The sequence below is a fragment of the Myxocyprinus asiaticus genome, chromosome 30, assembly GCF_019703515.2.
Source record: "Myxocyprinus asiaticus isolate MX2 ecotype Aquarium Trade chromosome 30, UBuf_Myxa_2, whole genome shotgun sequence".
In the NCBI taxonomy this organism is placed as follows: Eukaryota; Metazoa; Chordata; class Actinopteri; order Cypriniformes; family Catostomidae; genus Myxocyprinus; species Myxocyprinus asiaticus.
In genome coordinates, this window is record NC_059373.1 from 29,583,824 (window position 1) to 29,848,154 (window position 264,331).

Genomic DNA, 264,331 nt, shown 5'->3' on the forward strand with positions numbered 1-264,331 from the left:
CTCGTAGAGGGGGTCCTAGCCTGAGTGATCGTGTCTACCACCGCGGGTGGTAGACCGCTTAGGTCTTCCATGTCCCGTCCAGGGGCCAGACATGGAAATTCCAGAAGTCTGGTCACGGGTGCCAGATGGTGCCCCATCCCTGAGAAAGAAGGTCCTTCCTCAGGGGAATTCGCCAGGGGGGGACTGTCGCGAGGAGTGTGAGGTCTGAGAATCACGTCTGGGTGGGCCAGTAGGGTGCTACCAGGATGACCTGCTCCTCGTCCTCCCTGACCTTGCACAGAGTCTGTGCAAGTAGGCTCACTGGAGGAAACGCATATTTGCGTAGGCCAGGAGGCCAGCTGTGTGCCAGTGCATCTATGCCGAGGAGTGCCTCAGTCAGGGCGTACCAGAGCGGGCAGTGGGAGGATTCTTGGGAGGCGAACAGGTCCACCTGTGCCTGTCCGAATCGACTCCAAATCAGCTGGACCACCTGAGGGTGGAGTCTCCACTCTCCCCTGAGGGTAACCTGCCATGACAGCACGTCCGCTGTAGTGTTGAGGCCGCCGGGGATGTGAGTGGCTCGCAGCGACTTGAAGTGCTGCTGTCTCCAGAGGAGGAGATGGTGGGCGAGTTGTGACATACAACGAGGGCGCAGACCGCCTTGGCGGTTGACATGTGTTACCATTGCCGTGGTGTCTGTCCGAACTAACACGTGCTTGCCCTGGATCAATGGCCGAAACCTCCGCAGGGCAAGCAGAATTGCCAACAACTCGAGGCAGTTGATGTGCCAATGCAGTCGTGGGCCTGTCCACAAGCCGGCAGCTGCATGCCTGTTGCAAACATCACCCCATCCCGTTTTGGAGGCGTCTGTCGTGACCACGACATGCCTGGAGACCTGCTCTAGGGAACACCTGCCCGTAGAAATGAGAGGTCAGTCCACGGGCTGAAAAGACGGTGACAGACTGGTGTGATGACCACGTGATGTGTCCCACGGAGCCATGCCCATCTCGGGACTCGAGTCTGAAGCCAGTGCTGAAGTGGTCTCATATGCATCAACCTGAGCAGGGTGGCCACCGCTGAGGATGCCATATGCCCCAGGAGCCTCTGAAAGAGTTTCAGTGGAACCGCTGTTTTCTGTTTGAACGCCTTTAAACAGGCCAGCACCGACTGTGTGTTCGTTCGTGAGGCGCGCTGTCAAAGAGACTGAGTCCAACTCCAAACCGAGGAAAGAGATGCTCTGAACCGGAAGGAGCTTGCTCTTTTCCCACTTGACCCGAAGCCCTAGTCGGCTGAGGTGTGAGAGCATCAAGTCCCTGTGTGCACACAACATGTCTCGAGAGTGAGCAAGGATTAGCCAGTCATCGAGATAGTTGAGAATGCGAATGCTTGCTTCCCTTAACGGGCAAGGGCTGCCTCTACGACTTTTGTGAAGACGCGAGGGGACAAGGACAGGCTGAAAGGGAGGATGTTTTTGTTGGGTCACTTTTGTTGGATCCTACCTCGACACAGACCCTTCCTGCGGTTTGCATTCGAGGGTCAGGCGTATCAGTACAAGGTAGAATCGAGACGTGGATGTATGCGTCCTTCAGGTCTACCGCCGCGAACCAATCTTGATGCCGGATGCTCACCAGAATGCGTTTTAGCGTCAGCATCTTGAACAGGAGTCTGTGTTCAGTACTCGCAGGTCCAAGATTGGCCGCAACCCACCGCCTTTTTCCGGTACGATGAAGTAGGGGCTGTAAAACCCCTTCTTCATCTCGGCCGGAGGGACAGGTTCTATCGCACCCTTCCATAGGAGGGTAGCGATCTCCACACGCAAGGTAGCAGCATTTTCGTCCTTCACCAAGGTGAAGTGGATACTGCTGAACCTGGGCGGACACCTGGCATACTGAATCGCGTAGCCGAGTCGGACGGTCCGGACCAGCCATCGCGACGGATTGGAAAGCACAAGCCACGCATCCAAGTTCCGCGCAAGGGGGACCAAAGGGACAACGTCGTCGGACATACCGGCAGCTGGGGCCTCGCGGTGGGGCGAAACTCGAGGTGCCACACCCTGTCGTGGCCATGCTGAGTCTAGGGGCATCGAAGCACTTACCTGGCTCCTTGCGACCAACCCCGGAACAGCCTGGGACGGGGGAGGAAGAGGTCTGTCCTCGCAACCCATGGAGACTGTCACATCGGGGGTGGATGTGTGCCACAGCTGGGCGCGCAGGGGCGGAGAGACCGCCGTTGGAGCGCCAATCCTGCAAGGAAAAACCCGTGGACAGTGGTCGTGATGATGACCGTGCACACTGGGTATGTGACCCAGGGAAGGAGAAAACCGCTCTTTTGCTGAACTGTTGGGTACCGCAGCCACTTGGGCATACGGCGAAATTAAACAAAAAGGCAGCAAAAGATTCTCCACCTGGCCCTCCAGCTCCAGTTGAGTGGGTTTCGTCAACCCTGGGTTACCCGTCTCAGGGGCGCTTTGACGACCTTCGTGGGTTCTTAGCGGCCGACTGTGAGATGGGTGGCATCTGCTTTCTGCGGTGGGCTCCACGCCGGGGCCGGGCCGAAGGGACGGGCTGCTATGGAGCCAGTGCAGTCACCACAGGGGGACGCCCTTGGCGACGAGCAGATGGGGTGTGGGATCTTGAGCCACGCCAGGGCAGGATATGCCAGATAGCCTCCGTCTGCTGCTTCACCATCGAGAACTGCTGGGCAAAGTCCTCGACGGTGTCGCCGAATAGGTCAGCCTGGGAGATGGGGGCAGCAAGGAACCGTGTCTTGTCGGCCTCACCCATCTCGACCAGGTTGAGCCAAAGGTGGCGCTCCTGGACCACTAATGTGGACATCGTCTGCCCGAGAGTCCGCGCTGTGACCTTCATCGCTCGGAGAGCGAGGTCGGTCGCCGAGCGCAGTTCCTGCATCAGATCTGGGGCGGAACTACCCTCGTGCAGTTCTTTTAGCGCTTTGTCTTGGTGGACCTGCAGGAGTGCCATGGCGTGCAGGGCAGAGGCTGCTTGTCCAGCAGTGCTGTAGGCTTTAGGCATCAGGGACAACGTGAACCTACAGGGCTTGGACGGGGCTTTGGGCATCTGCGCCAGGTGGCGGCGCTCTGCGGGCATAGGTGCACCGCGAGCGCTTTATCCACCGGGGAATCACCGTATAGCCCCTGGCCGACCCGCCATCGAGGGTAGTGAGGGCGGGGGAACTGAAGAATCGGGACCGGGCAGTAAAAGGTGCCTCCCACGATTTCGTCAGCTCCTCGTGCACTTCCCGGGAAGAAAGGCACTGAAGCGGGGCGTGGCTGCTTTGAGTTCAGGGGAGAGCAGAGGGTTCCACTCTAGCCCAACGCTCACGGCCGCCCGGGAAAGCATGTCCGTCATCTCTGCATTAGCCTGTGACTGGGCAATCATCCCGAAGGGGGGAGCCCAGCTGAGGCTTCTGTGTCCGACTGGACAAGCCCGCTCTCCGATGCTGCGCTCGAGAGCTCATCAGCTTCGCGGGCTCCGAACAAGAGGCTAAACTCGCCGTGAGACGAGCCAGCGGACTCATCCGGAAGCCCGATCGGGGCAGACGAGCGTGCTGGGGAATGGGAGGTCTGCGGGGGGATACCTGGCGGAGGCGATCCCATTGGGGTCCCCAAATTGCCCCCAGGACCGAGGCGGGGAGCCGCTGGGATGGCTTGCTTTCTTACGACTGCAACGTTGCCATGGTGATGTTCTCGCAGTGAGAACATGAACCATCCACGAACGCTGCCTCCATGTGGGACGCGCCCAGACACGAAAGACAGCGATCATGACAGTCTGAAGTTGAGAGGTAACAACCGCAACCAGGAATAACACACAATCAGAAAGGCATCTTTAAAAAGACATGTCTTTAAAAAGACGTTCCGTGTGTGCCGCTCTTTTAGAGAAATATACTCTTTCAGAAAATATACTCTCTTTTTTCTGCCAAAGTGCCCAGGGGCGTTCTCTGCAGTGCACCAGTACAGCGGAGGGAGAAGCCGCTGAAATGTGCTGTCAGATCCAGCAGAGGTGAATGAACAGTGAGAATTCAGCTCAATGAGCATGACCGTTTGGCTCCGAAGTGAAAATCTGAATGAGTGGTTGCATACCAGCTCCTTTTATACCCGTGTGTCCGGGGGAGTGGCATGCAAATACCACTCGCCAATTTTCATTGGCCTTTTATCAAAGACCAGAGGTGATTCGGGCTCCCAAGAGTGACCCCTAGTGTCACTACATCGACACAATGTCGAGTGAGTGACAGATAGGGAACCAACATTTAAGGAAATTGAACCAATTGTAGTCCCACTATTAATAGAGACAAATTAGCTTTGAAAAATAATGATCTGTATCTGTGTGTGTGTGTGTATAAACAGAAACTAGTTGTACATATAATTGACCTCTTAACCTTAGTAATGTCTCTAGATCATGGTTCATCTCATTGTTAGTTGAAGTCTGATCAGAGTGGGACTATCTTTATGGATCTTTTTTGATGTGTGCCTTTTATGTACACTAGGATCAGGTGAAAAAGGTGAAAAGGTCCAGCCAACACAGAAGAGATTTTACACAGGGACAAAACTGAAATACAGTAAATTATAATATTACCATGAAATGCAGAAACATTTCTCTTGCCTTTGTGAAATTCAAGTTGTATACACTTTCCGACTATATTTCAAATGACCATAATCATTTCATGACAGTTCATGACAGTTATTCATAATTTAGAAGCCATTTTTTTTTTTTTTTTTATCCAAAGCAACATACTGCAGAAATCATCCCCTTGGCTGGAACTAAATGAAATTTAATTCTTTGCTTAAAGGCACAAAGGCAATATGGGGAACATTTCGGTTACTCACACACCTTGGTTCACTGAAAGGGGGGAACGAGATGCTGCATCAGATGCTGACGCTATGGGAGCACCCTTCAGGGTGCGTTGAATTTGAAACCCTATCACAGCAATTTGATTGTCTGTTGAAGCTTGGCGCTCTGATGTCAACGTGAGCATTTAAACTGGAGCCCAGGATCACACCATCAGGATTTTCCAACTGAAGAGAAGGAGAGCAGGGCTTGACATTAAGCATTGTCTAGTAAATTGTAAGTAAATTGGTCATTCACTTCTCTGAATAAAAAAGTTACTTGTCCAGAGAGAAAAAATGACACTTTTTGCTGGTATATTTTTCCAACCAAAATATGGTTGAAAAAAATAAATAAAAAAATAAAATATATATATATATATATATATATATATATATATATATATATATATATATATAGTGCATCCGGAAAGTATTCACAGCGCTTCACTTTTTCCACATTTTGTTATGTTACAGCCTTATTCCAAAATGGATTAAATTCATTATTTTCCTCAAAATTCTACAAACAATACCCCATAATGACAACATGGAAGAAGTTTGTTTGAAATCTTTGCAAATTTATTTAAAAGAAAAAAAGAAAAAAAATCACATGTACATAAGTATTGCAGATTTTGGAATAACAGTTTGATACAAAGACAGTATTACTGATATGATTTGTTCATCTGTATGGATTGGTTTACCAGTTCTCAGTTAAATGTTTAAGTGAATAAAAGTGTGTGGGAATTAATGAACGTGGAACATGTGGGAATGATTAAAATCGCGTGCTACATGCAATCCCGCACCGAATTTCAGAACATGTTAGATTATTTTGAACAGCAGAATATGAATTTATTTAATTCACAAGCCTAGTTTATATCACAAATAGAGCCAGTTATTTTTTCCTTATTGACGTTTTAATTAGGCTACTTGTCCCGTCGGGCAAGAAAAAATTCTATTTCACTTGCCCCTTCAAAAATACCCGTGAACAAACGTTAATGTCGAGACCTGGAGAGTGTTTCTCTTATCCTGTAACAGCATAAAAATCATTAGCTGTGGCACAGCTTCGCAGCGACTTGTCTCCTCCTTTCCTCTTAGTTTAAGAAGGGAACTTTGACACTGCGTCAGAAGCTGATACTATGGGAGCCATATACCATTATGATGTAGTGATGATATGACGACATAATGATTTGCAATGCCTACTAGCCATTACAGGGTAATCAAAAGCATTGCTGTAGCCAACCCTTTGTATTGAGTAATAAAAGGAAAGTGGGAACAATAAACCAATGGCTCGATGTCAAGACAGAAACACTAGCCATGCTGGGTAGTGGAGCAATGTCTCAACACAGTTTCCCAGTTACCGGGAAGGAGGGGAGTAGAGTGATTGCCTGGCCAAGGGCTTTGGCACAATGACACTAGCCAACAGAGCAGTGAAACATTTCACAAATGCTCTCAACCACACCAGTGTGAATAGAAAGACCAAGTTTTTGATCTAATACCTTTATTAATCAATTGGTCAGTCTTGATCAACCTACATCCAATCTGCAGCCAAACATGTCTTCTATGCGGGGGTATATGTTGCTGACACATACATGTGCCACTATATGTTGGTGCTCTGTCTGGCGATCTCTGGATGTCGTAACGGTGGTGCCGCACTATCGGGGGTGTTGATCTATCTCTCTTAATCTCTCTATCTCCCTTGTTTAGGGGCCCTGGCCTGTATTATGATGTTTAACACTGGTTGCGACAACCTTCTGTTTCAGACGACATGCAGTCTCCATAGCTCTGACTGAGGATGCTAGATCGTGCCCTGAGCCTGTGGGGAAGCATCTAGCAGCTCTAACATCTCTGGGAACCAGTGGCTGTTGAGCCATTTTGGCACAGCTAGTAACACTGCTCCTTGTCTTCCCATATCTTGCACAATACTTCATGTAGCAAGCGGACAGAGTGAAACGCATATTTGCATCCCTCTGTCCATTTGTGAGCTATGGCATTCAAGCCTAATAGAGCTTGCGTTGCAATGGAGTATTAGAAGTGACAATGCATGGTCTCCGAGGAGATAAACAGGTCCGCCTGGGCTAACCCTGAATATACGAGAGTAAATCTGCCGATGTTCAGGTGGCAGGGGATGTGTGTCGTACGTATGGATGGGAGACATGACTCATTCCAGAGGAGAATTCAGCTTGCCAGGTTCAGCACTGGGCGTAACCGTACTTCTCCTTGGCGATTTATGAATGCCACCATTGCCATGCTTTCCAAAAGGATCAGAATGTGAGACCCCTGCACATCTGATGCAAAGGCTTACAGGGACAAGAGGACTACTAGCAGTTTCAGGAGGTTTATGTGCCACCCAGTTTGTACAGGTTGTCGTAATTGGTGTTAAACACCATACTACAGGCCATGTGCCAAATGCCGGGTGTCCATTGCACAGAGCTCCCCAGCCTGTGCCGGACACGTTAGTGGTAAATCTGTGGTGCGACGCAGCTCTTGGAGGGACTCGGGGTCTGGACGATTCTCATCCAAGTTCTTCAGCTAATCCACCTGGTAGGCCTGCAACACTCCCATGGATTTGAGCCTACATGGCTTGGATGCATGTTAGTTACAAATTACAAAACAAATTAAAGAGAAACATCATATAAAGGTAGGGCTACTAAACGTTAGATCTCTTTCAAACAAAGCACTAATTGTAAATGAAATTATTACAGATCATAGTTTGGATGCGCTCTGTTTGACTGAAACCTGGCTTAAACCAGATGAATATATTAGTTTAAATGAGTCTACTCCCCCAGGTTATTGTTATAAACATGAGCCTCGTCTGAAGGGTCGAGGAGGAGGTGTTGCCACAATTTATAGTGAAGTTTTTGGTGTTACTCAGAGGACAGGATACAAGTTTAAGTCTTTTGAACTAATAATGCTAAATGTGACATCGTCAGATATAAATAAAAAATCTCTGTCGTCTTTTGCCCTTGCTACAGTATATAGATCACCCGGGCCGTATTCAGATTTCGTTAGTGAATTTGCTGATTTTTTTATCAGATCTAGTAGTTACTCTCCCATTTATGTTGAAAATACTAGAAAAGGTTGTGTCTCCCAACTATGTTCATTTCTACAGAGAAATGGTACATATGAAGTATTTCAGTCAGGATTTAGACCCCATCACAGTACAGAGACTGCATTTATCATAGTTACAAATGACTTGTTCTTATCGTCTGATTGCGGTTGTATTTCTCTTCTAGTGCTTTTATATCTTAGTGTGGCCTTCAACACCATAGATTACAAAATTCTCTTGGACAGGCCTGAGAATTATGTTGGCATTTGTGGACAGGCATTAGCTTGGTTTAGGTCCTTTTTATCAGACCGCTACCACTTTGTCTGTGTAATGAGGAATTGTCAGATCAAAATAAAGTTAAGTATGGAATACTACAGGGATCAATTTTAGGGCCTCTGCTTTTCTCCTTATATATGCTTCCCCTTTGAGACATTATCAGGAATCGTGGTATAAGTTTTCACTGTTATGTTGACGATTCCCAACTTTATATTTCTTAGAAACCTGACAAAATTTCACAATTCTCCAAATTAGCAGTGTATCAATGAAATCAAAGTTTGGATGGGAAGAAATTTCCTCCTACTCAATTTCGACAAAACAGAGGAACTAATTATTGGACCAAAAACCTATAATATAAGCCACTAAAATATAATTTGACCCTCGATGGATGTACTGTAAAGTCGTCTTCTACAGCAAAGAATTTGTGTTATATTTGATACCAAATATTATCCTTTGAAAATCAAATTTCCAGTGTTCGTAGAACAGCATTCTTCCACCTTAGAAATATTGCTAAGTTACAGCACATGCTCTCTGTTGCTGATGCCAAAAAACAAATTAATGCGTTTATGAAATCAAGACTAGATTATTGTAATGCATTACTGGGAGGATATCCTGCAAGTTCAATAAATAAACTTGAATCAAAATGCAACAGCCAGAATGCTGACTAGGACCAACAAATATGATCATATTAGCCCAATTTTTTTCGTCGCTACATTGGCTACCTGTTAAATTTCGTATGAATTTTAAAATTCTGTTAACTACGTACAAAGCTTTGAATGGTCAAGCTCCACAGTACTTAAGTGGCCTTCTATTACGTTATATTCCATCACTTTCATTACGACTGCAAAATTCTGGCCTGTTAATAGTACCTAGAATATCAAAATTCATCCAAAAAGGATGTAAATCTTTTTCTTATTTGTCTCCTGAACTATGGAATAGTCTCCCTAACATTGTTCGGGACTCAGACACACTCTCTCAGTTTAAGTCCAGATTAAAGACTCATCTATCCAGCCACGCATACACCTAATTTTTCCATCAACTCATAGTTATGCTGCATTAGTTAGGTCTGCCGGAACCAGAAACACTTCTCATATTTTATAACTCTGCAATAAATTGAATGGCATCTTCGCTAATATTACTCTATTTGTTTCTCTGTCTCAACCTTGGAATTCATATTTCGAGGTTTACAGAGCCTCCCAGATCCAGCTCTGTTCCTGCTTGGTGTCCGACTCCCATTGCTACATGTCGCTGAGAGATGATGACTAACTGCAGCCGTGCCAGCCACATACACTACAGTCTACGACGATGGACTTCACAGAGGATGATCTGATGCCACTCCAACTGTAAGACATGGGATACTGCAAGTGCCACTGCCTGAACCTTGGAATTAGGATGGACCTCAACGAAATGTCGATACACCTCACTGATCTCTGCCTGCGCCACCTTGTTCTAATGATGGATTACACTCTTAAAATGGAATACATTGACAATCAATTAATTGCCAACAAAAACCTACATCAACCAACTAACAAAGGACAATGCATTTATGTAAACTTCTGCTGTTAATCCAGGATGTACCTCAAATACATTAGTCATTAATCTTACAGTTCATACAAAATATTGTTGTTTAAACATTGGCCCTTAACACTTAGTTTACTCATTTTAAACCATGACTTGCACTACACATAAATAACCAATATTGACAATATATATATGTTGTTTAGCCAGAGGGGAACTGGCCACCACAGTGAGCCTGATTTCTCCCAAGGTTATTTTTCTCCATTAACCAACATCTTATGGAGTTTTGTGTTCCTTGCCTCAGTTGCCTTCGGCTTGCTCACTGGGGTTCTAAATACAATTATTATTTAACTATTTAATTATTTATTTTTAAACACAATTTACACTCATATTTTATAAAAATGCACAATGATGACTCTAAGACTTTATAGATATTACAGCTTCATTTTCTGTTAAAGCATGATTTTCTGTAAAGCTGCTTTGAAACAATGTTTGTTGTGAAAAGCGCTTTAAAAATAAAAATGACTTGACTCGACTTTTGCAGCAGTGCTTCTTATGCTGGAACACAGCAGGGGGAGGAATATAACTCCTTCTCGCTGTCTAGGTGCAGATCAACAGCAAAGCTTTAGTTAAGGATTCCAGAGCACAAGAGTAGGGATAGATACACACAAGTACTCGAGTATTTGAAAGTGACAGCATGATCGATCATGAAAACGATGATCGATAATGATTAAGCATAACGAGACTTTTCACTGAATTCGAAATTCAGTTACAACTATGCTCAAACGTGTCAAAAAGGGGACTTATTTTTAATTTTGAGACTGATCGATGAGATTGATTACATTGTGATTTTCAGCGGTACACTGATTGTCAACAGAGACGTCTCATAGTAACCAAACTGATAAATGATGCTGCAATGCAAGCATTTGTTCTACAGGTTTACGATAATCAAAAGATAGTATAATTTACTGTGTTTTGAACATCTGTCTCTGCAAACATTTGCTAAACAATTTTATTATCTTGAATAGCCAGTAGGAACTTTGACACATTAATTGATATTATTTAATAAAGGAGAATATTTATCATTGACTTTTTCTCCATGGGTGACAGCATGTTTTCGTGACATTTCATACCTGCATCTCTATGAAATCTAAGTCCAACATAAAATGCCATTTCATTGCACTTTTCTCAGTAGGAAGTTGGAAATTCTGACTCACCGAGTTGAATGGAATGCAGCATTAATCATCACTGCAATTAACTTCAACACAGTGCACCGTCACTTTCTGTCCGGGGCAGAAGCAGACACACACCAGGCGAGTTCTTCCTTTCAAACAGCAAGATGGAGCGCAACTGAATGGAAACAGAACGGAGAGGTCTTCAAAACTATTTTCAACTTAACACGGCATATTAAAAACTAAATGGTTATGGCATCTCCGGACAAGCCAACCATGGTTTGCAAATACACGGTTCAGCCAGGCATGATGAAACTCTTATTATGATAATTATGGTAACCTGTAAAAAGTGCAGAGACATGCTTTGAGCATTCTTTCATTGAGTTGGCCAGCAAATCTTCACATAATGAAAAAATATGATGCATTACATTTTTATGTCAAAATCTTTTCTACTTTATGTAACAGATTACGTTATAACAGCCAATAATAATGAACAGGCGAGACACTGGAATAACTAAAAGCAAAGGTAATTCTGATAGTGTGATGATGGGCTCCGGCTTATATGCTCATGATGATGTAAGCATAGGCGCTAAACTTCACCAGCCCATCAAACTGGCGTAATGGTATAGGTTTTCAAAGTCAGCGCCCCCTGAAGGGTGCTCCCATATTGTCAGCTTCTGACACAGCATCGAAGTTACCTTCTGAAAAGGAACTTAGTAACTCATTATGGATCACCCTTTGATGAAACCAACAACTTTTGGTAGACAGGCGTCTGTTTCCAACCGCTTCTGCTACCATCACCCAGTTCATATCATATATGTGGATGTGTTCTAAAAGTTGTATAACTGTCACATATGTAATAAATAAATAAATATTCTAATATGATAAATAATAAATATTGATATGATTTATTTTATAAAAATAATACATGTATTTAAAAAATGTGAGCTAGAAAACAATACAGATCAGATTAGTCATCACTTAAGTCTGAGTGGTAAGGGAATTTGTTTCGCATTGAATGAGATTGTGCTGCCATCTAGAGTAGGTAATCGGCGTCACGTTTTGCACTGTATATGCTTTGACGAAAGCACTGCATGGAAGGTGGAGGGGGCGGGGCGGTTTCGCTTAGGGCTCCCATGTTCTCAGAAACAGCCCTGGTGTTATCATGTGATGATTTACTTTAGTAATTACATCTGTGCAGTTCATAGAGGTAAAAGCATATGGCTTTGGATATAGATAATGCCTTCCAATGTCTAAAATTTAGAACATGATATTAATATAATTAGTTTCTGACAAACTGAAAATAGAATAGAATAAAATGTTATTGCCACAAGTTCACCATACATGGGACAGCGTTTAAATGTGTAAATACAATGTGCTACTGTATGAACAATACAATGTTGCCATTTATGGGCTGAAGGGAAGGACTGAGAATGGATTTGGAAAAGCTTTGAACTTGGGTGGTCACATAGATAGAGGAATTTTGGCTTTGCATTGCTCTATACAGCAGTATGAAACTGCAAGAGATTCATCCTGATATGTAGCTGCCACAAGAAAAAATCAAGCTATTAGATTACTAGGAGATATATAGTTCAGCAAATGTTCAGGACAATTTACAGTAATTGTGTAGCCTTCTGTTATTAGTGTTTTATTACATTAGACAAATCACTAAATTTTCATGTTTTTAATGTTACTGTCTTAAGAACTCAGTTGTTTAATTTTGTGCACTCATGTAACAATAAGGATCCCTGAAAACACATCCTTTTTGAAAACGTTTTTTAAATGAAATATATCACCAGCAGGTGGCGCAATTAGACAACAAACTTTTCCCTCTCTCATTGAGAAGACTATTGTCACCACAATATTAAAGCAGTAAATGCGCTTAGTATGCACTGTGCCCATGTGCACACTCCTGTGATTACCTTCAAACTAAGAAAGCTCTATTTTCATGGTAATCAACTTCATAACTTCTTATGTGCTGTTTTAAAACATCATACCTGTTACCCGTGAAACACATGAAACGACATTACCACATACATTAACATTATATATTACTCTCAAGTCATGCATCTTTTATATATAACACTAGACATGCATCACCTGAAAGTGAGTTCTACAAGCAGAACACACACAGAGAGAGAGAGAGAGAGAGAGAGAGAGAGAGTCCCAAATTTCTCTAGGCCTTTCACACTTCTCCGTTTTGGAGAAATCAGAGCTTTGCTGCCAGTGAAACAGCACAGATGGACCTTACACAACATTTTCTGGAAATTAACTAGCAAAATACTTGTATTAATTGCACTATTATTTATTAAGTATTCATTCCACTGCTCTCTGGAATACTTGATTATGATTGGCCAGTGATGATGTTCTACAGTCAAATATTTTTGAATAATGACCACTAAACTGTATAATTGACCGCTGACCCAGATAACAGATTTCCTACACAGTAGCCATACCACAGCTTCATGTCGCTCCATGTTCTTTCTTGTTACATAATACTATTATTTAAATTCAAAAGAATATTTAATGTATATGTATTCATTTATTTATTTGATAAGTAACTATGTGCACACATATTTTAGCCTGTTTTTAAGATTATCCATTTCGATTTCATAACAGAACTCATCAAACTGAATTGTGTAATGTTTAACAAAATTATATTACATAAAATTAAAAATATTTATGATTTTTATTTATTTGATCAAAGATTACTCAATTAAATTTGATGGATTTTTATGAAACTGAAATGAGAAAACCGTATTATTATTGTAGCCGGTGGTTGTACAGCAACAACACAGGACACAAAAATATCTTTTGGGGTTTTATTCTGACTGCTGTTTATTAAAAAGGAAAAAAAAGAAAAGAAAAAACAGAGGTCGACGGGGCCATATTATCTAAAAAGAGAATAATAAGAAAAATTGAATATATGAACTGTGTTTTTTGTACTTATTTGAAGAATGAAAAATTGGATTACAATCCAGGAGTTTTCTGACAATTTGTAAATGTGACTGAAAAAGAACAATGTCCCAAATGAGAGCAAAATGATTGACTGAATTTCAGCACAATGAAAAATCAGTAGAAATAAATACAGAGATGAAATACGGTAGAGGCTAATGTCAAAAGAAAATACAAACAGGGCATTAATATGCAGGAAATAATATGCTTCAGCATACATGCTCATATCATTCACAGCATTATATGCATTTAAGTACTAACTCAAACCACTCAAAGCATCTTATGCATTTAACACATGCTTAAACACTCAAAGCATTTTATGCATTTAATACATGCTTAAATCACTTACAGTATTTTACTTATTTTTAACCAGGCTTTAAGGACATGAATTGCAGTTTAAAACAATACAATTCTCATTACACATTTTCACTTAACTGGAAAACACTCTGGGATATAAATCATTAAATAAGATATGATTAATACAAAATGTACATACCCAGTCCTTGCATGTGTGCAAATGTGGTCAAACTCCACATATGCCATCCATATGCATCCTTAAAAAATAATCCATAACAAATACTCAATTTTAACATACAACTCTTCTGAACACATATTTAATTTATCAGCATTTTGTGTAAATTTGATATTTACCCAAGAATTCTCAAATGATGAACAAAACCGGGAGCTCTCTTGCCCAACATCTGCTCTCACATTCTAACCAGCACACATGTGTGCAACACATCTGGTGTCGCAAAACTCTTAAGGGGCCACGTCCAATTTATGACTAGAGTTAAATTACATGAAATTTCTCCACTTGACTACATTATTATTATTATTTTATAATGTTAAAATTTTTTCCCCACCAAATATGTTCTGAGTGTCAGCTACTGTTATGTTTAGTTTTAACCATTTTGATAAAAAAAAAAAAAAAAAAAAAGAATTGGTGTCATTTAATTGCTTTAAACAAATATTACAATTCTGCTTCGCTGGGTCTTTGAGGGTTAAGGGTGATTTACAGTATGATCCTACATTACACATCAAGGTCCTGATCATCCAGTCTGGGTTTACTTTGTGATAATGACCTGCTGACTGTTACTTAGCATATACATGCCATTAAGATAAAGCATGTATCTTATAATGTTACATTAATGTTAAATCATATTTGGGCCAGTTATCATTTTCGAAACCCCACACAAAGTGAAAGCTTTTAGCCTGATCATGAGGAACTCCTTGGGGACTAAGGCAAAAGAAACAGTCCTTTGAACAAAACCAATAGACAGATGAGCTAGAACAGCTGTCTATCCACATACAACACCCCCCCCAACACACACACACACACACACACACACAGCACTCTATGTGTCTCCCCAGGAAATCCAGAGCAAATGTACCCCAGGTCTACTACCATTTACCATATGATATGGAATGTACTCATTTCAACGTATGTTTAGACACGCTTGCACACACATTTCCTAGAACAAACTGTTCTTTCTGCATTGAGATCACTTAATTTGATTGCTTTTATGTGAGATTTTCAGGGTGATAAAACACTTGCACTCTTCACACAATCTCAAACACATGCATGGTGAAACAGCTGACTCTCTCTCCTACTCAGGGGGGCTCTGCCTGGTGCCAGAGCCAATGGCTGGATGTTGTAATACTGTTATGCTGTAGCCCTTAAATGCTTCAGCTCCCAAAAAAATTCAACTAACCTGCCAAACATCCTGGGCCTGTTACAAACTTCAATGATATTTTGGTAGTTTTTCCTCTACTGTCAATTTCTCTGGATGTCACTTTTCTTTCCAAACAAAAAATCTATTAATTCATTCATTCATTCAGTCTGTCAGTCAGTCATGCATTTATTCATTTATTCATTTATATAGCCATGAAGGAGAAACATTCCTCAACTGCTTCAGACTCCAAAAAAATTGAACTGAACAGCACAAGTGCAGATAATTTGTCATTTGACACACATTTGAGATACACTTGTTTCAGATATGGGAGGAGAGGTTGTGTAGTAACTACAGCACTTTAATGGTTTTATAAGTGGACGGAAGGTCCATTTCCCCAGCTCACCCCCAGCCCTCTTTCTGCATATGATGAATAATGCTTTGATCAGTCAGAGAGTGATGGTTGTATGAATGTGTAAAGTCTGCATATGTGAGTTTGAGGAGAGGAAAGGTGGAGTGAGATCAATCACATCCATTGACAGCTCTTATCTGAGCACGAGGACACACCAAGGGATTCCCAAGAGGCTCATACAGTGGTCCATCATGCTGTTGATGGGATGCAGTGACCATCCCATCTGCCGGGATATGGACATGACACGAATGGCTGCATAGCTATTCAGCACATCCACACTGTCCCTGTCACTCCCCCTCAAAATATATGGAGCCTATTCTAAGGAAGCTGTGCACTATGAACATTTCAGAACTTTTTTTGTGTGATTTTTATTTTTAAAAGGTAACTTTCAAGAAATAATATTTTCCCACCAAGGTGGCTGGGCCATAGACATTTGGCGCAGACTGATCACACTGTGAATTCGGTAACAGAAATTGAAAGTTCTTCAGCTGAAATCGGTCTGTGCTTACCAAAACTTAAATCACTGCCCACAGAGGCTGAAGCTAGAAGTGTTGTTGAACATACGGGCACGTGTGAGTTCCAATTTCTGGGTGAAATGTCCACAGAGTGGCACCAAAAGCTAGTTGTATTTTTAGTAGTAAATTATGTAATAACAGTCAACAGAAAGGCAAATTTATTAACTCTACTCCCTAAACTCCCCTCTGTGGATTGCCACCTCATCATGGTGGAGTGTTGTGTGTGCGCCCCAATGACCCAATGAGCTGTGTTGTCTAGAGCATTGGCTCCTGTTAGGGTCTCCCTTGGTGAATTGGTCCCAGGTGAGAGGCCAGACGAAGAGTGATCCAAAACTACCCTATGACGTGGCCAGCAGGAAGAAAAGTGACCTCGCCCGGAACAGGGAAACCGGGGCCCTCTCCTGAAGCCTGGCCCGGGAGAGGAGCTTGCAGGCGAGTACCTGGTGGCTGGGCTTTGACCCATGGTGCCAAGCTGGGCTTAGCCTGAAAAAACAACATGGGGCGGCCTCCTTGTGGGCCCACTACCTGCAAGGAGAGAAACAGGGGTCCAGGCTGTTGTTGCAAGGGCGGGGAACTGTTGACCTCGCCTGGTGATTTAGTCGAGCGGTGAAGGGGACACTTTGAGGAACTCCTAATCCTGACTAGCTTGGGGGGGTTGACACTCATTTCCCTGGCAGAGGTCCCTGAGGTAGTCAAAGAGCTCCAAAGTGGCAAGGTGCCAGGGGTGGATGAGAGTCACCCTGAGATTCTGAAGGCCCTGTATGTTGTTGGGCTGTCATGGCTAACACGCCTTTTCAGCATTATATTCATGGATAGGATCTCAAGGTGCAGCCGAGGTGTGGAGTGTGTCCAGTTTTGGGGCCTCAGGATTGCACCCCTGCTATTTGCAGATGATGTTGTCCTGTTCGCATCATCATGCTGTGAACTCCAGCGCGCACTTGGGAGGTTTGCAGCCGAGTGTGAAGTGGTTGGGATGAGAGTCAGCACCTCCAAGTCTGAGGCCATGCTTCTCTGCCGGAAAAGGGTGGATTGCTCTCTTCAGGTAAGGAGAGAGTAGCTGCCTCAAGTGGCAGAGTTTAAGTATCTCGGGATCTTGTTCACAAGGAAGGGAAAGTTGGAGTGTGAAATCGATAGGTGGATCGGTGCAGCATCCTACCGGACTGTGGTGGTGAAGAAGGAGCTGAGCCTGAAGGCAAAGCTCTCAATTTAGCAGTCGGTGTACGTTCCAACCCTCATCTATGGTCATGAGCTTTGGGTAGTGACCGAAAGTATAAGATCTCGAATACAAGTGGCCGAAATGAGCTTTTTCGTAGGGTGTCAGGGCTCACCATAAGGGATAGGGTGCGAAGCTCTGACATCCGATAAGGGCTCGGAGTAGAACCGCTGCTCCTCCACATTGAAAGGAGCCAGTTGAGGTGGTTCGGGCATCTGATTAGGATGCCTCCTGGATGCCTTCCTGTGGAGGTGTTTTGGGCATGTCCAGCTAGGGTGAGGCCAAGGGTAAGACCCAGAACATGCTGGAGGGATTATATCTCTCGTCTGGCCTGGGAACGCCTCGGGATCCCCCAGGATGAGTTGGAAGATGTGGCCAGGGAAAAGGATTTATGGGCTGCTTTGCTTAGTCTGCTGTCACCGAGACCCAGTCCCAGATAAGCAGTCGAAGATGGATGGACTGTCAATTGAGGAAAATTTTAATTTTACAACCTCCAAATCACGCTCACCATTGTTTATGTGAATGCATTGACTTCCTGATTTCCATGGGACCAGAACCCATGTCTCTGAGGTTACTCACACACCACACTATCAGTAGCAGAGGTTAAGGAAAACATATAATGCAAAAATGTCTGATGGGGGATGCCGCATGTCATTAATTTGGCTGTATATGGTTGATTTCAGGACACAAGAACTTTTGGAAGCAGCATGTTGGAGATGTGAGGTGTCCAAGTAACATCGGCTAATTACTGGGGTACCTCAAGGCTGAGTGCTTGGACCACTTCTCTTCTCTATATACACAACATCACTGGGACCCATCATTCAAGCACATGGGTTCTCTTACCACTGCTATGCTGATGGCACACAGCTCTATTTGTCTTTCCAGCCCAACAACACCACAGTGACTGTCCGATTCTCAGCCTCTTTTGCAGAGATCTCTGCCTGGGTGATGGAACACCACCTGCAACTTAACCCAGCAAAGACTGAGCTCCTCATCTTTCCAGCCAACCCTGCTGTTGAATACTACATCACCGTTCAGCTTTGTTCAACTAAAATAACACCTTCTAAAACGGTCAGAAATCTAGGGGTAACCATTGATAACCAACTCAGTTTCACAGACCACATCTCAAAGACAGAAAAACAGAAAAATAAGACCCTTCCTCTCTGAACATGCCACACAACTTCTTGTTCAGTCACTTGTCATAACTAGACTGGACTACTGTAATGCTCTAATTGCAGGCCTCCCTGCATGCGCAATTAGGCCCCTGAAAATGATCCAGAATGCAGCAGCACGTCTGGTCTTTAATGAACTAAACAGAGCACATGTTACACCACTCCTTGTCTCTCTTCACTGACTGCCGGTTGATGCACGTATCAAATTCAAGACGCTGATGCTGGCATACAGAACAGTCACTGGGTCTGCTCCAGCATACCTAAAATAATTTCTGCAGAGCTACATTCCCACCAGAAGCCTGCAGTCGGCTAATGAGCAGTGCCTTGTTGTTTCAACACAAAGAGGCACCAAAACACTTTCCCGGACTTTCGGTTTTACTGTACCACATTGGTGGAATGACCACACCAACTCCATCCGTGAAGCAGACTCACTCTCTGTCTTCAAAAAATGGCTAAAAACACATCTTTTCCATGAGCACTTAACCCTTTCCAGCTGGAGCATTCAAATTTGAGAACAATTATTCCCATGGTTCCTGTCTCCAGCTAGCCTATATTTTTAAGCAAATTTCTGTGAAACTTGCTAAATAAACATTAGCTAGCAATACTATGTACATTTTTGGCTAAATATCAATAACTTTTTTGGCCAATTTTGTCACTTGTGAAAAATCCACCTGAAGTAATGTGAGGCAGAGTGCAGACGCTGTTCAGACATTTTTTTTTTTTTTTTTTTTATGCTGTTCGGACCTGCCTGGAAACTGGCCAGCTAGTTAGATAAGTTATCTAGCATGTTGATTTTCCCTTGTAGCCTATTTATAAGATTTATGTAATTTAATTGCATATAAAATTTCCATTCATTTTCAGTTCATTCAAAGTTGTTTATATTAAAACTATGTAATGCAAATTAATGGAAATTTGATATGCAATTAAATTACATAAATCTTACAAATAGGCTTAAATATTTATGTGAATGTATCTTTCTATAATTTAGCAGATAGCCTTACCCATCCATCACACAGACATGATTTTAGATTGTGTGTAGCTTCCTGTTCACAAGGAAAGTGTAAGAGGGCTATCTGCAGTTGGACATTCTGGTTAGTCTGCAAGCCTTTGGTGACTATTCAGTGTACGGATTTGTGTAGAACACACTGCTGGCTACCAATTGTGTACTTTTTACTGTTGTAGAAATGGATAGAGACTATAGCTCCCTGCTCAGCACCCTCAAGAGGAGGAGGCAGCTGGCTGCTGATGAGCTTAGGTTCATAGCAGAGGAGGACATGGCTCATGAGGCATGAGCACACAGGAGGAAGATCTGCTGGACCAGGAACTACTGAAGGAAGACCCGGACCACGAGATGGAGGATGAGATGGAACCTGATCTCCAGCCAAGACCATCAAATGGGTATATATGTGTATGTATTGTTTGTTTCTATTTCTCATATGACTGATACTCACAGTAACACTAACACTGTTACTCTTATTATTTTGGGTATGACTCTGTTTCTTATCCCTCGTACTCTGACATCGATTCACAGGCACCAAAACGTCTCCCATTTAAGCCTAGCCTTCCATTCGGTATTGACTTAGGTAAACCTCCAATGTGATGTTGTGAGAAATTGACTTTTTCATGCTGTTTTTTACTCAGGCTGTAGTTGCTGAGATATGCAGCTTTACAAACCGTCAGGGGTGGGAGTTCGTCCTAAACTGTCCATCATATTCCAGCTACCAAGGAGCTTGGATGGAGGTGACCCCCGATTAATTTTACAAATTTCTTGGGTTTCTCATTTACATGGGGTTTTCAATTCTCCCTGATTCCCATCGTCATTGGGGAACCAAGTCACTTCAGGGCTTGTGGGCGAGGGGATTTATGTCGCTACAAAACTCTTTTAGCAGCTCTACATGTTGTAGACCCTACCACAGAGGATAATCAGGATCGCCTTAGGAAGTTGCATTGTCTTATGGACCACCTCAAACAAAAATGCCAGCAGCTCTTTCAGCCTAACCAAAATCTTGAAATAGATGAACGTATGGTCAAGTCTAAAGCACGGTCAGGATTTAAACAATACATGAAGGGCAAGCCTACTCGGTGGGGTTTTAAATTATGGGTAATTGCAACATCAGACTTGGGGTATACTCTCGACTTTAATGTTTACACAGGTAGTCATGATGGGTGTGTCACTGACTTGGCCACCAAAGTAGTTGAATCGTTACTGCAGCCATTCAAAGACCAGGGCCACAATGTTTGGTTTGGCAACTTTTACACGTCCCCAGCTCTTATGGTTAAGTTGTTAGAAATGGGAATTAATGCCTGTGGGACATGCAGGGTGAATCGCATACTGTTTCCTGCAGAATTTAAAGACATCAAAAGATGGGAACGCAAGACAGCTCGTGGGGATATGAGGTGGTGTAGGATTGAGGGGAATATACTTGTAATTCAGTGGAAGGACATGCGTGCAGTTACATGCCTCTCCAATTTCCACAATGCGAATGGTTCAACCAATATTACTAGGTTTTTAAAAAATGATGGCGACTGGACAAAAGAAGTAGCCCTCCAGCCCACTGTCATCAGCGATTATAACAAAAACATGGGCGGTGTTGATAGGTCAGACCAAATGATAAAATCTTACGACATCCTACAAAAAACTCAGAAGTGGTGGAAGACTCTTTTTTTCCACTTCATAGACATTGCCGTCGTCAATAGTTTCATATTGTTTAAGGAATGGCAACACATTCATGCGGCACCAGGGGATGAGCGTAGACCGGTGAACTTAACCCAGATAGATTTCAGAGAAAACATGGCTCGTCAGCTGGGAGGTATCGATATTCACACAAGTTGCCCTTTGCATACACTAAAGCCTGTAGTCCCTCCTTCGTCGTCACTCCACACAGCCCATGTCCCTAAATTTGAAGAGTCCTCTAAGAGATGTTGGCTATGCTATCGGAAAAGTAGGACTGAAAATAAAACTAAAGTAGCCTGTTGCGCGCCGGAATGTAATGGCAAAAGACTTTGCTTGGTTCGCGATAGGAACTGTTTTCAGTCTTGGCACTCAGCTGAGTGTGACCAGTTTCGCGAAGAGGCCTAGGTTGGGCTGTGTTTACTGGTGTTGTCATCCTCCCCCTCCCCTCTTTTCTCCCTCTCTTCTCTCCACAGGTATTGCAGTTGTTGAGTATTTATGAATTTATATATATTCTGTTACTGCACTTTTTATTAAAAATGTGTTTACTGTAGATAGTTCGAAAGTTTGATATTGTATGTTTTGCTGTGCAATTCGTGTATAATTCTAATGTTCAAATTAAATAAAGAGTGTGTTTTATTGAACACATAAAATGTATATTTCAGTGTTTGTGTCCTTCAATTTCAGATGCAATCTCAATTTATTATTACAGGTGCTCAAAAGGAGTATTTGAGGAGTGGTCATGTGAAATGTATCTTAACATTCTAAATGTTTGTTTTATTCCATTTTCCCACTAATCACTAGAATGGTCATAACTTTTAAACAATAGATTATATTTCTAATCTGTCTGCTATTCTACATTGCCCACAAAATTATGTATATTTCATTCACTTTAAGTTTCCCTCTAGCTTGTAATTAAAATAGTTGAAAATGCAGTTGTCTGATGAAGTATGGTGGCCGGAGAAGATTTTTGTAAAAATTGCTGTGTGAAATCTTATTGATAAAGGATGATTAGCCTTAAATAATCATACATATATTTATATCATTTGAAAGCCCTAGTTCTTCTCTTCAATATGGTATATTCAGGTTCAGGTGTGTGATGATATATGAATATGAATGTAATATGAATATGGATATGAATATCATATTCTGTCACAGAATGGAATTTTCGGAATTCTGGGCTCAGGCACTTGTTGCACTCTAATCTGTCTTGGATAGTACTTTTATGATACTAGTGAAACTTTGTAATCCTGCACTTTTTGTACCACTGTCTCCTTAAGATTAATCGTTTATGATGTATTATTTCTCTTTTGTAAGTCGCTTTGGATCAGTGTAAATGTAAATGTTGATTATCTGTGATCATGTTGTTGTGGGACAACCATAGGGGGACGTGTCTCCTCCCAGTATTTAGACAAGTGGTCAACATATATATATGTTTATCAATAGCCAGTTCTTAAACCATCGGTACCATCCCTTACCCTGACCTTAAAGTGATATATTATTTCATCCTTGTCACAGTGAGTTTTGAGTTCATATATGTATAATTTGAATGGATAACTGGGCAAATTCTGGTAGTTCCGGTGTGCCTTGAAGTAAGTCACACATTATAATTGATAAAATACTAATAACCCTTGACATTTCTCGTTTTGTGCCAAGTCTGTTGAAGTTCAGAGCACAGATGACTACTAACGGCTTTAAGTAACAAATATCTTTGGACCATTACACATTATTCACATTTCACAATCAATATTTTTGTGCTCTGAAAAACAACAACTGATCGTTTTGGGTGTTTTTCTCGTAACGGCATTGAAATATTGACCTTAACAAGCCAACGTATTGTAAGTGTATATAGTGAAATTCTGTGACATTCTGATAAAGACTAGGATAAGCTTGTATCTGTTTGAACCATTTGGTAAAAAAAGACTTGATGTTACTGTCGCAATATAATTATGTAAAGATGTCACTATCTTAAAAAATATCCAATTAAAGCATTATTTTTAAAGGGGAGAAAGGTCACAACACAACAGGCTTGAAAAGAAAGTGTTAAAGCAAACTAAATATTAGTATAATTAAATATTTTTTAACAACAGCATATATATATTTTATTCTATATTACACATTATAATGTAATGGTGATAAAAGGATACATTCAAATTGCCTGATACTTAGATGAAAGCAAACACTTGAAAATAAGATTGGTGTTTCATCTGTAACATTTCTTTTGCATTACACACTAACCAGAGTTAAACCAAATAATGTGACTAAACTCAGTATCTTTGATTTGTCCTGTTCAGTGGTAAATGGGACACAAAAGGGAGACAAATGGCACTTTTTCCTGAGAATGAGTCCTGAACTACAGGCCTACAGACCGAACACATTGCTGAACTCCAGCATCTTGATTTCCTTTATGTGTGTGTGCATCCTTGCTGACAAAATATGATATTCTTCGTGTCTCACCCCTTTGATAAATCCAACAGCTTCCAATTATGACACATTACTAGTATACCTCTGTGCAGAACTAACCAATCCAAAACTGGAGCGATTACATGTGCTTCTTTTTTAGTTTTCAGACAGAAATTCTATGGATTCTACAAAGACACGTTTACTCTCTTTGTGAAGATTGTTTCTGTACAAGTGCTTACTCAGCATTCGGTCTTTGTTTCTTCATTTAACACTCTTCTGTTGTGTATGGATATTCATTAGAGCCCATTGACTGATATTGATACTGGATTAAGCCAGTAAGCCATCACGACTGTGATTTATTGGTGCTTATTAGAGATCATTGATCAGTACTGAGTTGAGATTTGGTGGAGCCATACATGATTGATCATGGCAGTCTCTCTCCATAGTGGTCTGGGAGTTTTTAGGAGTGCATTAATAATTTGCATTGATGATTAGATCTGTCTGATTTCACTGTCAATTTCGGCTATAGTAGGTTGAAAGAAAAATGTGGTTAATATATATACTGTATATAAAGTGTATACACACATTATACACAAATACATTAAGTCCACTGTACAGTACACTAATTGGAAACAGCCCAGTGGGGAAACATGAGAAAACACAACTTTCCCCCTGGGTCACAAATACTTGGGATCAAATCTACAACATTTCCATTAACAGCTCAGATCACCTAAAGTAAGAAGCATTATAAGGTTTTCATCCATCTCAGTTTCTACACCCGCTTGTGCATTTACTGAGTTATGGGACTATTACAGAGTGATTGATTGGTGTCCCATAAAATGCATGACATCACTGTTTTCTACATCAGTGATGTACAGGGCCTCCCCATTGCCTGTAATGACATTCTGGTCTGAGGTTTTGGAGGAGGTGAGGGGGTTGGGTGCTTCACTATGGGTCAAGAGGCTATTGGCTTTTGGAAGGCATTGTATTGACTGAGCATTCTGGGTCTGGGATCGAACGATCAATGTGGATGATTGTCCTGAATGTCTTGAATTCCTGTAGACTGACCATCCCCACATCCCCACCCATTTTTAGTGTTGGCCTGCCATCTCTCTGGGGTGACTGGCTGCTAATGTGCTAATGTGCCCTGCTTGACTTCTTTACAAAGCCAGCAATGCCCTCTACTCCTCAGTGTTTCTTAAACATATGCTACAGAGACAATGGAAAGGGTGGGTGGGAGAGGCTATGGGTGGGTGGGACGTGGATGAGTGGAGGTATCTTCAGCTTCAGTTAACCTGGTAGACTCTTGGGTGGGAAAGACAGTGTTGTCAGTGTTAACTATTGTAGTTAAAACGTGAATGTTGGAATACAATCAGTATGGCTCTAAAACAGAGGCAAGCCATGGGAGGGAATGGAGATGGTTCCCTTGTTGTTGGAGAGGTCAAAGGGCCCATCATTCTCCCAGGCTATAATGAATATCACATAAGTGCAACAGATTGTGAGGTGTTTCCAAAACAGTGAAGAGCACATAAGACAATGCAGTGACTATGACATGCTCACATGATGTGAAGTGTTATTCATGAATTTTATTCATCCCCTCTAGTGACCCACATGCTGAAAAAAACATTACTCATGAATGTTAAGATGATGTTAAGCGATTGTGCAGCAGAGTGGTGTTAAGGAATGAAAAATATCTCATTATTCTCACCCTCATGACATCTGTCTTTCTTCTGCTGAACACAAATTACGTTTTTTAGAAAAATATTTCAGCTCTGTAGGTCCATACAATGCAAGTGAATGGTGACCAGAAATTTGAAGCACCAAAAAGTGCATAAAGGCAGCATAAAAGTAATCCATACGGCTCCAGTGGTTTAATCCATGTCTTCAGAAGTGATATGATAAGTGTGGGTGAGAAACAGATCAATATTTAAGTAATTTTTGCTTTAATTTCTCCTCCTGCCCATTAGGTGGTGATTTGCTTGAAAAATGTGAATCACCGAAAACTAAACAAGAAAGTGAAATTGGAGATTTATAGTAAAAAGGAATTAAATGCTGATCTGTTTTCAGCCAAACCTATCATATCACTTCAGAAGATATGGATTTAACCATTGGAGTTGTATTGATTACTTTTATGCTGTTGTTATGTGCTTTTTGGAGCATCAAAGTTCTGTCCACTATTCACTTGCATTGAATAGACCTACAGAGCTGAGATATTTTTTTAAAATCTTGATTTGTGTTCAGCAAAAGAAAGAAAGTCATACACTTCTGTTATGGCAAGAGGGTGAGTAGCCTAAATGATGAGAGAATTTTCATTTTTGGGTGAACTATCCTTTAAGCTAAGTTAATTCCGTAATCTAAAATTAAACCATATGTTGCTGAGTGACCTTTCTCACAATGCAATGTGTTTTAATTTAATTTTGCATTTGAAAATCTGTGCTTTTCCTTGGAAGGTCTGTCTTAATTGAATTTGTTTGCTCTCAACATACCAAGGCCAAAAATGTCCCGTTGCATAAATTGAATCATCTTCTACTTTTTTTGTACGTTCGAACATAATTATTATGTTCGAGTAATTCAGAGAAGATAAGCCACTTTCCAAATATGAACTTCCATCTCAGACCCCCGATTAAGCTATTTTTAGTACAGCAATTTGCAAAAATGTTGGCGTTATGTAGATTATTGTCCTGGCTTTGATCCTCCTAGCTCCAATGCAAACAAAAACTTTAGTGCAAACACACACGCTTCTACAGACATTTCCCCTGAAACAGTTGAGTATCTGGGAGCCAAACAGTTGTTTCTTCCCACTGTGTGCACAGAAAGAGGAAGCAATAGTCTTCTTGCAACACAACAGCTGTTTTTTTTTGGCCCAGCTGCACTTAGACTGCATTACAATGATGGCAACCCTCAAGCATAATCAACACCCCCACCCCCCTTCTTCTGTGTAACACAAAAGGAGAAATTTTAAAGACTGTGCTGGTTGCTTATGACACTGAATGGGGACTGATGTTTTCAAGCTTCATAAAAGACTGAAAAAGCACCATAAAAATATCATTTAAGTCCATACGCACTATTCCAGGTATTCTGAAGTCACATAAAATTTTTGTGTGAGACACAGACCGAAAAGTTTATGGGTAAAATATTCCTTCAAGTCTTTAAATATCAGCACCAGCCGAAACATTCCCAAACCTAACAGAACAAAAACTGATCTTTGTAGAGAACCTAAACAATGTAACTCATGTGGTAACAACATCTAAAATAATTGGTTTTAAAGTCACATATATTTATTTAATATGATTGAATCAACCTGATTATATTAAGTTACACTAATGAAAGTAATTTTACGGATCTAATCAGGTAGAAATAGCTCTTTAAGGTAACACCTGCTCATATTCACTTCAAACAGTGGATACTGTATCTATGTAAGTTAGTGCTCCGTCTTTTGGTAAAAGCCTCTGTTGAGTTGATATTTGTGGGCATTGCTGAAAGTCTTTATTTTATTGAGAAGCCAGATTGTTCTGCTATTGTGTGCAGTGGTTTTGATATAGGGGTCCAGCTCTTTGAAGTGAGCATCTCAGTCTACAGGTCATGATGGGTCATCTGGACCATGCCGGCTCAACACTGTTCTTTGTGAAGGGCTGCTAATCTTGATTTTGAGCAGATTGCAGGCCAGGATGTGCAGACTCTCTGTTAACAACTATTGCATACCAGCAGGTCACTGCTGAAAGTCTGTTCCTCTGCAGGACTGCAGGCTATTTATCCAGTCAGCTGTAAAAAAAAACAAAAAAACAGATGAGCTTGACCAAAGGAAAATATATGTGAACCTGCTGAAAAGACTAGCGCAGACAAGCATTCATTTCCATAATTGGTATTGCTGGTTAGGGCTGGTTTGGTGCTGGTCTAGCTTGCAGACCAACATAGCCATGTTTCTCACCAGTGAAAAGGGTTGTAATAGTTTTTCATTTTTAATAAAGTTTCTATTTCTTTTTATTTTGAGTTTTCATTAGCTTTCACTCTTGACGACAAAAAGTGGTAACCTGCGATTGTTATTTTAAAGAGCTTTTTCCTGATCCAACCCTTTACTCAAAAAATATTATAGCTTTTTTTTAGATTTATGCAGTTCAAATTCATGACAAATTTTTTCAGAACTGATTTTTAACAAAATTAAGATGATAAAACATTGAGTTTTTTGTTTTATTAAATTTTATTTTACTCAGTTAAATTTGATGGAATTTTGTTATGAAATTGAAATACATAAATCTTAAAAAAAAGAAAAAAAAAGAAAATGAGTGTTGAAAATAGTCGGGTTGGTTTAACCTAATGTATTCAGGCTAATTCAGTTATTTAAAATAATATATATATATATATATATATATATATATATATATATATATTAAGTATTACTCAATTCAGTTTAATGGAATTTTATTATGAAATTGAAATGTGCAAATCTTAAAAAAAAAAAAAAAAAAAAAAATTCTCAAATGCTGTTTTTGTAGGCCCACCAAACCTATATGGCAATTAATGTGTTTATAGATGAAATTGTGAGGCCCTCAGCACCAGTTTCCCATCTTATAATCAGGCCTATGACCTTCACATCACTGTTGACACATATTACCCATTTAAGATTTATATATGCAAAATCTGGACTATTATTGAAAGTTATTCTGACATTTGTGGTTTTGTGATTCAGCTACTGGCAGTCTGATTAATTTTGTCAAGTCACATGAGGACATCAGCAATCCATTAAGTGAATAGCGGCTTGTATGATCAAATGAAGATGGCATCATCAATGATGTGATCAAGCTTTTTGGTTGCTGCGTTGATTTCTAGGAATGCAGAGGAGGTGACCAGGAGGAGAGAGATCACTATCTTGCACAGACTCACCAGGGCCAGGGTACATCATTTAACCCAATCTCGATCTCTCTATCTCTCACTCTCTTAAGATAATCTACATACGGTTCTATAATTATTCTAAAGTAATTTAAACTTAAATCAATATTTTTAGTCCATGTATTTACAGTATTTATATAGTTAGTAAACAGCCATTTATTATGCAGGATAATCTGAAATAAGCTGATCATTTTGACTGTACACTTCACTTACTTACAGTATATTCATTATTCGTATGCTATAGTTCAGTCTTGTTTTTAAAATCTAAACAGTTACATTTTACATATTTCATCTTATGTATAAACAGTTAATTCTACATGGAATCAAAAGAGCAAACCAAGTTAACATTCATGAAACTTCACATGTAGTACTACCCCATAACTCTTCATGTGGGCAAAATCAGAGTCTCTAAGTCAGTGTAAGAGTTTCCAAGATCAGTGGTGTGTCGTCTCGGTTACTGTCGTAACCTCCGCTCCCTGATGGAGGGAACGACACATTGTGTTGATGTATTACACTAGGGGTCGATCTTGAGAGCCCGAGACACCTTCAGAGCTTTGAGAAAAGGCCATTGGGAATTGGCCAGTAAAATTTGCATGCCACTTCCCCTGACATACAGTTATAAAAGGGAGGCTGGAATGCGGATTCATTCAGGTTTTTGCACTGAGAAGCCGAGACAAGGTCCCAGCCATTACAGCAGTGTAGTTCAGCTTGAGGCAAGAGGGACACAACGTCTTGTTCCCTCCATCAGGGAACGGGTTACGACAGTAACCGAGACGTTCCCCTTCTGTCACTCACTCGACGTTGTGTCGATGTAGTGACACTAGGGGTCCCTATACGAAACGCCACAATGACTGAACTGTGTTACGTGAACTACCGATGCAGGTGTAGGCAAGCTAATGTGAGCGTAGGAACAGATGCACTCGGACTGCACGCACCAGCCACAGCCTTTTCTCCCTAAGTTTTTCTCTCCACAGAAAATTTGATTCGGCTGGGGCCTTTAAATGCTCATAAAATGTGCCGGGGAAGGCGTTCCTTTCTGTTGCTATTCTTTCAGGGGGAAAAGACCCCACGGAAGCCACACCCTGCCCTGAAGGGGAGGGTAAAAAAGTGGCGAATACGTCATATGGGCCTAAGGCTGCACATGGAAGAGGCGCGGCGGTAGGTCCTGCCCTTCGTAGGGGAGGAGCTCTAAAAACGCAGCGACCGGGGCAGAGAGGGCTCTGCCAAGGGAGACGCGGGTCTACCGAAAAAGGGAGACCATACCGCGGAAGATACATCACAGGAGGTTACCAGGGTAACCGAGACCTGTGGAGCACTTACCCCAGTACAGGGCACATTAGCACACATACTGGGTCCAAGCAAGAGGGCTAGGAGGAAGGACATCCAGGGTTCACAGGTCACGAACACGCATGGGAGAGAAGAGCGCACGGCTTCACCTCGTGGAGAGGAAAGGCACTATACACAAGCGGTACACCCGGCCTGCTGCCCCGCATAACAAAACTTACCTGTTCGTACCTGAAAGAACACGGGACAAAAACCAGCTCAACCTGGAGATTGTAAAATCTCGCGAAGGTATTGGGTGTTGCCCAGCCCGCTGCTCTACAGATTTCTGCTAGAGAGGTGCCATTGGCCAGTGCCCACGAGGATGCCACACTCCTTGTGGAGTGTGCTCAAACCTGCAAGGGGCGGGCACGGACTGGGTCTGGTAGGCCAAAGTGATGGCATCCACTATCCAGTGGGAAAGCCTCTGTTTGGAGACAGTGTTCCCTTTCCACACACCGGACACAGCAACGATAAGGCTGGGTCTGCCTCCTCCGGGGGCAGCGCTTGCAGGCTCACCACCTGATCCCTAAAAGGGGTCGTGAGAACCAAGGGCACATAGCCCGGTCGGGGTCTCAGGATCACGTGAGAGTCTTCCGAACTGAACTCTAGGCACTCTTCGCTGACAGAGAACGCTTGCAGGTCCCTGACCCTCTTGACGGAAGTGAGCGCAGTCAGGAGGGCGGTCTTCAATGAGACGGCCTTTAACTCGACTGACTCTAGGGGCTCAAACGGGGCTCTCCGTAGGCCTAAAAGGACCATGGAGAGGTCCCATGAGGGAAAGAGGTGCGGCCTAGCAACAGCATCGTGGTGTGCTGCTATAGCAGTTACATAGACCTTGAGAGTGGAGGGGGACAGCCGCCCATCCAACTTCTCTTGCAGGAAGGAAAGCACTGTGACCTGAGTCACCGCTGACTCCAGAGGAGGAGGTGACGGGCGAGTTGCGACATGCGACGAGAGCGTAAACCGCCTTGGAAGTTTATATAAGCCACTGTCGTCATGTTGTCCATCCGGACCAACACGTGCTTGCCCTGGATCAACGGCAATAGCCTCCGCAGGGCGAGCTGTACTGCCAGCAACTCGAGGCAGTTGATGTGCCAACGCAGGCGAGGTCCTGTCCAGGAGCCAGCGGCTGTGTGCCCGTTGCACACGGTGCCTCAGCCTGTCTTGGAGGCGTCCGTCGTAACCACGACATGCCTGGACACTTGCTGTATGGGGACTCCAGCCTGCAGGAACGCAAGGTCTGTCCAAGGGCTGAAAAGGCAGTGGCAGGTGGACGTGAGAGTCACGCGATGTGTGCCACGGCACCATGCGTACCTCAGAACTCGGGTCTGGAGCCAGTGCTGTAGCGGTCTCATATGCATCAACCCAAGTGGCGTGACTGCCGCTGAGGATGCCATATGCCCCAGGAGCCTCTGAAAGTACTTCAGTAGGACCAACATTTCCCGCCTGGATAAGTTCAGGCAGTCCAGCATGCATGTGAGGCACGCTATCATTGACACCGAGTCTAACTCCATGCCGAGAAAAGAGATGCTCTGAACCGGGGAGAGCTTGCTCTTTTCCCAGTTGACCCAAAGCCCTAAACGGCTGAGGTACGTGAGCACCAGGTCCCTTTGTGCACACAGTAACTCTCGAGAGTGCGCTATAATCAGCCATTCGTCGAGGTAATTGAGTATGCGAACGCCCACTTCCCTTAACGGGGCAAGGGCTGCCTCTGCGACCTTCGTGAAGATGCGAGGGGACAGGGACAAACCAAAGGGGAGGACCTTGTACTGATATGCCCGACCGTCGAACACGAAGCTTAGGAAGGGTCTGTGTCGAGGTAAAATCGAGACGTGAAAGTGCGCGTCCTTCAGGTCTACTGCTGCAAACCATTCTTGATGCCGGATGCAAGTCAAAATGTGCTTTTGCGTCAACATCTTGAATGGGAGTCTGTGCAAGGCCCGGTTCAGAACTCGCAGGTCCAAGATTGGCCACAACCCACCGCTTTCTTGGGAATGATGAAGTAAGGGCTGTAAAACCCCTGTCTCACCTTGGATGGAGGGACAGGCTCTATCGCGCCCTTCCGAGAATTGGGGGGTGTCCCTCTCCTGCGGGGGACTCTACGCTGGGGCGGAGCCAGTTGAGTTTGTGTTGCCACAGGGGGACGCCCTTTGCGAACAAACGGAGTGCGCACTCTTGAGTCGCGTCAGGGCAAGATGTGCTGAATGGCTTCTGTCTGTTGCTTCACCGCCGAGAACTGCTGGGTGAAGTCCTCGATGGCGTTGCCGAAGAGGCTGACCTGGGAGATGGGCATGTTAAGGAACTGCACCTTGTCCACATCCCTCATCTCGACCAGGTTCAGCCACAGGTGGCGCTCCTGGAACACAAGCGTGGACATCATCTGCCCAAGTGCGCGCGCTGTGACCTTAGTCGCACGGAGGGCAAGATCGGTCGCCGAGTGCAGCTCTTGTAGCACACCGGGATCAGAACTACCCTCGTGTAGCTCTTTCAAAGCCTTGGCCTGTTGGACCTGTAAGAGGGCCATGGCGTGCAGGGCGGAGGCGGCCTGACCGGCAGCGCTGTAGGCTTTAGTCGCCAGAAACAACGTCGTCCTACAGGCTCGGGAAGGGAGTGCCGGGCGACTCCACCAGGTGGCACACGTGTGTCATGATCGACTTATCCATTTGGGGTATCGTGGCATAACCCTCGGCCGCCCCACCGTCGAGGGTAGTGAGAGCGGACGAACTGAAGGATCGGGTTCGGGCAGCGAAAGGTGCCCTCCACGATCACGTCAGCTCATCGTGCACTTCTGGGAAGAAGGGGACTGGAGGGGGGCATGGCCACGAGTGGCGCGCCGAACCCAGAAACCAGTTGTCAAACCGCGAGTGCTCAGGGGCGGGTGGAGGGTTCCACTCAAGCCTAACACTCACGGCGGCCTGAGAAATCATGGCGGTCAGCTACGCGTCATCCTCAGACTGGACTGCCACACCCAAAGGCAGCAGCCCAGTTGAGTCCTTGGCATCCAACATAACCAAGGCGCTCTCCGATGCAGTGATCGACATCTCATCCGGCTCACCAGCTCCAAAAGAGACATTAGGCTGGCACCGAGGCAAGCTGCCTGTCTCATCCCAGAACTGGACAGGCACAAACGAGCGTACCGGAGAGTGGGCGATCCGTGGGGGTTTACCCGGCGGAACCGTACCCACTGAAGCTCCCGAATCGCCTTCAGCGTCAACCAGGGCGGCCGCGTACCCGTAGGTAGAAGGACCAGCGGGGGGGACAGCTGAAGTGGCTTTCCCTCGAAAGAAGGAAGGACTGCAACGTTGCTATGGTCATGTTCTCCCAATGAGAACATGAACCATCCACAAACACTTCCTCAATGTGATTTTGGCCCAGGCACATGAGGCAGTGATCGCGACCATCAGAGGCGGAGAGGTAATGACCGCATCCAGGAACTGCACAGAGATGGAAAGGCATCTTTAAAAAGACACGTCTTTAAAAAGACGTTAAATGTCACTGTGCCTGCTCTGATAGAGGAAATATACTCTTTAGAGGAAATAAACTGTCGAAGCGCCCAGGGGCATAGCCTGCAGTGGAGTGCAGAGTAGAGAGAAAGCGCTAGAATGCGCTGTATATCCAACAGCACACGCTTCTGAAGAGGTGAATGGATCAGTAGTAGTATTCAGCTCGCTGAAATATAACCGCTCGGCTCCGAAGAAAAAATCTGAATGAATCCGCATTCCAGCCTCCCTTTTATACTGGTGTGTCGGGGGTAGTGGCATGTAAATTCTACTCAGCAATTCTCATTGGCCTTTTCTCAAAGATCTGAAGGTGTCTCGGGCTCTCAAGATCGACCCCTATTGTCACTACATCGACACAACGTCGAGTGAGTGACAGAAGGGGAACTGGCAGTTATGAAATGCAAATGGTGGGTGTTGTAAGCCACTGATTTGAAACAAAAAAGGGAAAAAAATTAGGCCTGGAGAGAGGTATAAGGAGGATGAGGAAACTGTGAGCAAGAATGGAAGATTGTGTGAATAAGTGCTCTAACATATACACAAATTACAAATTTAATTACAAATGTGCTGAAAAATATGCCTTTCTTTAATATTTTTGCTGATTGCAAGAGACCAAGACATTGAGAACTGGGATTGTGCTTTCACCCAAGAGTTTAAATCTTTCACATAATTTTTAACTTCCAATTAGAGTCAATGTAAAAAAAATAAAAAATAAAAAAGTACTACTCTTAAGGCAGTGCTAAACCAAGATAAGGTGAGGAGAGAGGAAAATCACCAATATTACATTTTAAGAACTGATTATGAGAATAAAGTTGCAATGTTTAGAGAATAATCTTTTAAAAGGACATTTACAAGGATTAAGTCAGAAAGATTTGAAAATTCAGATTTCAAAAGTCATAAAATTATGAAAGTAGAAATATTTTGAGAATAAAGTTATAATTACAAAAATAAAATAGTAACATTATGAAAAAGTTGAAACATTCAGAGAATAAAGTAGCAATTTTTTAAAAATTATCTCATTATAGGCCTTTTTTGAGAATAAATTCATAAAGTTTTGAGAATAAAGTTGTAACATTGTGAGATTAAAGTAGTAATATTTTGAGAAAAAAAATCAAAACTACGAGAATAGTATAAATAGTTTTAGCTTTATGAGAATAAAGTCGCAGTATTATGAGTTTATAGTCGTAATATTTTGAGAATGAAGTCGTAAATGAAATAGAGCTGTTTTGCCTGTGCAAAACTCATTGTTTTGTGGGTGGTTGCTAGGGTGTTGCCATGTGGTTGCTCGGGTGTTCTAGGTGGTTTGCTGATTGTTGGTCAAAAGAGCCCACCACCTAGTCTTTCTGATATTCTGCTCCCTAGATATGACTTAGGTCCCATCTTCAATACAAGTCTATGGGACTTTTTTTGTTTGTTGCAAATTTATCATTTCATCATTCAAAGTAACTGCATACCTTTCCTCACCCAGCCGCATGATTGAAGGTGTTATTTATGTCCATGGTACAAACAGTATGAGAAAGATGTTAATATGTTGGGTTAGGGGTTTGTTTAAATTCCATGACCTGAGTATGAGCAATGGTAATATTTATGCTTGCCTAACTAATTAATAAGAATAGTCCAGAGAATTGTAAACGATGGGTAATAAAAGAAGAGAAAAGCAGAAATGTGAAGATGTCAGTACTTTGAGAAAAGACAACATGATGAAGGTTTGAAAAATAAGGCATGAGATACTGTATGTATTCACTCATAAACACACACAATAAGAGTAACATAATGAACACCTATAACTTCCTCTTTTGCTTTTTATGGAGTGGAAAGGAGAAGTGTCCGTCTGCTTCAACAGACATCAGCATGCAAATCTTGTCTCAATTGAATTTAGAAAAGACATCCAGAACACATTAATTTACAGACGAGATCAGTGTTAAGTAGTACCTTAATAATTTTGCACCTAAATAACCCAGTCAGAACCTGAAAACCTGAGGAGTCTATGTATATTAATTAATCGTCACTGGTAATCATTGCATTACAATGCAAATTTGAATTATGTAACTTATCTCTCAGACAGAGTACATCATCTTAGCATTTTCTGTTCAAATGTGCAAATACCTATTTCAGTGGAATAACATCCACTTTGTTTATTTAAAAGCCTTTCTTTCTGCATTTCTTTGACTGCCAGATAGTGATTATGAAATCTTTTCACTCTCTGCTTGTTGTGAAATGCACCACCTCTCTCTCTCTCTCCATCCCCATCTATCCTCCCTCACTCGTTCAGTCTCTCTCATCCGATTTCTGCTGCCAATGTGCAGTTTACAACAAGTACAAGCCGTACCCAGAGCTGAGCTGACAGCCGGCTTTCTCCCAGCATCTCTTAAGAATGCAGTAAAAAAAATCCCACACCCTTTCCAATTAATGAGCACCTATCAATCACAGGGGCCACGTGACCCTCCCACTCACATTCACTCCTGGTGATCAATAGTTGCTGCTTTGAAACCCACTGGACAAAACATCTATGCCTGGACCTCTGGATGGGTTGCTTATATATTCATGAGAAGCATGGGAGTGTGAAAAAGAGCATTTCTGAATTTCTTTCTTTGAACTGGTTGCAAAATGTAACATATTCACAAGTCACAAAAGCAAAAGAGAAATTTAGAAGGAGTAATGTTATGTTTGGGCAGGGACGTGCACAGACATTTTGGGGGGCAGGGGCTCAAGTGGAAAAAAAGGGCACTTCTCATAATTATTTATTTAAAAAAATGTTTTAAACAAAACGTTAAATACACTATATTGCCAAAAGTATTCGCTCATCTGCCTTTAGACACATATGAACTTAAGTGACATCCCATTCTTAATTCATAGGGTTTAATATGACGTCGGCCCACCCTTTGCAGCTATAACAGCTTCAACTCTTCTGGGAAGGATTTCCACAAGGTTTAGGAGTGTGTTTATGGGAATTTTTGACCATTCTTCCAGAAGCGCATTTGTGAGGTCAGACACTGATGTTGGACGAGAAGGCCTGGCTCGCAGTCTTCGCTCTAATTCATCCCAAAGGTGCTCTATCGGGTTGAGGTCAGGACTCTGTGCAGGCCAGTCAAGTTCTTCCACACCAAACTCACTCATCCATGTCTTTATGGACCTTGCTTTGTGCACTGGTGCGCAGTCATGTTGGAACAGGAAGGGGCCATCCCCAAACTGTTCCCACAAAGTTGGGAGCATGGAATTGTCCAAAATCTCTTGGTATGCTGAAGCATTCAGAGTTCCTTTCACTGGAACTAAGGGGCCAAGCCCAGCTCCTGAAAAACAACCCCACACCATAATCCCCCCTCCACCAAACTTCACAGTTGGCACAATGCAGTCAGACAAGTACTGTTCTCCTGGCAACCGCCAAACCCAGACTCGTCCATCAGATTGCCAGATGGAGAAGCGTGATTCGTCACTCCAGAGAACACGTCTCCACTGCTCTAGAGTCCAGTGGCGGCGTGCTTTACACCACTGCATCCGACACTTTGCATTGCACTTGGTGATGTATGGCTTGGATGCAGCTGCTCGGCCATGGAAACCCATTCCATGAAGCTCTCTACGCACTGTTCTTGAGCTAATCTGAAGGCCACATGAACTTTGGAGGTCTGTAGCGATTGACTCTGCAGAAAGTTGGCGACCTCTGCGCACTATGCGCCTCAGCATCCGCTGACCCCGCTCTGTCATTTTACGTGGCCTACCACTTCGTGGCTGAGTTGCTGTCATTCCCAATCGCTTCCACTTTGTTATAATACCACTGACAGTTGACTGTGGAATATTTAGTAGCGAGGAAATTTCACGACTGGACTTGTTGCACAGGTGGCATCCTATCACAGTACCACGCTGAAATTCACTGAGCTCCTGAGAGCGGCCCATTCTTTCACAAATGTTTGTAGAAGCAGTCTGCATGCCTAGGTGCTTCATTTTATACACCTGTGGCCATGGAAGTGATTGGAACACCTGAATTCAATTATTTGGATGGGTGAGCAAATACTTTTGGCAATATAGTGTATATTAACACAAACTCTGACTTCCTTAGCAATTTATTTAAATTTCCTCAAGCAATTGTTTCATACTCAACAGATTTCTACAAAATAATCAGTTCACACAGAGACCATGGTCTTCTTTAGTATTCACTAGGTTTATCACAAGAGCAGGAAACAGCAAAGGAACCTATGCCACAATGTGCATGTTTTCTATGCTACTAGTTTCAAGTATATATTTAGAATAAATGACTGCACCAAGGAGAGGGACATAGTTTCACTTATATTTTGCACAAGGCAATAAATCATTTTAATTCTTTTGATGTTATTGGAATACATAACATTTCAAAATCAACAAAAATCTTCACACTAAACTGAAAAAGGCTGTTGCTGCTATTTTGTTAATTTTACAGGAAAAAACACTGCAAAAAATGATTGACAAAATACAAAAATACAGCAACTTAACTGAAATTATTACAAAAAAAAGGTCTTGAACTTTGAAATAAAATCTGTTACTTCCATTCCTTCCATTCCCTGGTGATATGCTTTAGTTATTTTGTTTATCCTATTCACCTGCAGTGACTTGTCAAATGTATGCAAATGAGTGCATTTTAATTAGTTAACACCTAATTTGCATATCAATGTGGTGATTGTGATGATGTTATTAGACATAAATTTTACTGTATTCCCCTGTAGTGTCTCCATTAAGTACAGTACATTAGCCTGTATGGCCATAGCTAAACTTTAGCTAACTTATTACATTAGCTAGTAGCTCATGAGTCATACATGTTAGCAAGACACAAGTTAACTATATTTGTCTTTTGGCTTTTGGCTAATTAGCTGTAAAGTCGAGGCACTGGTAGCTTAGTCTTTTGTTCATCATCACTCTCCTCCACACAAGCCAAGAAAAACACAACTGGGATAGGAGCTGGGAGGGGCTGCTGCCTGCCTGTCTGTGTGTCTGATGTGCCGATGTGTGCTGCACTGCTGCAAGGAGACACGGAGGGAGAGAGAGTGGGAGAGGCAGACAGAGAGAGAGAGAGAGAGAGAGAGAGAGGGAGGGAGGGAGGGCATTGGAACTGGACAAAGTCTCATCTCCTGACCTGATATGTTGATTTTTTTTATTCAATAAATATATTTGTATATATATATATTTGTTTGACATATATATATATATATATATATAAAGGCCACTTTCTCTGGAGGAAGAAAAAGGGCAGGTGCTCAAGCCCCATTTGATGTCTATGTGTGCACGCGCCTGTGTTTGGGATTTACATACAGATGTTACATACACCATTTATTCATGCAAATAAATGTCCCTGATCACCCCTGAGATGCTAGATTACAACATATTAACTGTTATGATCTTGATGGTGGGGATCTTGTTCTCAAATGCTGTTCAGGCATTTATTTCTGAAGTAACTGATTAGTTGATGCTGCTACTGAAAGGATAATTTCATTAATACAGACACATCTGTGTATACAGTACTGTGTAAGTGCCAACAAATTCAAAAACTCATACAAATTTAATAATCCTTTCCACACATATCTGAAAGAGATATCTTTATGTATCGCTCTCTGAATCATGCAAATGTTCAGCAGCAGTTAAATTATAAGGAATACTTATAAGGAAAAGTTCACCCAAAAAAGCTAATTCTGTTATAATTTACTCATGCTCATGTTGTTCCAAACCCATTCATCAAATCTGATGCAATATTCTTAAAAAACTCACTTTTCTGTGCTCACAAAAATGTGAAATTTTGAAGAATATTGCATCAGATTTGATGAATCAAACATCATTGTTTCTCATATGTCTCTTGGCCAAACATCATTGAAGTCCAGTGGCGGAAGTCAAGATTTTCTGTGAATGATGACTCAATTTTACAAAGCTGTCATTTGTATATAAGGCACGAGTCATATGGGCCACTTTTATGATACTTTTTTATACCTCTTTTTTGTCATTCTGGAGCTTGACAGCCCCAGTCCTCATTCACTTCAAGAGAGTAAGTCATATGGGTTTAGAATAACATGAGGGTGAGTAAATGATGACAGAATTCTCATTGCTGGGTGAACTATTCCTTTACTGTGTCTAATGGAATGGCCGTTCATTTAAAAAGTTGAATAAAAAGTGTAGCACCTTAATTAAAAACTGTTTCTTTACATATTATATGGGGACAATAAAGAGTCTTTAAATAAATAAGCCCCCCGCCGCCATCCATCTCACTTACATTTCAAAGTGATTTCAACCCCCGCATGAGCAACCCTCACTTGCATATGCACACAGCAGGTGAGGGATGGGTCAGGATTGGCTTGTGCATCTTTTAAAATCCAAACAATTGGAGATAATAAAGAGTCACTGGGAGAACTATTTGGCCTCAAACCTAATTCACACTTTTCCTCATGGTTCCTTCTGGAGCAGTGGCGTAGCCAGGGGTGTGCCATGGTGTGCAAATGCCACCCAAATTAAATTACGGCTTTTTGACACCTAATTATACTTTGTAGGGGTGAAAAATGTAGCAATTTTTCAATGCATCGATTATGGAAATTAATCATATATTATAATGACTATAATAATGTAACCTAAATGTAACGAATAATGTAACGAATGTAACCTAAAACCTAGTGTATTTTTTGTCAATTTTCCTGTATAGTGCAAATTGTCCCACCATTTATATTTGTGTCTTTAGCATATTTTGGAAAATAATTTCGAGTCATTTCAAAACAATTTGTTTGAATGTTATGATGACTTATTAAGCCTAATATTTTGATACATTAACAGGGCTATTGTACGTACTCCATTGATAAAAGTGCCCTTAATTTGTTTAGTTAAGTCATTAAAACGTAACAGGAATTATAGCTAAAAAGAACTTGATGCAGTGGTTTTTAACGAGCACTTTATTATGTTTCACTTTATTGTGCTTTAGTTCTTGCACACCCAGTTTTCCCTTGGCACACACAGAATCTTGTTTCTGGCTACGCCACTGTTCTGGAGGAGGCATTCATGCATGTGTTACTTGCACACACATTCCCTCTATCTAATAAGAAGTACACTGTAAAACTGTTAGTAATTTTAATAAATAAAGAATGTTAAAATTGCCTTTCAGTGCAGCAAGTTAATTCGTTTATTGTAAGTTACCTTACCACATACAGTGAAAAATGATGTAATGTACTTTTTAACATAAATATACAATACATTATGTAAAATCTATGTTTTTGTAAAGTAAAACATACGCATTGCCTTACAATTTGTGGATCTTTTGGAAAAATATTGTTATTTAAAAAACATACATACTTTTGAGGGAAAATATTGATAAATCTTATTTTGACAGAAAAGTAGAAAATATGAATCACATGATGTGTGTAGAAAGTGGCATTCCCAGGATTCCCTATATGTAAACTAATCTCATGTGTGTATATCTCCAAGTCTTTTGTTGCTTTAATTTGATTTTAATTCATTTGAAAACACAAGTAAAATGTATTTGATTAATCAGTATTTTTGTCTTGTTTCCCATAATAATACTGAAACATCCCTAAATCAATACACATTTATTTGAGAAGCAAAATTTAAAATGTACTTGAATTACATTATTTTTCCAATCCTACTGAGAATTATTATTATTATTATTATTATTATTATTAAGTATAAATCTGACAAAATTAAGTGAGGTTTGTGCTTAAAACAAGAATATAAAAAAAATTATTTGACAAGGAGAAGAAAAATAAATGGAATTATTATTATATTATTATAAGATTTAATGAATGAATGAATGAATGAATTAATTAATTAATTAGATTATTTATTTATTTATTGTGTGTGTGTGTGTGTGTGTGTTGTGTGTGTGTATGGGTGGGTTTGGGTGGTTTAGGAGGATTTTTTTTTAGGTTACAAACTGGTAATTACAAGGGTATTATGCTATAAATGTGGTTTATGAGGACATTTCTAGTGTCCCCATAATTTAAATCACTTAAAAAACATACTAAACGATGTTTTATTGATGTAAAATGTAAAAATGCAGAAAGTTTTGTGTGAGGGTTAGGTTTAGGGGTAGGGTTAGGATTAGGGGGTAGAATCTATAGTTCATAAAGTATAAAGATCATTATGTCTATGGAGAGTCCTCATAAGGATAGCTGCACCAACATGTGTGTGTGTGTGTGTGTGTGTGTGTGTGTGTGTGTGTGTGTGTGTGTGTGTGTGTGTGTGTGTGCCCAGATTTAATTTTCTGGGATTCCGGATTCTGGGAGGGGCAAAGCATGCAAGATGCTAATAGATCAAAAGGACAGGTCTCGCCCTGTTTTGGGCACAGTGGTCAAGGGATTCTTTCTTCCCTATGTGATTAAAGGCATCAGATGCTATTCAACCTGCTCAGTCTAGTCAAGCTACTGGGAGTTCATGATATCAGCCTTTGATTGATGCACCTCAGTAAGCATGGAGAGTTAGATATTCAGGGAATGTTGGAAGACATCATTTTTGTGTATTTGTATCATTAGGAATTCTTACATATTAAATCCTTATCTTCTGGCAACCCAAGAACATTCTTGCATTTTTCTCACAGTTTGTCCTCCACAGCATAATTTGTAATTTGACTTCTCAGTTCAGTTTGCATGACATGGCCTCATCTCAAGGATTCAGAACTTGATCAAACAAACCAGTTGTCATGGGAACTGGAATTCTCACATCATTCTCACAAAAGGCATCAGTTGATGATGTAAATTCTGCATTATGTCATCATTTTTAAAACAGTGATAATAAAAAGAAAAGATTTTCAAAACAGACTGTATAATGGATCATTAGACATTAATGAACGTTCATGTACAGTATGGTTGGTTGCCCGGGCATAGTTATGTGGTGGCTGAAGTGTTTTGTGTGCTTTTTTTGTGTAGTCGCTATGGTGTTCTGGTTGATTCAAGTCCCTCCCTATATATGGCTCAGGTGCCACCCTCAATGTAAATTTATAGGATCTCATTGAAATCATAAGTCTAATCGCTTATAAAAGTTATAACACACCTATGGTTTTGTTCAAATCCCAAACCTTATGTAAACTGGGATCTTAAAGGAACTCAAAAATGAAAATTACCTCATCATTTACTCACCCTCATGCCATCCCAGATGTGTATGACTTTCTTTCATCTTCTAAACTCAAATGAAGATTTTTAGAAGAATATCTCAGCTCTTTTGGTTCATACAATGCAAGTGAATGAGTGCCAAAATTTGAAAGCTCAAAAAAAATCCCAAAAGTCAGCATAAAAGTAATCCATAAGTCTCCAATGGTTAAATCAATGTCTTTAGAAACAATATTACAAGTGTGGGTGAGAAACAGGCTGAGTTCAAAATAGCATACTACCCATACTACTCTTACTACTTCTGCCATGTTTGTCTATGGCAGAAATAGTAGGAATTGTATGGTAGTATGCCATTTCGAACTCGGCCACAGATCACTTTCACATTCTTCTTCTTGTGTTTTTGGTGATTCACAATATATGTGTATATTGCCCCCCACTGGGCAGGGAGAAGGATTTCTAGCAAAAAAAAAAGACTTAAATATTGATCTGTTTCTCACTCACACCCAGTGGTGTAGTAATGTCTGAAGAGGTGGGCATACTGTGAATTTATGAAAATTATTTGTTTTATTTGTGTACTATAATGTACTTTTCTGTGTATAGAGAAATTGTTTCCTACTTAGAGATATAAATCACGTGAAAAAGGTACAACCGACAGCAGTAAAAAGCAACCAAAAAAAAAAAGGGGGGGTTGCAATAACATGCAGTATTTTCACAAAGTTTAATTGCTTAAGTTAAATTTAAATATATATATATATATATATATATATATATATATATATATATATATATATATATATATATATATATTTACATTTAGCAGGGAAATAAATTTACAGTGTGGATTATGGTTACTCCAGGGATGCTTGTGCATCAGATGCTGGAAATGTCCCACGTCTTACTGGAAAATATTATTGGTTAGCAAATATCCAATCACGTCTGAATTGAACGTTCTGATTGGTGGATAAGCTTAGTCGGACTGTCTGTCTTGCCAGTGCCATCAGTTGTGCTCCCGCACCTCTGTGCGCATTTAGAGAGAATCTCTGTACACTTTAAAAAAAAAAGAGAGAGAGAGAGAGAAAATCACAATTCACTCAACGGCATCGCATTAGTAGATTGAAAATGTTCCGGGTCAAAAGACTACTCGTTGTTCTGGCGGCCATACATATCATCAATTATTTCAGGTGGCCATACACAAAATCCTAAGAAAGATAGGTGGTCATACGGCATATGTCTGCTTATGCCCTAGACTACACTACTACCCACACCTATCATATCACTTCTGAAGATATGGATTTAACCACTGGAGTCATATGGTTTACTTTTATGCTGCCTTTATGTGCTTTTTGGAGCGTCAAAATTTTGGCACCCATTCACTTGCATTGTATGGACCTACAGTGCTGAAATATTCTTCTAAAAATAACAATTTATGATCTGCCGAAGAAAGAAAGTCATACACATCTGGGATGGCATGAGAATGAGAATTTTCAGTTTTGGGTGAACTAAAATATTTAACACTTTCTTTCTTTCTTTCTTTCTTTTTCTCAACTTCTGGTGCCCAAAGCTTTGAGGGCAGACTTCTTAATTAGCACCTCTAGTATATGATAACAGCATACTAATGTGCAAGAACCTCTGCCTCTCATACACACACATACATGCAAACACTCACACACCTCTTCAAGTCATTGTCCCCAGAGTTCCACACGCACCAGTTTCATCACCTGCAGTTGATCTTAAATATATTCAGTCTGATTCATACAGTTTATGGTTCAAAAAGTCCACATTCATGCACAATCATCAGAGGTGGGCATACAGGACAGGCAAGGCAGGCAATTGCCTGGAGCCCCAAGCTGGGAATGGCCCCCCATGGGTGGCAATAACAGTAGTTCACAGCAACGACACTTGAAACCAATGATTGGCAATGCTTAATAGACTAGAATGTCATTTTCAAAAAAAAAAAAAAAAAAAAAAAAAAAACACTAGATATGCCCCATCCCTTTAGCTATGATCAAATTCACTTAAGAGCGAAGAGCCCCTGCATACTTCATAAGAAATCGAAGAACAAACGGGTGTGACATAATTTAGAACAAAATCTGGCCAAAACAAAGTTGTTTTTGCGTTAGTTTTGGTGGTTCCTAAAAGTTTGCCATCATTGTCACCTACTTTGAGGCCAGCTAATTCCAATTACGTTCTTCAGTCAGTCAAAATCAGTCAACATGAACACACCGGTGTGCATTTATTAGCGAGCTGGTGCAAACTCCTACATCTGTACAATCTTTATGATCAGTTTCATCATAAATAACAATAACAGGGCCTAACTGGCGCATATTATGGCCGCGTATAATGCGTTAACGCATTAGTGTAATGAATGCATAAAGTAAACAATACAAATTATACATTTGCCATTGCATGTATATTACTTTAAATCATCACTGACTAGTTAAAACAGCTTCTTTTAAATCTTGTGTAAATTCTACAAATAAATGAGGCATGATGTGATTGATAACACATTTTAATATTCTATTATTTGATGTTTTAGTCTTGAGCGTCCTCACATTTAAAGATACACTCAGTAATTTTTTGGCTTACATTGGCTTACACTGACACCTAGTGGCCTGGATGCTGCATCCTTCAAACAGTAGTTTCAGTGACCACTGCCACTGTAGAAATTCACTACGCAAAGTAAGCCTGAATTAATTTAATCCATGAATGAAAGTGTCCAATAACGTGGCAGTTACTGAAATTAACTGTGATGCTAACATGGCTGCCCACATGAGGCGCCCCTGCCCCATATAAAATAAAAGAGCTTTTATAAGGTTTCTGATATGACTGAACTCTTCATCTCACATGAGTGGTCATGATTTGAAAATTAATTATTAAGTATAACTTTTTATATGAAGAAAAAATTACTGAGTGAACTTTATTGTACCTCTGAACCCCTCTTTCACGGTCCTGTCACTCTGTCAGTCTGGGTTTTGGTCTGACAGGACCGTGGCATTATACGCCCGTGTCTGTCTTTGTGTGAGCGTGTGGTTTTGGTTATATTCCCTGCCGTGCACTCTTCTGTCTGTTGTGTTTCATGTCTGGAGTGTGGTGCCGGGGTCCTGACTACCTGTCTAGTTCGGTTCCGGTCTGTGTTGGGACCCAGACATTCATACTCCTTGTCTGTCTGTTACTGATGTGGGTGCATCGCGCTTGTGTAATCTTGACTGTATGCACTCGCATCAATAATCTATGTCGGTCTTTGTGTCTGTCTGTCACGACCGCGGATGCGCGTTGTGTTTGCTTTGCGCCGCCCGCCCGGGACGCAAGCTGTCTTCATGTTGTGCTGAGGTTCGGTCACTTCAGTAAGGTGTCGGATGTGTGTGTGGCCAAACTCTCACACAAGTGTCCTGTCTCATCTTGTTTGTCGATTGGCATGAGTGAATATAGTCTCATTGCCCTAGCAGTGTGCGCTCATGCCATTCGGATGTTTTGCCTTCTTGTGAGAACACGTGGCTTTGTTATTGTTTCTGTATCGCCGCATGCTTCTCTGTCTCACGTCACACCCTGCCTCCTTGTTTGCTTATTATTGGGAATTGGGCTTTCCAAATTGGGGAAAAAAGGGGAAAAAAATAAAAAAATATAAAATATAAAGTGTTTTTGGTTTTGAACTCTGCGTTTGGTTCCTCATCTCTGCAAAAAAAAAACATGGTAGCCTCCCCCAGCGGTGTGGCTGGTGTCTGTATGTTCGCAAACAGTATGTCATTGTTCAGCTGTTTCAAACTTCTTTTTACCTCTGAATGGACAACTAACAAGAACTTCTCCGTAAGTGTGCTGGGGCCTGAGAGGGATTAATCAGTACAATTGTATTGTCAAAACCAGTGTTGGGTAAGTTACTCTAAAATAGTAATTAATTACTAACACTAATTGCATCTTCTACAGTGTAATTAGATTACTTTACTAATTTATCTGTCTGAAAAGTAATTGCATTACTTATTACTTTCTAAAACCCTTATCAACCTTGACCAGATGAAAAATATAAGGATAGACATGAAATTGTTATTTTAATTCTTTCAAATAAATCATATAAAATCAAATACATCATGAACTGGCCAAAGAATTTAAGGGGGCAGCATTCAGTTAGAAAACATATATTTTAACATTGGATGTTAAATTTCAATTTTAAATTCACTATTGTTTTATATAGAATTGTTCTATAGTCTATACAGTATTTAACACAATTATATCAGAAGTAACTGTAAATTACTGAAAAATTAATAGTAATTCCTTACTTTAGTTTTTTCAATGAAAAAGTAATTTACTTACAGTAATTAATTACTTAGTAATGCATTACACCCAACACTGGTCAAAACAAGCCAACTGAACTGGTGTCATTGACCTGCCTCCCACAAACACTTAAACATTCAAAGGACAATTGGACAGAAAGCATGGGTTGAAAAAGCAAAGCAAATTTTGAAAAGGACCATAATGACAGAGAAGGAGAGCTACATCTCTCCTGGGAGTTTTATCAATCACTGTGGGAATTGCCTTTGTTCTGCATAAGGTCAAGTTCTTAAATAGAGAATAGAGAGGATAAACACTGAATTGAGAGAAACTAGTCAGCGATTTGCTGTCAAATGCACAGATTTGCCATATGCAACATTTGTCGCAGTGATATGAAACAGTACTGTCCATATTTTGTGCACTGCCAACAATTCATTAGACTGTCTGGCACTAATTATCATATCATTGAACTAAATTAACACAGACAAGATGTATAGGCTGGGTATTATGTGCTCATTCACACACATTAATAATGCAACAGCATACAACATGTTCAATGAAATACAGAAGGACTGTTACCACCATTAACATTGAGGGTGTCTATTTCTATCTATTTCTGAATATGTGGTTACATTCTAGGAATTCAGCATGAGCAAACTGAACATGATGTTTATGAGCATGAGCTGTCTTGATCATTCAAACCGAGCTGGCACGTCACGTGCAGTTAATGCTTGCAAACTATGTCGGGATAGTCAATCACTTTTTTATACTGTACTGTGTGTCAATAGTTCACTTTCTGTGCAGCTGAAATGCATGTGTTTGACATTAAAGGGATAGTTCACCCATAAATTAAAATTCTCTCATCATTTACTCACCCTCGTGCTATTCCAGGTGTGTATGACTTTCTTTCTTCTGCTGAACACATTTGAAGAAAAATAGTAAAATAATTTAGCTCAGTAGGTCCTTTAAATGCAAGTGGATGATGATCAGGCCTTTTTGAAGCTCCAAAAATCACAGACAGTCAGCATAAACGTCATCCATACGACACCAGCTGTTAAATCAATGTCCTCTAAAGGTGCAAAAAATATAAATATTTAAGTACTTTTTAACTATAAACCATCACTTCTGGTCAGCAGCAGTATACGCATTCGGAAAATTCACTGTTAAGGCACTTAAATGGAAGTGAATGGCGGCCAGTCCATAAATGTTAAAATACACACAGTTTCAAAAATATAGCCACAAGATGTAAACATTATACTTGGTGTTAATGTGATTTTAGTGTGAAATAATCAGTGATTTACCGGCGTTACTGCATTTATTTTATTACAAGGTTTGCCAGAGTTACATCCCCATGACAATGAAGTTATAATATTGTATATAACTACACAGAAAAGGTTAGTAAGCAATTTTATCACACTAAAATCATGCTAATACATATAATGTTTATGTCTTGTGACTATAGTTTTGAAACAGTGTGTTTTTACATTTATGGACTGGCCCCATTCACTTCAGCTGTAGAAGTGCCTTACTGTTGCTGCAACTTTTGCTTTTTTTTTTTTTTTTTTTTTTTTTTTTAATAAACAAGGGACAACTCATAATACGTTTTTGTGGTAATCAACATTATGTCAAAATGCTGTCGATTTAGCTTAACTTGTACTGAACCCAGAACAGTCCTTTAAAAGAAAACACAATCTAATATTATTGTCACTTATTTCAGTGTGAATAATTTCCTTACCAGTCATTTTATAAAACTGGTGCCTATTAAAAAATATAATAATAATAAAATAGGTGCATGACTCCCCTGTGTATGAGACATATAGACAAACAAAGCAACATCATGTTGGTTAAAGTTTCACTTTGCTTGTCTGAGATTGCATGCACATTGGACAAATACACTACAGCACATCAGGAAAATGTTGCACCATGCATTTTCATATTTCATTCTTGCATACTTTAGCTGTTAAAGAGCAAGTCTCACTCAAAGTGACAGGACAATCCCTCATGAATTTGTGCAGGAGAATTCACTCAGTCACCCCTAGATACCCAACCCTGAAATCAACCTTTTTTTTAAGCAGCACTGTCCCTTTAAGTTGTGGGTGTGGCTAACTGACTACCACCCGCCCTATATGCAAATTTACCCGTTGCTTTGACTGGGTAAAATAGTGCGGCACTCGTGTCCATAGTGAGTGCGAGGCGCAGCGCGAGAGGAGATCTCACGGTAGCTATAAAGCCGAAGAGTGCAACGAAGTTTTCATGAGCAAATCAGCAAACAGCCCCGCAATTCAACGTGAAAATAACGGCTGGTTAAAACAAACCACACCTGGAAATCGAATGCAAGACGGGATTACTGAGAAGCTCACAGCTGATGGCGCTTTCATAACTTGTTGACATGAAAGCTTTTTGTGTAATTACTGAACTGTAGGAGACTGCAAACCTTCATTAGCGCGTCTCAAATGACATGCAGAATACTGACTCTTGACACTACGGTAAGTGTTCCCTAATTCAAATGATTTATCTTAATCGGCTTTTGAAAAATAAATAAATAAATAAAAAAATAAGCATTTTGCAGGCAACTTTAGAGGACTAGTGTAGACGTATGGTAGTACATACATCTACTTATATGATGCGTTACAATGTAGTGTTAAGTAATAGAGTTGCGAAACTTCCAAGTTTTGTGCCATAAAAGTACAACGGCATGCAGAAGAGGTTTTATGTTTTAAACGCTATAGCCTATGTTTATTTAGCTTGATTTATTAAACAGACATATAATGTCAGATTACACGCAGTGCTGACTAATTAATGCAATCTAGTCTCAATATATCTCCCTCACTGGTTGGTCTATACTTGCATTATTTACTTCAAGCTAGGGGCCGTTCACACCGAACGCGTTCTTGCGCTAAAAACAGAACGCAGGTATCTCGAGACGCGTTTTTAAAAGCTAGGGTTCTTTACGTAGACGTTGACACCGCGTCTAAAACGCGACGCACGTTTTGTGCATGTTTACATAGAAAAACAATTGAAAACGCGTTCTGTGTGAACGAAATGTAAATGTAGGTGAAAAATAAAATTGAACCGCATTAAGTTGATTATTTCTCCTAAAATGTTGCACAGTAGGATCGGATTGTGTTTTAAAATGGGATCAATGCTGGTGTTTCAGATCTTGAGCTCTGAGGACGACACAAATGCCCGGAATCAGTTCAAACGCGTCGCGCAATAAGAAGTGGGAGATGGAGGAGGAATACGACCAATATCAACACTATTTCTACGACGACCACAACTTGGACGATGACTTCTTTAAATCCACCGCACCGAGTGAGGACATTTGGAAGAAATTCGAGCTCGTGCCAACCCCGCCCATGTCGCCTGTCAGGATACTGGAGGGTACCGGTCCATCTCTAGGGGACCGACTAGAGTGGGTGTCCCAGTTCTTGGGACAGGACGACGAGCAGGACGGACAGTGCAAACTCAACGCGGAGGAGACTTTCGAAAACTTGAGCTCCATCATTATTAAGGACTGTATGTGGAGCAGTTTCTCGGCCAGTCAGCAGCAGCTGGAGAAAGTTGTCAGCGAGCGCCTGTCTTGTTCGGCGCAGACGAAACTCGCCGGCAAAGCGCAGTGCGTCCCCGCGGACGCGCCTGGCCTTAACAGCTTGGCGACAGATTGCGTGGATCCAGCAGCTGTCCTTACCTTTCCTCTGAGCAGCAGCTTCAAGAAACAGATGTCGTCCGGGTCAGAGTCTCGCACTGACTCATCCGGTAAGCACTGACCATAACAGAGCACTAACAGTTTGAGTTGGAGCGTAGTGGTGCTCAAATATTTTTATTTGAAGAGCGTGTAAGCTTGTAATTGTACAGTAAGTGTAAATTTTGCAGTTCATACGTTCCTTTGCCAAATTTCAGTGTTGACAGCTGTTGTTCTGTTGACAGCCCTCCCTCCTTTGACACCAGAAAGATCCAAATCTCTGTGATCATGATGTGTGGAATTTGTCTTATATACATATATATATATTACGAAATGCATTAATTCATGTTCTTTTAGCCGGAATCAATCTAACAACTGACATACACCAATCAGCCACAACATTAAAACCACCTGCCTAATATTGTGTAGGTCCCCCTCCTGCTGCCAAAACAGCACCAACCCGTCTGAGATGATATTCTTCTCATCACAATTGTACAGAGCAGTTATCTGAGTTACCGCAGACTTTGTCAGTTCGAACCAGTCTGGCCATTCTCTCAAACCAGCCCGTCTGGCATCAACAGTCATCCATGCGATTATCTAATCAGCCAATTGTGTGGCAGCAGTGCATAAGATCATGCAGATACGGGTCAGGAGCTTCAGTTAATGTTCACATCAACCATCAGAATGGGGAAAAATGTGACCTCAATGATTTGGACTGTGGCATGATTGTTGGTGCCAGATGGGCTGGTTTAAGTATTTCTGTAACTGCTGATCTCCTGGGATTTTCACACACAACAGTCTCTAGAGTTTACTCCGAATGGTGCCAAAAACAAAAAAACATCCAGTGAGCGGCAGTTCAGCTGATGTAAATGCCTTGTTGATGAGAGAGGTCAACAGAGAATGGCCAGACTGGTTCAAATTGACAAAGTCTACAGTAACTCAGATAACCGCTCTGTACAATTGTAGTGAGAAGAATATCATCTCAGAATGCTATATTGAGATGCGGGTTGGCGCTGTTTCGGTGGCACGAGGGGGACCTACACAATTACCAGCAGCAAGAAATGATAAGGATGCTAGGATTCTCAAGTATTCAAGGCTGTACAATTGTCCATGGGTGAACAGTTAGTACCAGTATATAAATATGTTGTAGAGCAGTTTTGCATTATTATTGGCTTTGATTCTTCCCAATTTTTTTTTTTATGCATTCAAATACATTTAAAAAAAAAACCTCACAATAGTTACACTTAAATGTTTAAAGGGATTTTCCAGGTTCAATACAAGTTAAGCTCAATCAGCAGCATTTGTGGCATAATATTGATTACAAAAAAATGTACTGCAACTTGTCCTTCCTTTTCTTTGGAAAAAAAAGCAAAAATCTTGGTTACAAAGAGGCAGTTACAATGGAAGTGAATGGGGCCAATCATTAAACGTTAAAATATTCACCGTTTCAAAAGTATAGCCACAAAACGTAAACTATATGCGTGTTAACATGACTTTAGTTTGATAAAATCACTTGCTAACCTTTTCTGTGTGTAAAGTTAAATCCAATTTTACAACTTTGTTGCCATGACGACGTTGTCAACCCTACAACGACTGTAAAAGTGATGATTTAAACAACTTTACAACTTCAATAATACACAAGTTTTAACAGACGAATTAATGTGTGCTTTTATTATATTGAAAGTTTCACATTTCTGCCTTAAAAGCCTCCAAAAACATTCAAAATCCAAATCAAAGGTGACCTAGAGTTCATTTTTACAGATCAAAGCCACATGTTGTATTCTAGCATACTTCTTGCTGAGAGTAGGGAACAAATGGATTCTCAAAAATGTGGGGCCTGTCTGATGAGATCTTACATTCTGAATTAAGTTCAAATGACAGGCGTGAATAAGGGGATTGGAAAGTGTATTCAAGTTTGGCCAAAGGCTGTCAAAAGAGGAAGCGACATAGCGTATGACCTGTTCACAATAGATGCAATACAACACAAATTTATGACACATGCAGAACTGAGATGCCTCATGTACTTTTTGTTCTTGCAGATGATGAAGAGATCGACGTTGTGACCGTGGAACATAAGCAGAACAAGTCACGTTTGGTAAATGCCCGTACACCAGTCACCATCACAGTTCGAGCAGACCCCTATGACCCTTGCATGAAGCGATTTCACATATCCATTCACCAGCAGCAACACAACTATGCTGCTCGCTCGCCCGACAGTTATCCTGAAGAGGAGCCACCTCACAAGAAGGTCAGACAAGAAACCTTGCAGCCAAGGCTTGCTTCCACGCCCCAAACCCCTGAGTGCAAACCCCCTATTCCTTCCCCCACGCTCCCTGTCCCATCACAGACTGCTTCTGGCTCTCCAACCCACACATCCTACCACCTCAAATCCCAACCATCCAGCCCTCAGAGTTCAGATTGTGAGGACACAGACAAGCGCAAGACACACAATTTCTTGGAGCGGAAGAGACGCAATGACTTGCGCTCACGCTTTCTGGCTCTCCGGGATGAGATCCCAAGCCTGGTTGACTGTTCAAAGACACCCAAAGTTGTGATCTTAACCAAGGCCACGGAATACCTGCGTACGCTGCATGCCAGTGACAAAAAGAAGGCCCAGGAGAAGAAGCAGCTGAAAAGCAGGCAACAACAGTTACTACGGAGGCTAGCAGAACTGAAACGTGCATAAAATAGGCTAGCACAGTCTGTCCAGCCATACTTTCAATAGAAACTCTCTAGAGCGGCATGGTTTGTCAAAACGTGTGGATATTTAATGGAATGGATTCTTTATTTTGAGTTTAGTTTTTCAGCTTTCGTTCTTTGCACATTTGCCTTTGCGACTGGGGGGGTGACATACTTTAAAGCAGATGTTTGGTGTTCCCCAGTGGAACCCCCCCCAAGCTTCAAACATATTTCCAAAGAGGGTCGTTATTTCTGGCATTTCCTTTTTTTAAGATTTAAAACATTTATTTAAACTTAACAGAACACCCATTCTCGCACAAGAGCTAAAGATGAAAGTATTTAAGTGGGGATATATTATTTCATTGACTTAGCATGCCAAGGTTTTTTAAATGTAGCAATTTAAACGCATGTGTAATTGATCTCATAAATCAAGGTATTTGTGGTAGAATTTTGAAGCTATCTAGTTAAAAATATTCAAAGGTCATTGTACCTTCTCCATTAATAGTGCTTTGTCACCTTAACTCTAAAGGAGAGCTGTGTGCCCCCATTGCCACTTGATGACAGTGTACATTTAACAGGCAGGAAGTTGGATCACTGATACTTTGTTGCTTTTTTTTAGTGAACGTACATTATTCTTCTAATGAACATTCAGGATGGTATTCAGCACAGCCTTGCAGTGTATATAAACTGTGGCATATACTATGGACTTATGTGTATATAATAGCAGTTGATGTACAGATTATTGTGTAAAAATACATTGTGTTTGAATATGTAAATCAGCACTGTTAAAAGACTTTATTTTCTATATTTCATTTTGTCCTAAAACTTGGTTGGCCCATCTGCCTTCCCTAAGAGTATCTCAAAGTTTCTATTTTTGTTAAGAAAAGATTTTTAAAAATGCAAAAAATTTAATAAAACAACACTATCATCATTTAATTTTCATCACTAGCCACTTTGTTATGCTGTTTTCACTGCCTGTTCCCTTCTTTTCTGACCTTTCGTTCACTCTTCTCTCTTATGAGGGGGAAAAAGAAATTGCTGAAAGAATTTTGTACTGATTATATTTTCTTACAGAATTCATTGTATCATTGTTTCATTTCTATTTGAATATAAAGTTCCACTGGTGGCATATGCTTACTTTTTCCCCAAATATGGTCATCAAAACATATGCTTGTAATCTGAAGCCTACGCACACTGTCAGTTGCCATGTTCCAGAATGCAATTATTTCTAAGAACAGAGGCCATACGTTCACAACAAGCATCAGTGATAGATTGAGGTGACTTAATTGTACTTTCATCTGGGAAATTGTATGGCTTAATATGTTGAAATGCAGTCAGAAATGGATGCCACTTGACACCGAGTGCATATGCCACCGGTAACCCATTTGCTTTTTTTACCTTGTCATCGGGTGTCATACTGGGAGATGAATGGCAGCAGCATTGTCTAAGCACTTTGTGTTCTGTACCTCATAAACCTATATACATTAACTCAAAATCGGATAATAAATAAAATCATTTCAAATCACATGAGTCTGTTTGTTTCTCTTTATTAATTAGAATTAAACACACCTTACATGCTTTAAGATTTATTGTTTACATAAATCAACGATCCAGCCAAACAAAACATTAAAGCTTAGAAGAAGGATGACCTAATTAAGATATTTCTCATATCATGTTTAGACTGCAGGAGCAGTGATTGGTTTAAAAACGTGCTTTAATTTAAGGTTTGTACTTCTATTCATTAGACAGTATTAATATTGGTGCAGTCATGACAGATTATTGGACAGAATTGTACTATATGTGGCATCAGATGTATTTTACTCCATCAACACCTGTACAAGTATGTGAACTCGATTTGATCATTTCATTAGCGAGAGCCGCTTTTAGTTGACATGTCGTAGTGGCCTTCTTTGCCATGGCAACAATTATCTCTCTTCTCCTTGGCGCAGAATGCTCTGTTGCCATGGAGATGAAAGAGAGCTATTCATACTGGGAGGTGCACGAGTCAACCTGCTAAAGTCAACAGTGTTGTGAAAGCTGGATGTTAAATGATTAAAAACTGTGCGATTGCCAACTCATGAAATATCCGAGCAACTGAAAAATCAAAGTTGACTGTTTTACAATTAAACAAAAAGAAACATGAGATACATCACCATGTTACAATAACAAAACTAGGTTATTATAGCTTCCCCTAAATGTTTTGAAAATGGGGCCTGGGTAGTTCAGCGAGTATTGACGCTGACTACCACCCCTGGAGTTGCGAGTTCGAATCCAGGGTGTGCTGAGTGACTCCAGCCAGGTCTCCCAAGCAACCAAATTGGCCTGGTTGCTAGGGAGGGTAGAGTCACATGGGGTAACCTTCTCGTGGTCGCTGTAATGTGGTTCTCACTCTCGGTGGGGCATGTGGTGAGTTGTGCATGGATGCCGCGGAGAATAGCATGAGCCTCCACACATGCTAGGTCTCCGAGGTAACACCCTCAACAAGCCACGTGATAAGATGCGTGGATTGACGGTCTCAGACGTGGAGGCAACTGAGATTCATCCTCCTCCACCACGATTGAGGCGAGTCACTACGCCACCACGAGGACTTAGAGCGCATTGGGAATTGGGCATGCCAAATTGGGGAGAAAAGGGGAGAAAATCATGTTCATTGAAAAAGAGATGCACTTTTTAAGATACTGCATAATACCTACACTGCAAAGAATTAAATAGCATTTTATCCAGCTTATGGGTATTTTTAAGTCACAGATACTATGAAATGTGAATGACTTTGCATCTACATGTTAGACCAACAATATTCCCCCAAATGTTGTCCAAACTAGCCTAACAGAGTTGTTTGAATGAACAATTTCATATTGAACAATGCTGCTGATTTGCGAGTTTCCAGCATGCGTTGCAAAATGAATAAATTATGTGGTTAATGTTATAGGTCTATTTTTGTTTGCTGTTTGGTGACTTTATTCATGCTGTTTTTGTTGTTTTTTGTTGACACTGTTAGTTATTTGTTGTGTGGGGATGTTACGAGCTCATCTTTTAACTTAATGAGGTTTGTTGATTGTCACGTTTTTGTGGTTTGAGATCATTTCTGTCTAAATGTCAAACAGTTGTACGCACTGTCTTGCAAGACACCTCTCTCAGAGGCAAAAATTACAGTTAAAATCATGTAAAAGTAATTCAAAGCCATATATAAGACTGAAATGGTTACAAATTGAAAGTTCTCATATTGCAAATTGAAAGTTGGCTGAACAAGAAATTAGTAGTTCTCTCAATAAGAATATTTACATTTAGTGAACAAACAAATTCAAATTGATTAAACAAAGCAATGTTACTGAGGACAATTATTAAACAGTTGTTGAGAGAACTCAAAAATAGTAATGTATCATGTTGCCTTGATGTTTTCTTTTGCTCAACAATTCATTTTTAGTGTATAATAAATTGTCTAATTGCTTCATTTGATGATGTGTCCAATTAATGTACAGTTAATTCTGTAAAAATGGAGGAAGAATGTCTGCATCTGTTTTATGAGCGTAAACATGCACAAACCCTTAGGGAGATCTTACTACAATTAATCTTGTCTTTTTAAAAGGGCCTATATTAAACATGTTGGTAACTTTTTATTTTGCAGTGTTAATGCTTAACATAAAACATATTTCTGGATTTTTTACCCAGATTTGAAATATTGTACATACTATTCAATCTCTTAAACCAATGCTTAAACTATTGAATAATGCTAAAAATACCAAATTTCCTCATGACATTGTTTTTATTTTCTGAATAATATCGCTGTTATTTCTTTTTAATTATAATTACATTTTCTGATATATTATAAAAATAATATCTATATTTATTTTTTATGACACTGCAGCTTTTTTTCTCTTTTCTTTTTTTCGTGTAAATATTTTAATGCAGTGCTTATTGTTATTTGTTTATGCAATAATACATATATTTTAAAATATATATGTTATCTGAGCTCAATGGATTCTCTGGCAGCTGAATAAAGTAATGAAAAAATGAGCTGTTTCTGAATTGTTTGTTGGTTTCATGTCTGGAACAAAGATTGACATCCACATATTACGATTCCTGGACTGTAAACACTTTTGTTCGCTTGGATGAACTGTTGTCCTATTTAAGACACTCTAGCCTCATCTCACCTGCTAAAATCGAATCCTTTAAACTCGTTTCTATGGAAACGGGTTTAGTTGCTTGGATACAGTTCCCTCCTCCACTGCGAGGTCTACGCGCATGCTCAGATGATTCTGGAGACTTCAGAGGTTGCTGTCATGGCTGCTGCCACTCTGAGCATGCAGCGTGCACTAAGGAAAGGTATCACCCCATCTTTGGTGGTTATTTTAGGGGCGACTGGAACTGGAAAGTCCAAACTGGCGATCGAAATTGGGAAAAGACTTCAGGGGGAAATTATAAGCGCCGATTCCATGCAGGTGAGTTGACAGATCTACTGTGTCATCATCTCTGTTAATAAAAGAAGCACGTGAAAGGGCATTGCGCCTGATAAATGACAAGTCATTTTGAAATAACCAAGCAGCAACATTCCTTAAGAATTATTTGTTACGTCACAATGAACGGTGTCAAAAGTTTTGATTTCTCTGAAGTAGAATTAATGCAACCCGTTTTATGTCGCACTAGGCAGGTATGCAGTAGGCCAAACATCATCAAAAGCAGTTGGGAAATAATTTTCACGGGTTAATACTTTATTATTTGTTTTTCAAGATGGGTTGTAGCCAAATGTGGTTTAAACGTTTTTGTACAACGCTTCGTATATGTTTGAGGAATGGTAGACTGTTTTTATTTCCTCGTGCTCGTGTTCATCAATGGTCGCCATATTTGATAAAACGTTCCACGTAAACTTTTACATTTGTCATAAGTCCGAGAATGATGTCCAACCCACTGATCTTTGCTGTCATCATAAGGCTCATGGATGGCAATATGTGTGAGTTATTGAATGATTTCTTAATTCAGGTAATTTTTCTACTATTCAAAAGAGACGTATGGTCACTGTATTTGTACGATTCAGTCAATACTGTAAATTGGACTTGATATATTCAGACAGATTCTCTTATTGTCTAAAGGGAGTTGGCAGAGAATGCAAGTGATTCTGTGTTCTGTTCTGTTCTTTTTGATGGGTTTCATTAAATCATAGAAAGAAGTGACCATCTGCAGTGGTCCTCTAGTGTCTGGAGCTTTTGTTGGGTCATGTATTGTGTCAAGGGTCTAAAAGTATACCAGAATGCTGTAGACCAAATGAAAAGTATTAAAAACGCATTATTCTAAAGTTACACATTAGCTAGTTTTTGAGCAGTCAGACCTTTGTGTAAATGTCTTAAGATCTGGTGCACAATGCAGCTTATTTTGGCCAAGACCCGCCCACTTTTGGGGCAGTCACATTAGGACAATCCCATGGACCAGGATATGATGTCACGTGTGAGGGCTTCTGAAGTAAAACATACATCACAAATATCAAATAATATAATATTTAAAATGTGAAAATATATTGTCTACTCGCTTTCCTGCAACAACAAACATGCAGCTTTAATTAATGTATTCTTTGAGTTGAGCCTAGAGGTCAGCATGCGACATCTCATTCTTTTATTGGTATCGCGTCCTCTTGTCATACGGATTCTCAGGCCTGCATCCGAATGTGAAATGTCTTTGCATAAACTTGCATTTCTGGTCTGCTGCGTTTGGATGCGTTTGAATGGGAGAGAATGGAGCGCAACGTGTAATGTGACTGCCGCTTTTCTCTGGAATAGACTGACAGGTAAAATCACCAACCACTGTTTTTTGCATACCATGAAAGGAATAGTTCACCCAAAAATGAATATTTGCTGATAATTTACTCACCCTCAGGCCATCCAAGAGTTATCTGAGTTTCTTCATCAAAACAAAATTAAAGATTTTTAGGATTTCATTTCAGGCCTCCTCCTCTAAACAATGCAAGTGAATGTACTCCATTTTTTGACGGTCCAAAATGCATATTTAGGGTGCATCAAAATAATCCACATGACTCCAGTTGACAAATAAATTTGTCTGAACCCAAACGATTGATTATTTTTAGAAACAAAACAATACTTATTATACTTTTTAACTACAAATGGTTGCTTCCGTACATCTCTGTGACGCGAGCTCATGAGGGGGATGACATAAGCTTGTTGGTAACAACACACGATCTTCCTTCAAAATAAAAGGCTTGATAAAATAATTAGGTTTCCTTCAAAATAAAGCCTTGAGACTGTATAGCAATTCTGCATGCTCAATTAATACAGAAATATATTACTAATATATATTATGGTATGGTTTGGGAATATAATAATGTTAATAATAATTAAAAATTACATTTTAAAGATTGGATCTTAAAAGAGGATGTAAGTGTAAACACCCTACAGAGTTTCTATTAGCAGTAAAGAATGGGCAAAACATGACTTAAATTTTGGTCAAAATGAATCATTTACTAGTCTGCAGTTCTAACAACTTGTTCATCATAAGAGCTACTGTTTAGTCACCATGAATTCAAAATGGACAATTCTTAATGGATGTTGCTGTTTTTGTTATAAACTATTTATATGTGCACATTATTTATTTATTTATTTTTTAAATGGTTTTCCCTCTTAATCTTTAATCAAAAACAATAACTCGCAACGAATTCTCTTCTCTGCTGACGTATGTCATGGCAGAGGGCTGGGCAATAAGGTTGACCAATAGCCAGACGAGTTTCAACCCCTCCTTTCCAGCCACCTGTCAATCACATGAACGATCGCAGCAAACAGCATGGTTAATAGGTATATTTTATGATAATTTGGTTCTTAAAACTTATGAAAAGCTGGCTGGTATTGAGATCGCTTCTCAAGTTTTCCCGGTAAGCGACTCTAGCATGAGCAGCACAGTGGAAAGGCGTGTGTTTGTGTGTGTGTGTGTGTGTGTGTGTGTGTGTGTGTGTGTGTGTGTGTGTGTGGCTGTAAACTAAAGCCTATTGGCTATTTTAAAAAATGGGACGAGTCGTTCGACATGTCCCGCCCCCAATTCCTGTTTCAGTAGGAAATATGTCAAAACAGCAAATCGAACAGGGCTCTTGAAGGCACTTCAGTGCGACTTTAATGTCATTTTACGTTTTTTTTTTTTTTTTTGTTGTTCTTTTGGAATCGATATTTAAGTACTGGCAATATTATTTATTTTTTTTTTGTTCAAATTGTACAGCCCTGTAATAAAAAAAATATATATATATATATATATATATATATTTTATTAAATGACAGAATAATCGTGGTTATTAATTGTGATTAAAATTTTTAGCAAAATAATCGTGATTATCATTATCATGCAGCCCTAGGCTGAGGGTTACTGAGGACGTATGTACACAAAGAATCGTAAAACCGGTTAACCGGTGATTTTTTTGCTTTGACGGAAATCTAACCATCTAAAACTCACACCGCGGCATCCTTAGTTCACCGTCCTCTTAAAAATATAATAAACTCTTACTTGCTTTTTTTTTTTAACTTCAGCTAAAAACAAACAAAAACAAACAAATAAATAGAAAAGTGGAAAAAAAAATGTTTTTTCTCAATGTTCATGTCCACTGTGTTCTTGTTTTTGTCCACTTTGTGATAGGGTCTCAGCCCCACTATTCATCATCATTATTTGGAACCCAGTCAACTTGAATATTATGTTATCATAATATAATATTGGTTATTATTATTATTATTATTATTATTATTACTATTATACTATAGTAATTTACTTCTGTTATAAAACCTCACAAACACTTGGCATTGCTTTAAACAGTCCAGTTAAACCGTCAGCTTTTATTTTGGAGGGAAACTGCAGGAAGATCTTAAAAGTTTCACAACACCTGTACATGGCTTGACAGTAAGGACTGCCCGATGGCCCGGGGCCAGTTTGAGAGAGATTCGGGCCAGTTGCAAGAACCTTCACTTGCCAGATAGGGCCAGTGCTGCATTTTTAACGTTAGTGCAAGCAGACAACAAGCGAGAGCACAAAAATTGCACAGAGCGAACAAAGTCTTCTAATTGAGCACTCAGAGATGAGTGTGCGTGATTATATTTAGCTTGTAAAGACGCGCGAGCATATAATATACCGGACACGCCAAGGCACGGTCGCATGAGCACACAGGAGCGTGCAGACACGGAGCATGCTCTTCTTGAACTGTCCTCGTTCTTTTCCAAGTGTCATAGCAACGTGAAATTACCAATGTGTAGAGAATTGCAGGAAAAAAGCACTTCGTGAATTTTGGAGCGGGATTGCACATCTTATGCAACATTTTATGTATCTCCACAGATTTCATGTTCACAGTGTGCAAAATTCCCAAATTTTTTTTGTTTTAACATGTTTGTGAAAATTAGTAACCCACACAGTGGAACACAAGAAATCCACAGTTTCTTTCTATTAGACTGTAAATCCATCTCTCTCACCATCTCTCCATGCAGCGTGGATGCTGTTTAATGTGAATGCGCACTCGCAAAGGGACAGATCGCAAGTATTGTTCCCACAGTAAAAAAACTTTTTCGCCTTTAGAAATGAGGCGCTGAATGAAACGTAATGAATGAAACGTAAGAAAACGTAATAAACGCAATTTATTCACGTGTCTGGAAATCTGAGCTGCTCAGTATCCAGAATACAAGTATACATTTAATTAGATGTTTCAAAACTTAAACATTAATTTGACATGCCAATGACGTTTGTAATGAAGAGAAGTAAAACCACTGTGGCTATTATTATTTTCAGAGCTGTACAGCTGCAGGGTGAAGATGACATTTTAAAACAGTCTACTTCATATCATCCTTATACAACACCTAAATGTTAACAGCTGTTACATTTCTCATTTCTGGACTGTGCAGGTATTTTCTTTCTGTGCTTTGTGTATCAGTCAGTGTTGGTCTTGTTTAGGCTGTCTAATTTCATGTTTATATCCACATTCTTAATTCACAGATAATGCCTAATATCTACCTACTGTAAATTACACGTCACAACCAATTTAGTAGCATGGTCTCCTCTCTTAGGGATTCATATGTTTATTACATTCAGTCAGTAATCAAATCTTTAATTCAGTGACTAAATCTTTGATCCTGCTTGTGAAAACTACATAGGGCCCAGAAGTTGACAGCATGACTAAACTGGTGACTGAAAACCCATCATTTGCTTCACAGAACTCTTAGCTTAAAAACATGTGTAAATGGCAGGTTGGCTAAGGTAAATATGAAGTATTTATGAATTCATATCTGTAAAGCGCTTATACAAGGCATAAATCATATCTTGCAATTTATAAATGTGATACAATTTTGGGGGAAATTGTCTTGACAACATAATATATAAAAAATATATTTAGCTTCAGACAATTTTTTTTAAAGCCATGATGGTAAAAACAGCTATTTTTCATTTTTGTGTTGGGGCCAGTGAAAATGTTGATAGGGCAAGTAAAAATCTGAACCAAATAATCCTTAGAAAAAATCTATGTATAATTTGGTCCTCATTTTAACCTCTTCTCATCCTCTGGTCTCAAATGCTTTGTTCCATGGGGTGTATTATTTGCATTTTTTTTATTAACTTGTAGCCGCCAAACATATTTGGAATTGCGCAAAGCTGAAATTGAAGTGAATCTTTAAAAATGACACGCCCCTCATGTAAGCAAACAAGATAGAACGGAGCACCTCTGTTAAGGCGATATACTGTATTTACGGGGAAGTTCTTCTTCGTTCTTTAGCTCAGGGCCCCTGGAAACGAGGCCTGGGAACTCAGGGTGGGTTTAGTGAAGGGTTTGGTACCACATTTGCATGTAGAATGGACTTTTCTGCTCCTGAATTTGGGTCATTTTAATCATACATGCCAGTCTTGTTCAGGAAGTGGACATTTGGTACATTCCCAATGTAGAACTGGGTGTAGTTCATGCATTTGTTGGTCTGAAAGCATGTCAGGATGTGTGATCATAGTCCTATTTAGTACCTTTATCTGTTTGTTTAAAATGCCAATTTTATTAATTCCATAATTGTATCTTTTAATGAAGCACATAGACAATCAATGCATTATATTGTTCATACCTGGTGTTGGGGGAGGGGTTCAAAACTAATTTTAAACTAATTAACTAATGAGATACTGTGAAGGATTTTTATATGTGTACAAGTCTTACACATATGGAAACAGTAACTGAAAGCTGGCTTGGTTTATTTCTTGCCTTGTCAAATCGATCAGTCTTGTGTTCATCATTTACACCCCCTGCCCCACCCCCCCATAATAGTTCATCTGGAATTTAATACATTTGGACTCTTGTAGCCTCTGTCTGGCCCTCCCCATCACAGGAAGGAAAGACTAAGAACATTTAATATAGGCTACCAATTTTAAAATAAATATTGACAGACTAACTGGCTTTCTTTCAACACATTATCAAAACATGTCTTGAGTATTTTAAACTTGCACATAGCCGGGGGCCTGGGTAGTGCAGCGAGTATTGACGCTGTTCGAATCCAGGGCGTGCTGAGTGACTCCAGCCAGGTCTCCTAAGCAACCAAATTGGCCAGTTGCTAGGGAGGGTAGAGTCACATGGGGTAATGTCCCCGTGGTCGCTATATATTTTCGGGGGGGGGGGATGGCGGCATCAGAAAATGGTTTGAGTTCCAGGGCTGAGGAATAATGTTATAAGTAACATTGCTAACACTGTTCTACATTACAGAGAAATACTAAACCGTAATAACCTTTAAAATATCAATTTTACAAGCGCACGCACGAAGTGGGCCGCAGCGACACCGGCAAAAGCGGTAATGATTCTGAATGTGCCGGAAAAAGCAGCAAGAAGACTGAACATTTTGTTAATTTATAGAGAGAAATACACATTAGGATTGTGTCGACAGACGATGATCTCGGGGATCCACGATGGTCAGAGTGATCGCCAATAGCTGATGCCTTTGACGATGTCAAGGCGATATTTGGCTCGTTTTCCCATTATGTATAACATTATTATTAGGCTATTATTATTATCAAATTAATATTACAAATAATTTGCCCGTAGACACACAGACACGCGCTTGAAGAAGCACACTTATTATATTATTAAGAACAGATGACAGAAAAGCCGTCTATGCACATGTATGTTTGTTCGGAGGTGTGCAATCTTGTGGAACACATGCATCTAAAAGGTTCTAACTCTTACTTTGCTTCTGTCTTCTGATTTTGTTTTTTGTTGCAAGAACAGTATCGTCTATGAGTGCTGCAAATGACCTCAGACATCTCAGCTCAGGAGGTGCTTTGAGTTCAGTTCACTTTATTTCCACAGAGCAGTTCATTGTGACAAACTCTGCAGCCTATACATCTGTGATTTATAATTTTTTTTATCACTTCATTATTTTATTTGCTTTTGCTGTTTCGTTTGGAGTGCAATTTGAATTTAGAAATATATTTGATTTAAGTTTTTCGTTTTTGTTTCGTTTCGTTCAATGCAGAATCACTAAAGCAAGAATATTAACTGATCCCTCAGCCCAGGAGTTTCCGATGTAATTGGATATTGCGATATACAGTTGTGCTCAAAAGTTTGCATACCCTGGCAGAAATTGTGAAATTTTGGCATTGATTTTGAAAATATGACTGATCATGCAAAAGAAACTGTCTTTTATTTAAGGATAGTGATCATAGGGGCCTGGGTAGCTCAGTGGTAAAAGACACTGGCTACCCCTAGTTCGCCAGTTCGAATCCCAGGGCGTGCTGAGTGACTCCAGCCAGGTCTCCTAAGCAACTAAATTGGCCCGGTTGTTAGGGAGGGTAGAGTCACATGGGGTAACCTCCTTGTGGTCTCTATAATGTGGTTTGTTCTCAGTGGGGCGCGTGGTGAGTTGAGCGTGGATGCCGTGGTGGATGGTGTGAAGCCTCCACATGCGCTATGTCTCCTTGAAACAACCACACCGTCTTTTTCCAGAGCAGCCTGTATTTCTCCTGAGGTTACCCGTGGGTTTTTCTTTGTTTCCCGAACAATTCTTCTGGCAGTTGTGGCTGAAATCTTTCTTGGTCTACCTGACCTTGACTTGGTATCGAGGTCTCCGAATTTTCCGCTTCTTAATAAGTGATTGAACAGTACTGACTGGCATTTTCAAGGCTTTGGATATCTTTTTATATCCTTTTCCATCTTTATAAAGTTCCATTACCTTGTTACGCAGGTCTTTTGACAGTTCTTTTCTGCTCCCCATGGCTCAGTATCTAGCCTGCTCAGTGCATCCACGTGAGAGCTAAAAAACTCATTGACTATTTATACACAGACACTAATTGCAATTTAAAAAGCCACAGGTGTGGGGGATTAAACTTTAATTGCCATTTAAATCTGTGTGTGTCACCTTGTGTGTCTGTAACAAGGCCAAACATCTTGTTTTTGATCAGGGCCATTTGGGTGATTTCTGTTATCATTATGATATAAAAAGGAGCCAAACAACTATGTGATAATAAATGGCTTCATATGATCACTATCCTTAAAAGACTTTTTGCATGATCTGTCATATTTTCAAAATCAATGGCAAAATTTTGCAATTTCTGCCAGGGTATGCAAACTTTTGAGCACAACTGTGTGTGTGTGTGTGTGTGTGTGTGTGTGTGTGTGTGTGTGTGTGTGTGTGTATATATATATATATATATCGTGAAGGAGGGAACAAAATTAATTTATTCACACGATATATTTTCCTGGACAACGAAATACCCGACCGGTAGAGAATGCACAGATGAATTAGGTTCTTTGCCAGAGAGATGTTGACAACTGTTGTAAAGCCATCTTTAAAAAGTTGAACAACACACATTTTAATTGCACTTAATTTTTTCCAGTTTCATTTGAACTTTTAGTTAAAATAAATAAAAAATAAAGTTCAAAGTTTGAAATCAAGGTGTCTTTCTTTATTGTGTAGGCTTAACCCTAACCCTGCTTAACGAAAATTACCCCATAGTACCACCTAGTGTCCAACCAGTGCTAATACTTCGTCAGTTTCCTGTGGAGCTTTTTTTTTTTTTTTCTTTTTTTTTTGTGACCAACCGACCAATCAAAACTTGGTTGATCAAGACTCTTCTCATAGACTAACGTTTGGCGGACTATCAGGGGGCAGCCCTACAATACTCTATATCAAGGTGTTTGCCAAATTAAGCTTTTTAATAGCCTATATTTTTCACCAGATGAGCTGTTCTGTATATATGTATTTCACAAGATTATTTTTTAATAAAATTATTATTCACAAGATATGAAGTTGGAGACAAATATAACAAATCTCCACAAGGTGTCACTGACTGTTTTTATTTCACCTCTAGAGGCCGCTGTTATACTGTAAAACGGTAAAAAAAAAAATATCTGCAACCATTGGCATACATTTTTGCCGATAACCGATAGTTTTAAAAAGCAATGATCTGCACCTATTAAATGTTAAAACTGATATATCGGTCTGCATTTAATCAGTGCCCTGACAACGTTCTAGCGTCGTTGCTGTGAATTTTGCATGGGAAAGCACCACTCATGCAGTATTTTTTAGACACTGAAAAAATCCAGTTGCCCTTCTCTTTTGGCAACCTTGAAGATATATTAATCTGTTGAGAGTGGCATGACTGTCACCCGGTGCAGTTAATTGGGTTACACTAATAAAATTCTTCTCTTGTACTGCAGAGCAGTCACATCCATTGCTCACACACTGGGCTACAAGCTGCATTGCTCCTATTAAGCCTACAATGGTGTAACACTCCACAAGAGATACAAAGAGTGAATGAGAAACAGAGTATGTGGGTGACGAGAGCGCTTGGGAGTGAGCTAGCAAAGATAATTGTGTGTATTATGTATTTGTGTAGTATATTGATAAGTCTAGAAACAAATGCAATGCTCATGTTCGAGAGTGAGATGAGTTCAGATCACAGTTGCAGGCAGGCCACTGGGAAGCCTCTATTGAGATGCTGAATTGGTGCCTATACGCCTGTTGTGCTCTGTAGCTTTCATTGAACATCTCTGGTATTCAGTGGCCATGCAGCCTACACAGGACGCCATTTACATTTTGAATGGCAGTACTGTACTGAGGAGAAGAATAGGTCTAAGCCGAGAGTGCGATCATTTGTTATTGTGGTCAGGTTAGGCTTGGTTATTTGAATAACGGTTTGTTGAATACCCAATTTCTTGCCGGTGGCGCAAGCCGTGGCATGAAACATCAAGGGAGAGCAGGGTTCAATGGACCTTGGGTCAATGAACTGCTCATGAGAACCACTGGCCAAGGTCATTAAGGCTGTTATAAGAGTGAAAGTTAGGAAAGGAATAAGGAATTTTCGATGCCCAGGGCATCACACATTTCACACAAGGTCTTCAAGATCCCAACAGCCTTTTTAATAGACCATTAACAAGAGTAAAGGACTGGAAGACTTAAACACACACTAACAGTTATTAAAAGACTTTTGTGTACGTTTGTGTCATGGTAACATGGATAACAGAAAAAAATCAGTAAATTTACAGTAAATTAACGGCAGCTGTGGTTGCAATAGATTTACTGTGAAAAATACGGTTACTACTAGGGTTGCCATGGTGTACGGTGTTACTGGTTTTACTCTGTACAAGGGACAACACTGGTGTAAAGTTTTATACCGATGAAAGGGGGGAAACATTATGAATGGAAGTTTAGCCTAACGAATAGAATAGCCTTAAATAAAGAACAGTTGCCTAATGAAGAGTTTGAGACCCATGATAAATGAACCTAAATAACGCATTGAAAGCCAGATGTTCTTAACCAACATATCAAATTACACAGGCCGCAAAGTACGCGCACCGACGGAAGATGTTTAATTGCCGGTAGCGAATATAAATGTGCATGGTGGGTAACTGTAAGACGTCTCTGATTCGGAATGACACAGTAAATGCTGTTAGACACTCAGACACGCACTTGAAGAAACACTTTATCATATTTTTAAGAACAGATGACAGAAAAGCCGACTATGTGCATGTCTGACGTGCTGATTGTTTGGAGGCGTGTAATCTCATGGAACACGCGTATGTAAAGGGTTTTCACTCTTTGTTTCAGTCTTCAGAAATAGTTCTGCAAGAATAATATCGTCTATGAGAATGCTGCAAATGACCTCAGACCATCTCAGCTCAGGTGAGGTGCTTTGAGTTCAGTTCGCTTTATTTCCACAAAGCAGTTCGTTGTGAGCGCAACTCTGCAGGGCCACTTTATATTGTATATAGCCTATGCGTCTGTGATTAAATCATAAAATACAAAAACACGTTCATCTCCAACCATGATTTATATTTCAGTGATTATTATCATTATGTTTACATTTCTAATTGTTTTTAGATCTTAATATGTATTAGTAATTTTCCGCCTGTCGTCGTAGATGGATACTTGCCTGACGGTTAAATTGAAAGGTGGTTATGTATGATTTTTTTGTCTTCGGTTTTTTGTTTTTTTAAATAAATGAATTTAATTTTCAATGCAAAATCACTAGAGCAAGAATATTCACCGATCCATCAGCCGGGGCTTTGATGATGTAATTGGATATTGTGATATATATATATATATATATTTGGCCCATTCTTTCACAAATGTTTGTAGAAGCAGTCTGCATGCCTAGGTGCTTCATTTTATACACCTGTGGCCATGGAAGTTATTGGAACACCTGAATTCAATTATTTGGATGGGTGAGCGAATACTTTTGGCAATATAGTGTGTGTGTATATATATATATATATTTTATAATTTTATTTTTTTTTTTTTATAAAAATATCCAGCCCTAGGAGGGAACAAAACTAATTTATTCACACACATTCAAAGTCATTACCCTTCCAAAGCAGCTAAACTGGGTCCTGGGATGAAAGGTAATAAAACACCAACATTAAACCCACAACAACCCACAATAAGTGATGTATTTTTCCAGACAATGAAATACCCGACCGGTAGCCCATGATGGAGCGAATGCACGGATGAAGTAGGTTCATTGCCAAAGAGATGTTGCCCTTCACATCTGTTGAAAAGCCATCTTTCAAAAAGTTGAACAACACTTATTTGAATTGCAATTAATTTTTTTCCAGTTTCATTTGAATTTTTAGTAAAATATATAAAAAATATAGTTAAAGTTTGAAATCAAGCTGCCTTGCGTTATTGTGTATGCTATTGCTTAATAAAAATTACCCCATAGTACCACTTAGCGTCCAACCAGCAGTAATACCGGTGTTAGTTAGAATGTGAACACACCGGTGTGAAAATTATGATATCGTGGCGAGTCAAGTTACCACGTTTCAGGGTTTATGAGATGTAATTTTAATGCCTGTATATTTTATTAACATTTGTATTATTGAATGATAAACTTAAAATCCGTAAAATCTGCTTATCACTTTATAATGTATTGTTAGTCATCATAGTAATTACAAGTTCATCAATAGTGGCCCTTCCAGGAGCAATAACCAATAAACATATAGAGACAGTGCTCAGTGTCACACACAAACACTAAACACCATCAGGGTAACATATGTGAAATTAAAATTATGCAGTAAACATTAACTAAACTACATCAGATATAACACAAAACACCCCAAAGTACATAACTGATATTAAAAATAAGAAGAAACATAACTATTACCATAAAATATAATTAAATGTAATGGGTCACGCAGGGAATTCTGGAAATGCCGATTATTGTGTTTTACCGTAATTTTCAAAATTTACCGTAAAAAGTACATTAACTATCTTAAACATAATATACATTTTTACTGTTAATTATACAGGAAAATCATACTTTTTACATCTAAACATTTTTACCGTAAAATTACATATTTTTCTTTTTAAATATTTTATTACTTTGTACTGTATATTTCAAGGTAACTGCCCGTTAACCAATTAATGTTTCTCAGGAAAAACAAAACAAAAAAACATTCTCATTAATTGTGATTTTCATTTGAATGATCCTGATATAAAGATTATTAAAATCAAAAGATGGATTTTTTAAATTTATTTTAAGTCAGGGATGAGAGCACTTGCACAGTTGCGGTAATCCGGATACCTGTCTAAATGATAATGCAATTTAAATAAATTCTGTGAATTTGGCCGTCTTCCTGAGGGATTAGTGTAAATATTCAATTATGTCTGAAGTGGATGTAAGCAGCGGAACTTAAATTTGTTTCAAAATATCACACTTGAAGAGTAAATGCATGCTAACAGACCTGCAGGTGACCAGAATGTCATTAATATTAAGAAAACCAGGCATTGTTTTTGGCTTGATAACTTTAGTAGCTTTAATATTCATTAATGTATTACAATCATACAGTGAAGAGCAGTTATTTAAATAGTTTTATTTTACATTTCATTACTTTTTCCTATTTCTGAATGTTTACTTGAATACTTGATACTAGGGCTGCAAAATTAATCGGAAAATCTAATTGTGTTTACGCTGCCACGATTATGTAATCGTGAAAACTGACGATTACGGAGTTCAATTCAAGTCTGCTCCTGTTGCATCAATGGTTTCACAGTAATTTAATCTTTTGATTGACATTAATAATTGTGATTACAATATCAAGGGCAATGATCGACAGTTATGATTTTTGTCATAATCGTGCAGCCCTAAATACATTTAAAAACAAAGCACTGTTGTCTTCATTTGCATCTTTGTTCTTTTATTCTATTGCTTATGTTTTGTTTCTTTATTCTTTAATTCTGGTCATTGTCTCAAAATTACTTAAGTTCTTACTTAATTACATATTAGTTCTTTGTCTTCCATGTGGTGGACTCTCAGATCAGAACAAAAACGGAGAGTTATAGCATGCATGCCGCAAGTCTGATTATTTTCACATGCAAATGAGCTTTGCAGCAAGCTTGAGGCAAATTGTCCATTGTTTGCCAAAGGTTTGCTGCAGGTTCACCACTACCAGCGAAGAGCTGAAAACTTGTATTTGCATGTGAAAATAATGAGTGGCAAAGTTATAGCATGTTTGTGGCTAGTTTGCAGCAAGTTTGCCAGACCTTTAGATTTTATTTTCAGGGAAGAGCCTTGAATTAAAAATATTAATAACCATTAAGCTGAACTTTTTCTGACCTTATGACATCACTTGAAGGCTTATTCGGAGTCCAATGCGGGCTGCATTTTCAACACATTGTTTTAACCCTGACAAATGGCATGCCTTGAATCATTGGTGTTCTTCTGTTTCACTGGATAATAAAAATTCAAATTTATCAGCCTTATTTGAACACCCTGCTGGATGCAGACCTTTTAAAGCATTTGGCTCATTTCTACTAATTTTTTCAGCGCATTTTGGAAAGATGTTGCACCTGTTTGTGTACTGGTTCAGTCTAACATATCCATGTGTTGTGGATTAATGGATCAGACCTCAAAGCAGACGGAACCTGCTGCCTGAAAACTGCGAGCTGAATGCTGGGAACCCGCAGTGGCTTTTGCATGTAAACCTAGCCAATAATTGCTGTGGTCAATCTGCTTTGCATATTAATGCATTCCCAGAGGCTTTGTCATGTACAGTTGCCTCCATGTGTCTCTTCTGTCAACTGATTCCTTGTAATTATTACCTAAATACAGGTATTTTACCATAATATACACACACAAAAATACAGCAGTCCAATTCACCAACAAACAAATTACTCTGCCAGATCTTTTCGCAAATCACTCTGAAAGATTTACAAATTCACAGGTTATAATTTTGAATCAGTCTGATTAATAATTTACTAAATGAACCCACTTAATCAGTCTCACTTACTGAACTGCAAACCATGTCTCACTCTTAATGAAGCAAGAACTGTTTTGTGTACTTAGGGTTTATGAAACATAAATCAGTATAAAAACTGACTGATCGTTAAATGTGAATATGTAAATAGCCTTTTATTATAAATTGTATTTTATTTAACTATGAATTAAGTATTTATTTTAGATCTTATATTATGGCGATATATTTTTGAATTAAGTTAGGAAGTTTAGGGACTGTGGCTGAGGGGGTAAAATCAATTTCTTGGGAGAAACTGATCTGATTTATTTTTAAATATCTTTAAAATTATGATGTAATTAGGGGATGCAGATGACAGGATGAATGGGAAGAAGAGGAGAAATTCTCAGGGTTAATGTAGCTCTTGCATTGAATGGACTAGTCAGTTTGTCTGTGTTAGCTCAGGCGCTAAATGCTTTTGCAAGGAGCCATATCCCCCTTTTCCAAACACACCAGCAGATAAATTCAATTTTGCACTGAGTGAATGAAAATCCAATTGTGTCAGCCAGTCTGTCTGACCACCTAGGACTGGCAAACACATGCCTGCTGTGACATCTATATCCAGTCTGGCATCAGAGAAACCTCGATAGAGCCTAAGATCTGCCTAATATCCAGTTGAACTCTGAGGCTGGTCTCTTGGTGCAATCCGAAGCGAAAAATAGAAGTGATGTCTCTCATTTATTCTCCATCGTGCGTCTCCTCTGGCATCCTGTTCTCTACTTTACATCTCCCTCGATTTGCTTTCCTAGAAAATCCTGAAAGGAGGTGCGGAAATGGGTTAAGATGTGGGTGGGGTGTTGAGTGCAGTACTGCGAGCTGTGTGCCTCAGAAAGCCTCCACAAATGATGACAGCATGAGAGTACTGAAGCGAAGGGAAAGAGAGACAACATTAATGATTTATTAGGCTGGATTTACTGAGCCACTCCTGGAAGAGAGGAGGAAGGGATGGAGGAAACACTGGCAATGTGAATGGCTGTGCAATTGGGATGTTTAATGTCGGAGAAACTTGGAGGTGTGTTGAAGTTTCTAGATTCTACCCCTGATCCTGAAGCACCTGATCGTGGAACCCCCTCTGTCTTTCCACAGTGACTTTCTCCAAACACATTCCTCATCCCTTGCAAAAACTCTTGTTATTTTTTGTCAAACTTTCGGTCAATAGGTCTCAAATTTGCAACAAACTTTGCAGCAATTTGTGTCAAGCATTTTCCAGAACATGATATTTGATGGTGCTTGCACATACCTAAAGCTAGGGTATACTTTGTTTTTCCACATGCTGCTACGTCTTGGGCACGGTTGGACGTTCTAGCCTTTCAAAGTTTACCCTTTTGAACGCAAGCCTGTATGGATGCATTCCATGCATGAGCACTATGGCTGCTTTGTAATACTGTTTAATACAGTTAACTCTAGGCACATGTGCAGGTGTACACAGGTGTGCAAGGTTATAAAAACTGGGCTTCATGCGGACAGTCTTCACAAACTGGCTGATGATGAAATTGTCATGGGGAAAATGGAAGTATACTTTTAGCCTTTGGGGTTAAGGATTTGAAACCCTAAACTTAATACGGCCTTGAAGTGGAGTCGGTAACATCGTAATTATGAGCCTATTTACACTTGGCCATTTCATGTGTTTTTACTGATCAAATTGCTATCCTATTGAATAAGCACATTCCATATACACTTGGCCACATCAATTATATAAATCCGATCTTCAGTTCCCGCACTATTTCAGAGCACATTTACACCTGGTCTTTTCATGATCGAATAGCTATCTGCATGGTCGACCGGGCATGATCCCATTTGGACCACAGAAAAACTAAGTGTAACCTGGCCTTTAGTGTTAAACCTATCCTTGTACTATGATCATGAATGATCAAATTGTGTGGCTTGTTGAAGTGAGGTGTGCTATTACTTTTCAAAGCATTCAAACTGATCATTTTCACCTGGCAGACAATAAAATGCCAGGTGAAAATGGTAAGTCAGGAAGGAGTGAAGAAAGGTCCAGAGCAAAGGTGTCAAACTCATTTTAGGTCAAGGGCCAGATTGGATTTTTGATAACTTTCCAAATTTATTTAAAAGAAAAAAACTGAAATATCACATTGACATAAGCATTCAGACCCTTAACTCAGTACTTAGTTGAAGCACCTTTGGCTGCGATTACATTCTCAAGTCTTTTTGGGTATGATGCAACAAGCTTTGCAAACCTGGATTTGGGGATTTTCTGCCATTCTTTTCTGCAGATCCTCTCAAGCTCTGTCAGATTGGATGGGAGACCGTCGGTGGACAGCCATATTCAGCTCTCTCCAGAGATGTGCAATTGAGTTCAAGTCCGGGTGTTGGCTGTGTGCTTAGGGTCATGGTCCTGTTGGAGGTGATCCTTCGGCCCAGTCTGAGGTCCTGAGTGCTCTGGACCAGGTTTTCATGAAGGATATCTCTGTATTTTGCTGTGTTCAGCTTTTCTTAAACCCTGACCTGTCCCCCAGTCCCTGCTGCTGAAAAACACCCCCTCAGAATGAAAATCAGAATTAACTTTATTGCCAAGTGTTCCATGTACACAAGGAAATATTTTTGGTGATAGGAGAAACAAGTGCACACAGAACGTTACAGTGAGAGACAGAATATAAAACAAGATGAGAGTATAAATAGACATACAAATAATACAACATATAACAGAATGGCGTATGTACAGTTATTGAATCAAATATGTGAATTTACTTACGTACATGAGATATTTATTTACGTTATTGGGGGTGTGCTTCACCGTTGGGATGGTATTGCGCAGGTGATGAGCGGTGCCTTGTTTCCTCCAGACATGACACTTGGAATTGAGGCCAAACAGTTCGATCTTCATTTCATCAGACCAGAGAATTTTGTTTCTCAGTCTGAGAGTACCGTCCCATTGCACTCACACCCATCATCATGAAGCGCTTCGAGAGGCTCATCATGAGGCACATCAAGACCCAGCTGTCCCCCTCACCGGACCCCCTGCAGTTCGCGTATCGTCCCAACCGCTCAACAGACGACGCCATTGCCACCACCCTCCATCTGGCCCTCACCCACCTGGAGAAAAAGAAAACATACGTTAAAATGCTGTTCATAGACTTCAGTTCAGCATTCAACACAATCATTCCTCAGCACCTGATTGGAAAGCTGAACCTGCTGGGCCTGAACACCTCCCTCTGCAACTGGATCCTGGACTTCCTTACTGGGAGACCTCAGTCAGTCCGGATTGGGAGCAGCATCTCCACCACCACCACACGGAGCACTGAGGCCCCCCAGGGCTGTGTGCTCAGTCCACTGCTGTTCACTCTGTTGACTCACGACTGTGCAGCAATGCACTGCTCGAATCACATCATCAAGTTTGCCGATGACACGACCGTGGTGGGTCTCATCAGCAAGAATGACGAGTCAGCATACAGAGAGGAGGTGCAGCGGTTAACAGACTGGTGCATAGCCAACAACCTGTCTCTGAATGTAGACATAACAAAGAGATGGTTGTTGACTTCAGGAGAACACGGAGTGACCACTCTCCGCTGAACATCAACGGCTCCTCTGTGAAGATCTTAAAGAGCACCAAATTCCTTGGTGTTCACCTGGCAGAGAACTTCACCTGGTCCCTCAACATCAGCTCCATAACCGAGAAAGCCCAGCAGCATCTCTACTTTCTACGAAGTCTGAGAAAAAGCCCATCTCCCACCGCCCATCCTCACCACATTCTACAGAGGGACTATCAAGAGCATCCTGAGCAGCTGCATCACTGCCTGGTTTGGAAATTGCACCGTTTCGGATCGCAAGACCCCACAGAGTATAGTGAGGACAGCTGAGAAGATCATCGAGGTCTTCCCTCCATCATGGACATTTCCACCACACGCTGCATCCGCAAAGCCACCAGCATTGTGGATGATACCTCGCACCCCTCACACAAACTCTTCACCCTCCTGCCTTCTGGCAAAATGTACCAAAGCATTGGGGCCAGACTGTAACAGTTTCTTCCCCCAAGCCACTAGACTCCTCAATACTCAGAGACTGGACAGACACACACACATACACAACTGAACACCATCCGACTGCCTTTGCAATTTGCACATTTAGCAATTATTGTACCGTCTTGCACTGTTTGCACACATGCACTTTATGTAGTAATATGTAGGTTTATTTAGTTCTGTGTAGTCTCATGTAGTTCTGTGTTTGTTTTTTGTTTATTTTTTTGTTGTTGTTTTATGTAGCACCATGGTCCTGGAGGAACGTTGTTTCATTTCACTGTGTACTGTACTAGCTGTATATAGTTGAAATGACAATAAAATCCACTTGTCTTGAGTCCTTTAGGTGTTTTTTTGCAAATTCCAAGTGGGCTTTCATGTGTCTTGCACTGAGGAGAGGCTTCTGTCCGGCCACTCTGCCATAAAGCCCAGATCGGTGGAGTGTTGCAGTGATGGTTGTCCTTATGCAAGTTTCTGCCATCTCCACACATGATCTCTGGAGCTCAACCAGAGTGGTCTTGGTCACCTCTCTTACCAAGGCCCTTCTCCCCTGTTTGTTCAGTTTGGCCAGGTGGCCAGCTCTAAGAAGAGTCCTGGATGTTCCAAACTTCTTCCATTTTAGAATTATGGAGGCCACTGTGCTCTTTGGAACCTTCAGTGCAGCCAAATTTATTTTGTAGCCTTCCCCAGATCTGTGCCTAGACACAGTCCTGTCTCTGAGCTCTGCAGGCAGTTCCTTTGACCTCATGGCTTGGTTTTTGCTCTGATATGCATTTTCAGCTGTGAGACCTTATATACACAGGTGTGTGCCTTTCCAAATCATATCCAATCAATGGATTTTGCCACAGGTGGACTCCAGTCAAAGTGTAGAAACATCTCAAAGATGATCCAGAGAAATGGGATGCACCTGAGCTAAATTGGAAGTGTCATAGCAAATGGTCTGATTACTTATGTGATATTTCAGTTTTTTCTTTTTAATAAATTTGCAAAGTTATCAAAAATCTGTTTTTTGCTTTGTCATTATGGGGTATGGAGTGTAAATGAATGTGAAAATAATAATTGAAAGCATTTTAGCATAAGACTGCCACAACAAAATGTGAAAAAGGGGTCTGAATACTTTCTGAATGCACTGTATATGCTATATCAAACAATCATGTATTAAAATTATAAAACCATTTATTACAAAATTGGCTATTACAAGATTGGCTATCTTAGCTTTGTTATCATTTGAACTACAAGCGTAATTACTGAATTAAGTTTAATGAATTTTGTACACAAAACAGTTCTTGTTTCATTGTTGTGTGACAGAGAGCAAAGTCTTGCGGTTTAGTAAGTGAATCAGACATAATTCAGCTGCTGTGTTTCATTGAGTTCATTCAGTGAAGGATTTGTCAAACTGATTCAAACTAATAACTTAAGTTGGCGAGTCGGTTGGGGAATTTCATTGAAAGTACCAGCTCATAAGATTCATTCATGTTTTTGAGCACAGTAAACACAATGCAAAAGAAAGGTGTGCTGTTTTGTTTTGTTTTGTTTTTTTTTGTTTTTTTTTCATGGCCTCATTCTAACTGCAAAATAAAAACTTGGGACCAGAATATTTTAGAAACTTGACTGTGGGCTCTCTTTCTTGGGCCAGTAAGCAAACACCCAAGCATTTTGTCTTTCATTTTTTTTTCTTCAGAAAATGTTCAGTTTAGTTTTGTCCATATTTTTCTCACTCCTTTTTTAAATGCATACCTGAATTTATCATTGTATAAAATATAGTTTGTGTTATATAGTCTAGTTTCTTGACCTTAAAATGTCTTTTGTCCCCCAGCGTTTGAAATGTCAGTCTTAATGTTGGCCAAACTGTCACTCTACAGTCTCAGGCCTCCACTCTGGTCCTCCCATCAGACGACCCCTCTCCCTGTATGAATAGTGGGGAGCAGCTGTCTCGTGCGTGGCCTGAGGTGCTGTGTGGATTAGCCGCGGCTGTCTCTCTAATAGCGCAATACTGAAGCCATTGTCTGGTGACTCGTCTGAGTGTTGTGGGGTCGCTTAATGGATCACGGATTTTATTTCCCCTTGCTTTTTTCCTCTTTAATTCTCTTCCTCTCAGTCTCATAGATACACACACACACACACACACACACACACACACACACACACACACACACACTCATTCACACACCCTCAAACAAAGAGAAATTGTCCCCACCCTGTTGCGGCTGTGGTCTACTTGAGATCACTGTGTTGCTCCTCTCTTCCACTGTTCTGTTTTTAAGCATCTCGTGTAGGGTGAACGCTTAGATTCTCACGCCCTGTTGAAGTTGTAAAACACACATAAACGCTCTATTATTTTACTGTTGGGAAATCTGAATTTGTGAATGCGAAAATATGGCGACCACAGTTGTTCCATTCTTCACAGTTGTTCTGTTTCTCCCTTTTTCACTCCTCCCCTCTGTGGAACAGTTGTCATCATTAATAATGAGTTTCAATTAGACACTCTGGCTTTCTGGAACATGTTCAAACACACACTCTCACACATGCAGGCAGCTGCATGGTATTAGATGCCTGCCATTTATGTCATGGAAGGGCATGAGACCCAACAGCAGGACTTCAGCAAAGTGATATCAATCAGACAGAGGCAAAAAGAACAGGATGGCTGATTGTAGAAAAAAATCATTAATTCTTTGTCATTAATGAAAGAGAAGAGAGGTGCAATGCTAGAAACAATGACAAACATGTATCTGCAGAAGAAAGTGAGATGAAGAGGAACTGAGAGAAAAAAGGGGCACTGAAAAGATTATTTTTAGTTACATTTTGTCATCCTGTTGGATTAAAATTAGAGGTTGACCGATACGGGTTTTTTAGTGGTCGATGTCGATTATGTAGCGAGCAGGGTGGCCGATAGGTCAATATCATGCTGATATATCACACAATTTAATATATTAGTACATACATAAATTGACTTATACATTAACTATTATTTAGCATTATATTTACTTAAACTTTCACACAAAATGTTTAACTTAAAAAAAAAGAAAAATCTTTAAAAATAAGATTTTTTTTTAGTGTTTTAGATATTAGCAATTTCTCCTGGTTTCTGTTTAGTCTTCCCGTTTTAATATATTTTTTAATCACATTGCACATACATTTACACAACAAAAATTAAATGCATAATAAACAGTATCACAAAAAATACATTAAATAAGACCCAACAACAAATTATATACAAACATAAAAAAACGAAGCTCCATACATGATTCAGCGATTTAATGTCTTCTAAAGCGACACGATCACTTTGGTGTGAAAAAGATCAGTATTTAAATAATTTTTTTCAGCCTTATTTTCAGTTTTGTCAAATTAAAGGAATTTGACACTATAAGACAAACGTTATACATATTAAATTGATTTTATTGTGATAAAATTGCTTACTAACCTCGTGTATTAAGTTAGATCCAACATTACAACTAAGTTGTCATGACGACATAATGGCAATAAATTCCTGATTTAAAAAAAAAATTAAATCATGCTAACATGTTTAAATGTTAACATCTTCTTTCTATACTTTTGAAACAGTGTGTATATTAATATTTATGGACAGGCCAGTTTCACTTCAATTTGTAAGTGCCTTACTGTATCGACTATTTTTGTTTTATTTTTTTTAAAAAAAACAAGGGACGAGTCCATTATTTTCAGCGGTAATCAACATTAAAGGTATAGTTCACACAAAAATTTACTCACCCTTCTGGCATCACAGATGTGTATGACTTTCTTCTGCAGAACACACATGAATATTTTAAGATTATTTCAGCTCTGTAGTTGCATACAATGCAAGTAAATGGGTGCCAACATTTTGAACCTCCAAAATCCACATAAAAGGAGCATAAAAGTAATCCACATGACTCCAGTGTTTAAATCCACGTGTTTAAACACTATATGATAGGTGCGGGTGAGGAACAGATCAATATTTAAGTCATTTTTTTTTTATTATAAATTCTCCTTCCTGCCCAGTAGTGGGCAATATGCATGAAGCGTGTGAATCACCAAAAATAGAAGGTGAAAGTGAAGGAAAAGGACTTAAATATAGATCTGTTTCTCACCCACACCTATCATATCGCTTTAGGAGATATGGATTTAACCACTGGAGTCGTCTGAAGCACTTTTATGTTGCCCTTATGTGGATTTTGGAGCTTCAAAATTTTGACACCCATTCACTTGCATTGTATGGACCTACAGAGAGGAGATATTTTTCTGAAAGTCTTTGTTTGCGTTCAGTAGGTGAAAGAATGTCTTGCACATCTTGGATGGAAAATGTTCATTTTTGTGTGAACTATCCCTTTAAGCTACAAATGCTGTTGACTGAGCTTAACTTGTATTGAACCCAGGACATTCCTTTAAAAATGCCATCTACTTTGACAAAAGTCTATAGAGTTGTGATGAGGTAAGCAGTTGATGTGGAGACAGAAGAAAAGAGGGTTTGAATGACAGATGGAAATGTTGGAGAACAGAAGGGTTGCACTGGTTGTAAGAAGCCTGGAGCGCAGGGTGTGCTCTGTATCAGTGAGAAGCTGGTACAAAGCCTATTGAAAGGGGTGACAAACGGATGCAGGGAACAAAACCTACTAATATCGACAGCACTTAAGAAACGTGACTCCAAATGAGAGCCACATGACCAGGGTTGGCATTCAATGCCACACACATACACCCTCCCCTCACTTTTTAATATTCTGTCATTTGTCATTTTAGCCTCGGGAAGCAGCTTGTACATGCTAGGGGCCCAAAATACAACCACTCTGAAGAATACAGAATTCACTGTATATTCCTACCCGTCCAGCAAGCTCTGTCCTGATTTGCCCTCACTGCAGTGTTCAGCTTTGCAACTCCCAGCATGCTGTTCTCTCAGGCCATATGCTTGCCGTATTGATCCCTGATAATGTAACTTTAGCTTGAGGTATTAGTTGAGTACATAGAGATGAGTGTCTGTTAAAATATCAGTGCTCTGTCTCTGTGCTGTTGTCTTGTTTGGAGTGGGTGGGTGTGGCGAGTGAAGGAGAGTTCAGTGTGGTTCAGATGTCCGGCTGGTGATGCTAAGGAGTAATAGAGAACACACTTCTGTGCCAGCAAACCATGATTGACTTAGATTGGAAGCCAGTCTTCTCTCTCTCTCCATCTCCATGGTACTGAATGAATTCTATTTTCATGCACGATATGTAGATGCAACCTGGTCACATAGAGTCATGCTACTGTACTTACATTTTTGCAAAACAGTTTTAATGTGGCAAATTTTTCAATTCGGCAGTACTTTCCTAGATGAAATCTGCTATACGGATCAATGGACAGCTCAGCGTGATCCCAGAGCAGGTGCGTTTACTCGTAGATCCAGTCTCGAAGCTCAGCACTGCTAAAACAAAGGAGAGGCATGGCGCGAATCGCGGAAACAATTTGAATTCAGCACAGAATTGAAAACTGTTTAATGTGATTTTAAATGGCAAGTTTAAAACAACATTAAATGGCCCGATATTCTAAACAAACAAAACACTGTGACATTCACAGACATAACTACTGTAGCCTAACAGTAGGGCTGGGTGATTAAAATTATAGTGATATTTATCTGAAAAAAATTTTTTTCGATATTGATGATAAACTTTCTAGTAATTGTCTATATTTAGCCGATGCTCTACATCTAGACGATCGGATCAGATACGTGTCGCCAAAAATTGAGCTGCTCGGCTTAGTTACACACATAACTAGCTAACTGTATAAAAGTCATGAAATCGGCTGACTAGGAAGTATTAGCTGGTTAGCGCTACATACAGTGCTGTGGAAAAGTATTTGCCCCCTTCCTGATTTCTTCTGTTTTCTTTGTGTATTTTTCATGCTAAATTGTTTTAGATCTTCAAACGAGATACAACATAAAACAGAGGCAACCTCTTTTTTTTTTTTTTTTTTTTTTGAAGCAAAAAAGTTATCCAACACTTATCACCCATATGAAAAACTAACTACCCCCTTAAACTTAATAGCTTGTTGTGCCAACTGCAACCAAACACTTCTGATAACTGGAGATCAGTCTTTCACAACGCTGTGGTGGAATTTTGTCCCACTTTTCTTTGCAGAACTGCTTTAGTTCAGCCACATCGGAGGGTTTTCAAGCATGAACTGTCCGTTTAAGCTCCTGCCACAGCATCTCAGACGGGTTCAAGTCAGGACTTTGACTAGGCCACTCCAAAACTTGAATTTAGCTTCTTTGTGCCATTCAGAGGTGAACTTACCCCTATGCTTTGGATCATTGTCTTGCTCACGGACTGATGACCGGACGTTCTCCTTTAGGATTTTCTGGTAGAGAGTAGAATTCATGTTTCCCTCAATTATTGCAAGTCGCCCTGACCCTGAAGCAGTAAAGCATCCCCACACCATCACACTACCACCACCATGCTTGACCGTACGTATGATGTTCTTTTTGTGGAATTCTGGATTTTTATTTATACTCTAGATGTAACGGGACCCCTGTCTTCCAAACAGTTCCACTTTCGACTCATCAGTCCACAGAACATTCTCCCAAAAGGTTTGAGGATCATCAAGGTGTGTTTTTGCAAAATTCAGATGAGCATTAATGTTCTTCTGGGTTAGCAGTTGTTTTCACCTCACCACTTTTCCATGGATGGCATTTTTGGCCAGTGTCTTTCTGATAGTGGAGTCACGAACAGTGACCTTTATTGATGCGAGATAGGCCTGCAGTTCCTTGGATGTTGCCCCTTTTTTGTGACTTCCTGGATGAGTTGTCGCTGTGCTCTTGGAGGAAATTTGGAAGGTCAGCCACTACTGGGAAGGTTTTCTCCATTTGGAGATAATGGCTCTCACTGTGGTTCTTTGGAGTCCCATAGCCTTTGAAATAGCTTTGTAACCCTTCCAAGACTGATGCATTTCAATCACCTTTTTCCTCATCATTTCTGGAATTTCTTTCGACCTTGGTATAGTGTGCTAATGGGTGAGACCTTTTAGCCAACTTCATGCTGCTGAAAAAGTTCAATTTAGGTGTTGATTTGATTGAGCAGGGCTGGCAGTCATTAGGCCTGGGTGTGTCTAGTCCAGCTGAACCCCAATATGAATGCAGTTTCTTAGATTTGGGGATTTAGTAACTAAGGGCAAATACTTCTTCACACAGGCTCAGTTGGTATTGGATAACTTTTTTGCTTCAATAAATAACATTATCATTTAAAAACTGTATTTTGTTTTACTCTACTTTTGTTTTATGTTAGATTTTGTAATTTTTTTTTTAAACAATTTAGGATGAGATATAAACAAAAACAGAAGAAATGAGGATTGGGGCAAATACTTTTCCACAGCACTGTAATCCCTGCTGTCATGGAAACCAGCAATGCGGCTAGGTAGCCGCTAGCTAGCAGCTAGCTATCCGGCTAATATAATGTCATTGTGTACCGAACATGACAGCACTGACAATGCAACACAGCTATCAACTGAACACAACAACAGCAACTCCGACATCAACACAATTGCTTATTATTTATGTACTGTTTAGTTTTCATGATCTATAGCACTGTCACAGGCAAGAAATTATTTCTTCTTCTTGTGATGTGTATTGGCAGTTGGCAGTTCAGCTTATGATACATTACTGCCACCTACTGAGCTGGACTGTGGAGCATCACAAGTTAAGTCTTGAGTCAAAGCTCAGCTAAAGATGTTGAAATTGTGAAATTTCATTGAAAAGAGGTTACACACCTTATGTAGGATTAAATCCTAACAGAGTATATATCGGCCGATATTAGCCTTTCACCGATATATCGGTATCGGCGTATATGTTTACCGATATGCGCAGATATGAACTTTTTTCAGAACGTATAATGCAGAAAACATACTTAAGAATTGGTGTCATAACGTAGTTTGTCCAGCAGAGCACGCTCCGACTCTGTTTACAGAGCTGACTCTGAACTGCCGGTGGCTCTGCAGACAGGGCGGAGTTAAGCGGAGCAGTGTTAATGGGTGTCTTCTCGGTAAATTGCTAACTAGTTTGTGAAATACATACTGGAAAGTTAATAAACAATGACCCCATCATTTTTCCTTTTCAATATAACTAATATAATAACCCTGTCACTCATGTTTATCACGTTTATTATGTTAGCCAGCTATAATTTGTCAGTGCAGTAAGTAATATAGCAGATTGAAAGGTAAACATCAGAGCATCTTTTTGCAGCTTAGCAGACAACGGTGCGGTGGTGGATTGTGTCTGTTGAGTGTTGATTTCACACTACGTTGTTACCTAGTTGGTGAGAAGCAATGCTGGAAAATAAATAAACAACATCCACCTTTTACTCTCCGTGACAAGCTTATAGTTAACTAGCTAACCACGTAGCTACTTTCATACCTTGTCAGCTTAGTGGAAGCTAATATGTAAACATGTATTCACCAAACTGTTTTGTTCAGGATTCACAGTTTGGTACCCCCTTCAACCGAACAATTCCAGTCATTGCATTTATAAAATGTAATATTTAAAAGTCTGGTTTTCCACCATTGAAAGTTTCACCTGAACTTGTATAGGAGAGTACGTTGTAACACCACTTGACTCGGCAGGTGTAAATGCTGCTTGTTTTGTAAATACAACCTGCCTCTAATTGGCTGGCAGTATTAATATAGTCAGCATTTGAGTACTGATGTTTATTTAGCTATTTATTTGATTTTTATTCTTTATTTTAATGGTTAGCATTTGACTGATACTAAACAAACAGTACTGTGTTTATTTAGCTATTTATTATATTTTTATTTATTCTTTATTTAAATGGTCAGCAACTGACTGTTACTGAACATACAGTACTGATGTTTATTAAACTGTTTATTGTATTTTTATTTATTCTTTATTTTCTCAGTGTTCATTTCTAGAATTTGTTGACAATGTATAATAATAATGTCATATTCTTTGATAAAAATATTTAAGAAAGCAGCCTTCTGAGTACATTTGCATACTCATATCGGTGAAAATCAGTGAACAATCCACATAGAAAAGGTCTGTTTTCATTCCAGCTCAAAAATTAACTATATCGGCCACCATATCGGTAATTGGTGAATTTTCCCCCTCTAAAATCGGTATCGGTCTCAAAAATCCCATATCGGTCGGGCTCTAATTGTGATAAATGTTGATATCGAACGATATGAAAAAAATATTGTGATAATATTTTTGCCCATATCGCCAGCCCAACTTAACAGACATTAATACTATAGCTAAATTTGTAATAGGCTGAATTAGGGGAGTGAGGGAATATCATTCATTTAACTAAAAATGAGCTAATGAGATGAATTAGAATATTAAAGGATTTCTCTCTATGTATTATAAAACTCTTTGCTTCAAAGAACACCATGACATTGCCTTGGAACATGCCCAAATAGTTCCTGTTTTTTTTTTAATGGTATTTGTGTGTGTGCATGTGCATGTGCGTGTGTGCATGTGTGCATGTGTTAGTGATGGCTACAGTGCACAGCATAGTTATAGATACTCTTAAGTGTTACATTCTGTACTCAACTTCCACCATGATGGTTTATGTGGCTGTAAGTAAACACTGTTTGCTTTATCGGGCCCTAAAAAACTGACAAATCTTAACAAGCTTTGTGACCCAACTCAGCATTATAGTTATTATTATTATTATTATTATTATTATTATTATTATTATTATTATTTTCTCTGAATAGAAAAACAGCTGTTATTGTTTCCAAGTTTTCACAGAGTTTGGGGGCTGTAAAGCCCAAATATTGCTTTCAAGAGGGCTGAATCTGAAAACTAAGCATTTTACTTAGCACCAAGCATTTTACTTCAGCTGTAAAAAAAAAAAAAAAAAGAGTTACTGTACAAGTCTAAGTACTGGGGCGATTTGTTAAGGCCTACTGTGTGTTTTAATCAGTCCCCTTTATTAGTGTTACCATCTGTCTTCTGTGGAGAGAATGGGGTAAATGCCTGTCTCTCCTCATATGCTGATCCCACTCTTCAGCCTACTAATATTTTGCTGGCAGAGATGTCCTGTGGAGAGCACAAGGGAAGGATCTCAATTATTCAGTAGCATTTCTTCCTAACGTGCCGAAATCAGCACGCAAGCACAGAGGAGTTACGGTAAACTGCTCTGAATTTAGCCGTGGCTGTGCACGCATGCCCTTGAAGCCCTACTGACACTAGAGAGGTTCCTTGAAAGTCCACATGGCAACACTTTATGGTGAACTGAACAATGTGCTAGACATTTATGGACAAATGCCACATGACAAGGTTTGGGAACCGAGAGCCATTCTTATTGCTTCTTTAGCTCAAATTATGCTTAAAACCTCATTGTGTTTTTCAGGCTGGTGGAGCTAATGAGCATGCAAGTTCTAAAGTGGAAAATAAACAGATGAGGCCTCTATCAAATATGCAGTTTGCTCTTTTAACTGAAAGGTGGGACTTCCATTCCTGCAGGCGCCATAGTATTTTAATATCTCCCATTTTCCTACGTCTCCTAATACATTTTCTGCTCTAAAGTGACATGGCAAAAGAAATGGTATAGCATAGATGTGAGCTTGCAGTAAATTCCGTGCAATTTCCATTCATTCACATAACAGAAGGGAAAGTCGTTGGATTTTGTCAAGAACCATAACAGTAAAAATGTAGGACAGGGTAAGGGTGTGCCTGTGACCTGTTTGACCTCCGTCCCAGTGGACTGCCCTGGACCGAGATTTAAAATGTGCCTTTTTAAGGATTTATGTAGCGATCATGTAATGATGAACCAAGTGAAAACAATAATGGGCTCTTGGAAGCATACGACTTCTGCTACTTTGAGAATTTAACTCAGGACCTGGTTTGACCTACTTGCTGATTCATTGTTTGTGTGATCTGATTGACTCTGGTTGGTTTCTCACTGCAGGTATACAAAGGGCTGGATATCATCACCAACAAGGTTACCGAGGAGGAACAAGCCCAGTGTTGCCATCACATGATCAGCTTTGTGGATCCATTGGTTAGTGGATACACGGTGGTGGACTTCAGGAACAAAGCTCTTTCTCTCATATCCTTTCCTGTTATGTCAGTGCAGCATTTCAGATTCAAATTCCAAAGTCCTCTAGAACGAATGAAATTATTTAAGGCATTTTCCCTGTCTTCTTAAAGACATCCCCTTTTGTCATGCATGACCCAGCAGCGTGGTCCCAAAGCAACACTAACATTCAGGTTTTTAAACTTCTAACCACACCACTTGCATTTTCAGCAAGAACATCAATGCCCGAATATTTTTGTAGTATCATACATACTTTTTTATTTGCAATGTGCAGTGCTGCATATTTTCAAAATCGCAAAATGACTAGCTAAGCCGTGCATACATAGACTGGTTTAGGACGCGTTCGCACATTAAATTGCTGATTGTTGCCAAGTCACTGTCCTGACAGTTGCTAGTAGGTGTTCCTAGTCAACTGCTGTATCCAACTGTATCAGGTGGTGAATCACTGTGTGCACTCCCATTAGTAGGCACTGTTTTGCATCACTGCTCATTTGCATAAAATGTTGCTCCGCTATCGCTCATGTCTCTAGAAATCACAAACTATCATCGAAAATGAATGAATTCCGAATGCTATCATGTCTTCCAGACATAAATTCTTCAGGGTGTTCACATAGGCTGTGTTCTTGCTTTTAAAAATCGTGGACAGAGGGTAACAGAATGTCTCAAAGTTAAAAGGGGAGAAATTTAGAAACACAACTTGCTGGAAAGGGATTTACTGTAGGTTTTCCTGACAGTCTTACAGGTACTTGAGCAAAACCCTCTCTGAGAGTTTGTGGCTTTAAATTCAACCCTTCATTCATACAATGTTTATTTTGTAGTATAATTTGGAGTCCCAGAGAAACCCTACTCCTACCCCTAAACCTAACCCTAACTGCATCCTTGGTTACAGCAATTGTGACTTGTGTCCACTCAAACCTCTGGGGATAGGTTTGGGAACCAATGCACTAGTTAATTATCCTGACCCATCCCCTCTTCCTGTAATTCATAATGACGGGCAGTCATTCAAGTTTTGTTGATGGGCCCTTTAAAATATAAATGTTATGCCTTATTATTTGTCTTTGTATAGATGAAATTAATGGGCCATTACTCGGCCTTTAAAGAAATTATCTGAAAACATTTTAATAGACGTTCTGAGTAATTGTTCATCGAAAATGTCATTGCCTGCCTGACATCTGTGACACTGCTTTTGTGTGGCTGCGCCTTGTATGAATGCAAATCCCAATCTTTTAATTTCTTGACTTTTGTGGAATCTGGCATTTCCCGGCGCATCACATGAGTGGCTGTGGCATTTTATGAGTGGGCGCTGGGTTGTACTCCCTTCAGACACTTGAGGCATGCTCTTTCTGTAAATTTAAGGGCATAACTGGAAATTCGTTTGTTTTAGAGAGAGAGAGAAAGGCGTCTCTGTCCTCGATTTCCCCGCCTGCCTGCTGCAGATGTTTGTGAGATGAGGAGGATATTAATAGCTAAGGGAGATGCTGTGAGAGTGTGAGGAGGTGGGGCGACTCACTGTGTCTGCAGAAGCAGTGCTGCAGACACAAGTGTGCTCACTCACCTCAGACGCTCACACACATGCAAAATGATGAGTGACGGGTGATATGTGCTCCTCAGTTATAACTGCTGTTAAACATGCATTGAGATTAATCTAAAAATAATATTGATTATGAATTACGGCTGCTGTGATTTAATTGTGAAAAGTGACTATTACAGCATTCCATTTAGGTCTACTCCTGTTGCGTAAAAGTTTTCAATTTACTAGGCATTTGCAAAAATACACACAGTATTTAAATAAAAAAATAAAATAAAAATGACTATGAATGAACATTCAAAATGACACGCAGCAAACTTGGACCAATCAGCTGAAAGCTCGTAAACTTCAGCGACGGTTAAATGGGTGAATAACTAGTACCATACTTTATTTTCAACATACAGTGCATCCGGAAAGTATTCACAGCGCTTCACTTTTTCCACATTTTGTTATGTTACAGCCTTATTACAAAATGGATTAAATTCATTATTTTCCTCAAAATTCTACAAACAATACCCCATAATGACAACGTGAAAGAAGTTTGTTTGAAATCTTTGCAAATTTATTAAAAATAAAAAACGAAAAAAAATCACATGTACATAAGTATTCACAGCCTTTGCCATGACACTCAAAATTGAGCTCAGGTGCATCCTGTTTCCACTGATCATCCTTGAGATGTTTCTACAACTTGATTGGAGTCCACCTGTGGTAAATTCAGTTGATTGGACATTATTTGGAAAGGCACACACCTGTCTATATAAGGTCCCACAGTTAACAGTGCATGTCAGAGCACAAACCAAGCCATGAAGTCCAAGGAATTGTCTGTAGACCTCCAAGACAGGATTGTATCAAGGCACAGATCTGGGGAAGGGTACAGAAAAATTTCTGCAGCATTGAAGGTCCCAATGAGCACAGTGGCCTCCATCATCCGTAAATGGAAGAAGTTTGGAACCACCAGCACTCTTCCTAGAGCTGGCCGCCCGGCCAAACTGAGCGATCGGGGGAGAAGGGCCTTAGTCAGGGAGGTGACCAAGAATCCGATGGTCACTCTGACAGAGCTCCAGCGTTTCTCTGTGGAGAGAGGAGAACCTTCCAGAAGAACAACCATTTCTGCAGCACTCCACCAATCAGGCCTGTATGGTAGACTGGCCAGACGGAAGCCACTCCTCAGTAAAAGGCACGACAGCCCACCTGGAGTTTGCCAAAAGGCACCTGAAGGACTCTCAGACCATGAGAAACAAAGATTGAACTCTTTGGCCTGAATGGTAAGCGTCATGTCTGGAGGAAACCAGGCACCGCTCATCACCTGGCCAATACCAACCCTACAGTGAAGCATGGTGGTGGCAGCATCATGCTGTGGGGATGTTTTTCAGCGGCAGGAACTGGGAGACTAGTCAGGATCGAGGGAAAGACGAATGCAGCAATGTACAGAGACATCCTTGATGAAAACCTGCTCCAGAGCGCTCTGGACCTCAGACTGGGGCGAAGGTTCATCTTCCAGCAGAACAACGACCCTAAGCACACAGCCAAGATAACAAAGGAGTGGCTACGGGACAATTCTGTAAATGTCCTTGAGTGGCCCAGCCAGAGCCCAGACTTGAACCCGATTGAACATCTCTGGAGAGATCTGAAAATGGCTGTGCACCGACACTCCCCATCCAACCTGATGGAGCTTGAGAGGTCCTGCAAAGAAGAATGGGAAAAACTGCCCAAAAATAGGTGCGCCAAGCTTGTAGCATCATACTCAAAAAGACTTGAGGCTGTAATTGGTGCCAAAGGTGCTTCAACAAAGTATTGAGCAAAGGCTGTGAATACTTATGTACATGTGATTTTTTTTTTCGTTTTTTATTTGTAATAAATTTGCAAAGATTTCAAACAAACTTCTTTCACGTTGTCATTATGGGGTATTGTTTGTAGAATTTTGAGGAAAATAATGAATTTAATCCATTTTGGAATAAGGCTGTAACATAACAAAATGTGGAAAAAGTGAAGCGCTGTGAATACTTTCCAGATGCACTGTAAATCCACTGGTATATAAACATTTACTTATTATATAATATTGGATAATCAGAATGTTTTTGTTTTTAAAACTGCGTATGCATGTGGTTATAAATGAAAGTTGATTTAAATCAAAAGCTGACTTTGATGTAATAGTCAGAAGTTATTTAAATATACAGCACATAAAATCAATGGCAAAACAAGTTAATTTGGTTAATTTGTGGCTGGAGTAGATCTGCGGGTCATCAGAAATTGAACAAAGCATTCGTCCACTGTCGGCGTGACGCAACGCGATGAACGCTTCCATTGTAGATAGCATCATTATTTATAATATGTAAGATGCAGTCTTGCACTCAAAAACAGCTAGAAGTGCAGCTGAAATGGAACAGAACGCAAGCATTTCAAGATGTGTTTTTTAAAAGCTGGGACTTTTAAACTTAACACACCATCATAAAAAAAGGGTTATTTCACCCTAAAATGTTTACTCACCCCTGTGCTTTTATAACCCCATTTGACTTTCTTTTTCTTAACACAATGGGAAACATTTTGAAAAAGAATGTGTACTCTGTGATGTCAAACAATGACAAACCAGGTAACCCTGCCCTCTGTGAACTGGCACCCGTCCAAAAACTTTCTCATAACAGTATATTAAAGCCAGCATTTCACAAGCCGGCTAAAAACTACTTGGTTTTGGCCAAGAATGTTACACCTAACAAATGTTTTCACTGAGGTCTCGTTCTCTTCAGTTGGAGGTCTGTTACAAATGCTCCGCGGTTCAGAATGGAGGAGAGTGGACGGACATTCCCGCCTCCTCTCTGTTTGACTGAGTACCTTGTTTCAAACAAATGAGGCTTGGGATAGAACTGCATCTATTCTCCGACTACAAACTATCTGTATCTATCGCTCTGGTGGACCTGTTTTTAGATAAACACAGTGATATCCCTACATCTACACATCTCATCTACATTCAAACTTAGTTTCCCACTATCTAATGGAGTATTTTGAAAACGCTCTACATTACCGCATACTTTGGCAAATGTTTTTAGATTTTCAAAATTTTCAGTCGAAAATCTGAAAAACTTTTTCGAGATGTCTTGACCGACAAACTATCTAATAGCTAAAGCACAGTGTGCTGTCAGAATGCTAATTAAAGCACTGCAGCTTAAAATTTCAATATAAAAAATATATTTGAAAAAATCTAAAACTTGTCGACCTCGCTGATAGAATTGTCAGTTGTTGGACGACTAGTTAACAATCGTAACGCATCCTTATTGATTACAACATCAAGGAAAATAACCAACAATTATGATTTGTCATAATCCTTCAGCCATACACTGACATATTCAGAGATGCTCTTATGCTTTTTTCTCTCTCGCTCTCTCCATCTGTATCTCTCTCACAATCACTTCCCCACCCCTTTCCTCATGTTTTCCTCTCCCTGTATCTTTATTTGTTGTCTTCCTCACTATCTCTGCCTGTATCTGCCTCGCCCTGCTTTCCTCTTCTCTCTCGTTTTCTCCACCTCCCTCCCCAGTGAGGACAAAGTGATGCGGCTGGGGATGGACACTGTATGTGGCCAGATTATGTGTGTGTATGTATGTGTTTGTGTCCGTCTTGAGTGAGGTGGAGTGCTGATCCGCCTTTTCTTATTGAAGCAGTTAACTAATTGCTCCAGAGCGGCAGTTTCTGAAGCTGTTTATTAGAATCTCGAGCCAACTGCCCTCACGTGGCACCAGTGTTTGATTTGTGACATCACAATACAGAGCACATTATTGCTAATGATGAGCTATAGATCAGAGAATATGATATTGCATTTTAGTTGAGTACTGTTGCAGCAATCTAAAGTGATTCTGCATGTATGATTGTGATACATAATTTATATATTAGTTATATAACTGTGAAGTCATAGGATGTTTACTTGAAAGTGTATTCTTTGTCATAGCATTTGAATTCCTTAATATGAGACATAGATGACATGCATCGGCGTAAAAAGCTGCCCATTATTGTTGGAGGCACAAACTACTACATTGAGTCCATTTTATGGAAAGTGCTCATTGACACTGGGGTAAATATGAATTAAACATGCTGTATGAAAAATGTCTTTCTGTAATATTCCAGGGCTTTTAGAATTTTTCTACGCATCTATTGGCTGAAATCATCTAAAACTAGACCACCTCTGTCTGGCCTGCAGCAGGGGAGTGACACTGAGCCAGAAAGGGGCGAGGCACCTGAATCAAAGACAGCGCTTGAGAAACTGGGTGGTCCTGAACTTCACAGAAGGCTGATAGAGGTGGACCCTGACATGGCAGCCATACTGCACCCTCATGATGTGCGCAAGATTGCAAGGTAGTTGCTAGACATTGTGGCAGTGCTTCATTATCCTACACAATTGTTCTTGACCATATAATCTTGGACTTAAAACCTCTTGAGGTCACAGAAATGAGGCCTTGGTCTGGGACTTGGCCTATGGCCTCAACTTTTTACATTTACATTTAGTCATTTAGCAGAAGCTTTAAATGTCATGGTCCTGCCACTTTGTCAGGTTGCGTTTTTGTCTGATTGGACCGTGACATCATCACCCCATGCTCTGTCTTGTGTTTCGTGTCCTGTCTTTGAGTTGAGCACAAGGGTCTGTGTGTAAGTTACCGCCGTGCGCTCTTTGGTAATGTCACGGTCCTGTCACTCTGTCAGGTTGGGGTTATTTTTCTAATGGGACAGTGACATCATCATCATCCCATGTCTTGTGTTTCATGTACGTTCTTTGTGTGAGCGCATGGGTCCGGTTGTGATTTACCACCGTGCGCTCTTCGGTCTGTCTTGTTTCATGTCTTGGTGTCTGGATCCTGACTTCCTGTATGGTTCAGTTTCGGTCTGTGTCGGGATCCGGACACTCATGCTCCATGTTCTGTTTGTTTTGGTCTAACTGTTTTGACGTTTTCTCCCTCATGTGTTTCAGGTGCCAATGGCATGCAGAATCAGCGTTTCCATGGGAAACCTGATTGTTTCCATGGGAATGCTGTTCATGCCAACTTTCAGGTGGCGTGCGGCACCTGTCCCTTGTTTGTTCCTGCCTATTTTAATCCCCTCATATCATGTTCTTTGCTGGATTGTTGAATGTAGTGTGTCATTGTGTATGGTGTGTTATCATTAGAGAAAGCTGTTTGATGTGAAATAACCTACCTCACTCTCTCTGCCTAGTTGGTCCTGTCTCATGTATCTGTTTGGTTGCCTGTCTCTGCCCGCTTGTTGGGTGTGTGATTGCCTCCCAGTTTGCTCTGCGCGTGTTCTCTGCACTCACAAATCTTCAACGGAGGATTCCTCGTCTCTGCCCGCGTGTCGGGAGTGTGGTTGCCTTCCAGTTTGCTGTGTGTCAGCTGCGTTTCAGTGGAGGTTTCCTCGCGGCTCTGCTCTTCACTGTCAGTGCGTGCAATCGCCTGCGGGAGTGCTCATCGGAGGATTCCTCAACTCTTCTGAAGTTATTATTATTTGAACTGTAAACAAATCTGCTCTTGGGTCTCTTTGTCTTGCTCTCGTGTTGTGACATTAAAAAGTCATGGAAAAATCATGAAAATTAATTGGTCAAAGTGTGGGAACCCTGATACTAATTATCTTAATTAGTACCCCAATCTGAGGTGGGCCTCGATTAAGAGCTCAATGGATTGCACCTAATGGGTTTCAAACCTATAACCTTTCGGTTACCAGCCCATCTTTAATCAATATGCCATGGCACCTATACCTCCTTTAGTGAATGCTTTTTTGCATTGCTTGAGGTTTTATCCATACATTTCTCTTAAAAGGAGTAAAGTTGAAGCTGAATGTCCCTTTGGTGTGAATGCTTTTTATGTCTTGCCCTGGTACATTTTTGCTTTTGTTGGACTGCATCGGTTTCTGCACCTGTGTGAGAGAACTGCTGTCCGCTGTGGTTTCCAAGCTTGTTACAAGCATGTTTTCACATGCTTCAGTTGGTGTTTAATCAGTATCAAGGGGCCGATTAGCTAAAGGAACTTACACACTAACAGAATCATGTGCACCTTTTGTTTGGCTTGACAAAAATGTAATCGTTATTTTCAACCTGTTTTCTTGCTCTTTTTTTGGAATGTTCTTTCCATATAATCTGTTTGATTGACATTATTTGGCAGGTGAAATGACTTTCAGTGTTTTGGCTGTGTATGAATGGTGAATGGATGGTTGATTGATATGATTTATTGGTTGATTGATAGGAGTCTGCAAGTGTATCAAGACACTGGAGTTCCACACAGTCGGCTTTTGGAGGAGCAGCAAGGGCAGGATGGTGGAGATTGTCTTGGTGGTCCATTGCGGTTCCAGGACCCCTGCATCTTCTGGCTGCACTCCAACATGGACGGTATGTAAGACCTGCTAGTCATCGTAGATTAGCTGTGTAGTGTTAAGAAGACTTGAGAACGTTTATTTCATTTCCTCTGTAGCTCTGGATGAGAGGTTGGACAAGCGTGTTGATGAGATGTTGTCTCTTGGGCTGATTGATGAGCTCAAGGATTTTCATCTGCGCTTCAATGAGCAGAAGATCAAAGACAGAAGGTAGATCTCAATTTTGTGATACAGATGATTATTATTATTTTTTTTAACTGGAGAAAATATCAGTGGTGCCTAAGTCAAAAGAGCCCACCCCCAATTCTATATAATATTCTGGTCCCTAGTTATAGCTTGGGTCCCTCCTGATGTATAAATATATGGGAGTTTTTCACCTGTTGTATCATGGGACGTGTTACACGCAGAAGTCCGGTACTTGGGGATGTAAACAAACCTCTAAGCAATAAGCAATAGTAATACAGATACTTGCCTTGGTTTAAGATCCAGGCCAGTAACCCAAAGGTTGTAGGTTCAAACCCCAAAAAGAGTGATTCGTGAACTGATTCAAAGCACCACTGTGGCATTGAGCAAGACACTTAACATCAGGTTGCTCCTGAGTAATTGTCTCTAATTTAACTAATGTGCTTTGTATAGTGGAATAGTGTCAGCTTAAGGATAAAACATTGGAAATTGACAACTGGGTTATGACACAGCTTTAGTTTAGGTTATGACCCAATATTACCTTTATCATTAGTGGTAAACTAACAAAGGACAATGCATCTATGTGAATTTCTACCGTTAATCCAGGATGGACTTAAAAGACATTAGTCATTAATCTTACAGGTCATAATATATATATATATATATATGAGCCTGGTTTCTCCCGAGGATATTTTTCTCCATTATCCAACATCTTCTGGAGTTTTGTGCTCCTTGCCACAGTCGCCTTCAGCTTGCTCACAAGGGTTCTAAATAAAATTATTATTTAATTATTTAATGATCTATTTTATATACAATTTACAATCATATTTAATCAAACTACTCAATGATCACTCGAAGACTTTATAGATATTACAGTTTAATTTTTTGTTAATGCATGATTTTCTGTAAAGCTGCTTTGAAACGATGTGTGTTTTGAAAAGCACTATACAAATAAATAGGACTTGACTAATTCATCACTATTACTATTGCTAATACTAGGGATGTGCAAACCTTCACATTTACAATATGGACTAGTAATCAGTCTTAAAGGAATATTTCGGGTTCAATCGACAGCATTTGCTGTATAATGTTGATTACCACAAAAAATTATTTGGACTTTTCTTTAAAACAAGCAAAAATTTGTGTGACAGTGAGGCACTTACAATGGAAATGAATTGGGGCTAATCTGTACATTTTAAAATTAGGAATAGGCATTAGAGTCATTCTGTAGTGGAGTATTCTAACACACAGAAAAAACAAGTAATCGATTACTTGAAATTTAGAATTTAAGTTCAACCTTTGAACACTTTTCTTATGACAAAATGAGCACTTGGCATTAACAACAACAACTAGATTAAAAAAACAACGTCATTAGGGATGGAACTTTTTTATTTTTTGAAAAATGTTTGCGTAAAATGCACATTATAATTTTTCATCAAAATAAAGTTCTTTAATACACATTATAAATCTTCAAAGTTTAAATAGTGTGAGTTTCTCATATATCTTTCACTATAAGATTACAAACAAATGAGCCTTCAAAAATACTGGACTACGTTCAGGCTAATCAGCTGCAGAACAAGCAATAGAACTGAACAGAATCTGTCCCGAAAAGTACGTGAAAAAGTTTATTTATTTTAATCACATTTTAACTTTTTGAAAATATAAAAAGGATAGTTTCTATCAATTAATATTATTTCATGAAATTGTGTGTGTGTGTGTGTGTATATATATATATATATATATATATATATATATATATATATATATAATGTGTACAATATACAAGTAATAACATTAAGTTTACATTAATTTGTATAACAAGGGCTAAATTGGTTCTGTCACTTTAAGAGTTTAACATGCATGTCACAGACTCGCACGGCTGTTGCGGTTCATTTATTGGTCCATAATATTTAATCGGGGGGTTCGTGTTATCGACAATGTCCTGTCCGGTGCATTCTTTGTCAGCATTTTTCTTACAAACAAGTGTCATTCAACTTTCCCTCATTCAACTCTTCGCTGCCCCCCTGCATTGCTCTGTTTATTTTCCTGCTTATTTGTGTTTAGCCGATCACATGCCTGAGTTTCATTGTTGTCCACCGTAGGCAAAGGCACAAAGGAAAATCGAATTGCAATATTCGCATAGTGTTTTTACTAATCATATATTTAAAAGCTTAACAAGTACTCGATTAATCGTTTACTCATTGCACATCCCTAGTTAAAATCCTCACTGTTTCAAAAGTATAGTCACAAGATGTAAACAATATGCGTGTTGTGATAAAATTGCTAAACATTTCTTTGTAAAGTTATAGCCATTTTTAAACTCAAATAATGTACAAGTTTTAACAGAAGAATTAATGTAAGTGCTTTTATAAAATTATAAGCTTCACATTTCTGCCTTTTACAGGGATGCACACTACGCTCCTTTCAGCTAAAGTTACCTTTTCTGAAGCTAATTTCCCCAATTTGTTTTGTACAAATGTCTACACTTTTCTTAATAGAATCACTTGAGAGGGTTCCTGTAAGCCTAAACACCAAAAAAAAAAAAAAAAAGCTTTAAATACAGCAAAAAGCTTTAAATACAACAAACTAATCAATTGAAAATATACATCTAGAACACCTGCTATGACTTTCTCACCTTTTTCCTCATGAGTTTGCGTCACTGTTTTTAAACCATCCAATAATTGGCCCCATTCACTTCCATTGTACTGTAAGTGCCACACTGTAACATCGATTTTGCTTAATTTTTTAAAGAAAAGGAGGGACGAGTCAAAATATATCTTTTTTGTGTGTGTGTGTGTGTGTGTGAGTGTGTGTGTGTTTATAGAAGTTGCATTAAAATAAACGATGCACAGAGCACAATAGAACAGAATTTAGGTGCCTCGACACAAAAGTTGGACTGTTTAACTCGGAATGGCATTTTAAAAACACAATACTCGTGGCGGAATGCTAAAAAAATGGCAGGACATGCGACATTACATCCAAAGACATCCATCTGATTGAGGATAGACCTTATTCACGCTGGCGCCATCTTTGATTTTTAATGGTAATGATAATGAGGCTGTGAGGGATAGACTTACCATCTCTTCAATGGCACGAATGGTATAAAGCTAGATCCCATCTGATTTTCCACATCTCATGTTGTCTGGAGTTCTTTGTATACTGAATGTTGTTGGACAGATATTTTATCAATGTTTTGTCCACGGAATGATCCAAAAACACTTTAAACTGCAATACAGCCCATTGAAGAGACTGTAAGTCTATCCCTCACAGCCTCGTTGTCATTCCCATTAAAAATCAAAAATGGCGCTTGCGTGAATAAGGTCTATTGCTGTGTTTTAATGGGAATTAATTTAAAGATGCAACTTCTCTAAGAGCAAATTACCCTGCAAACTGTTTAGCACCACCATTAAAGATATCAAACTTTATGAAAACAAAATCTTGAAAAACTAGTCAACCTCACTAATCGACGGGTATTGGACAATAATGACTCACTGCTAGCTATGACTTAAGGTTAGAAATTTTAACAAATCTCATTTGAACAAACCCCTAGTATTAAACTTCTGGAAGTAACTTGTCCCACTAAGGATTTGCTACAGACATGAATGATACCTGTCATTCATGCTATCGCTTATCTAAGTGATTGGATTTAAGATTTTTACCTGGCGAATTATAAAACAGACTTCGAAAGATTTGGGGGTAGGATCTTTTGATTTGGGCTAGTAAGCAACCACCTCGAACACTCTAGGAACCACTTAGCAACGTCGTTGCAACTTTCCACAATGCCCTAACCTTGTGGCAGTGAGTTTTGTACAGCCAAGCACCACTTACACTTTAAAAATGTAAAAATCTACTTGGAAATAAAATTAGATTGACACAGACATGCAGCACCTGTCATTGTATTTGGCAGCTGTGTAGTATTGCCATTAGATTTATATGGCACAACAAATTGCGCTTCAATCTTGATTTACATCTTACAGCATCATATGTGTAAACTGTTTTGAAGTATCCCGCACTCTAGCCCGTATTTAACGGCACACTAACAGTATTTTGTTTATAAGGTGATTCATTATTGATTGTTAGTGCTGTCACATGCTCGGTTGTGCAAGGATATTGGCAGATGGGCTGCACTGCGGTCTGTGTGTGTGTGTGTGTGTGTGTGTGTGTGTGTGGATGTTGATGACACAGAATTGTCTGGGGTTGGGCCATTCAGGGTGTGGCTTTGGGTGATTGATGAGCCAGTATCCGACTGCCTAGCACTCCTTCCCGCCGATCGTACCACCACCTCCTCGCTCAGACCATCTTCAGCCACAATCTCGCCACTCAAGCACTTTTCTCCCTCTCCTCACATCATCCCACTCTCTTCCCCTTTTCCTTTCCTTCTTGTCTGCATCTGTCGCCCTTCCGCTAGCAGTCTCAACTTACATCGGGAGCCGTCACAAGGCAGGAAGGTCAGACTCTGCCTGTCTCTCCTTTCCGATCTATTTCTCTCTCTCTCTCTCTCTCTCTCTCTCTCTCTCTCTCTCTCTCTCTCTCTCTCTCTCTCTCTCTGCGTCTATCTCGCTTTGCCCCATCAATAGACACCTCCTCCCCTCCCCGACTCTGCACTGTCTGTGTCCCTGTGATTTCTGAGCTATATGACAACTCATTATTACCCCAGGGCTGGTGTTCTGATGCACCCAGTGACCGCGTTTCAAGCTCTAATATTGTGTCCCTTGAAATTTTAGACATGCGATGGCACACTCGAGTTCACCTAGGTCTTTTGTCACAATACTATTGTATTGTTCTTTAAATTGGGGCGCCCTAACCCCAAGTATTAAACATTGGCACACAACTCATGCAACAGTTTATGCTACAGAAATGAATGATTCCTCAAATCGTGTGGCTTGTTAAAAGGCTTTTACTTTTCACCTGGTGGACAATAGATAGGTGGAGAAAAAAGCCAGAGTAACATTAAAGTAGGGACCCGAGCCATTTTTAGGTGCCATAATATCATGGAGACTTGGGGATGGGCTGTTTTGCCCTATAAGTAACCACCTAGCAACCATCCAGAACACCCTAGGAACCACAGCATTGAACTTCAATGACATGGAACATATGAACTACCACGAAGCAACCCATAATAGCTTAGATTTGTGCCGATGAGTTTTGCATGTGCAAGCAACAATGACATTTTCTTTAGAATAAGAAAAATTAATTTGTTGTCCATGGATTTTTTTTTTAATCTTTTATTATGCTACTGCACTGCTAGTGCTTTTATAATTAAGTTAATGTAGGGAAAATAAGGAACATTGATTTTTCATTTGTGTGTTGCAGTCAGGACTATCAGCATGGCATATTCCAGTCTATCGGCTTTAAAGAGTTTCACGAGTACCTGACAGCAAGCGAGAACATCAGTCATGAAGAACGTGAGAAACTGAGAATCAAAGGTAACACTTTTGTTGTTTTGTTTTATTCAGTTCAACCCTTGAGAATGAACACAATGTGTAAAACTCTTGATGGTCTTGAGATTTTTCTGCATGAGAACAGTTATGAAATCTCTCCTGGTTTCAAAAAGGAAAAGAGACCAAACACAATCTCAGATGCTTAGACTGAAAAAATGTAGACTGTCTCATGCTTTTTGAAGGTCACAGTTTTAGAAAATTAAGCTTTTTTATTACAGTCGGCAAAGCAATCCTTGAATGAACCTAAAAATTAAATGCATTTGAAGCAAAATCACTTTATTTGAATTCAAACAATTATTTAATTATTGTTGTACCCCCATTTTCATCTACAGTCACCAAAATTGGTACATACACCGATCAGCCACAACACTAAAACCACCTGCTTAATATTGTGTAGGTCCCCCTCGTGCCGCCAAAACAATGCCAACCCGCATCTCAGAATAGCATTCTAAGATGCTGTTGTTCTCACCAAAATTGTACAGAGTGGTTACCTGAGTTGTCGTAGACTATCAGTTCGAACCAGTCTGGCCATTCTCTGTTGACCTCTCTTATCAACCAGGCATTTCCTTCCACAGAACTGCCACTCACTGATTGTTTTTTGTTTTTGGCACCATTCTGAGTAAATTCTAGAGACTGTTGTGGCTGAAAATCCCAGGAGATCAGCAGTTACAGAGAGGTCAACAGAGAATGCCCAGACTGGTTCGAACTGACAGAGTCTACGGTAACTCTGATAACAGCTCTGTACAATTGTGGTGGGAAGAATAGCATCTCAGAATGCTATTCTGAGATGCGGGTTGGTGCTGTTTTGGCGGCACGAGGGGGACCTACACAATATTAGGCAGGTGGTCAATGTTGTGGCTGATCGGTGTATATAGTTCTCAAAGTCGAACAACTTTCAAACTCACAGGAAGTCAGCCATTTTGGATTTTCTGAAAATCGCAGGCTCTGAACTTTTAAATTGTCCTCATGTGACAGACATCAAATTTGTACAACATCATGTCAAGACATTGTAAACGTTAAATTGCGAACTGATTTTTTATATTTTGAATGGTGTCACCATTGCGAAGCAATACATTTATGGCGAAAAATGGAAAACAGGAAGTGGCTTATATATCTTCTGTGTGCATTGTGTGATTTTGATGAAAATTCAGCTGTATGTTTGGTAATGAGGGCTGATCACATTGATGTGGCTATTATGGGTCACGATCATAGCACCACCAACTGGCAGCAGGAAGTATGCCACTTTTAACAGACTTTGAAATAGCCCTCTTGTGTTTAAATGAATTGCTTCAAAATTCTTTAGAATAATGTCAAGACACTGCTGATATAAATTTGTAAAGGGATATTTGATATCTTAAATATTGTTGCTATGGCAACACATTAATTGTTATTGTTCCTATATTTGGGTGTTTTTGAGGCACTTGGCATGCTTAAAATATCATGAAATTTTGCATGGATTTAACTATTTTGGTTCACAGACATAACGGCACCCCCTGGCAGCAGGAAGTGTGGCTCTTACAACAGACTTTAAAATAGTCCTCTTTTATTTAACCAAATTGCTTAAAAATAGTTTAGAATAATGTCAAATTCCAAATGCATGTGTCCACCTTGCATTGTTTTACGAAAGCCACCAGGTGGAAATGGACCAGTTGTGCTTTGGCCCATCATCACTGCTTACAGCTATATTGCACTCTTTCTCTCTTGTTTCCTCCCTCTCTCACTTCCCCTAGTCCTGTAGGATTAGCAATGTAGCACTTCAAACTGTGCCAGTATACCTGTTATGATCACTTAATTTCTTCAATCGATGTCTTCCACAGACATCTGCTCTAGCAGTTTTTGGAGTGACTGTCCCATTGCGATAATTTATCTTTTCCTCCTTCCTTAGGGATTGAGTCCCTCAAGCAGGTGACCCGCCGCTACGCCCGAAAACAGAACAAATGGGTCCGCAACAGATTCCTCAAGAGTAAGTATTATATTGCATTCACTTCCCTCAGCGACCTGTTGTCAAATGAGAGATCTTTTCAGATTTCAAAACAACAAAACGGTAATCACAAACCAGAGATGAATTGGATTATATAATTCTTTACTGAACCATTCTATGGCGACATTGTGTACAAGTCATAGTTAATTTCCACCTGCCTGGCTGTTTAGACAAGCTTGTCTAGTGTGGTTTGAATTTGTCCACCTCTCCTTCCCTGTCATCTGGTTTGTCTTTGAGTGTTTAATGGTCTGTGAGAGTACCTTCTCTACTGCCGGATGCTCCATAACACCACAGCTGTAGTTCAGTCACTGAGCCACTGGGTTTGGATTTGGATCATACTTGCTCTCAAGAGAACAGCTGCATCTGTAAGTTTACAGTTCACTCAGCTTCTGAATTCATTGGTGCACATCATATTTTGGCTGCTTATGTGAAAACACTCTTGGCTTGCTTGTATATTGGCAGCAGTCACCCCTAGAGGTTACTGGAATCGTATGTATCTTTTCCGTTTTCGTTCAGCATTGTCCAATGGTCAGGTAATCACAGCCGGGTTTAACGAGATTGGCTTCATACAGACCATTAAACACACAAACATTTGAGCAGAAATACTGTGTGTGTTCGTTCGAAGGCCTACCCCTCCCTTATAGAGAGCCTAAAAATTCCAAGGCTCAGGGTTGAGAATTACTGGCCTTGGGTTGATAAAAGATCAAGCGGTCATAAAGCTTGGGTATTTAAAGACACGTTCAGTCTGAACAATTTGTTCTTTTACTCCTGGACCGACAACGACCAAATCAAGGAACCATTCAGTGGCAGAACAGCTGTATATGTGTTGGTGACATCAGAGTGTGAAGTTTAGCTTGAGAAAGGTGGCGAAGAAGGCTTCATAAGAATGTGAGCATGCAAACAAAATACTATTTGTTCTTCGTCTAATAAATCTGAAGCTAAAAGGAAGGGTGTGCCTATGGGTGGTCAAGTGTGTGTGTGTTGCAAGCATGCTTTTATGGTTTTCACTGTCCCATTGCATCATCATTTTTCCACCCCTCCTTTATCCTGTTCATCACAACCTTCCTCTAACAACCAGGGATGTGCAACACTGCATATTTTCATAACCAACTAGACATTAAGTTGTCTGAACAACCAATAGACTTGTCTTTCTAAAGGATATTGAGAATAATAACACTGATTTAGGGTCGTGTCCACCAAACATGACACATATCTTAGGGTTGTTTACATAAGACGTGTTCAAAAGTGCTCAAAACTTTGAAAACGGAAGCATTTTTAAAAGATGAACCATTTTACATTTGACAGTGTCTCAAAAACCCAGTAATTGTTATGCGAGTTGTTGAAAAAACAATGAGAAGCAGCAAAATGACTAAAGATGTCTCCAAGTTGCATCTTGTAATTTCTTTCCTTTAAAGCACTGCCTTCAAAAATATTAAATTTAAAGCAAAAATTACATAAAGTGTTAATAATGAGTCAACCTCACTAATCGACTAGTCGGTTGGTGGACAATTAGTGCACCATCCTGACCCATCATTAGAAACCACCAGCTATTCTCCCTCTCAACCCTTAAATCACCCCATCCTTTTTCCCTGAACTCTCTCACTGACTGGTCAGTGAGATAGTTGGTCATTGGCCATTTATCAAACATGCCCTGGGCCTGCACCAGCTCTTGCACTCTTCCTAAAGTTATCCCACCATTTCCTGGATTCTGACTCCTGTATCGGAGGATCTTGGCCTGGATTACCCCCTGCTTCCCATCCCAACACAGGCTACCATCAATCCTGTAATCCCTAATGGGATTAGGCAGAGACAGTGACTCACCCTCATTAAGTGTAGTGCTGTGTCCTGTCAAATGCACCCTGACTCTACACACGGGCAGCTGTCGTTAGGTGAGTCGCTCATGGACATGGCCTTTCCCTACGGCCTCTTATCGTGTCATGGCTTTGACACGGTCTACTCTTGTGGTGAAGAGGGTGAGGCATCTTGAAGTTGATCAAGAAAGAGACTTTTGGTCATTTTTCAAAAGTATTTTGGTTCACCAGACGGTTCTGATCAAACCTGCAGGGTGTCCATGATACCAAGCTACAGTGCCAGCCAGTCTGTGCCTCAATATTGTAGTACACTTGAGTATTTATGTTTCCTAATGACATCAGAAGCTAATTACAAAAGCTACAAGCAGATTTGTCCCTCTACCTTGCCTTTCTCAACAACTTTGCTTGTTTGCTAAGTAGCATCTTTACCTTACTCAACGGGTTCACCTGGTCAGTGTGTCTCCAAATATCTCAACTCTTGTTTTTTTTTTTTTTTTTTTTTTGATCACCTACATCCATCTCCACCTCTCTCGCACCATTAATTGGACTCCTGACCTGCTTTTGGTCTGGTAAAGCTCCTGTGGCTGCCTGTCAGATGCCTAACTGAGCCCTCCTTATGCACCCCACGCCTTGCAGGGCCTCAAGGGGCCCTCAGCTGATCGGTCTAATCCTACAAGCATAAGCTTGCTACCAGGAATTCAAAAAGGTGGCAGGAGGCTGGAGTCTGTTGAGGGGCCTCTTGAGGATAAAGACTGCTGGGGTCATGGAGGGCAACTTGAGTTCATGGTACTCCTCCTGACCTATTGGGGGCGATCAACATTTTTTCTCATCGTTTTTATTTTCTGCTTTTGGGACAGATCACTATATTGATCTGTTAGCCCAGGCTGACCTCAGAACAGCTGTGAAGAGAACATTGCCCACAGAACAGAAATTGTTTGGAACTGAAGTAAACCCACATGTGTTGGGAAGCTCATTAAATGCAGCAATTCTCAGCCGCTGTTTTCACCAATCGGTGTGTTAGGGGTGCTGCCACACTAGAAAAAGCTCTCATGGATTGTTTGTTAAATAGGAATGCGTAAGATTCCTATTATTTGAAAGAGTAGAGTAACTTTGAAATCAAGCAAGAATTCAGCAAATGAGATTTTAGAAAGCAAAACTGGGCCCACCTCTCTGAAATTCTCATTGGTCAATCGATGCCTATATGGGAGTGCATTGCAGCAAAATTTTCTCAACTTTTGTTTGCGTGGTGACACACCATCCCCATTGAAAGAAATGGATTTATGGCATTCTCTGACACCGCGCTAATGGCTCTGTGTGTTTTTAATATTTTGATGTAGTGTTTCTTTGTTGTTTGAGTAGTTTTTGTCATTTGGGGAGTCATCTCCAATTGGGGAGTTTCCAATGCATGAAAATAGCCGCAGCATGCTGAACATTTGAGTTGTTCTGTTTTGAACCCTAAAGTTGACATTGAACATCAAAACTGAGTTCGGGATGAGGGTAAACCTGAGCTCTGTTTCCGTCTGTGATTCCTCGGGGAGATTGGGTGAGCGGCTTGGGGGGTAACCGTGACAATGGCTATGTTGATGACTCGGAGAGGCTGCGTGAGAGTTAAATAACAGCCTCCTGCCTTTTGTCAACGATAGGAGAAACTTGAGTTGGATGGACAACAGGTGCGACATAGAAAAGTGTTGCTTTACACTCCACTTACCTTGGGACATGCCCTATACTCCACAACATTCCCGCTAAAAGACGGCTGTCAGTCGCTCGTGTACAGACCTGTACGTGTGTTTTATACACGAACGTGTTGGGAAAGTGGAGGACTTTTTAATTAGCCTGTGAGATAGCATGAGTTGGCAGATTGTATAGCATAAGATGGCAACATAATGTATGAACGAATGTAAATGAGACGGAGGAGTTTAGATGACTGAAAACACTGCTGTTGAGGTGCTGAGCTGGCAGCTACAGCTGGAAGTCTGACTGTTGTGGATCTCTCTGACTTCTCACCTTCTATTGAACGCTTGCTTTGAAAGCCTCTTTTCCACTGACAGAGTGCTGTTACCAGAACCAGTACCCAAACTGGAACTGCTCTGTGTGCATCCCCCGCAGATTCTGGGCCGGAAAAACTGGCTCTGTGTTGGCTCCTAAAACTTGCTGGTATTGAACTTGGAACCGCTAATGTCAGAGGCTGGGGGTGTGATAATGTCATAACCAAGTAAAGTTATGAAATCAACAACTAATCAGTTTGGCAAGACTGACTCAAAGCTGAACTAGATTGTGCAAAACTAGATTGCTCCCATAATAACAACAAGATCTGAAAAAACTGCCAAAACATCTGTCTACACTGGAAACAGCTGAAGTGATAAGTAAAGGGATAGTTCACCCAAAAATTAAAATTCTCTAATTTTTTTACTCTTGATATCCCAGGTGTGTATGACTTTCTTTCATCACCAGAACTCATTTGAAGAATAATATCTCAGCTCATTAGGTCCTTAAAATGCAAGTGAATGGAGATTTCTCTTTTGAAGCTCAAAAACCACAGACAGTCAGCATATACATCATCAATACGACTCCAGCGGTTAATGTCTTCTAAAGCGACACGATCGGTTTTGGTGCAAAAAAGATAAATATTTAAGTACTTTTTTTTTTTTAAACTCTAAATCATGCTTTCGGTCAGCAGAGGTATGTGCGTATGAGGTAATCGCCTTGGCATTTGAAACATAATTCACAGCAGGAAGAGCAGCACTGTTTACAAGTGAGGAGGAACGCTGTACAGTACCTTGGCTGGTTTTGGTTTAGATCTATAGTTATCTGTTTCTTTACTCACAATGATGCGTTTGTTTTCTCCTGGATGTCTCAACCGAGTGAAGAATGTGAGATTACCTCTATATCATGGCAACGCAAATATGTCACACAAGAAACCGCTTGGACTCCACCCTCTCATTAAGCATTCGATTATAGTTAAAAGTACTTACTGTCTGTGATTTTTGGAGCTTCAAAAGAGAAATCTCCATTCACTTGCATTTTAAGGACCTACCAGGGCTCCAGACAAAAAAAATGATTAGGGAGCCGTTGGCTCCTAAATTGAAACATTTAGGAGCCAAAAGGCTGTTTAGATGCCACATCACAGATAAAAAAATCTTGGTCTTTTTTTACTGTGACTAGATGGCCCAGACACAAAGACTACAAGAGTGCAAATTGAATGAAATCCCAGATGCAGTTTATTGTGCTACTCCATTCCCAAATAATAATAACTAGGGAAAAAAAAGATTTGGTACATAACATGGGACTTTTCATTATAAACAAGCCCAAAATACACATGGGACTACTAGTTTTAAATGTCTGTGCTCCCTGTTGTGAACTCACTGACGGCTGATTTGCTGAGAACGTGACTTGAATTCAAACCGCTAACCTGTGCTGCTGAGTTCAAAGGAGCTCTTTTCAGGTGATTCACTCGAGTCATTTGTTCACGATTCGGACATCATGGCTCGTGCTGTGTTTGTTGTTGCGTGCAGCCAGTGAGCTCATATCATCAACAGAACGGGTAAAAATTGGTGCGTGACACACTGGCGCTCTAAAGATGAATTCAATAACTCACAAGATGATAGCTGATGAAAACACATATGAAAGCACATATCCCGACTGTCGCCAATGGCGACTAGATTTTAAATTGTCGCAATAATTTATTTTTGGTCGCAGTCTGGAGCCCTGCCTACTGAGCTAAGACATTTTTCTATTTTTCTTCAAATGTGTTCTGGTGAAGAAAGTCATACACACCTGGGATATTATGAGGGTGAGTAAATAATGAGAGAATTTAAATTTTTGGGTGAACTATCCCTTTAATTCCCACTTCGTTCATTTGACGGACATTCCCTTCCCAAATGTTGCGTTGAACAGTGGATCTTGCCACTTTATTGTCTCTGTCTGTCTAAAATAAGATAATTTTTTTGGAAAATATCACTTGTGTAAACTGATATGAATGTTTTTATAGATAACTAGGGTTGGGAAAATTACCGCATTAATTTCTGTGATTAATGTTTGTTTGTTTAACATGTTAAAAATTAAAGCAATTAATGCAGTATCTGTTTTTTTTTTGTTTGTTTTTTTACTTCCTGAAACTTCATGCTATAGGAGAAAGGTGTTCTGAGTTGTTTCTGGCAGGCTGCTTAGCCTTACAGGCTTGGATTAAGGTGGGGATGGGGTTTGGTCATCTGCAGCCTGCCAGGAACAAACCCAGTCACATCTGTACAATGGCGAAACTTCACTAATGCTTTTCCTCACTTTCTGTGGCTAAAACTCATAGATCTACATTTTCAAAAGGTACACACTCAAGTCCACTGCACATCCTAGCAAAGAAACTGATTGTGTGGAGCAGTCCACGCTTATTCATTATGTCTGTCGCATGTCCCGGGCATAATAAACATGAGAGCGGATTTACTGTGCGAAGAATGAAGACTTCACCCGCAAGTGGTGAATCAGGCATGCATGAGATACGGGCAAGCTGCCCTACTGTATCTCTTCACATCACCTGTAAATGCGCAGCTACTGTCGTCTGAACCACTGTCAAGTTAAACCGCCCGAGACTAAGTGAGACCCAGCGTGTGCACTACAGAGACTGAGATGGACCGGCCTGTTTAGCAAGCTGCAGACAGGTATACTTGTAGAGTCAAGTCAAATTTATTTGTATAGCACTTTTCACAACAGGCGTTGTTTCAAAGCAGCCTAACAGAAAATGAATGAATATAATGCCAATATAATGTTATTTATGTTTAGAACTAGTAGTGGTTAAAATTTGTAAACTAAGTGTTGTAGGTCAATGATTAAACAAAATGATTTTGTATGAACTATACGTTTTAGTGTTAAAGTCCTTGAAGTCATCCCGAATTAACTGAGGAAATACACCGATGCATTGCCCTTTGATTTTGGCCGATGAAGGCTTTCATTAGTGGTCAATTCATTTTCAATGGAGCTTAAGAATGTTGTCCCTCCTTTGACCAAGTTGATATAGGTATCATTCAGTGAGGAGCGTCCCAGTCCGGATGGAAGCTTATGGCATGTAATTTTGGTGAACTCCATCCTGAGCCCATGCTTCAAACATTGGCTCATGAAGAATCCCATGTCTTTGAGTTTGCATCAATTCATCTCGCTGTGAAGTCCGTCTTAGTAGATTAAAGTCTGGCTGGCACATGCTGCAGTTGGTCATCATCATTCAGTGACACAGTGGGAATTGGACATCAGGCAGGTCCAGAGATGGATCTGGCAGGATATAATCCCGAGGTTTATACAGGGAAAGAAATAGAATTAAATTAGCATAGATGCCATTCACTTTAGCAGGGTTAAAGAATAAAATAAGTGTTTTCGGTTCTAGAGACTGAATGGCAGCCAGAGAAAATAATAGTTTTGAGATTTTAAACTTCAGCTAATTAAACTTTAGCATTCAATATATTTTTTTTATCTGTATGTATTGTCTAATTTTCTATTATTTACTCCTTTAAGTTTCTCTTGCCAATAAAGTTTGATATGAATTGAATCTGCCCATTTGCTGCCAATTTAAATTAAAATAAATGATGATTAACCAATTTCTTGCAAGTTCTTTAAGACAAAGTATAAAGTCATATATATTTATGATTTTTTTGAATGTTTGTTCTGTTTCATGTACCATAATATAGTTGTGATAAATCAGAAAACTGTGCGATTAATTAGTTGAAAATTTTAAATCGATTCATAGCCCTAGTTATAATTTTAGACATGTGCATCCAAAGCAGCTAGTGATTGCAAAAATACAATCAAATCAAATGTTCTCAAAACTCGATAAGACTTGTAAACAAAGATTGTGATGTGGCATATTTCATGTGGGCAGGTAATTTAGTAAATAAAAAATAAAATAAAAAATGGAATCCACAACATATTCAAATTGTAAATCCAAAAAAAAAAAAAAAAAAGAAAACATGCGGCTATACAGTTGGTTCTGAAGGAGTTGAGAAGATCTCCCGACCAAGACCAAATGAACTTTGGCTCTGGTATGTACACCAGCACCATTTTGGTTGAAAAGGGGTATGTTTCCCAACCCAGCTGTGTTTGAGATGTGCAACAATGATTGATAAAGTCTTACAACTGTCTTGGATCTCAACAGGTGCCCTGTGCTGAAATCCACACATCTTTTTTTTTTTTTTTATCATACAAATAGCAGCAGGTGTTTGTCCACAGACCTGTTTCTTAAAGCACATGTCTGTGGAGACTCCATAAGGTCTGCCAGTTGGTGAGCAAGGGGTCTTTTTACCCTTCAAAAGTCGGCAGCTGTACGGCTGTCTGCCGGGGGTGCGCTGTAGAGACACTCCCTCATTGAAGAGGATATTTGATATCTATGTGGTTAAAAACCCTTGTTGTCTCCTCTTCCACCTTTCAGGACCAGCAAGATTGCTTTACTTAGATTTCACTGAGATTTAAATTTTGAGAGGGGTTAGAAGACCTCCGTTCAGCATCTGTTTGCCCCAGATGGCCATCGTTGCCCTATTCTCCCTCATTTCTATACCCCACATATTGACAAGAGAATGAGAAGTTAAAAGAGAGGTACAGAAAAGAGGTATAAAGAAAAGTGCTCTTCCACTGTCCACATGGCTCAGGTAGGCCAGGTGTCTCAGTGTCGGCCCACCTGCTGCCATTCTTTTTGACTGGCACAATAGAGGACATAAAGACTGCAGAACAATCTTTGATAAGGAGCAACGGCAAGCATGAGGCGACAAGGTTTTGCGTACGGGTAAAGAGATGCTTTACACCAGCCAGGTGGGACGCTCAGTCTCTTGTGTGCAGAAACACCTGAGGATTTGATGTCAATGCAAAACATGTGCCGGCACATTTTCATGAATTTAAAAGGATTTAATATTAATTTGTGTCAGACATGTGTATTATTTGGCAGCTATTCAGGTTTTTGATTACCAAATAGTTATTGTATGGTGCCTTGTTGAATATTCAGAAAGCTATGAGTTTTAGGATTATGTAATATTTATATTTGGGTTATTTAGGTTCGCTCTAATTGATAAGGAAGTAAATTGCTTTTGGCGTCATTCCAGTGGTTGGCTGAGGGTCAAAATACAAACTGTCACTTCCTTTTTTGGCTGACACGGAGGAACTGTTTGACAAAGAATTAGCTTTTTTTCTGTAATGAACGTTTAACTTGCTGTTACAGATAATGATTTTTGTTTGTGTGCTTTGTGTTCTATGTAAAAGGAATGCTTTTGTATATAGTTGTTGCTTTTTGTAAAGTCCTATTTTAATTGAGAGCTTTCTAGACTATTTTTCAGAAGTCTCACCAATGTGTATGAATTGCTTTGTCACAGTGCTTGCGTAGCATTTGCCTCAGGCAAACAGGTGTGGGCTGCATGATATTATCAGCATGCTTGACTCTACGTAGTCTTTTTAGAGGGGTCAGGCAGGAAAACGTTATAGCTTAAAGTGCAAGTTTTGTAAAAAAAAGTTTATGTTGCTGTCATTTTGCACTATATAGCAAAGCTGTTGATCCTGAATTACACCTTTTTCTAACCAGGTGCGACGCAACAAAGATTCCATCGACAAAAGGCTTTTCTGTCCACTTATGAATCTGCTGCGCAACGTAACACAATCACAGCCAGTCAGAAGATATATTTTTTTAATAAACATCTATGTAGTGTTGTGAATCTTTGCATTGAAATCGAATCGATTCACGATTTATAGGTTTTCAATTCAAACCGATTTTTTGAAAATTCAGAATGATTCGATTTAGGTTCACAATGAAATTCAATTTGATTAATGATTCAATTCTGCATTTTTTCCAAATGCATTTATAGGATTCTTTAAATACTCCCCCTAATGAGTCTTAGGCAAGAAAGTTAATTGCACCAAAAAACACTTTAAATACGTGTAAGACAATGTGCTGATAAAATATTTTAGAGCCAAGCATAACTACAAAAGTATTCCATAATTCATTATAAAAATTCCATTATTTTTTTAAAGATTTTATTAATTTGCATGACTTTTCCAGGCCTGGAAAACACAATTTTAAAATTCTGAGCGTGAAGTTGGACCAATTCGATTTCAGGGTGGACAGGGCTACCAAGCACGACCCTGCAGAAATAGAAACAATGCTATTGATAAGTCCTGTTGTGGCTGGATGAGATTTTTTTTTAATTTATTTTTTTGCAGTAGACTGTTAGTTTACATTTTACACATCGTAGAAGTTCCTTCTCTTTCGCAAAAAAAAGTCTCAAATACTCAATTCAGTCAAGAATCAAGTCTTACCACCACTCTTCTAGGATTAATCTACCCACAACAGCATCGTTGTGCAGTTCAGGACTCAGGATTATTACAAGCAACAACACATTTTGAGACATCTTGATTTTTAATGAATGTTTGTCTGTTCTCATTACTTCAAAGAAAAACAAATGTTTTTAAGTACAGGTTGTCATTAAAAGTAGTTTGACAGTTGATCTAGACAGTTTGATAACAGTGTCTCTAAAAATATCATGCCGCACTGATGCTGCTTTTGAAACCGGTGATCACATCAGGAGAAATTAGACCGTTCATGTCTTCATCAGTTCTGCAAGGATGTAATTAAGCCTCCGTGAGCCAAACCATTGCAGTTGGTCACAGTGACACCTCACTAACCGCAGTTAGCTTACTTGAATCAAATTAAATTGAGTTAGTAAATGCTGAGCAAGACGTTTTCTCCACCAAAAGGACTGTGGATGCACCACTATAGGACTTTTGGCCGATACCGTTAATGATAAATCTGTACTTTATTTAAATGTAAATCTGTTTTGTCTATTAAAAAGGTTCACACTAAAATGCTAATTCAGACTTTTACATGCATTAATTGAAAGAAAAACAATGTACTATAGAAAAAGATAGATCCTTATTTTTATTTTTACTGCACTTACAAAAAAGTACTATGATATTCCCATGTTCTTCTCATGATGTATATGTTTTTTGGACCCGTGCAATGGGAATATTGACATGCACTATGATAATACCAAGGTATTCCTTAAAGTATATTGTAATATGTAAATACTGTTGTGTTAGAATATGGTAATCATTTAGTACCATAGTATAACCATCTGAAACATCACTTAACCATGTAAAACCACAATATGTTTTTGTAAGGTTGGGCATAGAAATTGGGCCTTATTATTGGCTTTTTATATTAACCTTTAACTGATTTAAATGAAATTAAAAAAATTACTTAAAAGCTGTTAATTTAAATAATTACTAATATTATCTTGTAATAATATGGTCCTTGCAATTTAGTCCATCCGCAGAGGGGTCTTTAGAGTGGTCTACCTGCTTGTAGAGTAGCAGAATGGTCTCTTGTAGTGCATCTCCTGTCAGACAAGCTCAGAGGTCACATGTTGACCTTTTGAACTTCTGTATAATTTCTATATCACCACTCCTCAAATGGGAGGATCCTAGTAAAGCATGACAGCAGGTCAAGACCTCTCATTTGAAGACAAAGTTTAATTTTTTCCCCTCTGCTAACAGACAAGTCCCTTAAAATAAATTGAAGAGCACAGTTTTCTTTCCTGTGTTGATGTGTTATCTTACATGTAGAAGGGGTCATCCCACTTATTTTTAAATAGACATTTGACTAATTATGTCTTAGTCATGAACCATGATTTGCTGGTGGTATTGGGGAAGAGACATTTTCATTTTAAAGAGCATTTGATTGGACAAAATCTGTGAAGTACAAGTTGAGTCATCAGTATTTTTGGTCTCTTTTGCCGAAAGAGAAAGACTTTACATTTTAAATTCATATATCTGCTAAAGGTAAATTTGGTCAAGTTTTAGAAATACAGTTTCACATAGATGGCTTCCAAACCAACAGACATGGACTAAAAGTTACAAAAGTCAAATTTTGATTTCATGGGGTGTTTAAAAGCTGCTTTTTAAAAAACTTTCTGTTTCCAAGGCAGCCAACTGTTACGCGGTTTGTGCAGTGTATGACTTGATCTCAAAGGCATGTGTGATTTTTAGTTTTTTTTTTAGTTTTTTTTTTTTAAGCCTTTCACCTTCTTTTCTAAATGCCTTTTTAGTGATTTTGTCATAAATTCTACACGTAGTTTCTCTCTCTCTCTCTCTCTCTCTCTCTCTCTCTCTCTCTCTCTCTCTCTCTCTCTCGCTCTGTTGCATTGGACAGTTTATCTAGTTTTTTCCAATAAACTTTCTGTCCCTTAGCCTTTTTTTTTTTTTTTCTCCAGAGCCTTTGGTGTGTGTCTCTATATGTGTCTAACATGTAGGCCTCTCATTATCTGTCTGTGTTGCTGAGCTAAACGCCTGTCTATGTGAATGTGTCTGCTGTATTGTAAGTGTATCAGTAGCATTGAGGGGGATGTAGAGTGAGGTCATCTTTGCTGACAGTGTCAGAATGCTGCTGGAGATTATCGAGCGGCAGTGATTCAGCAGGTTCAGGCTTCTGCAGGCCCCTTCCTGCTTCACTCCATATCCATCCACTGCACCACGCTAACGCCTGCAACATAAAACCAGCCACTTTCTTTCTTTATGCCGTTTTGCTTTCAACATGTTTTGTTTTTTCTGTGTTAGATGAGGAAGTTTAAAGGGATAGATCACCCAAAAATGAAAACTGTATTCTCTTTTTTCCATGGAGCGTAAAAGACATGTTGAAGAATAAATTGGACAAACTCTTCCATATAATGCATGTGAATGGGGGTGTCAAACTCCAAAATGACCAAAAAGACCTATAAAAGTAGTGCATAAGATTTACATTCTAAGTCTTCTGAAGCCATACGATAGCTTTGTGTGAGGAAGAGAGCAAAATTTAAGTTTAAGTTTATAGGGATAGGTATTGATATGGAGTTCCCAATTCGATTCCGATTCACTCACAAGCTCTCGATTCAATATCGAGATTGTTCAAACGAAGATTGCGATGCATTGGAAAATCAGTGTTTAACAGTGAATTTCAGTGAATAACAATTTAAATCTCAGTCTGAAGCTGTCGTATGACTTCAGAAGACTTCAATAAGCTATAACGCACAAATAACATGAACTACTTTTATTGTACTAATGATATTTTTATAGGGCCTTTTTGTCATTTAGCAGCTTGAGTAAATGACTGTTCATTTTTGAAGGCAGTGATGCAGCGACCCTGCATCAGTGTGGAGTGGCATGAAACAACTTAAGAATTACAGGACTCCTACCCCCAACCCTGTGGTGGACCAACAACTGGCTGACGACCTGAATGTGTTCTACTGCAGATTTGAAAGGCCCAATCTCACACCCCACACCCACTCTGACCTTCACTTCACACAAACACCAACACCTCCTGCAACCCCCCTCCTCCCCCCTCCTGCTACTCAACCTGCACTTAAGATCTGTGAAGATGATGTGAGCCGCGTCTTTCGAAAACAAAGGATAAGGAAAGTACAGGGCCCAGATGGCATTTCACCTGCATGTCTTTGATCCTGTGCTAACCAGCTGGCCCCCATCTTCACACAGATCTTCAATAGATCACTGGAGCAGTGTGAAGTCCCATGCTGCTTCAAACGTTCCACTATCATCCCCATCCCAAAGAAACCAAAAATCACAGGACTTAATGACTACAGACCTGTCACCATGATGACTTGAAGTCATTTGAGAGACTGGTGTTAGCCCTCCTGAAGGACATCACTGGACCCTTTCTAGATCCCCTTCAATTTGCTTATCGAGGTCTGTGGATGATGCAGTCAACATGGGATTGCATTTTATCCTGCAACATCTGGACAGACCAGGGACATATGCAAGGATCCTTTTTGTGGACTTCAGTTCAGCTTTCAACACCATCATCCCAGCTATACTCCGGACTAAATTACACCAACTCTGTTCCCACGTCTATCTGTCAGTGGATTACCAGCTGACAGGTAGCAGTTTGTGAGAGAGGGGAAATTTACTTCCAGCACCTGTACAATCAGCACTGGTGCCCACCAGGGATGTGTGCTCTCCCCACTACTCTTCTCCCTCTGACTCACCAATGACTGCATCACCAAGGACCCCTCTGTCAAGCTCCTGAAGTTTGCAGATGACACCACTGTCATCCGCCTCATCCGAGATGACGATGAGTCTGCATACAGAAGGGAGGTTAAACAGCTGGCTGTCTGGTGCAGTCAAAACAACCTTGAGCTGAACATGCTCAAAACAGTGGAAATGATTGTGGACTTTAGGAGGAACCCCCCCAACACTGTCCCCCCTCACCATTCTAAACAGCATTGTGGCAGCAGTGGAGTCATTCAGGTTCTTGGGCCCTACCATCTCACAGGACCTGAAGTGGGAGACCCACATTGACTCCATTGTGAAAAAGGCCCAGCAGAGGTTGTACTTCCTTCGCCAGTTGAGGAAGTTCAACCTGCCACAGGCGCTGCTGATACAGTTCTACTCGGCAGTCATTGAGTCTGTCCTCTGCACTTCAATAACTGTCTGGTTTGGTTCAGCTACGAAATCGGATATCAGAAGACTACAAAGGACAGTTCGGACTGCTGAGAGGATTATTGGTTGCCCCCCCTGCCCTCCCTTCAAGAATTATACACTTCCAGAGTGAGGAAAAAGGCTGGAAAAATCACTCAGGACCCCACTCACCCTGCCCACTATCTTTTTGAACTGTTGCCTTCTGCCCGACACTTCAGAGCCCTGAGCACCAGAACCATCAGGCACAGGAACAGTTTTTTCCCCCAGGCTATCCATCTCATGAACAGTTAAAATTGCCCCATTGAGCAATAATTAATGTGCAATACACAGCTTAGTCTTTTTATATTATCCAACACATCCTACCTCTTCTGCCATTACATTCCCTTGCACTGTACATAACCTATTTGTATTTAGATTTGCACTACGTATGTGTGTGTATGTATATATATTTGTATATGTATGTATGTATGTATGTATGTATATATATATATATATGTGTGTGTGTGTGTGTGTGTGTGTGTGTGTGTGTGTGTGTGTATGTGTGTAAATATATATATATATATATATATATATATATATATATATATATATATATATACATATATATATATATACATACATATATATACATATACATATATATATATATATATATATATACATACACACACACACACACAGTTGGCAATTTTGGCATTGATTTTGAAAATATGACTGATCATGCAAACTGTCTTTTATTTAAGGATAGTGATCATATGAAGTCATTTATTATCACATAGTTGCTTGGCTTCATATGATCACTATCCTTAAATAAAAGGCAGTTGTTTTTTTTTGCATGATCAGTCATATTTTCAAAATCAATGCCAAAATTTCACAATTTCTGCCAGGGTATGCAAACTTTTGAGCACAACTGTATATTGTCTATTGTGTATTCTATATATACTTTTTCTTTTCAATATTTATCTAGTTTTTTATTCAATTTTAATTATTTTTTTAAAGTCTTGTTGCTTTTTTTGTATTGTTGTGCACTGGAAGCTCCTGTCACTGAGACAAATTCCTTGTATGTGTAAGCATACTTGGTAATAAAGCTCATTCTGATTCTGATATGTTGTGCAGTTAAGCATTTCCCAGTGCACTAAAGCATGGAACTTGTGAGCATTTTTTTAACCATTAGCCTAAGGTGTAATTAAGTGTTATAATTTAGATCTTCTCTGAGAACATCAAACTTGTGTACACTGTGATTCACACAGTTACATTCAAATGTTATTAATAATGCTTCCAGTTTATCAAGATGCTCTTTCATCAATGTGTTCTTTTGTCAATCTGTCTTCTGAATCTTCAGGACCTGCTAGCAATGTGCCTCCTGTCTACGGTCTGGATGTGACATCCGTGACCAATTGGGAGACTACTGTGCTCACTCCTGCTCTGGAGATACTGGACTGCCTGCAAAAGGTTTGATTTTCTTTTGTTTCCTCCCCCTCATTTTTTGTTTAGTTGGCAAACAGTGTCTCCTCTATACCACACTGGTCAAATTTGTCTCGTAACCCAACCCTATTTTTTTTTTTTTTTTTTTTAACTGACCCCCTATTAATCAATCTGGCATGTGTAAGCTCATAGTCCCTCATATTTTGGAACTGTTCCAGGGAGAGCAGCCATCTGTGCAACCAATCAGAACACAGGGGGTGGGGTCTCGCAACAAGCGGAGTCATCACATGTGTGAATTGTGTGATAAGGTGATCATCGGTGACTTGGAATGGACAGGTGAGTTACCACTATTCAAACTATTGTGTTTTATTTTCTATGGATCACAAAAAGGAGAAATGTTGAAGAACGGGCTGCTCCTTACCATGCAATGAAAGTCAGTAGGGACTGGGTCATGCTCCAAAATAGCACAAAAAAAAAACACCATAGAATTAGTTCATTAGATTTCGATATTTCGCAAACTATTGTATGGCTTCAGAAGGCTTGTACACAAATCTCTTGGACTTGATTTATGGTGCTTGTTTTGTCATTTGTCCTTTCTCTTTCATTGTATGGAAAAGACCAAACTAGTGCATTCTCAAATGTCATACACAAGTTACAGCAAACAAGTCACTAATATTTGATATTTCTTGACCTGTCCAGCACATCAGAAGTCCAAAAACCATCTTTACCAAGTCCGCAAGAGGAGAAAAGCTGAGCAGGCCACAGATCAACCCCAGGACGTTAATCCTAGCAAACATGAAAATGTCAGTGACAGGCAGGTACCAGTCCTCTAGCCCTGCCGGCTCTACTGTGGCTTATGGGATCAAACTCGCTGATGGACCAGAGCTCCGCTGTGGATCATGATGTATTTTTAAGATCAATAGTAATCTTTCTTGTGTCTGTGATGGACATAAGATAGCAGCAGTGATACTTCAACTGTCCCTATGGAGTAGCAGTATAAACCGCAGGGTTTGTGATTGGACACCTTGATTTGTTGGTTATCCCCATCTGCCACAGACCGAGATTTATGGATAGTTTCTGGATTCTGATTCTTGAGCTTGACAGATGTCATCCCCGCTGCTGTTTTGTCTATGTGGTGCACTTTTTAACCACATCTAACCATGTCTGGTGCTTTTTTGAACTTCAAAGTGAGCTGTGCTCTCCCCTTAGGCTTTTTCTGAGAGGACTACATCGCTGTTGTTGGAATACTGGGTCACATTTTTCTCCGCTGATCAGGACTGGAATGAGTTTGTTATATCAGACAGGATTTTATTTGGTTTTATTTTGAAGCCTTAAACTTTTATAATCTGTTGATTTAGCCTTTTGGGTTTGCTTGTAACTGAACGTTTAAGCTAATGTGGACTTTCTCTCGTCTGGATTCTAAGTGCCTTTTACTCTTGTGCTGAAGACAACAAATCAAAACATTCCTCTTCAGTTTCAAGTCTCGATTGCATTTGCTTTTGATTCGAATGCTTTTATAGCAAGAGTGTTGCATAATGTCTATCATTACAAAAATTATGTAAATGTAATTTGCAAATAAACTACTTTCTATGATTTAAATATCACTCTTCTAAACAGATGTTTTTTTTTTTAGTGGCAAGCATCACTTAATATAGCTCATACTTAGGGTCATGGATTTGTACTTACTCCTGACCCTGAGTCTTCGGTAGAACAAGTACACAACCACAGACCCGAGCCCTTGGCCAACTCGCAGTCCGGTTGAACATGTTTGCATTACTGTGGCATTATCAAGCCTCAGAACTCAAGCAGGCGATAGAGATACCTTCAAAAGTCTCCCATTAAACGTGTTATTCAGGTGACGTTAACCTGCTCAGCAATATTCTCTTCAAATATTTGCTCCACCATGATAGTAGTTGACTTAAAAGAGGAAACTCACAGTAGAAGCAACAGTTCACATTAATGTCGGCTATAGTGCCCCTTGTGGCAACATTGAGAATGCAATGCATAGGGCCTACTTGCATTGTGTTATGAACTTGAAACATTTTGGAAGGCAATAACACATAAATTTGAGCTTGCATAGCAAGAAGCGTCTGGGTTCACATACTTGCGTAGAGAATGTTTTGGCCTTTACACTTCAGCGCATAACTGGCCTGCACTGTTTTGCTTCAGACATGCCTCAAATTATGTGATATGGAAGTAAATTCCAAGCACTTTTCAAAACAATTTTGTTTTGTTTTCAAAACAAATTGCAAATTATATTTGCAATTGCGTTTTCTATTTGTGGATGCATAGAATGTGCCATAAACCAATTGCAATTGGTAATTGCGTATTACTGTTTGCATTTTTGCTTACACAATATATGTACAATGTATGCCAAATTTCAAATGGAAAAGCAAAGTCCACTTACAGTTTAATTTCCGAGTTACAAGTTATGACCCTGTCATATCAAAATAGGCAATAGCAATTTCTCTGTTTGCTATTTCACTTCCTCAATGTCCCGTATAGAGCCTGTCAAAATTCAAATCAAATTGCAATTCCCTCTGCACTTGCATTTCCGATGCCTTACACAGACACCTGTCAATCAGTGTTGGGGGTGGGAGTTTATACTGTGGTGCGTGTTTTTATTTGGAAGTGACATCAGACACAATCGACTGCATTTTAGAGCACCTTAATGTCGACTATAAGGCGCGGTATTTTAACAAGTGAAGCAAACGGTGTGAGAGAGTTTGGACATGCACGGTAATAACCCAGCGTGTCCGCTGAAAAAATTAAAAAGTGTAAAGTGTAAAAAAAAAAACAGTAGGCTCGTTTGAGATGCCAAACGCCTCACCTTGAAAGTAGGCGAATTTGGCAGACATTTTACGTTTGTGTAATTGAAAATGCAAGCGGTAATATGCAATTTGCAATTGCTTTTGGAATGTCACAATTTATGCATCCACAAATAGAAAATGCAGTTGCAAATTGCATATTACCACTTGCATTTTCGTTTACACGAACATACAAAACAATTGCATGGAGTATCTTCCATAGTGTGACATGTTGATGTTTGCTATTACATTTCGAGCACTGTTCCTCTAAGCTGCGCGCGTGCATGGCCACGCACTTCTGATGTTGCTTCCGTGCAGACCAAAAAAACATCCATACCGGTGGTGGACTCAAGTCTGTGTGAAAACCTTGAGATTTTCTTAAAGGGGTCGTGTCATGAGGAATCAAATTTTCCTTTATTTTGACATATAAGCGGTCTTTCTAACATAAAAACCTAGGGTAAGTTTCAGAACTCAAAACTTGATCCTCAATGGAATAAAAGCATTTATTGAAACCAAGCTGCCAAAACACCTCTTCTTTACTTCCACGACTTCCCTATGTCACTAGGGGTACTCATTCAATCATAACTGCCTCTACAGCAACAACATCAATGCCTGCTTTACATCATCGCACCCTTGGCCCTGCCCACTGGCCCTGGGGCTCAGTTCATAAACAGAGAGAGAGAGCAGGGCAAATGGTGTGGCCTAGTGTGGTCTAACTATTCCTAAATGGGACACATCTGGATTATTTTGAATTATTTTTGTATATAAACATGGACTACACTGACGTCTTTGACTGTTGTTATGTCTCTGGTGTCGCTTTTAAAACACACAGTGTCAAATTACAACTCAGTTTTAAACCGTTCGGTTACATTCAGCTGCTGCCACTTGTTCTGTGCACAAATTGCTCAACATATTGTTTTTTCGCCCATCTCTGCTATTTTTAATTGTTGGTGTATTTAAACACACTAAATGGATGTCTTTAACCATTTTGACACGTTTCTGCCGATGTGCACCTCCGTACAGGATGATACTGGAAACTGGATCTGTGTATCTTCATTGTGCTTTGGACTATCAATGTGCATCATGTGAATGTGTCTTCAGCATATTTCAGCGTGGATTGCTTGTGAAGCAGTCATAAAACGATTCAAGCTTTGCAAAGGATTTGTCATTGAAGGATACGGGGCAGTTAAAAACAATTGGACCCCATCAAAAACGTAAGTAAACGGGTCCATTCATGAATATTTCCAATGGCATGACTGTTTGATATTTTATGGTGCTGAAACCTTGTCTACACCTAACGTGTCCATTGACGCAACACAGCGGCTTGAGGCTGTCTACACCGGGCGCCTCGACACGAACTTTCTAAATAATTTATTTGTGTTGTTGTTGGCAGTAGTAGCGCCAGCGCAAAATAGAACGGGAGATCTGTTTTCTGCAACGGACGAAGGTAAACAGCATCATTGATTATAATGGGTTCTATTGCTTTTGACAGGACACGCCTCTTGCATCCATTTGTGCTTGAGATTAATTGTTTAATATATTCGGATGCAATGTGTTGGATGTGCATTGTGTGTAAACTCTGAAATGTAGTTTTATAATATTGTGGGGTTGTTCATTCTCTTCCTATTGAATTTCAAATATGGCTGTATTTGAGGGGCTGTATGATGGTAGCCAATAAGAACAGTGGGCGTTTACATTGAAGTTTAAAGGAGGAGCTGATACCAAAACGAGCATTTAGAGAGCAAAAAAAAAGCATGGTGGAAAATTATCAGATAAGACTAAATTATGACTGTTTTGGTGTATAAAAAAAAAAAAAAAATCACTAACATTATCAGTGGACCTCAGGGAAGACAATAAATCTATATAAAAAAAGAGCATTTCATGTCCCCTTTAAATCTGAGCTAAATGCATGCTTAGTGTTTTAACTGGAGTCCATATGAATATAAATGTTTTTCCAGTATGGAAAAAATGGACATTCCGTTTAAATGTGCTTCATGGTCAATGCCTGTCCCGCGAGTGATTAACATATTCAGTTGCTTATGCCTTACGTGAATGCAAAAAGTTGGAATATATCAGGTGTGTCAAATTATCGGATCTGTGCATAAGGCACTGCAGTGTAAACGCACTAATGCAGCCTAATAGATCTGCTGCTGTCTCTATGTTGTCTCTAATATTAATATTAACAACTTAAACAACAGTACTGAAAAGAAAGCCACTGACTGCTCTATTTATTTGTCATCATTAGCCTACTATGTTCTTAGTTTACTTAATACTAAGGCTACTTTGTTATTATGACTATGTACCTGAATAATTAAAAAAACAAAGTAGTGTTTACTTAATTGAAAAACTTTAAGGCAACATAGTTTATAGTAACATTAATATTTAACTTTTTAAATAAAGGATTATGTTCAATAGCACAATAGCATACTATCCATTTTTACTGTGGTATTGCATTTCAGATGTCAAGAATTTGTTTCACTGGTATTGGTACTAACTTATATACACATACACACACACAGTACTGTGCAAAAGTTTTAGGCACTTGTGAAAAATGTTGCATAGTGAGGATGTCTTCAAAAATAATGACAGATAGTTTTCATTTATCACTTAATGTCATACAAAGTCCAGTAAACATAAAAACAAAGCTAAATCAATATTTGGTGTGACCACCTTTATCTTTAAAACAGCCCCAATTCTCCTAGGTACACCTGGACACAATTTTTCTTGGTTGTTGGCAGATAGGATGTACCAAGCTTCTTGGAGAATTATCCACAGTTCTTCTATCTATTTAGGCTGTCTCAATTGCTTCTGTCTCTTTATGTAATCTCAGACTGACACAATGTTCAGTGGGGGGCTTTGTGGGGCCATGACATCTGTTGCAGGGCTTCCTGTTCTTCTATTCTAATCTTTTCTATTTGCAAAAGTAATGTTTGGGAGTCTAACATTTATATTTCCTATTGACACACTAAAGCTGACGATAAATGACCATCTTAAGACAAATGCTTTTGTGAAACATGTGCCTAAAACTTTTGCACAGTACTGTACATATACATATATACACACACTGGTAGCCAAACTTTTGGAATAATGTACAGATTTTGCATTCAAAAATCATTCAACTGATCACAATGTATAGTCAGGACATTAATAACATGAAAAATTACTAATACAATTTGAAAAAAATGTAAACTACTTCAAAGAGTTCTCATCAAAAAATCCTCCATGTGCAGCAATGACAGCTTTGCAGATCCTTGGTATTCTTGCTGTCAGTTTGTCCAAATACTCAGGTGACATTTCACCCCACACTTCCTATACAACTGTAGGTCTTGTTGGACACTTCTCACGCACCTTACAGTCTAGCTGATCCCACAAAAGCTCAATGGGGTTAAGATCCATAACACTCTTTCCAATTATCTGTTGTCCAATGTGTGTTTCTTTGCCCACTCTAACCTTTTCTTTTTGAATTTCTGTTTCAAAAGTGACTTTTTCTTTGCAATTCTTCCCATAAGGCCTGCACCACTGAGTCTTCTCTTTACTGTTGTACATGAAACTGGTGTTGAGCTGGTAGAATTCAATGAAGCTGTCAGCTGAGGACATGTGAGGCATCTATTTCTCAAACTAGAGACTCTGGTGTACTTATCCTCTTGTTTAGTTGTAAATCTGGCCTTCCACATCTCTTTCTGTCCTTGTTAGAGCCAGTTGTCCTTTGTCTTTGAAGACTGTTGTGTACACCTTTGTATGAAATCTTCAGTTTTTTGGCAATTTCAATCATTGTATAGCCTTCATTCCTCAAAACAATGATTGACTGACGAGCTTCTAGAGAAAGCTGTTTCTTTTTTGCCATTTTTGACCTAATATTGACCTTAAGACATGCCAGTCTATTGCATACTGTGGCAACTCAAAAACAAACACAAAGACAATGTTAAGCTTTATTTAATAAACCAAATAGCTTTCAGCTGTGATGTAATGGCAAGTGATTTTCTAGTACCAAATTAGCAATTTAGCATGATTACTCAAGGATAAGATGTTGGAGTGATGGCTGCTGGAAATGGGGCTTGTCTAGATTTGATCAAAAAATACTTTTTTTTTTAAAATAGTGATGGTGCTGTTTTTTACATCAGTAATGCCCTGACTAGACTTTGTGATCAGTTGAATGCCACTTTGGTGAATTAAAGTACCAATTTCCTTCTGAAACAGCTAAATCTGTGCATTATTCCAAACCTTTGGCCACCTGTGTGTGTGTATATACACACACACACACACACACACACACACACACACACATAATATTGTGCTCTGGTGGCCGAAGGTTCTGCCCAAATTAAAAAGGATTTGCTCAGCAAGAACTAAAGTTATAGGGAGCCCATAGACCTATATTTAAGGAGAGAATTCTTTACCCATAGACCTATATTTAAGGAGAGACCTGAGCCATATTTAAGGATCAATAGACTCTTTTGATTAGACCAGTAAGGAACTCTCTACCAATGCCTTGAAAACCACCCAGAACACCATAGCAACCGAATAGCAATATCCTCCTGGCCATGACCCAGGAGGTGAGAAGTTTTGCAGAGGCAAGGACCACTCAGATTTTCTTTAGAAAATGTACAACTTTGTTTATCTAATTAGATGCCTCAGAAAAGTTTTGTGTCATCAGGGTTGCTTGGGCCACATCAAACCAATACCTGCTCATACCAGCGCATAACTTCAAAATCCTTGGCTGGGAGCCACAAACTACCATATTTCTCGTTCTCCATCTCCTTCGAACACTGCTCCACGTCGAGGTGCTCCAGTGTGGGATTTGTAAGTTCCCAACCTACACTAATTAGCTCCCCTGTCCAGGCTAAATATACATCACCCATACAATAGCTGGAAGGGAGTGTTTACACAAAGTGTGTGTGTAAGTGGATGCCCCACATTTGCACTGATTTGGGTCATGGATTTGGACTTGAGCGGGTGCCTGTGATTCCGGTACAAGAGGGGTGACCAGTAGCCTCTCATCCTTGTGTGGGAGTTTTATTTTAGCTCCGCAAGAGTCCAAGGCTTGCAGGAAAGAGTGTTGGTCAGCTGTGCTTCCTCTTGACAGATAAGAGTTCATTTAGATCAGAGCATTCTCAAGGATGAAAGTGAACGGAAAGAAAGAACAAAAAATACTGCACTGAGCTGTCATTGTTGACCTTGAATGCAGTTGGACTGATTTTGTATAGGGTTATCAATAGGCAAAGATGTACAGTAAAGTCTTATTCCTCTTGTGAATATGTTTATATTTTACATTAGTTTCTAATTTAAAGTTGAAGTGTGTAATATCTGCAACACTAATGTCACCAAACAGAATTGCAAACATGATGACTGTTTAAAAAGAGGTTTCCTGAATGCTCTTTCTTTTCAAATCCTAAAACTAGTTGCTTGACTGCTGCCTTTACAAGTTCAGTGAAATTTTCTGGCTATTGATAGTTTAGAGCAATAGAAAGATACACAATTGTAGACATCCCCATTGCACGTCTTCGTTGAATGCTTAGCTTGCTTTTGTAATGTGTAATGAGGAGGATGTTTGTGTTATGACAGTATGTGTTTACTTCATGCTGGAATGATTAACTGGTTTAATACTGCTGTTGGCTTGATTATTCTCTTTCCCTTCGCCCTCCTAATTGCTGATTCATGCCTTGAATAAAATAAAGCCAACTGATGTAATGTGTTTCAACGGCACAACTTAACCCGCACTGAGAACTGGAGAATTGGGTCAAGTTTGTTTGCTTAATTAGCTTGTTATGTACAGTCTCGTTAAGATCTCTCCAAGCCCATTTGAAACACACATATGCCATGATTGTGCAAGAAGTGTGAGAGTGAGCAAGGCTTGTTTATTTTACAAACACTTCCTGGAAAAGTGGAATTTCATGGCTCAAGCCCAATTTGAATTCTATTGATGCTGCATAATAGTGATCATGCTAGTCACAAATAATGATTAGATGGCTGATTAATACAGTTGATCTCACTGAATTTGGCGACAGTAGGTTGAAAGTTGTTCAGCTGAAATCGTCAGTGTTTACTGAAATTCGTATCATATCCCCAATGGATTAAGCATAAGTGTTTAGCATATGGCATGTTTGAGCTCCATGTTTTGAGTGAAAAGTCTGCAGAGTGGCACCAATAGAGTTGTAAAATGATTTGTTTTTAGTTGTGAATTATGAAATACAGTCAACAGAAATGTATATTTTATTAACTCTACCCCCTAACCCAAACCCTAAACCTAACCGTCAGTTGAGTAAAAATGTAATCTCGGAGAGAAAATGCAACCTCCGAATCGAGCTTGTTGTTTATGTAAACGCAAGCTTCCTGGTTCCCGCGGAGCCAGAACCCGTGTATCTGAGGCTGTTCGCACAATGCTTTAAAAGGCAATTTCAGGAACCTCTTAATTGCTTTCAATACATTGTATTAAAATGTTGGCAACCTTCTCTAGAAATCCAACTCTAGATATCGGTGTCAGCTATTGAAAAACTCATATCAACTATCCACTACAGTATTTTAGATTAGGATTATTTAAACACAAATCATAGTATGAGGAAAGTTGTATGTTGAAATTGCCTGTATGGTGTACCATTTCTTTTAGATTTTTCAAGTACTCATCTGTACACATTTGCACACAAGTACACATTTTGGTCCTGGAGTATTTCCGAAAATTTATTTAACCTATGATTGATTTGTGATGATTATCTGATGCAGTATAGAACAGGAATTTTATGACATTGTAGTATGTCCTAATACTGGCAGATTTAATACACTGTGCTTTGAAGTACATACTTTACCACTATTAGCCCAGTACGTAGATTCCGTACTTCATAAAAGTATGGAAATCAGGATTTGGCCTATATGTAGTGGGTCCTGCTTTGCTTTCGGGTTTATCAGTACGTGACTGTGTATCTAAGTGGAGTGAATGAGGGTCACAGTCAGGCACAGTCTACCCCCTTTGATGGCCCCTTGTCAAGGTCCGGTGACCTCTGAAACTCAACCAACATGCATGATTCGTTTTCCCTTCAACTTCTTATCTCTCTCTCCTTCACTTTCTCTGATACACTCCCCTTCTAGGAACTCTCTCACATTCTTTCTCTCTCATCTTACCTTTCCCCTCCATTACTTGAATATCAGCTTAAATGGGGAGGTCATGTCTTAATATTCTCTCAGCTTTTCTCCTTTTCTTCTTTTCCCTGCACTGTCTGTCTCTCATTCTCTCATTTTTTCTCATTAAGTAATGATATCATAGAAAATGAATCATGTTGTTCTGGAGTGCAGTAGAACAGTCTGTGCCTAGTCCTTAGCAGAGGTCAGCTTTGTGTCTGTTAGTAATAGCCATGCGGCACACTGCTCCGCAAGCAAACCGTCTTCCCTCCCTGTATAGAATTAGTGTCAGTTAAGGTATATACTGTATAAGCATTGCATAAATGGAAACGCTGATAACATACCTTTTAACCTTTGTTCCCTCGCCAGGCAGTGAACCGTGTCTGTTTGCATTCAGAGGAGGAGAGCATTCAACAATGTTTTTATCTGTTTGTCAATCTCCCTCCCTTGAATGTGGTTATGAATGACAGGTGTGTAGAGCTTTCTCTGATTCACTGACTGATTAAATGCATGTACTGTAAATGGAAAAAACCTAAAAAGTTTGCATGTCCCAATATCAAGCTCAAAAGTTTCTTTATTTTTTTATTTTTATTTTTTTGTGGTGGCGCTTGTGGCTGTTGTAGTTCATTTGTGGTTTGGTCAGCCAGACTAAAGCTCTGTTCCAAAACCTAGTAAGCGGTCTACCTAGACCGCAAAGACTGTTCTTAAAGTTAGGCGTCAACATTATTAAAATAAAGCTAATACTAATAATATTAATACTTAACACTTAAGATACCTCATTTTGACTTAATTCTGGGGTAGCATTGCATGTATCTTTCACATATATGGCATGCCCTGAATGTATTACAATTAGCCCAATGGCAAAACGGATGCAAAATGCCAGAGTTGTTGGGAATTTTTTTTATTATAAATGTACTTCAATGTATAAAAAACAAAACAATTATAAAATATTTGCCAAAATTGCCAAATTTGAACAAACAGATCCTGCAGATGCTGTGGATCCAGTTGTATTGGTTGTGAATGTCAACATTGACAAAATGTGGCATGTGTTCTCTGAGTATCCTGTTGGCCATGTGAACCAATTTTTGTGTAGTTTGAGCATTGCACTTACAAGATTCATGCCAATTAGTCATTATGGCCCTTGCCTAAAAATACATATGCTTATAACTTAATCAAAATACCTTGTCAACAACTTTTTGTCAGGACGGTCTCTAGATGATGAGAGTTACATTTAATGCAAATCTTACTTTTTTCTTGCAGGAATGGAAATTCATTATAATTTTATTCAGGTGCAAAGGAAGGATTTAGAAAACAAAATTATTCTCGCCTTTATGGTTTCAGAGGTATCAAAAATGTAAATTAGCTTATAATAGTGCCATGTTGTGGCTGATCTTTCACAAAACGTGGTACACAGCTTCTTGTAGACACCCTACATATATACAAAGTTTCATGTTAATCGGACAGTCACATGAATTTGTTGGCTACTGAATTCTGAATGGCTATTGGTGGGCATTTTTGTAGATTTGTCTGATTGATGTTTTAAGTATATGTTAGCACTTGCCCCAAAGAACATGCATGCCAAATTTCGATTTCAGTTGAACAGTTGCGGGGTTATAGCAGGTTGATGAGTGAATTTGTCCCACGCCCCAAAAAATAATTGGCTTATATCTTAAAAGTTTTTGACAAATCAAAATATTTGAACATATTTTACCAGGAGGATCCTTAGATGATATGTGCCAAATTTTGTGGAAATCGGACATGTGGCCGGTTAAAAAAAGGTTTTTCAGAAAATGAAAAATGGTGGTAAAAAAATATACATGGAAATGAATCCTGAGATATGTATTTTGTTCGCTATTTGTGCATGGACAACAAAATCGTAATATTTAGGAAAAAAGTGACTACCCAAAATTTGATGGTGCTAGGCATTTTTCATGCTGATTAGAGTAGCTAGTATGCTTATTAGAGATTTGCTTAGCAACATGCTAACATCAAACTCTATTGTGAATTAGTCTCCCATATGCTTAACATACTGTAAAGAGTACTATTTGTTTGTCACATGGAGTTGCTGCTTACAAAGACCATTCCAAAGACCGTTCCAAATCAGTTACTTGTGAGGTTTCATGTTGGTTAGGATGCTGCCTTAAAAGGTTGCTGACGTAGGCAGTAGACAGCAAGGCAGCTCATTAGGTTTTGAACATCTAAAGTGTGTAAAAAGTCCACTATGTACATTTCTATGTCTGAAAAGTGGAGTTTGTATTGGGTTTAAGTAGTCAGAGGCAGTATGCCGTGATCACTCTTAAATTCGCCTTTGAGTCTACATGATAATCCTAATCCCCTTAGACAAAAACACTCAGCCATCTGGTGCTAGCCTGACAAATGCAGCTAATAAACACGCATACAAGCCCACAGCCAGTCGGGCACAAACACTGATAGTAACTTAACACGCAACTGTTGCAAGACAGATTTACAGAAACATTTGTGAACAATGTGGTTGTCACCTGCTTTGTGTATATTGATTCTAGCTAGCTGACTTCAGCAGCTTTCTATGAAAACATTAGAAGTAGACATAATAGTAAATGTTACAGAATGCATATATATGGTTTGATAACATAATTTAGTTATGGGATTTCAAGCTATTGGTAAGAGTGAAATCCAGTCACTATCAACCATCAAATTCTCAACCAGAGAAGCATGTCCTGTTTCATGTTTACCTGGAAGTGTAAAAAAATATTTTTCTGAGGTTAAAGCAGGATAGTCGTAGTCGTTATCTTATGACAAGGTTTGGACACAAACATTATAGTTTGTAATCACTTATTTTCACCAAAAACGTGTTTGTGAACCCATATGGGATTGTGTTGACATTCAAAATATCCATGACTTCAGCATTAGCACCTGTTTCTAACGCTGGTACCATGTGTAACAGTGCTGTCAACTGGAAAACACATTATTTCCTGGCACAAAACACCATGTTGTTGTTTTAAGAGAACCAGCAGATATTGCACATTTAGCCCTAACCCAAACACATGGGACTAATGCATAGTTTAACGAAGGTCAGGCCTGCTATCTTTTCATGCTCCCAGAGTTATAATTTGTGACATTTTTCACTCTGCAAAGCTGCTTTTTCTCTGCTTTTAATGTTTGTTACTTTGCTGATTTTAGTGGAATTTTTAAATTTTTTTAAAGGGAAAATTTACGGTATAATGGTGAAACGGGTGGTGGAGTGTCATTATTGTCTGAATGGTATTAAGGTGGTCACACGCTCCATTCACTTCTATTCAAATGCATCCGAACACTGGAGAACGAAACGCAAGTTCATGTTAAGAAATTTCGCATGCAGATGAAAGTTCAAGTTTGGCAAACTCTGAACTGCAAATTTGTATGACGAGAAGACGTATGTCCAATAGGGAATCGAAACTGACCTTTTGGCTCAGCACAAAGAATACATTTTTAAAAGCTGCTAGTTATTAATTGTAGCAGGAAAGTAAATGGCATATTTTAACATTTTAAATTTTAAATTCTGTATTTAATATATTTTTTATTAAAACCAGAACCACTCCCCGTTCAACACCATGGCTGCGTCTGAATCCAAAGGATAGCTAGCTACCTTGTTGCCATGCTGACCTATCAGTCAATGACTTTACAGACAGCGTTTGCTTACGAAGGTACCTCCTGAAATTGGTTTTGTACAGGCTTTTGTGGCAGCACTATGTCATATCGTTGCTAGGATACCAGCAATCATTCAGTCCAACCAATCCACAACAGACTAGAACAAAAACGAGAGTATTGGCGATAACCAAGTGTATATTTAATAACTACCATACTTTTTTCTCACTAGGAATGAAATCAAAAGTTGGAAAAAGTGGAAAAAAATAGTACATTTAAATACAAAAAACTGGCTATCAACTGCCTCTTCGGCCGCCATTATATTTCTTCGGCTCAACTGGTGTGGATCTGCACGCACAGGATTGTGGGATTTCATAGGAAGCGAAGGATCCATCTATGCTGCCTTCAAAAATCGATCAGGTGAAGGTATCTCAGTATGCAGGATGTGACGCGAACATTGGATTCGGACGTGCCTTGATCCCTTCTTACCTACGTATACAGCCTCTGGAGGCAGCATTTTCCTGGTTTCGGATGCAGCCCGTATCAATATTTTAGTTCTAGTTCAAAAAATTCTAAAGTGTTTTGTGATTGTCCTCTTCAGTGTATGGTTAAGCTATGGCTGTCAGTTTAACATTTTAATTTAGTACAGTTATTCAAAAAAAAAAAAAAATGCAATAATAATTGACACATTTAATCATGTAGCCAAACCACACTTACTGAGAGCGGGCAACACAGAGTAAAGACCTGTTTTTAAAGGATGCATTCTTGCGTATAATATGGCAAGATGGAGCGCAACTAAATGTAAAAGAATGCAGTGTTGCAAGTATGGGACACTGAAAAAACTGTAAGATGTGGCGCAAAAACTAAAAATCTCCATTTGACTTTTGTAGCATAGACCGACAATTGAAAAATGTTGCATGCAAGAATGCACAGCCAGTATACCTCAAACAGATTGACAAATTTGATCACAAAATGCATTGCTGTAGACCAGGGCTTTTCAACATCATCAACAAGCAGGCCAAATGGAGAAGTTCTTCAGGGCATGCGGGCCAAACCAGAAGCCATTTTGTCAGCAAAAAGCTTCTATCTGCAGATAACAGTCCTATTATATACAGTAGTATAATATTTATTCACTATATAAATACAACATCTGTTGAGCTTTCATCATATTTTGTCATGAGAAACACTTCACCGAGCAGGAAATTCTGAAAATGTAAAGTTAACTTGAGACAAAAGCATGCAAAATCAACTAAAAAGTGTTTTTAATAATATGCTTTCAGACTGATGACATGTGGATGCAAGAGAATTGCATCGACATATAGTGCCCCTTCATATAATTCTTTGACTACGGTTACAATATTACTGCTTAAAAAACCCCACATGGTAACACTTTACAATAAGGTTGTATTTGTTAACATTAGTAGATGCAGGTATCATGAACTATCAATGAACAATAATTTAATCAGCATTTATTTATCTTAGGTAATGTTATTAAAAATGAATGTAAAAATACAAATGTTCATTGTAAGTTCATGTTAGTTCATAATGCACTAATGTTAACATATCGAACTTTTAAAACAAAATTTGTATATGTTGAAATTAACACTAATTAAGATTAAGTGCTGTAAAAGTGTTGTAGTTGATGTACAAATGTTAATGTAGTTACTTAATGTTACTGAATACAATCTTATTGTAAAGTGTTACCAAACACATTGGTTTAGTAGTGTGAAGAGTAGGCAGGCTAGTTGACAGTCCATTCTTGATGGAAATTTGTCATGTTTTTCTTCAGAACCAGCATTTTTTTGGCGGAGAGTTCAAAATGCCTTCTGTCTTTTTGACAGCTAGAAAACTAATATATCCGGTCAATTGCATTTCTCTGTTTTTGAAAAATGCCCACAGTACATGATGCAAGGGATTAGAAGTGATAAAAATGTGAGAAAATTACGTTTAAATCGCAACCGTGAAAACAGGACCGGAGAGAGATGTGAGTGAGGGTTTGGGGAGAGAAACAAGAGATTTCAAGTGCTGTCCAATGGAATAATTCATGAATACGATTCATGCTGACAAAATCACACGACTGCCAGATGCTGATCACATTGCGAGAGAAAATAAAAATCCGCTCTTGGCACAAATGTTGACTTTTTATAGAATGATTTAAACTTTTGAATGGACAAATCAAAAATTTTCGTGACCAAATTAATACATTTACTTATCTGTTTCTCCAAACTCACTCTCAAACTCACACTTGTCAGTCATCGGTTATTTTAGTTATTAAATGTTCCCATTCAGTCTGACAGATGATTATTTGTACTGCAACCTCCGAAAGCATCTCGCTGATTTTAAAAAAGGAATTATTGACAGCTGAGACCCACATTCTCCACTGCGTGAGGTGGGTGTTAAGAGTCTTAGAAAAAAATAATAGTGCATATGTAAAAATTACTTTTTTTACCATAAGGAAAGCAAGAGAAAATTTCCAAGAGGCCGGATTGCGCCTGCGGGCCGCCAGTTGAAGAGGCCTGTTGTAGACTGTAGGCTTGTCCAGAACAAATATTATTATATGCGATTACTTGTGATTACTTTGATTAATGTAATTTGATTACATTTTTGTAATCGATTGACAGCCCTAGCTTAAGCCTTTCCTCATTGTGCATGAGTGTAGTGGTCAGATGCAGGAATGCTGGCAGGGTGGTTGGGCGGCCTGTTTGAGTTGGCTACCAGCCTGTCTGCTACTCTGTGCCCCCTTTGAACTTCATCCATAGTTGTCCTACCATTTAACAATACGACTACATCTGTAAATGTTTGAGTTCTTGTCTTCAAATCCCTAAACTGTCTATGGCTCCTGTTTTTATTTTTTGGATAGTTTTTATTGTATCTTTGTCAGAAAGCCTCAGGGTATTGTTATCTAACGAATACACTGAACTTGAATTCCACACGTCTCTCAGCGTGAATGTCATGTCAAAATAACTGAGGACACTCATATTTATGATGCTTGTTGCTCTTTTCTGTGGTGTGGAATGAACCTTGCCTGGTGAATGTCTCAATAACAGTGGATTAGACACACACAGGCCTTATGTCGTGATCCTTACCATACACACAAACAGCTGAAACTTTGAAGGTCTGTTTGATAAGATGCCATCAGTTCTCAATAACAGTGTTTACCAGCAGTACCACAGGGAACAATCGCTATCTTGCCCATCACTTTAGGAGCACCATGTTCCCTTCTAAATACCTAGTGGTTTCTCTCCATCTCTGCTTCTCTTGCTCTTGTCAGGGGCAGTTTTTAACTCTGTCAGCTCTTCTTTAACATGTCTTGTTCTTGTTTGATTCGTTGCACCTGGTAACAAAGGGCTGTAACAGTTTATGAAAAACTCCCCTAGGTGTTCCCTTGGTGGTTTAGGGTGGCCTCACATTTGCATATTCTTGATTACAACCATAAAGTAACAGTTGCCCGGCTTCCCAAGAATGATCACACCCTCGGTTGAGATTTATCAACAGAGAAAGGGAAAGAGATGGACAGAGATAAGCGATGGAGCCGATGTGAAAATGTTTGATGGGAGATGGCACTTGTCCGTGAGTTGAAATAATGTTGCTGATCCTAGGTTACCAGAAGTATCGGAAACAACATGCCAACCTCCCGTGTGATCATGCTGACCAGTTTATCCTCATAAATACCCTTTTAGCAGACTTCGTTGTCAGATTGTAGCTTGCTATTTTCAAAAAAAGCTCTTTCCATTTTTGTGTGCAATATGAACATAACTTGTTGTCTGAGGATGAGACTAGGTTACATGCAGCTGTTTTGTAGCTTTATGTGACTGAAGATAGTCTGACAATATTGGTCTATATAAATCTATTTCTATGAGTCCTTGGCAGAAGAATAATGTGAAGTCAGTTTATGTAACTGTACTCAGTAACAAATCGCATCTTGCACGAGCACAACCTTCCTCCCACAACTTCCATTTGTACTTTTCCTTTTTTCTGGCCATGCAATGTTTGCATCTTTGGTCAGTTTGTTTTTGAGGAAGCTCTCGGGTCTAATGCAGGATATCTCTGGAGTTGTGTTTGTTGTCAGAAACCCTCTCAGGCTAACGGGCAGCAGCCACCTGTTAAACACTGCTGACTCACTCTGGTTTTGTTTGACAGGATGCAGGACACGCATGCACACATGCATTCTCTTTCCCCTCTTACTGCTAGCTGGTTAAGCAGTAGAGATTTCCATCTCTCAAATAGCGGTAAAGGAGATGAACTTGGATATTTCCTTAATCTCTTTTTTTCTTCCTTGCTTGCTCCCTCTTTTACTGAGGCTAAGTCTCACTTCCTCTCTGCCTCCCTCTTTACCTCTAGAGATTTTGAGGCACTTGATGAGTCAAGCCTTCAGTTGAAGGGTTTAAAATATGGTAAACTGAACTTAGCCTAAAGATCCTTTTTGGAAAAAAAAAACAAAAAAAAAAAACATAGCTGATCGCTTAGCCTAGTCTTAGCTATGTCTCAGCGGTAACACGCTGAACAAGCCACGTGATAAGATGCACGGATTGACATCTCAGGCACGGAGGCAACTGAGATTCATCCTCCGCCACCCGGATTGAGGCGAGTCACTTCGCCACCACGAGGACTTAGAGCGCATTGGGAATTGGGCATTCCAAATTGGGGAGAAAATCCAAAAAAATTTAAATGGAAATCACGGTGAAGGTTCGCATTTGGTGTGAAAAGGCTTTAACATTCATAAAGTCATATGGTTTTGGAATGACAATGACATTGAGTAAATGACAGAATTTTCATTTTTGGATGATTTGTGCCTTTAAGAAGTTTTATTTTACAGCAGGGAATCTTTGCTCTCTTTTTTTTCGCAGACACAGCCTATTTCTCTGCTTCTCCTCTTCCCAGGCTCCCACTCACACACTTACTCTTTTTCACAAAAAGAAGTAAACACTCCCCCATTGCAGATTTTCATGTCGGCCATGAGTAAGTTGCATTCTCACACATAACCCTGTCATACGTCAGCATTCCTTGCATTCTGTGTAAGCCATACAGGTTTCGTATGACATATGGGAGAGAAAATGGAGATTCTTTTTTGGGCAATCTATTTCTTTAACCATTTACAACCCTTTTTTTTTTTTTTAATCTTCGAAAAGTTTCAATTTAGCTAGTTATCTGAAATATTATTGAGATAGTGTATTAGCTTGTGGTAGCTCAGAGCGGTGATGTAATATCTAATGTGTGAATAATCAAGCGTGTTTTCTGGAGGTGTCAGAGCAGTAACTTATCTGATTGGATGAAGCAGGCAAGTGATGCCGATAGGAGGCTAATTACTTCATTTTCTGTCGAGGTCACATTTCGAGGACACATGCAGTTGATCTGATGTGAGAGGCCTGCAGGGAGACATGTGAGGTGCTGCTGTCTCTGTGTTCTGATTTACTCACCCTCATGTCATTCAATGTTGTATGACTTTCTTCTTCAGAACACAAAAGATTTAACGAGACATATTGAATGTCACAGACCATCTTCTCTATACAATGGCAGTGGTGGCTCACTTTAAAACTTAAAGGACCTAATATTATCATAAAAGTAGTTAATTAACGTCTGCATTATTTTCCAAGTCTTCTGAAGGCTTACGATAGGTTTCGGTGAGAAACAACACAAAATTTGAACTTGACGTCTATTGCGCATTTATGAGCACTTTGAGACAAGCTTGTTTACAGAACTTGCATAGTTCAGCACTAAAAACGTTCTCAAAAGTTCTTACATGAATGTGGTCTGTTTATCCAATCACAAAACATTATGGACCCCTTTTACACCTGTATTTATGGCTGTCCACTTGTAATAGCTTCAAAACGGTTCTCAATACCAGATGTAAACGGGGTCAAAGGATGCATTAACTAAAAGCATATGTCCTTTTTTGATGATCTGAGTTTCTGTGAGCTTAACTGCCTTTGTGTTTGTGTCTGCATTCTTTAAAAATGTCTCAGTGGGGACAACTTGATCACATGGGAAGTTGGCATGTTGTTTCAAAGCGTTCCGGATACTCTAGGATTGGCCAATCCTTATGCCGACAAGAGGCATCACCTATCAGACATTTTTGCATCGGCTCCAGTATGTTTTCCTTACCCCGGTAGTGCGACTGGACTTGCGTTGTGTCAACAGCATGGGAGACCCGTGTTCAGATCCCACATTGAAACCACGAAGTACTCTCGTTCACATAATCAGTGACTAGCACGATTCGGAGGTTGCATTTTTTTCCCCCTAACATTACATTTTTACTCCACTAATGGTTAGGTTTAGTTTTGGGATTTGGGTTGGGGGGTACAGTGTGAAAATGTGCATTCCTCCTCACTGAAGTGCAACTTGCTTTTGGCGCCCCTCTGTGGACTTTATACCCGGAAAACGGAGCTCACACATGCCCAAGTCAACCTACTGTTTCCGATTTCACTGTGAGATCACTCACAAATAATTTTTGTAAGCCAGTTTGCATGTTAATGCCGTGTAGGAGCATGTGTATGCGTCTAGACGCTGGATTGTCTGTGTGTTTGGTGCAGAATGTTAGAGCTCTGCAGATTTCCTGCCGTGTTATGTAATCCGAGGGCAGTGGGTTTTCTCCTTCACTGTTATTTTCCTTTTTCCTTCCTTGAGCAGATCTGTTGCTCTGCTCCTCTCTTCCTGTTTTCTCAGTGGCCCACTGAACCCTTTCCCAGAGACAGGATAAGAGCACTCAGCTGAAAGACACACACCCCCGTGAGTCACAGTGCTGGTTTTCCCCCAATACCCCAGAGTATTACTCTGTCTTTCTGTGTGTATTAAAAATAATCTGCTTCATAAACACTCTGTTTACCGTAACCCGGATATGCCCTGTGCTTTCTGTACTGTGCCGCTTTTCCACTCAACATTCTCTTAAGAAAATGTACAAATCTAGCCATTTGGTTACAGATTGATTTTTAGGCAAGCATGTACATTTTATCATCAGTTGAAGACAGCTGTGCTGCAGGCAAAGACAGAGTTAGTTGTGCGGTAAACGACAGAAAGAAACCGGTAAGGTGAGAGTTTCACATTTGAGATGGTGAGAGAAAGTTTAATAGGACATAAGAGGCTTGTGTGTGTTGAATGTATTCTGGATGAGGTAAGGCAGGTGTGGTGGTTAGTCCGGTTGTGTGATTGTTGGCCCTGTGGCTAGAAATGGTGAGAAAGGAAGGTGGCAGATTGGCTGCAATACTTCTCTGTGCCAGGTCACATTCACTTCATACCACAACACAGTTATTTATAAAAGACTCTTTACACACACAGCCACCAGCTGGGGGAATAACATGAGAGTTTTAATCTGTGATGATACACTGTGTACTTAAGAAATAGTTGAGGCTTGAGGGAAAAGCAGAATTTCACAGCCTTGAGACATCATAGAGCATTAGATTCTTCTGTGGCTTTGTCTGTTGAGATGGACAGGTTTTTTTCTGTCTTTTAGATGAACAGTTTTTTTTTATTTTTAATTTTTATTTTTTTTATTGCCAATGTTTAGTTTTGTCATTATGGCTTAATATCCAGTGCAAAACATTGGTAACAATTTACAGTCATGTTATCATGAGGAAATGCATTAGTTAAAATTAACTAACAATGAATTCATACAGCCTTTTGGTTGATGATAATTTATAAAATACTATTGTTCATTGTTTGTTAATATTAGTCCATTATGCATTTACTAATGTTAACATACACTATTTTAAATGTGGAAAAGATGTTGACGTAGAAATAAAGATTAATAAATGCAGTAAAACTTTACAATAAGATTCTATTTATTTACAGTATTAAATCCATTAAAGGTATATTCTAGGTCCAATACAAGCTAAGCTTGGTCGACAGCATTGGTGGCATAATGTGGATTACCGCAAAAAATACTTTTTACTCGTAAATCGAGGTTACAATTAGGCACTTACGTGGGACCAATTTTTGGAGGGTTTAAAGGCAGGAATGTAAAGCTTATCATTTTATAAAAGCACTTACATTAATTCTTCTAGTAAAACTCATGTATTGCTTGAGCTGTAAAGTTATTTAAATTTTTATAGTCATTTTCGGGTTTACAGTGTTACATCGTCAAGGCACTGAAGTTATAAAGTTGGATATAACTTTACACAGAAAAAGTTAGTAAGTGATTTTATCACATTAAAATCATGTTTACACACACATTATGTCTTGTGGCTATACTTTTGAAACAATGAGTATTTTAATGTTTACTGATTGGCTCCATTCACTTCCATTGTACAGTAAGTGCCTCAATGTGACGCAGATTTATTTTTTTTTTATTTTTTTTAAGAAAAGGCGGGACAAGTCCAAATTCATTTTTGTAGTAATCAACATTATGCCACAATGCTGTCGATTGAGCTTAACTTGTTTTAAATCCAGAATATTTCTTTAAGTATCATTACCTTTTTTTTTAATTGTTTTTTTTTTTTTTTACCAAATTTTCCTTAACAGCAGATAAACGGCACATTCAAACAGTTCTTTCACACTTTCAGAATTTTTTTTCAACTGTTTTATAAATAAATATTTGAAGTCAAAGAATAATCTCTAATATTCTGGGTGTGCCTTGGGGTAATTTCTGGCCCACCTTTGGCTATGCCACTGTTTACAGCATTTAGTAGTTTTGGTTAATGTAATTTTTTTAAAATACAATTGTTCATTGTTAATTCATATTAATTCATAGTGCATTTACTAATGTTAAACAACTTAAAATGTTACAAATGTATTATGTTACAATTAATTAGATTAATAAATGCTGTAACACTTTACAATAATTCTATTTGTTAACACGAGTAAATGTATTAGGTAGTCATGAACCAACAAGGAGCAATATTTCTTTACAGCATTTAACTTTTTTTATGTTAATTTATAAAAATACAGTTGTTCACTGTTATTTCATGGTAACTCAATGCAATAACTAAAGTGTGTGTATATGTAAAACTTCTAATGTAAAAAAAAAAAATTATTAGTTTATGTTGGAATAAACATTAATCAATTAGTAAGTGCTGTAAAATGTTTGTTGATAGTTCACCTTAACTAACTAATGAATACAACTTTATTGTCATATTTTACCATTGATTATTCATGTTAACATATGCAACCTATATGAACTGTTTCCATCAGCCATCTTAAATAACAGCTCTGCAATGTCTTTTGTGTCCTGTCTTGTTTCCCTCCCTCTATTCCTCCTCTCCTTTAAAACAATCTCTTATTTCTGGGGGCATTTCGCGCCAAAACCAAGGCGCGAACACAAATGTGGGCGTTAAACTGTTCTCTTTAACCCTTTACTGCATTTACAAACTACTGCACTCTGTTTCAACCATGTGTGTGTGTGTGTTTGATACTGCATGTGTCCCTTAGCTATCTTACAGTATATATCTTTTATAGAGGGTGTATTTGAATGTGTCAGATAAAGGCTGAATGTTTTCACTGGTTGCATGGGTACGGCTGGGCCGGCTGGCCTCAAGTTGCCGCGGGAGAAAGAGATAGGAGTGGCCAGAGCCGGTCTGCTGCATTCTAGCTGCAGTTTAGCGCTCTGGTTTTCCCGCTACTAGAGCCTGCCATGAGGGAGGAGCACTGGCACAAAGACAGCAAAGGAGGCTTTCCCGCCAAATGCCTCACATGCAAATGAGCCCTGGTGTGCAGGGGCGTACAGCCGTTTGAAACGGAGTTAACCATTTCAGTGCTGCAACACAGTATACACGAACCTCCTAACCCAAGAAGCCTTATAAAGACTTACATAAGCACACAGTCCCACCTTATGTTCCAAGTTATGTAACTCACAGCAGCTCTGGCTCGCATATACTCAGAACATGTGTGTGTCCCCTCTGTACACTAATAGAAGTAACAAAGTGCTTATAGATGTTAATGACTTTGCCATGCCTGAAAATGAGTTATGTCTAGCCTCTTTGAACTTTTGATTTATGGGCTTACACATTGGTGTGGAAAGTTTGCATGTACTATTACACAAAGGCTTGAATGAGTGGCAATAAAGTTTATGACTTAATGTACACAGATGGGTCTTGGTTTGAATGTTTTTACACATTTCAGTGACTTTTGAATTGATTACTGAAGTTTTACAGCTGTTGTACATGCAGATGTACTAGTACCTTGTGTCTTTGATAGACATTTCAAACTTTTCAACACTATCTCAGGGAGAGCCTCTTGCTTTCTGTTTGTAATATCAGTTCCTGTGATTATAGAATAAAATGCTTTACACTAAGAGATGCAAGCAGCTCTGAGACACACATACACACAGAGCTACAAGTGTTACATGAGCCAAAGGAAAAGCAGGAGTTACAGAGCTGGAATACTAGCACAGAGTTATCTTTACTAGCAGTAAAAAAAAAAAAAAGTGTATCTGCATTGTTGTGCTGCTTTGAAGTTATCACTTTAATGTATAACTTTATTATAATTCCACGAAAAGAATGGTAATGTACAGTTAGCCAGTCATTATCGCAAAATAAAGCTGACAGGTTCATCAGGACTGAACACAAAGCAAATAAGATGATCCATGTTCTTTTTTGTACATGGCTACTGGCTATTAAATAAATTGACATGATATATTAAATTCAGTTCAACTTATCTTATGTAAGAAGAAAACTGAGCTATATAACTGATCGATATAAAATACATAAAAGTAGCGCTGCTATGTAGGAAATTGCCTGGGACCACAGTTTTTATATATATATATATATATATATATATATATATATATATATATATACTGTAATTGTAATTCAACTGGATTGATTAGGTGTACATTTCAGAATTAAGAATATATATATATATATACAGTTGTGCTCAAAAGTTTGCATACCCTGGCAGAAATTTTGGCATTGATTTTGAAAATGACTTTTATTTAAGGATAGTGAACATATGAAGCTATTTATTATCACATAGTTGTTTGGCTCCTTTTTAAATCATAATGGTAACAGAAATCACCCAAATGGCCCTGATCAAAAGTTTACATACCCTTGAATGTTTGGCCTTGTTACAGACACACAAGGTGACACACACAGGTTTAAATGGCAATTGAAGGTTAATTTCCCACACTTGTGGCTTTTTAAATTGCAGTTAGTGTCTGCGTATAAACAGTAAATGAGTTTGTTAGCTCTCACGTGGATGCACTGAGCAGGCTAGATACTGAGCCATGGAGCAGAAAAGAACTGTCAAAAGACCTGCGTAACAAGGTAATGGAACTTTATAAAGATGGAAAAGGATATAAAAAGATATCCAAAGCCTTGAAAATGCCAGTCAGTACTGTTCAATCACTTAAGAAGTGGAAAATTCGGGGATCTTTTGATACCAAGCCAAGGTCAGGTAGACCAAGAAAGATTTCAGCCACAACTGCCAGAAGAATTGTTCGGGATACAAAGAAAAACCCACAGGTAACCTCAGGAGAAATACAGGCTGCTCTGGAAAAAGACGGTGTGGTTGTTTAAAGGAGCACAATACGACGATACTTGAACAAAAATGAGCTGCATGGTCGAGTTGCCAGAAAGAAGCCTTTACTATACCAGTGCCACAAAAAAAACCTGGTTACAATATGCCCGACAACACCTTGACACGCCTCACAGCTTCTGGCACACTGTAATTTGGAGGGACGAGAACAAAATAGAGCTTTATGGTCACAACCATAAGCGCTATGTTTGGAGAGGGGTCAACAAGTATTGTGCTCCTTGAAACAACCACACTGTCTTTTTCCAGAGCAGCCTGTATTTCTCCTGAGGTTACCTGTGGGTTTTTCTTTGTATCCCGAACAATTCTTCTGGCAGTTGTGGCTGAAATCTTTCTTGGTCTACCTGACCTTGGCTTGGTATCAAGAGATCCCTGAATTTTCCACTTCTTAATAAGTGATTGAACAGTACTGAGCATTTTCAAGGCTTTGGATATCTTTTTATATCCTTTTCCATCTTTATAAAGTTCCATTACCTTGTTACGCAGGTCTTTTGACAGTTTGTTTCTGCTCCCCATGGCTCAGTATCTAGCCTGCTCAATGCATCCACGTGAGAGCTAACAAACTCATTGACTATTTATACACAGATACTAATTGCAATTTAAAAAGCCACAGGTGTGGGAAATTAACCTTTAATTGCCATTTAAACCTGTGTGTGTCACCTTGTGTGTCTGTAACAAGGCCAAACATTCAAAGGTATTTAAACTTTTGATCAGGGCCATTTGGGTGATTTCTGTTACCATTATGATTTAAAAAGGAGCCAAACAACTATGTGATAATAAATGGCTTCATATGATCACTATCCTTAAATAAAAGGCAGGTTTTTTTTTTGCATGATCAGTCATATTTTCAAAATCAATGCCAAAATTTCACAATTTCTGCCAGGGTATGCAAACTTTTGAGCACAACTGTATATATATATATATATATATATATATATATAAATGTTTTATATTGTTATATAATATTCAATATATAATACAGATTTGCAAGCTATGACGGTGTGCAATTCTACCCACCTGCCTACAACCACTCAGGTTTGTAAGTGGTGTTTATTTGTTATTTAAATTAGTGAAATATTTAATAATTGATTTTCAGTAAGAATGGATTCCTTGCAGTTGCATGCAACTGTAAATGTTTGTGTGATGCGCTCTTAACAGCTCTGTTGTTACAGTTGGTGTGGGTGTGTACAGGGCAGGTGGAGGTGATGGCGGTTAGGGAATATAACCGCAGCTCATTTCCCTTGAACAAAAGAAATAGGATACACACAATAACTGAATTGTGAGTTACCCAGACTCAAGTTTATGGGAGTGGACTGATAAACTAGGCTAATCCAATGCTTGTAAATGACACTAACACTTCTGTCAACCCTTAAGGGCCTCGGTCATAAAAAAGAGCCAGTAACTGTCACTGGGCATGGTCCATCCCTCCGGCTAGAAAATCTCACCCTACACTTCCCTCTCTTTCTACTGTCTTCCGTGTGCGGGGGTGGAACAGCCTGGCCCGTGTCGGGCCAGTTTGTTTAGCTTGGCAATACGCCTGTCAATGGACTGGCAGCTCCAGAATTAACCTGGAAAACTCCCAAAATACTGCCACTTGCAGATTCCAGTCCAACATGAGTGATCAGCATAAGTAAGGGTGATATTGCATTCTTATAGCTGCTGTGGCCTCTGAGGAAGCTAATGGAAAGCTCTGAGATGTGATGGATTGCCTTCATCTTTAGTGGGTTAGCAATGGACATGTCTAGACATGTCAGCACTGTTCATGACAGGATAATCAGACAGGGATAAAATATTTATTTTCACATGGATGTGAACAGGGGTACAGTGGACTGAAATCAACCTTCTCTCTTGCTTTGGAAAATATTGAAATGACTAGTGATTTGTAATTACCAGTTTAATTAACTGTAATGAAACTCGGAGGTAATAGGTCGAAATAGTGGGAGAATCTTTAGACTTATATGTGTCATTTAAAGCAATAGTTCACCCAACAAGTAAATCCATATAAATTTCTTTCTTCTGTAGAACACAAACATCAGTTCCCATTCATTTCCATTGTTTGAAAAAATGAGCAGCGCTTTGATGCGAAACACCATATAAGCAGTAAGGTACTCAATATTATGTTACTACATTGATATTATAGTGGATTATTGTCCTTCTGACCCACTAATATCCACCAACTACCCTTTGCACTCACTTTGTCTTCTAAGATGTGGTAATATTTATATAGGTATAAAAAAATGTGGGTTGTGAAGCTTTTAATAGGGGCCAAAATAAAACTATATCAATTTTAGGGGCCCCTGATACTGCTGTCCAATGAATTAATAAACTCTCAATTTTAATACTCTGCTTCCCCCTGGTGGTAACTCATCACTTAAATACACTACAGATCAAAGGTTTGGACTCACTTGGCTGAATTTGTTACTCATTAAATTTTTTTCTTTCTTTTGAAATGGATGAGTTTTAAAGAAAAGCAGCATACATACAAGCATCCGAGCTGGATACCTCATGAAAACATGCATGTTGTAATGTGGCTACTTTGTAGAAGCTAAAATATACAATAAGATGATTTATGGTCATTACATACAGTAATAATAATTGAAAAATAATCATTTTTCCATTATAATTCCATAGTATCATTCCATAGCCTTGATGACTTATATCCAAAATATTAATAATAAAAATTATAAATGTGACTGTTAATATATATTGTGAATGATGTTTACTCCTTAAAGTAGTAGCACAAAATGTAATGAGTATATGGTTAAAAATAGTGGTAACACTTTAACAAATATAACTTTTGATTGTAAAAATGTATTCATATACAGGTATGTTGAAATTAACATTAAAGATTAATAAATGCTGTAAAAGTATTGTTCATTGTAAGTTCATGTTAACTAATGTTGTTTACTAATATTAACAAATGGAACCTTATTGCTTATTCCTTTTTTGCTTGAAATTCTTCTCCCTGCCCAGTAGGGGGCGATGTGCATGAAGAATGTGAATCACCAAAAACACAAGAAGAATGTGAAAGTGAAAGTGGAGATTGACTGGGCAGGGAGGAGAATTTATAGTAAAAAAAAAAAAGGGACTTAAATATTGATGTGTTTCTCACTCACACCTATCATATCATGTCTGAAGAGGATTTAACCACTGGAGTTATATGGATTACTTTTATGCTGACTTATGTGATTTTTGGAGCTTCTAAAGTTTGGCCACCATTCACTTGCATTGTATGGACCTACAGAGCTGAAATATTCTCCTAAAAATATTCATTTGTGTTCTGCAGAAGAAAGTAAGTCATACACATCTGGGATGGCATAAGTAAGGGATAATGTACATTCAGCCGGTTGTTTTCGCACAGTAAACCCCGACAGGGTGATCAGGACCCCGATACAAAGCGGAGGGGTCTTGTATCACCCTGAAAGGGTTTATTTTGCATAACAACCAGCTGACTGTACATTATCCAACTTATTACATGGCTACTAACCAAATAAATAAATTCACGAATTCATAAAATATTGAATTGCATTGAAATTATGTAATTTGAGAAGAAAGAAATCGCTGAACAGCTGGAATCAACCTCCGGTTTGTGTCGGAGTTCTGTGTAAAAAAGTACTTTGTAAAAATGACCATCTGACTCCTCAGTATTCAGCCTATTACAAGACTACTTGCCAAAAAAATGCACATGAAACATTGATTTGAGTTTAAATTATTTTATCAGCTTACTTGTAGAGATAGTACAATGATCTGAGAAGCAGGAGAGACGTCTCACAGAACCCCAATGAGCCGTCTGATACGTCTAAATCCCCGGATGCATGGTAGTTACAGAGCAATATCTGACTACCATTGACCAATCAGAATCGAGTATTCCTGAACTATATACTCTATTTATTTTACTCTGGAAACATTCTGAATATATTATGAAGTTTAGATCAGTTAATTAATTCTGATAAAATGTAATTGGTAGGGGTTACATTTATTAAGTATCTGATCTGATCTTGAAGGTATTGCTGAAAATCTAGTATTGTAGTTATAAAAGTTTTCCAATGATTTGGATGACATACATTCTGTTTTATTCATGATTTTCAACCATAATAATCAACAGAACAGCAAGTCCATATTGACTGTCCTTCATTAGTTCGGAGTATTGCATTGATTGAATTCAGTGTGCTAAGAATACAGCACCATGGACAGCAACTCAAAGCACATGACTACGGTGAGTACACATTCATTAAGTGTGATCTGAAGAATTCAATATCAAAAAGATTGGTATCATTTAGCCTTAAAAAATACATTCTCATAATACTTAATAATCTTCTTGAGCCTCATTTGAAACCTTTTATGATTAAGGTCAGAGAAAGTTAAAAAGGTAACAACAAAACTCCATGTTGAATGTACTTTAGTAAATGACAAGTTTATTTCTCGAACAAAATGTACAAAATAACAAGCAAATGGACAGACCTGCCTACTCCCCATCCCCCCACCTCCCCCAACCCTGTTTTTTTTTTTTTTTATCTTTCCCATTGATATGAACTTGAAGATCTGGAACATATTTCTAGGGCAAGTCCGATGGTCCAAGCCAAAACGCATGTTTATTTTTGTTTTCTTTTAAAGACAACACATACCCAATTCAGAGTCACTGAACAATTAAAAATGAATAAAAACACCATATTTACAATCTTGTCTGAACTTTTACAGCATGCCATCTATATATTCATACAGAATTTTGCTTTTCAACATAACTCCATATAGAAAATGTATTAGAAGATCAAATTAAGTCAGACTAACGGCGCGAGACATCCAAAGTACAGCACTGCTTTTGTCTTTTTGATTCATTCTTTTGTTTCTAACCCCACATTTTTTTAATTCAGTCATTCTGACAGAAAAAAAATCTATACTGTATGGAAAGAACATCTGTTTAGTAGGCCTCCACACAGGACAAACCTCTTATTTACACCAAGTACAGTTTTTTGCAGCTTTAAGTCTCCTTTTGATGTTAGATTTCAGTGTTATTACTGAATTTCGAAATCATCTGATTTTGGATATATTCACCCAAATGTCACAGCATATCTCCTCCATGTAAAAGGCAATGTTGCAGTTTCATTTGGCAATGATTTGCTTTTGGTTACAGAGAAAAGCAAATCCAACATTGCTGTGTTGTCTTTCTCAATGCTAAATCTATTTTTTGTTATAGACGATCAGCCACAACATTAAATCCACCTGCCTAATATTGTGTAGGTCCCCCTCGTGCCGCCAAAACAGCGCCAACCTGCATCTTAGAATAGCATTCTAAGATACTATTCTTCTCACAACAATTGTACAGAGTGGTTATCAGAGTTACCGTAGACTTTGTCAGTTTGAACCAGTCTGGCCATTCTCCGTTGACCTCTCTCATCAACAAGGCATTTCCATCCACAGAACAGCCCCTCACTGGATGTTGGCACCAACAATCATCCATGCTATTATCTAATCAGTCAATCATGTGGCAGCAGTGCAGTGCATAAGATCATGTAGCTATGGGTCTGGAGCTTCAGTTAATGTTCACATCAACCATCAGAATGGGGAAAAAATGTGATCTCAGAGATTTGGACTGTGGCATGATTGCTGGTGCCAGACGGGCTGGTTTGAGTATTTCTGTAACTGCTGATCTCCTGGGATTTTCACACACAACAGTCTCTAGAATTTACTCAGAATGGTGCCAAAAACAAAAAACAATCAGTGAGCGGCAGTTCTGTGGACGGAAATGCCTTGTTGATGAGAGAGGTCAACAGAGAATGGCCAGACTGGTTCAAACTGACAAAGTCTACGGAAACTCAGATAACCAGCCTGTACATTTGTAGTGAGAATGCTATTCTGAGATGCGGGTTGGCGCTGTTTTGGCGGCATGAGGGGGACCTACACAATATTAGGCAGGTGGTTTAAATGTTGTGGCTGATCGGTGTATGACTTTCAGTCAGACTGTAGAACCCTGAATGAGTAGCAGTGGTAAAAGAAGCAGCTATGGCACAGGGCAGAATGTGTCACGTCTGAGATACAGTTTCATGGCTTACTCAGTGTGATTTTTTTAACGTCTAAAATTTACAAGAGAATAAAATTCAAGCAATTTGAAGGATTATTTATACAACTGGCCATTAATTTTCACAGATGAATTAGCATGTTTTCAGCGTATCGTACATTGGTATGAAGGCATTTAAAATAAATTGCTGTGTTTGCAGTTTGTCACCTTGGTAGAGTATTGCTGTACAGCACTAGTGAGTAAGTCTAACAAAATGGATCATTTCTTTACAAAACTATCCTGTGCTTTCCAAATATATACAGCTATGAAACCTAAATCAGTCTCTGTTTAAAGTACGCTTTTGATTTCTGTTGGTATCAACAGAAAAATTTATCTCAATTATGGTGCATCACATGTTAACTTTACATTTATTCTGTAACAGACTTTGTTAGAGGAAATGTCATGGACTGCAATTTCCTCAGGAAACCCACAATTGCACTGAAAGAAGCATATCGAGGATAATGAGGCATATTTATTCAAATCAAATCAAGTCTAAATGCATGAAATTGGATTCAAACTGTACACAGTTTTAAGCCATGTGAAGTGGGATTCCTATCATTTTCAAGTGTGCAAAAATATTCTATAGACATACATTGGAATATGAACCATTTTTGTTGGTGGTTTTAACTGTCACTTTAAATCAAATCTTTAAAAGTTGAATACGTTTTTTGTTGTTTTTCTATCCTTATTGGGTAGGCTGCAATTCTATTCATTTTTTTATTTTAATATACATATACATCTCTATTCTTCCTGGGTTTTTTTAAACAACACAATGATGAACCATCAACAATCTATATATATATATATATACATTCTGGCAGCCAAAATCTTGGAATAATATATAGATTTTGCTGTTTCGGAAGGAAATTTGTACTTTAATTCACCAAAGTGACACTGAACTGATCACAAAGTATAGTCAGGACATTACTGATGTAAAAAACAGCACCATCACTATTTGAAAAATATAATTTTGATCAAATCTAGACAGGCCCCATTTCCAGCAGCCATCACTCCAACATCTTATCCTTGAGTAATCATGCTAAATTGCTAATTTGGTACTAGAAAACCACTCGCCATTAAATGAAGCTTAACATTGTCTTTGTGTTTGTTTATGAGTTGCCACAGTATGCAATAGACTGGCATGTCTTAAGGTCAATATTAGGTCAAAAATGGCAAAAAAAAGAAACAGCTTTCTCTAGAAACTCATCAGTCAATCATTGTTTGAAGGAATGAAGGCTATACAATGATTGAAATTGCCAAAAAACTGAAGATTTCATACAAAGGTGTACACAACAGTCTTCAAAGACAAAGGACAACTGGCTCTAACAAGGATAGAAAGAGATGTGGAAGGCCAGATTTACAACTAAACAAGAGGATAAATACATCAGAGTCTCTAGTTTGAGAAATAGACGCCTCACATGTCCTCAGCTGACAGCTTCATTGAATTCTACCTGCTCAACACCAGTTTCATGTACAACAGTAAAGAGAAGACTCAGGGGTACAGGCCTTATGGGAAGAATTGCAAAGAAAAAGCCACTTTTGAAACAGAAATTCAAAAAGAAAAGATTAGAGTGGGCAAAGAAACACAGACATTGGACAACAGATAACTGGAAAAGAGTGTTATGGATCTTAACCCCATTGAGCTTTTGTGGGATCAGCTAGACTGTAAGGTGCGTGAGAAGTGCCCGACAAGACAGCCACATCTATGGCAAGTGCTACAGGAAGCGTGGGGTGAAATGTCACCTGAGTATCTGGACAAATCTGACAGCTAGAATGGCAAGGATCTGCAAAGCTGTCATTGCTGCACGTGCAGGAGGATATTTTGTAATTTAAGAAGTTCTGAAAAAAAATTCAAATTGTAATAATAATTGTTCACGTTATTAATGTCCTGACTATACATTGTGATCAGTGGAATGCCACTTTGGTGAATAAAAGTACCAATTACTTTCCATAAGAGCAAAATCTCTAAATTATTCCAAACTTTTTGCCGCCAGTGTATATATTCATATTCCTTTCTCTTTTCTAGTATATCTTATTTAATTTGAGATTAAGTTGCATTTCACTCTTGTAAACAAACAGGTTTCAGAGGTTGCTTCACGCACATTTGTCAGCCCCCATCGTCTGTTCTCTGACAGTCTGTGTCTGTTGTCACATTCCTCTTTCTCTCCTCCTCCTGCTCTCATTGAAGCAGGGCCCTGATTTGTTTAGATGTGCTGTCATCATTTAAATGTCTTGTTGTATACCTGTATGAAAGAAAGAAGGTTTTCGTTGTCATGCATGGCAGTAGTATGGTAAATTAATGGTATCAGATGGTAATACCATGGTACTTTGATATAGGAAAAACTGGGTCTAGTTGTCCCAGGAGGAAGCTGAAGAAATTGAGGTTTTGAGTCAAACGTCTAATTGCACAAATGCTTGTTTTTTTTCTAGGAGTGGTGTTGTATGTTGGTTTCAAACGCCCTAGAATAAAAATATTTTTCAAGAACCTCCAAAATGTGAATGTTTTTGGTGAAATTTTATGTTCAAGACTTTAATTCCAATAGCATCATATTTTTGCTGTAGCTGTTGGGTAAAGAAGCTCATATATTCTTGCAAAAGTCAAATATACAATGAAACTGAAAGATTGAAAGTGACAACATGCCCTACTATTTACCTAGTGTGTAAAAGGAATAGTTCACCCAAAAATGTAAATTCTCTCTTCATTTACTCCCCCTCATGCCATCCCAGATGTGCATGACTTTCTTCTGCTGAACACAAACAAAGATTTTTAGAAGAATATCTCTGCTCAGAATATTTAACGCTTGTATTACAGTCTCACCTACATTTACACACTTATTATTTCTAAGTGATTAGCTTCTGCGGTAGCTCACCTCATAGAGGGTTGAACTTTGAACTTAGAAGACCGTGGTTCGAGACCAGTCTAGCATGCAAGCTGATAAGTTAGACAAGAGTGTCATAGAAGTGATATGAGATGATGTGGTTGCTTCAGAAAATGTGATTTCATTTCTCATTTAGTTTTTGGACACTATTGGTTAGGTTCAGGTGTTGGTAAGGGTAAGGATGTCTGTTTTGAGTAACTCTCATTTAATTTTTGATCACTATTGTTTAGGTTTAGGTTAAAAATTTAGATTTGGGAGGTACATTTTTCTCATTAAAACCTCCATCTAATATTCACCTTAAAATCTTGTCTGATTACAACAACATTTCACTCGGTTTTGGCACCCCACGCTGGATATTTCACAGGAAACTGCAGCGAAATAAGGCACGTAATATCGTGTTTGCAAAAATGTTGCCGCGGTCACGTAATGTTCATAAGAGCAGACTGAGATTTAACCACTGGAGACATATGGATTACGTTTATGCTGCTTTATGCGCTTTTTGGAGCTTCAAAGTTCTGGTCACCATTCACTTGCATTGGATGGACCTACAGAGCTGAAATATTCTTCTAAGAATCTTAATTTGTGTTCTGCAGAAGAAAGAAAGTCATACACATCTGGGATTGCATGAGGGTAAGTAAATGATGAGAGAATATTTATTTTTTGGTGAACTATCCCTAAAAATGAAATGTAGATTTTTCCTGGGCAATAATAGTGGAAATGTTAATCCGCATTTCACAATACTAGTTCAAACATTTAACAGTAAACCTGACAAATAGCCCCGGTCTACCCCAAGGAACTCTCTGATTTCCATTTTTATATACTATGGTATTTACATGGCATGGTAAAGAAAACCTTATTATTACCTTTGTACCATAGTACTTTTTGTAATTGTGCTTTTTCAAAACTGTATTGCGATAAAAAGGTTTTCAGCTGTCTTTATCCCAATACAGTTCAGAGAGTGTAAATTCTTTCATTATGTCATTATATCTCATTCTTTAGAAACACGTGGGAAGTGTTTTCTTCTACCTTCAGGAAAAGTCTGTGCTTCCTCACTCACCTCAGTGCATTCAACAGTCCCTCAACACTGTTTGAAGGCTGCTCTTTCAACACCTTGATGCAGCCCTTCATCTGCACAGAAACACATATGCATGTGAAAATACAGCTTTAAAGAAAGGTCACACCCCACCCCCCCTTCAGTTCCTCGCCCCTCACTGTGAGTATGGACGCCCACCCACAACCCTACAGGTACAACCAACAACCCCTTCAGCACTGTTCCAAACAGACTTAGCAGTACAAAAAAACAATATGTGTATATTAAAGGGATAGGTCACCTAAAAATGCAAATGCTGCCATCATTTACTCAAAAGGAGATGTTAGGCAGAATTGTCCAGGCTGCTCTTAGTCTTTCCCATACAATGAAAGTAAATGTGGACTGACGCTGTTCCAAAAAGGATTTTATTTTATAAAAGTATCATAAATGTAGTCCACACAACTTGTACACTATACTCTTTCTTTTACAAAGTCAGTCTTTGTGTGAGTAAAAGAGCGTAATTTGAGTCATCATTTGCAAAAAAGTCTTCCTTCCGCTGCAAGTTTTATAAGTTTGAACATGCAGAAGTGCTGCGGCATTGGGTAAGTTTCTCAGTAAATGATCCAATTTTGCTTCATTCCTCTGCCTTCAGAAGACTTGGAATATGGTACACAAATTGCAGGTACTACTTTTAAGGTGCTTTTTGTCGTTTTTTTAAGCTCAACAGCATCAATCCCCATTCACTTACATTATATAGACAAGAGCTGTGTGCATAATCTGACTACCATCTTCTTTTGTGTTACACAGAAGATAGGAATTCATGTTGGATTGGAACATTATAAGAGTAAGTAAATTATGTCAGAATATTCATTTTTGTGTTCGCTGTTCCTTTAAGAAAGCGTTTAGATTATGTGATATTCTCAGAAATATACAGCAATTGCATCTGCATCATTATATTATCACTCTCTAGATATAGTATATATAGTTCTCATTCAGTATATGAAAACAATAAGGATTAATGTAGTCTTACATCAATCTTGGAGGTCTTGGCAAAGGCACCCACTGGATGAACGTGGTCATATAGGATAATAACACCCACCATCACACGCATGCAGAACAGCATGGTGTCTGTGTTGGTGAAACGGCACCGGTATTCCCTTTGAACAGGGAATGGAGATCAATAGATTAATCCTTAATCCAAATGTCAAACGTTTATGTCTTTACATCAACGTTGATTGGTAGCTGTTGGCTGCATTTATGAGAGGGAGAATGCTGAACACATTCATTCTTTTATTGAGGAGATATTGAATCAGAGGAACTTACGGAGTCTCCAACATGACGCGGCACACGCAGGCCATGGTGCTCAGGCAATCTGTGGTGTCCTCGATTGGCAAAGTCTTGTTCTGTAACATACAGTACATGTGCATTAACTCCATACCAGTAACAGCCTCTAGAGGACGACAGCATTTCAGTATTTTATGGGCAAACCCAATGCAAGTTTATTTGGAGAATCAAGACAGGATGCGATGAAATCTTTACTTACCTCTGACACAAACTTAGTCGTGGCATTGCTCAGGGTTTTGAGCATGGGCGTGGCTTCAGCATAGAATAGGGACATCCGATTGGCCATTTCATTATTCACTTCATTCTCTGCTTCTAACTGGAATGCAAATTGTCTAATGTTTCAGTTGCATTAAAAAGGTCATTTTCAATTATGCAAAATAAGTGCATTCAAAGGTACTCTCAGACCACTCTTAAACTCATCCTATAAGAGTTTTACTCTTATGTATATTGTGTATTTTAGCAGTTGTTGATCTTCTTACCTGCTGATTGTTCAGCCGATTCCTGCTAATGGTCCGTCTATAGTAACTAAAGTCATTCTGTATGGCTGGATTTGTCATCTGCAAAGACATGGTTTAGAAAAGCCATGTTAACACTGATTTCAAAGAGAATGTCCTTTTAAGATGATTCCTAATTTCCTTCCGTACCAAAAAGACCATCTTAGACCAGAATATTTCATGCTGATGTATAGTGGTTAGTGCTGATATGGTGCTGGTTAAGAAAATGAGGAAAATGGTACAGAGTACCAGCAGGGTAGTCTTGGTGCAATAGACCTTATTCAGAGTAGTGCCATATTTAAAGGTGCACTCAGTATTTTTTCCCCATTAAAAAAGGTTTTACTCCTAAAGAAATGAAATGTAATTTTGAAACAGATGTGTAAAATCATCACCACTCACATAGGATGAGGACTCTAGTCATATCAGTAACCTTATAAAAGCTGTTTTATTCTACATGGGGCAGGGGCGCCTCATGGGGCTGCCATTTTATAATCACATGACCAGCTGAATACTACTCACTTAATCTCAGTAACCGTATTGTTATTGGACACTTTCACTCTTGGATTAAAATAATCATGGCTGATTGTGAATATTGAATTTCTACAATGGCATCTGTAACTGAAAACGATTGATTTTGTATGATGCTGCATCCACACCACTAGGTGTCACTGTAAGTCCAAGATGACATGAATAAAAAGTTACTGAGTGCACCTTTAATTTTTGACGGGAATGAAATCGAGGATATAAGGGATAGATTTACAATCTCTTCAATGACATGCACTGTACAAAGGTCCTAGATCACATTGAGTTTTCACAACTGAGATTTTTCCACTGAAAATATTTTATAAAGATGCTTTTTTTATTTTTATTTATTTTATTTGTCGGCTGAATGATCAACACTGATTTAAACAACAGTACAACTCACTGAACAGACTGTAAGTCTATCCATCACAGCCTCGTATTCATTCCCATCAAGACCAGAGTTTTTACTGTTGTTGTCTCTCAGAGAACACCCAAAAGAAGAGGAAAACTAAGAGTAAGCCTAGATATTTTATGTGGAACTCACCTTAAGCTCATCAAAGCTGAGAGTGAAGTGCAGGATTTCTGCAAACTGTTTGGCGAGTGCTTGCTCTCTCTCCAGATGCTGCATGGGAGCGTAGGGTGGGCTAGTTAGGGCCTCCAAAAGACTGCGCAGGGCATTCTCTGGAAAGAGATATTGATTCCAGATTTTATTATGCCTTATATATTATAAAGTATAGTACATACTGTATTATACATTTCCCTGGAGCTATTTGTCTCTTATTTCAATTAGTTTCAAAATAATTTCCATAAAGTAATTCTATCATCTGCTTTGTTCTGAACACCTCTGCCCTTTCATGCAATTTGAAACCCACCAGTTATACCAGTATAATGTATAAATAATGCAACGCTGCAATATGCATACTTCATCGCCATAGTTACCAGCAAAATAGTTTCCATTCTATTCACCTTGAACCCTCCCTTTTGTATTTTTGTAATTGCTGCAATTTAGCATTAAAACCTGTGATCCCATCAGGGTTGCCTAGATACTGAACAATGTTGGAAAGCACAGCTGATTCAAGCATTAATGACTCCAAACTGCAGTATATGATGGTCATCAGAGGCGCAAAAACCATATATGCAATGGGCGAAATATAAAAGAAGGCGAAAACCTGCTAGGGGGAAGGTAGGGGAAGGTAGGGGATGGGGGTGCGATGTAGGTGTCCAATACATCCTCGAAAATTGGTAGTTGCGTCCCTGATGGTCATGATCAGAATCAAATCTGAACCAAAGCCATCTGTCATAGCACAGATTATAGACTTAGAGACCTGAATTCTGACAAACTGAATTTTGACAAAATGTGCAGTTTCTGTGTTTTGCCTTTGCAGGGCAGTACAGTCAGGATCACCTCACTGCAAAAAAAAAAAAAAAAAGAAAAAAAAAATTTTTCAAGACAAGCATTTTTGTCTTGCTTTCCTGTAAAATTATCTAAACATTCTTAAAATGTGATTTATTTACTTGTCAAGCAAAATGACATAAGATATTGAAGGAATAGTTCACCCAAAAATCCAAGATGTATATGACCTTCTTTCTTCATCAGAACAGGATTTAAGATTTTTAGGAAAGTATCCCAGGTTTTTAGTTTCATCCAGTGCAAGTGAATGGATAAAAATATTTGTCTTGAAAATCTTTTTTTGCAGGCTGAAAATAAGAAAATTAATGAATTAATGAATCCAGCCTAAGCCGGTCTGTTGGCCTTAGCCTGTCTTCCAGCCTTGTCAGGCTGGTCTGGTTTGTTGGTCTTAGACAAGTTTGACAAACTTAGGCAAGACCAGCTGAACACCAGCTTCGCCAGGCTGGGACCGACATGATCACACGGGAGGTCAACGTGTCGTTTCCGATACTTCCAGTATCCTAGGATCGGCCACATTAAGCCTACTCACTGACAAGTGCCATCTCCCATCAGACATGTTTGCAGAGGCTCCAACACGTTTAACTTACCCTGTGACATGACTGCAAGCGTGTTGCATTAGCAACGTGGGAGACCCGGTTTGGATACCACTTTGAAACCAGTTAGTAATTGCATACACATAATCAGTGAAGAGCGCAATTTGGAGGTTGCATTTTTCCCTTTAACATTACAGTTTTATTCCTGATGGTTAGGTTTGGAATTTTGGTTAAGGGGTTCAGTTCATAAAATATGCATTCCTCTTCACTGAATTGCTGCCTGTACAACTGAAAACAACTAGCTTCACAACCTGACTTTGGCGGCCCCCCGTGGAGCTCACACGTGCCCGAAAGCCCAACAACACTTAACGCTTTGACCACTGGGGGCAGTGTTTTGCATTTCGGTAAGTACAGACCGATTTTAGCTAAAGAAAAGTAAACCTACTGTTTCCGATTTCACTTTGAGATAAGTCTGGGAGACCAGCTAGACTATCTTAAATTATCTAGACCAGCTTAGGCAGGTTTAAGATAGTCTTTTTAGCAGAGTCATGATCATCAATGTATTTTTGTGGTTACAACAGCTGCTTTTAAAACTGCATTTCTTTTTTAAACCAAATCATTAATATAAAGTGTTAATGCAGCGTCTTATCAACATCATCACTACATTACTGTTATCTAAAGCGATCAGTCTCCTACTGAGACAGATTGGAATCTGTGCATTTGGTCTGTGCTGCACTCACTACTGGTGTACATCTATCAGCATTTGCTTCCTGTTTGGTGACTTGAAGGTGTACAGCTATGCCATCAGGGCTGAGCCATATCTGAATGTCATTAGTAAGCCTAAGTTTGTCTCCAGAGGGGCTATCCTTTCCTTTCATGAAATATGCAACAGACTTACTATAAATAAAGTGCTGATATGTTTTATCTGGAGGCCCACTGAGAAACCTGACTCTATTAGCCAGGGATCTGATATTGTGGATATCAGGATGTGTTGAAGAGGGTGGGGCCTTTTTTTCTCCTGAATCACTACGATGCCGTAGCGCGGCACGGATAGCTTATCTCCATATAGTCTATCTGCCTGGAGATCTGCATTTCTCACTAGTTAGTACTGCCTCTAAAAAAGTGGCAATCTATCGACTACTTGCAAACTTGTCTAGTGAATTGTCAGCATGCATGGTTAGGCACAAACTCGGCCGCCTTTATGCTCTGCTGCCACAGTTGCCATGACAACTCTTTACGAGTTCAGCTACAGAGGAGGAGAGAAACGGATGCATGCATGTGTTGGATGACTCAGGCACGCAAGACCTGTTCCGTGACTATAAAAAAGACAAATGGAAAAAGATGGCCACCCACTTACCTAGCCTGAGTGAGAATTCATAGAACCTCTTGAGTTTGGCCACCAGAGGGCAGACAGCATTCCACGCTTTCTCCTGCAGCTGGAGGTCATTGGGGTTCTGAATCGCCTGAAGAGAAGGACATGCAAGAACACTTTAAAAAGACACTCCAACACCAATGGCGGCTTTCGTATTCTGCTACTAGACTTAACTAGAGTCAGCTACACAGCTGTTTGCACCTATATAACTATACTGCCTGCTCTCTTTTGATCAGATATGTAAGAATTCACAGTTCAAAACTGTCAAACTACAATCCTGCTAAAACGAATGCCTCGTATAGTGCCCATTTGCTTAATAATCTTACAGAAATCCCATTGCTGTTGTTCATACTTTGGTTTATGGTTTGCTCAAATCACTATCTCAAAGTATTCGCTACATCACTTGCTGCACTGTTTATGATACAAACATAAATTACACCTCAAATCATATGGCTAGTTGAGGTGTACTTTTACATTTCTAAGTGAGCCGAATTTCAATTTTCTCAGAGACACGGGTTTGAGTCTTGTGGAAACCAGGAAGTAATCAAATTCACATAAACAATAATAAGCACGGTTCGCAGGTTGCATATTTGCTCAAAGATTACATTTTCACTCCATGTTTAGGGTTGGGCTAGCGTATGGTTAGTAAAATATGCATTCCTGTTGACTGTATAACATCATTTACAACAACAACAAAACAAAACAATTTTTTTTTTTTTTTTGCTTTTGGCACCACTTTAATAGACGTTTCACCTAGAAACTGGAGCTCACATGTGCCCATACGTTTAACAGCACTTCCAGCTGTGGCCACTGGGGGCAGTGCTTTGAATTTTGGTAGGTACAGACCAATTTCAGCAGGAAAACTTTCAACCTTTTGTCGCCGAATTCATAGTGAGACTTGGGGGTGGGCTCTTTTGACTTAGGCCAGTAAGCGAACACCTAGCAACTGTCCAGAGCACCTTAGCAACTACCTAGCAACTCCGCAAGAATACACTGGCAACCTTAACGGCAGAACAACCCCCCATCATTGGTCGGCCTGCACCACTCACTTTTTTTTTTTTTTTTTAAGAAAGTGACACAGTAGCCTCACCTCTCTTATTTCCTGTCCTGCTCCATTGTAAGACTGTAACTCTGCCAGTATCCCATGGGCCTCTTCCAGCACGGCACTAACCTGGTTCCATACGGCTGTCTCCGCCTCTGTGGGCTGGGCATCTGTGGACAGATATCAGATAGAGTTGGGTTATTAGAATGTGATAATCTTTTTAAATTCATGCATAAAAGATAGAGGTCAATCATATGCTGTCCTCCTTCAACTCTTTGGTCAACCTGAGTTATACAGAATATCACCTTTGTCACACATTTGCTGATATAATTTCCATATATTAGCAGGTAAATCTTTGATTTGGTTCAATTGGAATGTTTTCCAGTCAGTTGTTTATGGAAATGTACCCAAACCTAGTGAAAAATAACATCTTAAACTGGACTCCCAGCCTGGTCAGGTTGGTCTTTTTGCTGGTTTTAGAGGGGTTTAGGACAGTTATCAGGCTGAGAGACCAGCTGAGCACCAGCTTGTCCAGGCAAGGAGACCAATTAGATTATTTAAAAAAAAAGGTAAGACCAACAAATATACTGAAACTGGTTAAGAGTTTTTTTGTTTGTTTGTTTGTTTTTCTGCAGGGAAGAAGTAATAATGATAATAAAAAAGCTTCAAGGGACTTGATGGGTGTGAGTTAAATTGGGGGTTAATATCAGACTATCATCTCTGCTTTTGGAACCCAGAGGGAGAAATCTCTTTGCAAGGGCTTTGAAAGACAGGAACCATAAATCCTCGTGGATTAATCTGGTAATGACGATAGTGTTATTCTGAGTCTGAAGTACATGGGTAGGATTTAGGTGTCGATGTGTGTCAGAATTTGTTGGGGTTGGTTTTAACATATCTGGTAGGAAATGTCAATGAAAGGCCAAGGCTTGGGAAATGATGAAATAACTCCATTAAAAGTTGCAGGCAAGACTAGGATGGGCTTAAAGAGTAGTGCAGGCTTCCAACACAGCAAGCATTGCAGAGATTTGATTAATAAGCCGATACAGCAAGGGTACAGTACGTGAATGTCCTTCAGAATCAAATATTGTCCCATGGTAGACTTCAGTATATTCATGTCCAAGCCTGTATCACTTTCTTTCTTGAGGAAATTTTGTGGAATATTCATGCAGTTCTTTTCCATACAACACAAGTGACCTAGTGACCACAGCTTTACCTTTAATTTTTAACTATGAAAATCCATGATAAAAATAAAATTATTACATGTTTAAAATTTTGATAATCTAAACAATGAGTACAATAATCACAAACTATTTCAATATTTACTGTGTGAAAAAGACTAAGTTATTTTAATAAATGATTTTATTATATACAGTGGTGTGAAAAAGTGTTTGCCCCCTTCCTGATTTCTTATTTTTTTGCATGTTTGTCACACTTAAATGTTTCAGATCATCAAACAAGTTTAAATATTAGTCAAAGATAACACAAGTAAACACAAAATGCAGTTTTTAAATGAAGGTTGTTATTATTAAGGGAAAACAAAATCCAAACCTACATGGCCCTGTGTGAAAAAGTGATTGCCCCCTAAACCTAATAACTGGTTGGGCCACCCTTAGCAGCAACAACTGCAATCAAGCGTTTGCGATAACTTGCAATGAGTCTTTTACAGCGCTGTGGAGGAATTTTGGCCCATTCATCTTTGCAGAATTGTTGTAATTCATCCACATTGGAGGGTTTTCGAGCACGAACTGCCTTTTTAAAATCATGCCACAGCATCTCAATAGGATTCAGGTCAGGACTTTGACTAGGCCACTTCAAAGTCTTCATTTTGTTTTTCTTCAGCCATTCAGAGGTGGACTTGCTGGTGTGTTTTGGATCATTGTCCTGCTGCAGAACCCAAGTTCGCTTCAGCTTGAGGTCACGAACAGATGGCCGGACATTCTCCTTCAAGATTTTTTGGTAGACAGCAGAATTCATGGTTCCATTTATCACAGCAAGTCTTCCAGGTCCTGAAGCAGCAAAACAGCCCCAGACCATCACACTACCACCACCATATTTTACTGTTGGTATGATGTTCTTTTTCTGAAATGCGGTGTTACTTTTACGCCAGATGTAATGGGACACACACCTTCCAAAAATTCAACTTTTGTCTCGTCAGTCCACAGAGTATTTTCCCAAAAGTCTTGGGGATCATCAAGATGTTTTCTGGCAAAAATGAGACGAGCCTTAATGTTCTTTTTGCTCAGCAGTGGTTTTCGTCTTGGAACTCTGCCATGCAGGCCATTTTTGCCCAGTCTCTTTCTTATGGTGGAGTCATGAACACTGACCTTAACTGAGGCAAGTGAGGCCTGCAGTTCTTTGGATGTTGTTGTGGGGTCTTTTGTGACCTCTTGGATGAGTCGTCGCTGCGCTCTTGGGGTAATTTTGGTTGGCCGGCCACTCCTGGGAAGGTTCATCACTGTTCCATTTTTTCGGCATTTGTGGATAATGGCTCTCACTGTGGTTCTCTGGAGTCCCAAAGCTTTAGAAATGGCTTTATAACCTTTTCCAGACTGATAGATCTCAATTACTTTCTTTCTCATTTGTTCCTGAATTTCTTTGGATCTCGGCATGATGTCTAGCTTTTGAAGATCTTTTGGTCTACTTCACTTTGTCAGGCAGGTCCTATTTAAGTGATTTCTTGATTGAGAACAGGTGTGGCAGTAATCAGGCCTGGGTGTGGCTAGAGAAATTGAACTCAGGTGTGATAAACCACAGTTAAGTTATGTTTTAACAGGTGGGGCAAACACTTTTTCACACAGGGCCATATAGGTTTGGATTTTGTTTTCCCTTAATAATAACAACCTTCATTTAAAAACTGCATTTTGTGTTTACTTGTGTTATCTTTGACTAATATTTAAACTTGTTTGATGATCTGAAACATTTAAGTGTGACAAACATGCAAAAAAATAAGAAATTAGGAAGGGGGCAAACACTTTTTCACACCACTGTATTACTGTCCTACAGTTAGTCATTTCTACCACACATCATTTTTTTTCCATAGTTTGTGTACTTGTTTACAAGTCATCAAGAGTGTCAGTCAAGAGCATGCTTGAAATGAAATTTGTGACAAGTGACGTATCATGTTTTGTTGTAAACTAATCTTTCAATCTAATTTATGCAGAATCAACTGGTTCATTAAAAATAACTGGCCCAAAAGATTGATTTGTTCATCGAAGTTCAATTCACTGACTCTTGGATAATGCGGTTGTAGTGGTTCTCGAGTTAACAGCTCATTGAAGGGGAAGATTATCAGTGAATAATTACTTACTCAAAGCAATCATATTACCTCAGAAGACTTTAAATTTAGTGCACATGTCATATGAACTACTTTTAAAGTGCTTCTTTGGTGAAGCTTTACAGATGTGGTCACTATGAACTATCACTGTATGGAAAAGACCTGCGTTTAGATACCTCAAAATTGTCTTTTTGTGTGCCACTAAAAAAATTAAACTGTATGGGTTTGGATAAACATGAGGGTGAGCAAATGATGACAGAATTTTCATTTTTGGTTGAACTCTGTTTAAACCTTTCTATTTAGTTTTCCCCACAGATTTTACTTTTCAACAACGGATTTTGTGCTATGTGGTGTGAAAACTGCAGTAGGGGGCATTTTGGGTGATGCAGTCATTCAAGGTCTTTCATGGATCAGATTTCCCTTGTCTCCCAAAGCTTCTCTCTGTATGATAAGTGATCCGTGTGAAGGAGTACGTCTCCCTGCCTGATTTACTGTGTACACCGTTACCCAAACGGAGGGGCTGTAATGTAGATGGAAGCAATTATCTCTATCAGAAGCATAATGCATTTTCCCTGTCTTTCTCCCACTCTTTCTATCTGTTCTTGTGTGCTTGTTTGAATGAATTTGCACGTAGATGTTTGTGGCTGATGGCCATGATGCTATCAGCTGAGCAAACATACATCAGTGCTTACCCCAAGCCTGTGCATACATGCAAACGAACACACACAACACTTGAGTGTAATTGTAACTGGGATCCTGTCAGCTGTGTCACCTCAGGTTCTGTTTGCTCATGATGCCTGTGATCTTCAAAGAACGGATGGGTTTTTGCGGTGTGGAGAGAAACATTGTTTTCTGAAAATAAAAGATGTAATAATAACTATTAACTAATAACTACTGAGAGGCTGAAACTTTGAATAAAGTAGTGCATCTCTTAATTCTGATTAAAAAAGAAATAGCCTAAATGTCTATGTTTAAAATAAAATATAATAATATTTAATTATAATACTGTATAATATTTTATTTTAATGCTATTAAGTAAGCTTTGTAGTAATAAGTATTTGATTTTGGATCTTAGATTTAAAGGCTTTTTTTATCTCCCATTTCTGTGCCAATATGTCATATTTGAGATGTTATTGAATTTTTTGATGCAGATAAATAGATAGATAAGCACATTTTACAGACAAAATCTCATTACCATAATGTGTCCACATTTTACTTTTGAGCTTTTTTTTTTATTACTCCCACTGCTTCTTATTAGATTCTCATTACTGTGATACTTTTTTTTTTTTTTTTGCTGTATAGTGAAAAATGTACTTTACTACAAAGATTTTTTTAAATTAGCAAAAATTAAAGGGAGTACAAAAATACTAAATTATGTTTTATTTCTTTTAAAAACCAGACTTAATTTCTAATTCCCTTCTGCTTCTTAAGTAATTTTTTCTTGTTTTAAAGGGATAGTTCACCCAAAAATGAAAATTATCCCATTATTTATTCACTCTCATGCCACCCCAGATGTGAATGACATTCTTTCTTCTGCTGAACACAAACAAAGATTTTTAGAAAAAAATATCTCCGCTCTGTAGGTCCATACAATGCAAGTGAATGGTGATCAGACCTTTGTAGCTCCAAAAATCAAATAAAGGAAACATAAAAGTAATCCATGTGACTCTAGTGGTTAAATCCATATCTTCAGAAGCAATATAATAGGTGTGGTTGAGAAACAGAAATTTAAGTCCTTTTTTTTTTACTCTAAATCTCCACTTACACTTTCATATCTGATCACCATTAACTTGCATAGTATGGACCTACAGAGCTGAGATATTTTTTCTAAAAATCTTTGAAGAAAGAAAGTCATATACATCTGGGATGGCATGAGGGTGAGTAAATGATGAGAGAATTTTTATTTTTGGGTGAATTATCCCTTTAAGGATGTTGAATCTTTTCTTTCTTTTTTCTTTCTTTTTTTTTCTTGAATCTTATTTTTATTATTATTATTATTATTATTAATCTATCAATTGAATTTATTTATTTATTTATTTATTCATTAATTACTGCAATATTTATTTATTTATTGTATTATGTTCATAGATATTTTGAAGTAAAATGTGCATAATTTTCATGAAAATAATGTCACAATGCAAAAATCCTAATGGTCCTAAACTGGTCCTTCATTTCCTTTGAATGCAAAGTATTTATTTATTTTTTCATTCAATTTTTTGATTTTGGGATAAAACATGATCTGGACCTTGTTCTGACGAGTATTATGAGATTCACCTGCTTAGACCTCAGTCAAACCGACACGCACCTCTAGTCAGAGATAATTCTGCTGTAATGAAATACAGACCAGTCTCTCACCAATTTAACTAATATACTTTGGACTAAAGCTGCCATCATATGCTATTGGAATTATCCTACTTCCCACTTCTAAAGTCGTAATAATGATTCATTCTTGCATATTTCTTGGGGAACTCTCATTTCGACATTGTAATACCTGGCAGTCAGCTTGTTGACAATAATGGAATTTTTTGTCAGATACATGCTATTTTCTCTGTGTAAAAAATTTACAAATTGCACCAAATGGTTACTGATTTAAATAAAAGCATATGACCATTTAGATGCATTTTATGCATTTAGAAAAATGAATAAAACCTTTTGTCATTCACCACAGAAACTGTATTCTCCATCATGTTGAAAATGTATCTCCCAAATCTCAAAATTATCTCCAAGTTTCCTTGTCATAATAATGACTTGAGGGGTTGTTCATGTGCAACTTCCAAATAGGAAACTTGTATTTATGATAATTCTGATAGTATGTGAAGGCAGCATAAGAACAGCATACGTTTTATTCTAACTGGACAACAACTGTTCTAAATCATCCAAGGGATCCCACTTGATGGATGGGAGTTTTATGTCCTCTATAAAGAAGGAGATGTTAGGCATGTAGCTGTTAGAGGTGTCATAAAAGGAATGATTACTCAGGAGGGAGAGAAGTGAAGTAAGGGTTAAAAGGGAACACAACATCAGAGAATAAGGAAATTGAGGCTCCCCTTTCAAACGGCAGCTTCCATTCCCACTTCCTTAAACCCTTCAGACTGGTTAATAATGCATACACACACACACACATCCAGTTGCGCAAGAATACACAGGAACAGATTATGGAGCCAACACACTTTACAAGTCTGCAAAGGTTTGGTGTGAAAAAAGAAGATAATGAAAGTCAGTTAAGATTGTGATTATGTTTTCCACCCCAGTTTAACTGCTGAAAAAAGCATGGCATCCGTAAGATGGCCAATAGCTCTGCAGATCACAGCAGAACTGGTGATAGGTGAAAAAAGTCATTTCACAAATTGAGGTCACAGAGAAAACCCCTGAATGCCAGGCATTGATGCACAAACAGAGGGATGGCGGAGAATAGGAAGTGAAAATGTAGAGGACAGTGGATGAGGAGGAACCAATGATTAAATGGGAAAGAAAACAAAACTCAAAACATAAGAAGCTGATGGTCTCACGTTCAAAGTCAAGGAAAATTATTGAGCCATGCTCAAGTTCGGCACAAGCCAGCTGTTTCAGCAGATTTCCCATGTTCCCCCTGAAACAGAGAGAAGGGAGAAGCATGTGGGTCATGGGAGGCTGGTGTGTCTGGTGTCGGATGTGTGTTTATGTCAATGTGTGTGTTTGTGTGTGTGGAGTCTATACTGAAAAAGATAATTTTCTTACTCATTTTCTTCATGTTAAAATATCTAAGCATCCTTAAAACAAGATACATTTACTTGAGAAGAAAAGTGACAAAAGATTTAAAAGGAAAACAAATGTATTTTTTTTTTACCACATTGGCAAATAGTTTGTTGTATTTTAGGCATAAACCTCACAACGGTTACATTTTGTTAGATTTCTCTGAAAACAAGACATATGGCTCTATTGTCTTGACTGCACTAAGCACGGCGCTATGCGCAACGTGCGTGTTATCCAATTTTTGTGAAAGCACAAAGTGCAAGTGGGTTTGGATGGGAGTTTTTGCACTAACTGTGGATGTAATCGTGCAGACTGTGGGTATTGTATGTAATGAAGTGGAGCAATTTACTATTTTCCTGAGAAATATGCACTAAGACGTTTGAGAAGCACCTCTATTCTCAGTGCAAAGTCCAAACTCAGTTCCTGCATTTGCAGTTTGGAGATTCCACCAGTAGGTGGTAATAAAGTTCACGTCCAAAATCTGAAAATATAGTGGAACATCAAAGTATGTCTCAATCACTTTCAATGATTATTATGTTTATATTTGCAATTGTATTTATGATTTAATTTGTACTGGTATTTGTCCACCTGTTGGCGTAGAGTGATTTTTATGTCACTCCAAAAGGGGCCGATGGAAGAAGTTGGAGAGAGTAAAATGTTTGTATTTGGAAAGGTAGTTATATATGATTTTTTGAACACTTTGTTATTTTAATTTTATTTCCGTTTCGTTTACAGTGTAATTTGAATGTAAAAATATTTTTGGTTGAATTTCTTTTGTGTTTCAATAAATGCATTTTTATTTTAAAGCAAAATTGACTGGTAGAAGTGAAGTCTGATAAAAGTCTGGAAAGCCTGAAACAGTCACTGTTAATACAAGCCATGATATGTGTGTCAGTAGATCAAAATGATTAATAATACTTACACTCTCCATAATTTAAAGGAGCCTACATTCAAGTCCTGCTACAGGCTGCGAGAACGCATTTTCCATGCATATAAAAAGTGCGTTCCACTGTCATAGAAATATACTAGACATTCATCAAGGACACAGTTAATGCGCAAAAGTTAATGCGCATATTTCTGTTCTTCTAATTCATTGCATACAGTCCATGTAAACTACCAACTTCTTGTGATTGTACTGTCTTTGTTTATATCGCTGGTGCTCGATAGGGAATGGACTGTATAATGCAGACAGATGCAGATGGTGCAATAAATGGAGAACCTTAGAATTAAATTGCACTTGACCCAGTCCATTAGCAATTTGTGTGCTTAATTTTGCCAAACCCACTTGCGCCCAGACTTAACACATGCTTGCACAAAAAAACCAAAACTTCATGGCCTTGCCCACTGAATTTGCGCAAATGATTTCAAGCATAGTGCTGCGCTTAGCGCTAATGCTCCTAAAATAGGGCCCTTAATATCTTATGTCATCTTGCCTATCAAGTAAATGTATCTTGTTTTAAGAATGCTGAGATATTTATACTGAAACACAAGACAAAAATACTGAGTAAGAAAAGTTTTTTTGCAGTGTAGGGGTGGAGAGGGGTGTGTACAAGGTGACAGGTTGGCTGTAGGATGTGGGATGGACTTTGGGGTGTGGGATGTCGCTCTGGCCAAAAGAGATTCTTGTATCGGGGGATGTGTTATGGTCACATGGATCACAATGAAACTTTTACTTTCTGCTCTCTTTGCATCAAGATATGGGTCCTGTCCCAAGTGGAACCTTCTGCCCTTGCAGCCCTCCTCAGAGTATACACTTTCTGTTGGGTAACTGTCTGCTGTGAAGTCTACACCAGAGTAGGCCCAGCAAAAGGGTGCATTGAGGGCACATAGCGGTCGCAAAAGGGGTGCTCGTGAGCAGGGTTTGGGGACCGGGAAAGTGGGGCCAAAGCCTGGGGGTCTTGGACTGCCGGGGCCAGTTGTTGCAAACATTGCAGACTGTTTATTTTACTATTTATAGTTACATAGAACATACTGTTCTACACTTTAAGATGATTAGGGTTTTTCCAAAATCCCTAAACAAAGACCAAAATGATTCAGTTGTAACACCTACAGCTTTCAGGCTAAATCCACCAAACTTGGCACAAACTTTCAGACTGTTCTTAAATAGTGTACTATGACTTTTCTAACTGATTGGAATCCCAGCTTTCTCGTAGCATGTAATAAAATATCTCCAAAATTCCATAGACTTGCATTGACGGAATGTTCCAACAGGCCAACTGTCAACATTTTTTAAATGATTCAAAATCTGACAGTCTGTCTATCTATCTAACTAGATGGTTGTTTGTCTTACTGTAAGGTCTGTAAAACCTTTAGAACTAAAGCTTTTAAAACTTTTTACTTTCAGGTAAGGCTTTGTAAAGTCAATATAAATGTTTGTCTTGACGAAGTTGTCCATTGTTTTAGTCGAACAAAACATGTGGTGCCAAATGTTTTATTTTTTTGGCAAATCATCCCTTGTAGCTTAACATACTGTTGGGTAAGGGGTTTGTCACTAGAGACAGCAGCCTGGTGGGGCCCTTCAAAGACGTGTACCCAGGGGGCTCGCGGGACCATGATCCATTCCTGCTCGTGGCCACTTGGGACAGGTGTGCCATTTGGGAGTGGACCTTAGAGTACATGTAGGGAAATTAATGGCCTTTTTTGGTGGTGTAGTGCTGACATAATAATTGGGCAGCCACATTGAGAGAGCAAAAAGGAAAAGTTTCACACACACACAAAAAAAACTTGAATGAAAACCTTCAGTCTGTCTTAATGTCACCATCCACACAGCGGATTGATCTGCACATGCTGTCCTTGCTCCAACCCTGATACCTCCATCACCATTCACACACAATCACATTTGAACACAAATACACACACCTAACACCAGTGAAGCACTTACTTTCAAAATCCAGGAAAAAATGAGGACAGTTCTCTAAATCCTTGCCAAGGACCTTAATGAGGTTCCCCATGGCCGGCAAACCTGAGCAAGGAAGACAAATACATACAGTACAAAGCAATACAACCTAGATGATATGCATTAGAAATACTTCTAGAATGTCAATGTGAAAGTGACTGGATGTTTTCATACTGCAGCTATGAAGACAAACTGTATTGTAAAACGGTGGAAAAGATTAAAATGCACTTTATCCTAAGGAGTTTGATGCTAGTTTTCTCATGGGGTAAAGAGTAATGAAAAAGCCCTTTATGGCTGAAATAATTCAAAACAAAATAATCAAAACTTTGTGTGCCAAAACCTTGTACTCACTGCTGTAAATTTAGACTTTTTGTATGGCAGTTTTGGGGGTTAAAATTCTAAAAGCAATCTCAATTTTCATATATATCAATGTGTGGGACAGTAATGGGTTGATTTTCACCCCTTTCTGTGTTTTTCTTCGTTAAGACTATGTCATAAAAGTAATGCATGATTTTTAAAGTTACTTTCTGGGGCTTTGTTGTTTTATCGGTGACCTTTTTTTTTTGCCCGCCATATTGTGTGTTGCAATGCAGCACTGTAGGAAAAAGAACAGACTGAATTTCATTTACTAGTAATAACTCTGAAGTTCACTAAACTCATCATGACAAACCACAAAGGAAAATAACATTTTGGTAGTTACAATACCATAAGTGGCGTTTCTAGTTTGTATGGCGCCCTGGTGTGAACCCTCCCCTTCAACACCCACTGCCTACAAAATTTGGTTGGGGGGGTTGATGGGTTAGTGTGGGAAGCCCAGGCGGCTTCCCACGTCGCCCATGAATAAATTCGCCACTGAGTACCAATTAGCACAGTAATATTATTCCTAACCAGACCTGACATAAGTTTCTAGCAACAAGTAATTTGTCTGTCCATACTGAAAGCGAATATACTGAGCAATGTGACATAATCCCAGCCAATCAGAACATATTTGATGTTTAATATGCAATTATGTGGCGCATGATTGTGAACCAAAATATGTCACTGATGGATGGGCTAACCAGCGAGACGCAACAAAAACTGTTTAATATACAATCATTTGGAGCAGGATTTTGGACCAACTTAGATTTACATGGTATCTGAGATTTACATTGCATCACTCTTGGTTGGGTTATGGTGTTATATCATCAACACAACTCTTTTGCTGCCTGATATCATGAAAATTACATGACTGTGGTGACATTATACATATTGCAGCAGTTACAAGGTGTAATGTCCACTTTGTGGCACTAAAAGTGAGTTACATTTTAAACCCAACCCTAAACTAACCCTAACCTTCCTACTCTAAACCTTAAACCTAAACTTAATTGATAGTGTTAGAAAAAGCACAACTGCTGTAGCAACCACGTCATTTTGTGGTGTTTCTATGAGATTTACACCTCACACGTCGACTCACATGCTCTCCGGGACTCATATTTCTGGTCCTTTGCATTGCAAGTGCAACGCTTGATCAGTTGACCTACTGTGCAATTTGATTGTGATTAAACAAGCTTGTAAGTGAAGTAGGTTATGTAATGCAGACATTAAAATATATTGCCTTACAAGTCATGCTATAGTAAAAGTGTTTAGATGTCATAAGATAGCATTGTGTGAGGAAAAGTGTGAAAAGTACGTGTTTATGAACTGATAATCAGTTATTTTACTTGTGATTTGTGTGAAAAGGAATAAAAGTCATTGATGTAGCACCTCCAGTGTTCATTTAACCAGTTTTAGTGCCTCTAGTGTTCATTCATTTCACCAGGAAACCGCGGTGTACATACAATGAGCCATGTTATAATCATTTTGTAAAAATGAAGGTATAGAAATGTGATTCTGTGAGACCAGGATGCTTTTTTGGTTTGCTAAATCAGTTTGTAATAAACTTAAGATCTTCTGCAGTTCTCAATGGAAACTTAAATGTGTAGTTTCTCTTGAAAATAACTCTGGACACAATGGAGTCTAAAAACATTCGCGAGATAAAAAATAAATACATTTTAAAGAAAGACGGAAGGGATTAGCATATCTCCCTAGCATTAATAATAATACAAAACCTATCATACCATTTCTCAAGAGACACAAGAATACATAGCAAAACTACAAGTTACCAAGAGCAAAAATATAGGGAAATGCACAGGAAATAAGAAGCTGACCCATTCATATCTAGCCTTCTAAAGGTGCTTCAAGCCCTTGCCTTTGCTTCTAGCACTCAACCCAAAGATGGCTCCTCTCAGCCTGTTTATCACTTAAGAGGCAGTATATCCCCCTCTGTCTGTCTCCTGGCAACCATCAGTAGAGCCCTGTTTCCATGACTGGACCACATTGCCTCTCCCTCCCTTACTCTCTATATCTGAGTTTTTCATCAGCTACCAGCCAAATCCCAGGCCGCTACCTGAGCATTCCCTGTCATATCTTTGCTGCTTTAGCTATAGGTTATTGTGGCCAGAGACTTTAGCACATATATGCATGCCTACAGTCCATCAGAAAAGCACAACCTTGTGTGCTTTAAGTGCTGTATCATGCTCTATCTATCTGTCTATCTGTCTGTCTGTCTGTCTGTCATTTGCTGTCATCCCCCATTCCAGCAAAAACTCTTTAAATAATAATAAACCTCTCTTCCATTTATCTTGTTTCACCAAAGCGCTCACTCAGAAAGCTGTCAATGTATAATTAATTTTCTATAGCTGTCACCTCAACACAAAAAGCATACAGCTTGACATATACAGTATGGCCATCTCTCATTACTTACCAGCCAACAAATGATTGCATTCGTTCTTCCACCTTCCCTTAGATTCTCACTGCGCAAGTCCACTCAGTTTTTTCCCTCTTATCTCAGTATCTTCCTCCCCTGTATTCCTCGTCCAGAGATACCCCTGAACGCAGCTGTTGAGAGTCAGTCTTGCTGTAATGTGGCCCCACAGCAACTCTATCAGCCTTCCCCACAATCCTCACTGCAGCTCTGAGCTCAACATCAATCTGCTCTTTCACACTTCTCTTTTCTGACTGCTATTTAAAGGGATGGCTTATTGTAAATGAGCCTGGTGAAACCATTTCTCTGTGGTACCACTGTGTGTGTGTGTGTGTTTGTACGCTTGGTTTTAGTAGGGTGAAGGTTAGAGAAAGGATGACTTATATGAGTGCAAGGGTTTACTGATAGCTTGAACGCTGTAGCTACTGCTTCCTGTGTGTGAAACCTTAGCTCTGCTTTATTTAGAATAACGCAGTCATCGATTTGCGCTTTGAAGAGAGTGAAAACAAAAAAGCACCCAATCTTCCTTGTTGAAAAGATTGGCGTATGATGTGTTTTGGATGCTGGTTCAGACACTGAAAATAATATATTTTACTTAATTTAACCCATAAAATATGCTTGGTGTAACCTACAGACCAGCACCAAAACAGCATAAACAGCATGGACCAGTATGGAAATCCACAATGGTCAGAGCAGTGTTTGTTCCATTTTCTATTTTGTGGTTTGAAATTAACTGCCTGTTATCATAGTTTGCTTTACATGCTTTAGGATGGGAAATTAAAATGATTAAAGCAGACTTTGTACAACTAAAAGCTGCATTGAGAACACAGAGCCCTGGTGTACTTGGAGACAGAAAAACTCTGTTGATAGTTTAGGAAGTGACCCTAGTGGCAGCTTGTTCAGCCAACTAAAAATAAATAAATATATAAATAAATAAAAGGATTGCAACCTCAACTGTCTGAGACTGAAAGTGGAGCAAAAACTTGTGCATTCACAGCACTCTCAGAATGTTCTTCTCTGATCTGCTCAGGCCAGACCTGGCCAGGAAAATACATATTTATTGGAATGTCACATCCAGGATGTTGTGTAACTTTAACACTAATGCTTTTGTCTAATCTGTTTGTGGATTCATTACAGTGGCTGAAGATCAAGAGACAAATGGGAGATTGTATATAGGTATAGGTAGTGATGCAAAGCAGAAACTAAAATCAATACATTTTTCAACATGACATCTGTTCATACAGCACTTTTCCTGAGTTGTGACTTTGCTGTACGTGTTAAAACTGATACGAAAATTTGCACTATTACTATTCTTGTTCTTGTCCTTTGTTTTCCAAAATTTTCTCACATGTTACCATATGGCTGATGTAAGAGCTGGCCATAGGGCCGTGTTGTTTTTGGTCCATACCTTTGCTTGCGTTTTTCCTCAAGGAGCACTTCACTGCATCAAACGAGAGCCTGATTGTTACTCCTGCAGTATCACAGCATTAGCCTCCACTACCTGAGAAAAAGAACCAGAAATAAAGAGAGGGTTTGATTAGCTGACTTCAGAAATGGGTACAGAATGAGAGCAATGGAGTTACAAGAAAGCAAAAGGAAAACATGGGAAAAGCACAGAAAGAAAGGGGAAAAAAATATAACATAAAGGCCTTCTTTTTATTGTCTCTGCCATGGTGGAGAGACGTGGTGTACTGGCACATCTTTTCAATATTCTGTGTAAATTGACCATATAAACTCAAAAGGTTGGGTCCTGTCCACATCTCAACAATCTTACTGGGGTGATTCTCACGTAATCTGTCAAGAATATATTGGGTTCATTTTTCACCCGCAAATCAATTTATATTAAGTATATATATATATATATATATATATATATATATATATATATATATATATATATATATATATGCTTTTCTTTTGATTTTGGGGTGAAAAATTAACCCAACATGTTCTTAACTTATATATTTCCTAAAGGAAATTAAGCCTATACAAAATTTGCTGTTATAATAAAACTACTGTATTAACGTAATGTCAATCTAATGACAATCACCACTGAGAATAAAGGGAATTACACATAAACTCGAAAGTAAAATCTCTGTTAATGCAAATGTTCTTAATCTTAATGCCATTAAAATAGGCTTTATTTTCTTTATTATATTTTAAACTTTATTTGATTATATTTCTCAAAATATACTTTTTATGTACATTTAAATGTAACTATTCGCAATACAAACATTTGAACCAGGAATCATTATGTAACAAAATTAGATTAATGATCTAATTACAAGATTAGTAACAAAAACAGCATTTGCACAGACCACTTTGATGATTTCAGATTTCAGAACAGTTCAGATATCGGCATGATATTTGCAAAAATTAGCTCAATGGATTTTGTAGGGTGCATATTGTGTAATTTACACCCCTCTGTGAAAATTGTCAATTTGCTCTATTTCACTGGATTTTTACACATTTTGTATAACACGGAAAGAATTGGTCTCTGAGGAATATTGCTGGCCAAAGAAACTGGCCAAAGAAATCTAGGAGGAAGAGATTTTACATTTACAGGAATAATCTTTCATTTTAAAGCTTTGTCTCATTCTAATGTTGAGCGAGCACAGTAACCAATCATACAAATCCTTGTGGGCCCTGGTAAGAGCAGCTGATAGCAACTATTGATAATGTATATGCTGTTTAAGCATTAAGCAGACCAGAGAGGATCTTGAAATGGGATCACAAAGACATTGCAGTTGGTTGCACAAAAGAATCTATATGGCATCAAAATTCTATTTGGACAAAACTAAATATTCACCATACCCATATTAACAGTAGACTACTAATTAAACAGTGGGGTTACTAAAAATATACACTTGCAGTCACCGGCCATGTCTGGTTGACCATGAAGTGGCTATGACTGATCTGATCCATACTTCTGGAGAACATTTGAGTTAGGACCTTGAAAAATTTGTGATACTATTTTAAAAAAAAAAATAAAAATAAAAAGTGCATTAAGCACACTCATTATTAAAATAGATGTGGCCATCTGTGCTAAAACCAGCTTAACATTGTGGTCCAACATTAGCTGGTCCAAGCTGGTTTAGGTGGTTGATCAGATGGAATACCAGTTGATGGGGAACTTGTTTAGCTGGTAGACCAGTGCTAGCTGATTTGTTTCTGGTCAAAGATGGTCTACCAGCTCAGCCAGATCCCCACCAGCTGGTAGTCCACCTGGTTAACAACCTATTCAGCTTTGATCAGCCAAAGACCAGCTCAGAACCAGCCACCATGTTCTTGAACACAGCTACAACCTTGAGGTGGATTTCCCAACAGGGTAGTCCAATGCATTGATCTGGAGTTGACCTCACAGCAACATTAAGGGACTTTAGACATAATAACTTTGCTGAGGATGGGGTCATTCAGGGTTAGCTAGGGTCAATAAATGTCTTTTAGATCATACTTAGTGCATAGATCAAACCTGTCCACCCCCAGAAGAAAGAAATGTTTAAATGTCACAGTATGAAATTTGTAATGATTTATACATTGTACGGCTGACTGATGTTCATGTCATGGTAAACAAAGCAGGGTCACGCTTTTCTTTGTGAACTTTGACCTTTGGCAGTGACATCCTAACAATGTTGTATCAGGTCACAGTCACTTCAAAAGGACTTAATCCAAAGAAAATGCATTATAATGAAGGGCTCTTTTTGAAAAAGCTTGAGGAACAGATGTGCTTCTCTGCCACCACCATTCAGCACTGCTGAGGGATGTTAGCTGTTTCAGCAAAGAGATGCTAATGCTTTGTTCATCATTTACCTTTGTTCCATTTTAAAGATAGGTGGACAACAACCCTGTCCATTTTCCAAAAGACGTTTTCTCCACTCTCCTGGTGAGAGGGGGTCATTTGTACAGAGTTATAGTCAGTGCTCGAGTTGAGGGGGGATGCGAGGGGATGCTATCCCCCTTGTTGCAAGAAATACCAAAAGGCTTCCCCCTTGTAAAACCACCATCCCACCTTACCATCCCCTTTAGATCAATTGTGTCATGTATTACTTAGAACTAATCATGCAAGTAAAAGATTTTATATTTAATTTTAATATGTTTGATATTTAAGGGCGATTAGCCGGTCAGAATTAGATTTCAACATGTGTGAGGTTGCCAGATTTCTATAGGTGAAATCCCCCAATCAGATATGGACACTTGTACAGTTTGGAAATATGCTGCCGGGGTGACACAATCTGGCAACCTTGAGCACGCGAGCTCCCTCTCCACTGCGAAAAAAGACGCCGGTTTTCTGAAAACACTGGTAGGTATGTCGGAGTTTGTGATGGTTTGATTTTTCCTTCCTAGTGTTCACATGAAACTTACACCACAAGTTTTCAAATGTTTCACACACTTTCAAACATGGTCAAGTAGTAGATTGGAGTAAAAAAATGTGTGTCTGCAGTGGGCGAGCGATCTAGAAAAAAACTTTTTCATGATCATAACGTGGATTCTTTTCACAAGATTCATCATAAAATACAATTACAGAGGGTAACAGGTGCATATTATGGCCATGTGTCCTAAGTGTCAATGAAGTGATGCTAATTTTTGTCCTGATCTATTCAATTAAAAATACATAAAAAATGCAATTCACAAAAACCATTTACTTGAATATTATGAACATTTTTCAATTGCTGAGTTTAAAGTCACACTGATATTTTTTCTGGTGTTTAAAGGAAAAAATGTGATGTGGTGTCCAGAGAGAGTAAAAAAAAAAAAAGTCAAAGTCTCATTAAAATCTGAAATTCCTGAAAAAAGAAATGTTATCATGACTAGTGCAGAATAATATTTTATTGTTATTTCTTTAAAAAAAAATAAACAGTGAAACAATTGTTTTAAAATATGATTCATATTTTAAAATGCTTTTATCCACCAAATCAAAATCTTTGGGTGTAACCAACATGTAGGTAGGCATTTTGTTGTTTATGTTGACCATTAAAAACTATAAAACACAGTAAAATAGTGTTTTGTCAGTATGTAGTTTGCTGAGATAAACATCGGTACTGAGACTATTTAGTATTGACGGGCCACTTCTATTAAAATGAATGGGAGAAATTGGAACACCCAGCAGAAAAGAAGATACTTAAAAAACATGTTTATTTTGACATGTTTATGAAAAGGCACATTTTGTTCATTTGGTGTAACCCTGAGAAAAATTCTTGATATTTTTGTCTCAAAAATTCACAATATTTAGTAAAAAAAAAAAAAAAAAAAAAAAAAATTCCTTGAAAAATTTGTTTGAAAACTTTTTTGAAATAAAGTGCAAAGAAAGTATTATAATACGTTTTACTTAGTGGTTACACCACATGACAATTTGAAAGTTTGATTTTTTATTTGATTTTATTTTTTAGAAAATGCTATAAAGGTTTTTCAAAAAATTATTAAACAAAATTGGTCAAAGATTAAATTTCTGAGAATATGACATAAGTGTTTTAAACTAGATTTTTAACATTTTTAAATTAATTTTGGGTGTAATTTGTCCATAGCCATAAGTAATAATGGAACGGGATTGTGGATCGACTCAACATCACAGAAATAGAAGCCAAACCATTGACAGAATGTCTTGTCACTCATCGCTTGATGTGGTCGTGGCTGATTGAGACAAAAAACAATGAAAGAAAGGAGAATATTTTGTGGATAAGGAAGAAGCACCTTTTATTGCATGTCGCTTTATCGCGGCGTGTATGGTTAGGACACAGTGTTATACGTTAAAACCCTTTAAACAGAGATGCTTGTATTATTCTCATTTGTATGTCACTTTGGATAAAAGCATCTGCTAAATGAATAAACATAAAGAGTCAAATTTAATATGCCCTCTTTCCTGACTATACATCACTGGACCAAAAATCTTTCTTCATCACAGGCAGTGTGTTTATTTCCAGTGCTTTTACTACATCTCAACTAGAGTAAAAGCTTCCAACCAGGTTACACATTATTAATCTTGAATGAGCCACCCTTTGAAAGGAGTGTGCCTTTAGTGGGGTGCCATTTTTTATTTATGTATAGCTATTTGTACAGCTATTATACTCTTTATGGCTTGATGCTAAGCTTGCACACACATTTGACATGAATGTAAAAAAGTGGCCCAATTTACCCAATTGTAATCTTGCTTACTCAGTTTAAAAAATGTCTGTCACACAGGAAATAACAGTAATGGTTTCTCTTTTTTTTATTTTTTGCATCTTTCCAATCCCTCTCACTTCCTGTCTGTTTTATGAGATGTCCAACTTTTAATGGGCATCATTAAAATAGCTGGCATAGCTGCTACACCATGTGGAGCTAGCATTAGTCTAGTACGGCAGGTCTTCGAATAGAAATCAGTATTGACGGAGGACTCGCCTCTGGACTTGATTGGACGTGGCAGCGTCAGAGCAAAATGAACCAGATGAATGGAAATCCAATGCTACAGATGACAGGGCTGGCAATGTTCAGCCATCATCGGCCCCTTTTCACCTACACCAATATTGGAGAACCGCAAAACATGCTAACGCAGAAGCTGTGAAGAGAAGGAGAAGAGGAGAGAGATAGAAGGAAGGGAAGAATTCTCAATCACCATCACCCCTACCCCATGCTCTCTCCATCCGTGGAGCTGGGAGAAAAAAGGCTGAGACCAGAGAATAGCAGACAAGCCAATTGCAAATTAGCATTGTGTGTCTTTGCTCAAGGGCTAACAGATAGAGACAAAAGTCTTGATCGCAGAGAGCCTCACATCGTTTTGCTCATTTCTTTTGATGGCTTGAATTTAATTATGGAGCAAAATGAACCTTTAGATTTTGTAACTTTCCAATGAATTGCATTTTTAGAACCTTAATAAAAATGCATAATGTAAAACAGTTAGTGAACATCAAAGGAACAGTCAGAGTGAGATAAATGGATTTTGTGATTTCATTCAGGCTTTTTTTCCCCACTCAATTATTGCTCAGTTGTTCCCTCAATAGAAATACAAATGCAATAACCAGATCCATAATAACCTAATTCTACCCATAGGCTCATTTTTATCTCTTGTTTTTGTTAAAAACAGAACATGAGAGTAGCTATTTTGTTCTTGTGTCTGTTTTGTCAACAAAAACACTAGAAAGCAACATTACAATGAGAGAATGAACAATGTGTAAAAGTAAATGTATCTTGTTTACAGAATGTTTAGATATCATTACTGGACTACAAGCAAAAACGCTGAATGATGAAATGTAACTAAGTTTTTTTGCGGTGCACATATACACATTCATATCTGTTTATTATTTGTTCTGACAGGTAAACAAAAACCTTCACACATCGTCACTGCCATTGGTTTGATTGAGCCATTTTGGCACCTGATCAAGGAAACAGTGTTGCACTGAGGTTTATCTGCCAGTTTCTGTCTATATCACCCATTTCCCTTTCACTTGCATTCTTGCTCCCTGTGTGGAGCACACCTGCTCAAGGTCAGGGAGCAAAGCAAGGTGCTATATATAGCAAAAAGTCTCGCTAAACACTATCTCCTTGGATAAAAGCTCAAATCACACATCTTTGACTGATGTCTTAGTTCAGTACCCTGCTGAAAAGACCAGGTGAACCAGTAAACACCACCAATATGTGTCAGCAAAACTTGAATTAGAGTAATCTGGGACATTTTAGGTTCTGAATCCATTTCTAGTTCCATCACAAGTGTTTCCATATTCTAGCTGGATTTCCAATTGATAAAGCAGCCTGATTTCATTATTATTTGTCTGTATTCATTTGTAACATCAACACATAGGCCTACATTTTTGTACAGTATTTTTAGATAGAAGCTGCAGTGCACAATATGGATATAATGAAAGCATCCAAAATATATGTATGTACAGCTTCAGAAATTTAAAAATATTTACAAATTATGAATATTAATGAATATTTACATTTTAGATGTTGTTAATATGCCAATATTGCACTTTTTAGTGTCTATGCAACTGTACACAAATGAATGTGTGCTTAAACCACACTGTAAGTAGGAATACCTATGTGAATACTCATGAGATCATGATAGATAAAGTCTTATTTTTATTTAATTTTTTTGGTCTGAAGTATTCGGGTGCCAAGCACAGTAAATTGCCCAAATTATCCTCATTCCAGACTGGTAAGGCTGGTTGACCAAGGTAGTCTTGCTGGTTATGCTACCTGGTAAAGACACCAACGCACCAGAATGACATGCTGGGGACCAGCCTGCAACACAACATAACAAAACAGCATGGGGATAAATTAAATATGGATACTATGAGGAAGCCATTGATACTCATAACTTATGGAAATTTCTACATAACCCAGTTTAAAAACTGGTGTTTTGAGTGAGGTTATTTGGGTTTGTGCTAACTCCTTGCTCCTTAAGCTTTTGAGTGCTTATCAAAGAGTTTGGTGGCACATCTGGCAGCAACCTAACTTTTCTCGCTGGTCTGATTTAGCAGGGCAGATAGACAGATAGGAGGAGATGAGAAACTCTACTCCGGGCATCAGCACTACCATCACTCACTTTCTCTCTGCCCCTGAAAGCCTGTCTGCCAAACAAAAGTCGCTATCTTATTTTAATCCCAGTGGAGTCTTAGAAATAAAAGAAAAAATATATATACTGTGGTCAAAACTTTGGAATAATGTACAGACTTTGCTCTTATGGAAAGAAATGGCATTGGAAGTGGCATTCAACTGATCACAATGTATAGTCAGGACATTAATAACGAGAAAAATTACTATTACAATTTGAAAAAAATGTTCAGAACTTCTTAAACTACTTCAAAGAGTTCTCATCAAAAAATTCTCCACGTGCAGCAATGACAGCTTTGCAGATCCTTGGCATTCTAGCTGTCAGTTTGTCCAGATACTCAGGTGACATTTCACCCCACGCTTCCTGTAGCACTTGCCATAGATGTGTCTGTCTTGTCGGGCACTTCTCACGCACCTTACAGTCTAGCTGATCCCACAAAAGCTCAATGGGGTTAAGATCCAGAACACTCTTTTCCAATTATCTGTTGTCCAATGTCTGTTTTTTGGCCCACACTATCCTTTTCTTTTTGTTTTTCTGTTCAAAAGAGGCTTTTTCTTTGCAATTCTTCCCATAAGGCCTGCACCCCTGAGTCTTCACTTTACTGTTGTACATGAAACTGGTGTTGAGCAGGTAGAATTCAATGAAGCTGTCAGCTGAGGACATGTGAGGCGTCTGTTTCTCAAACTAGAGACTCTGATGTACTTATCCTCTTGTTTAGTTGTACATTTGGCCTTCCACATCTCTTTCTGTCCTTGTTAGAGCCAGTTGTCCTTTGTCTTTGAAGACTGTAGTGTACACCTTTGTATGAAATCTTCAGTTTTTTGGCAATTTCAAGCATTGTATAGCCTTCATTCCTCAAAACAATGATTGACTGATGGGTTTCTAGAGAAAGCTGTTTCTTTTTTGCCATTTTTGACCTAATATTGACCTTAAGACATGCCAGTCCTTTGCGTACTGTGGCAACTCAGAAACAAACACAAAGGCAATGTTAAGCTTCATTTAATGAACCAAATAGCTTTCAGCTGTATTTGATATAATTGCAAGTGGTTTTCTAGTACCAAATTAGCAATTTAGCATGATTACTCAAGGATAAGATGTTGGAGTGATGGCTGCTGGAAATGGGGCTTGTCTAGATTTGATCAAAAAAGACTTTTTTAAAATCGTGATGGTGCTGTTTTTTACATCAGTAATGTCCTGACTATACTTTGTGATCAGTTGAATGCCACTTTGGTGAATACAAGTACCAATTTCTTTCCATAAGAGCAAAATCTGCACATTGTTCAAAACTTCTGGCCACCAGTGTATATACAGTATGTACTGTATATATATACACACACACACACACACACACACACACACACACACACACACACACACATATTATACAGATATGTTGATGGCATATTTACAAATAAAATCTTTTTTCAGTCTTACTTTTATACCAGAAAACATTTGATACAGCAACTCAATTTTCACATTTTCACAAGAAATTGTGAGTGATGCTTGCCAGTACAAAACTCTATGCTACAGTGCAAGGGTATTATGAGTGGCTGTTAGGGGCGTTGCTAAGTGGTTACTAAAATATTCTAAGCAGTTGCTATGTGATTGCTAGAGTAGGTGGTTGCTTATTTGCCCAAGTCAAAAGAGTCCACCCCCATATTTCTATGAATTTCTGGTCCCTTGATATGGTTCAGGTCCCTCCTTCAATAAGTCTATGGGATTTCACCTATTTTAGCATCTGCCAGTTAAAATCCCAACTCAGATCGCTTAGATAAAATAACAGCTCACCTCTCCTTAACAATCTGCATGATTTGAGGCATCATTCATGTCTGTAGCACAAATGGTGTGGGACGAGGTTAGTTACATGCCAAAGCTGAATGCCTAGGGTAAGGGGTCTAAAAGTCAGTGCCTTAGCCTGCACCACAACCTCTGAAAATGTCCTCCATTCCCAGAAATAGTAATTTACCTTTCATATAGTTCATGCTAAAGTGTCAGAAACTTTACTTTGTTATCTAGACACCTCATGGTCTTTCTCCTCTATAAGAGAGCTATGATTCTGCAGCAGTGTTTGGTGTCTGTTCACTACATGCTGGGGTGCAGACAGACAAACCATCTCACATAGCGCTGTCTCAGCCATTGCCTTTCCCCTGCAGGAAATCAAAATGTGGATATAGGTCATTGTGACCTCATACAGACTCTGAAACCACTTCCTGTAAAGGTTTCCTTAACATTCTCAAATAGACACACTTTATTTAAGCTAATGCGCAAATGGAGCTTAATTTATTTGAAGGATCAGTGCCAGAATGTACTTTAACACTGACACTGATCTTGAAAATGGCAAAATCAATCACAATTAGACCTACGTTTCTTACAGTTGAATATATAAACTTTGAGCATATCATTTACCAGTTTTGCACAAGAATAATAAGGAATAACTGCCAAACGTAATCAGGGACTAAAAACGAGGAACGAAAAAAGGAAAACAAACGAAATTTTGATCAGAACGTAACCGAAAACCGGAACAAAGTGATTTTCAATTGTTCCAGAGTGAAAACATTCATTTTAATTGCTGGAAACAGGTTTTAACCAGTTAATTTTGTTCTGATCATTTTTTTCATGAAACTAAAGGCCAAAGTGTTTATCACAGTATATTTTTGGAACTACATCACTTCATGTGATGTAGTTCCATCATTTCTTTTGCCTAATTGTCCATTGTGGATGTCCTATTCTGTGAATGAAAACCTTTTTAACAGTCATGTATAATTACTACATATACAGTAAATGCATGGCTAATTCAGATACAAGGAAAACATTATTAGATGTAAAAAGTACTTTTCTCAGTTGTTTCCAACTCTTAACTGAATTATTGTTAAATATGATGCATTAATACAGATTTGATGCTGCCGGGTTTTGACTCAGATCCAGATCTGTAATTAAAATTGTACTTAACTGTTAATTAACTGTATGCTTGTTATGATTTCTATTGTGATAAATTGCTAATTGTTTGTTTATTTTGACGCAAGTGGCTTATTTTAAGCTTGTTTTTCCAGACCAGATTGCTTGCTTCTCTTGTGAGATCTGGCAACATTGCAATTGGTATTTCACCCACCCCTTAGCACAGAGTACTGTCATTTTAAAAAAAAACTTTATTAACTGTTCTTTTATTTTGTACTATCCGGTAACCTTATGGAAAGGAGGCTGCGGAACTTTTGCACTGGAAAGAAAAAATACAGTTTTTGATCAGAACGAACCAAAATGAAAAACATTTCATTTTTAGTCCCTGAGCATAATTGCAAATTCTTTAAATTAATTTATAAGTTAATCATAAGAGCCTGACCTATTAGCAAGACAAAATTTTAAGCTTCCTTTTAAAACTTCATATATATCCATTGGCAACTTTTTTAATATGATTCCTTTAAATTATTGGAGTCATTAAAGTGTGAGTGCAGTGGGACTTTAAGATGTAATCAGAGCCATAAAATTGCAAATTTTCCAACACCAGAGAATATTACAAATATTTCGATTGATTCCATAGGCATGCTTAACACTTAGTAAACACTTACATCAAATAGTTCTGTAATTCCTCATCTTTTGATCTTAAAGGTCTTTTGAACTGAAGTTTGTGGAGTAGACATAAAGATCATAAAAAATTTAGAAACTGAGAAAAATAGTTAATAGGGAAGAAAATAAATGGAGTTTATCAGGATTTTATAAGTTGGTATTTTAATAAGTTGCTTAAAATTTGCCTTGTGCTTTCTTCGGGTTTCAAGATGTCAGCATCCCTATGGAGCTTAATGGCATCAATCCGAATATCACAGAGCAAGATGTTCCTTGTAATTGCATATTTCTCAAATTAATATTGATATTACTAAGTTAGAGACCTGCTTCAAATTATTACTTCCTTTGTCAAAAGATCATATACTTCAACAAAATTGGAGGTCCTAATACAGAGCCTTGAGGCACTCCTTGATTTCAGTTATGACTTGAAGTAAAACGTTCTTGGTGTTCTTCACAGTTAGTGTTGCCAGATTGGGTGGGTTCCTGTCCAACTGAGCTTGTTATGACTGAATTGTGCAGGGAAAAATGTGCTTGGGCGGGTGGACAAAATTTGGGCTGGTTTGGAATAATTTTGGCGGGTTTTTAAAAATTATAAAATTGACCAATTCCATTGCTTAAATAAAATAAGAAAATTTCTCCACACACAATCAGTCAGTCAATTAGCCAAATCACTGACTGACAGAAAATGTTTTCAATCCTGTTCAGAGTAGCTACGAGTTGCCACGCACACTAGTATGTTCTAAGTGAGCATGCAATCTGCAAGTGTTGCTCATGGATTTAGCGATAGAAGTTAAGCATTAAAAACAATGACAAATAGGTGAAAATATAAGAGAACATGTTGAAAATGGGGAAATGACTGAGGACCTCAAGTCTTGATTAATGCCAGGACTTATCTGCTAATTTGACGCTCTTGCAACCCAATGGAGAAATGACACAGCTGTTAGTAGGTGGCTCGCACAAACCCAACACTTACTGTGCAGTATTAATATTTAACAATATATATTAATATATAAGTATTATATACTTGCATTTGTAGTATTTTAAAGATTCAAGTATTGCAAATGAATTGCAAAATGTTGCAAAATTAGCTGCAAAAATAAAGGGCATCTTGTGGAGCACTTTCTTCTCTTTCACACATGACAATAAAAGACTGAGCACAAGCTGGTCCTGAATAAATTATTTAATCAATTACAATAATTACAATTGTGCATGTGCACAATTTTATTTTTTACTCTGTTCTTGTGCATTGTGGGATTTAAATTTATCCAAGTGGCTTGAGTGTTTTGACTATGTTCACCAAAATTTGTTCAGATCCATTAATGATATGTTCAGCGGCCATTTCTGGTGATGCCAGAAGGTGGTGACAAATTAGTGTCTTGTGTGAAATTAGTTAGTCACTGAATCAACGATCAAAAGAAAATTGTAATTCTTTAAAATGTAAACTCCACTTACAATGTGTGCTTAAAAGAAGGATTGACCTTTGTTTGTTTTTTCTGCAGTGCATTTCATGTAATGCTGCCAATCAAGAACGATATGCCAATAAATAACTCTTGTTTGTGTGTTCCTCATCTCTAGATTATTAGATCAACATCAATGGTGATAAAAACAGAGATAAATGAGCATTGTTGAAAGCAACTTAAATGAATGAAGCCACGCTGTTTAGACTGTCTGACTGACGTCCTATTACGTAAGGGTTTTTTCAGCTCTTGAAACTCACCTGTGTTTGGATGGATGATTGCTCATTCAACCCAAAGTAACAAAACACAAAGAATACTGTATACAAATCCACCATTTGGACTCAGTATGGGTTTAGCTTGAAAAAGTGCGGGGGACCAAATCACCTTTTTAAAGATTGTTACGCCCTTGATCAAACTAATCTGGCAACACTGTTCACAATATTCAACCCTTTGAACAATGTATACAACTATTCACAAAGTCAGCTCCTGAGCACGCCCTGCCTATCAGGTGGCCAGGTTTGACTGGTTAGCATAATCCAGTAAGGTCATGCTGGTACGTGCCATAACTACATCATTTAGGGGGCAAAATGCATTGAAAAGTAGCCATGTATTTTGACACAATCATTTTTTTGCAAGCAACATACAGATCATGAATATTTCATTATATTATAGTAGATGTTTTGAGTCTTTTTGAAGGACTGTCTCCCGAACTGAGTGCCCTTGATGAAAAAAATGGGACATTTCAAATCATCTACTTCCAGGAGGGCATGCTCCAGTCGAGCAATTGCATTGAGATGAATGGAAATGATAACCGATCTCCAGATATAATAGACCACCTTGCTCTTTACACATAGCGGTGTTGCAACATATGCATAATAATGCACATATGGCTCAAGCTGCAGTGGTGACAGAGAAATCTTGTCTCAAGGTGAGTAAAGATATTTCAGCAGCCCTTCACTGCACCTCCTCCTTCCTTTCCTTATTCCCACGCTCTGTGATGGTCCAGCTCCAGGCCACTTTAATGAGACACTCAAAACATGCCACACTCTCTACTGACCCACTTACACCACATGTATAATGCTTGTGATGAAGATGGGGGTCAGAGTTTTTGCCACCAGCACAGTGGCAGAAATCACAGATCAGCAGAGAGCAGAACACAGACATAGAGAATTAACTAATACAGTCTCTCTCTCTCTCTCTCTCTCTCTCTCTCTCTCTCTCTCTCTAAATCAAAGCATAGCGATTTTGCTGCCAATTGATTTGGGGTGCACAATTAATAAAAATAAATAATCAAGATTACAGTTACAGCAATATCAGGGGAAATAGCCAATTATGATATCTGTCATAATAATGCAGGCTCACAGTTTATTTTATATAAAAGTTTATAAAATACTGTATAAGTACAACAAAGAACAGGAAAGGATTGCATTACATGGATGTGCTCTACAGCATCCCTTTGGCTATCTAGCATCATAGTAACTGGAATCATCATAGCTTCTGGAAGGGATCAGAGAGAAACAGAGGGGTGATAGGATGGAGACAAGGTGTAGATAGTCACTGACGGAGATATGCGGACAGGCATGTTTCCATGGGCGAAGGGGAAAGATTTGGGGTGAGAAACTTGCATCATTGGCTGCAGCCAATCAGAGGCCTCCTATAAAATGTTCAAAGGGAGTGTCCTAGCAACAGACCAGTAAATACATTTCCAGGCTCAGATTGCTTTCATAGCTATAAGGGAAATGCAAATACAAGTGCTAAATAGATATTTTCATGTGTATGTGATGTTGACATGAGCTAATGTGCTTTATTTTCAGTTGTATAGATTAAACATACAGCCAGTTTGATTTTGATTTGTTTAAACAACATCTCTAATAAATAATGGTAGCTATAAAATACATACCTTTACATTATACACATTATTATACACATACGCATTATTAAACATATATGCATTCATATAATATCTTGCTGTCGACTGCCTATACTTGCATTTTAACGGTTACGAAGGCTCGATTTGAGTATTTTATACATCAGATTTGGTGTGAAATTTAAGCTTGCTTTCAATGTGCACTATGAATCTTTGTACTTGTACAAGTGCTTGTATTATTTCACCACCCTCGCAAATCCACTCACAGATTATGTAGCCACCCATAAGTGCTTGTTTTCGACATGTCAGTGGTCTTACAGCCAAATGCATCCGTCTCTCAATTTTTTCCCCCCTTAGTAGCCCCACATACACACACACACAGGGCACAGACAAGTACAGCAATGGACTCCACCGTATTTTGGGGCTTCATTCATACATTTGCCTCTCTGCCCCCCTCAGGTGTGAATTTCCCCTCCTTGTTTCCCTTAATTATACGACTGCGAGCTAAGATTGAAAAAAGGAGTGGTTCATTCATCCTTTCATTCATTTTTTCTCTCCTTGTTTTCTGAAACCCTTCATGCTACATGTTTATAGATACAACAATGCACAAGCATGCCTTCTACACACATACTGTATAATCACTCACAACCTAATTAGTCCTGTGTGGTTTATCATTTACACCAAATACCTCTGCAAATGACACATGGGAATAAAATTGAATTTCTACAAATATAGCTACAAGATAGCTATCACCCTCCATTCAGGAAATGCAAAAATTAATTAACATTAATAGTTAATGTGAAAGGTTGTATATTGATTCGGCTAATAAGTATTAGCTGTACTAATGCAGAAACTGCTTGGCTAGTGCTGGTCTGTTTCACATACATGTGTAATGCAAGTGGATAATGCAGAATCTGCACAGCTGTGTGTGTTTCTGTGTGTATTTGCTGCCATGTGCTGCAGTGAAAGAGAACAAGCCCCAATTGACCGATCATGGGGCTGCGAAAGTAGAACACTCTTCTTTCTCTCCTCCAATCCCTCTCATTTTCTCCCTCTCTTGCTTCCTCTGCATCAAAACCACAATAAAGACCGCCGTTAGATAGCTACGATGGATGCCGGTACAGCATCACTCAAGTATCGCAACCCAATGTGCTAGCACATCTACCATATCACTCTCTATCTAACCAGTGAGGATGAATGAACCAGAATAAGAGTCAGCAAGCAAATTGATAAAAAAATTCTGACACACACACACACACACACACACACACACACACACACACACACACACAAAGACATATAGTGTGCCCGCTTACCGGCTTGATGTGTTTCAGAGAGACAACAGTAGTCCAGCTCTTTCCTCAGGCAAAAGAGGGAGGAAGAATAGGATAGAGGGAATAAAATAAAAGAATGGCAAGGGGAAAAGACTAGGGCCCCTCTGGAGGATACAAAGAATGAAAGAAAGGGGTTAGAAACAACACCGCTTTATCCCAGGGAGCCGAGTCTATGGGTTTCCCTAAACGCACGGCTAGTGTCTGCTTAAACCACAGCCTCACGCTGTGTCTCTCTCTCTCTCTCCCTCCCTCTCTCTCTCTCTTTTACTCTCTCAGGCACCAAATGGTCTCTCTCTCACTCTCTCTATCTCTCTGTCTCTCTGCTTTCAAGTCAGTCCTGCCCAGCAGCTGCTCATATATGAGAAATAGAATGCTCTGATCCACCCTCACTCTCTCTCTCTCTCTGTTTTTCTCAATCTCTCTCGCTCTCTGTCTCACAAAGACCTTCGCTAGCCTATCCCCTTCACACCCCCTCCCCCTAACTACTGTAACAACTGACATCTCCGATGCTTGCTGGTACGAATAGGGGGACAGGAGTGTGTGAGTATGTGAGTGAACTGTTTGCACAAGTGGTGTGTTTGTATGTGTGTATATATTGCTTCAGGCTACAACAGTAGGTGTGTATGTGTTTGTGTTGGAAGACGTAGCCCCCCTCCCTAATCAAGAAGGGCCAGGGCTGGTGACGGGTCGCCGTGGCAATGGGGCTGGTGAAATGAGCTATGTCTAAGTGGCCTGTGGCACATGAACAGAATGCATATTGTTTGTGATTGTCCCACAGTTGATCATGCCTGGCCGGCGGCAAGCCCAACACTAATATATACATTAAGACACACAGCCTTAGACATGAGATGCAGACTAGCACAAAACCATGGACAATGAATCAGTGATTGACAGGATGAAGTAGGCACTCTCTGTAAAGAGAGCAGGTATGGTATGGAGATTGCTTGTGTTCTTGTATGTAAAATACAAATTAGACAACAGTTAGTTCTGGTGCTATGATTTGATTGGACAAGCAGAGTTCCAAGTGTTCCAAGATATTTAGTATAACAGCACTGACACATTTCAGTGTTTGTTTCACTTTGCGGGTCTGTGTTTGCAGCTTTTCAGAGTCGGTCTGTCCTGGTTTGGCTTCTTTTTGGAACTATAGCAAAAATAAACCAAATTACTGGCCGTATTTTTTCTAAAATGGCTAAACGCAAACAGTTCCAACTCTGCCTTCAAAGCCGTTGTAAAATAGTTGATATATATATACACACTTTACCACAAATCAGAATGCACTAAGTTGCAACTGTATGTTAACACCTTGCGGTTAGAATACTAAATTATATTACATGACGACCAAAAAACTTTATTCTGATTATTATTATTAATAATCAGTGTTGGGTTTAATCTAATCACTAAGTAATTAATTAATGTTACCTAATTACTTTTTTAGTACAAACAGGAGTTGTGATCAGATTATAGTTCCTGACTTTAAATTAAAACAATTACCTTTAAGCACATTACTTGAGTTACTTATAGGTTACACATTTCTAAAATAAAACTGTTTATGTAGAATACATTTTATGAACTGTGTTCATAAGTATGTCTGTTTGTTTTTCCGTGACAGCCGAACAATGAAAAAGGATGAAAATATAGACAGTATTTTGAATTTGAACTTTTCTGTGAAAAGTATTTTTAGAAAGTAACTTTAAATATTTAGTCATGTGATTATTTTTCGAAGAAGTAATCAGTGAAGTCAGTTATCTGATTACAATTTTAGAGAAGTAACTAATTAGTAGTGAATTACTTTGAGTAACTTACCCAACACTGTTAAAAATCAATGTAGTATTGTAAATCTATTTATTGAACGTTGGTATATTTTATCATATTGCTGTTGCCATTGTTTTATAAAAGCAATAAGGCCATGCTGTATAGTGAACTGTAATACATTTAAGGTTCTAGGCACTTTGAGACATTCCTATAAGAACCCTTATCCATAGTAAAAATAACTGTAAATCCTGGTCTCTCATGGTCTATTGCTTTATTAAATCTTAGCATACCAAGTCAATGCATTTACAACAGTCAGACCCATAAATATTAACTACGTTAATAACTAGACATTTAAAGGGGGGCGGTGGTGTCTTGAGGCGTGGGGCGTGACAGAGTCCGTGCAGGGTGGAGCCATGAGAGGCTCGAGGGGCGGAGCCATGGAACTTGGTGCCCGGAGAGTAGCCGAAGACTCAAAGGGCCAGGGTGGAGCCGATGGCAGGGAGGACCAAGGCGGTGCTGGGGGCTCGGAGGAGCAAGGCGGAGCTGGGGGATCGGAAGACTGAGGCGGAGCCGGTGGGACTGAGGACCAAGGTGGAGCCGTAGGGAAGGAGGTCCCCGGTGGAGCTGACAGATCGTAGGGACAAGGCGCAGCCAGAGGATTGGAGAGCCAAAGCGGAGCCAGGTGACCAACAGACCAAGGAGGAGCCGGAGGGACGAGGGACCCTGGCAAAGTCGACAGGCTGAAGGACCGCAGTGGAGCCGAGGGAACGCAGAGCTGAGGCAATGATGAGGGACTGACAGGCCAAGGCGAAGTCCAGGGCTCGGAGGGTCCAGGCGGGGTCGGAGGGCCGAAAGTTCCCCTTGCCTGCTCAGGAGAACGAAGGGTGGGTATAAGGGTGGGAACCATCTCCAGGTCCAACTGCTCAGGTGTGGCTGTGACGTGGCATGGAGCAGACTGAGGCGTTGTTGTGACGTGGCATGGAGCAGGCTGAGGCATTGCTGTGACGTGGCATGGAGCAAAAGATGGTGCTAGCTCAGCGACCATGACTAGGAACTCTGGATTGGCGGCCATGTCGTGGACCTCTGGCTCGGCGGCGGCCATGTCGTGGACCTCTGGCTCGGCGGCGGCCATGTCGTGGACCTCTGGCTCGGCATCCGCCTCCCCCACAGTGAAGGTGGAACCAATGATTTGCAGGGCGAGGTCGATATACTAAGCGAGGGTAAGGGTACTGCGACCGCCAGGCATCAAAAAAGAAATGGACTCATTCAGTCCAAATCTAAAACAGTCTTTGAGAGCAACCTCATTAAAGTCCACCTGGCAGGCTAGACTGCAGAAGTCCTCAACATAGTCCTCCAGGGGACGATTCCCCTGACGTAGGCGCAGAAGCCGAACTGCTGGGTTCATGGTTCGGTCAAGGATTCTGTAACAATGATGGCAATGACGAAGATGACGTGAAGATGAAGAACCCAAGTGCAGTTTATTTACAAAAGTGAATGCCCTAACTATACACATGAACTAAACATAAACATAAACATGAACTTGACATAAACCTGACTTGATATAAACTTGGCTTGACATAAACGTGACCTGACATAAACATCTACACTCACATTCATTATTTGACAACTAGACAATGCAAACATGAGGGCTTAAATACAAGACATGGGAGAACATAAACCAATGAACAAACAGAACTCATAACAAGCTAATTAAACAATAAACCAATGAAAACATGACAAATGAACATGGAGGGAAAACAGAAATCACATGACAAGGGAAACAGGAACTAAACATTTCAAAATAAAAGACATGAATCAACAAAATACACATGACAAATTGCAAAGCATTTGTTTTAAGCATTGTAAAGGGATCAGAATCAGAATGAGCTTTATTGCCAAGTATGCTTACACACACAAGAAATTTGTCATGGTGTCAGACGCTTCCAGTGCAAGAGAATGCAACGCATATACATATATATAAACATATACATTTAAACATATATACATATAGGGACATAAAAAAAGATATAACAGATTTTAAAAAAAGAGAAATATACAATAGCGCAATAATGTTGTTAGAATATTTTATATTCAGATATACAGTTATGTGCAGGTGATGTAATGTATTAAAGAAGAGGTAGGATATGTTAAAGAATATAAATGAAATATGGATATAAGTAGGAATGGATGGATTGAATATTGCACATGGTTGTATTGACCAAAGGAAAGTATTTGGGGGCAGTTTTAACTGTTCATGAGGTGGATGGCCTGAGAGAAAAAACTGATTCTGTGCCTGGCTGTTCTGGTGCTCAGTGCTCTGTAGCGCCGGTCAGAGGGCAACAGTTCAAAGAGAAGGTGTGCTGGGTGAATGGGTCAAGAGTGATTTTACCAGCCCTTTTCATCACTCTGGATGTGTACAGTTCTAGCAGGGTGGGTAGGGGAGCACCAATAATCCTCTCAGCAGTCCGAACTGTACTTTGAAATCTTCTGATGTCTGACTTGGTAGCTGAACCAAACCAAACAGTTATAGTAGTCCAGAGGACAGACTCACTGACTGCTGAGTAGAACTGTATCAGCAGCACCTGTGGCAGGTTGAACTTCCTCAACTGGCGAAGGAAGTACAACCTCTGCTGGGCCTTTTTCAAAATTGAGTCTATGTGGGTCTCCTTCAGGTCCTGTGAGATGGTAGTGCCCAGGAACCTGAATTACTCCACTGCTGCCACAGTGCTGTTTAGAATGGTGAGCAGGGTCATTGTTGGGGTGTTCCTCCTAAAGTCCACAATCATTTCCACTGTTTTAAGCGTGTTCATCTCCAGGTTGTTTTGACTGCACCAGACGGCCAGTTGTTCAACCTCCCTTCTATATGCAGACTCATCGTCATCTTGGATGAGGCCGATTTAGTGTCTTCTGCGAACTTCAGGAGCTTGACAGAGGGTCCTTGGCAGTGCAGTCAATTGTGTAGAGGGAGAAGAGTAGTGGGGAGAGCACACATCCCTAGGGGGCACCAGTGCTGATTGTACATGTGCTGGAGGTGAATTTCCCCATTCTCACTAGCTGCTGCCTGACTTTTAGAAAGCTGGTGATCCACTGACAGATAGAGCTGGTCTCCAGTCCATAGGAGAGCGGGGTTGATGGTGTAAAAAGCTGAACTGAAGTCAACAAATAGAATCCTTGCATAAGACCCTGGTCTGTCTAGATGTTGATGTAATGCAGTCCCATATTGACTGCATCATCCACAGACCTGTTTGGTCTATAAGCAAATTTAAGGGGATCCAGAAAGGGTTCAGTGATGTCCTTCAGGTGGGCCAACACCAGTCTCTCAAATTACTTCATGACCACAGATGTCAGAGCGACAGTGTCTGTAGTCATTAAGTCCTTTGGTTGTTATTAAGTAGACTAATTACTGTATTTTTGGACAGGTAATCTTTTTTATTCCTGTGTGGGAGGTACCATGTTTTTCTAAATGGCGTTCCTTTTTATACAGTATGTACTGTATCAGATTAAAAAGTTTCACTGTATCTTACTCATTTTGATTACGTCAAAATGTTGTGAGTCTGCAGGGAGACAGCATAGTGTTTTGAAACGTCAGTGGGTGAATCATACTTTGTGGAGAAGTTCACAAAATGTTTTGTCTAAAGTGAGAAAAATTAAAAAGTGTTGAGGAAGAGAGACCAAATAAAACGAAACGTGTGTGTATCAGTGTGAAAATGATTTTAGACATGCTTACCCTAGTGCGAGACTCACAAGTGTTGTGGTAGTGAACACTTAAAAAAGGAATCAAACTAATGTATATCTAATTATAGATATAGGGCTTCCTGTTAGCCTATTTTCTTCAATAAAAGGATCTATGTTGTGAGGTTTTATTTTCATACTTTCTCACATTCTTACTGCATTAATGTGCATTGCTCTTGTCAAAGTCTGTTAGACTGCATCTTTTATTTAGAATTTAATTTCTCTTTGTGGGCATTCAATTGTATTTGGATTCATTTACAGTGATTTTAGAGTTGTCTAACGTTTAATTTTAAAGATTTGCTGGTACTTGTATGTTTTACTGTTTTGATGAACAAACGGCTAGTTATGCCATTTTTATGGTGGTCTCAAAAAAAGAGGATAGAAGACATTTTTAAATTTTGTACACTATGAAATGGAGAACTGTGGTTACAGGGTGTTGCTATGGAGTTGCTAAGGTGCTCTGAATGTTTTTTTAGCAATTTGGTTGCAATGTGGTTGCTAGCATGTTCTGAGTGCTTTGAGTCGTTGCTAAGGTGTTGCTATTTAGTTGCTAGGGTGTTCTGGGTGGTTGCTAGGGGGTACTTATGGTTCATTCACGTCATGTCGAAATTACTGTAATGATGAGTTCTTTGATCTTCGCCTCAAAATTAAACTCGTAATTCCAAGTTGGAAATTCTGGATTTTATGAAAGAACAGACTTGATTAAATATTTTTACGATAACACTTTATAATAATGGTCCATCATTAATAGGTAACTATGCAAGAATTAATGCAGAATTAATAAGTATTACATTAACACTTTAGTCACTACTATTAACTAATATGGAAACGTGATTAACCAATCAGTAAATTATAGCGAACTGATGACTGAGGTAGTTCAATGTTAGGTAATAAATAATTACTGAATTTGATCTGCATCTGAGAACTATCAACTAACCATGGCTAATTTAAAATAACTACTTATTAATTACTCATCAAAACATTAACATGTGTCTAAAATGTGAATGATTATGTTCTTATTGTGAACAAGTTCATGCATGGGTTCTTTGTGGGAATTAATTTATGAAGGTAACAGGTCACTAAATCAAGGCTACAGTGTCTGGTAGTGTCATGGACAAGGATGTAACCACATATTCAGGACGGATGGGGACCAAATTTAATAATGTAATAAGTAACCATGGAAAAAACCCATATGTCTATGGTGGTTACGGCCATGATCATTGTCAGCTTACCTTATGGAAATATAGGGATGTATGTGCCCAACCTGTGTATTCCTTGGGATATCTCTTCTGTTCATTAAATAATTATTAACTTCTGCATGTTTGATATTGCTGGAGGTCTTTTTAAAATAATTCTGGTAACCCATAAGTAATGAGTCAAGCATTACCACATAAGTATGAAGGAATAACTAATGATCTGGATTATTATTTTAAAGTAAGGGTCATGGTAACGCATTATTAATTAATGAGATCTTACTGTTTCCTTCCTTGGGAGTTAAAGGTTATCTGGACCATTATTCTGAAGTGAAAACACATTATAAACCATTAATACTCAAGTGTGTGTTCCTACATTTTATTCATTTAATCAAATGGCACAAACAAACATTCACAGACATTAAAAAAAAAAAAAACATTCTGAATTATGAATCATTAAATTATGAATCATTGAAATAATTGAACATAATCGCATAGGCTACAAACCTTTAGCAGGATAATGCTTTTAATTGCTGGTGCTCACGGTTACTACATGTTTTAAAAGTCTTATCTCTTAACATAAATTAAAATAATAAAATTATGTGTCTAAAGGACAAGTGTGTTGATCTCCATAAGACTTCAACAGAAAACGGAAAGAAAACCGACGTGCAGCATGAGGCCGATTCCACCTGTGTACTTCCGCCCTAGACAGCCCACTCTGTAAATACATACAGTTTTTATCAAATTAATTTGACGTTCCCTCCTTTGCCTATGTTCAGTGTGAACAGAACAGAATGTATTTTAAGTTTACTGCGTGAAGGCGGATCGATGGGAGGAAAATCACACTTGCTCTTCTTTCAGTTTCAGCGTGAGCACTGAATATGGCGAACCCTGACTGGATTAGAAGCTTGATTGACCAGACACTCATTCTTTTTTTTTTCATTGGATCCATTAAGTTACTCAGAAAAAAAATGCACTTCACATAAAATTAAACACTTTTTGTAAGATTAACCTAAAGTATCTATGAACAAAAAAAATCATTTAAAAAATGTTTTGTACAAAAAAAAAAAAAAATGTTGTGTATATTCAAGCGTGTATTCATTCATTAATAATGCGTTACCATGAACCTCACTTTAAAATAGTTAGTAATTCCTTTACGTTTATGTGGTAACACTTGACTCATTATTTATGGGTTACCAAAATTATTTTAAAAAGACCTCCAGCAATATCAAACATGCCAAAGTTAATATTTTGTAATGAACAGAAGAGATATCCCAAGGAATAAACAGGTTGGGCACATACATCCCTAAATTTCTGTATGGTAAGCTGCCTATGATACTCTAGCAGACACTGTAGCCTTGATTTAGAGAGCTGTTATGTTCATAAATTAATTCCAGCAAAGAACACACATGAGGTGCATGTTTCTCTGAAGGCGCATTTCATGATCATGTTCACAATAAAAACATAATCATTCACATTTTAGACACATGTTAATGTTTTGATGAGTAATTAATTAGTAGTTATTTTAAATTAGCCATGGTTAGTTCATAGTTCTCAATGAGGAAAATCAAATTCAGTAATTACTGATTACCTAACAGTGAACTACCTCAGTCATCAGTTCGCTATAATTTACTGATTGATTAATCACGTTTCCATATTAGTTAATAGTAGTAACTAAAGTGTTAATGTAGTACTACTCATTAATCCTGCATTAATTCCTGCATAGTTACCTATTAATGATGGACCATTATTATAAAGTGTTACCATTTTTACTCTCATTAACAATAAGGCAACAGCCACACTAATCCATTTTAGTTTGAAAACTCAGTTTTCAGTTTCTTAACGTCATCATTTTCCAAAGTATGTGGTAATGGAGAGCGTTTTCGAAATGCTCTGTTTTCTGTGGAGGAAAACGCTGTTCTAGCATGGAGGAGAGACGTAAATATAATGAAATCAATGTGTTTTCAAACTAACACGTATTAGTGTTGACATGACCTAAAGTTGCACATAGATCTGTTTTGGAGTTAAGAGAGATGCCACAGAAACTAATAAATCTGAGGGCAAGTAGTAATTACAATAATTCTGACACGACGTGAACACAGAATTGTCCCACGTCAAAAGTCAAAATATTCTGATTCCTGGATACAGTAAGTTATGGGTTCTTCCTTTAATGTTAGTCAGATTTTTCACCTATTTTTTATCTGAGAGTCTGTGAGTCAGTCTCCATAACAGAATTTTTATGTGTTCAAGAAAAGAATTTGCACCCTTCTATTCAATTGATTTAAATGATGATTCATGCTGTAGCACATGTGGGAATAATTAGATGCCTGTGGTTAGGTTTGTTCAAATTCCTTACCAAAGCAATAGAAATAGTGACGCTTGTCTTAGCAAACACCACGAGTGAAAGTATAAAGTGGCGTGACTGACAGCAACAGCGGTGCCCAATCAGCAGAGCCTCTTCTTGTTGATATCATGAACAGACCTGCACATTGCCAGGTGACAGAGATGGGGTGGTCTGGAGTGGTTTCGGGAGAAATTTTATTTTGACATTAAAAAACGAATGGTGAGATTGCTCCTGACAATTTCCTGAACAGTGTGACCATACCCTCATATCTTTGTTCCCTTACTTTTATGTTTTTTTATGACATGTTCTAACTCTTGCAAGTGAGATAACACGGCCTGTGGCAGATAGGAAATAAGAAACTGGCTTTTAAAGAAACAAATTTTGTTGTGCCAGGACTGAATAAAAGCATTCATATACTATTATTATCCAGACAAATGAAAACCTTTTCACTTGCCAGTCTCTTGCTGTGGGGTATTTATTAGTGACACCTAAATATTGACAATAATTTCTGTCATTAGCTTAAAGCTGAACTGTGTCATTTTTGCGCCACTAGCATCACCAAACGGAATTGCAAAAATAATCATGTTTTTCAAAAAGGTTTCCCAAACACTCCTCCATAAGCTATTGGTCGGTCAAACAAATAGTCCCATCCTAATGCCATTGTTTGAGCTTTAATGTTGCCATGCCAGACTGGTCGTGATGCTCAAACAGACAATCTACAAATGGCTCACTTGGTTGACCACATATTAAAGCTGATGTGTGTAATTTATTAGATGTTAAAAAGGTTTCTTGTATCCCAGTTTATCCAAGTCAATAAGTGAGCAATTTGTAGGGTTATTTCACCTAAAAGTGTAACACTGTGGCGAGACTATCTGTCTGTTTGTACAACCAATGAGGGAGTTTACTGGAAACTTTAGTTGAAAAAATAGATTTTTTTGCCGTTGAATTTGGTGAACCTTTAAGCTGGGATAGGAAAAATAATTTTAACAATGAAATGTTACACAATTTAGCTTGGAAAACTAAAGTTTCGATTGTGTCAAAACAAACTTTAGTCAGAGTTGATGCTATAGGTGCATCCCAAACCGCGCACTTCTGCACTATTCTACAGCATTTTGTAGTGTGAGTAGTATGCATACACTGAAAATGCAGCAAAAAGAAGTGTACTTTAAGTACCCTGATGATGCACTTTTTTAACAGTCAAAATGGAGTGTGGAATGTTGGACACTTCATACACTCAGCGCACACGGCTTGCTGTAGATAGCGGAAGGGGCAGAGTTAACTGGCTGTGCTGCTGGTCTGACAAAACAGTTGTAAATAATGAAGAATGTAGCAGCTGGCAAAACTTTAGTGGATACAGCACCTTACAAATGTGAGGTGAATGCTTTACCATCACCCCAAGCTGTGTGAATATGTACGTTGTTTGAGATACAAGTGTTAAACTGAGGTTGGCTAATGCCGCTAAAGCTAGCGGCAACACATAAGGTGCATTTGAAATGTCACTTCCGTCAGCTGTAAACACCGAACGCTACCATGAAGTAAAAACCGTTAAGTGTTCCACTTGGGACGATATTACACTTTGAAAATTCATACACTATATGGCTGAGTGCATAGTATATTTTATAAGTGCCTTTTGCCTACAACTCCCTCCCATTCAGTATCCTCATTTTCCACCTCCCCTTCTGTTTATTATGCGAATATTAGCCCAGTGACCTAAATCTACCAATGGCGGGTGAAACTGGCCTAGTGAAGATGGCTGTTTGCCAGTGTGCTAGTTAGTGTTGGTTTATTAAACCCCTCCAGACATCATGGATCCAAGCAAACAGATGTATTCCTACCTCTTACCTCACTGTTATTTTCTGACACCCCTTATGTTGCTTGACGAGTGCAGTTTTCTTTTCAGTATTGATCTATTTCCTATTGAAGCAGGAAGTTTGGGAGGGGCATATTGAAGGACTTCATTCCATTTCTTTTTAAATAGCCAATAGGCTTTAGTTTAACTTACAGCCATGATTTGCTACTTTGTTATTGCTATTCAGAGGCAGATGATATTAGGGGGATGGGACATTCTTATTCTAGATAGCATTTTATTGGACAAAAAAATTGTATACACCCCTGAGTGCAAGATGAGTCATCAATAATTCTGTTACATTTTCTCAGAAGAACATTGTGTATATCTGCTTAAATATTTAATTTAATTTAATTTTGTCAACTTTTAGGAGTACTTTTAGGAGAGCTGTTTCCATCGCTTTGTGGTTGGCCAAGAGAAAGATGGATTACATCAACACTCGTTTGCTCTTCCCTGCACTCCCGGATGTCATCCTCAAATTTATCCACCTGAATTTCTCAACCCGTATTCAACAACCTGAATATTGAGACTTGAATTTCATGATCTGAAATCCATCACTTGAATAATAAAAACTTGAATTTCACAATCTGGATTATTTCTTTTATTTTTTTTTAGGTGAATTCACACAAAATATTTTCAAATATTTAAAATTAACAGCAACATTTTTCGATAACATCAAATTACTCATGAATTTGTATTTGGAGGCTTTTTCAAATTCAACTTCTAGTGATAAAAATAAATACGATTTCGATTTGATTCGATATTACGATATTATGTGCCTATTTTACACAATTAATTACATTTATTTTGTCAAAAATGCAACCAAAATATAATATTTTATTGAGCTCTCTGAAAAATGCAAATCCAGTATACACATGCACGCACATGGATAGAGCAGAGTGCAACTTCACTTCAGTCACTCAACGCATATTCGTGCCCCACATGAGAAGCATATTTAGCTCTTATAAAGTGAGCTGAATATCATAAGGTTGTAGCATTGCATGATGGAAATAAAATATTTCTGTCTGGGATTTTTATTTATCAGTTCAAAGCTTGGTTGTCCATAATTGATGCTATGACAATTTTTTTTGGGTCAAATGTAGCTATGTCGAAATGGGGGGGTTGTTGGGGAGGTCAGCTGCATCCCAGCTGCATCCCAAATCGCATACATGTGCACTATTCTATGCCATTTTGTAGTGTAAGTAGTGTGAGTAGTGTGTTTGAAAATGCAATGAAAATAAGAGTACTTCTAGAGTACGAAGATGATGTACTTCTTCAAGTACATGTCCTACATAGTTGAAGGGCCAGGGTCGCTTGGTCTGACAAAACAGTTGTTATAACTGCAAATGTGGCAATTACTGAAACTTCTGTGATGACAGCACCTTGCAAATGTGAGTTGAATGCTGTACCATCATCTCACGCTTTGTGAATATGTACATTATTTAAGATATAAGTGGTGGACTGTGGTTGGCTAACACACTAAAGCTAGTAGCAACACATCGACAGCGTTTGAAACGTCACTTCCATTCCGATACTTAAGATTGCTTCCATGTACTAAAAAACCGTTAATGTTCCATTTGAGACAATTTATACTTTGAAAATTCACTTGATGGCATAATGTATAGCTTAAGTACACAGTGTATAGTGCACCATTTGGGCCATAGCTTTTTTTCAAATGAATTATGAGTACATTTTAAGTGCATTCTGGGGTTATGCCACCTACCTGGGGGCCTGGGTAGCTCAGCGAGTACTGACACTGACTACCACCCCTGGAGTCTCAAGTTCGAATCCAGGGCATGCTGAGTGACTCCAGCCAGGTCTCCTAAACAACCAGCTGCTAGGGAGGGTACAGTCACATGGGGTAACCTCCTTGTGGTCGCGATTAGTGGTTCTTGCTCTCAATGGTGCACGTGGTAAGTTGTGTGTGGATCGTGGAGAGTTGCATGAGCATCCACAGTGAGTCTCTGCGGTGTCATGCACAGCGAGCCACATGATAAGATGCGCGGATTGACTGTCTCAGAAGCAGAGGTAACTGAGACTTGTCCTCTGCCACCTGGATTGAGGTGAGTAGCCACGCCACCATGAGGACCTACTAAGTAGTGGGAATTGGGCATTCCAAATTGGGGAGAAAAAGGGGATAAAATAAAAACAAATAAAAACAATTATGCCACCTACCTTGGGAGCTTGCCTATGATGCCTTGCTGCCTATGTAATTGAATTAGGTTGCCTATCATAGGGGTGTAATCCCGGTGTCCTTGTCAAATCCCCCCCCCCCCAGTGGCCCTTCTCAATCATGGCCTCCTAATAATTCCCATCCATTAACTGGCTGTATCACTCTACTTTCTCCTTTCTGCCAACAACTGGTGTGTGGTTAGCGTACCGGTGCTAACTGGATGTTGCACACTGGTGGTGGTTGAGGAGAGTCCCCTGGTCACTATGTAAAGTGCTTTGAGTGCACTGTCAGAAAAGTGCTATATAAGTGTAACGTTCACGTTCATTCAACATGGCTAAATCCTAGTAAAGTCAATGCTAGCATTCCTGCAGCATCGTCAAGAGATTGTGCTAATCCTGAGAAGAGTTACAAATCAAACCCAACTGACTGTGTGCTTGATATATGGATGGTTTTGTGACCTTGGATTCTTATCCACAGCGAGGGCTTTTGTGATACCTTTAAGTCTAAACCAGTCCCCATGTGATGCATTTAATCTGTGATGCCTGCAATGGCATTTGGTTTGTGCTTTTGTGGGGGAGGCGAGCAAGACAAAGAAAAGTCTTTATAAAGTCCCACTCAATGAATGATGCTTAGTACAGGACTGACGCCACAGTCCTCTGAAAATAGCCTTCAGAAACATGCTGTAACATGCTATCATCCCACAGAGAAATCCATAGGCTTATTAATCACAAGCCTCTCTCTCCCTCCCTGCTTCTAAACCTATTTTTGTCCTTTTATTCAGGGGCACTCAAAGAGGTGCCATTATTCACACAATCTCCATCACTTGCCCCCTCCACCTCACTTTACTCTTACACAGCTCCTCTGAACACCCCTGGAAAACGTTAGCAGATAGTCTGGTCCAGCTACACTCTTGCTCATCCCTCTCGCTGCTCTCACTCTCTCCTTATAAGGGCAAAATGCATTGAGAAAGAGTGGAAGAAAGGACCATACCAGTTCACAGCGGCAGGTAGGGGGACCGTAGCTCAGTGGAAAGAGTGAACAGGAGAATGAGCAGAGGTGGGGAGGGGATCAATGGTACTGAAAGGACAGCGCCTTGACGTTCCCTATGAGAGCAGTATAGGAACACACTGTACAGAACTCATAATGAATAAACAGGAAACAGGAAGGACACTAATAGTGTGGTTGTTTGATAATTATAACTAGCGACTATAAACATTACAGTTCCAAGATTCCATGCTATAATCAAGCTTAATAATATTACTTTTATTAGCAATGCTTCCTAAGGCAAGCCTCATTATTACTATTGCACATATTAAGAATTTGGGATTTAAACAAACCCTTAGCCCTAAAGTGCTGTTCACACCAAACACGTTTTTGCATCCGTCTACATTCTTTTCAAATCAATTTCAAATCATGTGGCCTGTTGAGGAGAGGTATGCTATTACTTTTCTAAGTGATCAGACTTACACATTTCATCTGGTGAACAAAGAGGACATTGCATTGAAGGAGGGACACAAACCATTTCTAAAGTCTAGAATATCATAGAGACTTGGGGGTGGGTTAATTTGACTTGGCCCACTACAGTAACTGCACAGCAACACCCTGGTAGCCATCCACACTATTCAAGCACCACTTACATTTTCTTCATAAATGTAAAACTTAAATTCTCTAATACATTTATAGGCACACTATTCTTGAGATTTCTATTCAAAACAATTCATTCTCTATTGTTCAAATCAAATCCACAAAATAAACACACTACATTTACATACAGTATATTGAGTACATAGAGTCCAAGGTAGGATAAAGAAGATATTGTGTAAAATATTGTGGACATGGGTTTACCATATGCATATAGTCTGCCGATGTTGAAATGTGCCAGCTGTGCCCAAGGCTAGTTTTAACCTACATACACACACATTTTATTTTCAAATGGCAATTTGGCTGCTCCTAGGCAAATATTTGACAGAGTGTATCAATAATTGTACACTACTGCACATGCATGTGTGTCTCATACCTTCACTGGTAAACAAATGGCTGTGTGCCATTCGAGTTAATTTTGCTGTGACAGTTCAGATTGGCCATCTCAAATCAGATCTCACTGTACCATCTACGTCTTCCTACGTGAAACTGCTGAGATGAGACACACATTAGAGAGGATAATGAGGGCTGCCCTCAGTGTAACACCTGCATGCTGTCAGAATCTGCTCTCTGATGCCACACACTCACAGATAAAAAATGACAGATACTCATCTCATCACATTACAGCCTACAGTGCAGCACTGATATGGGGGAATTCAGGATTTGACACAGCAAATTACTATACGTGAATCCAACATTATCATTCTATGTTTAAAGACTATATTAATAATTGGAGTTTTGTGGCTTTTAGTATGTCTGTTAGATTTATGGCCATCTACCCTATATGCTAGTGTACTCAATACTGTAAACATTGACAAAATAAGCTTTTAGCAGACATACATTTTTAAAGTTTGTTATAGTATGGATGGACTTCATAGAAAGTGTTACTGAGTCTTTTGGGAAATGGACCAAGAATCTTGAAGACTCATCTTATTTGCAGGTATGTACACATATTTTGGTCCAAAAAATGCTCTCTAGAATGACATTTCTCCTCCCCCTGAATTATAAATACTGCCTGCTAGTCCGACTAGCAATACATTTAAAAAAAAGAAAAGAACAAGACCTTTGAATGTTATGTCCCATCCCATCTCTTTCAATAGGAAATATGGCAAAACAAGAAGGAAAATTGTGCTCGGCAAGCCATTTCATGGAGTCTTTTCTGGAACAACATTCCTATCAAACAGTTATTACATTCAGATTTTAAGTGTAGGATTTTAGCATGTGTAGGTCTACAGTTAGGGTTAGGGTTAGTTTAGGGACGTGGCCTGGAGCAACATTCCTACACATCAATCATTCCCCTCTGATTTTAGTGGTAGCACTGGGATTAAAGGTGCACTCAGTTACTTTTTGTTCGTGTCATCTTGGACTTACAGTGACACCTAGTGGTGTGGATGCAGCATCATACAAAATCAATCATTTTCAGTTACAGATGTCATTGTAGAAATTCACTATTCACAATCATCCATGATTAAATTAATCTAAGAAAGTGAAAGTGTCCAATGACAAGACTGTAACTGAGATTAAGCAAGTAGTATTCAGATGGTTATGTTATTCTAAAATTACAGCTCCCATGATGGCGCCCCTCCCCCATGTAGAATAGAACAGCTTTTATAAGGTTACTGATATGACTAGAGTCCTCATCTCATGTGAGTAGTCATGATTTTACACATCTGTTTCAAAATTACATTTCATTTCTTTAGGAGTAAAACTTTTAGGATTATAACTATGCTGATTGATTGGAATGTTGTACAAGGAGCATCAAAGGATGTTGATTCAGGAACATGTTGAACATGTGTAAATCACATTGTGCTTCATATTACATACTTATACTTGAACTAATGCACTAATTATATAATTAATGCACTAATAATACGTCCAGTGATAAAACCACACAAATCACATATCAGATTTTATATGATGTTTTAATTTGTATATGGTCACCAGTTAATGAATTAACCCTTTGTTGTAGTATTCACCCTTAGTGAAATCAACTTTGAGTTCTTGTAAGCACTTTTTGTGACAGACTTGTGAATAGTGCTTTAATGAATTAGAGTGCTTCTCCTGTGGTAGATTCCACTTTATGCAGTTTAGAGGTATTGAGTTTCCTCATGGTATCAACTGTATTGAAGCTAGGCAGTGAGACCAATGCTGGGATTAATGTTACTGCACCAAAATCATCTCCTCTCTGAGTATCTCTGCTGAGGCTTTGCATGAGAGTCTGTCTGTAGTATTGAGGCTGGATTGCTGTAGATTAGAATGTGGTGTTGATTAGGTTATTACATGTTGCATACAATATTAGCATGTTTATCTCATGCTAACACATTCCTTATCCTCTTAGTATATGCTTTCTGACTGAGGATAGAGTTAAGTCATTTCTAACTATATGAGATGACAGTTCTCATGTTAGCTGGTCCAAGCTGGTCATTCCAAAAACCAGCTTGACCACCATAAACATGTATGACCAGCTGGTACATAGCTTGGTCCAGTTAATGACCAGTTTTAAAACACAGCTACCAATTTAAGCAGGATTTTCCTGCTAGACTTTCACAAATGCACGGACGACAGAGAACAGGAAATAGGAGCTTGGGTGAGGCACTTCTGATGGCAGGTGAAAATTGGCACCGTGATGGGTGGGATTGTCTTTGCTGTTTCTTATTTTCTTGCCAAGTGTTTGTTTGTGGGTAGATGTAAATTGTAGCTTGTTTGTGCAAGTTGGTTGCCATGTAAATTCTTACTCTGTTAGAGCATGGCTGAGTTTGTTGTGTGGTTTCATAGTGGTGGGGAAAGGGAGCGAAAGCTCTGGGGGTTCTCAGCTATAATGATGCACTGCACATGCAAATCTGTTTAGTCACAGGTCCCACAGAGGAGACAGCCAGAGGAGGTCTGAGAGTTAGACCTAACCTAACTGTATTAATGTGTATTATCTCCTTGGCATGGCTCACAAATGTATGTGTGGAGTGGGGTGTCTGTGGAGACTTGGGAGTTCATTATCTTGACAAAACATCTGTTCTGCTAATCTCTATTAACCTGTGGGCACTCCAAATTTACCCACATCTTTCTGGGCTTGCTTGGGGCCCCCAGTAACAGTCCTGGATTTCAGTGAGACTCTCTAGGGAGGCAAGTCTCAGGGAAGAAATGTCAGGGGGCTGTAATAATGGAATATTTAGAGATAAGCCTTGCGTTACCTTCAAGAATTGGCTGGAAGCAGCATAGCCATACTCCCATGAAGAGCTAAAGCAAATAAGTGATCGTAGATTACTGTCAATGCTTGAGAATAGAAGTTTGAGTTGTATGAGGGCCCTAGGGGCTTTTGAAACCTCAGTATTAAACTTCAGCATGTAACCCATCTTGCACCGTTTGTGCTACTGTAAATTAATTGTGCAACTTGTTCAGGAGTGGTGTCCAGTTACTTTTACAAGTGATCAGACTTTTTCATTTTAATTTGGTGCATGATAAAATGGGCAAAACAATTACTTACATTGAAGTAGGGACCTGAGCCATATGTAGGGACTAGAATATCATAGGATAAATTTGGAGTTAGGCTCTCTTGTCTTGGGCCAGAAAGCGACCACCTGAAAAATACCCAGAACATCCTAACAAACAGCTAAGGAAACACTCAGAGCACACTAGCAACCCCCCTAGCAATGACCTGGCAACCATTTAGAATACCTTAGCAACTACCAAGCAGTGCCTCTGAACAGTGGTGTAGTAGTGTCTGAAGAGGTGGGCATAAAAATAAATAAATAAATAAAACATGCAAAATTAATATATTTACATTTATATACAGTACATTTGTAAAATGTGTAAGAAATATATTTTTTTCCATTAAAAAATAAAATAAAATAAATAAAATTGACAGTTGTAATTATAGTCCCACATAAACTTGTATATCAGGGTAAGTTTCTTGCTGGGATGATGTACAGTACACTACTAAGAACCATGGTATGGTAACTTGATGTTAAATATGTATTTAAATTAATAATTGTCATTAATGTTCCTTTCATTAAGCTACTATGAAAATTGTTAATACTTTTTCATTATTCTAACTAATAAACTAATTTATAATACACCATAAACTGTTAAGCACTGTATAGATAATGAGTGTAGTAATGTTCCCGTTAAATTAACACGTTGTCTTGTATTACCATATATAGCCTACATAAGAATTAATGTTTTTTTGTTTTATTTGCGTACTATAATGTGCTTTTCTGTGTATAGAGAAATTGTTTCCTACTTAGAAATTTAAATGTAAGTGATTTGATATCACGTGAAAAAGGCACATCCGACAGCAGAAAAAGGCAAAAAAAAAAAAAAGACAAGAAAAAGACATTTGATATTATTATGGGACACAGTTGTCCAGCATCTGCGAAGAGCTTCAAAAACTAACACAGGTGCAATACATGCAGTATTTTCACAAGTTTATTTGTATAAGTTAAACTGAAATGTTTATATATATATAGCAGGGAAATAAATTTACAGCACAAATTATGGTTACTCACTAGCAGGAATGCTTGTGCATCATTAGACTCTGGAAATGTCCCGCCCCTTACTGAAACCGAAAATATTATTGGTTAGCAAATATCCAGTCGTGTCTGAAATGAACGTTCTGATTGGTGGATCAGCTGTCTGTCTAGCCCGTGCCATCAGTTGCTCTCCCGCTGCCTGTGTACACTTTTTTTTTAAATCAATGGTGCTGCAGCATCGCATTAGTAGACTGAAAAATGTCAAAAGCCTACTTGTTGGCCATACGTATCATCACATATTTTAAGTGGGCTAAGAAAGATAGGTGGGCATATGGTGTATGCCTGCATATGCCCTAGACTACACTACTGCCTCTGAAGCTCCCAAAATACCCTAACAACCAACATTCAATGGCCTAGCAACCATCAAGAAAAGCCAAGCAACTGCCTAGCAATTCCCTAGCAACCATCTAGCAACTCCTAAAACATCTTAGCAACTGCGTATTAATGTGCTAATAAAAAAAAAAAACCCACTTAGAACACCTCAGCAACCATATAGCAATGTCCTAGCTACCACCCAGAAAACCCAAACAACCACCTGACAATGCCCTAGCATCCCCCAGAAAACACCCCAGCAGCTATCTAGCAACACCCTATCAATACCATAGCAACCACCTAGCAGTGCCCTAGCAGTCCCCAGGAAACATCTTGCAATTGGCCAGCAATTCCCTAGCAACCACCTATTAACCCCCCCCCCCCCCCCCCCCAAAACACCCTAGCAACTGCATAGCTATGCACTAAAAAACACTCAGAACATCTTAGCAACCACATAGCTAAGCCCTAGTAACCATCTTGCAATGCTCTACAGTAGGTATGCCTCAAACCACCCTAGCAACCACATTGCAAAACATTAAAAACAATTAGAACTTCTTTAGCAACTGCATTAAACTCCCTCGCAACCACTCAAAACACCCTAGCATCATAGCTTCTAGGCTTTGCATGGGTAAGCATCATTCCCATTTCCTTCATAAAATGTTTAAATCTTGTTCTTACCTATAGTTTATAGGCATACCATCCAGTTTAATGGCAGTACCTTCCTATAGATTAAATAAAGAGCTTCAACCAGAAAGATGCATTTGAGTTACTCGTAATCTGCAATCATTCAGGATGTTTATTTAGGGCATATCTGTCATGGGAGAAATGTGATGGAAAGGCATGATGTTCACAGTAGGAGCTGGCACGCTTTCAATCCCACGCGTGGAGAAAGAGGGCGAGATAGAAAACGAATGAGAGAGAGAGAGACATTTGTAAAGTGACTCATAATGTGTTTTTGATACATCACACCAGCTATAGCTGCCATGGGGATGGGCACCCACGTACTGAACTGTTTCGAATGCAGAAAGCCTGAGTAAACCTCTCATCATCACCCAAGCTCCTGTTATATAAATATATACCTTGACATAACATAACTGAGAGGTGAGAAGATGAAGTAAGAGAGAAGAAAATGTAGACTGATAATAAAAGGCCTTTTTCTCTGAATCGTGAGATATTTCTCTGTGCGTGCAGAGTGCAGAACATTTTGTATTTTATTCTTTCTCTTTTGCTCTCTAGAGAGAGTTAAATACCGTCTAACAATGGCAATGTGCTGCCTACACATTTACAGTTCTGGGAAACAAATCCTGTGTATGTTACGTTTTTGTGCATTATGCTGGTTTGTGAATGCATGAATGATACGTGCAGAAAGTATTGACATAGAAAAGAGTATGTATGAGCTTCAGCAGACATGGAACACATCTGTAGAACCCTGTCAGAATAAGGTGGACGAGATATTGCTTTGCATCTGGCACTAAAATGGATTGGATCGTAATCGGATAGCACATGACCACGTTAAAGGCCAGGCTTAGACGCATTGTGATTGGATCACTGAAACCACATTTGAAGGTGATCAGAGACGGATTCTGACCACATCTGATGCTACATGCCAATGTGTTAACGTTGTCCACATACAACTATGCAATGAGAAAAAGACAACGCTGTGGTCTGGTCACATGATTTAATGAACAATTTCCCATGAATTGTTCCACTGAACTACTCTTGCACTATTTCTCTCCTGGTCTATTTTCACGAGGGTGTTTTAAAACTTTGTTTTATTTCCTTTTCCTGAAACACAATCAACAAGATACCTTATTTTTTATTTGTTAAAATAACAGAAAGCATTTTAATGTTCATGCGTGTGAGCATGCCCATCTGTATGAATGAATGTGAATGTCAGAGTGTATTTGTGTGAGTGCCCATGTGTGTGAGTGTGTGTTAGTTAACTGGCTGGAAAAGGCCCATCCTGAGGTTAGGAAAAGCAGCTGCTGCCAGACTGTACTCTCCATATGGACCAGCACTCTGTCTTCTCTACAGACACAGTTTTCTGCTCCACTGCATCACTGCTGTGATTAGAGATGGGCCTGATGTGATCAGTGCAGTTATATAGAGCACTAGGTCAAAAACAATGTGAACATCTAAAAAAAAACAATGATGGCAGTGTCTTCAAACACATTCAGAGCTTAGGATATTAAAGGGTTAAATCACCCAAAAATGTAAATTCTGTCATCATTTACTTCCCTTCATGTTGTTCCAAACCTGTATGACTTTCTTAAGTGGAACAAAAAGGGAGATGTTTTTGTTCCATGTACACTATAAACCCAAATGTTATCGTTACTGGAAAAATGAAGTTGTCTTAATTAAACATTACTTGAAATGTCAAGCTTTGGGCTCATAACTCAAATATCTTTGTTCCTTAAACTTCTTAAAAATTCATAGACTTAAGATTTAAAGTGTTAAAAAATTAAACGACTGAGTAACAAATGGAGGCTATGGGGAATACCCATAATGCTCTGTGTTTAAATATTATGTTTCCTTGGTCAAAGGGACATTATGGGGGCATTTAAATAGTTGTTATTAAGAATTCATAGAGGTTTTTGCTCTTTTGTAGTATTATATATGTTGTTCTGTTGCAAATAGTTGTTTTGTGTGATGTCACCATTAGGGTGATCTGTGTTCTCTTATTTGGTCAAGTTGGACCCTTTTAACACTATCTCAATTCTCCTTGTGCATGTGCAACTGAAGTACAGGTGTCTATGCATTTCTGTGGAGAGTTAAGTTTATTTAATGATCGATCTATAATCAGTTATAATCTTTATTTAAGCTCTGTATGACTTAAATTTGAGTCCATTGAATTAAAATGATTAAGTAGAAACAAAAACATTTAAATAGCAAATCTGAGTTAAGTGTACTTGCATTTAGTTACCTTAACTTAAATAGTTAAGTTCACTGTACTGTATAAGATCACCAAGTTCAGTGAACTTAACTACACAAGTTTTGGAGACGCCATTAGTCAATGCAACTGAGGAGGAATGAGATTACTCAATCAATTGAGTAAAGTCAATTTATTAGGGTTTTCAGTGTAAGAAATAATATAATTTGGGTTGGAACAATATGAGGGCGAAATAATTTTCATTTTGGGGTGAACTATACCTTTAAATGACATACACTACTGGTCAAAAGTTTTGAAACACTAACTCATTCTTTATTTTTTAACTCATTCTATATATATATATATATATATATATATATATATATATATATATATATATATATATATATATATATATATATTTTTTTTTTTTTTTTTTTTTTTTTTTTCACATTTTAGAATAATAGTAAAGTCATTAAAACTATGGAATACCATAAATGGAACTATGGGAATTATGTTGTGACTAAACAAAATCCAAAATAAATCATAAATTAATGAGAGAAGCCAACGGAAAATGGCCAGACTGGTTTGAATTGACAAAGTCTATGGTAACTCAGATAACCACTCTGTACAATTGTGGTGAGAAGAATAGCATCTCAGAATGCTATTCTGAGATGCGGTTTGGCGCTGTTTTGGCAGCACGTGGGGGACCTACACAATATTAGGCAAGTGGTTTTAATGTTGTGGCTGATCGGTGTATAAACACCCTCAATCAAACACACACTGCCATATACTGGTGATTGTGTTATTAGTAGGGCTAAAATGAAAGTCGAGCTGTCCATATGAGAATGAGAGGATGGACTGGAGAGCCATAAGAAATGTTTGGTAAGGAAGGATGTGTATCTGTGTATTTAAGAGAGTTTAATCATCTCTAATTCCTCTATCTCTTCTTGAGGGGGTGTGGCCTACGATTCTGTCCACATGAATAAAATCATAATTATGAAAATAACTCTATCTGTTGTTGTATGGCATGACTTGTGTGTGCGCAAGTGGAGCACCAATTTTTTTTTTTTTTTTTCAGTGCAGTACTCAGTACCTCTTTTTCATTTTCACTTCTCTCTGGGGAACAATGTCTCTCCCCTGACGCACTGCAATTGGCCCAGCCTACAGAAAACTCAAAATGTGTAAAACAGACTAGTGATGATGACTGTGGGAGGTCTTTTATATGACTGGAAGCTCTGAGGATATTGCGTTTAATGTTGCTTTGCAATAACGTACCCATTTGAAGCACATTAGACACATCTCTCCATCAGAAAACTCTGAGGATGGGATAAAGTGTAAAGAGAGTTATAACAGCAAAGAAGATAAAAGGAGAGAACTGAGAGTTGATATCAGGAAGATTGCAAACAGCCCAGGCCACTTTCTTTGACCTTTTTACCCTCCAGTAAGCATGGAGTTCAACCACAATGTGAAAACAAAGAAATGTGCAAAAACACCCATAAACAGAAGCCTAAACCCTTTCGGAAGTCCACCATTCCCAGAGGACAAAGTTTTTGCTCAAACGTGGCTCTTTCATAGCTCCAAAGGCTTAATGGAGTTCTCAGTTAAGCCCCCAGCACACTCACAGTGAAGTGCTTCTTCGTTCTTCGCTCAGAGCCAAAAAGAAGTTCAAAACAGCTGAGCAACGACTTACTGTTTGCGAACATTCAGACAGCAGCCATGCTGCTGTTGGAGGCATTTAGAGGTACATTTAAATATTAGGACGTTCAAGACTACATATAAAACATCAACTAATATGACATAAAAATGTAATATCAATGACTTCATGACTCATTATATGAGTTGAATTTACACAAGATCAGTGTTTTAACTACTCAATGATGATATAAAGTAATATATATGCAGTGGGGTGTATGGAGTGTTCAGGTAGAGATAGCACCTTTGCTACCTGGTAGCAGCTCCCTTGGGAGGGCGGGGACACTGGTTCTCACCTGATACTCAATTCTTACTTCTGGTTTCGGGACTTTCTCCCAACCACACCCTGTTAACGGCTTCTGCTGGTGGGCTAAAGGAAGGGAGGGGCTGGTGCATAGAAGTATCAATTCAAGTGCTTGGAGAGGAGATGGGTGCTGCCAAGCTTGCCTAATCCCACAGAAAATCAGGACAAGCAGCTGAGCAAAAACATGCCGGAACGGTCGAGGCCCGGACAAACAATGACTTTGCACCCCACTACAAGACTCCAGGGTGGGGGAGTGTGGTGGTGGTGGTGGTGGGGTGGGGGGTGGACAGGGTGTGGTCGAGTGTTGGTGTGTGAATGAAGAGCGAGACCAGGAGATGAGAATGGTAAGGATTGTCACCTTTTTATGATGTGTCTAACACCTGTTTCTTGTTCTAGTGAGGGTGCGTCAGAGTATTCTGCTGAAAAGCAGTGTTAGTGTGTGTGTAGCTGAAAAGCCCAATTTAAGTTGCCGCCGGAAAGCTGTTTTATTTTTCATTGAGAATAAACTACATACGTGGACTGTTCAAACGGCTCCTGCTTTCTCCATTTGTGAACTTTGTTACACTGGTGTCAAAACCTGGAAATCAGAGAAAAAAGTGCCGCTATGAAAAACTCACCGCTGGGCGAAGTCATCCGTGCCCTCGCTGGCATTCAGGAAACACACCATCAGGCTCTCCTCACCCAGGAGCAGCATTTTCAAGAGCTCCTACAGGCCCAAGCCGACGATCAACGGGCATTACAGAGCCTGATAGCCTCAGGGAGGTCCTCAGCTGCATCCCGGGGGCAGCAGCAATACCCCTCTCCTCTTGATAGGGCCCCAGGATGAGCTGGAGGCCTTCATTGGGCTCTTCTAGCAGGCTGCTACCACCTCTTGCTGGCCAGAAACACAGTGGGTGCTATATCTTCTACCGCTTGCCTCTGGGGATGCCCAGCTCATGGCCCAGCAACTGCAGGCCGAACACCACCTGATCTCTCTCCCTGTTACTCCCCCTCCTGCCCCTCCCTCTCCACCCTCCCGTCCTGTTCCCGCCCCCCAGAAACGGGGGTGTATTTGCCCAAACCGGCGCCCCGCTTCCGCGGGCTGCACTATGCGCCGACCCCCTCCCCTACCCCTCTCCGTCGTCCTTCCCAGGGTGATGTCTCCGCCGCCACGGGTGCAGCCGGGGAGCCTGGGCCGGTCTGTTGGTGTTGCGGGGAACTGGGACACGTCCAGGATCGGTGTCCGGTAATGGAAGTCGGGAGGTGGATCCGGGTTCCCGACACACCACAGGCCGCCCCAATCGAGCTGGGACATATCGCATACCGGTAAGGGTTAAGGGGCGTACATACCAAGCCCTGGTGGATTCGGGTTGCAACCAAACCTCGATCCACCACGGCTTGGTTCATGACGGGGCTGGGTACAGATCACAAGGTGTTGGTGAGGTGTGTGCATGGGGACGTTCATGTATACTCGGTAGTGACCGCCGTTATTCAATTTCGGGGTGTAAAGCATAGAGTGGAGGCTGCGGTTAATTCCCGCCTCAGCCATCCACTGATTCTGGGAACCAACTGGCCGGGGTTTAAAAATTATTAAAAGCATTGTTTGTGGATGGGTCCTGCAAACCAAAAACATGGTATGTGATGTGTGACGCGATGGCACGGAGGCGGAGCTGGGGCCGTCTGCGTTTGCTCAGCGTTAGAATGACGCAGCGGGGGAATCCCCCGCCCTCAGGGAATTCCTGGAGGGGGACTTCCCTCTAGAGCAGTCGCGTGACGAAAACCTTAGGTATGCCTTTGACCAAGTGAGAGTAATCGATGGCCAGCAGCTACAGCCTGACGTCGCCCTCACATATCCGTATTTTTCAATTATTACGGACCGGTTGTATCAAGTGATGCAGGACACTCAAACCCATGAAAATACAACCCAGTTATTAGTCCCGAGGAGCCGTCGGGACCACGCTATGGCGGGTCACTTAGGGCAATAAAGAACACTACACCGTTTAATGGCCCGCTTTCATTGGCCGGGCATTCGCAGGGATGTGCGCAGATGGTGTGTGGCATGCTGCAAATGTCAGTTGGTGAATCCACCGGCCACCCCAAGAGTGCCATTGCACCCATTACCGCTAATCGAGGTCCCCTTTGAAAGAATTGGCATGGACCTCGTCGGGCCATTAGAATGGTCAGCATGCGGATATCGGTTTATGTTAGTCCTTGTGGATTACGCAACACGATATCCGGAAGCAGTGCCCCACGCAACATCTCAGCACGCAGTGTTGCGGAGGCACTGGGGAATTGCTGGGAATTGCTGGGGATTAAATCGGTTCGCACCAGTATTTATCACCCGCAAACTGACGGGCTGGTGGAACAATTTAATCGCACCCTAAAAAATATGATCCGTAAGTTCATACACGAGGATGCTAAAAATTGGGACAAGTGGCTGAACCCCCTATTATTTGCAGTCAGGGAGGTCGCGCGAGCCTCCACGGGGTTTTCCCCCTTCGAGCTCCTGTATGGACGCCAGCCCCACGGGGTGCTTGATGTCATACGGGAGGCGTGGGAGGAGGGACATTCCCAGAGCAAAAATGAAATTCAATATGTTCTTGATCTTTGAGCAAAACTCCACACACTGGGTCAGTTGTCACAACAGAATTTGTTCCAAGCTCAAGAGACACAAAGCTGGCTGTATAATAGAGGTGCCCAGCTATGGGAATTTGCACCAGGAGACAAAGTACATGTATTACTCCCCACATCGAGCTCGAAATTACTTGCCAAATGGCAAGGACCCTTTGAGGTTACACGGCGAGTCGGGGACCTCGATTATGAAGTTAAACGAATGGATAGAGGCGGGGCACGTCAAATTTACCACCTCAACCTCCTTAAATTATGGAGAGAGGTGGTCCCCTTGTCCATGGCAATGGTAGTTCTGGAGAGGGTGGAGCTCAGGCCAGAGGTGAAGTTCAAAGCCAATCCATTCACCCCAGTCCCTTGTGGAGACCACCTCTCGCCGTCCCAGCTCACGGAGGTGGCCAGGTTGCAAAAAGAGTTTGCGAACGTGCTCTCTCCTCTTCATGGTCGGACTAACCTCATACAACACCATATCGAGACCCCACCGGGAGTGGTAGTACGTAGTCGGCCATACCGCGTACCCGAACACAAGAAAAAGGTGATTCGGGACGAATTAAAGGCAATGCTCGAGATGGGGGTAATAGAAGAATCGCACAGCGATTGGGTGAGCCCAGTTGTTCTTGTACCTAAGAGTGACGCGTCAGTCCGGTTCTGTGCTGATTACCAGAAAGTCAACATGGTGTCTAAATTTGACGTGTACCCAATGCCCCGAATTGATGAACTGCTCAATCGGTTGGGTGCGGCTCAATTATATTCGACACTGGATTTAACTAAGGGATATTAGCAGATCCCCTTAACTCCATTATCCCGAGAAAAAATGGCCTTTTCCACACCGTTCGAACACACGTCCCAGCGCCTAATGGATAAGATCCTCTGGCCATATGCTGCTTATGCCGCTGCCTACTTACAGTAGATGATATCATTATATACATTAATGATTAGCAGAGGCATATGCAGCATCTGAGAGCCGTCCTGAGGTTGCTGAGGCAGGCGGGGCTCACGGCAAACAAACTCAAATGGTTGAGTGTTGGTGTGTGAATGGAGAGTGAGATCGGGAGATGAGAACGGTAAGGATTGTCACCTGTTTATGATGAGTCTAACACCTGTTTCTTGTTCTAGTGAGGGTGCGGGTGAGTTTAAAAGGAAGCCAGATGCCAGAGAAGGGAGAGTGAGACTGATACGCCTCTCCTATGTGTATGTGCGTCTGAGAGTATTATGCTGAAAAACAGTGTTAGTGTGTGTGTGGCTGAAAATCCCGATTTAAGTTGCCGCTGGAAAGCTGTTTTATTTTTCACTGAGAATAAATGACATACGTGGACTGTTCAACCAGCTCCTGCTTTCAACTTTTATGAACTTTGTTACAGGATGATATATGTGTTACTAGAGCAAATTCCACCATTAAACTGACCAATACAGAAACAACAATTATGATATGGAATGTCAGAACCCTGTATTCATGTGGTAAAATCCATAAGCTCACCCATTAATTGACACGGTATTGGTGGGACATCCTTGGCCATGCTGAGGTCCGCTGGACTGGTTTTGAAAAAACAGCAATGGATGAAGGCCGCAAAATATGGTAGAGAGGGGAGGAAGCTAAACACCATAATGAGGTTGCCTTCCTAGTTAGGAAAGAAAAAGTACCATGTGTCATCAGCTCTATCCCTTCTCCAGCAGACTAATCTCCATCAGAATCTCTGCAAGACCACATAATATTACGATTGTCCAGGTCTATGTACCAACATCAGACCATAAGGATGAGGAAATAGAAGAATTCTATGAACAACTGGAGAGTATCTACAAGGTCATCCTTATCGTACTTGGCAAATGGAATGCGATGATCGGCCCAGATGCATACCAGCACTGGGCAGGGACAGTAGGAGGAATGAATGACAGAGGCCTCAGACTGCTGTTGTTTGCGAAGAGTCACAGACTCACCCTTGCTAACACTCTTCACCCCCCACAAACTGTCTTGCGCAGAAACATGGCACTCCCCAAATGGAGTGACTCGCAACCAAATTGACATAATTCTGATGCCCCATCGCTTTAAATCGAGTATCAACAAGGCAAAAACAAGATCATTCCTGGGCGCTAACATCAATAGCGAACATAACCTTGTTATGACAATAATTAAACTGAAGCTGAATAGCTGGAACTCATGCATCAGATTCAACCTTGAAAAACTCAGAGATCCTGAAGTTGAGAGAATGTTCCAGGCTCAAATCAGTGGAAAGTTTTCAGCCCTCACCAAACTCGACAGTGATGTAGATACACTCTCCAGTAACATCAGGGAAGTACTACTGACAACAGCTAAAGCGGTCTGGGAAAGGGCACAAGAAAATCTGGCCCTGGGTCACCAATGAGATCTTGGATCTGTGCGACAGAAGAATAAATTTGAAACAACAGAAACACACTAGCCAGAAAGCAGCCAATGAACACCGCAAAGTAAACAAGGATGGGAGGGCAAAGATGCAATCAGCAAAAGAAGAGTGGACAGAGGACCAATGCAGCAGAACTGATAAGGGGCTGAAAGGAGGTGACAGCAGGAAAGCCTACAAAACATTCAAGGCACTTACCAACACCAACACAGCTCAGCAGTCATAGAAGACAGCAGTGGGAACCTCCTAAAAGAAAACAATGATGCCTAAATAGGTGGATAGATTACTGCCCTGAACTTTATAACTATGACCTCCACCCAGATGTAAGTCTACTTCAAACCATCCAGGCTACTGCCAGAGATGACAAGAGTCCATCTGTGCTCAAGAAAGAGGTCAAATTCGCACCTTGAAATCAGGAAAGACACAAGGAGTAGACAACATCCCAGCTGAGCTTATTAAGTATGGAGGCGCAGCGATGACCAGTGCAATTACTGAGTTGTGTCGGAAAATATGGGGAAAAAAAGGGTGGTCCAAGGAGTGGACTCAGTCCCTTATCATCCCATTACCAAAGAAAGGGAACCTGAAAAAATTCTAAAACTACTGCACTAGCAGTTTAATTAGCCACTCAAGCAAGTCATGAACTGAATCACCAATGCTTAAGAACTCCTAGCAGAAGAACAGGCCAGTCTCAGATACAGACGAAGCACAATTGAACAGATCTTTAACTGCAGAGTCATCATTGAAAAGCACTTACAACACTAATGAGAAATTTTCCATAACTTCATTGATTTTAAAAAGGTGTTTGACAGAGTCTGGCACGATGGGTTGTGACAGATGCCAAGATTCTTCAACATAGAGGAAAGACTAGTTCTGCTGATCCAAGCACTGTATAAGAACGCAAGCAGTGCTGTCCTCCTGAATAATCAGTTGGGAGATTTCTTCAAGACTACAATCGGCGTCCGCCAAGGATGTACATCCCCCACCGTTTTCAACCTGTTTCTGGAAAACATAATGAAGGACCACCGTACCTCTATCTCTATTGGTGGCAGGCTCATTTTCAACTTGTGTTTCGCTGATGACATTGACCTCATGGGAGGAAGTACCAATGAATTGCAAGATCAGACACAACGACTTGTTGAGAGAGCAGGGGCCTATGGAAGTTAGCTTGGAGAAATCCAAAGTAATGGTCGTCAATAGCACAAACAACACCTATGCAAAAATCTACTGTATATAAGTGGTCAGAGGCTAGAAAGAGTGACAAGCTTCAAGTGTTTGGGATCGACCCCATAAAAACAGCACCTCCACAGCAGAAATAAAAATTCAAATTGGCATGGCAACAGCAGCAATGGCCAGACTGGACAGGGTATGGAAAAGCAAATCCATCAGCTTCTCTACCAAGTACAAGCTCTTCAAGTCATTTGTTGTCCCCATCCTGCTTTATGGTTGTGAGACATGGACCCTCCTGTCAGACACCGAAAAGGGAATCCAGGCTTTTGAGAACAAGTGCCTGAGAAAGCAACTCTGCATCTCATACCTTGAGCGGAAGACTAATCAATATGTGCGGAACAAAGTAAACACTCTGGTTGGCCCCACAAGAACCACTTCTGGTGGAATGTGAATTGCGAGGCACAGTGCGAAAGTTGCGTGGGGCGAACGTGAGGTGATAGTCTGTGTTCCTTGAGTAACGTATAACGTGCGAGTAAGGGCAGCCGGTGGAGTTTCTGTTGACCTTTGGGTAAGATGCCGCCCCCAGGGAGCTGGTGCCCTACGCAGACTGTGTATTATGCATATAGGGAGCAGTGGTACTGATTGTAATTTTTGATGACACTGATACTGCTGCAAAGATGGGTGTATAAAAGAGTGTTGATGGGTAGAATACAGAATGATAATATTAGGCCTATCTTATTTCGGGCAGATGTGTGAATAGCTTTTGGCTGCAGATGGCACATGAGCAAAACAGAATTTCAAACAACAAAGTGAATCGGCACTAAGAGTATTTTAATAGATTGGATTCCTTTTTTAGACTAATTTAACAAAAAAGTTTCATGACATGTACTTGGAAAAAGTTTGTATGTGAATGAACGTACAGATGTAGGTTAGTTTGCACCAGCTCACTAATAACTCAACATGTCGGTATATTCATGTTGACTGATCTTAAGCTGTCTGAATGGGAATTCGCTGCAGGCCTCAAAGTAGGTTGAGCTCCAGGTCACACCTACCAGTGACATGGACCAATGGCAGTAAAAATTTGTTCAGCATCCGGTAAGAGATTTTCGTTGAAGTTTGTGCCGGCGAACTGTAACGAAGCACTGAAATAAACTCAAAAATACCTGCTGTTTGTCTAGATTTTGTAGGAATTGTCTAGAGTCCTGTACCATACTGTATGTATTATTGAAATATCAACTTTGTCTCAGATGTTTCTCTTAAAATACCTACAGAGAAATAAAAGGAGACAATTGTTGGCATGCAGTGAGAGTATAAAGCTATACAATTAGTAAGGGTAGCATATTCCAGATAATTTGGTCTTGGAAGAACTTGATAAGAAATATTTGAGAAAATTTCAATATACTGGGGTCTTTTTCTCTGAAGAAACATCTGAAAAGCAGGAGTCTCAAGCAAAAGTCTTCATTAGCTCTTCATTTTATCTCATTGCTGTCTGGGAGAAGCAATTGCATTTTGTATGGCTCCCCAGTCCATCCTCTCATTCTCACATGGACAGCTCGACTTTCATTTTAGCCCTACTAATATCACAAGCACTAAATTCAGCTTCCATTAAGTAGACTAAAAAAATATGATAATTAATATCTATCAAGTTGATTAAGTATGACTCCACGAAACAGATACACACAAACTGGTGATCTGTCCTGAAAAGATGGGGCATTTGATTCTTAAATGTCAGTCTCTAAAAGCCATAAGAGTGAGGTGACCTGCTGACCCTGAAGCTGTCAGTCAGTAAATGAATGAGGATGAGAGCAGAGAAATGTAAAGGGGCTCTTTATTGCTGCTTGTAAAAGCTTGTTTGGTTCAATGCTTTCCTCTCTCTTGCTTGTGTGAATAGTCTGTGTTCCGTTTTCATTTGTTTACTTTATCTCATCTGTTTCATCACTCTCTATTGTCACCTCAATCTTTGATCTCCTCTGGTTTTTGTGAGGGGAAACATCAAGACTCTCACACAATTGCTGTCCTTCTTTCCAAGGAAAACTGACCTTGACTCAAAGTGAAAGGTAAATTTGTATAATATAAATAATGATATTCTATTTTCATTTCATTTCATTTTCCCATATTTTTTAAAATGGCTAAGACCATTTTTTCCTAGGAAAAGGTATAGCATCATTTGTTTGCAGATGGCACTTGGTTTGATATGTTGTTATCTAATGAAATGAAATTCATATTTTGTATGAATTCAAGTATGGAATAAGTGTGCAAATATAAATGTTTTGGGACCACTGTGTGCATCTAAATATGTATGTGTGTACAGCAAATAGAATCATACTCATGCTGTGGCAATATAAAGCTTTTAAAAATGCTAATAGAGCTTCTTCAGTCTATTATACACATTCACCATCATAGTGTGGAAGCTTATGTCTTTGTCCCTGATGTCAGCTGCTGTTTTCATTTGGCTGATGAGCTAGTGTCTCATGAAGGCATCTGTGTTTAACCCTCTTTAAAGACTTATTGTTCTAATATAATATGCTGTGGAGCCCTAACACTGATCCGAGACCCCTGAGGCGGTGAATTTAAATGTGAGCGTGTGTGTGGAATGCAGGGATGCAGCCAACACACACACACACACACACACACACACACAATGCTCCATATGGAGACCTGATGGTGAGGAGGGGAGAGAAAGATGCAGATGACCAGAGAGTGACACACTCCATGAGTCACAGAGAGTCGTAGTGAGCAGCTCCTCAAGGCATGTTATTTTGGGTGAAGATGTCTGTTCTGAGATTGAGAAAGCCTGGCACGAACCCACACATGCACACCAGGGTTGTGCACCATTCAGAATTGAGAATGCCTTTTGTGTTCCAATTCAAACCCTGAATTTATGAGGTAGAAAATAGGATGCATAATTGTAATTTAAATTGAAACTTGAGGATTAAAATGAATTAAAATAGAATGAAATTTTGAAAAATCATGTAAATTGTTCTAAGTTCAGCCACGAAACTCTACATGACGCAAGCTTGTTTGACATGTAATCGGTTAAGAAAATCAGATCGCATAGCTCAATTGAAAGGTCCTTTGACATGTAATCTCTTAGCCAATCAACTTCCGTACAGTTTCTTTGTCTAACATGTAAATTACCTCAGTTGTTCGCAGGTGAGCTTTTTCACTTCAGCACTATACGAGAGTTTTCCCTCTGAAACCTTCCTCCTCACCAGCACCGCATGTCTAGATATGCTTCATGGGGGGGTTGTTTATCTCGTTGTGCAGCAGTAGTATGTCCTACACGCTCAACACAGCATGTCTGTGTATGTTCTAGCTATAGTAAATATTTGTGCTTGTTCTGCAGCAATATAAGCAGATCTAGTCTGCCAAAACCAAACCCACCAACTTGTTATATCTGTTATGATATACTTTACATTTATTCTGAGAGCTATCATGACTTAACTGAAGTAATTTGTAAGTGTAGTATTTATATAGTCAAGTCATTTTTATTTGTATAACACTTTTCACAACAGACGTCCTTTCAAAGCAACTGTACAGGAAATTACGCTATAAAAGCCAATAATGTCTTAGTTATCACTGTGCTATTTGATAAAAATTTGACTGTTGATTGTGTTTTAATAAGCAAATAATATTTTTATTTAGACCCCAGTAAGCAAGCCAAAGGCGACTTTGGCAAGGAACAAAACACACTCCATAAGATGTTGGTTAATGGAGAAAAATAACCTTGGGAGTTAATAATGAATATATATGTACTGTATATATATATTTCATTATATTTATTCAATTTAGATTTGTAATGACTATGGTGGACAAACGCTTTATATAATAGAATGCTCTAAATTACTCTATATATTAAAATGTCAATATTTATTTTTTATGTTATCTGAAAAGAAATGTTGTGGTGCTGTATGACAAAATTTGAATCAGTTTTAACAGTGCTGAACTTATTGACAGTATTGAGAAATATGTCTGAACAGTATTTTTACACAGGTATTTACATAGGTTATTTATCATAGGTATTTATCAGGAATAAAATAAATGGGCAAAATCAGTCAAAATAAATGAAGTAAATATTTTTGTTGCCAAACTTGTGTTGGACTAATGAAATTCCTCTATTATATCACTTTTGAATTTCTTTTTGCTGAATTTGAATTCAGTATATTTCTCTTCCTATCAGTCCAATTCACATCCTGTGGCAAAAGTTCCAATGAACTGGAAGGGAGACTTAAATTCTGAATTTTGCCAAAACCCTGAAGTACACGCACACACTCCATACTAATAATCCAAAGTCTGCTTTTCACTGATAGCATTTGAAGAGGCTCATTACAAAGACACACACTTGCTCACACTTCTGTAGGCCCTACAGGGCGCCCATGCTGGCACCCTTCCACCTGTGTGCTGGGCCCTCAGCTCCAGTTGGGGGAGGGAGGGGCTGTAAGACAGCTGCTTCTCTGCCATGGCCAGCCTCCTTCCACCAGGTATCAGTCATGGCACCAGCCCTCGCTCCCTTTCAGTGTCTGCTCCTCCACGTGGTTCATTCACTCAAAAATGCACTCTTCCTTTTTTTTCAACACAGATGTCACACAGTTATCACCAAGGGAACTGTGTAGTGCACAAGCCCCATTCAGATCGGTTTATTCTACAAACCCTTCCTCTTTCAGCAGCATGCTATTCAGCATCAAATGGCAAGCTGTGTAACACTCGACTGCTGAGACACGTATTGGGCATGCGGCCTGCACCCTGAGCCCACTCTGAATACACACTTAATGGGTATCCATGACCCATATGACTTTCTTTCCTCTGTGGAACACAAAAGGAGATGTTAGGTACAATGTTAGGGTCTCAGTCATCAATCACTTTCATTGTATGGAAATAAAAAATATGCAATGAAAGTAAATGTTGACCGAGGCTGACATTCTGCCTAAAATCTCCTTTTGTGTTCCACAAAATAAATAAAGTCATACAGGTTTGGCTCCTCTTTAAATGGATAGTTCACCAAAAAATGAAAATTCTCTCATCATTTACTCACCCTCTTGCCATCCCAAAGATGTATGACCTTTTTTCTTCTGCAGAACACAAACTAAGATTTTTAGAAGAATATTTCAGCTCTGTAGGTCCATTCAATGCAAGTGGATGGAGACTAAAACTTATATGCTGCCTTTATGTGCTTTTTGAAGCTTCAAAGTAATCCATACTCCAGTGGTTAAATCAATATCTTCTGAAGGGATATGACAACAACGACTGAGTAGGGAGATGCCGCCCTGGCGGCGCTGTTTGAGGCTCGCAATTTATAACCACATGTTCCAGTTCCACGGCCTTCAGATTGGAGCTCTGTGTGTGGGGGCAGTTTGGGATTTCGGCTTTGTGTCTAAGAAGATTGGAGCGCGAATGGACATCGGATTCTTCCTCATGTTTGTCACCCTCCCCATGCTTTGAGGCCTAGCTCAGTGGCCATTTTCTGACAAACAAGCGTGTGAAAGAGTTACCATGCGTGTCTTGAGCCGTCACTATTGAAAATGCTGTATGGGAGAATTTGTCATTTGAAGGTAAGGAAACAAATTGGCCTCTTTGTCCCTATTGTCTTTTTCTGTGTCATTCTGGGAGAATTCACATGAATAAGGCAATGGAGGAGCAGCCTTGGCCTTTCTCTCTCTCCCCTCCCCGTTCAAAACGAACTGACGAACGCCCGCATGGTCTCTGCTCGATTTTTTGGTGGTGGCATGGATGTCGCTCTTTTCAGTCAGCTGTTGGATCTACACACGATGGTTTTGCAATCCAACCAAGCGCATCGCATTAAGGAATGACGTTGAGCTAATATCAGCTCCATTTGGAATTTCCCTCATTTTGTCCTCGCAGCTCGCGTTGGGGAATGAATTGGTCAAGCCAATGCTTTTGTTTGCTAGAGTGTTTCGTACTATCTGGGTACTATGCGTTGTTCCCCCATTATATTTTGGGACCGGTTTAGTTCTAACCCATTTTTTCAGTTCACCAATTGAGCTCAGTCTCCCCAGTAATTAATGACCAAGGGTCTCGTGGCAAACATTCAGGGCAGTCATGTCCTTATCCGGTCAGACAACAGGATGGTGGTGTCCTACATCAATCGCCAGGGAGGACTGCATGCCCAGGCCATGCTGAGGGTGGCATGTCGCATTCTTCTGTGGGAATGGGACAATGTGCTGTCTCTAGGAGCCATGCATGTTCCGGGCTGGTTGAATTTGGGGGCGGATCTCCTGTCCAGACAGGGCTTGATGCCCAGAGAGTGGACATTACATGGAACAAATGTATTATTATGGAACAAATCTGGAGAAGGTTCGGCAGAGCAGAAGTGGATCTGTTTGCTTCAATCGAGACTTCACACTGTCACCTCTGGTTTTTTCTCTCACCCCCGGCACCGCTGGGCATCGATGCATTGGCGCATCAGTGGCCGACAACTCGTCTTTATGCATTTCCACTGATCAGTCTGCTGCACGTAGTTCTACAGAGAGTTCGGGAGGATGCGCCATTTTGCCCATCTCTTGTATGGTATTCGACTCTGGTAAGTGCCTTGGGAGATTCCAGTCAGAACAGACATGTTGTCTCAGCATTTGGCACCTCCAGCCAGATTGTGGAAGTTATGGGTATGGCCCCTCAACGGGGTGCACTCAATGATGGGTTATCCCCCGCTGTGGTTGATACCATTCTGAATGCTAGAGCTCCATCAACTAGGCAGCTTATACATACAAGTGGAGTATTTTTGCTTCTTGGTGTACAGCGCGAGGTGAAGATCCAGTTCACTGACCTGTCAGTAGGTTTTGGGGCCTGGGTAGCCCCGGCAATGCTTAAAGTCTATGTTGCCGCTATAGTGGCTGAGCATGCACTTATCAATGGAGTCTCTGTCGGTAGACATTCTTTTGTCTCTCATTTTATGCGCAGGATACCTTTTCGTACCATCCGCATTCCTTTATGGGATTTATCTGTTGTTTTAGAGGCACTCTTGGGTGCTCCGTTTGAGCCCTTGGCAACAGTCACTGTTAAGTTTCTGATTCTTAAAATGGCCCTGCTGGTGGCATTGGTGTCATTTAAAAGGGTTGGTGATTTTCATGCCCTGTCAATGAATCACTTATGTATGGGTTTTGCACCAGGGTGTTCAAGGGTGGTGTTAAGACCTCACTTGGGCTATTTGCCCAAGGTCATTCTACATCAATTCTCACGGACAATTAATTTTCAGGCTTTCTATCCTCCCCCTTTTGAGTCGGAGGAGCATGAAAGATTGCATATGCTTTGCCCAGTTCGGGTGCTGAGTTTATGCTAACCGTTCTAGCCAGTGCCATAAGTCAGAGCAGTTGTTTGCGTGCTTTGGTTGCCGCAACAGGGGTGTTTCAGTGTCCAAGCAAAGACTCTCTCATTGGCTAGTTGATGCAATTTCAAGTGCTTATGAAGAACGCAGTTTACATTTGTCTTTGGGTATTCGAGCTCATTCTACGAGGAGCATGGCATCCTTCTTGGAGACATTTGTATGGCGGAAGGATGGTCCTCTTCGCATGCATTTGTTAGATTTTATAATCTGGACGAGGGTTTGACTCCTGCTTCCCAGGTTCTCTCTGTTGGAACAGGAATAAACTCATAATTCCCTCTTTTTTATTCAGACACTTTAGATCACTTGTGCGCCACTATATGCTTGCCACACAGGCGTAGATAGTTGGCAGCTACTAGTTCTCATGGCGTGAATGTACAGTATACCGATTTCCTACGAAAGGGAACATCTCGGTTACGTGAAGCGTAACCCTGGTTCCCTGAGTGGGAACAAGATGCTGTGTAAGCTGGCCGTACTCTCTAGCAGCTGTATAGGCTTGTGCCTTCATGCAGAAAATCTGACTCAATCACGCAATGCGAACGCTTTTATGGAGCCCATGACCTAGGCCCCTAGGGGTGTCGCTTAAGCACCATCAGCCAATAAATTGGGGTGAATGTATAAGGGTTTCAGACCATGTGACACTCAGGGCGTGCCCCAATGCGATTACGCAGCGTCTCGTTCCCACTCAGGGAACCAGGGTTATGCTTCATGTAACTGAGACATTTTCAGCTCTCACAAAACATAGTTAAGCACAGCTGCAGATTCAGGTCAGTACACTGATTTGTTGAATGCACTGCAATGATGCCCATCCAGGGTTGTAACTGCTACATTTGGCTGTAGAACATTTTGAATGCACTGCAATGATGCCCATCCAGGGTTGTAGTTACTACATTTGGCTGTAGAACATGTTGAATGCACTGCAATGATGCCCATAGAGGGTTGCAGTTGCTACATTTAGCTGTAGAACATGCTGAGTGGACTTAATCGAAAGGGAACTGTTGGGAAAAAGGCAGGATAACCACACTAAAATGACATGGGTGATGCTTAGTATTTGTTATCAGCATTATACTGAACTCTATCGCATATTTTAAAGTTGTTTTCACAGATGAGGTTAAAGTTTTAAAGTATGACATAAAGTATTAATAGTTCACCCAAAAACGAAAATTCTGTCACCATACTTTTGTGGAGCACAAAAGGAGATGCTTTGGACAATGTTTACACAGCTCTTTTCATAGGCTACTTCGAATGGGGACAGGAGCTGTACAAGCTCCAAAAATTACACACAAAACATTTGATGTCAATGATGCCGACGCACCAAATCTGAACATAATGTGTATAGTAATTCCATATCTCTGGGTTTATATTTTACCATTATAGAAAGGCAATGATTTAGCTATTGTTTTTCTTTCAATATGTTTCTTATAATCACTCGATGTATTTACTAGTTAATTCGCTCACCAGTGTTATTTGTAGCATTGTCCTTTTTTTTTTTTTTTTTTTTTTTTTTTTTGCATTTGTTGGATCTTCTTGACAGATATGTTATAGCTGATTACGTTCTACTAATGAACCAATGAGCGCCTGACATTTATAAATTAATCTTTACCTCCCTCTAGTGTTCAAACGTACTCATGACATCTTTCTCTCGACCCAGAAAAAAAACATGTGCCACTCATTTTCCACATGTGTGGGAACCAAACACACACACATACACACACACACACACACGCACACAAATATGCATCTGAATACTTTCATACAATGCACTTTATAATATCTGTATTACTGAAGTGTTTTTATTCAGAGATACTGTGGGATTCATGTACTGGTTAGCGCCACTAGATGGCAGTGTTTTCAAATTAGCTCGTTTATCAATACAATTTAAATTGATCACCTGACACAATAACTCAAATCGTATCCTTAATATAACAGAAACATATATATATCAAAATATATGCCCAATATATATTATCATTTATTATTCTTCATTTAAACTTAACATTATTGTGTGTGCATTTGTATGTTTTCCCATATGTTTCTATGTCATGCTTAATGAAGCCACGAGCTAGTATTCTGTTGCTATGGAAACCTTCAGTCACTGAGGCCAAAGCGTTTTGTGGTTGGAGAAACAGACACTCCATCACTCAGAAGACAGACAGTGTCTCTCATCTCCATTAATGATGGTGATGTAATAATTGTCCTACACTGGTAATCCACAGTTGATCTGAGAGTAGTAAAATTTGGATCAAATGGCAAAGAAGGTGTAGAAAGACATAAGTGAGAGTGTATGAAGAGTCATAATTCATGTTTGTTCATGTGTAAAAGCTCACACACTATCCATTATTTTGTCTTATGCACATTTGGCAGTGATGCCAGTGATTTGAGCCTTGGGTTTAGAACAGAAGATGGTTCAGAGAAAACATGCTGATCTTTTAAATGGATAGTTCCCCCCAAAAAGAAAATCTATTTACTCACCCTCATGTTTTTCCAAACCCATATGACTTTCTCTTTTCTTCCTGTGGAACGCAAAAGGAGATGTCAGGCCTACTGTTAGCCTCAGTCACCATTCACTTTTTCAATTCAATGCATCATTTGTTCCATACAATGGAAGTGATTGGTGACCGAGGCTATCAGTCCCTAACGTTCTGCCTAACATCCAACAACATTGAAGAAAGAAGGTGAGTAAATAATGACATAATTTTAATTTTAGGTAAACTAACTACAACATGTTTACAATACAGACCTTTTGTACAGACCTCCAGACACTATACATTCTTACCTGCACAAATACACAAACATACACTGAATATGTTATCATGAGGGCAACCTGTCTATTTGTGTCTTTAATTGATGCATATAAATCAACAGTCACATTTTCATTCAGCTGTGACATTGTTATAGCAGCACTGGCTCTCAGTTTCCCAGGAATATTCCAGTCTACTGATATCATCTTCCATTAGAATTGAGATATGATCTTACAACTTCAATTGTTCCTTGGGGCTATTAAATTGGCCATCTTTGAATCCCATAAATATCTCATTAGGATGACTATAATTAACATGCGCATTAACTTTTTTTTTTTTTTTAACATTGAGATTTTAGGTTAAAATGTATAAATGTATAAGGGAACATTTATATTTTAGGTGCTGTGACTGACTGGTTACCATTTCTTTCTGGTCACCATTTAATTCAGCTCTCAGCTTTTTTGCACTTCACTGAAATGTCCCTGTGGTACATTAAATATTTAATGTATTCACTCAATTAAAGGAATATTCTGGGTTCAATTCAAGTTAAGCTCAATCGACAGCATTTGTGGCATAATGTTGAGTACCACAAAAACTCAATGACTCGTCCCTCGAAAGCAAAAATCGAGGTTACAGTGAGACATTTACAATGGAAGTGAATGGGGGCCAATTTTTGGAGGGTTTAAAAGCAGAAATGTGAAGCTTATAATTCACATTTATAAGCATCCATTTCTACTTCCATTGACAATTGGGCATTCCAGTTTCTCCCATTCATTTTAATAGAAGTGGATCCTCTCTGCTAAATAGTCTCTGACTATTCCTTTAAGTGCTAATTGTCTGTTCCCTTTTATAGCTGATAACACAACATGCATGAGGTTATGAGAGAAAGAGAGAAAGAACACATACTGACAGACTGCTAAAGATAAAACCACTCATCTGCCAGTATGCCACAGAAGAGTAAATATTTACACTCATGTATTTATCTGATAGATTTACTCATGCATTGTCTCACACAAAAGTCTCTGTTCTTTTAAAATCACAAGTCACTAATACACATAAAGGTTCCCTGTGTACATGCACAGCAAAAAAGCCAGTGTACATTTAACTCAATTTGGGTCAAATTTAACACTCCTGAAATGTATATATGACTTCCTCCATTTTGGAGTTAAAATAACACCTTTGAAAGTGTCAAATATGAACATTACTCACAGAGTACATTTAAACACTGTGAGAGTTTATTCATACAGTAGTGTATGTGTAATGTCGGCTGGCTATGACAGGTAGATAAAGACGATGATGATATGAAAGACCCAAGTGCAGTTTATTCATAAACACAAAAACCCAAAACCGTGAACAGAAACAGAAACAGAAACATGGACTGGACTAGACTGGACTAGACTGGACTGGACTGGACTGGACTGGACTGGACAACCAACCAACGATACATTAACAATACCTGACCATGGCATACATGAGGGTATAAATACATGGACAAGGGTAACAAGACAACCAATGAACAGACAGAACTATAAACAAGATAACAAGACTAATAAACTAAAACCAATGAAAAGACAAGACTGATAATGAGTAACTCAAATAATGAACCAATGAAAAACAAGACACATGAACATGGAGGGAAACAGGATATCACATGACCAGGAAACACAAAACATGAACAAAAACACATTTTAAACGTGACAGTGTATAACCCTATAAAGTGTTAACTTCCCCACTATTGTTAAAATATACACCCTTGTAGGGTTAAATACACACCTGCAATGTGCTAATATATCGACAATTACTTTTTTCCTGTATTTTTAATTTGTGTGTTTTACAAGTAACAACGATGAAAATTATATGCAGAAAACAAAGTTATTTTTATTTATGAAAAGTCAAATTTGCTCTCCAAGACAAAAGGAATCTTTTCAGAGATAAAAGCAATACATTCAACAATTTGCAATTTGCAAACAAACATTCAAATCCATAACTTCTGTTCTTACAAATCAGAAATTAGTGCAAGAATATAAAACAGTATATAAAAACTGCACAATATCAAATATAAAAACAAAACATTAATTTTAACTCATAGCTAAGGTTGTCTGAAAAGGGGCAGCTTATCCACTCTTTTAACAGAGAAAAACATTCTCAAACATGTTTTTCTTACATGGTAAGCATGAACATGCCCTAATAAAAGCAACAATACTATTCTTTTACAAATAAAAACAGTCAAGTGTCCATTCAATTGGATTGAATTTGTAAATACATTTTACATTCATGGGAAAAAAAATACATTTTTAACTTGTCTGCTCCCCAACAAATCAGAAATTGGTGCATGAAGATTAAAGATCTTCATGTACAAAACAATGCACTGGAACCATATGATGCTTGCAAATCAAATGGTCTGAAAAATGGAAGATCCTCTACTCTTAGACTAAAAACATTCTGTTCTCTGACATGGTAAGTATGAAGGTGCTCAACAAAACCAACAGTTTCAAAGTCTTTAGTCACCAAAAAGTTTTGGTCATCTATTAGAACAATTTCAGTAATTTTACTGAAAACTGGTAGTTCATTCTCCATTTTATTGCAAATCAGTAGGTCATGATGATATTCGGTTCCAGAATGTCTTAACCATGAAGTCATTGTGATTTCACCCTCCCAAAAATGTGGATACTTTTCAAGAATAATGTCACGGTATCTGGAAAATCCTCAACATCTAGAGTTTTCAAGGGCCCATATTCAACATTTCTAACAGGCACACTTTCCCAATGATAAGCAATTGCATACTGGTGTTTTAATGCAAGAGGCTGAGGCTGTGATATGTGTTTTTTATGCTGTTTTAAAAAAACTTCAAAGTGCATTGCCCATACATGTACTAATGGACCAATCTTGCGTTTGCAACGCGGATAATGTAACATGTAATGGTGTTTTGGAATCAAATTCTTGTGTGGATATAACTCTTTGAAGAGACTATGATGATCTACAATATGGTGTTTGAGATAGTAGGTCATACCTTCTTTTACTACAGGAGAAAACACCATGTTAATGGTCTGAAAAAGTAGCAAGTGCCAATGTTTGTTTTCCTCATCAACAATGTCTCCTAATATCAGAGGAATATTCTGAATTAAACAGAATGTCTGAATGGCATTCAGTCCAATACTATTCCCTGCCTGCTCTAGATTTAATCTAGTAGGCCTATTTTTTTCTTTCTAAGCAGCCATAATTGAAAGAATAAATTCTGTTACAAATCTCTTGTTTCGATATAATGCCAGAGAGATATTCAAGAAGTAACTTTATCTCATATTGTCCAAGGCCCTCAAGGATATCATACATTATATCTGGAGCGTAATTCTCACAAATATGAAAATATTGCAAGTCACTGAGCAGACATGTGCGTTTAATGCCAAAAGATGCAGTGATGGTAGGATCAGCTAACAAATCTGCATAGTACTGTTCTTGTAAAACTTTGTTTCGTAATATAATATTAGTGTCATCTTCACTGAAAACTGACTGCGATGTTTTCTTGTCTACTAAACAGAACCGACAGAAGTAATGAGCACTGAAAGATTCCATGAGTCCAAGAAGTGTGTGCATCCCTTAGTTATCCCCTGTAACCTGGGCAGTTGTGCCAAACAATGGCTTTTTGGAGAAAAATCTTTATAGACAGTGCTACTCTCACTTGGATTTGACATATGTTTTCATATCTCTGAATTCCTAAATATAGAATGCAAAGTGTCCAACAGGGAAATGTAAATGAATTTGTCAGTTACAGCGACTTGATCCTATGTGCGTGTCACCCGGTTCAATCTACTGTCAAATCTTACCCCTAACTTTATCTCTGTAGGGTCAACAACAGCCCATTTCTCTTTGAAATATTTTTTTCCATTCGTTTTCTGTACTCAGGTTTGTGAACGGATTATCAAGGTTATTAAAACAGTCATCTATTTTGGATGCTGTTGCAATATCATCAGCAGGAAGTAAATTCGTCACATTATTTTTTATATTTGAATGTATTTCACGGACCAGTTCTTCCATATCGGATACTAAAGATGTTACATTGAAACATTAAAGATGTTAACAATCATGGATGGTGTTCTTTGCCAAGCCAACTGCAAGGAGATGTGGTTGAAGGCCCTCAGTCTTCTCAATGTGTTTAGTTAGACTGTGGCAAGACTGAAATGAGAGAAAAAACTTAGGAAAGAAGTAATTCAACACATGCTGCATAACAGCTTACTAGTGCTTGCATGCCAACCTTGTGAAACTACACAATATAGTCCATAGCCTCCCAGATGCTTATCTTGGTGGATTTGTTCCTACCACCAGCTGAAGGTGGCAAAAGGTAGGCCAGGAGTAAAATAGAGGACATGTTGCTGTCCCATCCTGCAAAAAAAGCATGAAAAAAAGGCATGTAGATCAACAGCAAATAGCAACATTCCAAGTAACAGACAAAAAAAATTACATAATCTTTACAAGTAACAAAAAATCCTTTACCTTGCCATTCAGGTTCGTTGTTTTGTCTGTTGCCCTGTGCGGCTGCAAGCAGGCTGTTGAGATGCAAGGTGGAAGTAAGTGTTTTTGCCTCGGAGATGACCTTGGACTTTAGACCGTCCCATTGTTCAAGAAGTTTGGAAGCTGTTTCTGTGCCAGATTTAATGTTAAAGTCTTGAAGTACCACTTGTCTCGTCTTGAAGTACCACTTGAAGTACAAAGCATTACTGATACTATAAACCATGCCCTTCCTACATTATCTTATTTTTCTCTTCACATTATGCTATTAACTATATCTTACCAATCCTTTAGTGTCAAGAAATCATGGAAAAACTGAAAGCACCATGTTGGACTTTACTGCATCATGGGAAAGCTGCTGCCTGTGCTTGAATGTTACTTTCATCTTCTCATAAATCTGGTCCTTGTCTGTACAATGATTCATAAAAGATACCGCTTTCTTGCATTGGTCACCCTCCAACTGCTGCTCCAAGTGGTTCCAAGTATTTCTATGAGATGTGGGCCCTCCACTGCCCTCACTTTCTGATGTTCCACTTGACCTGGCAACCTGTTTGCTGTGGTGTTTGCTTTGCCGTGAGACCATTTTCAGCCACTAGGATTTGAATCCGTGATTGCTCTTGGGGTCATAGAAATATTCCTGTACAAAAAAACAAAAAAGATTGTAAATGAAATCAAACCAAACATTTAAAAAATCTGAATTTTTCAATATACTAGGCATTAGTGAGCAAATGCTTGTACAGAATATAATAGACTTATTGCAACAATGACAAGAGTCTTGGCTGGTTGCTCAAAGCCTGAAATATTCTTCAACTCTCCATTTTAAAATCTTCCATTATATATTTTAGCACAATGAGAAAAGCTTTCAGTACTTACATATCCAGTTGTTGAGTATGGATCCTTCAGTGATGGGAATAGTGTTACAATTCCCAAAGCACAATTAATTTTCGTTTCTTTGGAAGGGACACGGCTTTGAGAAGAACATGTGGGAGGAGTAACAACATTAACTTACTCACTAAAATTACAGAAATTGAATTGTTAGATTTAACTGTGGCTTACCCTTCTTTGTCAGTTATGTATGCAACTACAATATTGACTAAGTGTCGCCGTGTTGAGTCTGTGAGTTTTCCATGTTCTTTATATTCAGCCAATATCGCAGATCCTCCTGCCTTTTCCTCCAAAATTACATTGACAAACTATAATAATAAAAAAAATGATGTGTTGTAATGCCTCATAATATAAAAATTTGAATATTTATACTCCAAAACAACCCAGCTGGTAAATTATGAATTTTAACAGAATCACCTGTTTTGCCTCAAAAGTCTTATCAAATCGAGGTCTCTTGGAGCTTGGTCCAGCACTGTCACCAGTCTCAGAGGACAGTGATAGTGTGTCAGTTTGTGAGCTACAAGAGGAATCGAGGACTGGGCATTCTGGAAGTACAAATAAAAGACACTTTAAACCACATTTAAACATTTTAAATGAGTTGCATGCCAATTATGAAGAAATTAATTTAGCCACGCAGTCTTTAAATACATTTACAAAACTCTCGTGGCAACACAACCAAACTATATTAAAGGGAAATACTGGTTCATTAAATAAATACACCGTAATTATTTTATTATTTATTAACCTTGATTAAAGTAACTAATCTAACGATCTTTCGTGTACGTTTGCAGTCCATGTGCAACATATTTTGTGCTATAAATCTCTAATATAGTGATAATACATTTACATGATATAATTTATCAAAAATATAATTGTATATATATATATATATATATATATATATATATATATATATGATATATATATTTGTAAAGAGGAAGCGAGAAGCAGCTTTTCCTGGTTCAGGTAAGCGTTTATTTTCCTTACTGCAGTCAACACAATCTTTCAAGGCTTTTGCGCTGTTCAATAATGCAGTCTAAAATCCACAAGCTATTTCACAAATAAACTCTCAACTTTGCAACAACAGACTCTTGGCTTCACAATCAGTGCCCAGGCTCTCTTTCTCGTCTACTTGAGGTCTGGCTCTATTTATGCCGCTCTCCCCGTGCTCACTGAAATTAGAGACAGGTGTTAGACATAATTTAGCTCAGGTGTAAGTGCCCTTATCGCTTTCCAATCCATGTGCCAATTCACATACGCTTACCTGAGATACACATGATGCTCACATGAACTGGCTCAGAATCTGTGCTGCCACTTTGCAATATTAAAACTATTTGCTAAATATAATTATATATCAAATCTTCTCTTTCCTATCACACAATTCTTTAAAAGACAATACAAACGTACTATTGAACTGGAAACTAATCTCCTCGGTCGATTTCCCAACTGAAAAGAGTTGTTGAGGATTGTGGGAAATACACTTAGAAGTTTAACACTGAAAAATAACTCTCTATATTGACGCAATTTTACATTTGTAGATCAAAATGTACTCAGGTTTTAACACTGGGCAACACCAAAAATTGCACACCGGAAATTTAACACCAGTAAATTTGCTGTGTGTAACCAGTCCTGCTCGACCCACTCCGATCAGGATTTGAACCGGCATCAGCCGGAATGGGAGGCAGGCACATTAACGAGGAGGCTAAGGCCCAAACATACTCTACGCAAGTACGAGAACGCAGATGCACCTTGCTACACAAGCTCGATTTCACGCATCTTTACATTGTCAAATATGTCAGCGCTCAATTCATAACACAACGCAAGTACGCGCTGCATTCTCAGCGTTGCCGCAAAGGGGGCAAGAGCGGATTTTCTTCTTTCAATCAACAACTGTCATGGCAGACTTTGGCGGCAATTTGAGTTGAATCTTTTCGAAAAATATTTATGACTTTTTGTCCATAGTCCATTCAAACGAACTAGTTTTTTCTCCGTGTCTCTCCCCACTCCACAAATATCGACTCATCTATCACATCCGGGCTGCATCCGAAAACATAGGCAGCTGACTTGCTGCCTAATCAGTGAATGGCTTAACTGACAGCTGTTTTGAATGAATGGAACTCTTCAGGAAACTGGACTTCGAACATTTTAAAAAGCACCTTATTTTCATCCTGCCGCCGTACACAGCCTCCGAAGGCAGCATTTTCCTGGTTTTGGACACAGCACTGGTTATGTGGTCATGCCAGAAAAATCTATTGCCCTCTTGTGGTCTGAGGTTTTTAACCACCAGAGCAACGCAAGAGCACACGTAAACTACAGTACAATGGGACCACGCGTTGGCCAAGCATTCGCTTCTGCATTTGCGTACTTGCGTGAAGTATGTTTCGGCCTTTAAGGCTACAGCCTCTAGCGTCAGTCACTAGTGCACCTCTTGAGGCCAGGGGAGTAAGGTTTGCACATACCGCACAGCCATCACATACCAGCTGGCTCCCATTACACATGCTTTTTCTCGTTGTCTTTTATTGTGTTTGTGCTCTGATGTTGGCAGGTCTACATCATTTGCATCTGATGTAGCGTGTACCATTTGTGTGTTATGTGGAGTAGAATCGTGCATGTTCACTCAAGTGTAACTGGGAGCTTTTGGTTGCTTTGGGCTGTTTTCCTCCACTACTCGTCTTCAATCACTGCACTCTACCCCACAAAACACACACTCTCTCTCTTTCTCTCTCTCTCCACCACTCTGTCTATAAATAGGACTCAGAGTGAGCACCGGTAATACATGACATTTCTTTTCCTTCCTCCTGTCTTTCCTCTCAGGTTTCTTTCTCCTATTTTCTCTTTTCATCCTCACCCTCCTTTTCTGTCTGTCTGTCTGTCTTTATTATTTACCTCTCTCCCTTCAACACCCTATACTCCCACCCCTTTTGTCTGTGGATCAATAGCGGAGTATTACTGATCCGGATATTGAATAAAAAATGCTCTTCTGTGGACGCCCCTGTCACATCACAGCTTTGTGAAGTGGGGTCATAACCACTGCGTAACCCTGACAACAGGACCCATTATACACTCTGTTGCTCAAATTCAGACAATACAGCTTTATCTTAGACTAAAAGGATTTATTTCGGCCAAATTTATATTTCCTTGTTTTTGGAACCTCCGAAAAACATATAAATACATTTAAACGTATAAATATATACAGTATACAAAAAAATATTACAAAATTTAACAGCTGTATTTTGTTTTAGGGTGAATTATGGGGTAATCTGGGGCATTCTTTGCAGTTTGGAAAACTAAGACTTTATATTGACATCCCAGGTGGAATTTGATATGTTAAAGGTTTAGTTCACCCAAAAATTAAAATTCTATGACTGTTTTTCTTCTGTGGAGCATAAAAACAGAGCAGAATGTTTACGCTGCTCTTTGTCATTCTAAATAAGTAGATGGCGACCTAAAAGTACCACAAAAGCGTGCTATATTCAAGTTAAGTCAAGTAATTTTTATTTGTGAAGCGCTTTTCACAACACACATTGTTTAAAGCAGCTTTACAGAAAATCATGCTTTAACAGAAAATGAAGCTGTAATATCTGTAATGTGTTCATCATTGTGCAGTTTGATAAAAATGTGATTGTAAATAATTAAATAATAAGTGTATTCAGAACCCCAGTGAGCAAGCCGAAGGTGACTGTGGCAAAGAACACAAAACTCCATATGATGTTGGTTAATGGAGAAAAATAACCTTGGGGGAAAGTTCCCCTCTGGCTAACCAGCATGAATATAATGCCAATATTAGTTATTTATGTGCAGTGCAAGTCAAAGTTTGAAATGAGTAAACTAAGTAAGTGTTCAGGGCCAGTGTTTAAACAAAAGGATTTTGTACAACCTGTAAGATTAATGACTAATGCAGGGGTTCTCAGCGAGGGTGGTACCGCCACCCATGGGGCGTTCAAAGGATGCCAGGAGGCGCTGAGAGCAAATTAGTAGAGAGGGGGGTGTTAGGTTACAAATGGGGGGCATTTATCAATCATAATAATCAAATCTATTGTCAAGTTCCTCTTTGCATTAAAACGTTTATCTAGAATTGGAGTATATCAGTTGGTTCTCAATTATACGAGTTGGTGCGGTTCATCTGATTTTGATGTATAGCGATGCATCTGAAGTATCTGGTTTAGCAGCGTCAAATACACAGGCGGAGGCACAACCTCGGCTAATGCACCTGTATGGCTCTGTAGATGGATACAGCTCAGTGGACAGAGCAGCGCGAGCGCAAAGCTCTTAAAGCTCGAGCTCTTAAACAAGCAGCTTTGCGAGAATCGGTGAGAAGCAAGGCGCGAGAAGCGGAAACCATTTGAATTCAGCACAGAATTCTACATCACCACCCTTGAATTTACTATAGTAACACTAACTGTGCTTTAGGCAGAAATAGATTGATAATAAATATTATATTATCATATCACTACTTTAGCTCTATTAAATTTGTCATTGGCTACATTAGGGGAGTTAGGGAATATAATTAATATTTGTTACAGCTTATAAATATTTATATTTTGTATTAATTGTTTCTACATGTGTTTAGAGTAGGCCTACTGTTTGTATTTACAAAAATGCCATAGTTTGTTTTATAGAAATCATGTTACATCTAACCATGGTAGTGAAGAAGATCCATGCTTCCATGTGTTTACTATAGTCTTGATACAAATACCACTGTTAAAACTATAAATATAAATAATGAATGAATAAATTAAAATTCTCAAAAAGGCACTTTACATTAATGTTCCCTTTTTGATGATTATAAAGGGGTTTATTAATGACTAATAATTAATATTGATATGCAGTTATAACAACATTCATGGAAAGGGTGACTTTCATGCAATACCTGCCAAAGAGTGAGCCATGTAACACTTATTTTACATTAGAAACCCATGTACATCATAGTTTTGTATGGTTTAATGGTCATCAAACTTTATTATATAATATACTGTATATTGTAAATGAGCATAAAGACCTGAAAATTGTTTTTGCAGAGGACTTTAGACAACTACAGCTAGGTAAAACCATTTTATTGAAATCAACATGACACTGTTAAGTGTGTTAATTAAGCATTTATAATGAATTAAAATGGCTCACTATTTGGCAAGTACTGGATGAATATTGTCCTTTTCATGCGTGCTGCTAAAACTCCATATAAATGATTTATAATGCATTTGTAAATAGCTTATAAGCCATTAATTAACCCTTTATGAACACTTTAAGGAGTGGTTCACCCAAAAAAAATGAAAATTCTCTCGTTTACTTATGTCATCCCAGATGTGTATGACCTTCTTTCTTCTGCAGAACACAAACAATGAGTTTATGAAAAATATTTCAGCTCTGTAAGTCCTCACAATGCAAGTGAATGGGTACCAACATTTTGTAGCTCCAAAAGCACATAAAGGCAGCGTAAAAGTAATCCATACAGCACCAGTGATTAAATCCATATCTTCTGAAGTGATATGATAGGTGTGAAAGATCTATATTTAAGTAATTTTTTACTATAAACCTCCACTTTAACGTTCACATTCTTCTCACATTTTTTTTTTTTTTTTTTTTTTGCCAATTCACATTCTTTGTGCATATCGCCACCTACTAGGCAGGGAGGAGACTCTATAGTAAAAAAAGGACTTAAATATTGATCTGTTTCTCACCCACTCCTATCATATCACTTCTGAAAACATATATTAAACCACTGGAGTCTTTATGCTGCCATTATGTACTTTTTGGAGCTTTAAAGTTCTGGTCACCATTCACTTGCATTGTGAGGACCTACAAAGCTGAAATATTCTTCTAAAACATTTTGGTTTAAGCAGAAAAAAGAAAGTCATACACATTTTGGATGGCATGAGGGTGAGTAAATGATGAGAGAATTTTCATTTTTGGGAGAACTGTCCCATTACAAATGGAACATTAATTTAAAGTGTTACACAAATCTCATCTTAATAAAAAAATAAAATATAAATAAAAACAAATCTGTAAAATTGTAAAGAATTTATACATCACTGTATATCTTAATTTTATGGTATATGTAGTATTTGTTATTTTCATAAAAATATAAAAATATTTTGTGATAATGACAGACTGATTGTAGATTATCCCTTACTTAATTCATGCTGATTTTACTTAAAATAGGCTACATTCTATTACAGTAATTGTCACTGTCATACAGTAACTACTTACAAGAATTTGATGAGAATCTTTGAGAATAGTGAGAAACATTTTAACACGTCAGCATTAATGGTATAAAAGGCTTAATTTCCTTTATGTAAAATATAATTTCTTTTTTTTTTATCTTCTTTTTTTTTTCTTTTTGCCCACTTAAATTCTGTAAAATGTTATCATGCAGTTTACCTATCCAAGAAAACCCAAAAGAGACGTTAGCTAATAAGTGTCTTTTGTTTTGCAATCATGTCTTTTGTTTTCCACTCATAATCCCGCTTTTTGTAGTCATTTGCCCATCAGCAATACTGTACTCCTTATACCACGACACACACACACACACACACACACACACACACACACACACACACACACACACACACACACACACACACACACACACACACACACACACACACACACACACACTGTTGTGTGGGGACACCTGTGTGTTGTTGGCCACCTGAGGGGCTTTGATACATGCTGAGCTTTAATCTCCACACTGGGCTCTGGTGCCTTTGAAGTGTTAATCTGAGGCACCTTCCCTTCCTCCTCACAACTCGGACACACATCCACGGTCAGCCTGTGGTCAAGCCTGTCCCAAGGAAACTGGCCTGTGTGCAAACCCTCTCACACACACGCAACAGACAAGCAAGAGACATACACACCACCTGTTTTTGGCACAATGTTGAAGACACCTGTAGTGCCTCTAAGAGGTTGATTAGGGCCTCTGTTGTAGTTCATTTCACATAGTCCTTTTGTTTTTAACTGCTTTCACTAACAAAAAGTACCAAAATGTAACTACCATGGACATTTCAGTGGAATCAACCTTTGAATGGCTTACTTATACTTGGCTCTGCATATTAAGGTTGTAAAGGAGATGTCACAAAGTGTTTTCATACAGAAAGAACACAAATAAGGAAGATTGCACTTAAGTAAAATAGGATGTGAGGTCAAGAGTGCGCAATTGTAACAGGATAAGAGTGCTTGTTGGAGAACTGATTGAGCTAGCAAGAGATAAGTAGAGAGAGAAATATGGGAACAAAAAATGGAGAGAGAGGGAGAGAGAGAGAGAGAGAGAGAGAGAGAGAGAGAGAGAGAGAGAGAGAGAGAGAAATGATATTTATAGTAGCATACACCAATCAACCACAACGTTAAAACCACCTGACTAATATTGTGTAGGTACCCCTCGTGCCACTCTGACCCATCGAGGCATGGACTCCACAAGACCTCTGAAGGTGTCCTGTGGTATCTGGCACCAAGATGTTAGCAGCAGAACCTTTAAGTTGGGAGGTGGGGCTTCCATGGATTGGACTTGTTGGTCCAGCACATCCCATAGATGCTCAATCGGATTGAGATCTGGGGAATTTGGAGGCCAAGCCAACACCATGAACTCTTTGTTCCACACGAATGTCAGGACCCAGTGTTTCCCAGCAGAACATTGCCAAGAGCATCACACTGCCTCCGCCAGCCTGCCAGTGCATCCTGCTGTCAAATCTTCCCCAGGTAAACGATGCACATGCACCCGGCCGTCCACATGATCTAAAAGAAACGTGATTCATCAGACCAGGCCACCTTCTTCCATTGCTCCATGGTCCAGTTCTGACGCTCACGTGTCCATTGTAGGTGCTTTCGGTGGACAGGGGTCAGCATGGACACTCTGACAGATCCTTATGCTTGCCCATTTTTCCTTCTTCCAGCACATGAAATTCAAGGACTGACTCTTCACTTGCTGCCTAATATATCCCACCCCTTGACAGATGCCATTGTAATGAAATAATCAATGTTATTCACTTCACCTGTCAGTGGTTTGTTGTGGCTGATCAGTGTATACACAGTACTATGAGGAAAACGAGGTTATGAAGAAAGTAAAGTAGATATTAAATAATGTAGAAAGAGAGCAGATGGTGATGAATTACCGATCATTCATCTCTGTCTGTTTTGTTCTTTCTCTATTTCCATCCCTCTCTCTCTCTCTTCATCTCTTTCTCTCCCTTTTTCTCACCAGCCCCTGCAGATGAAAGAAGAGGTGGAACCTGCAAGGTGGTTGTCACGGGCCTGTTCTTTACCCTAGAGGACCTGTGCGGTTGCTATAGCAGCTAGATCAGGGCTGCCACTTCCAGGGAGGCAGAATGTGTGACTGTGTGATAGGTGTATGAAGAGGTGGTGAGGAAAGAAGTGGTCAAGGTAAAGTGGAAGGAAGACTAACAAGGATAAGAGATGAAAAAGCATGTTCCCATGCTGTCATTCAACTGAAGTCAGCCTGTTTGTTTATACTGAAACACACAACCTGCTATTGCTAGCAACATGATCACACGGGAAGTCGGCATGCTTCTTCTGAATGTTCCTGTACCCTGACATCAACCTATTATGCTGAGTTATTGACAAGCAGCATCACCCACCAGACATTTTTACCTCGGTTCAAGTTTGTTTACCTTCTCCTGTGACATGACAAGAAGCGCATTGCGTCAGTACATTGAAACCAGGAAGTGATCGTGTTCACAAAATCATTGACGAGCTGATTCAGAGATTCCGTTTCCCCTCTAAGATAACATTTTTACTGACGGTTAGGTTTAGAGTTGTCGTTTGGAGGTAGAGTTAATAAAATGTTAGTGTCCTCTTTAGTGTATTACATCATTGACAACTAAAACCAACCAACTTGGAGCTCAAGAAAAGGTCAACCTGTTTCCAAATTCACAGTGAGATCAGTCTGTAACTAGAGTTTTCCTGTGAAATGGCCACATTTTTCAAATGCTAATGGAATTATTGACCTCTTATCACACAATTTATTCATTTTGACAATGCACAAAAAATGAAAGTGAACTGAACCTGGAAAGGATTTTTTTTAGCAAACTTTTGGGCAATATCCACCTTATTCTGCAATGCAGAAGCAAGCGGCTGCATAATAATACCAGAATTTAGTGATATGGGCTTATAAACTATCACACAACCACAGGATATACAGCAGAATGTTATCCTAATGTTGGATAATTTTCTAACGTCAGGATTTAGGTATAATAAAAGAGTAAGCAGATCATTCACTTGGTGCTATGTGTTGTATTAATTAAATCTGCTTCTTTATCAAGAGCGTGACAATGCAGTATTTTCATTTTTACATCATGAGAATGGAGAGAATAATCCATTTATTATTTTGCCAAGATGAAACAATATGTTGTTTTGGTGCAAAGAAAATTGAAGCAGCATTTTCCCAGCAGATTTCTGCTCTTTCCTATTCTCTCCTGGTTGTGTAAAGTTTGTGGAAGCCCTGACAGACGGAGCTGTCAGCGCCTGATCTATCATTCATTCTGCCGGTGCAAGAGCGTGTGATAAAACAATGGCAACATGTGATAAATTGTAAAACAATATGTGCTGCAAACTAATGTGTTTTCAAAATAATAATGTATGATAATAATATGATCACATGTATTGCCAGCTTGCAAGATAAAGTAGTATGAATTCATATTTTTGTATCACTGAAATGGCTGGAAGTGCTTGTAAATGGCCTATACTGGAAGAGGTCCACATTCAAGGTTGATAATGGAATCTCACTCCAGACTGTGCACGGATTCCTCGGGCCATCTGTCTGGCACCAAGCTGAATGCTGCTGTGAACAGGATGGGAGAGATTGAACCTCCTATCGCAATTCTTTTTTTCCAGTTGCTGCCAACTAGTTGTGTCTAAACCAACCAGGGCCTCGTTTCCCTAAAGCATCGTAGCCTAAGTAGATCGTAGAATACATCTTACGATTCATCTTGGTTTTGTAGCCCATTTCCTAAAGTCATCGTAACTTAAGTAGTACTTGAAAATGCTCGTAGATTTACAAGTGCTCTGGAGCTGTCATAGATCTCTAATTGAAATTTTTTTCTCCCATTTTCTCCCCAATTTGGAATGCCCAATTTCCAATACGCTCTAAGTCCTCATGGTGGCATAGTGACTCACCTCAATTCGGGTGGTGGAGGACGAATCTCAGTTGCCTCCACGTCTGAGACCGTCAATCCGCGCATTTTATTATGTGGCTTGTTGAGCGCATTACTGTGGAGACGTAGCGCGTGTGGAGGCCCATGCTATGCTCCACAGCATCCACGCACAACTTACCACGTGCCCCACTGAGAGCGAGAACCACACATTGTAGCAACCACAAGGAGGTCACCCCATGTGACTCTACCCTCCCTAGCAACCAGGCCTATTTGGTTGCTTAGGAGACCTGGCTGGAGTCACTCAGCACGCCCTGGATTTGAACTCGTGACTCCAGGTGTGGTAGTCAGCGTCATTACTCACTGAGCTACCCAGGCCCCGCTAAGTGCATATTAAACAAAATGATCCAGTGTAGACACTAGAAGGACACCCCAAAAACTACAATTAGCTCTCACACTTCAAGGCACATATCTTAATGAATATTTATAGCTTTCTGCTTTTACATATCAGGCTTCTCACTTGTAAAATTGCTGTAAATATGTGAAGTTAGACCTATTAGAAACAGACTATTGACATATAAGGACTTTTTTTGGGACATCAGTTAAAGATTCAGTTAAGCAGACATATTTTCAAGTCAACACAGTGTTTGGTGCAGACAAATGTGATGCGGTGGTTGATTTGAAAAATTATATAAATGAAGGCAACATAGAAAACTTCATAAATAATTTAAATGTAATTAAATAATGAACACTTAGGCAGGGATATAAAAAAAACATATATTTATTACATCACAGCGTGCCTCTAAACCAGCCATATATTGGACATGTCGGGGTTCATGGTGAGGTCTTCCCTCGCCATCTTGATAATCATCCTCCTCCTCATCCTGCCCTAGCTCTGGTTGCAATATTGTGCAGCATTGCGGTTACTGCAATAACTGCGCAACATTTTGCAGGACAGAGAGCACCACTCGACTTGTGGACACAACTTCCATCACAACTTCCATCGCTTCCATCACACTTCTGGCGACATGGTGAGCTTAGTTATATATTTCCTCCCTCTCATTTAGGGGGTTGGCAAAGGGAGAAAAAGATAAGGCCTCAGAGGATATCCGCAGTATCCAAGGAGCCGCCATTCACCTCTGTAAGTGTGTGCCTCTTGGCCAACAGAAGAATTTGAAAAAATAAAGGAGTCGTGGGAGCTTCCAGGCCATCTCACCACAATATCCCTGATGAGCCCCTGATGATCACTCACCACTCGACCCTCACTGGAAGGGGTATGAATTGGAACAAGAGTTCCATCTATAACTCCAGTGACTTGTGGGAATTTGTGCTTTGTAAAGAAAAACTCCTGAACTAAGACGTTGTCGTCTCTGGTGGTGGGGAATTGTATGTGGTCCAGGATGTGCTGAAGTAATGCAGTGGATACTGCCTACACAGACCTTGACATTGACGCCTTGGAGAGCCCAAGCCCATCACCAAGAACCTGCAAAAAGCTTCCAGTTGCATAAAATCTTAGCGCTGCCAAGAGCTGGGTCGCAAGTGTCAAAGCAAAGTTTCTCTTGGTCGGTCTCACCAGGTCTGGTGCAATCGCATTGAGAAATTGTAAAATCTCTTGCCATGGAAGACGATATTTCTCAAGGATTGCCACATTATTTTAGATCACCAGTTGGTTGATGTTATCCCTTAGGAAGGCATTGAGTCATACCAAACTACTCCTGGGACGAAGCTATCTCTCTCTCTTTCTCTCAAATGGATCACACGCTGCATCGCAGCCATGTCTAGTTTAGGCAACCAGCAAATACCTCCACTTTAAATACTGTGGCATTGTAATGGATGAACGTGTATATAATTCTAATTGATTAAGTCATTAATTTTAAACATCTTACACCCTCAGTTATCACCTGTAGGCCATATGAATTACCAAATTGATTATGATAAGGGTAATACAAAAAACAGTTACAGTATGTTAAACAGTCAAGGTATGCTCTAAATAAAATTACATTTCTGGCAAACTGGTGATTACTATGATGCTTCAAGCAAACATGATTTTGAAAAGCCATTGGTCATTGTGCTTCTTATTGAAAACGCATAAGGTCTATTTGTTCAGTATATAGTAACAGTGACAAAAATAATTTGAGATAAGCATCTTAACTTAAACTTAAGTATTGTGAAAAATACTATACTTAAAGGCTGTTTGATCTGACACGACATCTTTATTTGAGATACCATTTATATGTGGGGGTTTTCAACACAGACCTAATTCTAAACTTAAAATGTGTCTAATCATGCATACATAGACAAGTTACAAGGAGGGTTGAAGAAACGCCAAGAGACAAGAACATTTAAGGATTGTTTTTTTTAAATTATTCTTTGCTCTGTCCTTCCTGTGCTTCCACAGCTGGATCTAGAAGAATGAAAATAAATTTTTTTAGGTTTGGATAAGGAACTTGACATGACAAAGTTTAATCTATAAAGGGTTTTGAGTAATCAAAGTAAGTAATTTATATATATATATATATATATATATATATATATATATATATATATATATATATATATATATATATACAGTTGTGCTCAAAAGTTTGCATACCCTGGCAGAAATTGTGAAATGTTGGCATTGATTTTGAAAATATGACTGATCATGTAAAAAATCTGTCTTTTATTTAAGGATAGTGATCATATGAAGCCATTTTTTATCACATAGTTGTTTGGCTCTTTTTTAAATCATAATGATAACAGAAATCACCCGAATGGCCGTGATCAAAAGTTTACATACCCTTGAATGTTTGGCCTTGTTACAGACACACAAGGTGACACACACAGGTTTAAATTGCAATTAAAGTTTAATTTCCCACACCTGTGGCTTTTTAAATTGCAATTAGTGTCTGTGTATAAATAGTCAATGAGTTTGTTAGCTCTCACGTGGATGCACTGAGCAGGCTAGATTCTGAGCCATAGGGAGCAGAAAAGAACCGTCAAAAGACCTGCATAACAAGGTAATGGAACTTTGTAAAGATGGAAAAAGATATAAAAAGATATCCAAAGCCTTGAAAATGCCAGTCAGTACTGTTCAATCACTTATTAAGAAGTGGAAAATTCCGGGATCTCTTGATACCAAGCCAAGGTCAGGTAGACCAAGAAAGATTTCAGCCACAACTGCCAGAAGAATTGTTCGGGATACAAAGAAAAACCCATGGGTAACCTCAGGAGAAATACAGGTTGCTCTGGAAAAAGACAGTGTGGTTGTTTCAAGGAGCACAATACTTGTTGACCCCTCTCCAAACATAGCGCTTATGGTTGTGACCATAAAGCTCTATTTTGGTCTCGTCACTCCAAATTACAGTGTGCCAGAAGCTGTGAGGCGTGTCAAGATGTTGTCGGGCATATTGTAACCGGGCTTTTTTGTGGCATTGGCTTCTTTCTGGCAACTCGACCATGCAGCTCATTTTTGTTCAAGTATCATCGTATTGTGCTCCTTGAAACAACCATACCGTCTTTTTCCAGAGCAGCCTGTATTTCTCCTGAGGTTACCTGTGGGTTTTTCTTTGTATCCTGAACAATTCTTCTGGCAGTTGTGGCTGAAATCGTTCTTGGTCTACCTGACCTTGACTTGGTATCAAGAGATCCCTGAATTTTCCACTTCTTAATAAGTGATTGAACAGTACTGACTGGCATTTTCAAGGCTTTGGATATATTTTTTATATCCTTTTCCATCTTTATAAAGTTCCATTACCTTGTTACGCAGGTCTTTTGACAGTTCTTTTCTGCTCCCCATGGCTCAGTATCTAGCCTGCTCAGTGCATCCATGTGAGAGCTAACAAACTCATTGACTATTTATACACAGACACTAATTGCAATTTAAAAAGACACAGATGTGGGAAATTAACCTTTAATTGCCATTTAAACCTGTGTGTATCACCTTGTGTGTCTGTAACTAGGCCAAACATTCAAGGGAATGTAAACTTTTGATCAGGGCCATTTGGGTGATTTCTGTTACCATTATAATATAAAAAGGAGCCAAATAACTATATGATAATAAATGGCTTCATATGATCACTATCCTTAAGTAAAAGACAGTTTTTTTTTGCATTTTCAAAATCAATGCCAAAATTTCACAATTTCTGCCAGGGTATGCAAACTTTTGAGCACAACTGTATATAAGTAACTGAATTAATTAAAAAGTTACTTTTTGGAAAGTAAAGTGTTACGTTACTTTTGCGTTATTTTTGCATAACTTTTTTTCTTACTGCCACTCTCTCTTTTGCTGTGCTATGTATTCCATACAAATAAGTCATGCATTGCATACAAGAGACATTACAGGTCATGCTAGCTACTGTACAACACTCGTCAAAACAACATACTAAACAAACAGATATTTAGAAAGTCTATAATCAGTAGGTCTTCATGTCATATTTATATTAAAGATTCAATAACAGGAATATGCATGATTTGTTTTTCCATCAACATGGCAGCCAACATGAATAATGAAGAATAACTATTGTCTTACCAAATGCAACAAAGTTCAACATCTGAACCTGCATCATATACATTTCATCATGTGCTGTGCCCATCGACAATGCTAGAGTCAACTTTAGATGTTTTTTCAGAAGTCAGGATAAAATTCAGTGGGAAATGCCAGACTAACATGTTCAAGGAATAAGTCAGATAAATAAATGAATATTTTTCATTAAAGTAATCTCAGTGCAAGCTTGTTTTGAGTTGATCCATGGTGCTCACTGCGGACAACCTGCAAACGCATGTTGATACAACTTGAAGGGAATCGTTTTTAATGCTACCAAAATGTCATAAAAATTGTTTCACAAATCACATTACTTGTTTATTATAAAACAAAAATTTTGAATATTTTAAGAAATTAAGTCATTTTGTCTGCGTACACAAACCATGTAGTACGTTGCTCGCAGCCACTGATCCAGAGTCAGTTTCTCTCATCCCATTCTCCTAGTTACAGGGAGCTCTAACACGGAGCAGTTTGGCTGCATAAGTCAGTGAACTGAGCGAGTATTTTACCTTGTGTATCATGTTGTGTCCAGTGAAAGGTTAGTGTTATAATCCCTCTGCCTAAACGCGTTTACTGATTTTTTAATGCAGTGTGTATTTACACATGAATCAATCGCGTTTCTCTCAACCGAATGTTGAATGTTAAATGCTTTAACACAGAGCAGTTCTGATGCAAACTGATCCTAGAGAAGTAGTTACAGACAGCTTTAAAACAAAGCAATTCGGATGCACAAAAAGTCCACAATCATTCCACATTGTATGTAACTGTATAATCATGCCATTGCCATGGGAAGACTTCTCCGGACTTATGCCTGTGCTATATTATACCACAAAAATTTGTGTTTACACAATTTTAAATGCAGCCTACATGAATCAATCGTGAGAATCAAAGTTTCACTTACACGAATGTAAAATTTTTTGACAAAAATGTTGCCTTATGAGGAGATATTTCTTAACTCTTGCTCTGATTGTCATGACAATGGCAAAGTTTATGACGGCTGCTCATGTAAGCTCCAGTGCATAAAAAAATAAACCTCTGCAAATGATGAGTACAACTGGATTCCATTGAAGCGTTCAGATTTACGTTCCTTTATCAGCAATATTTAGCAGTTTTTAAAACATAAATCTCAGGGTGGACTAAAAGAAGATTTGTTGTGCTCTGCCCATCACTGATAAGCATGGCTCATACTCTAATTAAATTAAAATACCCATCATGCACACACATACTACAACTTCATAGACCTCACACTCTGGGTTTTGGAATGTGGAAGTAAAGGTTTGCAGCTTAAACTTCGATAGCAGTGAATGGGAGATCACAACAAATATTATTTTCACTTACCCATTTGCTCCAAGACCAAAAGAAAAAAAATCAACTTTTATATTTGAATGACTTTCCAGAAGAGGAAAAATTTAGAGAGTGGTGGATTAAGCAAGTCAGATGGGAGAAGATGCCAAATTTAATGTCACTCTCTCAGCAGCTGTAATCAAAACCCCCTCGCAGCTGTGGTAATTCATTTTTTTAAACTAATTCCAGGGTAATATAACACAAAGCATAATGTTATAAATTTACACTCAATATTTTAAAAAATTTGTGTTACTTTACTCGTTACTCAAAAAAGTAATCTGATTACGTAAAACACATTACTTATAACGCGTTACCCCCAACATTGTGTGTGTGTGTGTGTATATATATATATATATATATATATACACACACACACACACACTGGCAGCCAAAAGTTTAGAATAATGTAGAGATTTTGCTCTTATGGAAAGAAATTGAATACTTTTATTCACCAAAGTGGCATTCAACTGATCACAATGTATAGTCAGGACATTAATAATGTGAAAAATTATTATTACAATTTGTAAAAAAAATTCAAAACTTCTTAAACTACTTCAAAGCATTCTCATTAAAAAATCCTCCACGTGCAGCAATGACAGCTTTGCAGATCCTTGCCATTCTAGCTGTCAGTTTGTCCAGATACTCAGGTGACATTTCACCCCACGCTTCCTGTAGCACTTGCCATAGATGTGTCTGTCTTGTCGGGCACTTCTCACGCACCTTACAGTCTAGCTGATCCCACAAAAGCTCACTGGGGTTAAGATCCATAACACTCTTTTCCAATTATCTGTTGTCCAATGTCTGTGTTTCTTTGCCCACTCTAATCTTTTCTTTTTGAATTTCTGTTTCAAAAGTGGCAATTCTTCCCATAAGGCCTGCACCCCTGAGTCTTCTCTTTACTGTTGTACATGAAACTGGTGTTGAGCAGGTAGAATTCAATGAAGCTGTCAGCTGAGGACATGTGAGGCGTCTGTTTCTCAAACTAGAGACTCTGATGTACTTATCCTCTTGTTTAGTTGTAAATCTGGCCTTCCACATCTCTTTCTGTCCTTGTTAGAGCCAGTTGTCCTTTGTCTTTGAAGACTGTAATGTATGAAATCTTCAGTTTTTTGGCAATTTCAAGCATTGTATAGCCTTTATTCTTCAAAACAATGATTGACTGACGAGCTTCTAGAGAAAGCTGTTTCTTTTTTGCCATTTTTGACCTAATATTGACTTTAAGACATGCCAGTCTATTGCATACAGTGGCAACTCAAAAACAAACACAAAGACAATGTTAAGCTTCACTTAATGAACTAAATAGCTTTCAGCTGTGTTTGATATAATTGCAAGTGATTTTCTAGTACCAAATTAGCAATTTAGCATGATTACTCAAGGATAAGGTGTTGGAGTAATGGCTGCTGGAAATGGGGCCTGTCTAGATTTGATCAAAAATGACTTTTCAAATAGTGATGTTGCAGTTTTTTACATCAGTAATGTCCTGACTATACATTGTGATCAGTTGAATGCCACTTTGGTGAATTAAAGTACCAATTTCCTTCCGAAACAGCAAAATCTGTATATTATTCCAAACTTTTGGCTGCCAGTGAATATATATATATTTAATACACACACACACACACACACACACACACACAAACACACAAACACATTGTATGCTTATAGGCTACTCTGTTATATTCCAAAATAATATTAAATAATAACTTGGTCAGGAAAAATAGGCACAGAAATTGAGGGCCTAGCAAAATGTAGTTCCTCCTTCTCTCCTCAATTTGAAGGCGAGCCCTCTAGATGGTTAGCACCTCCTCCTTTAACCTCAAATCTCTCTCGGAAGCCTCCTTTAGGGTTGTGTGGATCTCCTTGCAGTGGACAAGGCACCCCCATGTATAACCCTCTCTTCCTCTGGGGTGACAATACTGGCAGAGCTAGAGCCACCACCGGTTTTATTAACTGAAGACTTTTGTGCAGCCCCCTTCCTTTTGACAAGACTTGAAAAGTCTTGCCACTTCTTTCTTATATCTTGCTTTAATTCTCTTTGTTGCAGTTATCTTGGATGCAGTAGCCTCCCAAACTTGCAGCTTTTCTTTACTGGTGTGGGCACCTTTAAATCTACTGAACAACACATGCTTGTTGTTTTCTATTTCATCTAACATTAAATGGATTTCCTCCAGCCGAAAAGTAAGTTTGCGTTTTTGCCACTCGCCATCTTTACTCCAAACGGCTTCCGTGTTACTTGGTATTTATAGACACTTAACATTGATTATTAAATCACGATACCTGTCAAGGTGCAACACCTTCCTCACATGAGCTCTATTTAACATCATGTAATAACATAATTTTAGCCTATTATCTGTGATAACATAGCATAATAATTCGTAGTGTACCATGGTGATTAATTATTTCGGTTGAAGTTGCACAAAAACTGTCTTGACCTTTCTTCAAATCCAATCGCTGTACATTGCGTGACATTTCAGAGCCTTGGACAGCATCTGCTAAGTAGTACTTAAGAGCGCGTTCTTGTTAAGTGCAGTTTTGGGAAACGCACGTAAAAAATATTGAACGTTCATAAAATCGCTCATAGAAAACACTCTTAACTGCTAAGATAAATCGTTATTGGGAAACGAGGCCCAGTTTTGTAATAGTAAAAGCAAAAATGGTTGAGAAAAGTAAAGTTAGTTCTGAGAAATGATCTAACATTTTTTTTTTTTTTTTGCAAATGGAGCTTGGTTTGATATTTGTTATTAAATGCAATGAGATTCATACATTGGTACGTGTATTGTATATGTGTAAGGCCACTGTAAAATTATATTTAAATTGTTTGAAAAAAAGCTAGAAATACAACAAAAATTAAAAGGTAAGAACAGTTTATGAATAGGGGAGAGGTTCCAGAATATGGAAGAGGTTTCTACAATATTAGTGTGATAAGCTGTGAAAGAGTGCCAATAGACTGAGCTCATAGCATAAACCACAAGTGGTGTGTGGACCAATAAATGTTAAAAATAGGTTGACAAAAATTCCAAAAGATTCAAGAACATGTTTTAGAACTCTAGTCAAATTCTTGCAAAGCTTCTGGAATTTCAGACATTTTACCTGTTTTAGCTATTATCTGTGGATCTCCATTACTGTAATTTACCTTTACAAAACTTTTCTGTAATCTTCACTTAAAATTTAACCTATTTAATAAAAAAAATAAAAAAAAGTAAAATCCAGCAAAGTGAGTACATATTTACTCATTGAAAAGCCCAAAAACACTAAGTGCATGCCTTTAAAAATAATAAAATAAATAATAATAATAATATATATATTTTAAATGTATGCTTTATTCCTGATCATAATTAAACCAATTGCTCAAAAACTGATTGTTTGATTAATAAGACCCAAAAGAGTGTTGAAAAAAAACTTTACTTTAAAAAAGTAATTGTGTAAAAAAGGAAATGATAAACTAACGTTGTTTTATAGAGGGACTTCACAATATTGTTGTAATATCGTGCTCTGTTAATGCCGCAAACATGTTAAAAAAAATCTTCTCTGAACGCAATTTGCATGATGCAATTCCTCATCTTGCAGGTCTGTTCTGAGTGTTACTTTGTGGAGGATACAGCAGACTACCATGAACTGGCATACTTTACTAAAACTGTATCGCATCACTCCACCACTGTGATCCAGGCACCTAAATCAGCTCTTTAAAATAGTGAAACTGTGCTCGACAGCACTACCCGTCTAGATATAACTGGGCATACAGTATAACACTCCATAATTTGACAAATTACTGCTGCCATGATCAAGAGCAAATGAATACACAGACCTTTTAAATTAAATTATGTTTAACTTATGCTTTTCATGTAATAGTCCAACGTCAATTGAGCCAGGCAAATAGCGCTGACTTTTGAGAATAAGGCACAATCTGTAATAAGCCCAAGTACATAGAAAGAAATAACTTAATTAAATATGCATGGCACAGTGCTAGCACTGTAGTTCCTCGTTAAACTGGATTGTGAGCAGTTAATGAACAAGACAATGTTTTGCTCTGATATATTGTATACAAATTGGTTGATTAGTGAATTCACCCCTCAATATTTAACCATTAATTAAAAATCTTCCTGTTTAATGATTTAAAAGACTGTAATGGTTTAGCTGAATAATGTGCATCAATCATTAAATTGTGGATCTGTGTGTTTGCTCAGCAGCTGTTCTTCTGACTCAAACATCTGAGAAATGGTTTGTGTCAAGTGTACATTGCTGATGGCAGATGTGTGATGGACAGCCAATGGATGAGCCTACGGCCACGAAAACATCAAACAACAATAATGTCACTGCCAGAGTCTCTCGGTCTACAAGACAAGCTGAGAGGAACCATGTCCTTGGTTCACCTCACACTGGGGAAATGTCAACAGATCACCACACTATAGACTACACACCTTTTACCTTGTGTTTCTTTATTACAGTCGATTTTATACATTTCTCCAAATTCACACAGCGGATAAAACAGGCACTCAGTTTTGCAAAACAATTCAATTTCACTGCATAATGAAGCAACTTATTCTTTCTTAATAATGCGTTTATTAAAACTAAACACTAACATAAAAACTATAGATGTGTTCTCTATTGAATTCATAACATTTTCAGCTATAGACACACAGCTCTGATTGAAATAACACATTTATCATAAAAATCCACAGAAAAGACCTTTTTCCATCAGTTTTTATAAAATGTCTCTACATTTCTAGTTGTTCCTGCTCTTCCTCTGGAAGGACGATGAAGAAGTTTACTGTATAAAAAAATAAATAAATAAATAAAAAATAGCAGTCTTGCTAAATTGTATGGACCTAAGGCAGCACTATCAGCACAGATGGTACAGTAATTGTGGACACTGATTGACTGGTATGCAGAGGAATGGCATTTCTCCTTCCTTTTTTTTCTCTTTCTTTTTTTTTTCTTTTTTTGAGATTGAAGTCACTGTAGATCTGCTCACATTAGGTCAAACACTTTGTGTCTCAGAGACCATAATTCATAACGTGATCAATTAGAGGAACTATCAGATCATTTGAGAGCCTCTTCTGTGTCTTCTTTGCTCTTCCACCCTGATGTCCTCTTTCTCTCTGCTCACCATCTCCATTTGGTCTTTCCTCAACTTTTTCAATGCAGTGCTCACCCCTGAAAGAGTTGAGAAAACCTTCCCCTTTTCTCCTCTCTTCTTCCTCCTATTTTCTCTTCTTTTACCCACTCTACCTCTTCTCACTTTGCACCACTTCATGTTGTTCTTCTCTTCTTCGTCATTGTTTGCTCTGAATTTTCATATTTGACCCCTTTTATAGATAGCAAAATCATGACAGTTGTGTGAAAAATTTAGTAAATTGCATTTTCTTTGCTGTGTGCATTACTAACACAGCAGATATCAATATGATGGCATTTGACAACCTGACGTGCATTCGAGGATATGATTTTAATTTAGTTGTTTATGTTAACTGTTTTAAAGCATGAATTTTAGATCAGAGAATTTGTATATAGTGTTTCAAGAAAATGAGGAAGATCAAGAAAAATGCACAATCTGTTTAGGACAATTACAAAGTGTTCAGATGGCGGAGTTAATTGCTTTGAGAGCAGTTACTCGAGTTTAGAGAAATGCGTAAAATCGATTGAGAAAACTGTAATAAAGGTACAATAGCAGAATGTGAAATCAAATAGTTATATTTTAAACATAGTTTGACCGCTGAAATAGCTTCAGTGTGCTTTTCAGTATGTTACTTAATGCAGTTAGTTACTTGTAACTATATATTAATTTATTTATTTTCAAAAGAGTAGCTTGACTGTAGTTTAACTACTTTAAATAATGAGCAGCTTGTAGCTTGGCAAACTACCAATTAAACCAACAGATCACAGGTAGTTTGCCTCCCACCTCCGATAGTGAACCTCATAAATCTCTCTAGCCACAGCAAAGGAGGATGTGTTTGTAACGACACCAACATAGGAGTTGTGATGAACCCAAATGCGGGAGATTATTTAAAGGAAACTCAGGAGAAACAGGTAAATTGAGTATACATGAAATCACAAGATAGGAATAAAGTCCTTGACAATAGACTAAGGTCAAACACAGGGCAATGTTAGTAGGCTCGGATCCATAACAGGAAACACAAAATACGGCACTTGCCGAAAACAGAGAACTTAAGCTTCAAGTTGGCATAAAGGTGAGTTACTCCTTTCAACAGGGAGGTTGGTGTAAAATTACAAGGTTTGAGTTTCACACAGTGTAAACAAATGTCACATATCCAGCATAGACATTTGATCATCATGATGGCGCCATGGATGGCTGCCTCGGTGTGGAGCTCCTCAGTTCTTTTTATGTTTTTGTTTGTTTGTCCTGTGTTTAGTAATCTTTTTCCAGTCAGTTTTAACAGAGACGAACTGCTGAACATTCGACAGCATGTACCAGACAATCTTTTCCCAGTTTGCGAATATTTAGACGTTTTGCTAGACATTTTAGTTGGAGACGGAGGCGAGGGAGACGAGCCAGTGCGCTGGTTGAACTCCGTCGGCACGGAGTTCAGTAACACGCTGCCGAGTATTCACTTACATTTTACATTTACATTTATGCATTTGGCAGACACTTTTAACCAAAGCGACTTTCAATGCACTTATTACAGGGACAATCCCCCCAGACCAACCTGGAGTTAAGTGTCTTGCTCAAGGACACAATGGTGGTGGCTGTGGGGATCAAACCGGCAACCTTCTGATTACCAGTTATGTGCTTTAGCCCACTACGCCGCCACCACCACCACTATTCACCACTTAGCGAATCTCCGCTCTCTTCCTAACAAAACGGACAAACTATATCTCCTCACCCACACAAACAAGGACTTTTCAACCTCTGCTGCCATGTGCTTCACAGAAACCTGGCTGAGTGAAGCCATTCCGGACAGCGTGTTACATCTGCCGGGCTTCCAGCTGTTCAGAGCGGATCGCATACCGGAGTTAACGGGGAAAATGAGAGGCGGTGGAATATGCTTTTATATCAATGAAAGTTGGTGTACAGGTGTAACAACGTTAACGTTAATTTGGAAGCACTCTTTATTAACTGTAAGCCTTTTTACTCGCCGTGGGAGTTTTCCTCGTTTATTCTGGTGAGTGTGTATATCGCGCCAAACGCATGTTTGAATGCCGCGCTGCAACAGCTGGCTGATCAAATCACAGACACGGAACAACAATACCTGGACTCAGTTATTATTATTCTTGGGGATTTTAACAAAGCAAATCTTACATGTGAACTGCCTAAATACAAACAGCACATCACATGCCCCACCAGAGACAGGAACATACTGGATCATTGTTACACAACAATAAAGGATGCATATCGCTCTGTCCCTAGAGCAGATTTGGGACTCTCTGTCACTGTCTGGTTCATCTTCTTCCAACCTACATGCAGAAATTAAAATCAACCAAGCCAGTAGTAAGGACTGTAAAGAGATGGACCAATGAAGCAGAGCGGGAACTACAAGCCTGCTTAAGTTGCACGGATTGGAGTGTTTTTGAGGCTGCAGCCACAGACCTGGATGAGCTCACAGATACTGTTACATCATATATCAGTTTCTGTGAGGATATGTGCATTCCCACTAGGACTTATTTAAAGTTCAACAATGACAAACCGTGGTTTACAGCAGAGCTCAGGCAGCTTCGTCAGGCCAAAGAGGATACTAACAGGGGTGGGGATAAAGTCTTGTACAATCAAGCCAGGAACACACTGAACAGGGAAATCAGAGTGGCTAAAAGAAGATACTCTGAGAAGCTGAAAACCAAGTTTTCAGCTAACGACCCTGCATCAGTGTGGAGTGGCATGAAACAACTCATAAATTACAGGACTCCTACCCCCAACCCTGTAGGGAACCAACAACTGGCTGACGACCTGAATGTGTTCTACTGCAGATTTGAAAGGCCCAATCTCACACCCCACACCCACTCTGACCTTCACTTCATGCAACCCCCCTCTTCCCCCCTCCTGCTACTCAACCTGCACTTAAGATCTTTGAAGATGATGTGAGCCGCGTCTTTCAGAAACAAAAGACGAGGAAGGCTTCAGGCCCAGATGGTGTCTCACCAGCGTGTCTTCGATCCTGTGCTAACCAGCTGGCCCCCATCTTCACACAGATCTTCAATGGATCACTGGAGCAGTGTGAAGTCCCATGCTGCTTCAAATGTTCAATCATTATTCCTGTCCCAAAGAAACCAAAAATCACAGGACTTAATGACTACAGACCTGTCGCCCTGATGTCATGAAATCATTTGAGAGACTGGTGTTGGCCCACCTGAAGAACATCACTGGACCCTTTCTAGAGCCCCTTCAATTTGCTTATCAAGCAAACAGGTCTGTGGATGATGCAGTCAACATAGGATTGCATCATATCCTGCAACATCTGGAGAGTCCAGGGACATATGCAAGGATCCTTTTTGTGGACTTCAGTTCAGCTTTCAACACCATCATCCAAGCTATACTCCAGAATAAATTACACCAACTCTCTGTTCCCATGTCTATCTGTCAGTGGATTACCAGCTTCCTGACGGACAGGCAGCAGCTTGTGAGACAGGGGAAGCTCACTTCTAGCACCTGTACAATCAGCACTGGTGTGCTCTTCCCACTACTCTTCTCCCTCTACACCAATGACTGCATCACCAAAGACCCCTCTGTCAAGCTCCTGAAGTTTGCAGACAACACCACAGTCATCGGCCTCATCCAAGATGACGATGAGTCTGCATACAGAAGGGAGGTTGAACAGCTGGCTGTCTGGTGCAGTCAAAACAATCTTGAGCTGAACACGCTCAAAACGGTGGAGATCATTGTGAACTTTAGGAGAAACACCCTAACACTGACCCGCCGCACCATTCTAAACAACACTGTGGCAGCAGTGGAGTCATTCAGGTTCCTGGGCACTACCATCTCACAGGACCTGAAGTGGGAGACCCACACTGACTCCATTGTGAAAAAGGCCCAGCAGAGGTTGTACTTCCTTCACCAGCTGAGGAAATTCAGCCTGTCACAGGCACTGCTGATACAGTTTTACTCAGCAGTCACTGAGTCTGTCCTCTGCACTTCAATAACTGTCTGGTTTGGTTCAGCTACGAAATCAGACATCAGAAAACTACAAAGGACAGTTCGGACTGCTGAGAAGATTATTGGTTGCCTCCTGCACCCCCCCCCCCCCCCTTCAAGAACTATACACTTCCAGAGTGAGGAAAAAGGCTGGAAAAATCACTCTGGACCCCACTCACCCTGCCCACTACCTTTTTGAACTGTTGCCTTCTGGCCGACGCTTCAGAGCTCTGAGCACTAGAACCATCAGTCACAGGAACAGTTTTTTCCCTCAGGCTATCTATCTCATGAACAGTTAAATTGTCCCATTGAGCAATAACTATGTGCAATACACAGTTTAGTCTTTTTTGTATTTATCCAACACATCCAACCTATTCTGCATTTCATTCTTCTGAAAAAAAAAAAACAAAAAAAAAAACTTTGTACTGTACATAACAGATTTACATTTGCACTGTATTAGATTTGCACTATACATGTGTATGTGTGTATGTATGTATGTATGTATGTATGTGTGTGTCTGTACGTATGTGTATAATTCATTTTTTTATTTTATTTTATTTGTTTTATTATTATCTATGTCTTGCTGCTGTTTTTGTATTGTTGTACACTGGAAGCTCCTGTCACCAAGACAAATTCCTCATATGTGTAAGCATACTTGGCAATAAAGCTCATTCTGATTCTGATTCTGATTCTGACGCAGCGGGGTGAAGAGTAACCAGAAAGTATCACTCGGGCAAGGAGTCATTCATAAATGTCAATATGTAGGAATCACTCAGGCTTCATGTCAGTCATTAATCTTGTAAGAGCAAGCAGTTCATCAACACATGAATGGGACGAATATTAGTAAAGCCGGTATGCCATACACTCGGTATATACAGTCACTTATCTTGAGAAACTTAACAGGGCGTCGAAGCACAGGTAGGCGAATTGCAGAGATGTTGAAAGTCACATTGTCAGAGCCAAGGGAGAGTCCATGATGCCTACGATAAGGCTAGACGCTGACTGAGGGTGAGAGTGCGGCTTAAGTGCATGTCCAAACGAGGTGAAGATGAGCTGCAGGCTTGAGTGATTAAAATCCAGGTGAGTGAGAGTGAGTGACTGACGGTGAGGGAGAGCCCGGTGCTGTATTATTTTTTAAATACATCAGTTTTGTTGGAAAACAAAATGGATTTAAAAAAAATGGCTTAAATCCATTGATCTTCTATTGGTTTGTCCTGAGGCATCTCATTTATGCACTTAGATAGTATTACATTTTTAAAGTATTATTTCTTACATCTGATTTTTAAGGCAAGCATCACTTTTACGCTTGCTCATATACTTACAGTTTGAAATTTTAACAATTCCCTAAGCCTAAATATTAAATTTTGCCACATAGGTTAGTTTATTGTGCTTCTTTGCACTACAGACATGAACAGACATAAAACAGGGAAAAAAAAAATACCTTAGGCCTGTTTCACACCACAAGCAAAAGCAGTGTGCAAGCAGCGTATGATTTTTCTGGGCCATATTAACAGCTTACAGTATTCACACTTGCTCCAGGAGCCACACTGTGCCAAGCAGCAGGAGTGTGATTGATGAGACAGTGAGACTAAAGTTTTGGCACAGATTCTGACACATGTAGGGCGCTGAACTCAACAAAAAAAAAACAAATAAATAAATAAATAAATTTAAAAAAAAAAAATATATATATATATATATATATATATATATATATATATATATATATATATATATATATATATATATACACTTGTGAAAATGCACTACAAACCTATGTGACCACATCTTTCGAAATGTAGCCTTTTATGAAGCAATACTTCTCTCATTGCTTGAAACAAGGTATTTATTGTGCTTCATGCATCATTTTATGATTTATGGCATTTATAAAGTAAATATTCAATAATTTCAGTAACCAAGAAATAGTTTTTTTTTTTTTTCTGTTTAGATCTGCAGCTCTGTCACACAGCAAGATCTTAGCCAGTGTGAAAGCTATGTAAGTAGTTACGCTGCAGCTTCTCGTACACACGGCTTTGGAGTGCGGTGTGAAACAGATCTTAGGCTTGCATTAAAGGAGGAATCTGAGACATATATAGGGATCAGAATAACTTAGAGGCTTTGGATGGGCTCTTTTGACTTGGGGCATTAAGGAACCACCTAGTACACCCTAGCACCCACCCAGAATACCCCAGCAATCATATAGCAATGCACTAAAACCCACTAAGAACACCTTAGCAAATTCATAGCAATGTTCTGGCAACCCAACTTAACTTCCTAGCATCATGGCAGTGAGTTTTGCACGGTCAAGCACCACTCATTTTCTTCATAAAATGTAGAAATCTAGCTCAGAAATATGTATGTTTATCACAAGAAGAATTTCATTAAGGGATCCTGAGTGTCTCATCTTCTGAGCAAACCTTTCTGTCATGGGATAAACAAAATGGCAAATAATGGCCTCACCAAAGAGGGTCAGAGGCAGACATTTGCACTAATTTGATTAAAAGGTCTCTGATATAAAAAGGAAATAAAATATCTCTGCTTTAAAGGTCAGGATGTTTGGGGAAGGGGAATTGAGGTTAGCTAATTCAGTGACAGTGCCACACTGGTCTGATCAGACGCTCAATGTCTCCTTGTTACGTTTCCCATTGATCTAGCCATGTCATTCTTCTCCAAATGCATGTGCTGTCCATGCTTGCTTAATTAATACTATTGTTGATTAGCTGGCTGCAAAGATTCCAGCTTTCCAGACTCTAATTAATTTGTTTTCCCTACAATGGTGGGCTGTTGGCAGAGGGATGCAGAGAAAGAGGTTGTTTAAACTGTTAAGGTGTTTTTTCTCCATCATGCTCAATAATGGATGAAGACTAAGTGGCGCTATGTTTTTTTAAGGTGGCAATATCCTATAGGTTTTGGCATGAGGCATTGTCTGATGTACAGATTACATTGTTGACATTGCATTTCCATGGAAGGAGCACCTTGAGACACTTGGACAGGCTCATCAAAACTGTGGATATGATTTTAAAGTCAACATGCAACAGCAACCAGTTTTATTTCTGAATTGTGAGATTTTTCAAAGTGGATATTCATCTGGAATTGATTGGAAAGTGAAAAATGTTTAATGCCAGAATGAAGTCTGACCTGGATTCAAGTTTGCTATTGGTTGTGGAGCCACTTTTGAGACTGAAGGTCAAATGCACCTATGAGACCATCTAGCTGTATCCCAATGATAACGATTCTTTTTCAAATCTAACGTCATTATTATGACCATTATTATTACCATACAATATTGTTGTCATTATTACCGTAAACAAGAGCATTATCTCATATTTGTACTTATTTGAGTATACATTAACTAATGATCTGTTGAGCATCATTTAATGTTTGTTAATAATTTATTACTGAAAGGTATTATAAAGTGTTACCTTTTTTTCTTATAGGCCTACTTTTTTTCTTTGGAATATTATTCACTGATGAATTATACACAATAAGACCAGAAACATGTATAAAGAAAGTAAATAGGGTCAATTATGGTTTCATGTTAAAGGAACAGTTCACCCCAAAATGCCGAACACAAACAAAGATTATTTTGAAGGATGTATGAGGTGTTTTTGTCCATAAAATGTAAGTCAATGGGGTCCTAAACTTTCAAGCTTCAAAAAGGACATAAAGTAATCCATGTCTCTTAAAGAAATGCGATCACTATAAAGTCATTAGTCACTATAAATCACATCTAATTGACATCCGGCCCAATTGGAACAAAGTGCTGGCTCAGTTCCAGGATCACTGAACAACAATGAGACATAGAAATTTCATTTTCTAGTGTTTATCCTCAGCTTTTTGGCGACCACGTTACATTTTAAAAGTATCCCAAAAAAAAAAAAAAAAAAACTCTACCCACGATTCTATTATTTTAACTCATGTGCATTTTCAAAATAGCACTACTGGGCGTGAAAAACATGAAAACCTGGCAACACTGTGTTTGGTTTATGTACAGCATTTTTCATATGCGTCAAGCGAGTGGAAGTGTGTGAATCAACTTCTCTCATGAATGCGCCAAGGAGACTGTGGAGCGAATTTCAAGATTTATAGTCGTATGGATTACTTTTATGTTGTTATGTTATGTCATGTCATGGATCCC

At 39.2% G+C, this 264,331-nt stretch overlaps 3 protein-coding genes and 1 long non-coding RNA gene across 8 annotated transcripts; 3 read left to right on the plus strand and 1 right to left on the minus strand.

The window, feature by feature from the left end:
- Positions 1-49,044: 49,044 nt before the first annotated feature.
- Positions 49,045-54,757, plus strand: myclb (MYCL proto-oncogene, bHLH transcription factor b). Its single transcript, XM_051664158.1, has 3 exons — positions 49,045-49,357; positions 50,029-50,627; positions 52,593-54,757. Exons 2-3 carry the CDS (start codon positions 50,054-50,056, stop codon positions 53,237-53,239), a joined length of 1,221 nt encoding a protein of 406 aa, XP_051520118.1. The 5' UTR covers positions 49,045-49,357; positions 50,029-50,053; the 3' UTR covers positions 53,240-54,757.
- A 2,730-nt stretch (positions 54,758-57,487) lies between these two features.
- Positions 57,488-119,668, plus strand: trit1 (tRNA isopentenyltransferase 1). 2 transcript variants are annotated; one of them, XM_051664152.1, is made up of 11 exons: positions 57,488-57,671; positions 86,802-86,941; positions 92,422-92,521; positions 92,648-92,802; positions 94,677-94,819; positions 94,902-95,013; positions 100,300-100,412; positions 102,313-102,390; positions 117,982-118,091; positions 118,283-118,400; positions 118,764-119,668. In XM_051664152.1, the coding sequence occupies exons 1-11, from the start codon at positions 57,513-57,515 to the stop codon at positions 118,895-118,897; spliced, it is 1,362 nt and encodes a 453-aa protein (XP_051520112.1). In that variant the 5' UTR covers positions 57,488-57,512; the 3' UTR covers positions 118,898-119,668. The 2 variants fall into 2 exon arrangements, with proteins under 2 accessions (XP_051520112.1, XP_051520114.1); XM_051664154.1 differs by lacking the exon at positions 92,422-92,521 and having other exon boundaries at positions 86,802-86,894.
- Positions 119,669-146,855: 27,187 nt separating this feature from the next.
- On the plus strand, positions 146,856-149,823 carry LOC127421278 (uncharacterized). The gene is made up of 2 exons (XR_007893972.1): positions 146,856-148,282; positions 148,958-149,823. It is a non-coding gene; the product is annotated as an uncharacterized LOC127421278 (long non-coding RNA).
- LOC127421269 (CYFIP-related Rac1 interactor A-like) lies at positions 149,552-189,436 on the minus strand. 4 transcript variants are annotated; one of them, XM_051664164.1, is made up of 12 exons: positions 189,136-189,436; positions 173,819-173,911; positions 169,614-169,694; positions 159,775-159,896; positions 158,670-158,775; positions 155,913-156,049; positions 154,832-154,909; positions 154,552-154,668; positions 154,332-154,411; positions 154,039-154,165; positions 153,036-153,106; positions 149,552-151,342 (listed from the first exon to the last, which is right to left on the minus strand). In XM_051664164.1, exons 3-12 carry the CDS (start codon positions 169,681-169,683, stop codon positions 151,279-151,281), a joined length of 972 nt encoding a protein of 323 aa, XP_051520124.1. In that variant the 5' UTR covers positions 169,684-169,694; positions 173,819-173,911; positions 189,136-189,436; the 3' UTR covers positions 149,552-151,278. The 4 variants fall into 4 exon arrangements, with proteins under 4 accessions (XP_051520124.1, XP_051520122.1, XP_051520121.1 ...); XM_051664162.1 differs by lacking the exons at positions 173,819-173,911; positions 189,136-189,436 and adding exons at positions 166,510-166,589; positions 172,411-172,654; XM_051664161.1 differs by lacking the exons at positions 169,614-169,694; positions 173,819-173,911; positions 189,136-189,436 and adding exons at positions 166,510-166,589; positions 172,411-172,654.
- Between the last annotated feature and the right edge of the window lie 74,895 nt (positions 189,437-264,331).

Bases quoted from the DNA above. Each gene is read 5' to 3' on its own strand.
- myclb (XM_051664158.1), top strand. From the start codon at position 50,054: ATGCCCGGAATCAGTTCAAACGCGTCGCGCAATAAGAAGTGGGAGATG. The intron at 50,628-52,592 runs GTAAGCACTGAC...TTGTTCTTGCAG, and splicing joins GTCTCGCACTGACTCATCCG to ATGATGAAGAGATCGACGTT.
- trit1 (XM_051664152.1), top strand. From the start codon at position 57,513: ATGGCTGCTGCCACTCTGAGCATGCAGCGTGCACTAAGGAAAGGTATC. The intron at 86,942-92,421 runs CATATCCTTTCC...CTTAATATGAGA, and splicing joins AGGAACAAAGCTCTTTCTCT to CATAGATGACATGCATCGGC. The intron at 92,803-94,676 runs GTAGTTGCTAGA...GTTGATTGATAG, and splicing joins GATGTGCGCAAGATTGCAAG to GAGTCTGCAAGTGTATCAAG.
- LOC127421269 (XM_051664161.1), bottom strand. From the start codon at position 172,430: ATGCAATCATTTGTTGGCTG. The intron at 154,669-154,831 runs GTAAGAAGATCA...TTTGCATTCCAG, and splicing joins ATCGGCTGAACAATCAGCAG to TTAGAAGCAGAGAATGAAGT. The intron at 153,107-154,038 runs GTAAGACTACAT...GTTTCTGTGCAG, and splicing joins CCAAGACCTCCAAGATTGAT to ATGAAGGGCTGCATCAAGGT.